At 38.3% G+C, this 288,358-nt stretch overlaps 1 protein-coding gene across 2 annotated transcripts; it reads left to right on the forward strand.

Moving 5' to 3' along the window:
* Positions 1 to 20,037: 20,037 nt before the first annotated feature.
* Positions 20,038 to 131,820, forward strand: PPARGC1A (PPARG coactivator 1 alpha). Of its 2 annotated transcripts, none has more exons than XM_010362992.2 (13): positions 20,038 to 20,133; positions 39,133 to 39,312; positions 91,995 to 92,189; positions 94,169 to 94,291; positions 95,147 to 95,351; positions 99,337 to 99,382; positions 99,492 to 99,565; positions 109,257 to 110,172; positions 110,734 to 110,838; positions 110,992 to 111,112; positions 121,579 to 121,700; positions 122,046 to 122,197; positions 127,929 to 131,820. In XM_010362992.2, exons 1-13 carry the CDS (start codon positions 20,089 to 20,091, stop codon positions 128,030 to 128,032), a joined length of 2,388 nt encoding a protein of 795 aa, XP_010361294.1. In that variant the 5' UTR covers positions 20,038 to 20,088; the 3' UTR covers positions 128,033 to 131,820. The 2 variants fall into 2 exon arrangements, with proteins under 2 accessions (XP_010361294.1, XP_010361293.1); XM_010362991.2 differs by lacking the exon at positions 20,038 to 20,133 and adding an exon at positions 33,952 to 34,125.
* Positions 131,821 to 288,358: the final 156,538 nt, after the last annotated feature.

The raw sequence follows: 288,358 nt of genomic DNA on the forward strand, positions 1-288,358 counted from the left end.
AAAGATCTTCCTGACTGGAGCAAAGATTAGGAGATAAATTAATAAATTAATTTTAATATTAGGAGATAAAAACATACAAGCCCTAACTTTGGTAGTCATAAGTAATATTTGTCATGATGTCTTATTAAGAGACCCAAAATGTTTATGTGTAATTGATTTTGAATTTAAATTATTTTTGACTGGGTGCTGTGGCTCAAACTTGTATTCCCAGCAATTTGAGAGGCCGAGGTGGGTGGATCACTTGAGGCCAGGCATTCGAGACCAGCTTGGCGAACATCGTGAAACCCCATCTCTACTACAAATACAAAAATTAGCCGGGCGTGGTGGCGGGCACCTACAATCTCAGCTGCGCTGAGGCAGGAGAATTGCTTGAACCTAGAGGCCAAGGTTGCAGTGAAGAGAGATCATGCCTCTGCACTCCAGCCTGAGCAATAGAAGGAGACTCCATCTCAAAAAAAAAAAAAAATTTAAATTATTTTTGTCGTGTCGGACCTCCCCAAATCTAGCACTTATTGCAGTACCTGGTAGATATTGGGCATGCAGTAAATATTTTTTAAGTGAATGAAACACATAGGGGTTAATTGTGGCCTTTAAGAGGTGAAAGGCCAGAGTTTTATAAGCTAAATCTGTCCAGCTCATGCCGGCACTGGAGCCATAGCATAGGTATCCACAATGTATCTCAATGAACCGACTACATTCTTCTGTAAAATTGGTATCAGCAGGACCTTCTGTTTCCTGCCATGCACATTTGCTCTAAGTCACAACATTAATTAATAGATAAAATTTATTGTTACAAAAGGAGTAGCGATATTAATTTGCTTGTTTTCATGCATTTGGATGCCTTACCAAACCCCATCCTACCAGAAATAATATGGCAGGTTTAATTTTCAGAGAATACATTGGCACTACTAATTCAGTTATCAATCAATGAGGTTGTAAAATACATGAGATCGGGGTTTCACTCATTATTTCAACTGCTCACCCACAAATGAACAACACTGATTAAGTACCTACCCTTACGTGGTCTTTTATCAGGGAAAGATGAACACACAGAAAAGCTGGGCGCGGTGGCTCACGACTGTAATCCCAGCACTTTGGGAGGCCGAGGCCAGCGGATCATGAGGTCAGGAGATCGAGACCATCCTGGCTAACACGGTGAACCGCCTCTCTACTAAAAATACAAAAACTAGACGGGCGAGGTGGCGGGCACCTGTAGTCCCAGCTACTCGGGAGCCTGAGATAGGAGAATGGCGTGAACCCGGGAGGCGGAGCTTGCAGTGAGCCGAGATCGCGCCACTGCACTCCAGCCTGGGTGACAGAGCAAGACTCCGTCTCAAACAAACAAACAAACAAACAAAAAAGAAAACAGAAAAGAGTAGGATGTGGTTCCTAACAGCAAGCAGCTGAGAATCTAGGAGGGCAGTGGTGTAATATAACTGCAAAATCTGCCATTTACACCATGTACACATTTCATGGTAGCTACTACTCAGTAAGTACCCATTTTATTCTTTATATCTTCAACATGGGTTTAACTAATACATTTCGTCTCTACTGCCTGTTGCAATTGCTTCATAATGACTACTTGGAGTTCATTGTCAAAAATTCTGAGGCCATGGGTAGGTTCTGGGGAAAAGGGCAGCAGTGAGTGAGTGATGTCAATCTGCAGGCAGAGGAGGGTGAGGTAGCATGTGCTGGGAAAAGAACACAGTGGTTGTACTGAGAAACAGGCTCATGGGAATAGTCCCTAACACCTTCCCCTAGTTCTGACTCAGGAGTTCATTTGTTTTTTTTGTGTGTGTGTGTTCAGATGTGGAATCCATACATGTCATGTTTTAAAAATGTTGATGTTAATACAATTAGATCAAAGCACCACTTCCAGCAGGTTAAAGAACTAGTGAGGGAAGACCTTCACAGGTTTAATGATAATGTCTGGATATTTATTTTTTAAATGGTGGTGATGATAACTAACATTTGTATATTACTTTGTAGTTTACAAAGCACTTTCACAAATTGGAAACAACTTAACTGTCTGTGAATGGAGTATTGGCTAAATAAATCAAGGCACTTTCATACAATGGAATAGTAGGCAGCTATTATATAGAATGATATAGATCTTTATTTACTCACATGAGATATGAGATAAAACACCCATGATAAGTTTTTTTTTTTTTTTAAAAAGCAGGTTTCAGAGCAGTACATCATGTGCGTCTAGCTCTTTAAAAATTATGTTTTCATAAACACACACATGCACATATAAATCTGCGTGTGATTATGGCAGAGAAAGAAATCTGGAAATTTATACAGGAAAATGCTAATGGTGGTTCTCATTGTTTGCTAGGATGTAGGGGATTTTACTTTCTCCTTTCTATCTTTCTGCATTTTCTGAAAGCCTTGTGATGAATATATTCTTCCATGAAAATAAAAAACAATAGTCATTTATTTAAAACACCTAAGCGCATTATCACATATTAAGATTAATTGATCCTTACAGCTATGCCAAAGGTAGTTATTATCCATGTTTTACGAATGAAGGTTAAGTTCAAATTAACTGCCAGTACTTTGTTTTACTTGTGCCAGGCAATGTAATTTACTTATTGCCCTATATAGTTGATTTACTTACATAAACTCATTTAATTCCCACAGTAATTCTTTGAGGTAGGTATTATCCACATTTTATAGATGAAGTAACTGAGGCACAGAGAGGCTAAATAAATTGTTGGAGGTCACACAGCTTATAAACTTATAAATGGCAGAGCCAGGATTTAAAGCCAAGCCACTTGGCTCCAGAGCCCAGATACTTCACAGTTATGCCACGCTGCCTAATAGAAGGCACAGGGAGGGGGTGGTGGCCTTAGGAACTGAACTTAGATCTTCTGCTCCAAATACTTTTCCCTTGTCACTACACATTTTCATGTGCTTTTTATTTTATGCTGGTCATGAATTGTCAGGCTATTGTCTCTCCCCCTCAATGTAGCCTCATAGCCTGGTGTAATTTATTTATGGGACTTCATGATAAATTTCTCCTGGAATTCAGTATTTGGAATAAAATCTCTCTATGTGCCTATCTATATCTATCTATATCTATATCTATATCTATCAACCTATCTATATCACATTTGCCACATGCCAGGCATTCTTCTAGGGCTGCGCTAAAACAGTGAACAATAAAAAAAAGACTCTTGTCTTCATTAGTCTTACATTTAGCAGAATAAATGGAAAATACATCAAAGATATAGAATTTAGAACACTGATAAATGCTATGAATAAAAATAGAAAAGAATCAGAAATACTAATGGCTGGGGACTAGGATGATGTTACCATTAAATAAGGAGGTCAGGGAGGTCCTGTTTTCTTTTGTTGGATAATGAAATTTATTTAATGCAACACACTTTAATTTTTGTCTAAACTGCCAAGAAACTCAAAGCTCAATTCAAACTCAGCTACAAAAACTGGTACGTTCCAGGTATGTTCTAGCATTTGCTTCCTTGTTCATTTTAAATGGATTTGATATGGTGTTTCTATTGATACGATATTTCTATTGCCTTGTTTATGTGCCTAGCTTTTAATATAACCAAAAATCCCATTTAAAAAAATAAAATATAAATTTTAAACATTAAAAAAATAAATGGAGTCAGTCCAAATTACAAAAGAAATGAAGACAGACCATTTTCCTTTAGCTCGAAGGAGTCTCTCCTCCTTTTTAAGGTTTATGGAACTTCCTTGGACCTCCATGATACTTTCCAGGAGCCATGAGTGTTGATGGATGCGGTAGGTTTCTCCAGTAATGAAAATTATTGTTATTTATAAGGATCCCTTTAGAAATTATTGCAATAGATAATTGCTGTTAATTGATGACAAATACTTGCTATTTATCAATAATGAAAATTATTGATATCAGCATCTTCTGTTGCTGTGTACACACTCTTAGCAATGAGATCTTGAGAAACAGTGCTTTCTGTCTGTGTCAGTGGCTGGAAGGTAATTGAAACCATCTTGATATTGATTGACATCTAAGGTAGCCATGCTAGGTTCAGGCCACACTGACTGCAGTTGGCATGGTTAGTCATGGAAAGAAAGAGTTGTTTTTAAATACAATTTTGAAGATATCTGTCATGTATGTTAAAAATGTTTCTCTTTGGTTATTTTCCTTATATAGGGATGGACAAAACATTCTCAACACATTCGTGTTGGCTATGTTCAAAATCAGATTCTCAAGTTTTGGAGTAGTTTTAGAGGTAGTGTATTTGTGATTAGGCTCATAACAAGGCCTTTCCAGGACTGTGGGAATCAGACAGCCTGAGATTGTAGTGATTGTGGGTCTATCTGTTTCCTCCACTAAATATAAGGACAGACACGATATGCTGATTAAATTGGTACCTAACAGTGTGTTTTAGAGGGCAAATGGTCAATAAGTATTTGAAAAGGCAGTATGTGAATGTATGCCTCTATGTTTGTTATATAGAAAAGGATATTAAAAAATATTAACACATACCAGATTCCCTACTATGAAGAGAATCAGTAAATAAATGTAAAGGTCTTACAACAATGTGTGAACCATAGCAATAAGCACTCAATAAAATTTAACCATGATTAATAGTTACTATTATATTAGGGGAATCGTCTCGTGGCATAGCATAGTGCTTGGCACAGAGCTCACTTCAATAAAGATTCATTTAAAGGATGAATTCCTCCCAGAAGAGGTTAGGTGTCCATTCTCTGGACTTTTCTGGCTGCTCCTGCTTAGCTTTACTCCAGTATATAACGTTAGTATAAATATAACTTGCTTATTTAACTCACTACTCTGTGAGTGCTTCAAAGGCAAGCCTTTTGTCTTTTTCATCTTCACAGTCTTGAGGTGCAGCCTGTGGAATGTGGCAGGCACGCAGTGCATGTGAGGTGAGTGGATGGATGCAAAGATGGATGAATGAGCACATGCCTCCTCTGTGACGCTCTAGTATCAGCTCAGATGTCAAATAGTTTGGGTTAGTACCAAGTAATAGGAAAAAATTTCCCACCTCCCTCTACTTAGCTATAGAACTCTATGATCCATTCATTCAACACATGTTTACTGAGTTGTTCAGTTAGCATTTCAGGACCTGAGAACATAATCGTGAACACGACATCATTCTTGTCTTCGTGGAGCTTATATTGTAAATATCTTCAAGTCTCATTTCATTCACATTTCCTCTTCTCAGAGAGTGCTAGATTTGCTTTTGAAATCACATTGAAAGTTACTATCCTGGGCTTTTACACATTTCACCAGTTGTTCTACTACTGAGGAAGGGCTTCCATTCCATATGCTCGTTTATTATGTGGGGGTGTGGTTGGAAACAGAGAGAAAAGGATTTAAGAGTTAAGTTTTTAAAGTGCTTGATCACTGCTGCCATATAGAGAGAATTCAGTAAGTTGGAAGATATATCAGATATAGCCAGAGAAACAGATTTTCTCTCTCTCTCTCCATATATATATATATATATATATGTCACACATATCATATATAATATCTATCAATTCAGAGATTCTCTCTATATATCATATATGATATATATTTATATATCTCAGTTGAGAGAGAGAGAGTGTATGTGTGTGTGCACATGTGCACTAAGAAATTAGTTCATGTGACTGTGTAGGCTGCTAGGCTATAATTGGTAGGGCAGGCTGGAAACTCATTTAAGAGTTAATACTGCAGTCTTGAGTTCAGAATTCACAGTGTGGGTCAGCAAACTGGGAATTCAGGCAGGTTTCATAACTCATAGGGAATTCTTTCTCAAGGAAACTTCAGCTTTCACTCTTAAGGCCTTCAACTGATTGGATGAGGCTCACCCACATTATGGAGGGTCATCTGCTTTACCTAAATCAATTGATTATAAATATTAATCACATCTACACAAAACCCACCCAGCAACATCTAAACTAGTGCTTTATTAGACCACTGAGCACCATAGCCGAGCCAAATTGACACACATGATTAAGAATCAGTTGTGTTGTCTCACATGATCCTGATGGGATCATCGTAAGACCCTAAGATGTAGGCATGGTTTCTTCACTTTATACGTGAAGAAATTGAGACACAGAAAGCCTTGGTACCTTTCCTTAGGCCATAGAGCTGTGAACTGAGGTCACTGCCAGAAGTCAGGGGTGTGAAGTTCTACTCTGCAACAAGCTGCCTCTTGGTCTGAACTAGAACCTGCTCTTGAAAATGCCATCTCTTCACTGGGAATTCTCTGTCTCTCCTTTTCTAAAACATTTCCCCACTTTAAAAATTTTTTTCTCATGTTGGATATCTTTTCAAACTTATCCTAATGGCCTCTTTGTGGTTCAGGCTTTCCATTTTGAAATTATTCAGTTTGAAATTGGTTATATTTGGGGACATGCAGTTTTGGAGAAGCTCCCAGGATCACATTTTTATAAAAACGGGTGCTTTTTAGTTTCAGTTATGCAAAGTGACTAAGTTCTAGAGATCTGCTGCACAACAGTGTGCTCATTTAAAATACTGTATTGTACGTGTAAGAATATGTTAAGCAGTAGCTCTCATGTCAAGGGTTCTTACAATAACAATGAGTGTGTTTTTTAAAGCTACCAATATACATTTTAGTATATATATATATTTCTTGGTGAAATTCATGTTGACTTGTCACAATTTCTCTAGTCCTTGATGGACACTGTCAATTTCTTGTCCAACTGGAAAGTTATTGACTAATTATAATTTAACATGTGTTTCTTGGATAAATGTATGGTTGTTTATCTCAGTTTATCAACAATTAACAGCAAATACTGTCAAACTCATGGTCCATTAGGAAAATCATCAGTTAAGTCTTGGAAGTTGATGGTGTGATTATGTTAGGACTCTAGCTGTATATTGTATCTGTCATCTCGAGATCTCAGGTCATAGCCATAAACCATGGGGACACATATTAGAAGTATTTGTATTCACATCTCTGCCCCCACAAGACTGGCGACACCTTATGGGGATAGATTCTATTTTGTTTGTATTTGTAAATAAGATTAGTGGAAAATACTATCTTGATTATTCAAAGATGACAAAGGTGATCATTTTTACTGAATGTGCCCAGTGCTATGCTACAGATAGGTAGGATGATGTCAAAGTAGGGGAGGAGGAGAAATACTGTTCTGCTAACACCTGCTTCTCCTTCTCCACTTTATTCCAGGCAGCCTGGGTTTCTCTGTTGCATTTCACTATGTCCTGTAGATTTCTCTCCAGACTCATAGATTCCATTTTCTCTATTAGGCTGTGGGCCCCAGGGAGACCAGGAGCCAGGTCTTACTCACCTATGTTGCTTTAGTGCTCCATTCAGTTTTAAGCAGTAAAGATTTAAAACTTTGGCAGATGTTAGAGCGAGGCAGTTTGGGTGGGGGTTGAGGGGAAGGGAGGGCATGAACTCTGGAACTAGGCTGCCCAGGTTTAAGTGTCACCCTTCCTGCATATTATATGTGTAACCCTGAGTAAGTTACTTAATTCTCTGCCTCAGTTTCTCCATCTGAAAAAAGAGAGATAGCAATAGTTGCCATTTCATAAGATAATAAGTGTAAAGCACTTTAAATAGTAATGGGTATAAAACATAAAGTATACGGCCGGGCGCGGTGGCTCACACCTGCAATCCCAGCACTTTGGGAGCCCGAGGCGGGCAGATCACGAGGTCAGCAGTTCAAGACCAGCATGGCCAATATGGTGAAACCCTGTCTCTACTAAAAATACATAAATTAGCCAGCACGGTGGCACCTACCTCTTATCCCAGCTACTTGGGAGACTGAGGCAGGAGAATTGCTTGAACTCAGGAGGCAGAGGTGGCAGTGAGCCGAGACTGCACCATTGCACTCCAGTCTGGGTGACAGAGCGAGACTCTGTCTGAAAAAACAAACAAAAAATACACACACACACACACACACACACACACACACACACACACATATGTGCAAAATATACATGCCTATTTTCATTGTAAACTACTCGTGGTTTTATGTCTCTGGTCTTCTAGTGACTTGCTGCTATTTTATGGATTAAAGAACAATTTTCACAATAAAATCACATCAGCAGTTGCATTCTACCACCTGGTTGAGAGCCAAATCTTGGCTCCCACTACCTTTCATATTTCTTTGTATTTCCCTTAGCAGCTAACATTGGACCTGGTATGATTCATCATTTGTCACTAGGACTTTTTATTTTCTAGCCTCCCTAGTATTGAGAAGAACTAACATTTACCAAATGTCTACTAGGTGCCAAGCTAGGTATCTGATCCTTATACACTGATAAGGACAGTGGTTTCATCTCTATGTTATAGAGGCCCAGGGACATTCAGGGTCTTGGCCCATTTCAAAGAGTTAGGAAGTGTCACAGCCTGGTTCTGCCTCCAGATTGGCCTCACGTCAAAGGGAATGCTGTCTCTCACTGATCATCCCTCCTCCTTCTACCTGTCACTTTCCTGGGGTCCTAGCAGGTACCCTCCAAAAGCCAGAGGAATCCATGTGTTCTTCTCCGGCCAAGTATGACTCTTGTAACCATTTGTTCTGGATCTCAGAACTTTTATTAGAGGGCCTATGAATGAATAAGCAAGGTCTTGGCAAACCATATCTATTTTCCTGTATCTGTGCATTGGCATCCACGCCGGATTAGCTGGTACTATGCTAACCTTGTGATGAGAGCATCCAGCAATACACAAGCCCAATGTAGGGCACCAGTCGTTTTTCCTTAAAAGACTATTATGTTTGATCTTTTAAAGTAATAATTGTCACTGCTATTATGACAAATATTAGAACTTTACTGAGCTTCTCTATACGTATATAATTTAATAATGAGTCTAGTTTTTATTTCAAATTACGTATGGGTCAGGGACCTATGGAGGTCTTCATAGGGCCTGACTGGCATACTCAGTCTAGGATGTTTCAGAGATTAATTAGATCTGTTTTTAAGACCCTGGCCGATCCCCACCACTTCTCCATCAATGTGTTCAACTATTATAGTAATCACATGTGGATATTTTGATTGATTACGCGTCGGATCTTCTATTTACTCTTAGACTGTAAGCAGCTTCAGAGAAGACGGCTATAAAATCGCACACAAGTTAAGCACCTGGGATGTTGCTGAACTATCACTTGGAGTGTAGCGAATTCTGATTGAAGTTTCCACATTCATCTTGTGTTCCACACATTTGCAGATACACACATTCCCACACATGCACCCATGTGTAGAGAGCTTTGTGATGTGTGTCTCTTGTGTTTGCCCTGGCATCATGGAGCTAAAGTAATTATTGGACCCCAGTGGAGTATTTTATCACAGATTTTCAGTTTTAATTTTAATTTTTTAGGATCAACTTTATCTTTATAAGGTAGAAAGACTGTGAACATTTAGGATTTCATAGGCAGAATTCACGTAGGGAAGAATAAAGTCTGTTCTGCACCCTTTGACATGTCTAAAGTTACTGTCTGAGACATAATCACTGTACACATGAATTGAAGAGATATATTTCTCTGGATAATTTTCCAAGTAGGGTGGTGTTCTTTTTTTCCTGTCCCCTATTCTCCTTTTGGGTGTTGGTGCTACTTGTAATATTTAGAGATATAATCTATGAATTTTATGCTTACATTTCTTCTCTCCTATGTCACCAGTATATTTTACTTAATTTCAACTTCGGGTAGTTATAGAGTAGTTTTATGAAACATATTCAAAGAAAGCTTCAGTACATATAAGTACTCTAACTTACACATTTTCCTTTTATTCTGTGTGAGAAATTACTGCGTTTCACTTATTTTTGGAATTTTCAAAATTTTAATTGTTCATATTTAATGCTTGATGATTTTGCCTAGAAGTACCTAAAAAGGCACTTGAAATTGGAAGACGCAGACACTGTCGCTTGTTCTCTTAAAGAATTACATTTGCTCGCAATGTGCACTGTACCCTTCCACAAACATGTGCCCTAGAATACCATCACGAAGCATCGGTAGTGAATTCAAGTATCACTGTTCATCTATTTCAAAGTTTTCAAGTTTTTTATTTTTTTTTCCCCACACAAATCTTTAATCTTAAAAAATGCCTTCTCTTACACATTTATTTTAGAGGCTCACTCTGTGCTCCAAACAGTTTTCTTCTTTCTTCCCTCTCCATGTGCACAAGTCACCCACAGAGAGGAAACCATGAACCACTGCTTCCCATACCTGTTTGTACATTTATGAGTCCCAGCGGCCACTTCATGGGATAAAACACGCAGAAATCTTAGTATGTGCATTTTATTTTAAAATGCCCCAAGTAAGGAGGAAGAGGAAAGGATAGGAGAACAGAAAGCTAACTGGAGCTGAGACACTCGAACAAAGTAGAAAAGGGCATTTATGTAGTGGGAACTGCAGTGCAGGCACTCTAAAAGGCTCCTCATCTACAACCATTTACTTAGTCCTCTTGAATTCCCGTGTTAAGTCTGTGCGGTAGGTATTATCCCCATTTTCAAGATGGAAAAATAAAGAATCAGAGAAGTTAAGCAGTTCAACTACTGGTACTGAGGTAGGTTGTACTGAAGTGGACTTCACACTCAGGTTTGTGTCTCTGGGACTCCTTACACAGCCTTCACAACCAACGTATTCTGCATGTGACTGAGTTCTAATTCTGCTCTGAGGTCTCTGTTTTTAAATGTGTAGTTTGCAAATAAAGAAAGGGATGATGAATGCAAACTTAATGCTTTTTTACAAAGCGAGTTTTTAAAAAATAAATCACTACCTTTGCGTCAGACCTCAAACTATTACATAATCAATGCATGCAACTTTCATTGCTACTTGGTTATAATCAGTGGTTTATGTTTCGTTCTTACTTGTTTGGTTTTTTTTTTTTTTTTCAGTTGTCAAAATCTGTATTTATTTATTTATTTTATTATACTTTATGTTCTAGGGTACATGTGCACAACGTGCAGGTTTGTTACATATGTATACATGTGCAACGTTGGTGTGCTGCACCCATTAACTCGTCATTTACATTAGGGATATCTCCTAATGCTATCCCTCCCCCCTGCCCCCACCCCACAACAGGCCCCGGTGTGTGATGTTCCCCTTACTGTGTCCAAGTGTTCTCATTGTTCAATTCCCACCTATGAGTGAGGACATGCGGTGTTTGTTTTCCTGTTCTTGTGATAGTTTGCTGAGAATGATGGTTTCCAGCTGCATCCATGTCCCTACAAAGGACACAAACTCATCCTTTTTTATGGCTGCATAGTATTCCATGGTGTATATGTGCCACATTTTCTTAATCCAGTCTGTCACTGATGGACATTTGGGTTGGTTCCAAGTCTTTGCTATTGTGAATAGTGCTGCAGTAAACATACATGTGCATGTGTCTTTATAGCAGCATGATTTATAATCCTTTGGGTATATACCCGATAATGGGATGGCTGGATCAAATGGTATTTCTAGTTCTAGATTCTTGAGGAATGGCCACACTGTCTTCCACAATGGTTGAACTAGTTTACAGTCCTACCAACAGCGTAAAAGTGTTCCTGTTTCTCCACATCCTCTCCAGCACCTGTTGTATCCTGACTTTTTAATGATTACCATTCAAACTGGTATGAGATGGTATCTCATTGTGGTTTTGATTTGCATTTCTTTGATGGCTAGTGATGATGAGCCTTTTTTCATGTGTCTGTTGGCTGCATAAATGTCTTCTTTTGAGAAGTGTCTGTTCATAGCCTTTGCCCACTTTTTGATGGGGTTGTTTTTTTCTTGTAAATTTGTTTGAGTTCTTTGTAGGTTCTGGATATTCGCCCTTTGTCAGATGAGTAGATTGCAAAAATTTTCTCCTATTCTGTAGGTTGCCTGTTCACTCTGATGGTAGTTTCTTTTGCTGTGCAGAAGCTGTTTAGTTTAATTAGATCTCATTTGTCAATTTTGGCTTTTGTTGCCATTGCTTTTTGTGTTTTAGACCTGAAGTCTGTGCCCATGCCTGTGTCTTGGATGGTATTGCCTAGGTTTTCTTCTAGGGCTTTTATGGTTTTAGGCCTAACATTTAAGTCTCTAATACATTTTGAATTAATTCTTGTATAAGGAGTAAGAAAGGGATCCAGTTTCAGCTTTCTACTTATGGCTAGCCAGTTTTCCCAGCACCATTTATTAAATAGGGAATCCTTTCCCCATTTCTTGTTTTTGTCAGATATGTCAAAGATCAGATGGTTGTAGATGTGTGGTATTATTTCTGAGGGCTCTGTTCTGTTCCATTGATCTGTATCTCTGTTTTGGTACCAGTACCATTCTGTTTTGGTTACTGTAGCCTTGTAGTATAGTTTGAAGTCAGGTAGTGTAATGCCTCCAGCTTTGTTCTTTTGACTTAGGATTGTCTTGGCAATGTGGGTTCTTTTTTGGTTTCATATGAACTTTAAAGTAGTTTTTTCCAATTCTGTGAAGAAAGTCATTGGTAGCTTAATGGGGATGACATTGAATCTATAAATTACCTTGGGCAATATGGCCATTTTCACAATATTGATTCTTCCTATCCATGAGCATGGAATGTTCTTCCATTTGTTTGTGTCCTCTTTTATTTGAGTAGTGGTTTGTAGTTCTCCTTGAAGAGGTCCTTTACATCCCTTGTAAGTTGGATTCCTAGGTATTTTATTCTCTTTGAAACAATTGTGAATGGGAGTTCATTCATGATTTGGCTCTCTGTTTATCTGTTTTTGGTGTATAAGAATGCTTGTGATTTTTGCACATTGATTTTGTATCCTGAGACTTTGCTGAAGTTGCTTATCAGCTTGAGGAGATTTTGGGCTGAGACGATGGGGTTTTCTAAATAGACAGTCATGTTATCTGCAAACAGGGACAATTTGACTTCTTCTTTTCCTAATTGAATATCCTTTATTTCTTTCTCTTGCCTGATTTCCCTGGTCAGAACTTCCAACACTATGTTGAATAGGAGTGGTGAGAGAGGGCATCCCTGTCTTGTGCCAGTTTTGAAAGGGAATGCTTCCAGTTTTTGCCCATTCAGTATGATATTGGCTGTGGGTTTGTCATAAATGGCTCTTATTATTTTGAGATACATTCCATCAATACCAAATTTATTGAAAATTTTAGCATGAAGGGCTGTTGAATTTTGTCAAAGGCCTTTTTTGCATCTGTTGAGATAATCATGTGGTTTTTGTCTTTGGTTCTGTTTATATACTGGATTACGTTTATTGATTTGTGAATGTTGAACCAGCCTTGCATCTTAGGGATGAAGCCCACTTGACCATGGTGGGTAAGCTTTTTGATGTGCTGCTGGGTTCGGTTTGCCAGTATTTTATTGAGGATTTTTGCATCGATGTTCATCAGGGATATTGGTCTAAAATTCTCCTTTTTTGTTGTGTCTCCGCCAGGCTTGGTATCAGGATGATGTTGGCCTCATAAAATGAGTTAGGGAGTATTCCCTCTTTTTCTATTGATTGGAATAGTTTCAGAAGGAGTGGTACCAGCTCCTTCTTGTACCTCTGGTAGAATTCAGCTGTGAATCCATCTGGTCCTGGACTTTTTTTGGTGGGTAGGCTATTAATTATTGCCTCAATTTGAGAGACTGCTATTGGTCTATTCAGAGATTCAACTTCTTCCTGGTTTAATTTTGGGAGAGTGTATGTGTCCAGGGATTTATCCATTTCTTCTAGGTTTTCTAGTTTATTTACATAGAGGTGTTTATAGTATTCTCTGATGGTAGTTTGTATTTCTGTGGGGTTGGTGGTAATACCCCGTTTATCATTTTTTATTGCATCTATTTGATTCTTCTCTCTTTTCTTCTGTATTAGTCTTGCTAGCAGTCTATCAGTTTTGTTGATCTTTTCAAAAAACCAGCTCCTGGATTCATTGATTTTTTGAAGGGTTTTTTGTGTCTCTATCTCCTTCAGTTCTGCTCTGATCTTAGTTGTTTCTTGCCTTCTGCTAGCTTTTGAATGTGTTTGCTCTTGCTTCTCTAGTTCTTTTAATTGTGATGTTAGAGTGTCAATTTTAGATCTTTCCAGCTTTCTCTTGTGGGCATTTAGTGCTATAAATTTCCCTCTACACACTGCTTTAAATGTGTCCCAGAGATTCTGGTATGTTGTATCTTTGTTCTCATTGGTTTCAAAGAACATCTTTATTTCTGCCTTCATTTCGTTATGTACCCAGTAGTCATTCAGGAGCAGGTTGTTCAGTTTCCATGTAGTTGAGTGGTTTTGATTGAGTTTCTTAGTCCTGAGTTCTAATTTGATTGCACTGTGGTCTGAGAGACAGTTTGTTATAATTTCTGTTCTTTTACATTTGCTGAGGAGTGCTTTATTTCCAACTATGTGGTCAATTTTGGAATAAGTGCAATGTGGTGCTGAGAAGAATGTATATTCTGTTGATTTGGGGTGGAGAGTTGTGTAAATGTCTATTAGGTCCACTTGGTGCAGAGTTGAGTTCAATTCCTGGATATCCTTGTTAACTTTCTGTCTCATTGATCTGTCTAATGTTGACAGTGGGGTGTTAAAGCATCCCAATATTATTGTGTGGGAGTCTAAGTCTCTTTGTAAGTCTCTAAGGACTTGCTTTATGAATCTGGGTGCTCCTGTATTGGGTGCATATATATTTAGGATAGTTAGCTCTTCTTGTTGAATTGATCCCTTTACCATTATGTAATGGCCTTCTTTGTCTCTTTTAATCTTTGTTGGTTTAAAGTCTGTTTTATCAGAGACTAGGATCGCAATCCCTGCCTTTTTTGTTTTCCATTTGCTTGGTAGATTTTCCTCTATCCCTTTATTTTGAGCCTGTGTGTGTCTCTGACATGAGATGGGTCTCCTGAATACAGCAAGCTGATGGGTCTTGACTCTTTATCCAATTTGCCAGTCTGTGTCTGTTAATTAGACCATTTAGCCCATTTACATTTAAGGTTAATATTGTTATGTGTGAACTTGATCCTGTCATTATGATGTTAGGTGGTTATTTTGCTCGTTAGTTGATGCAGTTTCTTCCTAGCATTGAAGGTCTTTACATTTTGGCATGTTTTTGCAATGACTGGTACTGGTTGTTCCTTTCCATGTTTAGTGCTTCCTTCAGGAGCTCTTCTAGGGCAGGCCTGGTGGTGACAAAATCTCTCAGCATTTGCTTGTCTGTAAAGGATTTTATTTCTCCTTGACTTATGAAGCTTAGTTTGGCTGGACATGAAATTCTGGGTTGAAAATTCTTTTCTTTAAGAATGTTGAATATTGGCCCCCACTCGCTTCTGGCTTGTAAAGTTTCTGCTGAGAGGTCTGCTGTTAGTCTGATGGACTTCCCTTTGTGGGTAGTGCGACCTTTCTCTCTGGCTGTCCTTAACATTTTTTCCTTCATTTCAACTTTGGTGAATCTGACAATTATGTGTCTTGGAACTGCTCTTCTTGAGGAGTATCTTTGTGGTGTTCTCTGTATTTCCTGAATTTGAATGTTGGCCTGCCCTACTAGGTTGGGGAAGTTCTCCTGGATAATATCCTGCAGAATGTTTTCCAACTTCGTTCCATTCTCCCCGTTACTTTCAGGTACACCAATCAGATGTAGATTTGGTCTTTTCACATACTCCCACATTTCTTGGAGGTTTTGTTCGTTTCTTTTTACTCTTTTTTCTCTAACTTCTCTTCTCATTTCATTTCATTCATTTTATCTTCAATCTCTGATACTCTTTCTTCCAGTTGATCGAGTCGGTTACTGAAGCTTGTGCATGTGTCACGTAGTTCTTGTGTCATGGTTTTCATCTCTATCAGGTCCTTTATGGACTTCTCTGCATTGGTTATTCTAATTATCCATTTGTCAAATCTTTTCTGAAGGTTTTTAGTTTATTTGCGCTGGGTTCTTAGTTCCTCCTTTAGCTCTGAGAAGTTTGACTGAAGCCTTCTTCTCTCAACTCGTCAAAGTTATTCTCCTTCCAGCTTTGTTCTGTTGCTGGTGAGGAGCTGATTTCCTTTGGAGGGGGAGAGGTGCTCTGATTTTTTTGAATTTTGAGCTTTTCTGCCCTGCTTTTTCCCCATCTTTGTGGTTTTATCTACCTTTGGTCTTTGATAATGGTGATGTACAGATGGGGTTTTGGTGTGGATGTCCTTTCTGTTCGTTAGTTTTCCTTCTAGCAGTCAGGACCCTCAGCTGCATGTCTGTTGGACTTTGCCTGAGGTCTACTCCAGTTAGGCTGCTCCCAGTTAGGCTCTCCCAGTTAGGCTACTCGGGTGTCAGGGACCCACTTGAGCAGGCAGTCTGTCCGTTCTCAGATCTCAACCTCCGTGCTGGGAGAATCACTACTCTCTTCAAAGCTGTCAGACAAGGACATTTACATCTGCAGAGGTTTCTGCTGCTTTTTGTTTAGCTATGTCCTATCCCCAGAGGTGGAGTCTACAGAGGCAGGCAGGCCTCCTTGAGCTGCAGTGGGCTCCACCCAGTACGAGCTTCCCAGTCGCTTTGTTTACCTACTTAAGCCTCAGCAATGGCAGGCGCCCCTCCCCCAGCCTCACTGCCACCTTGCTGTTAGATCTCAGACTGCTGTGCTAGCAATGAGGGAGGCTCCGTGGGCATGGGACCCATCGAGCCAGGTGTGGGATATAATCTCCTGGTGTGCCGTTTTGCTAAGACCTTTGGTAAAGCTCAGTATTAGGGTGGGAGTGACCCAATTTTCCAGGTGTTGTGTGTCACGGTTTCCCTTGGCTAGGAAAAGGAATTCCCTTCCCCCTTGTGCTTCCTGGGTGAGGCGATGCCTCGCCCTGCTTTGGCTCTCACTCACTGGGCTGCACCCACTGTCCTGCAATGACTGTCCGACATGCCCCAGTGAGATGAACCCGGTACCTCAGTTGGAAATGCAGAAATCACCTGGCTTCTGTGTTGCTCACGCTGGGAGCTGGAGGCTGGAGCTGTTCCTATTCGGCCACCTTGGCGCCTCCTTCTGTTTGTTTTTTTAGGTGGGATGGTGATGGAGGCAATAGGGATTTCAGAATTAATATTCATGGGTCTACTCCAAATAGCCATAGGTCATCCCTGATGGCCTTTGTTCTTCTAGCTCCAGAAAGTGTAAAGATATCCAGAGAGGCAGTCTCTTCTGGTTTTGTATTCTGGGCCGTTTACTTTTGCCCCATTGAGAGATAGCTCACCAGACTGCCAGGTGACCCAGGTACTCTGGAGCTCAGCTATGATTACTCCTAAATCAGAGCCACAAAGTTCCCAAAGCCTACATTTTTGGAAATAAATTTAGTGGAGTTTGTTTTATTAATATTTCCTAAATCAGAGGAGATTAGAAAGCCACATATTTTAGCCCCACTTTCTGAAGGCTGGCACCACAGTGAGTTTTCAGTGTCCTTAATCCATGTGACCCTTTTCATATTTGACTACATTTCCAAGCAGAGGCTGTAAAATATCTGTTGGAAGTTGATTCTACTATTGATGCTAAGAGACAAAGTTAAAGTCCATTTGTTAAGGTCTGTTCTAGATTAGATAAGCATACTGTATATACTGTATGTACTTCATGGAAACACATTTGTAGCATGGAAAATATCTTTTTTCTTTTCTTTTCTTTTCTTTCTTTTTTTAGACAGGGTCTCACTTCAGTGTCCAGGCTGGAGTGCAGTGGCACCATCTTGGCTTACTGAAATCTCTACCTCCTGGGTTCAAGCGGTTCTCCTGCCTCAGCCTCCTGAGTAGCTGGGATTACAGGCATGCACCACCATGCCAAGCTAATTTTTGTTTTTCAGTAGATACAGGTTTTCACCATGTTGACCAGGCTGGTCTTGAACTCCTGATTTCAAGTGATCCTCTCACCGTGACCTCCCAAAGTGCTGGGATTACAGGCATGAGCCACTGCATCCGGCTGAAAAACATCTTTATAATAAGATTTTTCATGTGGTCATAATATGTGTTTTACTCTGGCCTTTGTTTGGAATTGCTATCTTCAAAAGGAGTCTTCATTTCATTTAAAGAGAAGGGTGGCATTATAATAACTGTTTCTTCTCCTTGGGGGTGTGCTTCAATGACCTGAATCAGACACCCCAAGTTAACTGTAAAGGTTGATCTGCAAAGAATAGTGCACTCTTTTAAATGATATGTCAGATCAAATTTAGAGACACTTGTTGTAAGGCTTCTTTTGATCAGAGCAGGGTGCCATGTGTTGGCTGTGCTCATCTTTGAGTCCTGCCTTTTCTTAATTTCCCTGGTGGTTTTAGCTGGATGTGTGTGGTGTTTTTATCTTCCTGCTGAACATGAAGCTGTGGTTCCCTTCTGATTTGTGAAGAGACTACTAGATGTCTAAGTTATGCGACTGTTAAGTGCAAACAAAAAATGCTATTTTTCTGCATAGCCTGATCGTTAAGAACAACATTAAGAACAACAGTTTGAAGTCAAATAAGACTGTCTTGAAGTTTCTGGTCTCCCATTACAAGCTTTTTGTCTTTAGAAAACTTACTTCACCTCTCTCAACTTCAGTGATTTTATCCTTAGAATCAGATTAGTAACAATACTTACTCCTACTGTTAGTGTAAGGATTAAATGAGATAATCTACAGAACTACTCAGCACAGCATTTGGCATACAGTAAGCATTCACTGAATGCTGGATGTTATTTCTGTATTACTATTTTTATTTTTATTCTAGCCCCCAAATCTGTGAACTACAAACTTAGAGAAGCAGAGAAGGCTGCATTCATAAAGGTGAAGAAGAATAGGGAGACTAAAGAGGACCTGACTTCATTTTCCATTCCTTAGACTTGTTTATTACAGTTGTAGGTCACCATGGAAACTTTCAGGATTAAGATGGCATTATTGAGTTAAGCATTCAATGAACACCTCAGGGAAGGAAAGCCATAACATGTATGCATGCCATAAGTAGTTTTCAAATGAAAGGGTCATCTGGGGGCGAAGAGTGGATGGCAGTTATTGACCTCCTTGTCTGACATCATTTCCAGAATCCACAGAGAATCAGGATCAAGAGTTGAAAGTGTGATCATGTCTCTGTGTTTGGCCTTTTGTGGACCATTCCATAAAGTTGTCAATAGCTATGGCCAGAATTTCAAAATGGGAAGCTGCTCTTTACATACCAGGGAGTAGGGCTTTCTGAAATAGATTCTGAAGTCGAAAAGAACTCTGAGTGTTTTCTGAGAAGGGTTGACCTCCTTTCATGCCACTTACTGTGAATTAAAGCTGCGAGGGAGAACTAGTTTGGGCATGTGGTACAGCACTTAGCGCCACCGCTGCCAGGGAACAAGATTTGTGTTTCTAAGGAGATACAACAAAAAGGAGAATGCTTTAAGAGCCAGCGGCTGTCAGAGTGTAAAAGTATCTATGTTCAGAAAGGGAAATAGAAGCTGAATTAAGTAATTTTATACACACGTTACGGGGTGCCCTTCTGTGAGTAATTCTTAAATTCAAAAGCAAATAGTTGTGACCACAAAGGGCTTAGTACATCTCAGCTGATTTTAGCTCTCAGACTCCAACTGGATATGATTGGTATTGACCTGCTCTGTGCATGTGATTTTAAGATGGTCTGACTCTTGTCTGTCATTCTGTTGGGTTGTATTAATAACAGGGGACAAAGGGTGACATAGTCCAATAAAGTTTTGAGCAGCCACTTGACAACGTATTCCAAATAAAAGAGAGGAGGAAAACCCTAGCTCTACCAACTGGGACCATAAAACAGAGTCTTCTACACCCTCTTTAATGCCAATATTAACCGGTTTGCAAATGTTTAGTCAGTTATGGGTATGGATGGATGTCCTGAATGGGTTCCTGGGATAAAGTATCATCACAGAACAGAAATCACAGGGAGAGCGCACCAAGGAAAAATTACAGTACTGCTATATTTACTTAGTGCCTCTGCACTAGGGTTTTATTTTCCACAGTTGGAAAGGGAACCACCTGTCTCAACTGCTGATGTCAGAGAGCTCCCTCGAGACACAGGGCTGCTGGAAGGCACATGATACTGTACATATTTGCTCTTACGTTCGTATCTGGCTAAGATTGGGTTTCAGATTTGTACCCTATTGTGGAGTTCATTTAGCAGTGACTCTCAGGTGCCCTCCCACGTCACCGTGCCCTTGTGAATTAAAAAGTGGCCTGCCGAAGCCCTTGTTGTGAGTGTTCCCTCATCTCGCGATGCCAGTATTTGCACTGCAGTAAAATGAATGACACACATGTTGGGGTTATCCTCTATGGATTCAGTTTTGAAAGTGAGTATCAGGAGGCATTATCTCTGCACCTAGGAGGCTTTATGCTATTGGTAGGTGGGGTTTTGTTTTATTTATAGTGATGAAGGCTTTTAAAGATACATATATGTGTGTATACCAGATTTGGAGGTTTTGTATGTGGATTGCTAAACAGACAAAAAAAAATTTAAAAAGAGAGATAAGTATGTAGCATACTTCATTTTTTTTTTTTTAAAGCTGTTCATTTGTCAGCGTGGATAATTTGTTGTAGAGTGAATAAAATGCCTAATTTGGAAAAACTGGATATTATGACCATGCATTTCAAGTGATCTAGTGCATTCTTTTTAGTTTTTATTTTTATTTTTAAAGATTTTTGGAGTTGTGTAATCCACTGCTCCAGTTTTCTGGAGGAGAATTCGGCGTTTTAAATGTAGCTCCTTAAGGAAATGTGAGGACCACCGTGTTGCACGACTCCAGGCACTCATAGTCAAGAACTCACACTTAAACGATCCTGCTGGCTATGTGTGCAATCTCCAGAAATATGGTGCCCTCAACATTACTCAAATGTTATGTAAAAGTAGAGTTGTTACCAACAATTGCAGGAGGCTTGCTGTTAGTGAAGTTGTTCATTATTTTAATAATGCCATGCATCTCCATTTAAATATCTTCACCAACTGCAAATTATATGGTTATTACACAAAATAGGTGGAAAACAGAGTCTGAGGGTGTAAATTACATTCTTGGGCCACATCAAATCAATTTCCTTTTAGGGATAAGAACCCGAGTTCTTAATTCCCAGCCGTCCTATGATGCACACCTTCAATTAAATTTATATTGGAAATGATGCTTGATGTTTTTTTCTCAAGTCCTAAAAATAGAGTAAATAGGATGGGCTAAGACCCCTTGGTTCATCTAATCTTCCCCCCAGTGTAGGATTTTCCTATGAACCATTAAAAGTGTTATAATATATGATTGATATTAATTAGTTTTCTGTAAAGTACTGCACTCCTTAACATGAACTGAACTAGAAATAAATATATTACCATGAATTAAGATTTTATTAGTTGCAAAGAAGAATTGGATGAAGGCACCTATGTGAAATCCTAAGTACAGGCGTCAAACTGAATTAATGCCAGCACTGCCTTGAGATTAATTTGAGTACTGAATAAGAAATAGTATACCATAACATAACTGTGTTTACTGAATCATTCTTGGCATCAAAAACTAAAGCTACATTATAAATGCAACAACAGGCTTTTCTCCCTTGGAAGAGAGAGGCGGGTGCATTTTGTAATTAAAGTGAATGTTACCCTCTGAAAAATGCCTCTCGTCCCTAGGAAGGAAACAGCCTTCTTGAGAACCCTGCATCCTTGTATATATCTCAGACTTTGCATACTTGGTGTTGCTCTGGCCATCTTCTGCATCCTAGAGTATAGTCAGCTCTATTTTCCACTCACTTTATGTATTTTCATCTTATTACTCTGTATATGTTTTGGAAAAGATGTGGAGGGTGCTGAAAAGTTTTATGGGATTGCCCCAGGGATGTTCTAGAAGGGATTGCTGATTTTATAGGGAGAATGGATTGTACAGCATTCAATACAGGGCCATGCAGACTGAGGCCTGCGAAGTCCTGAGGATCACTTTTTACAGATTGTGATGTGAGTAGCGCCCCCTGGAGTTGTGCATTGCTGTGGCTCTGCTCTACTTTCCCTTAATGATTCTGAAATTTCCTGATTTTATAAATTTTATATGCATCTATGATATAGGTTACTTGCAGACCAAATGCAAAACTTTAAAGTTAAATAGGAATACTAGGCACATCACACATCTAATTTTAAATTGTATAGTAACTACATTTTTATTTTTTTATTTTATTTTATTTTATTTTTTGAGACGGAGTCTCTCTCTGTCACCCAGGCTGGAGTGCAGTGGCCGGATCTCAGCTCACTGCAAGCTCCGCCTCCCGGGTTCCCGCCATTCTCCTGCCTCAGCCTCCGGAGTAGCTGGGACTACAGGCGCCCGCCACCTCGCCCGGCTAGATTTTTGTATTTTTTTAGTAGAGACGGGGTTTCACCGTGTTAGCTAGGATGGTCTCGATCTCCTGACCTCGTGATCCGCCCGTCTCGGCCTCCCAAAGTGCTGGGATTACAGGCTTGAGCCACCGCGCCCGGCCAGTAACTACATTTTTAAAAAGGTAAATTTAATTTTAAAGTCTTTGACTTAATATATTCAAAATATTATATTGACAAATGACTCTAAGTTATTAATGAAATATTTTACATTCTATTTTTCGTATTCAGATTGAAATTCCAGGTATATTTTATATCTATAGAAGTCTCAATTTTTGTGTGGACACATTTTAAGTTCTCAGTAGCCATATATGTGGCTAGTGGCTACTGCATTGGCTGGCATAGTTTTGGACTTAGATAGCAACTTGCCAGCATTTTACTACACAGAAAATTGCTTTAAAGAAAAAAAAAATACCTTAAATGTCAAAGATAAAATATAACATATCCTTTATGCCATTTATCAATTTAAGAAGCGATTATGTGATTGATCACAAATTTGCGAGAAGTGTGAATGCTAAGACAATTTAGATGATAGGCTGCTGGTGGCACAATGAACTTACCCACATCCTGCTGATTGGTCCATTTTACAGAGCACTGATTAAAAAAAAAAAAAAAAAAAAAAAAAACAATGAACTTTATATTGAATTGTTTTGTTCCTGTGGCTTTGTTTTCCATTCTTCCCTCTGTGTGTATTTCAGATATCATCATTTAAAACACAATTTGATACTTTGTGGTTCCTCTCATTGTCCCAAACTCATGCTTTCTTGTCAGTTTTCATGCACCATATGAATGTCTTATTTCTTTTTTGTTTGTTTGTTTGAGACGGAGTTTTACTCCCTTGCCCAGGCTGGAGTGCAGTGGTACAATCTCGGCTCACTGCAAGCTCTGCCTCCCACATTCAAGCGATTCTCCTGCCTCAGCCTCCCAAGTAGCTGGGACTACAGGCTCCTGCCACCATGCCCAGCTAATTTTTGTATTTTTAATAGAGACCAGGTTTCATCATATTGGTCAGGCTGGTCTCGAACTCCTGACATCAGGAGATCTACCCACCTCAGCCTCCCAAACTGTTGGGATTGTAGGCGTGAGCCACCACACCCAGCTGGATTTCTTAACAGAAATTCTTGAAAGACTTTTGGCTCAAATAACATTGTGGCCAGCTTAATGGAAACAAAAATTGTTTTCTCCACTTGCTGCTTCTGGTCTCTTTAGAGGTAGTGCCAGCTCAAGACTGGTATGAGGCTGGTTTTTACTTTTCTTTAGGTAAGTAGAGAAACAAACAACCACCTGGCAATCCTACAACTTGTGATAACACTGTCCCTCATAGAAAGTCAACTTACTATAGGACTTAAAGAGAACGTCTGATGTGCTTGGTTTCCAAATCTTTATTTTTCTTAGGTGAGGAAGGCAGGTGAAGAGCAAACACTTGCATCTACTCTAATGTTGCTTGATTTTACATTGAGTTTTAAGTAGTCAAACATGAATGGCAGGCATCATTATTGAGTAGCCATTATATGCCAAGCACTTGGCTTATATTCATTTTCTTTAACCTTAACATGAGCCATGTAAAATAGGCATTTCTATTTCCATTTTTGTAAATGAAGTGCTTGAGGTTCAGATAGTTTAGGTGACATCTTGAGTTCCTACAGATAGATCGTAAGTAACAGATCTACATTGTCTGACTCCAAAGTCCATGCTCTCGGAGAAGAGGGACACATATTCGGAGCAAGTCAATAATGAGTTTTGAACCAAGAGAAAAGACTAACATTTTAGAGTTGTAGTTCTTTCACTTCACTTATTCAAGAAATAAATACAGAGAATATGTAATCCCATTTCATTTTTTGATAGAAGAGGAAATAGATTAAGAAAGTTAAAGTGGCTTTGTCCAAAGTCAGACAAACAAACCTAGACATCAAGTCCTTTGAGTCCTGCTCCAAGGCTGTTTGTCTGAGTGGTTTAAGGGTCCCTTTAAGGAGGTAAGTTGGACGTTGGGAATCTTTTTTTGTGACAGGCTGCAAACTTCAAAAATGTGTGGTACAGAAACTTTATTTCTCTTTCTTTTCTATGCATTTTAAACTTGTTATCGAAGTATATGATACTGAAAAGTACATATATCATAAGAGTTTAGCTCAGTGAATTTTCAGTAACAATGTACCCATGTAACCAGCACAGACAGCAAGAAAGAAACCCTAACTAACTTCCTGGAGCCTCTTCCCGCTTGACTGTGGTGCTCCCTGCCCTGCCCCAAACCACTACCCAGGGCAACCTCTCACCTGATTTGCAGCCACCTAAGTTAAATATCTGTTTCTGTGCTTTATAGAAATGGAATCATAACGTATGCACCTTTCATGTGTGTCTGGCTTCTTTTGCTTCACATTACATTTCTGGGATTTATCTACATTTTGGTGTGTAGCAGAAGTTCATTAATTCTCATTGATATATTTGGCCATACTTTCAAGTATAAAATCCCTAACAAACATAGTACTGTAAGTGGAATGAATAGGTTGATTTCATATTAATTACTGGTTAAATTGCTTTTTTCCTAGAAAATTATTAGCTATAGTTTTGTGTGATTTGGGCTAAAACAAAATAACAAAGCTGAAATATGGTGCATCAGCAGTTACAAAGCATAGCACAATGCAGGATATCACCCCTGTCCTGTGGTTTTTACGTAATATGTGACATTGAATGACGTCATAGAGAAGACAAAGAGAGCACACAAGCTGAACATACCCACAGGAGTGCCCTAGGTAGGTGTTCCCACTTAGTGGCTTTGTATGGCTGTGCAAAATGTTAGGTGTGGCCCATTTTTAGGTGGCCTGCATGCAAATGGATCTACTAACATGGATAGTAGAAAGTTCCACCTCAGGGGCTAGGCGCGGTGGCTCACACCTGTAATCCCAGCACTTTGGGAGGCCAAGGGGGGTGGATCATCAGGTCAGGAGTTTGAGACCAGCCTGAACAACATGGTGAAAACCCATCTCTACTAAAAATACAAAAAAAAAAAAGTTAGCCAGATGTCATGGCGCGTGCCTGTAATCCCAGCTACTCAGGAGGCTGAGGTGGGAGAATAGCTTGAATCCGGGAGGCAGAGGTTGCAGTGAGGTGAGATTGCGCCACTGTATTTCAGCCTGGGCAAAAAAAAAAAAAAAAAAAAAAAAAGTCCACCTCAGGAATTGTTAAAGATTTTTTTGTTTTGTTTTGAAAAGTGGTAGGGAAAGAATTTACTCTGATCATCTGCTTGGCACAAAGTACAATCTGGACCCTTTAAAGAATAATAGAGGTTTTGCCTTGTTTAAAATGGGTCTCTTGTCAACCTCTTTTTGCAGATTGTCTCACAGGCACAGAATCAAGGTTTCTTATGTTAGTTTTCTTATTACTTCTTCTTCCTAGTAGCAGGAAAATGTGAATGTAATGCCAGTGAATACTGCTAGTGAGAACCCAGCATCGTGTGAGAATAGCTGGGGGTTTATCAAGGCATTGTCCTGACTGAGGTTTATCATTTACCTGGTCATCTTTTCCTTACTCCTATGTCATCAGTGCTCCCTCTCCAAATTTTCTGGTAGAGAAGTTAGTTTTCCTATGACTGATTCATTCACTCAACCTTAAAGGAAAACCTCCAAGCTGGTTGGTTTTAGATGGCACCAAAGCATACATCTTCTGTCTCTCACTCAATAGAGTTGTATGTACAAAGGAAACAGTTGAAAAGGAAACGCTGTCCTGTGATATGGCCTTGGTTTAATACATTTGCTAATACTGTTATGGTAAAATATTAGGCATATGACCTTTTTTCCTCCCTTCACACCCTACATTAATATCTCAGCTGATACCTTCTAAATTAAAAATATGTACAATCTTTTACCAAATATAATGAGCTTTTTATTTAAGGAGGGTCTTCTGGTATTAGGCGGAAAGGATGTTACTTTAAACTCGCATTTCCTTAGCTGCTGTAGACCTTATTCTTATGTACAAAACCCTGAATATAATATCTATCCTCCTTTCTAAATCTTCTCTCTCTGGGTGATACCATTTCTAAATCACATGTAGTGACTACCACATCAGTTGTGTAGTTTTCACACTTGCTGTGCATGCAGGGACTCGGTCTTACATATGACTCGTGCTACTTTCCAGAATTAATGATAAACAAGATGAAAGCCAGCTGCTTCTCTGGGCAGCTACCTGAACTTTGTAAGAAACACAGGTCTCTAGGAAGCTGAGCTTCTCAGAGCCAATACCCGTGGTTGAAAGTATTATATTTCACAAGTTCTCTGGCATTCTTTTTCTAGAATGGTTGAGTGGTTAAATATCTGTATTGCAAGGAAAATGATGAAGCTGTGCTCTTTCAGCAACACTGAGCACCAGTTGCCTTTCTTGTACATCATCTCTGATTTCCAGTGTCTTTGTGAAACGAGACATTTGGATTCACGCTATGCAAAGAAGTCTTCCTGAGTTGTCTGTCTCTGTCAAGACAGGCACATCACTGCATTTTAGATCTGGCAAAGATCTTTGATTTAATTGAATCTGGCCATCTTTGTTGACAGATAAGGAAACCGAAGCTCAGTATCATTACATGAACCACCCAAAGTCGAATTGCTGGCAAGTGACATAGCTGAATGAGGGCCATGTTCTTCTTATCTTGCATTTTCCTTTCATTTTGGGCTAAATCAAGAGCCTCAAAGTGACTCCACCTGTCAGGTAGACTTGAGCCTCCAGTACTCACCTTAAATCTCGTAAGGCTGGCTGACTTTGGTTTCAACCTGATTACCCCTCTTCTTACAAATATTCTTAATAGTTAAAATAATGAACACCCATGTGTAGGAAGAATGATCTGCAGGCCAAGGAAACTGTGAGAACATGAAATCAGATTGGCTGATATAAAACTTTCGTTCCTATGAATATAGTTGACCTTCCAGGGGAAAGAAAGTGGGTTTTCCCCTCTTGTGAAACTTGAGAAGCCAAAAGTGAGCTTTCTGCCCAAGCACTGGGCTGCAAAATGGCAGCATTTACACAGGTTGTTTCACATTTAGGGATGGGCTGTGTTCCAGAAGTTTACTTGCATGTCACTGGGTTGAAAGTGGGGCTGCATTTTCCTGGTCAAATCAATTTCAGTCATCTCCAATGGAAGCCATGTCTCTAAACACTCTTCCCATAAGCCTTTGCTGGTGGCCCCTCCTTTTTTCCCCAGTTAGTTGATAGACCCTCTTCTTGAGAATTATTCTTACCAGTTTATTCAAACCATTCTTGAAAATATTTACTATTATATAAATGAATGAAGTTTCTTTAACCCCACCCAGGCTAATTAAGATTTTTGAAGAGAAAATTGACTTAACAATTAAATTTCAGATTGAGAAACAAAGGGAAGATGGTAGTGGTGTCTGGGGGACAGTGGTTTTGGTCTACCTCTGAGGCAAGCTAATAGAAGTTGATAGCTTCCTTCTCTCCATAATTCTGGGATTTCTAAGTATACTGCGCACTAACTTCCCTCAGTGTTGCTCATGAGCTTTGCATCCTAAGTGGAGTAGCTGTTTGACTTGGTATGACAGGCAGAAATGGCTTCATTTTAAATATATGATGAATATTTGAGATACAATATTGGGCATCAGGGGCCATTTCTATCTGCTACAATCCCTGTATGTTAAGCAGGCATGGCTTTAGTACTGAATCTCTCTGTTCCTCTCAAAACTGAATAATTCTTCTTCTTCTGAATATGAAAGTCATGCATGTTTATAAGAGAAAATTTGAAAATTACAGAAAAGCACACTCACATAGAGGAACGTAAAAAGTACTTATAACGTCATCAGCCACTACAAACAGCTTGTTATATTTCCCCCTCATCCTCTTCTTCTTTCTCAGGATATATTTTTACAGGTAAACTTTTCATGATTATAGTTTTTTCAAGCCTAATTTTAAACCCTAATATATTTTGAACACTTTCCTATTATGCTATTAAATATATTTTACAACAGATTTTAATAACTTATATATATATATATATATACATACCTCTCTATAATTTATTGAACTAGGTCACTTAATGTTGGACATTCACATTGCATTCAAGTTTTCAATAATGCAAATAATGTTGCATTGGGTATCCTCATATGAAAAATCTTTGTACACATTCCCTTTATTATTGCCTCAGGATGAATTTCTAGAAGTAGGTGTTTTAGGTCTGTGAGGTTTTTAAAAGTTTTAAATACATATTGCCTGCTTGCTCTGTATAAAAATTATACCCAGTATAATCCTACCAGTAGTATCTAATGTCTGTTTTTCGATTGAGCTGCTAAATGTAGAGGTCAGTCCTAGAAGTGGTCTTGGTTAAGGATGTTTTCTCAAAAATCTTGTGTCTAATTGGGCCAGCAAATATAAAGTAAGAGTTTATCTGTTGCCACAAAATTGAACTTAGACCTCAAAGCTAATTGCTTCTTAAGATGAGAATTTATTTCCCTTCTACCTCTCTGACATGTTTGGGATATATATATACATATCAGAGCAAAATTCAAATATCAAAGCACTGGAAAAACCCATAACAGAAACACAAGTCAAATACCCAAAAATCCTTCCAAGACTCTGCCTGGTGGTATTTAAAAAAAGGAAAAGAAAAAAAAAATTGTCTATTTATTGTTACCTTTTGAGACTGTTTGCAAAATATAGTTTTGTTTTGTTTTGTTTCCTTAAGATCGAGAAAAGCTAAGCTAATTAGGACTCAAGCGCTAAAAAATAAGTATCAGGGGAACAGTTTGATTACCTTTCTTTTTTTTTTCAGTTTAACAATTTGTGTACCTCAATTTTTCCTGGCCCTTACTAACTTCAGCTAGTGCAAAGAAAAAAAAATCTTTCTTAGTAAATGAAATGTTATATTGTGTATTGAAATTCAGTGGCACTTTAAATTTTTAAATAGTGCCAAATTTGACAATATGTAATATGCCTTATTCATTTCCAGTTAAAAAAAATTGCTAGATAATCCTATTGAATATTTATCATCTAAATAATCAATAACTCTCTGCATTATAGATAAATTAACCTGGAATAATTAAGGTAAATGAAAATGTAGATTCACAAATACAACAGAATTGAACATCAGACAAAATCAGATTTTAACCACCCTTTTATTGTCTCTTACCTGTGTGCTTAATAAGTACAATTGTTGCTTTATGTTTAGATTAGTCCAATTGACTGCAACTCTGATTAATTTTCATGTTATTTTTTGTTTCAATATGAAAAACACCAAAAGCACATTTTGAAGTCCAAATTAAAATAGAGGCTGACTCAGTTCCATAGAGCTGGTTTTATTGGAGAGGAGAGTTGTTTTGGCTGAGGTTGTCTATCACAACTTGTTTATTAAAAAAAGAAAAATAAATGCTAGGAGACATTCAAGCTGTCTTGATTTTCCTCTAGTTATTTCCTCAAAGCTTCTTTGTTCACATGGACATCACTGTGACATTTTTTGTGGAAAATGAGGTTTAATTTTAAAGTATTTATAGAAGTCTTTGTTATAGCCTATCCTGCTACCAACTTTTGTGTTCTACACAGTCTCTGCTTCTAACCAGAGGCCCAAAGCATGTGTTTAGAAACTGATGTGGGGTATCAGGATCAATTAGTCCCTCTAGGAATTAAAAGCAAGCAATTGAGTGCCTGTTAACAATGATTAACTTTACAAATATTAGTAATTCTAGGCAGGCCCCTTTGCTTTCTGGACGAATGCTCTAGGCAGGCAGCATTCCCAGGAATATTGGTTTCCAGCTATGTGGACTGTCCCTCAGTTATAAAGTTGCCTCCGGGGTCTTTGCTATGGCTTTGATTTGAGGATGATTATTATTCTTATGGATGAAACTTTAGTTCTTTCTAGAAAGGCTTTCAATGATTCGCAAGCTCTTTTCAGCTGCTCTCTAAGCCTTGCCGAGCCTTATTTTTCTCCATTGTAAAATGGGTACACAGGTCATCCTTATTGGATAGTTTGGAGGACCAAATTGATTTAAGATGTGGTATATGAAGTGTTGACCTTAATGTCTAGCCCATATGTGCTCTGCTGTATATGTTTTGCTTTCCACCTTTCTTTCCTGAGAAGTTTCTGCATACATATATTCTTATGTAGTTATTGTATAAATAGTGTGTATGGAAACATTCCCGAGATTGTATTTTCCTGTTCTTTCTTGATTTAGAAAACTAAAGCTATAGTAATTTTCTGCTGTGTGTAAGAGGGAAAATGTACCTATGAACTGTATTCAGCAAACTTAAAATGTTAAAGCTCTTGGTCACCTTTTTATGCCCAGTGATGATACACTGTCAATTTCCTTATGTTATTTGGGAATTTACTAGCAACTTATTGCGGATATCACAGTAGACACATCTCTTATAATATGTATGATCTGAAAGAAGCAGCAGTCTGGTAGTTTTTTGTTTGTTTTGTTAAAATAAAAACTTATAAACTTATAAAGACAAGTGAACAAATATATTTATCCTAATGGCTCTTCTGAAATCACCTATATTCAATATAGACAACAGAACCGGTTGTTTTTGCTATTGTCTGAGGTTTTTGAGTTTGGGGGTTTTAATTTGATTCTAATTTTTAGAAATGGGCAGTTGTCTGAAATATGGAGGGGTGGGAAAAGCCTTCAATTTGGGGTAGGAGTGAGGAGGGAAACCCAAATGTTATACACTTCATTCAACATATTTATTAGAGAATTGAATTATTCTCTTGAGGGTTTTTTTTTCTCTTTGTTAGCAACTCGAGATAGATTCTCCTGCCTCTACTAATATTGAAATCCTGGAAAATGTTAACAGAATTACAGAGGGGAGAAATTATCAGGATGGAATGTAGGCTCTGTGTAGATATGCAACATTAGGGGCACTCGGCAGATGTTAATAAATACCTCTTTCTATTGTTGAGATAAAATGAGTTTGATTTGGGTGTGAACTGCAGTGGTCAATGAAAGGACCTTGTACCTCACCAGGGTGTGTTTTAAGCAGGAGAAGAGGAATCTGGGTGTTGAGCCGAGTGACACTGGTTTTTCATACCAAATTATTCTCCATTTTTAAGGGTTGTCATCCCCTTAAAATTGTAAGCGCTCTTGTGTCCATGTTATATGCTTTCTTAGCAGTCCCTGTGATACATGGCTGTGCACACAGTAAAGTTTCAATATTCCTTGTTGTGTGAAACCAGATACTAGGAAATTTTGGAGATAGAGTTGACGAAGGGGTGAAAGGACGGCTGTGGGTAGAGAGTGAGAGAAATAGTCAAGGCAGAGAGGGAATTAAATATAGAAATGGCCCGGGGAACCAGAAAAAACCAAGGTTGGTGAGCAATGAACAATTTAAGTTCTCCTGAGCAAAGAAAAAAAACTGGACAGAAGAAAAATTTTAATCTGAAGAGTTAATTAACAAAATTATAAAACCTCTAAAACATCCCTCTCATTACAGCTGTAGTTTTAAGATTAAAAAAAAAAAAATAGTGGAAAGCACTCTAATTTGTCCTAAGAATCTATTTAATTTTTATCTGTCCAGTAATAGAAATTTGAGGGGGCAATGCAATATACTGTATTTTATAAGTCCTTTAAATGTTGTTACTTCTGAATTACCGTCCTCTTTGTGATAGTGATAGTGAAGAAAAAACAAGTGTGTTTGAAATCACTTCTGGTTTCAGTGCATGTGCTGATTTGATTTTTTAGAAGTATAATTAGATGGCAAAAAATAAGAAAACCCTAACAATACAATCTGGGCAGGTTAGAATATCAAAAATTATAATGAACCTGTTCCAATGTAAAGAACATCTCTAAAAGATGTGAATAGGTTTTAAAAATATGATGAATATCTAGCATTGGATGAACACAAATAAAAGTATCAGTGAATATCACAGTGGAAGAATCACATGATAATAGTTAATAAACATTGACTCTTCTTGGCCAGGTGACCAATATTATTTCACAGTTGATTGTTAAGGGGAGAGTCAATGACCTTTGTCCTGAATTTTAATAATTTACTGAAGTTTTGCATTAAATCAGAATATAATTGGGAAGAAAATTAGTGTTTCTTTGTGGGGAGTGCAGAGTAATATCACTAATTGCTTGTATAAAAGCATTCCCGAGGTTGTATTTTCCTGTTCTTTCATTAGAAAATTAAAACTATAGTCATTTTCTCCTGTTTGTAAAAGGGAAAATGTGCCTGTGAACTGTATTCAGCAAACTTAAAATGTCAAAGCTCTTGGCCACCTTTTTATGCCCAGTAATGATACACTGTCAACTTCCTGACGTTATTTGGGAATTTACTAGCAACTTGTTGCAGCTATCACAGCACACAAATCTCTTATAATATGGATGGTCTAAAAGAAGTAGCAGTCTGCTGGTGTTTTGTTTCTTTTGTTCTTTCTTTCACTTTAATATTTGAGCAACTTAATATTTAAAATATGTGTTAGGGCAAATCACCATGTTTTTCTGTTTAAGGAGACGGACAATGAAGAATAGGGTATATTAACCTCAGTAGAATTGTGCTTTCCAAATTATGTTTAGATAACTGGGGGGTTGCTTTCAGGTAAATTATTATCAAGTGAAAGAATTGAGCTGATTCTAAAAGTGTATTGGGTTTAACATTTTATGAAAACATGTTTATTCACACAGATACATACATGTGTACATCTCCTGGGAACTTGGAAGGGTTAAGTCAGACCACTGTCATGTTACAGGAAGTGTTTTTCCACTGTATCCAGTACCTTGAGTTTGTTATGTATTCAATATGTAGTGTCATCATAAAACAGTTGCACCTGCATTAGCCCTCATTGTCTCAAGGCACAAGCTGAAAAATAATAGAAAGTAAAGCTCAGGAATTGAATATTTCTGCTAATAGTGTGTTGGTATTTTTCCCTCAGTTCACGGACATTCTTGATTTCAAAACGCAAACTACACAACCCAGGGCACTAGGGTTGGAATTCAATGTTTATTCAAAAAGGCACCCTAAGGCAGTTAGGGAGGAAATGCTACATGTATGAAAAATAGGAGCCCGGAATCTAAGCTGATCTGAGCACAGCAGCAGCGACTGTATTTACTAACACTTGTTTTCTGGGAGCCTATGAAAGAAATGGAAATAATTAGAAGGAAGCTGAAAGGATGGGGTTTTGTGGCTTGTTCTCCTTTTATGGAGCAAAGAAAACTGCAGCAATACTTCGGGAGCTGGTATTCCCTACTGCCATGGGGGCAGCCGAATTCTGGGTGGAGGAGTTTGTTTATACCTTAACAAATACAGCCTATGTTGTTGATTAAACAAGAAAAAAAAAAAAGCCTCATTTGCTGCTTTCAAACACTCCCTCAATGAGAAAATGCCTCATAAAAATGCATCATGTGATAAGCTCTTGCTTTAGTCCCAAACTGAGCTTGAGTCCACTTGGAGATCTTAGAATTAAAGAGTTCTTAGGGAATACACATTTTAGCTAAGAATATAGTGACTCTGTCATGAAACAGGGAGCTTTGCCACTTGCTTGTTTTGGAAGGAAAATAAATTAAAAAAAGATTGCAGGGGATTTTGGTTATTATATGGCCAGGGCTCCGTTTAGAGTCTGTGGCATTCAAAGCTGGCTTTAATCACAGCATGATGCTTGAAGCCTCCAAAAGTCCAAGTGTTTCCTTTCTTTCTTTCTTTCTTTTTTTTAAGCGTTACTTCACTGAGGCAGAGGGCTGCCTTTGAGTGACGTCACGAGTTAGAGCAGCAAGCTGCACAGGGGAAGGGAGGCTGGGTGAGTGACAGCCCAGCCTACTTTTTAATAGCTTTGTCATGTGACTGGGGACTGTAGTAAGACAGGTGCCTTCAGTTCACTCTCAGTAAGGGGCTGGTTGCCTGCATGAGTGTGTGCTCTGTGTCACTGTGGATTGGAGTTGAAAAAGCTTGACTGGCGTCATTCAGGAGCTGGATGGCGTGGGACATGTGCAACCAGGACTCTGAGTCTGTATGGAGTGACATCGAGGTGAGCTGGGGCTGGGCTCGGCGCTGCAGCCAGGACTGACGCTTCCCTCAGATGCTATTATTCCTGTAAGGGGGGATGGGCTTGGGCAAAGAGAAGAGCCAGGAAAGTAGTCCAGGCAGGAGCTTTTAGAAGAGAACCTCAATCTTATCTTAACTCCAATAAGTTTGCTATTTTAAGGTGGCTCTGAGATGCCTTGAGCAAATCAAAGCTTAGCTGCTGTCATCAGTATCTGTTGCAGTTAGAAACTCTTTCCATGTGACTTTGGCACTGTTTCTACTCATATGCAATATTTATGCTCTAAGATATTGATATGAATCAGAAGCTGAAGTCTTTCCAGTGGTGTTTAGTGGCCTGGTTGGAAAAATGCCATTTCTATTTATAATAAGACGAAGATAAAAATATTAAAATGGATGTGTTCAAATATAGTCCCTTTTGACTGTATTCCGGATTTTTTTCCCCCCTCTCTCTCTGTTCATCAGACAGAGAACTTACAAAATCCTAAATAATCCTGCTGGGCTATTTTAGATTGCTTTTCCCACAGAACACAAAACAACGATGCTGCTTCCTTTAAAACTCCTATACGTGGTTGAAAGATTTGGCCAGCGAATAAAAAGAAATGCCTGGCAGTGCAAGGTTTTCCGTTCGCGTCGGTGGCAGGGAAGCCAATGGTTAAATCTTCCTGTACCACGGAGAGCTGCCTGAAGCCGAGAGAGAATAGAGTTTATGCAGGACTGTGTGTGGAGCTGCTCGCTGCTTGTGTAAAAATAGACAGCAATACATCAATTCCACAGTCTCTGCTGGCTGCAATTCATACAGGGGGGAAAATAACGCAAGCAGTTTCCTCGTAATCTCTGGAGTCTAGTGGGGGCGGGGCGGGGGGGGACGGAGGACCTCTGCGTGTTTGCATTCGGCACAATGGAATGTTCTCGGAAGGAAAGTTTGGGCAACTTGGGAAACAAGCGAAACTTTCTGTGGACTCTGGTGAGATGGACTCGAATTGAATTGCATGGAGGATCCCAGCTGCTAACAATGAATCTGGCAAAAGACTGCGAGTGTTTCCTCTGGGTAGCTGGGGGCACGTAGGGTAAGGGGGAGGATCAAGCCCACACGTGATTTGATTAAATAAGATGTCCATGTGGTGCAGCGATACACATCTAAAGTGAAAATAATTTGGCCAAGGCCGTCTGTGAATGCTTTTTTCCTATCTAGTGAGGCATGCCTGGGATTCTTAACTCTTTGCTGGGTTTGCAAATGTTGGCTCCATTTGCCCTCCCTTGCCTTGGTAGATCGTATTTGTGGATTGTAATTGTTATATTGTTCTGATTTCTTGGTAAGGTGGAATAGATACGGATAATTCATATGCCCTGTAGCCATTATGAGTCAGGGTTATAAGTGGCTTCAAAGTCCTAATTGTCTTTGAGTAGCCGGAGTGTCCTGTGGGTGTTTGTCTGGCTGGCACTGTGGGTCTCAGCTGCTGTAGTTTCATTTTCCCATCATGTATTATTCTTGATGCTGTTAGGAGTTGATTGAGGAACTAGATCATATGGAAATAAGGAAGGTTTCTTTTAATCATTGGAATTCCTGCAGTCATTTCCAAATAAGCATCAGAAGCATTTAAAACTGTGGCCTTTAAATTTTTTTCTTAAGGAGGAAAGGTCTTGGCTACTTGTCCAGCCATGGATGGAGTCGCCAGTCGGCTGAGATTGGCCAGTCACTTCTCTGTTACACTATAGGCAGCTAGATGCTAGAAGCTTTGCCTACATGGCAGCGGCTCTGGGAATCACCTCTACCAGTCTAAAATATTACGAGCAGCAGGTAGCGTAGGCAGTTTTCATTTTTTGAATCATTAATGTTTGCTGTCATCCTAAAACGTATTATGCCCTTTTGCACATAATGACAGGGTAGTACATTGGTTAATAAAGGCCTATATCACTAGAGCTACTTGGAGTGCCCCGTGTTTCACAGTTTAATGAAGGTGATATGCAATAAGGTTACTAAGATTGATAGAGACAATTCAAATGACATACACCCTACTAAGTCTGTCATTCTTTACTGCCCCTCTCTCCACCCCCTTTCCCCATCTTGACAATTTTTTTAAGAACCAAGTTTCTTTTTTCATTAATATAATTAATGTGACCAAATCCACTCCTTCTTCTCTCTCTCTTTAAAATTTACCATCAATGGCACAAAAAGCCTCCAAAAGGTTAATGGAGAATTATACTTAATTATAATGATTCATTATCATCAATGCAGTTAAGCTAATTTATTGTCTGCTCCTTAACTAAGAGAAAAGTCTGGTGGGGTGAAATAACATACAATAATTAGCCTTTTGTGTTTAGTGACTGCTTTATCCTCTTAAATCTTATTATAAAATTGAGGCTACAGTTGTGAAATAGCTGTCATAGTTGCAAAGAGGCAGTAGAATGTGTCTGTGTCATTGCAATAAAGCACACCTGTTACAGATGTATAGGGAAACAGTAAATATCAGCATGTCAGATGAGGACAGTTACAGGGCTTGGACTGTTAAGTCTGGCATCGTCCAAAGGCCAAATATAAATTAATAACAGGAACACTTGCTACCACTAATGTGTTTTAGATTAGCAGGATAATGCCACTTTCAGAAGCACAGATTTTATTAGCATGTCAACATTGGCAAGAGCACATGCACTTTTCTCAACCATAACGTAAAAGCAAAATGAGAGAGAGATAGAGAGACAGATAGAGAGAGCAAGAGAGAGCAAGTGAGAGGAAGGAAAAGAATATGTAAATGACAAGATAGCACCAATATAACAAGTTGACCTGGTCTGTTCAATGGTTTTCAAAAGTTATTTAAAAATACATATTTATGGAAGGTTAAAGGGTTTTAAACAAGTCATGCCAAAGAGGGCAGTTAGGGAGAGGGACACCAAAAAGTTGTCCACAAATCAGTATGCCACTTTAGCCTTCCAAAACATGGTTGGTTCCTAAGTTTCACAACAGGAACTTAAGCCGTACGTGGAAAGCCTACATTTTCTTGATTAGTTTTAATTTTGTGTTACTATCTTTGTTGTTCATGTTTTTTAAAAGACTATGCCCCTATAACATCCTAGTGTATCTAGCACCATTGAAAAAGTTCTCCCCCTATCTCTGAATTGGTGACATTGAGGAAAAGTTAAGATAGTGTGTTTGGGCTTGGAGGATCAGCTGTGTGGGCAAGAATGGAGTCTGGAAAGTGTTACACCCACAACCAAATACGAGCATTATGCCAGAATGAGATCTCTTCAGCCCAGCCTCCACTTACTTATATGCCTTGTCAAGTATACTGAGCTGTTAAGTTTGGGCTAACTCAGATAATAAAAGGAAAGACCAATAAAATGATAAGGAAAGAGTTTTGATGGCGAGGACGGCCCTTTCCTTGCATTCCCTTGTGCCTGCTGCCAGGGATCTCATTGGGGCCCAGTGGTCTTAGAAAAGGATGGCAATGATTTTCAGTCTCCCCTCATCCTCCCCTTACCAACTGCTGACTCCATTACCCAGTACTTACTTCTCAGCATGTTGCTTTTGATCACGCTGCTGCATATGACCTGTGTAATGTGGCCTGCTAGGAATCCCTGCCAGGGATAACAGGGGTGCTTGAGAAAGAAAATCTGCATAAGACTTACTTCATTCAAAATGTAAATGTCAAGGTGCATCTTTCATTTTATGCCTAACTGCTGCCTGGATGTGAACAATTCCACAGCATCTCTCCCGACCTTGGAAGGCAGGGCCACGAGGGTGCTGTGTCAGTGTGTGCCTCCTGATTGAGACACCCCTACTCACAGGTGGATGAAGTTCTTACTGTTCTGGCAATGCCAGACCCCTGCGATAGGAGTTCCTGCAGTGTTCTTTACTGTCTGCAGACTGACATTAGCAGTTAGGTAGCCAATTCAAGTTTAGGAGGCCACCTCATTGGTAAGGGGAGTCCACTTGCCTCCAAAAGCCCCATGGTAAAACAGTTAAAAAGACTGTCTAGTTCATGTAAGGGGATGAAATACTTTGACAATCTAAAATAATCTTGGTAATAAGCAGCCCAGCCATGGTAGAAGATATTTTAAACCTCTCAATATATAGAAATTATTTTGAAACTCTAAACAGAAATAGTTATTTTGAATTCACGTAAAGCACAGTTTAGATATGCATAAATAATGAACAAAATACACTGATGGTATGCTCTTGTGAGTTTTCTTTTCCGGGTACTAGATGATGCCAACCATACACACACACACACACACACACACACACACACACACACACACACACCCCTTGCAAGTTACATACAAAAGCCATATAGAAAAAAAATTATGATTTTTGTCCTTCATCTTAAGGAACTTGCTTTTGCCTTTAAGAATGAAGTCCAGAAAGTCATGAAGAGTCAAATAAGAGTAAATGATTTAAATAACAAAATTCAGGAGAATCACAGATGAGTCAAAGGGCTTTGCATCATTAGTTGCTAAATGAATTATATGGATTATAATGCTTAAAAGGAGTGTAAATGGAGAAAATTTTTCCTAGTGTAGTTCCTTTGTTCTTTTTCCATTTAGCAATAGTTTATTGAGTGTCTATGATGTAAGATAAACTTTCCAAGGTAAAATCAAGTTTGTCTTATGGTTAACCATAAGACACTTTAAAACTTTGGAAGCAGTAACTATCAAACAGGTACCAAGGATTTTGTACAAAGAGGTACAAAAATTTCTAGTTGATTTCTGGGTGGAAGAATCAGAGAAAGCTTCATGGAGCATGGTATTTACCATGTATTTGGAGGTAGAATTTTGGATGGAATAAAGCAGGAAAATTATCCTTCAAGAGCCAAGTGAGTAAAGATTTTAGGATGTTTTTCCTGGTGACTAAGGTGCCAGAAACTAGCTTTGGTAGTGTCGTTGAATTAACTAGGCTTAATTCCTATCACATGCTATTGCAGTTTAACAAATTCCTGTGGTTAATGGAAGCTTTTTTTAAATTTTTTTATTTTTTTTTTTCTGCCGCCTGCAGTGTGCTGCTCTGGTTGGTGAAGACCAGCCTCTTTGTCCAGATCTTCCTGAACTTGATCTTTCTGAACTAGATGTGAACGACTTGGATACAGACAGCTTTCTGGGTGGACTCAAGTGGTGCAGTGACCAATCAGAAATAATATCCAATCAGTACAACAATGAGCCTTCAAACATATTTGAGGTAAGGACATCCTTTGGAAAAATTAATTTTTCATTGACTTTGGCTTGGGCGAGAGACTAACATGGTAACAGGCCTGAACATATAATGTGTCCTTACTTTGCTATCATCAAAAGACTTTTCATCACAGTTACGTACTTTCTAATTTATGGAAAAACAGTGTTTGGAAAACAAATGGTTTATTTTTATTTTTATTTTTTTAAAGATTTAAGGGACTAAGAATCAACAACTGTGAGTGAGTTAAACTATGTTGAAATACTAAAGGGTTGTGAAAGGTTAGTGACAAAGAAGAACAAAAGTCTAAACCTGTTTATTCCTGTCTATTTCCCACAGAAAGAATGAGCAATAAATGGTACCTCATATAAATTAATAAATAAGAAGGCCTTTCTTTTTAACCAAGGGGGTAGATGTCTACCTTTATTTGCTTTACTAATTAGGTGAGCTCTTTTGATTATTATTATTAATCATATTTTTGGTGCATATCTCTAATTTCTTTATAAAATGGGAATTTCTAAACCTGACCAATCTACTGTGTACTTATAAATCAGTCAAAATTCATTTACTTTTCAGTAGCGAGAATTATCTCCGTGACTCCGGACTCTTATTATAAACCTACCCTATAATAAAGAATGTTAATCTATTCCTATTAAAGTGTTACTCTGAGAAAAGAAATTCTTTCCCACAAGATCAGTACTCATTTACTTGAAAATACGTGACTTTTTATAGGAACAAACATTTAGTGAGTACTCTGGCAAGTGAATTAAATGAAGATTGACAAATCAGCTGGTTTTCTTTATCACAACTGCCAGTGCCATCATCGTCATCATTATCTAATGCTTTCTGAGCACCTAGTATGTGCTGGACTTTTCTTATTCACCCGCAAAGACATTTCTTATACTGCCATGTTATTTGGTTGAAATCCGAGTCTTAAGAAAGCCAAGTCTAAAATATTAATTGAGTTTTTCTGGAACCCAACATGCAATACATGCTGAATAAATGTTTGTTGAATCATGAGTGAATGATGAATATATTAATGTTGATAACAATAATAGTCATGACAATAATGGCCAACATTTTGGTATACTCATGCTTAATATATGTCATCTCACATATCCTTGAAAACAACCTATTGTTAGGTCCTATTATTATCATTTCTGTTTGACATATGCAGACACTGAAATTCAGAGAGGTTATTTGATTTTCCCCAAATCACACAGTTGACAAGAAAGACCTGGGATTTGAACCCCAAATTTATCGGACTTCAAAGTTTATATCCTTGATTAAAAATAGAGAACCCATGAATTTGGGTGACAGCCATCCTTTACAAAGGCATATCAAGCTGCTTCTTTGCTCAATATATTTAAAAATAGAACAGAATCTTTCCTTTCAGTGTGGGTTGGCATGGAGGTACAGTTAGCTAGTGAGCTGAGACGGCTGTAGGTTCTGCCGACGGTTGAGATTTGGTAATACCTCTGGGGATTAAGTGGGTTTTAGAAGAATGCTTAAGGTGGTAGAGTTTGGACTGGGGAGACAGAACAAGGTGGAGGAAACACTGAAGGTTGTGGTTAGTTCTACTTTCCCAGGCTTCTCAGCCGGGTCTTAGAAAGTTCATGTGAGGACTTGGCCAGTTAGAACTGGTAAATTGAACATTCCTCACTCAGTACACTTGTCAGGTTACAGGCCCATTCTAAGTCATGCTGCATTAAATAAACAGTGCTTTAAAAAATGTCCATCTCCATACACCTCTTATCTAAAAATCAGCTATTCCATATCAGATGAATGCCATGCATTTTGTAGAGGCTAGAGAATAACTTAGAGGTAGGGGGAGATGGCATAGGAGTCAATGCCTCTCTGATGGGCTACTTTAAAAAGAATTCCAACGTTCTCCATAACCTTTATGTCCCTGTATTTTGTGTTGTGCTATTTGTGAGAGGTACTTCACATTTATACCTTCAGGAGTCTTGGTTCAGCATCTAGTTAATTATCTACATGTAGGTGCTTAACATATGCCATACCACCCTTTTTGTCTCCCCGTATCATATTCTATGCTCATAAAATTATTTTCAGCACTCTAAAACAGAAGGTTCATGTAATTTAGTCTCTCATTAGGTCATTTTAAACCAATGATTCTCAACCAAAGGCAATTTTGGTCCCCACCCCACACCCCAATTCAGGGGACATTTGACAATGTCTGGGGGCATGTTTGGTTGTTACCACTGGGGACAAGGGGATGCTACGAGCATTTACTGAGTAGAGACTAGAGTCAAGGGATGCTACTAAACATCCTACAGCATGTAGGACAGCTCCCACCACAAAAAATGATTCAACCTCCAATGAAAAAAGCACTGAGGTTGAAAAACCCTGCTTTTAAATAAAGTCACAAACTTCCCCTTTATAAATTACTAATGATTTATTGGTCAGATTTCTGAAAGAAGACATAGTAAGGTACTGGATATAAAGAATGAGAAGTCATATAACGGTATTGGGATGCCTGGGGCTCCAGGACTAATATGTCAGGTATTCTCTTAGTGTCAGAGGGCAAAAGTGACTGTTTAGGTAACTTCCCATAACAGTTTTTTCTGACGTCACAAAGCCCGTTCTTTATCTAGGCAAAGGGTAAGGTCATATGTGGCAATGCCGTTACCAACAGCAGCAGCTTCAGGAGCATTTGTCTGGCGTGAGGACGCCTCCACTCTTTGCCCTCTAGTGATAAACTCAGGAATCTTTTCTATAATGCGAAAGGAAAGTGTGTTTTGTGCAGAGGTGACATTCTAAAATTGGGTCTTCTCTGTGAAGAAGATTCGTATGAAACCAGATAACTCTTTCATGGCCACAGGTTTGTGTTGCTTCTACCCAAGCAGCATTTCAGGGAAGTGCCTTCCCGGGGCCAGCCACTCACAGTGGACTTTTCACCTGCACTCACCTTCTTTCAATTTGCAAAGCCCTGCCTCATCACATTTGAGAAGGCCTTGTACTTGAGCAAGTTAAACAGTCACGGGCTCTGCTGTCTCTGATCTGACAATAACAAAGCATTATCTACTTTGGATTCCCAGAATAAAATCCGGCACTGAGTAGTTAAATGCTTTTCCCTGACTCAAGTAGCACGTCAATGGCACCACTGGAAACTGGCCATCGGCTCTCTGAATTCTCATCATAGCAGAAAGTGGGATTTAGGGGTATATAATAGAGTGGCAGAGTCTTAAAATGTTGAGAGTATAGTCCCAGCTACTCGGGAGGCTGAGGCAGGACAATGGCGTAAACCTGGGAGGCGGAGCTTGCAGTGAGCTGAGATCTGGCCACTGCACTCCAGCCTGGGCGACAGAGCAAGACTCCATCTCAAAAAAAATAAAAATAAAAATAAAAAATGTTGAGAGTAAATTATGTATCTTTTCTTTTTGTTTCTTCCATATGTTTGAATCTAAGTTTAATTTTTATTTAACATCACAAAATAATGATAAATAATGAAGCTGAATGTCACAATTTGAGAAAGAGAATTCTGGGTGGTAGCAGAGGGGGTAGCAACACGCAATGGCATATGTTGGTTGAGTAACTGGACACACAAACAGTATTCTCTGCTTACGCAACCTGTGTTTGGATGTGTAAATGCAGGTGACCAGGTACGATTCAGAAGCCACTTTAAAAAACAAGGCAAAAGGCTTAGAGGTAACAGCCTCCAGTGAATCTGATCCATGTGTAAGGAAAACAGGATGCGTCCCTGGACCGGCTGGTAGCAAGATTTATGTTTCAGAATATTGCAACATAACTTCCTTCCGTCTGTTGCCTTTGTGCATTGTTTGAAGGAGGAGAATAAAGGACTACTTTTACAGCACAGCAGTGTGTAAAGATGGATGGCATGGGGTTAGTTTAAATAGCATATTGGCCTTTCTGGGTCACTGTGGGCAACCTTGTCCCTGGTTTATTTTAATACCTGCTTTAATGCCTCTGTGATACAACTGAATGGGCATCTTTCATTCATTCGTCTTTACTTCTGAATGAAGCTACTTGGGGTTCATTAGAACGATGGCAAGTGAGAATGCAGTCATCTCTAGGTCATTACTTGTAATACATTCTGAGGTCTGCCTTTGCTGATGGGGAGAGAAGGACTTTCACAGCTGTAGCCAGCATTCATGTTTGGTGGTTGCTGGAACTCTCAGGAAGCTTGAAACTGTGAACTTTGTAGCAGAAAAGGGTGAGTGGTGGTTTTGTATTTGTGTGTAAGTTATCCTGTTACATGCCACAAGGAAATGAATGTGGAAGTTTTCAAGACTACTTGATTATTCTAATGGGAATGTAGATACTTTACATTTCTTCATTTGGCTTCAGTTATATTCTAAATTTTGCAAAAATGGACATATATTATGTACCTATCAAAAAGTTAAAAATAACAAATATCAGCAGTTCAACAGACCATGAGCATTTGGGGAGCAGGGAATCTGCCTGTCTTGTTCACTGACATTTTTCTAGATATTTTCTTAGAAAACGGCAGAAAGTAAGAACTCAATAAATACTTGTGGCATAATGAATGAGTCAGTCTTCATGTGTTTATTGATGGAATGAACTGCGTTAGGTAATATGAAGATTATATACAAAGCACAAAAGAAGGCCTGTGTCCTAAAGTACTTTAAATCTAGTTTGGGAGGCAAAATGAACAAATGTAAAACAATTAAACCATGCAAGACTGTGTATACAAATATACAAGTATATGCATGTGTTTTTATTTCTTAGCAACTGGAAAACAATATAAGACTGTATATTCATGTATATGTATAATATGTATATGCACCTACATAGGATTATATATATATTTGCAATTTGCAAACATTGCAAGCTCGTATATCCATATATGCATGTATATATATGTGTGTGTATGTATGTGTATTTCTAGCTGAGGAGATAAACAGCAAGAATAAATTCACAAAGCCTTGTAAGAGAAGAAGAGCAAAGCGTTTTCATAGAGGGGATGTGGCGGTGAGGAGCTTGGTTTACTCAAAGTAAAATACATATTAATGGGAACACAGCAGTAGTGGGAGTCAGTTTGGATGTAAGGTAGGTACAAAATTCCGGTGGGTCGTGAGAACCCAGTAGGAAATGTTTAGAGTCTGTTTAGAAAGTAGGATGTCATTGAAGATTTTTAGTAGATCAACATAAGGGAGGTGGTATTTAAGAGTGATAATGCTGACAGTCGTAAGAGGTGTAGGCAAGTAGGAAATACGGAAAATCAGGCAGCAGGCCCTGCTGCATTCCAAACACAACGTGATACAGGTACAGGGAAGGGATAAGGTGATAGCAGAGGGGGTGGCATTCAGGGAACAGATTCAAAGTACCTTGAAGGAAAATTCCATCAGCCCTGATAACTCTGAGTTAGGATAGAGAGACAGGTGGTAAGGAACGCTAAACTCAAAGATATTCCAAAGAGAAGCAGAACCTCATGGATATCGTTCCTGGTTAAGTTTCTGCTCACCTTTAGGAGCTGAAGTACTTTCTTAGATTCGTGAGTCATTTTACAAAAGGGCTATCTTTCCACTGCCTCAGGGACAGAACATATTTAACCCAATCCACAAATTTACGTGGTGTCTGCTTTCTTTCACTTGTCTCCTTGGAGGAAATTCTGCAGCCTTCCATGGTAATGAATTCCTGCTTCTGACTGTGCCTGTGGTCAGACAGACTTTTCTATGAATGGCAAACCTCTTGGAATTTTAACAAAACAAATAGACAAGAAAAAAAGAATGCACATATACACAACCTCACCTTAATTTAATCACTGGAAGAATAAATTCTCTTTTGTTATGTGGGAGAACTGAATTAATTTACAATAATCACTTTTATAAGATTTCTGGAATTTCCAATTTGCAATCAATAAATGTTTGTCATTTAAATTAAATTTACGGCCCACAGCCAGATTTTTGCCACACTTGGTAATGACACTTACAGAGAACATAGACTTCAAGTAAGAAAATAATAGCCATTTAAGTGGAGAGATAATTGGCTATAACATAAGAACATTGAAGAATGTTGAAACTCATGGAGACTTATGGAGTATTTTAAAAATTTATGTTGTACTTATCTTTGCATTTGTAGTCTACCACAAAATTCCAAATTCTGGGTATAAATCAGTTAGATGTTCATCTTGGAGAGTCACAAATCAGGAAGCAGCAATCTGACCCAGCCTGTGTGCTGCTTTATTTTCAGCCTCTCCTGTCGGCTTATCTTGCAGGGAGACTAAATAGTGCTGTTTGTTTGTGTGTGTGCGTGTGTGTGTGTGTGTGTGTTCATCTACACACCTCATTTAAGCACTGTTGTTTGAGACTTCTCGGCTTGATAACATCTGGCTTATCTTGGGAACATCTGGTTTATCACCCTATTTCCTCCCTGCCATTATGCTGACCACTGGAAAAATATGACTCAGGAGTCCTGACCCACAGGGCTCTGTCTCCTGGCATCAACCCCTGCTAATAAATAGCAACTCACAGGATGCAGGTTACATGACCATCTTTCACTGGCACTAACTTTCCTGCTGGTGGCTTTTGTTAATGGAAGGTGTGGCTAGGAGAGATGAGATTGGCTGCTGTTTTTTTTTTTTTTCTTTTCTTTTTTTTTTTATGGAAGTGGATTTGATTCTTAGCCATTTGCAGTTTGCGAAGTGAGAATGTGTATGTTTCATTAGGCACGATAATTTTAGAAAGTGCTATTTTGTATTTTGGGATGGTAGAAACCAATGATTTCATGTCAGATACTCTAGGCACTCCAGAAAGTAAACTGGGACATTTTATGGACTTCTTGTAGGTTTTTCCAACCTCCTGGAGACTCAACTGGTTCATCAAAGTTGCTCTGCCTGGATATCTTTGGGGCCAAAATAGTGGAGACCCAAATTCACAAGGAGGAAATCTTGGAGCAGAATCAGGAAAAAGTGGCTCATTGCTTCTTAGATTTACTTCAAAGATAATAGTGTAGGTAAAAGTAATCACAAGGTTCAGGGTGCTGCATTGGACAAACTATTTGTATAGTAACCGTGTGTCTATGTAGAGACTTTATACACATGCTGTGTTTATTTGTCCATGTACCACTATCACTACGCCAGGTCCTGGAAGCACAGCCCAGCAGATGACTCACCTCTGGATGAAATCAACACAGAAAGCAGATAAAAAACTGAACATTAAAGACCACATTGTTAAAGGGGAGAGCCAAATTGTTCCTCCACCATTCCCTATCCCAGACTTCACATCTAACAAGGTTAATTTGTCCCTATAATTATGTGCCTATTCTTTGAGTAATGAAAAATTTTATAAAATGAATTGCATGTGATGAAAAACAATTTCAGTAAGAGCCATTTTTTTTTCTTCTTAACTTCTCAGGTTCCTTTTAACTTTTTTTTTTTTTTTTTTTTTTTTTTTTTTTTTTTTTTTTTTTGACAGAGTCTCGCTGTCACCCAGGCTGGAGTGCAGTGGCGCAATCTCGGCTCACTGCAAGCTCCACCTCCTGGGTTCATGCCATTCTCCTGCCTCAGCCTCCCAAGTAGCTGGGACTACAGGTGTCTGCCACCACACCCAGCTAATTTTTTGTATTTTTAGTAGAGACAAGGTTTCACTGTGTTTAGCCAGGATGGTCTCGATCTCCTGACCTCATGATTCGCCCACCTTGGCCTCCCAAAGTGCTGGGATTACAGGCGTGAGCCACTGCGCCCAGTCTCCTTTTAACTTTTAAGACTGTGTGCTCTGAGGTACGTTTGAAACCAAGGCAGGATCCTATGCTTTAGTGTAGCTAGAATGAGAGCATAGAAAAGGGGAGAGAGATCTACAATGAAATACATACTCTTATTCTTGGCAATGGCAGAGTTGTTTGAAGCTAAATGACTTCTTATCCATTAAGCCATTTGTCCCAAAGTGATGATAGAAGATACTTTTGTGCCTTTTCTTTTCCAAAATGATAGACTGATTTGCACAGTTTCAGATTCTAAACACTAATATTTTGTACACCTGCCCATCTCCATTACTACTGCAAGTTATTCATTCAAGGTTTGCAGCCAGATGGATTAATGAATTACCAGATCTTGCATAAAATGACTTAGCCTGACTTAAACAACTACTTTTTTTTTTCCTTTTTTTTTGTGGGGGTGGTGAGCAGTCTTACAATGGGTGTTAATGGGCTGTAGAGAGAGTGAGCCCCCATTGAGTTTTTTTAAACTAGCTTTTTTAAAGCTTCACTGCACTTTTTCACTCTTTTCTGAACTTGTGCTCAGAAGCCGTCAGTTCAAGGAGGAGCAATCAGGCTGGTAGAGCAGAGAGGAGGAAGGAGACTCAGTAGTCAAATCCCTGGTGGCCTATGCCCTTCCCTGTGCCAAATCAGCATGATTTATCAGAGCCCTCTCTTCAGCACAGAGTTGAGAGTGAGTTCCAGGGTCCTCCCCACACAATATGCATAGCTGGAGCTCTGAACTTTGAAGGAAAGCCTCAGAGCTATTTGCAAAGTGCTGGTGCTTAGTGAATACTAAATTACATTTAGGAAATAGTCTACTGCTACCAGTTATACTTCATTTTTATTCTTGACACAGACACCTAAATCAGAGAACAGTAACATTTCAGAGATTATGGAAGCAGTTTGGGTATGTTCCAATGCTATAATAGGATCAGAATTTTAAGGCCTTTTGTATTATTACCAATAGTCACTTAGTTTCTACTGCAGTGTACTTTGTAGGGAATTACAGCTTTTACTAAAAAGATTAAAATGCTATTATGCAAATGATTGCAGTATGTTATTATGTTTACAAATTAACATCCATGGCTCAACACACAAATTAACTAACTATTCTATCTGTGTTATTAAGGATTTAATAAAGTAACTGTTAATAAAAATGGGTAGCTTGGAACTTTAGTAGAAAACAATCGTGATTTAACACATGGAACTTGAGCATTGTGTTTAATGTTCTAGGTGATATAATGGTAAAATAAAGTTGAAAAAAGCACATAGAAAAACCAAAACTGTGTGAACAGCAGAGCTGCTTGCCTGAGAGGCTGATGAACGTGAACTAAATAGCTTCAGGCTACAATGTACAGTGGGCAGCATAGCAATAAATCTAAGCAAAGCACGCAAAACATCTTCTATTAATAAATAGTTCATTGAAATGATAATTACCCTCCATTACGTGTTTGATATGTTCCATACACACAGAGAATACTTACATTATTCTAAAATGGATCTCAGAGTAAATTTTGCTGTGGCGAATGGGATTTAGCTGAAGAATATCGCTGGATGATAAAAGAGGAGAAGGCTGGGTTCAGACTAAGATGGCTTTACAAACAGGCTGCAAATTGCTATTCCTGGCTGTTCATAAGAGATCATAAAAGCAAGGAGATAAGAGCCGCCAAGGTTCCTGAGAAATGAATGTATGTGATTATGTTATCTCGTAGGTTGGATTTACTAGACAGACCGACAACACCTTCACTTTAGCCCAACAGGAAAAGTAGAAAGAGATACAGATTTTGGATAGCAAACTTTGTTAGAATAGGAAATTCCAAAACACTGTAATTCGAATGTTTCAAAAGAGAGCCAGGATTCCAGGCATTGACTTTTGTGCTGGATCTCAAAAAAAAAAAAAAAAAAAAAAGAGCTAGGGATATGACCTAATATTAAGCAAATAAATAAAAAAGAAACAAAAGAATTACAAGAACATCCTGGAGAACTGATTCTATATTTCAAATATTTTGGACTCATGTTTCTTAATTCTCAAATAAAGATGTTGAAGACTTCTAAGTCCACAAACAATTATCTTTTTAGGTCTCCCTATTGAGGGATACTAACTGGAACTTCTTAGTAGGAATTTCTGGATGTACTTAAGAAATGTACAAGCAGGGAAGAGACCACAAAGTTGGTCAAGATTTGTGCTTTTACATACAATACAAGCAATTTATTTTGTTCCAACTAGCACCTCTGTGGTTGGGAAACTACTTATGCAAATTTTTGATATCTAGCTTTAGCAAGGTGCCTGGTTCCTTCATTTCCTTCCACATTTGGATAAATTGTGTTGTTCTTCACTCTTCCAAATTTGTCCTTGTGGAAGCGAACACTTGCAAATTGGTTGAAGCTTGCTAAGAGAAAGAAAGGGAGTGGGTAGAGAAGAGGAGGAAAAAACCTGACCAAAAGCAGTTGCTGTGACAGCTTATGATTTGATGGTTTGTGGCCTTGTCCTGTTCTCAGGCACCTGATCAAGAAAGTGGTACAATCCTGTTATGCAGACATTCTGGAAATCTTGCCAACATTCACCTGACATGACCAAGGTTTAAAGTCCTTGCTGTAACTTTACAAAGCGTAGTGAGAGTGTGTGCCTGTGTGTGGCACATACACTCACTCACATCCTTTTTTTTTTTTTTTTAGGGAAAAAAAAGTGATCTTTGCCATAGAAGGGTGGTAAAATAATTAGTCCAGTAGACAAATGTCTTGGCCCATGTTTAAACAGAGCTTTAAGGACACAGTGTTCCCAAGAGTCACATATCTAAATACAAACCAGTGTCAGCTGCCATGCAGACCAAAATGTAATAGCCTGCTTTCACATAGGTCATCGTCAATCCATTTTGGTCGCAGTCACACTGCACATCTGTTTCTGCGAGCTGCAGCTTCTTAAGGTGGCATTTGGACTTCATAAGAGCACAAACAACCAAGCTATAAATTGCCACTGCTGGAGTTATTTTGAATAAGTGTATACTGTTTCATATTTATAATGGTGAGGCTTCATAATATTCACAGTGAATATATAACACCGATCAGTTCAACAAGCATGAAATTGTATGTTGTCAACTTGTCACATAAATAGAGTCATATTCTGGCTTGCGATAATGTTGAACTAACATTTTTTCCCCCAGAATTGTTGAGAGGGTCACGAAAAAGTGAGGAGGTAGCACTTCCTTTGGGTAGATAACCAGTCAAGGCTATTGTAAAGTTGATATTACTGTTGATGAGTTCCTTTTCTCCCCTCCCTCCGAAGCACTAGCTTTTCTTGGGTGAATGCTAATTGGCTAATCTGGTGTGTTTCTGCTGTCATCCAATGCTATCATTTTCAGCTAGTTCTTGGAGGTTTTTTTTTGGGATGTGTATGTGTGAGTAGCTTTTTTTTCCCCCTTTAAAACTTCTTCTTCTTTTTTTTTCTATTCTTGTGGTGCAAATCAGTGCTAATTGTCATGAAATTCTCCAGCTATACTCTGGCAAGCTTTCTTGTTGCTTTTTCACCCCAGTTAACAATTTATTACCAGAGCATTAGGAAATAGTGAAAGCTGGACATTTTATTCAAACTTAGTTGAGATAGAGAATTTAAAGAGATGCAGAAAAAATTTATTGAACCAAATTTGCACCTTACTAAAAGGAGAAAGGACGAATGAAATGTGCTCGCCGGTAGCTACGGAGAAACTCCGAGACCGGTTTCCACAGTGGCTGATATTTCTGCACCAGAGGCATGGTAGAAACTGACGCAAGTCTGTTCTCACTTCTGAGAAATTCTTAGATGTGTTCAACCTTCCTCATCTTTCTTCCAACGGCCTGAAGACAAAAAGGCATTGCAATCTGTATTACCCGGTTAAGTGGCTAACTTCAACACCTTGAGACAGTACTTCAGATTCTCTAAAGCACTATGCAGTATTACCGAGGATTATTACCAAAACTTTTCTTTTCAGCCCATATCACTTGGGGTATGGCTGGTCACATTTTCTTTTTCTTTTTCTTTTTTTTTTTTGCGACGGAGTCTCGCTCTGTCGGTTCACTGCAAGCTCCGCCTCCCGGGTTCACGCCATTCTCCTGCCTCAGCCTCCTGAGTGAGTAGCTGGGACTACAGTCGCCCGCCACCACGCCCGGCTAATTTTTTTCTTTTTTGTATTTTTAGTACAGATGGGTTTCACCGTGTTAGCCGGGATGGTCTCGATTTCCTGACCTCGTGATCTGCCCGCCTCGGCCTCCCAAAGTGCTGGGATTACAGGTGTGACCCGCTACACTGGGCCCACATTTTCTTATACAAGAACCAATGCACTGGCTAAAGCTCTCTGTTTCCAACTTTTGCAACATCTTCACATGTCTTTTTGCTTGTGGATTTTAAAAGTTCATCTCTCCTCTCACTTATTTACTTACCCATTCATCAAAATGTAATTGTCATCCATTAGCATGCTTAGTGTCTGACCATTTTAGGGGGATACAGTGGTTAAAAGCAAACCTAGTTTTTGGCTCCCTGAACATTTTGGTTAGTGATGAAGACAGGCCTTTTAAAAACAAGTAAGATAAGCTGTCTGTTTGAGGAAGGAGAGAGCAGGGAATTTCTCCATCTCTCTGTTACCCAGTTATCACTAGCAGATAAATTCTGCCCTTCTCCTACTTAATTGTCTTTAGAAGTGCCTTCACCTTGAAATGGAATTCTGCTGGAGAGCATTTCTCCTAGCTAGAGGAGCATTCTGTCCAAACCAAGACCCCATTCTCTTCCAAACCAAGATCTGTCCCACTGCCCCAACAAATGCAGGGCAGTGGGACAGAATATTTGAGATTGGAAGACCTGAAATTTATGATGTCCTACACACAGTATATTAAAATAACAGTTTGCTCATTGGAATTGCAGGATTGCCAGGGGGTATGGAGGGGAAACAAGAGGAAGTCAACCCAAGGGAAGAGAGCAAGACTGTTAGCGGAGAGTTCTTTAACCAGTGTGCAAGTCTGACCTGACCAGAATGCTGTGCCCTTGGTGGGGCTTCTATGGATGAGAATTGTTTGGTACCATTTTAGGTCTGTTGACCTTTCTATTTGAGAATGATATTTCAGTCCAGCTGGAAGGACTGACATGCTTTTTGCCTGTTTGAGACACCTGGGTATGTGACTTTTGTCTCTCTTGGATCCATCATCTCTAAGTGATAGCTCCTTGCTTCATGGGGTAATGCTATCCAGGGGCTATCCTGCACCCTTGGAAGAGGCATGTGCAGGAAGAATGCTAGCAATCCCTTTCCTCTTCCCTCTGGAGGTACCAAGCATTACACCCCTGCCAAGCCTTACTCAATTAGATCTCTTTCAGATTCCTATAATAATCGAGCTTAAATCCTCTTCTCCTCAGTTCTTTCTGAGAAATTTATTTCTGCTTTGAAACGGCTCTTGCGTAGGAGAAAAGTGCCTCTGTTACAGGACTGTCCTTGGTTTTTCCATGGGCTCTTGGCTTAAGGACATTAGCTTCCCTGGTGCCATCTCATTTGCTCAGATGTGAAGTTAGAGCTTCTGTATTCCAGACATAGTTATCCTTTGTGTCCAGGGATCCTCGCCAACCCAGATTCTGTCCAGATATGTTCTCATGTCAGAATCCTCTTGTGTCTTGCCAGCCCATACTTACCAGGGACACCCTGCTCTCTCCTCTGAGCTGCATATCTCAGCCTGCATTTTTTATTTAGGCAGTGCTGTCTGATAGGCAGGTTCACCTCCTATTCTCGCTGGAGAAGAGTCTGGGCAAATGCCTGAAAGTCTGAAGACAGCAATGCTGTATAGGATAAGTGACTTCTTTTCCCTGCTGGTCCCCAATTCCAGGGCTCTGTGTGCAACAGATTTGAGAGTTACATTAGGTCACAGTGCCACTGTCTAGCTCCTTTAATCCTATCACCCGGCAATCCCAGCAATGTAGGTGAGGTGGCTGCCCCTGTCCTAAAGGAATTTGTGTTGGTTTCTCCTGGGATGAATCTAGTCTGGACCACTTTGCAACATTTGTTCAAACTGAAAATTTTGACAAAGACATTCTGTTCACAAAGAGCCAACAAATGTTCTGTGTTTCGATACATTTGGAGGTTATGAAATGTTGCCTGGTCTTGGCAGATAACTGAGTCTGGGGACCCACATAGTGTAAGCCATGCCCTGTTTAATTTGTCTTCCAATGGCAAATGTGTTTCTTCTGTGATTCAGCATAAGGGATGATACTCTCCAATAGGACTGTGTGACCTCCCTGCTGCTTTTGTGGTATAGAAAAGAAAAAAAAAAAAATGGATACCACTTTTTTTCCTTTAGTTGCTGGTTTATTTTTATTTCCAGCTACATCTTTTATAGTTGAAAGAGAAGATGTATGTTCTGTAGATAGTATGCATTTTTATGGTTATTTTTATAATTCATACTGGAAAACCTAATTTCTGTAGCCATTAACAATTTAGGATTATTAATTGTCTGAAACATAGGTGAGAAGCATACTGTTTCTAAAATGTCTCTGAGAAGCCAAACTAGATTCAGAAAAATTCCCTCAAATGGGACACATTTTAGTCCCAGGTACACTTCTTCACCCCTCACTTAACACTTGCTTTCTTTTGTTTTACTTATGATTTAAATGAATCCAGTTGTCTAAAGTTCTATCTGATATGTAATGTTCTATGAGCATGTATGACATTAGAAGAAATGGTTTAGAAAATTCATGAAATGGTGACAGTAAAAGGATAATGGTGAGCAGTGACAACTGACCAAAAGAGACAAGACTACAAACTACGAAAAATTGACAAACCCTGAAAATGTGACAGTCTGGGGCCTTTTAGTTTGAGGGAAAATACTCCCATATTTCTCAATAGGTCCATATAGTCATTTTGCAATACCAGACAGTGCTACCAAAACCAATCCTCATAATTTTTAAAGTGGGGAAAATATGTAAATGATTTGGAAATCTTTCCATGAAAAAGCTTTAATAAAAGTATGGTGCTTTAGCAAGTTAAGTTCTTTGATTTATCTGCACCAGCGTCTATGTGGATTAAAGCCTGATCATGTGAGGAAGTAGGTGAGGCATACATACAAACACGTAGTTTTAGATCTAACAGATTTTAATGGAGTTTGGATATTATCCTGTAAGTGTTTCCTGTGTAACTTCAATAATAAAGAAGAAAATGCTCCATGAAATATTGAACTTCGTTTTATAATCTGTCAGATTACATCTTCCCTTAAAAATACAACTGTTGAAATTTTCTTGAATAAAGAGACCACTGACTTCTTTTTCCTTATCAATAGTAAAGCTTTTTGGCTACAGGGACATTGGTCAAGAGAAATATAGCTCAGTAGAGTTATCATTAAGTAAGCAATTTCCCACATTCCTTTAGAATGAAATCGCCTATACTTCTCTCCTTCATGGCTTTCCATATTTATCCTACCCAGTCCTCAAATAAGCCACCACCCCAGCAATGCACAACTCACTTGTAAGTATTCATTTGGAGCATATGAAATCGTAATATCAGTACTGAGACTAACTCCCCCACCCATTTTGCTTTGGAGACCCTTATAAATAAATGAACAACCTGAGAGCTTTCAAAACAATCATTAAGATGCGCTACTTGCTTTTGCATAAAGAGTTTCAGATAATGTACAGGACTGGGCTTCCTAAATCTAATTTCTGTCTAAAAACCCAGGGAATGCTCTGGCTGTATCTTCTCTATCCAAACTCTCTTGACTGATTCTGGCACCTTTCCCCTGAGAATGCGCAGCTCAAGGTTCTCTATATGGACCCAGAGCCTTGGTCAGGCCATGACCCTTCATTAATATTCAAACTTTGGCAGTTTCAAAGCATCCCTCCTTGACCACTGTGAGCAGTGAGCTCCCTTGGTACTTTCTCTCATGCTTATCCTTTGTACGAAGACATTTGTGTCTTTCTTCATGTCTCTTTCAGGAGTAATTCTTCCCCTTGTTCAATTTTTTCCTTTCTCTTTATGGCTATCGTAATAGCCCCTGGTACAGCCAGGCAGCCATGACCCTGTCCATCACTCACCTGCAAGCTATTCTTGAACCACTAGATGGTCCCTGAGTGACCAGATTAATTGTGCCAGTGGTGAGCCTTTTCACCTGACCTTTCATCCAGTGACATAAAAGCTGATTCCAGGCTGTGTGCAAGGCTGGCTGCCCTGCCATCTCTGCACCCTCCATGAAGTCAAGCAGTGGAACAGAGAGTATCCATGCAAATTAAGTGCAGAGGCAGGGATAGAATAAGGTGTGCAGTTGGGGGTTATCAGAAATTAAATTTGTCTTCCTTTGAGTGCCATTGGAAATGAGTCTTAAGGAACGAGAACCCAAAGGAAACTTTCCATAGACACCGTTTCCGTAAACGGTATTGTCACAATGTGCTATTTTAAAGACTGGTTGTTTTGGTCTGTGTTTACATGAAGCTTTTACCAGGCACAGGATAAACTATTAAGTCCCTAAATTTAGGAAGGTATGTGTGGCCCTCTTTGGCACAAAGTGAATTTTTGTTGTCACATGTGCAAAAGAGCATCTTTTTCTTTTGTTAAGGCCTTTAAATTGTGGTCCAGCTTTCTAGGTAATAGCTTTTTGGCTAAATCTCTCAAGGTGCATTATAAACTGCATGAGGGAAAGAGGGACCTCATCAGCTCCTCAGTCCCTACCACAAAGCTATGCACATTAAAACTCTCTCTAGTTTCTGTTAATGGATGGATTTACAGGGGCTCTACCAAATTCAGAAAGAGAGAGAGAGAATATAACATGACCTTCCCAGCCATTCAGACCAATCATGCTAAAAACAAGACATATCCAAGATCTGAGAATGTGTTCTCCAAGAGATGGTTTGTAAACAGAGCCAATAGTGACACCTGTATGCTGTGTGTCTGCCAGAGTGTCTGTGAACTTACCCCCTAACTCCGCTACAAGCCTTGCTGCTCAGATGAAGATATATGGAGTTAGGAGACATGTGGTTGGTTAAGCCAATGTGCATTGGCGGGTAAAGGCACTGCTGTATGTCTACTGAAGACACAGAGCATTTACTCTTCTCTCCCCGAGAAGAGAAAACGGCTCTGATACTCAATGAAGAGCTCAGGAATAGGTACCTTACTGGGGTTCTAGAGCATGAAAGTAAGTGTGTCTCTGTTCAAGGAACCGGCTATTCCCAGGGAGCTGATGAAAATGCATGGCCACCGCTACCCAACACGCTGTTCCCAACACTGTGCCCGTATTTCCTGGCTGCTTTTGACCCTCTCAATGGATTCAGACTTAAAATTTTTGCAACTGTTTTTGCCGTTGTTGCTGTTGTAGTTTCCTCATTTATGATTGTAATGAAAACAGTTTACCTCTTGTGGAAAAGTGTGCATGATTGCACAAGTTTACTGTGCCATACTTGTATCGCAGTTACCTTATTTTTGGAAGAATCAAGCATAGGGGCTAGAAAGAAATCCTGGGCTGGGGAAGGATGGGTAATTTCTCAAGGCCATTCAGATCTTTCAGAAGTTGTGAATGATTTTGACCTTACTTTCATTTATAATCTGTGATCATTGGAACCAGGATGCAAAAATAGCAGAGAGAGGATCTCCTTCACCTTAATTTCCTGCCCTTTTCTGGTGTCTGTAGTACAATTGAGTATATGGACATGGTTGCTATTTTAGCAAAAGCTTGGTGAGCTATCTTTCTCAGGTGGGACAGTCTACCCAGTCCGGATTTTAATCTGACTTTCATGTTATAATTCAGTATGTTCCAATGCAGGATGCTGTAATGCAGAACCTGATTTCATTCATTCTTAATTTGACCCATTTATCAACTATTTTAAAAAGCAACAACTACATGCCAGGCACTAATTTAAGTCCTCATAATACAAAGATGTATTAAGTACATAATACCTATGACACAGAATTTTCCCTTCAGGAGTTGGTTGGCTAGTGAGAAAGACAGACTTCAGCAACTAATTATAAAATAAGCGGATACATTCTGTATTACAGTTAGAAATGAAGGACCATGAAGACACAGATAGAGGAGTAAAAATGTCTGTGCAAAGGGTGAGAAGAGAGGAAATTTGATAATTGTTGCTAAATTTTTTACTCGTGAGTCTTCAATAAGTCAGAAGTTAAAAACCCTCTTATTTATTTATAAAATTTAGCAAACTGCACTTCCCACCTCTTAGGGGGAAGACAAGAAAAAGGATACACATAGTAGGTTCTTAATAACATTTGAAAATCAATTTGCCTTCTAACAAGTCCCGTCTACATTGCACTCCGTAGTCCAATGGCTCATTAGGTTTTAACAAAAGCAGCGCAGCTAAATAAGAAGGATTCTTTAGTGAAGCACCCCCGGGCGGTATCTCTGAGAGCAAATGTGACAAATAGAATCAGAAATGAATTAAATAGTCAGCTACAGCAAGCCAAGCTAAAAAAAAAAGCTCTGAAATGACCCAAAATGGAAACATATTACAGTTATCTGCATTCACAGTACAGAACAAGTTTGGTCGTATTTAAGATAATTCTCTAGTGCCTGCTATTTTTAGCTCAAGGGTAAGCTCCTCTAAGAGCATTTCGGCATTGCATCCCTTTAACCTGGCCTAACAAAATAAGCCAATAAGCTGTCTGATTTTCCTGGTCCATCAGGGAGGAAGGGAGATAGCTAAAACAAACCATTTGCGGGGAAAATGTTCGGCCTATCTTGTATTAAGAGCTTTTTTCATATAGATTTTTAAAACATCCCAATATTAAGTGTTGCCTGTCAGAGACCAAAATGTCAAGCTTTGCTGTTTAGAAATTGTAGGCTCATGGTTATAAAAAGAGGATTTTATAGGCCTAGTCTAATGGAAATAAACATTACTCCATTACCTTCAGTAAAACCAAATCTTTACAGTTCAAGCTATCATTATTAATGTCTATGAGAAGAAAGAAATGTTTCTAGGGCTTTATTTATTTATTTTTTTTAGGTAGAGAAAGACCGGCGAACTGCACCATAGCAAATGAAAGTTTTCTTAAAGCTTTCTCCTCAGTGACTTTGCAGTGTATAATTTAAAAGCAGAAAGCAAAGAAAATGCAGTTTTAAAACACTAGGCTGGCTATTCCTGGTAGCTTTCTTTCTTACATATTAACAACTCTTTGTGAGCCTATTGCTCTGTCAATTCTTGTCTGTCTATCTCTATATAGTGTATACAAACAACCTCATCAACTCTTTATTGTTCACCACCTTCTAAGTGCACGTGTGAATGTGTGCGTGTGTGTGTGTGTGTGTGTAGGAATAAGTGTGGGCTATCTCAGTTTCAGCCATATAACCGCATGTGTAGATTACAACACTTAACAATATGCTAGTTTCCACTCATTTCATCAGAAACCATGCTGCTGACCATCAAAGTTTAAGACTGTTCTCAGGTTAACCAGTTTACCTACATTCTGAAGCCTGCATTTGCCAATTTAGTGTGGAATAGAGTTCAGCCACAGATGCTACCTGTGAGGCAATTAATCACCAGATATTTCTTGAGCTCATATTATTATGTGCAAGGTGTTATGCCAGGTGCAGTAAGAGGAGGAAAGGTGTCTAACACAAGGCCTCAGTCCTCAAGGAGACTTGTCCCTGAACTGCAGAAATGAAATGCAGAAATGAAATTCCTTGGGTGCCAACCCAAGGAAATTTAGGACATTTATAGAGTCCCTACTTGGCACTCAAGGAAATTTAGGACATTTATAGAGTCCCTACTGTGTTCCAGACACCATGCCTAGGTCTTCTCTCTTAATAGGTCTGATTCTATCTGAATTATCAGCCTTCTCATAAACATTTTATTGGGGCCGTGCTAACTGTCAGTCACTACCCTTGGTTATGCATGGTTTCTGTCTTCCCACAGATAAGGAACTTAGGACTTAGTATTTAACCAGAACTCAGATTTCTTGGTTCTTACTGCTTCTCCTCAGTGTCAGAGAAGAAATGGGTATTTTCTGTCTGGAATCCTTAGAAACACTGGCCAGTCACATTGCCATGTTCAAGGATATATTTGCTTGACTGAGATGCTCCATTGATGGTGTTGAAAGATCAAACCATGACCATTTCTTTCTTTTCTTTTGGAGGCAGAGTCTCGCTCTGTTGCCCATGCTGGAGTGCAGTGGTACGATCTTGGCTCACTACAACCTCCGCCTCCCAGGTTCAAGTGATTCTCCTGCCTCAGCCTCCTGAGTAGCTGGGATTACAGGCGAGCACTACCATGCCTAGCGATTTTTTTTGTGTTTTTAATAGAGACGAGTTCTCACCATGTTGTCTAGGCTGGTCTCGAATTCCTGAGTTCAGGCAATTCACCCACCTCGGCCTCCCAAAGTGCTAGGATTTCAGGCGTGAGCAACCGCGCCTGGCCAGTGGTGCCTCTTTTTTGCAGAGAACTGCTGGTTGCAATTGCAGTTGCAGTCTGCTGCCAGTGAGGTCTTTGGTGCTTTGCAAGCTTGCTGTTGATCTTTAGTCCCCTTTAAGACCAGCTGTTAATCTTTAGCACAAGGGTGACTCTGCAATACAGTGCACACCAGGTTGCCTAACTTCTTGTTTGTGTGCTCCCAGGGATCAGAAACCAGTTTGCTGTCTCCCCCACCAAACCACAAGCCTTGGGGTCAGTAACTCATAGTTAGGTGATTTAGCCTTCCTCTCCCCTGCCAGGGCTGGTCCCTGCTACTCCTGAAGGTACCCTACCTTACACATACCATACTTGATTGTTAAACCAAACGTTACTTTTTCAGCATCTGCTGTGTACTTAAAATTTTACCAGAAACCATGATACTTACAGACCAAATATATGGACTTGGGATTCCCTTCTTTTGGGGATGCACAGCTGTATAAGGAGGCAAGACTTACCCGGGTGACGCAATCAGACAATGGGTAAAATGTGGATAGTCACTGGACAAAGCCCTGTTCTAGGCACCATATGAATACAAGAGATAATGAATTAGCCCCTGCCTTCAGTGTCCTTAAAAACTAAGGAAACATGTGAGCGTTGGCATGATAATAACAAATTACTCTAAGAATTTTAGAGGTGGGAAGAGATCTATGAAACCTATGAGTGAAGAGGGAAGCTAACCTGGTGGAGGTTGCTTTTGAAATAGATCTTCAAGACTTGGTCCGGTGGCTCACATCTGTAATCCCAGCACTTTGGGAGGCTGAGGCAGGTGGATCACCTGCGGTCAAGAGTTCGAGACCAGTCTGGCTAACCTAGAGAAACCCCATCTGTACTAAAAGTACAAAAATTAGCCAGGCGTGGTGGCACACGCCTGTAATCCCAGCTACTCGGAAAGCTGAGGCAGGAGAATCGCTTGAACCTGGGTGGCTGATGTTACAGTGAGTCAAGATTGCATCACTGCACTCCAGCCTGGGTGACAGAGTGAGACTCTGTCTCAAAAAACAACAACAAAAAAGATACAGATCTTCAAGATGTAGAGAGATTTCCATGGACGGAGAGGAAAGGTGGGTAGTTTAGACATCGACTTTCATCTTATTATTATTTTAACACATGTTTGTCACCTACTATGTGCACGGATTTATGCTAGATGTTGGTATAAAAACCTGAATAGGATAGAGACAATGCTATGAGCAACCCAGAAGTGTTGAGGAAAGACCAAGTGATGACTGGGGACTAATCTAATAGAGCAGCAGAGAAAGTACATACAAGTGAATGGGATCTTGGAATTGTACTAAATTAATATGAGGGGAGATTTCATCTAGCATGCTCATTTCACAATGGAGAAACTGAGGCCCAGGCACGTGGAATATTAAGTCATAAGAATATTAAGTCATAAATATTATTATATATATTTGTATATATATTTTTATATATAAGTATATATATTTATATATAAATATATAAAGAATATTAAGTCAGGACAACCAGAAAGAAGACAATATGTGGTTTGTTAGACACCAGGGACTCTTAAAAGTTATCTGGTGGCATCCGTGAAGAAAGGTTATCTTAGAGCTTGCAAGCAGGGGACTGGTGAGGAAGCTGTTGAGGTTTTCAGGCTTGAGGTTATAGAGCTTGAGTTCGGGGGTGATGGTGACAATGATAGGAGGGATCAATAAAGATTATCATATTAAGTGATAGATTGGATGTTGTGGTGAAAAAAGGGAGGAAACATGGCTGTGGTTTCAAACTTGGGTGATTTGGAGAATTTGGGCTCAGTTAACAGAAATAAGAGAATGAGAAGAAGACATGTTTCAGGGAAGGTGCAGAGGGGAATGTGATGTGCAGATTGTAAAGCAGGTGGGGCGGCTGCTACTGGAAGGAAGTTCGTGAACAATATATGATGATGGAGCTCTGGAGAAGTCATGGAGGGCTTGATGAGGAGGGGTGTCTTCGAGGACATTGTTTATTTGGCAAATAAACTGGAGGAAAAATTTCAGGGATTCCCTTTTGCCCCACCTAGTAAAGATTTTTTTCTTGCTTTGAGTTTGATAATTCACCAGGCTTCTTCTTGCCAATAATAATAATACTACAGTAGCTTTGGGCGTGCCCAGCACTGGACTCAACATCTTCAGGCAATGTTAAAAACATAGTTTTATAGAGTTTAATTTAAAAAAAATAAAAAAAATACTAGTCTTATCTAATTCTCATAATCACCGTGATGGGTTAAAAGTGTTAACTCATTTTACAGTTTGGAAAATGAGGCTTAAATAAGTAACTTGCCCAGGGCCAAGTTACAGAAAGTAGCCAGAAGAACTGAGATTGCCTAACTCCAACAGTCAAGATCATCATCACTCCCTTACACTGCTTCCCAATTAATACCTCTATTGCCAGGCACTACGCTTCTCATCCCCTCCTACTCCCAGCCTCTTTCAAATTTTCCAAATGCCTGAAATTATTTCTGTCTTCTTGTTTTCGGTTTTCTCAAATTTTAAAATCACAGGAACCTCTCAAATTCAGGAAGTGTTCCCTGATTAATTCCACCTCTACCTAAACATCTAGCAGAGCCTTGACCTGACTTTGTCTGAGTAGATTTTGTATTATTTAGTGGAGAGATCAGCATGAATCTGTTCCGCCACAGACTGGTCAACAGATCAGTTCATGCCCTATTGACCATAGAGTTGTAGACACTTCCATTTGCAGAGGCTTGTACTTAAAAGCATATATTAGAATTGTGAAACTGGGCACAGTTTGTGACATTCTTCATCCTCAGTGTGTATGCGGTTGATACTTGTTGACTGATTGACTAAGATTTTTGCTGGCGTTTGGTTGAGAAGGAAGGCAATTACAAAGTATAGATAATGCATCTTAAACTTAGCTTTAAAATCTTTTATTGAACTCTTGGGCATGTCTTCATACTAAATTCAGTAGAATATGCCTGTTAGATAAGTCTCCTGAGAGACAAGTTTAGTGAGGAATATAACTCTTTTTAAAATGCAATGGAATATATGTATATTTCCCCAAATAAACAATTTCTTACAAATTGCACTTAGCTGTGATCATTCCCCTTCCTTTAGTGGGCAGCAAATCATATTGCATTTGTGGTTATGCATTTTTACAGAAATATTTTGTTTTTTTTTTTTGTTCCTGGACTAAGAAGTCAAACCATGCCTCATTCATCTTTTCTTTATATACAATCCCTTGCACATAATAGGAGCTCAGTAAATACGTAACACTACGTGGTGTTCTCTCACCTACATTATAAGCAGGGATAATGGCTTTTATATCTTTTGGTTCCTGTGTTCTCCTAGCAACTCCTCAATTTCTAGTTCAATGTTATGTCCATAAAAGGTACTCAGTAGCTGGTGAATGAAGGAATGAATGAGTGACATTTAACTTGTGATCTTCTAAACCATTACTAAACCAAATTGGAAATATTTTTAGGGGACTGGGAAAATTACCTGGATAACTTGAGCTGTTGAGCAGCTTCCAGGCTGGGTCTGGTGACTGTATCAAAATCTTCAGATATGTCAATAATTCCATTTCAGCATGTTCTTTCTTTGTTTCGAATAATACAGGTTTTTGTGCATTGATGTTTAAGATAAAGTGGTGCCTATTTTGCATTTCTGGTTATGTTTACAAAACAGTGTTTTATTGCTGTCTAAACATGAGAGTGCTCTCAACCACTCCCACTGTAGCACATTGAGAAAGGGCTGTGTTGTGTCTTTGCCCTTAGTTTGAAATATGTTGTACTTAGAGGTCATAGTGTTCTGGTTTGGGTAGCAAATTATTGATCAGGGTATTATGGTAACAGCTGTGCTGCTGATTGGATGAAGATAAATATCCAAGCATGCAACTGGTATTACCTGGCATTATTATTTTTCCTGGGAGCCTAGTCATCCCACGGGGGCTTTAAAAGAATGGTCTGAAGGTAAATATTACCAAGAGTCTATTAGGCAGAGTGCAAGCCAGTGGTACCCAATTCTCTCCATTCACCATTATTTGGATTCTGGCCCTTGTGTTTTCCTGCATTCATCTTTTGACTCTTTATTTAGATTTCCTTGACTTTTTAGAATTTTTCTGTTGTTCCTTACTTCTTTTGCTTCTTGCTGAAATATTCATTTTTTGAAGGATTATCAGGAAGCAATAGCATTGCTTGTAATCTCTCTGCCATTGAGTTTAGTGGTGCTTCCTCTGCTGTTATCAGAGACTTATTTAAAAAATTATTTGATACTGTATATATTTAATATATAGAACATTATGTTTTGGTTTAGAAATACACAGTGATGATTACCACAGTGAAGCAAATGAGCATATCCATCACCTCACATGGTTACTTTATTTTTTGTAGTAAGAGCACCTAAAATCTACTCTCTTAGTACAATTTCAGAATCCAATACAATATTATTAATGATAGTCCTCAGGTGGTATGTTGGATCTCTAGATATATTCATCCCACATAATTGCAACTTTGTACACTTTGACATTTATCTTTCCATACCTTCCCCTTCCCCCACTCCTGGTAACCATCATTCTACTCTTTTATTTTTTGTTTTTAAGATAGGGTGTCTCTTGCTCTGTTGCCTAGGCTGGGTGCAGTGATGTGATCATTGCTTACTTCAGCCTCAAACTCCTGGGCTCAAGCAGTCCTCCCATCTCAGCCTTCCATGTAACTAGGACTACAGGTGCATGCCACCACACTTGGCTAATTTTAAATTTTTTGTAAAGACAAGGTCTCACTGTGTTGGCCAGGCTGCTGTTGAACTCCTGACCTCAATGAATCCTCCCATGTAGAGCTCCCAAAGCACTGAGATTATAGGGTTGAGCTACTGTACCCCACCTTCTACTCAAAGATTTCTTAATTGTCTAACTCAAAAGCCCTTTTTCAAGTCCCCATTCTTCTTGAATTTTCTGTGCTACTTGAATATTCCTTATTGACCAGGCTATAGAAAAATTCTTTCTCTTTTTTGGTGTTATATTTTAAATATTTGGAGTTTTTGTTAATGTTCCTCTTTGCAGTCTCCCAATTTCCTTCCCTCTTCTTTGAACTCATCTTTTCTCCTTCCTTTGCTGGAAGACCCTAAATGTACCTTCCCCTTATACTTTCAGCATTCAGGCCAACTAGAGATAATTGGACAAGCCAAAGATCATGTCTGACATGGCTTGCTAGTGGCTCTGTGTCTGAATGGGTTGGCATCATCTTTAAGAATCTTGTCTTGGCCTAACTTGGGACTGACATTTTAAGCATTAAAACTCTTCACTAATTAACAGAGGCAACCTAAAGAAGAATAGTTTTTGAAATGATGCTTGAGTTTTCTCTTACTACATTCCCTAGAAAGCTCACAGAGTTGGTAATGTATTTGAATTGTGTATTGGAACAGGTTAGTATTAAAAGTGATTACAATACTATTTTAATTTATATTTATAAACACATTTATTTATATTATATCAATTTATATTTACATAATTTAATTTATATTTAATTTATTTTATAAAATATAAATTTACACTTATCTATATAATTTATATTTATATAAGTATATATTTATATACCTTAATTTGTATTTATATTTCAACACACAGAGACAGTCCATACAACTTGTAGTTATTTTTCCTGTCTTTCTAAAAAGACTAAAAGGCAAATGTTCTGCAGTGTGGAACTGAGTCTCCGAGTTAAGAGGCTTGCCAGGTCACAGCTAGCAATGACAAAGGTGAGATTTGACTGTCAATTTTCTACCTTTCTGAACATTAGACAGACTTCCAATATTAACGTATCATTTCTATATGGCATTTTCCAGGACTTTCTTAAGTCTTCAAAAACCAAATGAAGGCCATATCTCTACTTTGCAATGGGGAAACCAGGACTCAAAGGGGCTTGCCCAAACTCCCTGAGGTCAGCAACCCTCTCTTCTGTTTGTATCCCAAGAACCTAAAGGCAATGGTAGCAAGATGGTTAGGAAATTGGGCCCTGTAGTCAGACATGCCTGCCTTCCAAACCTTAGCTCTACCACTGACTTGCAGTAGGACCATGAATATCTTTTTTCTCTTTTTGTAAAATAGTGCCTACCTCAGGGTTATTTATTCATTCAGCAAACATTTCCTGATCACCTATCATGTGTGAAAATGTTCTAGGAATATAGTAGTGAGCCAGGGAGTAAAAAAATCCTGCCCTCCTGGAACTTATGTTCTAGTTGGTGGTTGTTAGAATTAAATGAAACCACGCATTGAAAATGTCTTGCACAGTGCCAGGAACAGAGGGGGTATGCATTTTGACAGAATTAAGACGAAGTCTACAAACCCCTGGAAGTAATAGCTTTTGCCTTTCCTTACATCTATAAAGATAGTAAATGTGATATTAATAAGTCCTTTACTTTTCCAAGAACCATTTCATTCCATGGAAAGCACTCAGTATTTAGCCATGGTAGTTGTTTTATAATTTAGAGTTCTTTGGTTGCAAACAACAGAATAGAAAACAAAGAATCAACTCTAGCTTCCTCAAGCAGAAAGGCAGAAGAATATGTATGGCTGATGGAATTGATGAGAGAGTGTTGAACTAGGCTTAGCACCTAAAAGACCTGGAGCCTGGGAACTAAACTGCAAGAGGAGTCTCATGACGATTCAAATGTCAATAAGTTTTCCCTATTCTGTGCTAACCCTGGAGTGGTGAGAATCGAGTGAGGCTTTTGCTTACTGGCTCTTGGTGTGTACCCAGTCAAGAAGGGATAATTCTGTGAAGGGAAATTGTGGTGCATTTACAAATCTACTGGGCAGTCAAGAACAACGCGTGACAGCTCTGAGGTCTTAAAGCTGGATGAGTTATACTGTCAGCACAAAATGCTTGACATTAACTAAAGGAATGGGGTTCTTGTTCCCAACTAAACAGTGGGAATTCTACCACCCAGTGGCTATCCTCTGAAATTCCATGAATTGAAACTAGTGCTTATGATTTAGTTAATTTTTTGCTTTTGAAAGATAAGTAAATATGCATTTATCTGTATATATATACATATATGTATATACACATATACATACACACACACACACACACACACACACACACACGTACTAAATATATTTTATGAAACTTCATCCCTGGCTTTATTTGCCAAAGGTGAGTCCTCCATCTTGTGGTTTCTGCATCTCTTTGGCATTTGTCACTATTCACTTGTTGCCTTTTATTTTGTCACAGCAATCCCAGAAATACCTATAGATCATCAGTGATGAGCATCTTCTGTGAGTCCAGTGGTATGGCTAGCTCTGGGAATATGGAGAGACCTGTTACATTACCTTCTATAATTACATGTATTTGCTGTCCCTGAGAAATCAGTTATGTGTGTCTGCCAAGAAACATTAGCCTTTCCATTTTTTTAAGTTTTCAAATAATATATGTAGAAATAATATAAGGAAAGTGCATAGTTCAATGCTTGCACTTAATTGATAGTCAATAAATGGCAATTTGTAGGAACACTCTGATACCTTGAACTTCCTGGATAGCTCTGTAAAACTGAAAGTGTCCTTGGGAACAAAACTGCACAAGCATGCTGGTCAAGATTCAAATTCCATGGAGAGAGTGTTCAACAGCCTGCCCCTGGGCTCTGCGCCAGCCTCTCGGTGATGAAGGGAGAGTCGGGCTTCTGTTATTGACTCCCCGGTGTGTATTCAATGTGTACCTTTAATCAAAGGTAAATTCCATGAGGGAGGGACCATGCCTGTTTTATAGGCCACTGTACCTTGCATGTAGCAGTTTCTAGCACATGATATGCACCCAAGAAATATTTGTTGGAGAAATGACCAAATTGGGATTCTCTCTACAGAGGCTAAAGGAAAATGACTAAGCTACTTGCTGAGTGGCTATCATTAGTGCATAATTTTCAAAAGCAATCATAGAACGGGCAAGATGTTTAATCTCTGTCATGAAGTGTAACCTTTACAGGGAAGACAAGCAACCACAGTGTGACTTCTCCAAGTGTCCCGCAGCTTTGAGCATGGTCCGGGCCTGTCTCTGATGGGGTTGATGAAAACCAATGAACAAAGGCATTTTGTGTGTTAAAACAAACCACATTTAGTCAACAGTGTTTGCAATGACTAATCCCTGGTAAGAAAACACCAAGAAGTAGCCGACACTTCAAAAAATATAAGCACAGAGAATTCTTCCTTGGAATACTGGCTGCAAAAGTTCAGCATTTGGCATTTGCAATGATTGCTGTTTGATTTTCTTTATGGTTGTATTGGCACATTCTGGAAAGTCAGGAAGCTCAAGTATATACTGTGGGAGCTCTATGGGGTGGAGATATACAAGCTTTGTTTTGTATTATAACTATTGCAACACATTTCCAAATGTCACTTTTGGTCCATGGTGGGGAGAACCTGGGGATAGTTCAATGTCAGATGGTTTCACATGACATAACACTAGTGCATTAATTTATTTATTCCATTATTGTTTATTAAGTATCTACTATAAGTTGAGTCTGGTGACACCTTGATTTTTCTTTGTTTAAATTTTATTGTTTCATTCTGACGTAGCACATCCCTTCATGTATCTCTTTGCCAGCCTAATTCCTTAGACTTCCCCTCCTACATCACTTCTCCAAAACCACCAATCCCTGGCACCCTACCATAGCTTAGGTGCCTCTGATGTGTGCCCTGTAGCAGCTTTACATTCCCCCAGGATTTCTCCAACTGCCTGTTTCTTATTTGTTCTGTCTCTCCCATGGGATGAGAAGCTATTTAAGGGCCTGGGTTATGGTTGTCACTAACCCAATATCACTACTTAACTCAGTATCTGAAATATAGCCAGTGCTTATTAAGCATATATTAAATGCATGCAGAATATGGAATTAAATAAACCTGAAATTATTTTTTGGAGTACATTATACAATACACAAGAGTAGGCATTTTTAGAAGCATCGAGCATAGTAGGTCCTTGCTTGTCCCAAGAGAGCATTCAGTTAGTTCAATAATCCTCATATATTTGACAAATGCTTTAGGAATGCCAATTATGTTCTGGTTTACCATCTATTTGGAAATAAATATAAGTATTTAAAAATATAACTAATATTAAAAGTCTTGAGTGCTAAAAGGCAGATTCAGATAAGACAGTGAGGGGTCAGGGGTCGCATGGGTATATTAGTCTATTTTCACTCTGCTGATAAAGACATACCTGAGGGTGGGTGACTTATAAAGAAAAAGAGGTTTAACGGACTCACAGTTCCATATGGTTGGGGAGGCCTCAATTGTGGCAGGAGGTGAAAGGCATATCCTACATGGCGGCAGGCAAGATGGAAAATGAGAGCCAAGTGAAAGGGGTTTCTCCTTATAAAACCATCAGATCTCGTGAGACGTATTCACTACCACGAGAACAGTATGGGAGAGTGCACCCCCACGATTCAGTTATGTCCCGCTGGGTTCCTCCCACACGTGGGAATTATAGGAGCTACTATTCAAAATGAGATTTGGGTGGAGACACAGCCAAATCATATCAGTGGGTGAGGATATCACTTAGGCTGGTAAAGTATTTCAACCTAGCTTACATTGAAAACAGGCCTTTCTTTCCCTTCCCCTTTTTGTCTTTGTATCTTCTCATTCATCCATCTGGGATTTACCCAGTGTCTACCATATTCCAAGCATCGTATTAGATACTTGGAATATAAAAATAAATGACACACTCCATCCCCAGGAAATACACAACAGTAAAAAAATTTTTAAAGGTGAATCTTGCCTTTGAACCAAACAGTTTAGTACAATGCTTATTTTCAGTATAAAGACGCATCTTTGTGGGACAAGACCATCTTCATTTATAGAGTTCTTATTCCTTCTCTCAAGTTATGTTTCTTGGCCAAGTCTGTGGAACTATTGGACTGTATGGCCTCTCAGTCAAGCCAGACACAGCTAAGAGGCCATTGGAAACTTGTACAAATTTCTGGTAATTGGATAGGACCATAATCAAGTTTTACATGAAGGCTGGATGTGCTGATGATACGCCTTCATTCCCCAGGTCAGAGGGAAAATCTGGATGCCTTAATACACCCAAAGGTTAGGAGAGGCTTTTTCTGAAATTGTTGTTAAAGGGATTTCCATGACCAAAATAACATAACTATGCTAAAAATTCTGTGACCTGATAAGAAATCCCTCGCTTGGATTCCTGGCAAGATTACTTAAAACTAAAAATGATTCTCTCTTCTCAGAACTAACACTCAGTATCGGAGTGACTTATCTGACACTTGTCATGTACACAAGGCCTTGTGTCATTAGTTGTATTTTCACTGCTCCTGTCTCACTCCCTTGACTAGATTACAAACTTGTTGAGGCTAATAAGAAATAATATAGACAATAGTTAATATTTATTGAGGGTTTCTATGTGCCAGGCAGTATTCTAAGCACTTTACCTATTTCATTTAATTTTTACAACAACCTATGAGGCAGGTATTTTATAATTATCTTCCCTGTGTATGGGGAACTGGTCCCAGACAAGTTTCGTAGTTTGCCCTAGGTCCCCAGTCCTCGTAACTGGCAGGGCTAGGACTCATGCCCAGGCAGTCTGACTCCAGAACCTGTACCCCTGTTTACTTTATTGTTTCTCTTCTCAAGGTGTCTCATACTTTACTACGTGCTAACTTGCACATGGAAGACACTCCAGAAATTAAATCATTGATTTATCAAATAGTTTTCTAAATGTCTCATAATTTTATCAAGTTTCTGTCTATCCTTCTGGGTAGGAGATATAAGGCAGTTGTTATTGTCTTAATATTCTTGGTGAGAGTATAAAGGATTAGGGTTTATTTCAGATACAGTAAAGAATTTTCTACAGAAATCCCTCCTCATTATCAACACTGAAAATTCACAGTGCCTAAGTGCTTATCAGGTTCAAATATGGAAACATGTCCCATCTCCAAATTTGTGATTCCTCTTGTACACGTCTAGGACATATGAGTGCCTCCTCAAAATGCATGTCATTTATCTGAGGTAACACAGCAGATATAACTTAGGAAGTCTTTCTTTTCATTTCTTTAACAAATAAAACTCTTTTGGACCATTGTAATAGAACATATAAACTATAATGACCCTAGGTTAAGGTTGTTTTATGCTTTATTTTCTGTACCATGTTTCTATCTTACATGTCTCTCACTTTCCCCACTTTAAAAGATGTTCTAGGGAGTGCCTGCCACTAAAATCTATCCCCTTTCTGTACTTTCCTTTAATCAAACTATGAAGTTTTGTGTATTTAAAACTTTTGGTTGTATTTTGCTTTCTTTTCTTTTTTTTTTTTTTTTTTTTTTTTTGAGATGAGAGTCTCACTCTGTCCCCCAGGCCGGAGTGCAGTAGTGTGATCTCGGCTCACTGCAAGCTCCACCTCCCGGGTTCATGACATTCTCCTGCCTCAGCCTCCCGGGTAGCTGGGACCACAGGCACCCGCCACCACGCCGAGCCAATTTTTGTATTTTTAGTAGAGACGGGGTTTCACCGTGTTAGTCAGGGTGGTCTCGATTTCCTGACCTCGTGATCCGCCCGCCTTGGCCTCCCAAAGTGCTGGGATTACAGGCGTGAGCCACCTCGCCTGACCAGTATTTTGCTTTCTATAATAAAAACCTTCTTCTAATATAGAAAACCAGTATCCTAAATGCTAAATGCTTAATTTAAAAAAAATTCTTTACAAATTTCTTATATAAAAAGGAAAGCCTGTGAAAGGAGATCTCTCAGCTCCAGAATCAAATTAACAAATAATTTTGATTGGAATTATTTCATGCAGACCATCCTGTTAACCTGCAAAAGACGAAGTGCATTATAATTTTGTTTTTAGGCCAGTGACAATCTAGCTGGAAGTTGAAATAATTGGTGTACAAATACATGTGCAGACACACACACATGCATATGCATGTCTGGGTCACGGGTCTTATAAATATTTCACTTCATAAAGGTTGATAAAAATGTGCTTATGAAAAGATAAAAACTAGGCTTTATATGGTAAGTATAAAACATGGCATGATGCTGTATAATACTTTAATAAAAGTTAGGTTGGTGTGCTTAACCAATATTTCATGGGAGAAGAGAACTCAAGTAGGATCTTAAGCTTTAGGATTTCTATAAAGAAAAAAAATTAGAAAAATATTTTATAGTGAAGATACCAAAATGTGGAGGTAGAAAAATGGGGGAGGGTGGATTTTTAAAATGACAGTCAGAGGAGAGTGACTCCAGTGCTGATGGGAGGTAGGCAGGAAAGAGAATGAGTGATGTGGCATTGATGGGGAGCAAGTACATTGAAGATTGCCATGAAAATTCAATGTGAGGGCTGTAGGGGTGGGGACAGTGGAAATCTAGGGAGAGCAGCCTCTCTGTAAAGTGATCAGTTCCTCCTCAAATCCCAGTTTCTCTAGACCTTCAGATTTATTTTTTAAAAGCAGAAATTTCAGCTAAAATTCACTGTTTAATAATTGTTGTTAACTAATAATGTTTAAAAACCTTTTGTAGGCAAAACCATGCTAGCCAAATGAAACATATGTCTGGGCTGGTTCCTCCTGAAGACCTCTAGTTTGAAACTTGAGCTAGAAGAATGAAATGATTCTACATTTTAGTTCAAAATGTTGTTGCCTGCCTCCTTAGTGGGGATTAATCGTAATGGAACAGAATATTTAGGCCCCGCATGATGGGGACAAGTAAAAAAATGTGCTGAATTGATGGAGAAAACTAGAACCTGGCTTCTGAAACTCTTGGTTGTGGACCAGCTTGAGCATTACCTGCACGCTTGTTAGAGATTCAGAATTTTAGGCTGTACCCTAGAATTCCTGAATGAGCATCTGCGTCTTAACAACATCTTCAGGTGATTCATATGCACATTAATGTTAGAGAAGCACTGGATGTAGTATACTTAATGTTCTTATTTTAAAATAGCTTCTGTAAGACACAGCGTACAGCAAAAGTTTGAAGAGATAGCAAAATCTCAGAGAATCTTTAGTGTAACTAGTGGAACATGAGACAGAAAAAGGTTCACTCTTACTGAAACTTGAACAGAGCAGTTAATATGGTAATGTTGATATATTTAGTAATGCATTCACAGTGTTAAGTTTTTTGCAAGAACTTGGTGTGCCAAGCACAAAACTCAACACAGGTTATGCACATATTTGGTAATCAGTAAATTACCTTAGATAGTAAGTCAATTGTTGAATCCTGGACAACTGATAACATCATTTGCTTTCACATATTTTTTCAATATTGTGCTCAGCCTCAAATATAAATTGAATAGAGTGACCTTTTGATACTCTGTGAAATTGACTGCATTTCCTAAGATTCTATGGTTTCAATTACCATAAATTTGTGATACTGGGTCCATAGCCATTGCATTGCCCCAGCATAACAATATCTTATCATCTTATCATTGGTTCTGATAATATAGTCGGCATCAGCACAACATATTGTTACTAATATTGTGTGTGTGTGAGCATGTGTGGTGGTATGTTCCCAGTCAGAACTTCATGTCAAGTGCAGGAGCAATCTGCAGTTTACCTAGATTAAATCTAATCACTATGTGTATTGCAAAATGTGAATGATTTTTGTTCCAGTAATGAAATTGTGTTCTAGGTTGCTAGCTGGATCTTGAATTTGTGAGATGGATAAGTCAGTTAGTGGTTCCTCACTTTATTAGCAATTTAATTGTCAGAATGTAATGAAACTTCTGAACTGCAGCAACTCATTAGAAGCAATGAAACACATGACATTTTTTCTAGAATATTCAGTGAGTTGCTTTTTCCCCCAAAAAGATCTTGAAAATAAAATTAAAAATTAAGTTTAAATGTATACCTATAAAGGTGAAACAGTTTTGAATTCTTCCCTGAAAAATGTTCTGGAAAATCAGGGTCACTGAAAAGAGGGGAACCAGCATTTGAATTCCTACTCGGACACATGTTTAAGTAACCCGTAATGAGTTACTTAGCTTCTTTAAACCTCAGTTTTCTCATACGTAAAAAGGTGATTTAATAGTTATTTCAAACTATCACTATGAAGATAAAAGGAAGTGGCATGTGTAAAGGGCTTGACAGTATCCCTAGTGCACACCAAGAGTGTATCAATGACCACTATTGTCACTCTTTAATTTTCAACCTAGATGTTTGAATTCTTCTGCCTTTGTCTTGAAATAAGTTTGATTTTATTTCTTTAAGGCCAAAGATGTAATCATTAAAGATCATGTATCCCACTGTATTTTCTACTAGAAATGAGGCTAAAAAGAAGGCTGTACTTTGCTACCATGCTTGTACTTTATAGAAATTGATGGTGTCTACCAAAGCAAGAGTTCACTTTTAGTTCCCTGGTAGATCGTGGTTGTTTTCACTTGGCCTTTATGACAATATTACTCTGAGCACTGTCACAGAAGCTCAAAGAAAATTCTTGCTTCTCTTCTAATGTTTTATTATATTGATAGCTCCCAAAGATGATCTTGGCAATGTATAAGAAGCAGTACAAGCATTCGAGTGGTGATTAAACGTTTAAGTTATGTTTCAAAGATAGCGTTAGGTTGGTGCAAATCTAATAGCAATTTTTCCCATTGAAAGTGATGACCAAAACTGCAATTATTTTTGCACCAACCTAATTATTTCCTGAAGCCTATAGCCAAAACAAACAATGTAATATGAAAAGAGTATTTGATTTCCAACTAAAAGCGAAAATAAAATTATGGATGACTCCATTCTCCTTCTAATTCCCTGTTCTGATTTTTTTCTTTTCTTTCTCTTCTTATTTTCATTTTTGTCCATTTTTTTTCCTTTATTCAACATTTAAATAATTATACAACATTATAGACTAATGACTGTACTGTGCAGCGAGGATTCTGTAAACATCATGAGGACAGGAGCAGTGTCTGTTAGGGCCACTGCTGTGTCCCCACATGCATGAAACATCTGCCTTCCAAAAAAAATTCTAAATCTACAAATAAATATAAGAAGGAATAAATGAATAAAGTCAAATGAAACAAGACTATGACCTTCAAAGAACTTAAATATGTATTATGACCTCTTTTCTTTTTAAAAAAATATTGGGGCCGGGCGCGGTGGCTCAAGCCTGTAATCCCAGCACTTTGGGAGGCCGAGACGGGCGGATCACGAGGTCAGGAGATCGAGACCATCCTGGCTAATATGGTGAAACCCCGTCTCTACTTAAAAATACAAAAAACTAGCCGGGTGACGAGGCGGGTGCCTGTAGTCCCAGCTACTCGGGAGGCTGAGGCAGGAGAATGGCGTAAACCCGGGAGGCGGAGCTTGCAGTGAGCTGAGATCTGGCCACTGCACTCCAGCCTGGGTGGCAGAGCAAGACTCTCTCTAACAAAAAAAAATAAAAATAAAATAAAAAAATAAAAAAATAAAAAAAATTATCCAGAATTAAAGTAACATGCTTGCTATATTTACTAAAGGCTCTATTCTTTCTATTCTTATTTTCATGTAAGATAAATCAATTTATTTCTTCCCTTATCATGTTCAAGCACAATAAACTTTTCTTTTTCATCTGTATCCCCTGTTTGTATTTCCTATGATTCAGTGGTTTTTGATTTTTTTTTTTTTTTTTTTGAGATGGAGTCTCGCTCTGTCTCCCGGGCTGGAGTGCAGTGGCCGGATCTCAGCTCACTGCAAGCTCCGCCTCCCGGGTTCACGCCATTCTCCTGCCTCAGCCTCCGGAGTAGCTGGGACTATAGGCGCCCGCCACCTCGCCCGGCTAGTTTTTTGTATTTTTTTAGTAGAGACGGGGTTTCACCGTGTTAGCCAGGATGGTCTCGATCTCCTGACCTCGTGATCCACCCGTCTCGGCCTCCCAAAGTGCTGGGATTACAGGCTTGAGCCACCGCGCCCGGCCTGGTTTTTGATTTTTTAAAATGATAGTTTTGTCTTAGTTCAGCTGTTCCAGATTGAAGGCAATATCTGTGAGCCTTTTTATCAGCTATACGATACTCAATTTATTATGTAAGCAGAAAGGCCATATAGTCAGGGCTAAAGATTGTGATAACTTAGGTAAGTTCACATGGCATATGGTTTCCTAGGGTTTCTTCTTAAGTTCTGTTCTTTTATTGCCAGCGTAACATTTTGAAAACAATTTTAAATAAGGAACATCATTAGAGGAATAGCAGGAAATTTTTATCTGGTGTATTATGGTGCTCTTTATGCTCAATGTCTCATTTAATCCTTACCACAATTTTATGAAGCGGATGTCTCCATTTTTTACTTTGAGAGGGAATCTTGCTCTGCCGCCCAGGCTGGAGTGCAGTGGTGCGATCTCGGCTCACTGCAAGCTCCACCTCTCGGGTTCACACCATTTTCCTGCCTCAGCCTCCTGAGTAGCTGGGACTACAGGTGCCTGCCACCACACCTGACTAATTTTTTTGTATTTTTAGTAGAGAATTTTTAGGGGTTTCACCATGTTAGCCAGGATGGTCTCGATCTCCTGACCTCATGATCCACCCGCCTTGGCCTCCCAAAGTGCTGGCTTTACAGATATCTCCATTTTTACAACAGTTGATACTACTGGGGTTCCAGGGCCCAAGTGCCTTCCTCAAGGACACAGGCTGTACATGAGAGAACTAAAACTTGAAAACCTTTTTTTCTAAGGCTAAATCCCATAAGACTTTGAGTCTACTACTTTGGAAATATTCACAATGGGCATAATATCGATAGGAACAGCAGCAAAAATGAGAGGTCCTGGGTTAATGTTTCAATAATATTGAATGCTCTTCCGGGGACAAATTGAGCAGCAGTTGATGCTGAAATAGCACTGAATTATTTTGCTATCAATTGCTAACACCTTATGTTTATATATCGTGTGCAGATCTATTCCAGGGCCATCTCTAGCTGATAGCACCAGATCTTTCACCCCTGAAGAGGTTACAGCTGGCTGACATTATCCTAACAAACAGACCTGGAAAGTTTGTCTACAACCACTGATAGGAGCTCAGGCAAAGAGGACTCTGGGAGAGGGTTAGCTCGAGGGCATCATGATTTCTCTTCTGCTTCTGTGGCTTTGCTATAGAGTCTCAGACAAATACTGTCATTGTTTTTATGCCAGTTGTTATAGTCTCCTTGCTACTGTGAGGTGTTGTGAGGAAGAAATAAATTTAAGTCAAGTTTGCAACTATGTAAGCATGGTATGAATTCAGTAAATATTGCTTGAATGATTTTATCTGAAAGGCATAAATATTTAGCACTACATTTTTATATAATGCTGCTTAACTCTTCCCTAAAGCACATAATATTTTTATGTCCAGTAACCTTATGGGACAACCATGGCAGATTACACTGCTGCCTTTTTACAGATCAAAAAATTAAGGCCCAAGGAAGACAAATTTGAAAGCAGGGCCACAAAGTTGTGTAGACCTGGGCTGACTTTGATTAATTATATAATCACACTTTAGCTATTTCTCTTCCCATTTTTTCATGTATGGCATACACAAACACATTCTTTGGTTCTTTATTTTTATATATTTTTAGAATAAAATGCTCATTACAGAAAATTGGAAAAAGACAAATTGACTTAAAATCATCTGAAATCTCACCTTCTTGTAATATTTTGGGATTCCTTCTTTTAGGCTTTTTACAGTATCCATGCATAGATCATGGACTGAAAAAGTGCTATTTGACAACTTTCTTGATTCACTTCATAATATTTAATGGCGTGTTTCATTTTAACAAAGGTATACCTATATAATTGTTTTAATGGGTATCAAACATTTCACGGTATGGGTTCCCTAGTTTTCTTTTTATCTTTAAACCTAGGCACTTGTTGCTTACACAGCCTATGGTCAGAGGTAACTCTAATGTGATCTGTGATTCTTTGTTTTTAAAGGTGTTCAATCTGATGGCAGTAGCCTGTAATAAGGCTCTTGGCTGGTGGCTGTTGCCATCATACACTAAAGAGATTTCATGACTTAAGACATTTCATGGACTCACAAGTACTGAAACAGGGTCTGAGTGGGTAATGGAGGAGAGAACTGGGACTCAGGAAAGAAGACTCCTTCAGTCAAGGGGCCAGACTTGGTGTGCACTGGACAAAAATAAAACATGCATGTTCTGTGGCCCTTGTGAGGGATTCTGGGCATCTTAGTATGCCACAGCTAGTTCTCACTGATGGGCAAGGCTTCTCCTTCAGCCCACACAATAGATCATACCAAATATTCTCACCTTTCCTCAAAGGTTCTATTACTTAATCTTTTACAGGAGTGATTCTTAGTCCTGGCTTCTATTAGAATCTCACCTGGGAAGATTTTAAAACTACTAACTCCCACCTCCAAAGATACTGACTTAATTGCTTGAGGGAATTACTAACTCCCACCTCCAAAGATACTGACTTAATTGCCCAAAGGGGTAGGGAAGGGGCAAGCATATTTTTTAAAATGCATATGTGATTAAATTTAGAGCCAAAATTGAGAGTCACTACTTTACAGGCATCTATTACTCTGTAAGAGTCAGAAGAAAACCTTTATCCCAGTATGAAACCTTTTCTAAGAAAAAATATTTGTGCCCTGTTTTTGTAAATAAGCCTGATTTTTAAATCTATGTTGGCTTTACTTAAATACAAATAGAGTTCTTATTGCTTTTCCTTTCATCTATTTCTCACAGCTGTTTATTTTGTCTATAGTAATTTATTTTGTCGATCATCTCTCTTCCCCCAACAGAATAAGCTCCTTGAAGGCAGGAATTTTTAATTATTTTGTTCATTGCTATATCCCCAGTGTCAAGAGTGTCTGACACATGGTAGGTGCCCAAAAAATTCTTGTTATAAATTTTTGACACTGATTTTGATGCAAAAATCATGATTCTTAGTCCCAGGAAACTTGTTATCAAAAACACACAGACAGGAAAATACAATCCAGTATTTCTATGGAGGTTAATAAATTGTAATATATTTACAATATGTTAAATAATGTTGCATTTTAAAAAAAACATATGCCAAATGTAAGAGAGAGAGTCTTTGCCACTTATTTCCTTTCATTATCCTGATAAGCAACATGGTATAATAGAAAAACTAAGGAGCCAATAGGTCCAAAACAGATGTAGAATTAGATCAGTTACCAGATGACATTGAGAAAGTCTGTTTAACCCTTTGGATGTCAGGCTTCTCATCTCCAACATCATACTGTTGGAAGAGTTGACCATGCAACTTTTTCTATTCATTGTTTCCATGTTACTACATCCCTATCATTATAGGAGCCACAATGTGGCAAGGCATTAAATGGCGTGTTTTTCCTTTTCATCATTCTGTAAATCATACATTTTTATCCAGAATGATTTATACCTGTCTTGTCATTTTCCATGCTGTTATAGGGACATGTGCTTTTTTATCCCGTTGTCAAAGTCACTTTAAAAATCCCCCTTTGAGGTTATTAGCTACTTTGTCTAACCCAATGTCATATGCTTCTCCACTGTGCATGCTCTCCACATATGCATATAAGCCACTGATAATCATGAATGAGTCTGCATTTGGAATTGATTCAGTGTGAAGTATTTAAAGATTCTTCACAAGGGGTTCACTCAGTCTGGCATTAAAAGAAGCTCAGTATCTAAATCCTAGGAGATTGCAAACTTGCTCAGATGCTTTGGAAACCTAAACCCATGTAAAATACTTAGATACAAAGTCATTGAGAAGATGAACTTCTCATATTCTATTTGTTCGGCAAGCATTTATTGACAACCCGCTGCTCTGTGCAGAGCACTTGAGTGGAATATGAAAGTTAGTCAAGGAGTCAAAGACCCCATCCCAAGCTCTACGTGGCTCCTAGTTTCTTGGGGAAAGGAGCTGGAAAGACTCAGAGGATTAGCATGGAACACACTTTGATTTCTTTCACCCTAGATGGCCTCACAGAAAGGACACCCTGTCTCTGAATAGCTTCCAACCACCTTGAGACAATTTTCTCTCATTCTAATGCCTTTGCCAGGATATTACAGTAATCAGATCATTTGACATTACCTGCATCTTAGTGTCCCCAACCTTAATATACCATATAGATCCAAGTGTCAGGAATCTGCAGCTGCACAATTTCACATATATCTTGTGGTGCTAAGTCTTTATGAACAAATAGCATCGACCTCTGTGATGGTGCCTTCTAAGCACTTCTTTTTGTCAGCAAATATACTATCTTATAGAGAACTCACTGGTTGTAATAGGAAATTATTCTTCCTTACATAGTCTAAAACACACTGGTTATGCCCAGGGTTAATGCAGTCTGCTAATTTGTAACAGCAGAGCTTTGTGAGGTATTCACAGCAGGCCTGCTTGCTAAAGTCCTGGTGCTGCTGTTCTGATTGATCAATGTTCCTGTGGGATGTTTGTTAAATATTTTGCCTATAACCCCCCTTCTGCTTATACCTATATGTAAACCATGAAAAAGTAATTTCTTACTCATTGCAAGTTCCCCTCAGGGCCTTTGGCCCTTACTCTTAACTCTTTTCCCTGTCCAGAACATTTCTTCCTTAGCTATTATGCCTTGCTGCTCCAAATGCTACCTCTTTTTTTTCCTCTGTGTGTGTGTGTGTGTGTGTGTGTAATTATATATTATTTTATTATGTATTCATATAACATTATTATATATTATCATATAATAGTATATGTTATATAATATATTATATATTATATATGATATTATAATATAATAATGAATAATATATACATATATAATATATAATATATTATATATATCACATTATATAAAATATATATTTTTCTTTGTATGTGTGTATATGTTTTATGTATACACACATATGTATACTGTACATATTCTCCCTATGTATAAATATAAAATCTATTATCTGCCATCCTCTCACCACCAAACTAAAATGTAAGTTCCTAGTAAACAAATTATAGTACATAGTACGCACTCAATAAATATGTGTAAATAAAGATATATATATATAATATTTGTAAATATGCACATAAATATGCATGTTTGTATGTATCTGTAATATGTATCTGTAAATATGTATATATGTATACATATGTATATGTATCTGTAAATATATTGGTCTGCATGTATGTTCACAAATGAAGGGTATATCAAGTGTAGATATTGTAATTCAGCTGAGTATGGATTAAAGGTGATCATTGCATGGAATAACTGGCAAGCAGTCAGTGATCATGTCAAACCGTGCCTGTTTACTCTAGCATCTCAATCTTAACTAGTAACTGGGAGATAATGAATTTTATACAAATTGTAGGAATTTTTGAGCAATATGTATTTAGTAACTTTGGTACCAACGTTACAATGTCTACATTGTGTAGGCTTATTGTACAGAATGTTCTTCCTTTTTCACTCCATTTGTTCGTGTCTTATCTCTTTCTCAAATTTGTTTTCAACAAATCCATATTTTGTCTCACTTATTTTGAATTCAATCTAGTGCATGAAAATGATAATAATGATATTGTTATTAGCAGTAAACATAAATCCTCACTATATACCAGGCACTGTTCTATATGATTTGCATGGATTAACTCAGTCAGTTCTCAAAACAGCCCTGTACTGTAGGTCTTATTAAGGTTACGTAACTTGCAGAAGGTCGCGTACCTTGTAAGTGATGTGCTCAGGACCCCAAATCAGGAAATCTAACTTTGGAGTCTGTATTTTGCCTCACTGCCTATTTCAAATAATATAAAAATGTTATAAGGCCCTGTGACCTCTTTTGAGATGTTTTAAAAAATCGTAAAAAGTTGAGAAGTGCTTAAGACCTCTGTGAAAATATATAGAAGAAAATCCTTAAAAATCACTTAGCTTGTAGTCTGTGTAATAAAATAGACTCTAGAACTGAAATGAACTTTATGATAATGGCGATGGTCAGAAGATGTTGAAGGAAGAGAATGATTGGCAATAAAAAGACTGTGCTGCCTTAGGACTATCAAAAACAAATTCAGGAAGTGAATAACCAATATGTTGTAATCAACAGGGAAGGACAGACCCTAAAACAACTGGGCACATTAATGTAAGATATTGGGAAAAAGAATTCACATAGAATAGATCAAAATATGTTAATAATAACTACTAAGGTCTAGAATCATATGCGTTAGAGGGAATAAATCTAGCATAGACAGAATCATACATTTCAACTTGATCTACACACTACTCAGCAGCCGCAAAACAGCAAATTACCCAAACTTGCCTGATTATCAGAATCACTTGGGTTGCTTATCAAAATTACAGAATCCCAGGCTCTACCTCCCAGGGTAGTTGTTCTCAACTGAGGGCAATTTGCCTCCAGGAAAGAGTTGGCGTATCTGGAGACATTTTGGTAGTCCTAACTGGAGGGGTGCTACTGGCACCGAGTGAGTAGAGGCCAGGGATGCTATTAAGCATTCTAAAACACACAGGACAGCCCCCTAAACAAAGAATTATCTGGGTTAATATGTCAACAGTGCTGGAGGCCAGAAACCCATATCTAGAGATTTTGATTTAGTGGTCTGTGATGAGGCTTTGAAATCTGCATTTCTGTCTATGGATCTAAGTTTTTCTGATAAAGGATTAGAAACTTGGTGCTACCAGTAGAGCTGGACTTGTTTAAAAAAAAAAAAAAATCCGATGGAACAGAATGCTTAAAGTAGGCTTTGAGGTAGGGATAGGATAGAAACAAAAGATGTAAAGAGAGAAGAACATTCAAATAGAAGAGAAAATCACACCCAGTAGGAAAAAAAAAAGGGCTATGAACCAACACTGGGCCAGCCAGTAATAAATAGTGAGAATCATTTGCAAAGCAACCTCCTCTTTCTGTATGGACGGCCAACTGTGCCTCATGGCATGTAACTGCATCTCCCACCTTAGATTTTAACTGATGATCAATAAATGCTATGTCATTCTAACTCAGTTCTTAGTCCCCAATATGAAGATAAATTAAAATAGCCCATGCCCACTCGTTTTTCTAATAATACTTTCCATAAAATCCCACTATATAAAGGAAGGGTGTGAGAACGATATTTCATCAGATATATCTGGATTAATATCCAACTCTTCCTTTCATTAGACATGTGAATTTGCACATAATAATAGGGTTAAATGGGTGTTTCAATTAATGCATGTAAAGAAATTTAGTCAACATCAGGAACATAGAAAATAGTAAAGATCAGCGCTATTTATTATTGTTATTATTTACTAAAGTAATATTTAAGAGAACTATGGCATTATTTAAATGCACAGAAAAAGTATAAGTTGGGATTTAAGATGATGGCAGTTTCTTATTATCAATCATAGCAACTGATTATTTTGTGCTTTGTTTTGTTTGAAGAGGATTGAGAAAATCCTGCCTCATAGAAATGAATATTTTAAAATGGCTCCAAGTTTTAAACTCTTCACCCCCAGTTCTCAAGATTTTTTTTTTTAATCCAAAGACAATACAAAATATTCAATTTGGCTGCTTAATTTGGTCATGGTTTCCACTGTGTTTCTGTATTTATTATAAGAAAATAACACACTTGAGTGTGTTTTCTAAAAAAAAAAAAAGACTTCTATTGCCTATGCATTAAGGTATATAAGTACACAAAATATATCATACACTCTAAAATTTATAATAAATCCTATACCAGCTATTCTAGTGTCCAGGGTTCTATTAAACATAGTTAAAAATCTTCTGGCTAAGATTAATATATATTCCCCGCTTGAAGATGACTGTGTTATGCGGTATGGAATGAGGAAGCTCACCACCCTAGTCCAGATAGATTACATCAATGGTTTTCTCTTGACTAGAGAGTCAACACTCCCGAGAGTGGTGGTCAGAGGGTAGGTTTGTCTGGCATGATTAGCTGTTCGTGAAAACATCTCAACTCTTTCAAGATGTTTGCAAATTGATTGCTTGATGGTGTGTCCCAGTATCCTTCCAGACAACAGGGTTGGGTTAATTTCTGCATTTTTAAGACCCATTTAAACTTCCTCTTTTACAAAAGATGAACATTACATTTACTTCTATAGATTCATTGCCTAGGAGTTCATTTCAGAATTAGGCCCTATATAGCTGTAGCTGTTCATATTCTTTCTTCCCCACTAAGAATATATCACTTGCTTGCCTGGCCTATCAGCTGGTATATGTGAAATGAATGTGAGATAATTTTAAATCATAGCCTAAGCTAAACATTATTAAGAAGACAAATTGCTCAGGGGTAGGAGGAGGTGAGGATTACAGAGAAAATAACAACAAAAGAAGAATGAAAATTCATATATTCTTATATTGTCAGGACAGATTAGACTCTTAAGTTACCATTCTTACTCATTTTAGTTAAGCATCTCCTATATACTAAGTATCTCAACAATAATCAAATAGGCCTCACAGACCTCCTCTTTTAGATAGTTCATGAAGAAGATAAATCACTAAAACATATATTGAGTCAGAGAGATGAATGCCAGAGGGAATAATAAGGTAGGGAAAATGTGGAGAATGTGTCCAGAGTTGTTGGAAATGTTGCACTGAGAAGGTGACACTTGAGTAAATGAGGGGACAAAGGGAAAATCCATGGGCCATCTGGCAGAAGAACCTTCTAGGCAGAGAAAACAGCAAGTGCAAAGGCCTAAGGACAGGAGAATGCTTGGCATTTTTGTGGATTAGTGAGGAGATCAGACTGATTGGGAAGGATTCAGATAGGTGATGAGGCATTGCCAGAGTCAGATGAAGCTGGCTGAGTATAGGGCCACCATACATTCCAGTTAGCCTGGTGTAGTCTGGGTTCATCCCTGAGTAGCTGATTATGTGCACTATCCCCTCTCCCTCTCAAAAAGGTTCTGCTTGGATGATAAATTATATGGCGATCCTTGGTTAGTAAGGCACTCTTAAGATTTAGCTTCTAGTCTTAGAGACATGAGAAGCCATGGAGGCTTTGGTCAGAAGAGGGGTGACACATGACTTAGGTTGCATCAGGATCACTTAATCTTCTGTGTTGAGAATGAAATATTGAGGTGGGATGGCAAATGGGAAGCCAGTTAGGAACTGATATGGTTTGGCTTTGTGTCCCCACCCAAATCTCATCTTGTAGCTCCCATAAATCCCATGTGTTATGGGAGGGACCTGGTGGGAGATGACTGAATTATGACAGTGGATCTTTCCTGTGCTGTTCTCGTGATAGTGAATGGGTCTCACGAGAGCTAATGGTTTTAAAAACGGGAGTTTCCCTGCACAAACTCTTTCTTTTTTTTTGCCTGACACCATCCATGTAAGATGTGACTTGTTCCCTTTCCTTCTGCCTTGATTGTGGGGCCTCCCACCCATGTGGAACTGTGAGTCTAACTAAACCTCTTTCTCTTGTAAATTGCCCAGTCTCAGGAATGTCTTTATCAGCAGCGTGAAAACAGACTAATACCAGAAACCTATGGGATTGTCATTCGAGACTGTGCAATGCAGCCGGAGAGTTGAGTTGTTTCACTTGAGGACATGTAGCTAGCTGGTGGCGGAAATGGATCTAGGATTAATTCTCCTGACTTTCAGTCTGGAGTTCTTCCCACATGCCCAGTTTCTCTTTTAGTTTAAACTTGAGAACAAATAGAATGCCTTGCTTGCTGTTTTCAGGCCTATTAAGTCTCCAGTTTGATGGTACAACTCAGTTCCTTCCTCTTCCCATTGTGAGAGACAGGCATGACCTCCCCAACCTCGCTGAACCTTTATCCCCTTTCCCCTGAAATTTCAGCTAATTTTTCATATATTAACCAGGAATTTTTAGGATTTTCTGTTGAACTTCTGTGTTTATACTTTTGGCTCTTATAGCCTCTACAGCATACTGAATTTCTCATGTACAGTACATGTTTATTATCTCATGAATGTGTGTTATAAGCAAATCAATTAGAATGGAGTGTAAGTACAGATGTGAATATACATTTTATGCCTGCTTAAATAGGAATATGTGTATTAGTTGGAATTAAATGGATTCCCTTGGGTCTAAATATGTCTGTGAATTCTTTGATTTTGTTTAAATTTTATTTCCGCTTGATTCTTATTTTATTTTTACAGGAATTAGCCTTGGTTTCTGATCGTTGCTTTCCTCAGTTAGAGTGGTTAACTGAGAGGAACAATGTATGTACACATTATACATTTTTGTATAGTCAACTACAGTTGAATATCAGAGAATGCACTCAAGGCATTGAGATATACATGTGCATTAGATTCTGTTTTAAATATGTGTACTTGAGATATAAACTTGAGGGTGTGATATGGACAGACACATTTACATACATGGTATTTCAAGTAGCCTGTATGCCCATGGGGAGTTACTCAGACAGTGAAATTAAAATTTATGTTATTTCTACGAGCCCACAAATTCCAGCAAATTTGGCATTCAACAGGGCAAAATAGATTGTCACATAATGTGCTTATCTCTCATGGGAATAAAATAAGAATAAGCTCACTCTCAGGGCATATGTAAGAAATGAATGGACAAAAGGCATTTTATAATGTGTTATGTAATGTAAGGTGGTATTTATTGTCTTGATTTTTTTATTGCACACATACGCTTGAGATTTCTTTCTTTTTCCCCACCTTCTAGTGCCCATACCTTATTCTCAGCTCTGTATCTTGTACGACAAACAAAAAGTAATTGGGTTATTTTAAGGACTCCTCCTTTAAGTGAGGTAGGAGCTAGGAACCTCTCAGTCATTACATATGGGATTCCACCCATTTTTGTTTGGATGTGTGAGAAAGTGGCAGATATACTGTCAGTGCCAACACTTGGGTATAAAAGAAGCAAAAACAAAACCCACAGCGGATTGCAGAGATTTTAGAGAAGAAAGATAAGGAAGAGGGAAAAAATCAATTGTTGGAAGGTGGGTATTCAAAATATTTAACAACCTATAAGCAAAGGCTCACACCACTTCAAGTAGACACATGCGGTGAAGTGGTGTCTGTTCTAATTAGCACGGGTTAAAGAAAAAAGCTAAAAACCTCAAATCCTATTCCAATAGTCTACTCTGGATTGTTATTTTTAAATTTTATTGCAGAAAAAAACTTAGTTTTCTTTAAATTTTGACTTTAGTTTCTTATAAATATTGAATCAAACTTTATACATTAGAACCAAAATGTGTACATTTATGCAAATAATTTTTGCTGATTCATGCATGAAACTGAGGTACAGGGTTTTATGTATGGAGATTCAAGAAAGGGGCACACCTCTGACCCACTGTATTTCTTATGTGAACTCCTGAATCTATTATAAAAGTTGCTTTCCCATGTAGTTATTTGAACTCCTGGTGGGGCCTAGTGGAACCAATAATCCAAAGTAGTGGATAATCCAAGAATGTCATTTATATTTGGCTTTGGAATACATTACCAGATGTTACTCTAGCAGATTTCCTTTCCTAATTAGGCCTCACTTAAAGTAGGAGTTAATTTTGTCTTCATTAGCTCTTTCCAAGTCAGCAGGATGGGGCAAGGAGGAAACCTGGGGCATGCTGGGTATTTGGGGGGAGTTGGCCCAGTGCTAAATATCTGCAGTAGATCCTGTTCAAAGAATAAAATTCAAATACATATAATCAAGTTGATGGGAATATACACTGGAAATGTTTATGAACAACTTCTTGAAGAATTCTCAGGCCTTTGTCAACTCCTTTTTTTTTTTTTTCTATTAATCATGAGTGCCAAAAAATTCCATAATAGGGATTAGGCAAATAATCACATGAAATTTTGTATAGAAAAATAATTAGAGGCTCAGAGAGGTTAAGTCACCTCTCACACAGATTGATCTCTGAGTGCACAGTACCTAAGATACTGAAACTGATTAATGAATGATAAGAAGACCCCACTGTTTCCTTCTTATTGATGATTTGAATAATGAGGAAGCGAGAATTCTCCTGGCCTAATTCGCATTAAGAGAGCCAAGATAATGAAGCTGTGATTAAATGGCTATTAAACTATTTTTATCAAACAGAGATCAAGCAAGTGTGAGAATCTGGGGACACAGAGTGTAATTGCAATCCTACAAGATGCAGAAAAAATGACTAACATAAGCAGGGCATGGTCCTTTCATAATAGCTCACATTTAAAAGTCTTTGGGATACCACACGCATTATTCACTCTGCACTTCTCCCTTCAGGTGGCAGTTAGCGTCTCAGAGTCCCTCCTCTCCTCCTTAATTTAGTGGATTTATTGACCCTCTGTGTGCAGTTGGGTGAGTTGAATGCACTGTCTGCCACACCGTGTATAACCAGTTGGAAGATCCTTTTGCCAACTGTGCGCAAAGGAAGAAGACCCAAATATTACAAACTGGGTTCAGAATTTTAATCTATTAATTTTAATCTATAAATCTGCCACCTGAAGGGACAAAACCTATCTTCTTTCAACTACGCCTTTTAAATTATGTCAGACTAATACAGGTCATAGAGGGACACAGGTGTCCGAAAGAGCAGAGATAAACCTTCTCATTTTGTTGACTGTTCTAAACTATCATCTATTAATGATATGGTAACACTTAGGAATTGTTGCAGATTCTAAATTTTGGGTTTTTAGTATAAATGCATGTGTATCATCTGTCACTGGAAATTGTTTACACCGTGAGTGAGTTTTTGTTGATGTGCCTTCTTTCTTCCTAGAGGGCCCTTAGAGAATAAGGTGTTACAGTCACACAGACCTTTATTTAGGTCGGAAGAATTGCATTGCGTAAGGAGAACCCAAGGTTGACACCCACCGTGGGAAATGCTGTTTGATAGCCACAGAGCTCCACTGTGGAAATACCCGTTGGCCTGTTTTCTACCTTTCCTTCCGCCTCTGCTGCCAGCTCCAAGGCTGAGCTTAGTTTGTGTAGCTGTAGATCACTATCTAATTGGTGACCTGCTCTTTCTTCCTCCCCACTCTACATTTTCTTTTCCTTTTTTCCCAACTCGGATGAAGCTAAGAAGTTTATCTTTTTGTAAAATAGTAATTTCAAACAATTAGAAAGCAGGATCAGAGCTGAGTCTTTGAAAGGTTATCTTGCAATGTCAGTGCGGTGACTAATGTGTTTCTATACCCTGTCACCTGTGAACAGACATGTGTGAGTGGGCCAGTGTGCTTCATCTGCGGTGACTTTGATTTATTTGCTCTGTAAATTGGGACCAAAGCAATAATGGGAAGTGACATTAATTGTTTAACAGAGTCCTCTCTGTCACATCCATTGCCTTCTCCGGGGTGTGTGATTGTTGAAACTCATGCTAAACTAATTGAAATTGCCACAGTGAGGGGCAATATCCACTCAACATTACATAAACACGAAGTGTCATCAGCAAATATCAAGTTTTCTTCTCAGTTTCCTATGATTAAAGAAAACACAGATAATTTGAAACAATAACATTTGTTTCCTTTCTTAATTCACTAAAAAATTTACTTAAATAAATGGCCTTGGAGCACCTCTCTGAGTCACCCACATACAGAGATAATAACAATAGTATTGAATAATCATTTGTAATGGATACAGACTGTAAATAATCATTATGGTGCTATGATAGATACTGGCTGAATAGTAGCCCTTACTACCCACATACTCCAAAGCGCGCACGCGCGCGCACACACACGCGCACACACACACACACACACACACACACACACACACACACACATACACACACAAGTCGCCATGCTAATCTCCCATCTTACAAATCCTTCCCTCTCATTGTGTTTCCAGTAGAGAGGGGAATTAAAATAGTTGGTGGTTTAATCAGATCTTATAAATTAATTATGACATTATCAAGCTCCAATACTTTTGCCATTGTATTTGTTATACATTCTCCCAGACTTATTAAAGACATTGGAGAAAACTGGTTGGTTTAAGTGTTCTTTGTCATTTTAACTTGATTGGAATTTTTGTAGTTTGTTTACATTAGGGATAGAGCTAAGGCGCTATTGTATTATGTGATTGAAAGCAAATAACGGCTGGTAGTATTGCTGGAAAGCCAAACACAAAATTTAAATCATTGTAAACAAAATTATCCATTTATTGGTAAATATTCTTAACTCTTTTTCTGGAACTGTTTTTGGACATCAATGAAATAAGCCTTTTTTGAAAAATGGGATACTTGGAAAAATGTCCAATTTATTGAAAGTGTGTATATGTGTCTGTGTGTGCATGTGTATTTGATATATTTTCTAAAATTATTGGATAATGTAGAGATAGTTATAATGTAAATCTCATGACTTTGAGATGATTTTTAAAATACATATATTTCATTTAAATATAATTGTACTCAGAACAGTTAAATAACCTCAATTTAATTTTTGTATGTGGGGGAATCAAAGAAAGGAGTTATTGAAATCTGTGGATACCAGATTATGATCCTGGGCAGAAAATAAGGATATTATTTCAGTCTATTTAATATTAGAATTACATATACAGGGTCCTTTCAAAGGCATATTGAAAGAAGGTAGATTGAAAAATCTACCCAAGGCCTGAGGGTATTCAATACCCTGAGCACTTGAGGGTGTTCAATAAGTCTTAGTTATTGACTTGTGCAATTTGGATTTTAACTATTGGTCAGTTTATGGAAGTAGGTGGCACCATGTTGAAGTTAACAGTTACCCCTTCTGATTAGGATTTGCCTCCTGAATTAGAGGTTTGGGTTTTTTTGAGACAGAGTCTCCCTCTGTCACCCATGCTGGAGTGCAGTGGCGTGATCTTGGCTCACTGCAACCTCAGCCTCCTAGGTTCAAGCAATTCTCTTGCCTCAGCCTCCTGAGTAGCTGGGATTACAGGTATGTGCCACCACACCTGGCTAATTTTTATATTTTTAATAAAGATGAGGTTTCACCACATTGGCCAGGCTGGTCTTGAACTCCTGGCCTCAAGTGATCTTCCTGCCTTGGCCTCCCAAAGTGCTAGGATTACAGGCATGAGCCACCATGCCCAGCGCCTGCATTAAAGTTTTAAACTTCATACACACCACATTGCACCCAAACTACTTGACTCACAGTCTCAAATCCAGGGACATGAGAGGGATGCATTACGCAAACTAAAAAATGCCAATTAAAGTCCCTGGGGAGTACAAATGGCTCTTCTTGGCCTCTTGAATCCAAAAGAAGTCCTTAGTTTTACTCCTGGATGGAGGCTGATCAGGAATGAAGGAAAACAATTTTTATGTGAAAATAGAATGTATACGTGATAAAGGCCTGCCTAATTTCTCTAGTAATACAATTTGATTTTCTGATTAGCTGTCTTATTCTGTGATTCTTGTAATTTTGTCAGGTCAATTAACTGGAGTTCAGTGCTAGAGAGAAGGGAAGCGTGGGCACTGCTAGCTTCATTAGATGTCAGCAGCTTAGGTGCGTTTTGTAATAAAATCTGTGTGGGATAATTTAGCTCATATTGTTAATGTCATAGCGTACAGAACTTTAAAAAGAAGACTTTGGAAGCAAGTCAGATTGGACAAACAATGTGAAGTGCTAAAAAAAAAAAGAGAAGGAAATGGTCCAGAAGATATTGTTGGCAATAAACGCAGATCAATGAATTATTTAGCAAGTAATCGTTGATTAGCTATGCCATGTGCCCAGTGATGGTACTGGTTGTCCACGTGCATAGAATATAACACATTGCCTTGTTAACAAGGTACATGTTTGGAAGTCTTTGAACATTTTTTACAGAGTACTGAAATAAATAGTATATTTTATAATGAATTGTTTACAGGTTCTTCCCTTCCACAGTAGTGTTTATTGGAGGGGCAGACTTTTGTCTTGTTTCTCTTTGTATCTCCCACACTTCAGATGTCCCTGGCACAGAGTAGATGTTCAAAAATATTCGTTAAGTGAATGATTGAAGATTAGCTTTCTAAGAGTGTGTTGGTGGAAATGAGTCAAAAACAAGGTAGGATATATTTGCAGGAGCCCCAATTAGAAATAATAGTGCGCTGAAATAGTGCCCCGGCCACAAGAAATAAATGCATTTAGTAAACATTACAAAGTAAGACTTCATTCAGTGACTGATCAGAGAAAGAAGAGTCAAAATAGGTCCAGAGTTTGAGTCTGAAGAATTGTTACCCGAACTCAAGAAGTCAAAAGAAATAGCAGTTTTGTTGTGAAAGTTGTAGAGTTTGGGTTTGGGGGATGAGGGAGCTATTATGAAGTAGAAGTGTCCAGTAGGCAGTTCGAGATTTATGACTAAAGTTGGGAGAGATGTCAGGGAGCAAAATAACTAAATGATTTTGGAGTGTTCAGTGATGAGATTATAATTGAAACCATGAAAGTGTATAGCTGCTCTCAGTATAGTTCCACTTTCTGGTGTCGTTCAAATAGAGAGCTGTCTAGACAGTTTGGGCGGTATGCTGTATAGGAGATTCAAACACTATATCTGAAAATGTAATTGATGATGGTTAAAATTCTCTCAAGTTCCAAGATTCTCGCAATCTTTTCTTTTAGTCAGGGAAAGAAAACATGAGCAAGTGGAAAACACTTCTGTGACCAAGAAGAATTGTATACAGCAGTTTTAGCGCTAACATAACAAATTGATAAACTGGGCAGCTCAACTATCAGAGATTAGTACAGTAGAAGTATTCATTAATTGTGTCATTTGAACCAAAACATGAATTTGGAGTTTGAGAAAGATATGATCTTCGTGTTCTGGAATGGGCATTCTAGATTTCACATATGGTTCACTCATTTGGTCAAACATGTTGATGCATAGTGTTACCTGCCTCCCAGTGTCAACTCACATCTTCTGTTTTTTTCTGTTTCTGCAGAAGATAGATGAAGAGAATGAGGCAAACTTGCTAGCAGTCCTCACAGAGACACTGGACAGTCTCCCTGTGGATGAAGACGGATTGCCCTCATTTGATGCGCTGACAGATGGAGACGTGACCACTGACAATGAGGCTAGTCCTTCCTCCATGCCTGACGGCACCCCTCCACCCCAGGAGGCAGAAGAGCCGTCTCTAGTAAGAACCCTTCCTACTGTTTAGCAGGAATTGGAGTTGCCTCTGGCTACCCGCTGCATGGGTATGATGTAGTCACAATAAGGTTTGGATTTTTTCATTTAGAATGATGCCAAAGCAATCCCCAAGCACACTCAGAGTTGCAAATTGTGCGATTCTCTGTTTAAAAATGTTGATAATACATGTCTTCATGTAATCTTATTGCAATTGTTTTCTTTACTATCTTTTCCTGTTATGTGTGTGTATTTTTCTGTCTTAGTATTATTTATGTTCATGATGAAAACTTAGAAAATGTTGACAACTAAAAAGAAAAAACTAAAAATTTCACCTGTGATTTCAAATAACCTCTCATATAAAAATGATTGCAATATTCTTTTAAGATATATCATGAACATATTGGTTCAAATTTAAATATATGATAATTTGTAGTGGTTGCATAGTGTTTTATTGTATGGAAATATTATAATTTATTTTGCAATCTTTTATGGGTGGATATTTACTTTTTTCTTCTATTTTTCACTATTTTAAATTTGTATAATAATTGACTTATTTGCATTTTTATTCTTATACATACAGTTGTAGAGTCAGAATTAGTAGATCAACAAATATGCAATGTTTTAAGACTTTGGATCCATATTTCTTATGAAGACTGAAAAACTATAGCATGTTTGCCACCCAAGTTACTTAAATTTATGATAGACAATGAAGACTGAATTTGTTGGCAATGAAGAGAGAATTTTCCTTTCAATGCAGTGCTTGACCAGAGTTTTATTAGTTCTAAGACACAGTTTACCTTCTCATCTATGGTAGCCATTTGTCATTTGCTATAAGTCTGATATAAGGGCATGCTGTGTAAATTATGGGATGCCATGATCCTTCAGACTCTAATAGTGTGTTTGTCATGCCATTTAGAGGTTGTTACTCTCCTATCACTAAGTTTTTAAATGTTAAAAATGCTCTATGCAAATATATGGAGGCCATACTTAAGAGTCCATTGGATTTTGAGGTTTCTGATATAGAGAATATCTCATAAGTAATTGTTATTTATTCTCCAATTTCTCCATTTGTTAGTGTCATTGGCTTTGCTCCCTAGTACCCTGATTTCTTTCCATTGATATCAGATTGTTTTCATCTATTCAATTTGTTCATTTGGGAAGAGCAGCTGACTCAGAGACATACTGTATGTCAGGACAAGGAAGTCCTTGAGGGTCATCCAGTGAAATGAAGAAACAGAGGTCAGGAGACAGCAAATGCTTTGCCTGTGTCAGCACCCACATCTCCTGATCCACAGGCCAGGACTCTACTTACAAATCCTTTTTTTCTTTTCCAGAATCAGTGATAGTCATTCTTTTATTCCAGGCATTCTTTGAATCAGTAATTTCATATATTAGGTTATGAAACATGGTTCAAAGCATCATAAAATCTTTTATTTGTTGCCACTTGACTTATTTGGGTTTTTGAAAAGAAAATGTGTATCTATTCTCCCCTACCCCACACACTGCCCTCCCATGTCTTCATTCAGCAAGGCAGCTTTTCTCACTTGGTAGTGATTTGGAAATTATTTTCAAAAGATGTTTTTTGCATTATTTGTTAAAAAAAATATGTAGACCACACCAAGTCCAATTTATTCAGTAATCCCTTATGGCTGGAAAATTTGAGATTTTCCTTCTATTTTTCACTATTATTACTTGTATAATAATTGGCATATTTGCATTTTTGTTCTTATGCATACAATTCTAGAAATTGAATTGGAAGGGAAAAGGAAATATTTTCACAGTTGGTAGTATAATGTCAAACTTTTTTCTACTCTTTAAATATCATATTTCCTATAGCACTATTGCGCTAAGGTGTGACATAAATAAAATGACAGAATTAACTTTTATAATTATAATAAATTACATTTAAAATTTCAATAACTTATTCCAGTGCTTAAAAGATGCATAACTTTACTTGCTTTTCCCTTTTCCTGATAATGTTTCTAGCTTAAGAAGCTCTTACTGGCACCGGCCAACACTCAGCTAAGTTATAATGAATGCAGTGGTCTCAGTACCCAGAACCATGCAAATCACAATCACAGGATCAGAACAAACCCTGCAATTGTTAAGGTACAAATGTAAATTTTTTAATATGGGGGGAAGTACCAAAGGATTTTGGCTTGAAGCTGTAAAACAAATAAGTTCGTAGGTATTAATTTAGCTGGGACCCCGAAGCTGCCTCATAATGGTGAAATCAGTGATGAGTGGGATTCCGTAAACAGCGCTTGAGCTACTTTAAACTAGGCAGAGTTCATTTACGCATTGTCTTAGGGTGTTTGGAATGGAAGTGCCACTGTTAGTTCTTGCCCACTTTATTGTTACCTGCAGCATTGTGGGCTACAGTAAAATCTGCTGATAAGCTGGTATTATGTATGAGTAGCTTTAAGATGCAGGATTGCTGTTTTGCTAGCTGGCTAACCTGAGGAAGATTGCTTTTGGAATCACCACAAAACATCTATCTCTGCCATTAATTGGATGGAATGCTGGCAATGCCATAATTCAGCTAGCGGGCTGTATTAAACATTGTTTGTCTTGCCATTCACTGTGAGTGAAAACGGAGCATTAAGGGGTACTTAAGAGAGTTGTGAGTACTGGGCGTCAGCAATCAGTGGCAAATTAAGGTTTAAAGCAGCTTATTTTTTTTTGTATTCACAGTAAAGGCGCTGTAGGGTCTTGTTAGTTACATGTTGCTGAGTAGGAACATTGAAATGTAGGAGAAATAAAATAAAAAGCTGCATAAATGTCATTTAGGAATTTTAAATGTAATTTTCTTTCCTTGTTCTGCAAACAATTATTCACAGCTCATAGATCTAGTACACTTAGACTGAACACTTCATTGAAAAATCCCATCTCTTCAGAAAACCTATATGCATTCTGATAAGGTTCAGTTCACTAATTTTAGTTTTCTTTATGCCTGTTTTTAAGACTGAGAATTCATGGAGCAATAAAGCGAAGAGTATTTGTCAACAGCAAAAGCCACAAAGACGTCCCTGCTCGGAGCTTCTCAAATATCTGACCACAAACGATGACCCTCCTCACACCAAACCCACAGAGAACAGAAACAGCAGCAGAGACAAATGCACCTCCAAAAAGAAGTCCCACACACAATCGCAGTCTCAACATTTACAAGGTAGGCTGGGGACCAAAACGAGCTGTTGGTGAGGGCACTGGAAGCAAAGAAAGCACACGTAAGGTCGGAGAACACACCAACTTCTTGCTTCCATCCCATCGGTGTCACTCTGTGGAAAGAGAATTCGGCACTTATTATAGAGCGGGGGAAGAAACCTTTCTTTGGACACAGGTTAAACATATTCTATTCAGCTGCTAGGCAGTCTAATTCACAAGCACTGAAAGACTCCTGAAATGTTAGCTAGGTGGGGAGGAATTGCAACATCACATGAGGTTTATATGAATCTCTGAATTGCTGAGATAATTGAGGTTATGAACAAGCTTGGCTAACCAATTCATTATAGAGCTTTTATTTTTTCCCTTCCAGTAATGGAAAAAATGAGGCATCAGTGATTTGTTATATACACCTTAAGAAGTAGTAAATAGTGTTTATGCAGCCTCTCTTGATTACTAAGTACATTCCTTTTCTAATTCTTTTTCTTCTTTCTTATTATCTCCTCCTCCTTCTCCTCCTCTTCCATTCCTCTCCTCCTCCTCCTCCTCCTTCTTCCTTCTTCTTCTTCTGTCTTCTTTCTCCTTCTCCTTCACCTCCTGCTCCTCCCCTTCCTCTTCTTCTTTCTCTTCCACTCCTTCTTCTCCTCCTCCTACTCTTCTACAACCACATGCTATGCTCGCGGATTTTATTCTGTAAACAAAGATTGGAAAATTCCTGATTGTTTTCTTTCAATTTAAGAAAGTGCCTAGATTAAACTAAACATCTGGGTTGATTTTTATTATCACCATATATTGCTAGAGGAGGCTGATGTTTCTGAGGCAGATCCTGGTGATTTGGGGAAAACCTGTCTTGGCAGAGATACAATTTTCTTTTAGGCTCCTCCTTCTCAAAATGTAGTCTTAGAAGCCCAAAGACCCCTTGAAATGGGCAGTTGATTTAAAACATGCCAGCTTCTACTTTAACCTTGTTGGTGGAAGTAGACATATTATAACATATCAATTCTAAGCATACACCTCTTTTTGTTTCACTTTCGTTTTCCCAACTTTTCCTGTTAACTGCAGAGTGGTAGGCAGTGATCTCTGCTTGGAACCGTGATTAATTCGTGTAGGTATGCTGTTATTGCTACTGATTCAATACAGATTTTTTTTCCCAGTGTTTTGAATTTTCTTTCCTATTCTCTACCTCAGTATTAGCCCAGGATTTTCAGGAGCCTTCCTTTAATATTTTAAATTGACTTTCCATTAGGCTTTCCCTGGTAGATATCTCAAATCCACTACCCATCACTTTCTGTCAGTTTGGGAAAATATATTTAGTGAAATGGACCGCATTCTCATTGCTCCAGCTGGATCTTCCTCATAAGCACTACAGCAGTTCTTCCTGGAGCAGAACCACGGTGCCATAGGCCTCGTTGGTCATGAAGGTCTCAGGTGAGGGGAAGCTGATGAGCTCGCTCTAGTGAGTGAACAAATGAATTTACCGGGCTACTCCTCACCCTGTCCTGGTCATGCATGCATTTTCTGGGGCCAAATTTAAAGTCCTTGTAATATGTGACCCAGCCTGGCAGCACATGTTTTAAAGTTGTTTTTTTTTTTTTTCTGTTTTTATTTTTCTTTTAGTAAACTTTTACAAATCATGACAATGAAGAGTTAAATAGGCCTTTGGAGGAAATTTTCTTTAGATGAGACTGGCTGTATATGGTATATGTCTGTGGCAAGGCACAAAAGACTCACCCCAGACCAAAGTCTGTTGACAAACAGTCAAAATCCTTTAGTTATGAAAGGCCTAAAAGAAATGAAACATGGCTGACAAGTAAGAACTAATACATGCTCAACTTCAGTAATTATTTGAATTATTATTTAACATCAAAATGTGGAAAATACGTGAACAATTAGAGATAACTAGGAGGATCAATTGAAATTACCTTTCTTAAGGTGTTGTAATGTTTTCTCACTGAACTTTGTGTATGCTTTCCATAAAACATTTTGGAGGCAGGTTCTCTTCATTTCCTTAGCATGATCGTCTAGCCATCGTTGTGTGTTGATGTCTCATGTATTTGTCCATTTATTCATGTATTCATCCAAATACCATAATCTACATGAAAAAGACACATTCCTGACTTCAAGGATCCTACTAGTCTCTGGTCTACCAGTCACTGAAACAGGGTGGATTAAACTCTCAATAAATCAAATCAATACTCCTCTAATGGTAGCATTAGAGAGTCTGGGTTTATTCAGGGATCAGATTCTGTATGTGGTTTGGGGACTGTCCCCTTCCTATGGCTCTCATTTACTGTTTGCTTTTGGTCTCATTAACTATGACTGTTGCCATTTCCTCTCCTTTCATTGACTTTGGCCTTACCTGTACCCAACAATCAGAATTTGAGAGTCTTTCTTTGAGCATTTCAAATAGCCTATACTACCTCTTGAAAACCAGAATTTCAGTGACTGATTTTTAATGTACATTTATTATGTCACATAGCACATAGTTAATATCTGGTTATATTTTCTATGGAATTTGTATGAATTATCCTAATTATTAGTTGAGTATCATAAAACTTGGTAAAGTTTCTTCATGAATGGATGATTTTTGAAAGACTTGTTATATTACACATACTCAAAAATTAATGTAAAATCAGCTCATTTATCTGTATAAATGAAAAACTGAATCAATCAATGTATCTAATTTGTTGAAGATATCATGAGCTTCATATTTCTGGATGTACATTGAAAGATGATATACTATTCAACTGTGTAAATCTAAATCTATAAATTAAATATGTAAATACTATTTATCCAAGTAAAGTATCTAATTTCAGGTTATTTTGGACATGAATAATATTTTCACGTTTCAAAAAATTAATTGCTGGGGCTGATTAATTTACTTTAAAGTCTGTTGAATGCAATTTCTTTTGACAATAGGAGAAAGGAAACAGAATCTTGGCCAACTCTGTGAGTAACTATTTTATGGCCCTGAAAATACCACTTAGTATTGTTAGGTCTCAGTTTCTTCAGCCATAAGATAAGAAACTATTCTAAACACCTTTTTGGTTTTGACACTACGATTTCCATTACATAAACAACTACCACTTGACCTTTTGAAAGTAATTATTTTAATGAGAAAAAATTGACATCAACCTACATACACATAAGCATATGCTTATAGATAAGCATAGATATACGTAATACATGAATGTATAGCCTAAGTATGCCTCTCATCATATTTGCCCCTCCTTCTGTTCAAAATACAAGATTGCCATGGAGAAGCAATTGAAATTTTGGGTGAGAAGATTCTTCACCCTTCATTATTGGGAAATGCCGCCTGTAGGAGGGAAGATTCAGGAAAGCACAAAAGGAGATAGTTAGCATCTTTGCAAGTCGGTACACCTTTCAACTGATAAACATGGTATCTTACTTTAGTCATCTATCAGATTTGCGGATCTGAACCCCTTCTAAACCATCTGGGTCAATGCCCACAATTTGCCAACATCTCTCAATTAATTTTCAGTGAGTGGAATAGTTACTGCATGAGCTTTGGCCTCATAGAAATAACCTATTATCAGGGCTAGATATAAAATTATACACTTTAGGAGTAAAATCAACTGAATATTCATAATGTTCTGTCGCCTTGTAGTTTCTCTGCTGTTTTCTTGTCTAAACAAACCGTGTACTGTATTCCAAATTAAAACAGAAAACATTATTTCTCTCTGATGGTATGATGCAAATTTTGTATCTGTAACAGGGAGGGTTCATTTTTGGAAAAATTCTGTTTTTGTATGTGTTTTTGAATGGTAGTTTACTGATGCAAACGCTATTTGGAATCTGTTTTAGCATAATGGACTTTTGTCTGACTTTGATTCAATATTCAGAGAATTCCTTAGTTTAGTCTTTCAGTTTTCTGGTTGTTTTTCCAACTTGACTGTTGTGGAAAGAAAAGAAATCTAAAAGACACTCAATATTACATAATTAGTTGTTTGTTTGTTTTTTTTCTTTAGCCAAACCAACAACTTTATCTCTTCCTCTGACCCCAGAGTCACCAAAGTAAGTATTAAGAAACGTAACCATTTTCAGAAAGGGAAGGGGGTTCTAATACATTTGGCTACAGCAACTCCATTTCAGTTTGTTTTTATAAATGTGCCATATCTTCCAGTGACCCCAAGGGTTCCCCATTTGAGAACAAGACTATTGAACGTACCTTAAGTGTGGAACTCTCTGGAACTGCAGGTAAGCCTTATATTTCACTTGGAACTTGTGTGTGTGTGTGTGTGTGTGTGTGTGGTGTGTGGTGTGTGTAATAAAATAATAGAGTGTACTGTCTATGTGATTAATGAAATTAACAAAGAATACAAAATTGGATAAGAAGTTATCTGTAAATATTTCCAGTTGCTTATTTTTTAAAAAAACTAATAAAAAATACTGAAGCACTTTAAAAACTTAGACCAACTGAAGAGCTCTTAGGCAAACTTCTGAGTTGGTTGCAAATGGTGCCCTTGCACTGAGTGCTTTAAGTTGAGGTACTTGAACCCCACCAAAAAGTGAATCGTGGGATGTTTAAACAAGAAATTCTTTGGGTCTGACCATTGCTGATAAGATTAAAGGAACAGTACATTAAACAAGATGCTTTCAACCAGAACTATGGTGCCTACATCCACCGTGGTCATTGTTGCTACGTTTAATTTCACACTTTGAGTTTGCTAAATTACCTTCTTATGAAAGGCCTAATGCATGATTGCATGACTTGGTCAAGCAGTAGAGTAGTTAATTTCATGGTGTAGATAGATAGTAATGTGTGTGTGTGCAGAGTCACACATATGTACATATATACATATCTTTATAGGCATGCACACTTAGACACACAAATCCTTACTTATAAGCATATATTTAACATCATTTCTTAAATACATACATAACACTATTTCTTAAATACATCATAACTTACATATATGTTTAGAAGTAGCTTTTGTGTGTATATATATTATATGTGGTAGAGACCTTCTTATCTGACCAGTGAGGACCAGCAATTGGTGGGTTTATTTAAAAAGTTGATTCAAACATATACTGTTTTATTTTACCTTTGCTTAAAACATAAAAATATACATTCAAATATTACAGTTTTGGTAGAAGATGGAGAACTTTACCTTGAGCTTATGTTTGCTATTTGGGGGTCTATCGATTCATCTTTCTTGCATAAACCACACTAATATATTATTATACAATACATATTATAGATGGTAGCCACTTTTTTTATTGCTTGCTCCTTGAAGGTCAAGATTAGAGACATTGGTATGGTAGTCTGAATTCTTTTAGATTTTTATAATTTTTCCAATAATTTCCAATTCCACCCATCCACAACTAATTTGATAACACTTCTTTTAGCAATGACCTTTTTTGAGTTCTTTTTTACAGGAATATTTTTCCACATTCACATTTCATTCATTTGCAGGAGATTTTACCATCTTACATAATTTCAATCACCAGTACAATGCACATTAACTATTTAGTCTATTGGGGTACTGAGACACACTGATAAGTAGCATGAAAGCAAATATTATTTATTGGATGTGTTCCACCACCTTCTAACAAAGGTAGGCCCAGAAGGCAGTTTTTAGTTCATTGAGTGTGATTATAATAGCTGTACAGATATAAATTGGGGAAGCTGAAGTAAAGCCCAATTGCATTATGTAAGAGAAGGGATTTAGAGCTTTGGAAAGCAAGGAGATGAGGACATGAAAGATGCTGAATGAGGCTGGAAGGTAAAGTTTGGAACCTTCCTGGAGAATAATGTAAAGAGGAGATGGAGGGAGATTTGTTTTTTCTCTAGAGATATTGTGGGCTTGAAATGCCATGCAACATGTAATGTCTACAATTGTCATCTCCTCTAAAAACCTTCAGCAAAATTGGTCACTTAGTAGTGTTTGAAGATTATGACAAACACTAATTGTACCTAGAAAGAATCACAAAGGGAGAAAAAGAGTTGTCAAAGGGAAAACAAGGTAGCATAGCTTCAAGTTTAAATACATTGATTGACCAAAAGATTTTTTAAAAATGAGAAACTGCAAAGGCAGTTAAAGGACTGACAGAAATACTTAGGCGATAGTATCATCCTAGTGAATGACAGAGGTGATCCATGGAAAGGAATGTGGAGGAAATTGAGCTCTCCATAGGCTAACCTGACTTGGAGAGCCTTCAGGGAAAACAACAACAACAAAATGCACAGATTCTGAAGCACAGGGGTGGAATGGAGAGAAGATGTTGATGGAGCAGAAGCAAGAAAGCAGGAAACCAAAGGGATACTCAAATGACGATGAATTTGGCAAGGACTGTAAAATCAATAAGGAGCTACAAGATGGCACACACACCTTCCCTCCTGGATCTTTTGATTGCTAAGACTCTTTTCTACATCCTTGACCTTTTCTACACCTCAGTTTCCTCCATTTTAAAGTCATATTCATAACTACTGATAAAATTGTCGACTCAAAAGACTAGAATATAGGTTGAAAAATAAAACTGCCAGTATGCAATCATTTTTGACACACAAAAATGGAATTTTATGTGGTTTGATCTGAAGTAAAACAGTTTATAAGCAGCAAAGCTTCAATTAAAAGTAGTGTATCAGGATTTTAAAGAGCAGACGGCATAGCTTGGTGAAGTTTACAAAACCTTGGCTTGGTTTTTGGACAAGCCCAAGTTTAAATTCTGAATGTCCTCCCATCTAGTGTGTGGCTTTGGTCCATTTACTTAACCTCTGAAAGACTAGGATTCTTATGCATGATATGAAGATGATCACAATACCTACATCTCATTGGGTCAGTGTGAGGATTAAATGAGATAAAACATGAGTACCCCTTATTATATAAGTGCTCAATAAATATTAGATATTTAATTACTAATTCTGATTAATCATTTACAGTGGTCATTGTACCTTGCTTCTTATCTTTTCAACTTTTGACTGTCTTCACCTCTTCCCTTTTATTGCCCTTGCCGTGTATCCTCTTTGGCAATCTCATATATGAAGTTATTTATTGTTTTTCTGTGCTTCCCCAACCCCCCACTATTTTCACGTCAAATTGAACAAATACTGCTTTTGGTGTAAATATGGAATTTGCCAAATCAAGGTAGAAAACTCACTGATTTGAGATTCTCTCAGCAACAGCTACCTCTATGCCTACAATTTCTGGCAATTACGCGCTCCTTAAATAGGCACTTTACATACAGTATCTTCCTTACTCTCTGCCCATTTCATTGTTGAGGAAAGATTTATACGTTGACACAAGCTATATGATAGACCCTGGGTTCAAAGCAGGTCTGCCCGAAGAGAAATTATGTCTCTTTCCTGAAGTCTGAATTTTAAAGATAGTAATTGACATATGTTATGTTAAATAGGCTTCACTGCACTTGCCAAGTGTCATTGATTGGTACTGTCTGCCAGGAGCATTGTGTTGAGAAAGGTTCTAAGGCCAAGTCTGTGCTCACAGGGAATGTCATGATCAATTAATGATGTCTGCCACAGGTGCAGCAGGTGGGTGGCAAGGGTAGAAACAGCATTCGTATTGGTAGTTTGTTGATCCTTGGTCTACAGACTTAATCGGTTTGATTGCAGCAGAAGTGACCCAAGCTTTGGCTCAGGCCTTCTGGTGTCTTCTTTTTCTTTACTCTCACAAATTTTAGTGAAATTTTCCAAATGTTTAAGTGGAAATGTAAAGAGTCAACAAAATTCTAAGACCTCCAGAATAATGCCTCTGCCCCATCTGCAGTGTCTTTGGGAAACAGGAGGGATGAGATAGGAAGTTTGCTTTATTAGGTATTGCCAGCTGGTCTGACTTCTTTGTGATTGTCCTAAACTGGCTCATTTTGGCTGATAAAAAAAACTCTTCTCTTTTACAGGTGTAAAAACTAATTTGATTTCAAAATAGCTGTTAGTAAAGCAAGATGAGAGAAAAGAGAATGATCTTTTGGCAGAAGGCATTTAAATCTATTGCATATGGAGATTTTCAGAGTGCTACACTTTTTTGTTTCTGAAATGGGAATGGCAAAGCAATGTCAGCTCAACAAGGTGACGGTTTTAACCACAGACACGAAGGAATTTGGGTAGGGACCAAAGTGACTGACCCCAAAATTTTATGTATATGTATATATAGTTTTTATTTGTTATTACTGTAAACATTGTAACAGCAGAACTATTTTATAACTGATAAAGAAAATGAGAAGAACAAAAAATATAATCAGATATCATCACAAGTAGGACTTCATAATTTTTTTTCTCCATTGGTATATGTTTTTCCACATTATTTTCATCAGAGGGGACATGTGATTTGATGTTATTTATTTTTTACTTAATTTTTTCTCTAGGCTTTAATCAGCAGTCATTCCAAGTGTACTTTAGTAGACTCACCATAAAAACAACAACAAAACACTCATTAACCAATCTGTAACTACCACTTTTATGTTGAATTTTACATTGCCTTTTTGGACTCTCCATTTAAAAGTTCATTTTGCTGGAAAAAATGTATTGACAAACAGCATAAATACTGGCAAATGGCTGTAGCCTTTTGGCGTATATACTTCTTGTGTATGTGACGTATCTTTGGGAAAGTAGACCAAAGTAAAATATCGGTAGTTGTCGGTAGTTTTAAAAGGAAAACCATAGCATCAGAGAACTGGAAGGTGATTTTGACAGGTCACAGAATCTATTCCTGTGCTTCAAGAATCTAAGAAAGGGAGACCCAACAAATTCTCTTTACAGCCCATTCCAGTGCTTGCCAACTCTTACTGTCAGAGATTTCTTCCATATTTCAACCATATTCTTCATTTTCTATTTTTAATCTCATTCTTTTTGACCCAGTGTCTATAATGACAATTCCTTTGTTCCTAATTTTTCTTTTCTGGAAATGGTACCATCCTATTTCTTGTAAGCCAAGTATAGCAAAGGAATTTTCTCTCCCACATCAGCTTTGGGGTTTGGCAATAGCCACCTGAAATGCCAGGTTCTCCTTACTCATCCCCTATCCCAGCTCTCTGGGGAATTTACACAGGGGTCAATTAATGATATCTTCATCTTCCATTAGCAAGAGTTGGGGAATTAGGCATATGTCATAGGAATGTTCTGAAGCTTTTCTCCAAGGTCAGTTTGTTCCCCAGTAACCAGGGGTGATGGGAGAAATACTTAAAATGTACTGAAGGCAGGCCACTTCCAAATGGACTGAAGCCAGCCAGAGGACTAGCGGGGTCTGTTGGAGAACCTTCTGTGCCAAGTGTGAGCACTTCTGTTGCTGGGTCTTGTGGAGCTCCGTTGAGTCCTGGGGAAGTAGGTGCAGATGGAGAGAACACTAGAGCAGCTTTTATCAACTGAATATTTTAACAACTGCTTTAAAGGTAACGGTTGGTACTCAGTGAATATCAGCTTTCCCTCTGCACTCTTGACACCCACTCCAAATTCGTGAGGCCTGAAATATGTGAGTAGGACAAGTCACACACCTCTCTTTGCTCCGTTTTCCTATTTTGGTGTGTTTTAAAGCAACTTAGAATCTCATCTCCTGATTTTTTTTTTTTTCTTAAGTACCTGAATTGGCGTGCAACTTATGCAAAATCCCACTGTTAAACAAACTTGAAAGTAAGTTGCAGATTTTGCAGTAGATTCTGCAAAATGTTATAAACTACTAAAAAAAAAAAAAGTCATTGGTGAATAGCACAGCACAAGAAACAGAGCCAGGGACTCACCATTTATCAGAGTCATTCAATTAAACAAACAAACCCAAAAGAAAACTCCTCCAAGAAAATCGTTTCATAGCGATAATGAAAAACAAAACAAAACTTGTCTGCCTTTTTTTTTTTTTTTTAATAAAAGGGTTGTTTAAAAAGATGACTGTAGAGTATGTACCACTTCTCCAAGATTTGCTGTGCAGAAGTGCATAAGTGTGAGTGATGTAGAGGTGCTTGTTTATTATGGAGCACATTTCAATGCAGTAATCATAAATATTCCTAAGGTTGTGCTCTGTTGAAATATGACCTACATACTCTTGATTGTTTGTGTTATGTGATTTGTCTGACACCCATTACATTCTGGGTAATAGCAGCCATTTGTTGCTCTGCACAGCAGGCTCTTTTGACAAAAGAAAATAGGCGGCAATAAAAAAGCTATAGTCTGAATTACATTCTGCACCGAGCTGCACTGCTGAGAGTTTGTGCAAGTGTGTTAACAATGCTCGGAACTGCCTCTTGTCAGCCTTCAGCCTGTAATGGCCATCTGTCCTCACATAAATCTGTCAAAACGTGCTAAGTTCAAGAGAGAGCACGGAATATACCTTGTACTGTCAACACCAAAATGTACACATTCCCCAGAAAATCAACACGCAGGAAATAATCCAGAGGTTATGGAAGGCATTAGCACTGTTGATTTGGGCTTGTGGCATGAAATCGAGAGTCCAGAGATTAGTGGGAAGATGAGCAAAGGTAGTGGCATCAAGGGATTGAGCACCGGCCTCCCTCTTGCTTCAGGGGGAAGGTTTTGGGTAGCGGAGGTGAGGCTACAGAAATAACAACTAGTTCAGAGGCAGCAAGGGGTTGCCTGTGTCATCAGCAGCTCTGAAAAGTTTAACACTATGTTAAATGAAAACATACTCTTTGCACTTTTGTTTTGCTTTGTTTGGCTTTGGGTCTCAACTGTATCTGGAGATAGGCTTTCCATTAGGGAGGCACCTGGTGATAGAAAGTCTTGTCATCCGTGAGATTTCTCAATCTTGCTTTGAGATATTCTCTGGTTAGAGATGTTTCAGTACACAATGAAGGCTTTAGGGCATTAGCCAAATTATTTTTCTCTCTCCATCTACTCATTAATCCTGAAATATCTTCCATTCAATAAACAAGCATTACTTATTTGTTTCAACAAATGGTGCCAGCAGAAACGTACAGCCCTGATATTTTTACTCACGGGGCATATGTGATGGTCTCTGGGTATTTCCATCAATTTTAAGCGTATATGCAGAAAAATATACTCATTTCAAATTTTAAAGAAGTGCCTTTTTATTAAAATCGATTGTGAAGTCGCTGGAGGCTGAGTCCCTGAAACAGCAGCATCTGGTGTCATATCCAGCATATAGTAGGTGTTCAACGAAGGTCTGTTCAATGGCCACAGGCCATAATGTGTGACAGAGGTAAAAGGCTTTGTTTTTAACTCAAAGGAAGTACAATCAAGGTGTTGCCACTCCCCAGAGCAACTTGAGAACCAGTTATTTAAGCGATAATGAGCTTAGGTACTAGGACAAGTGTTTCGAATTTTCAAGACACAGAAGGATTTCTGTATCTGAAATCTCTAGATACCTGAGCTATTTTTAGAACCAGTCTCTCTTTAATAGTGGCCTAATTTGGTGTTCCTGAAGTTTAAGGTTTCTTTTTATAAATCTAAAATGTCTGTCAAAATATGTATACCTGAGAGTACAAAGTGGCATGCTGCAGACACGCTAGGGCTGGGGTTCTCCAGATGTGGTCTGTGAAGCATCTAATTACAAATGTTTACCCAGTATCCCAAGTGATTCTTGGACTGCTGAAATGTGAGACCCACTACTAAAGAAGAATCTAGAAAAATTAAAATTAGTAGAAAATAATAATGCAACAAATGTGCCCAAGCCACATTCTGCAAAGAGCTTATAATCGATTTGGAAAGACAAGACATAATTCACATTCAAAAAGAGATAAGCAAAAACGTATAGTAATATGTGATTGGTATCAAGAGAGGGATCCTGACAATAAATTACTAAAGAAGTAAAAACTACCCTAACTTGGGGTGATCATGCAAAGATTTACGGAGTTGGATGTGAGGATATTGAATGCCATTTCCTCCGATACAAGGGCTATGTCGTTGGACATATTTGATTGGTATTTACTCAGCAAAGAGAGATTATTTGTCATTATTTCTTTAAGTATCTTAGGGTCCTAAGAGGAATATTTGAGAGTGTGCTTTTTTTTTTTTTTTTTTTTTTTTTTCTGGGAATTGCAAGTGGTTATTGAAGGTAGCATGTAGAAGAAATCAGTATGCATTAATTAATAAGGCAGTGCAATAGGTAAATAAAACAAGTGAAAACAGAGAGAAAAAGAGAAGATCAACCAAATAGGAATTTCTTAGATTGAGTAAAAGACATACTCATCTATGAGAGAGGAAACAAGAGTTGATTGTGCCTCAGTGGCACCGATGTTTCATTCAGTCATATAAGTCACTTCCTTTGCTACAGCAAAGACAGGGACAAAGAGCCATCCAAGAGAAGCTGCCAACAAAGGGAAGCCTTTCTGAGACTCAGGTGTGGCCATGAACAGAGTACAGTGTCCCATTCGCTTTGTACTTGCATTTCTCTATCTTCCTGAACTTTTCTGGGTTGGAACTCCAAAGTCAAACCACCTTACATTTGTATACCTTTCCTTCTTTCAGGGAGAATTAGCTTTGAATAATAAAAATTGCCAAATATTGGTGTAAAATATTTCACTTTAGAGAAAACATTCATTCTTTCCATTTCTTTATTATAAAGTAGGAGAGTGAGGCAGCATCTTCCTGTTCATATCAAAATTTCATGTGGCTCTTTGTGACCTACATGGCCCTTGGTAGATATGTATGTGTGTGTGTGTGCGTGCGTGTGTGTGTGTGTCTGTGTTTTCTTATTTTTTTTTCAGCAAGGTAGCATTTTTTTCCTTGAAACTTGCCTTAAATCTAACCCCATACTTGTTAGCAGACTTGAAGTTCTTTTTGCTGAATAGTGTTCACCCCGCCTCCTAAACAGAAAGTGTATTGTAAACTAAAATGCTCCCTTGTAAGCAGAAAGCCATTTGAACTCCAGCCTGCCCTTCTTCAAAGTTCCTTGGACTCTGGAGCCACTTGACAATGATTCTTCCTCGGCACAAAGGGATGAGTAGGACTTATTCAGGGGGGAAACTCAACAGAGGGGACTACTATGCTTCACGGACTCTCCCACAGTGGTTTCTGATGAAATGTTCTGCCCTCCTATAGAAAAGCAGAAGGAGCAACAACTGATGGCTGTTCCTCTTTCTTCCTTTTTATTTATTTAGTTAGCTGCTGAAGCTTGGCTGAGTTTCAGTCCCTTGGTCTCATAACCCTCCCTTATGTTGTGCTCTATATAAAATGGTCGGCTGGCACTGCGATATTTAGTGTTACTCTTCACTTAGGTTTCTGTTGCAGAACCATATTTTAGACAGAATGTATTAGTTATGCTTACAAGAATGTATTATGCCTACATTAGCCATGGTTTACTAGGTTAATGAACTGTGGCAACAAAGAATCACTGCCGTTAAGTTGTAGAGTTGCCCTAGGTCCCTGCATTTGGCTGTCGTATCTCACTGAACTTACTTTGAAGTTGTCATCTCATCTTTTTGTTTTGTTTTGTTTTAAGTTGGTTAATTCCTTGGCTCCAAGGGTAGATTCTCTTGATTGGACAAAGACCCCTGAGCTGCTTGCATCCTCCGCAATGTTCTTTGCAGACAAATGCTACTAAGGCTATTCTGTGATTCCTCAGTCCCACTTTGTTAATTTTCCATAAAGCAGCCCATACAATCCCCTTGACAATGCAAGCTTTGGTAATAATGCCTAGTTCCGTGCAGGCCAGGGGTGATGCGTTCATGTTTTCTGGGAAGCAGGATTTGTTAGCGTTGGTGTTTGAAATACAAAAGATCACAGCTCTGCCTCCTGTTCAGCACTGTAGATCCATCTTTTCTTGGTGACAGAGGCTTAGGGGATGAGTCAGTCTTTCAGGCCTTGTCATGAAATTAGTTTCCTTCTTCTGCACTCAGTTTAAACCCTTGTTTGAAATCTTGGAAAATTTAGAAACGTGTCTTGGCATTTAAGAACATTATCTCTGTCTCTTTTCTCTTTCTCTCTTTTTTTTTTTTTTTTTTTTTTTTTTAATTTTTGCCTTAGGCCTAACTCCACCCACCACTCCTCCTCATAAAGCCAACCAAGATAACCCTTTTAGGGCTTCTCCAAAGCTGAAGTCCTCTTGCAAGACTGTGGTGCCACCACCATCAAAGAAGCCCCGGTACAGTGAGTCTTCTGGTACACAAGGCAATAACTCCACCAAGAAAGGGCCGGAGCAATCCGAGTTGTATGCACAACTCAGCAAGTCCTCAGTGCTCACTGGTGGACACGAGGAAAGGAAGACCAAGCGGCACAGTCTGCGGCTGTTTGGTGACCATGACTATTGCCAGTCAATTAATTCCAAAACGGAAATACTCATTAATATATCACAGGAGCTCCAAGACTCTAGACAACTAGAAAATAAAGATGTCTCCTCTGATTGGCAGGGGCAGATTTGTTCTTCCACAGATTCAGACCAGTGCTACCTGAGAGAGACTTTGGAGGCAAGCAAGCAGGTCTCTCCTTGCAGCACAAGAAAACAGCTCCAAGACCAGGAAATCCGAGCCGAGCTGAACAAGCACTTCGGTCATCCCAGTCAAGCTGTTTTTGACGACGAAGCAGACAAGACCAGTGAACTGAGGGACAGTGATTTCAGTAATGAACAATTCTCCAAACTACCTATGTTTATAAATTCAGGACTAGCCATGGATGGCCTGTTTGATGACAGCGAAGATGAAAGTGATAAACTGAGCTACCCTTGGGATGGCACGCAATCCTATTCATTGTTCAATGTGTCTCCTTCTTGCTCTCCTTTTAACTCTCCATGTAGAGATTCCGTGTCACCACCCAAATCCTTATTTTCTCAAAGACCCCAAAGGATGCGCTCTCGTTCAAGGTCCTTTTCTCGACACAGGTCGTGTTCCCGATCACCATATTCCAGGTCAAGATCAAGGTCCCCAGGCAGTAGATCCTCTTCAAGGTAAACCTTGGCGAAACCCTAATAACACACAAGGTGTTCCTAAGAAGTAAACAAAATAAAATACGAATAAAAATTTGAAATCTGTAGCCATTCCGGCCCCTGACCACTGAAGTTCTGGCACTGCCAGAACTAACGAGAATGATGTTACACTCACATCTCTCTCCATGTTCTCTTACATCTGTCAGCTCTGAGCACAGTGCCTTGAGCCAGTCCTATCAGAGAGAGTAATTTGTTAAGAAACTTGCTCATCTAACTTTTTCCATTACCTGGAGAGCTGCCCTGTGCCAGGATAGTGGAGATCCATGCAAGATAAAGCTGACAGTGTACCAGACCTGGTGCTCAGTGTTAACATCAATAAGAGACGCTGAGAGAGAGCACATCACTCCCAGCCCTCTAAGCTGACTAGCTGATCACAAACTGTCACTGGGAAATCTCACTAGTAGCTGGGAAGAAAAAGCCAGTCTCTGTAACACAGTGTCCCAGAGGATGCTCCACAGTGCCGATAAACTTGGGTTAAGTGGCAGTTGCAAATGCCCTTTTTGTTTTTCTCATCTGTCACAGATCCTGCTATTACTATGAGTCAAGCCACTACAGACACCGCATGCACCGAAATTCTCCCTTGTATGTGAGATCACGTTCAAGATCGCCCTACAGCCGTCGGCCCAGGTAATGAGGCATGTCATTTTCCTTCGGCTCCCTTTATCCCCTCCTTGAGATGACAAGATGTTCTCCAAAACCCTATACCCCTCCCCATATTATTATTCATTTTGCTTATGCAAATTGAGGTGGTTGACTTAGTGATGAAGTTATGTTTCCCAGGTATGACAGCTACGAGGAGTATCAGCACGAGAGGCTGAAGAGGGAAGAATATCGCAGAGAGTATGAGAAGCGAGAGTCTGAGAGGGCCAAACAAAGGGAGAGGCAGAGGCAGAAGGCAATTGTAAGTGGCCTGGAGCTCACTTTTATTTTAAAGTAGGGTTTCTTCTTTTTCTGTGTGCTTTTTTTGGTGATAGATTAGAAAATAAACAAAAGCTAAGTCTTTGTTAGTTTGTTAGAACAGGCCATTTTCAGCCTTTTGGCTTTAAAATATCCGTAAGTCTTCAGTCCTCGTTGACCTAACTTATTGGAAAACAAAATGTTTAAGTCAGTAAATTTCTCACTCACAGTTTCATTTTGAAGTTCGTTACTGTTTTGAAAAATGGAGGGAGCAGAGATTTTTTTTTTTCAGTCAGATATTGGTTCTTTCCGGTCACAGGATGAGTTTTTCTTTCTGTTTCCTGTTACTTCTCTGTTTGAGTGGCAAAGGAGGAGGGATTGCTATCTTGTTTCAGTTTTTGTCTTTTTGGCCAGCAGGAGACTTAAATTGTCCATGAAGAGACTGAGTTCAAGTTGGATTTAAAAGAGGCAGGGGAGGAAGAGTTGCTAAGAAAGTCATCACTTCTGGCCGGGTGCAATGGCTCACGCCTGTAATTCCAGAACTTTGGGAGGCCAAGGCGGTTGGATCACTTAAGGCCAGAAGTTTGAGACCAGTCTGGCCAACACAGGAAACAGGAAATAACATAGGAGACAGGAAACCTCGTCTGTACTAAAAATACACAAATTAGCCAGGTGTGGTGGCACATGCCTGTAATCCCACCTACTTGGGAGGCTAAGGCAGGAGAATCGCTTGAACTGGGGAGGTAGAGGTTGCAATGAGCTGAGATTGCATCACTGAACTCCAGCCTGAGTGAGAGTGAGACTCTGTCTTGGAAAAAAAAAAAAAGAAAGAAAGTCATCACCTTCTGTGTGATGGTCGCCATCTAACTGGGTAGTTGACACACCCACATTTCTTACGAACTACTTTTCAGTGACATTTTATGGATTTCAGCACCACTTACCAGGGAGTATTATATTCACTTGACATAGAGACAGTGCTGACCCTTCTGTGTAAAGATCCAAGTTATGTTATATTTGTTTGCTCTCTGAAGATCAGTACTCATTTTCAGCAACTGCTGACTAGTAGGTAGGCTTTACCCCAACTCCCTACTGCTGTTTATCAGCCTAGACTTTGGATGGCAAAAATAAGGCAGTCCAGTTGTCAAAATCCAGCCCATGCCCGTGGCAGACATTCCTAATCGATAATGGAACTCTTTTCCATTGAGCCCCCTCAGAGCCTTACGATCTTTTCTGACATGGTGCTCTAGGGAACCATGACTAATCAATGAGATGTAGCACTGCTTTTATTCAGTGCAGCTGCTGCCTGTCTGTGCTAGCCACTCAGAGTTAGCTCAGTGAAGATCAGCTTTTGACATATCTTGCATCTAAGCTAGCCAAGGCTTAGGGAAATGATTTTTGACTGTAAAGGTTAGATTTATATGTTATCTTTAAGAAAACTCACTAACATCAACACAATTTTGCAAAACCTATATAAAAGAGCTGACTAATGGAATCAAAATCAAGCATTGGCCAACAGTTATCAGCTGGAGGATAAAGGTTAAATGAGAGATTTGCTCAACACAGGCATTTAAGGAGAAAGATGGGAGAAGTAATTGAACACTTGGGCCAAAGTTTTGGAGAGTTTGCTGCCATTTAACTTTGAATGTACCTAAGACTGAATCAAAGGCATTTTGCAAATTACAACAATTTGCCACATTTTTCTCAACTTCCAAATGAGCAGTGATATTAAGAGTTGCCAAAGTGTCATTAGTTAACACTTATGAAGACTAATGAAAATTAAAATTCAATTTTTCTAATGTCACTGTATTTAATTAATGGTGTATTCAATAATTATAATAACTCACATTTATATAGTGCCATATAATTTACAAAGCCTTTTAATATGGCACATTATAATCATTACAAAAGAAAATCATGCTGAGCAAGCATGTAGGAAAATGACTATTTTGGTGTTTGCAAATTTATAGTTTATAAAATCCTTCATTTTTTCCCCCAAAAATAGGACATTAAAGAGAAAGATTAATAGTTTCATCATAAATTTGCTTATATGGCCAAGACACAACATAGTTATAACTAAAGCCAGATTAATATTTTAATCAAAAGTATGTAAATAAATGACGTGTATTTATTTTATGCCTTCTAAAGATGATTAAGTGCCAGATATTAACAAAGAAAGGAAAGGAGGTGTCTTTTTTGTTGCTAGTTTGACCCTTTACAAATAGAGCAAGTAGTGTCATTGGTCTAGATGAAACAAAAGCACCCTGAGGGTGACCAGCCTCAGCTTGGAAGCAGATGCTACCCTGTTGTCCCTTTGTGTTACAAATGTTGACTAGTTCCTCTGTTAAGTTACAAATGTTGACTAGTTCCTCTGTTAATTCTTCGATGAAAATAATCTGTATCAATTCTCTTCCAAAGCACACTTGTAATACAAGTGTCAACTTGGTTTGTATTAAATCATTTTACATTAACTAGACATTTGTGAGAATTTTTACTTTAAAGTTCATTTGTGTTTTTGAAAAGTAGATTGAAGGAAACCTAGAACATAGAGATTGTTTACTAGCAGAGTGAACTATAAGTGATAAGTGCTTAATAAAGATTTGGGACTTACTGTTTAACCAATTTCCACTTGGATAATTACATGCTATTTCTATTGAACATGAGTGAAAATTCATAGCTCTTTCTGTAATAAATATTTGCCATGTGGTTGGGATATAAAATTAGGAAAGACATGGTCCCTGTATCCAAGGAACTTCAACTCTACTGGCAGACAAAGATACACAAACAGGCAATACAGTGTGATAAGTGCTATTATAAGGGGTGCATCTGTGGCGCTGTTGTGATCGTATACTGGGGGGCACCCAGATCTGTGTATGAAGGAGAACCTCAGACAGGGTGAGATTGATCCAAATCCTAAAGGCAGAAAGGACAAAGGTTTTCTCCCCCTGCAGTGTCCAATATGGTAGCTTTTAGCCACATGGCTAATTTGATTGGGTCATATTACGATATACTGTGTCATTGGATTTAGAAGACTTGGTATAAATATAGTGTAAAATACTTCATTAATCTTTTTATATAAATCACAAAAGGATATAATAGTTTGGACATGTTGAGCCCAATACAATATATTATTAACATTGAATTTTTCATATTTTTACTTTTTTAAATGTGGCTCTTAGAAAATTTTAAATGACATATACTACACTGTATTATTACTGGACATTGCTGTTTTAGACAGAGGCTATAGCTTATACTAAGTCTCTAAAAAAGAATAAGGTATATTGAGAAACTACTAGTCATTTAATTAGAACACTGAGACATAAGAGGGGCAAGAAATAAGTCCAGAGGGAACAGTGGAAGACAGCATAAAGGGTCCTATAATTCATGCTAAAGATTTTGAAATCTATCTTGAAGGCATCGTGGAACTATTTAATGAGTTTACCCACATGAATTTTTTGGATTGATTTCCTTCCTCCAAATGGTTGGCTTTCTAGCGCCATAATGCATCCCCAAAGTGTATTTTTATGGACTTGAGTGCAGGGATACATGCAGTGATTTTTAACTGATTTGAAAAAATTAACTTGAGAATTCATACATGGAAGAGCTAGGGGAACGAGGACAGTCCAGACCTAAGTTGGTCAGGTAGGTGATGTTCTTTCAATTAAGAAGCAAATTACATTTAAGATATCTTGGGTGCAGTATTGGGTTATCCATTAATCAAAGCAATCATATATTTAGGGAACCAGAAAAACAGAGGCTCCAAAAGGCAATGAAAAAAAAAAAAACACTTTAGAAATTTAATAATTGTTATTTTACAAAATTAAAGGCATCTTTTAAACCCTTGTCTGCATTACTTCTATTTTGAGTTCCATAAGTAGGAGGTGTTTTAGGAGATCTGTAAACTTTTCATTGCTTATGTTTCTAAAATCTTAATTCAGCTAATTCAGCCCAAGTTGAGTGAACCAAATCCAAAAGCAAAGAGAACGCTAATAATTAGTAATTACCAATGCAAAACCATACATTGTGGTTGAATGTTACCATTGTTTCAGTTGGCACTTTCCTGTAATTTCCATCCAGACTCTTTCTCAAAAAGCAATTCACTTTCTGCCTTTCTCAGACTCATAAGCTTGAAATAATTCAGGTTATATTGGGACTCTGCAAGCCAGAGTTTAGTACTTAATGTCTAAACTGTCACTGCTCTAATTTCTTGTGGAATTCTAAGTCCAACTCCATTTGCAATCTGTACAGTTTTCTGCCAGAAAACATGATAATGGGATGTTAATTTAAAGGGCAAATCTAGACATTATGATATGGCTCAGCACTTAAAACCAAAACCAGATGTGCTCGGGCAGCAATGACTGCTACTTTACTTCTCAGTTGGTCAGTGTCCAGCTCAGAAGCCAGGGACAGTGTATTGCTGCTGATAATTATAAACTTCTTCCAAATGGAATGAAAAGAAATTGTGCAATTACTCAGAGCTATTCCTTTTTTTTTTTGAGACGGAGTCTTGCTCTGTCACCCAGGCTGGAGTGTAGTGGCGCAATCTTGGCTCACTGCAAGCTCCGCCTCCCGGGTTCACGCCATTCTCCTGCCTCAGCCTCCCGAGTAGCTGGGACTACAGGCACCCGCCACCACGCCTGGCTAATTTTTTGTATTTTTAGTAGAGACGGGATTTCACCGTATTAGCCAGGATGGTCTTGATCTCCTGACCTCATGATCCGCCCTCCTCGGCCTCCCACAGTGCTCAGAGTTAATCTTTTTTGAAGAAAATGAAATAGCTTTCTATTCAAGACTCTTTAAAGAGATATTTTATGTGGGTGTGTATATGTTATATTATGACTCTTAAGTTCAGTATTTAGAAATGTTCAGTTTTATGGCAAGATGAATAAATTCTAGAGATCTGTTATACAACATAGTACCTATAGTTAACTATGCTATTGTACACTTTAAAAATGTTGAGAGGATAAATTTCATATTATTCACACATACACACACAAACACACACACAGAAAAAAAAGAGAAAAAAAAACACAAAAGAACGCAAATACATTTTGAAGGTGATGAATACATATAGTACCATGATTGTGATGGTGGTATCAAGGATATAGGCATATGTCCAAACTCATCAAAATGTATATGTTTAATATATACAATTTTTTGATATATCAATTATACTTCAGTGAAGCTTTTTTAAAAAGTAGTTATGCATACTCTTATTCTATACTTTTCATGTTTTCTGACTTACCAGTATGTTTACTTGCATGTTAGCTTTTATTTGCATCTTACCTCCTAAGTAGACTAACCTGGACTTATTCACATTAACCAGCCTTAGACGCTAAGCAGGGATAGTAGCACATGGTACATGAATGGGGGACACTTTGGAAAAGTTTAATGCTACAATTTTGTTTTTTGTCTAAGAACACCACCTAGCAGTAGGCATTTATTGAATACCTACTGAATTAGGTTAGATAATCAATATTAATGGCAAGAAATTTTTAGCCTTTTTTACAATCTTGGTATTTCTTTCTATCTGCACCTTTCCATGACCCTCTACTCCACTCACCTTTTCTTTTAGTTGGAATACACCATATTCCAATGGTATTTATAATGTCTTTGCAGTTTTTGAGGCAGTCAGGTTACAGCTAATCTAGCAATGAACACCAGTATTTCACTGCCAAAATTGTTATGTAGTTTCCTTAGCATAGAAAAAAAGATTTTTACATTATTCTGACTTGCAAACGTAGAGAGAGCTAAAATCTACATTATATCAAGCTCTTCCTTGTTACCTAGCATAATAGGACATTTTAGAGAGATCACCCATTAAAAAGCATCAAATGCAGTACCTGGCATAGATAAGAATTCAACAAATGTTCATCTCTCCGCTACCTTCTCTCTTTTCTTAGTCAAACCCCTTTTATCAGGAGTAGTTTATTTGATGAGAAACAATCACTGTATTTTTTCCTCCAGTAACCGGGAAGCTCTAGACTCTTTTTGATAAAGATTTTAGTAATGTGAAGTCAGTTAATTCAGTCATTTTTTTGTTTATTTATCCACCGTGTTTTGGTATAATGAGGATTTACTATAGCTGTTAATGCAACGTAAGTCTTCAATTTTATTATCCACCCCATCAGCATACTAGCTTTTGTGAAAACTGAAACTAAAAGTTATTTGATAGATGTTCCATCCTCCTCAATAGTGAATACTGGTCTGAAAATCATTTTTCAAGGAGCTGTTTCCAAAGGTTTAGAGTTCCTCCAAGCCTTGAAGAAGTTGAAAATGTTATTAAGCATTTTGATTTCTTTTCCTTTCATCTCCTGTTTAGAAATTAATGTCTTGAAAAATTGGCTGCAAATGTTAAGGTTTTTTAAAGATATCAAATCTATTCATCTGTCTAATACAACTGCAACATGTTTAAAAGAATCAGTTCTTTGCTAGACATTTTGGCCAATCTTGGAAAGATTTTTGTCTTTGCTTTCTAGGCTTTTGGATGCCTTTTATTTTCATTTTTAGCAGTAGGAAAATCAAGCACTTCAATAATTTCCTCAAATAAGCATTTCAGCATGTATCCAATCTCTGATCTTTGTAAAGTAGCGAGGCATGGCCCCATTCCTGTGCTTCATAAAAAGAGAGGTAGAAAAACAGGCAATTCAAGTAATTGGGGAACACCCCTTCGGTTTCCTGTTTCTCCCCTCTAGGTTATATCTTCTTTTTACTGTAGAATGTATCAGTATCCATTATAAAAGGTCCTCTGGTTTATATTTTGTATGGGATCGTTGTTGCATACAACTTCGTATAAAGCTGCAATTCAGAGACTGTCCCAGTATGTCTGCATATGGGCATACATATGGTCGATTTTCACTTTAACTTCAAATTTCCTTGAATACATAGGCTGTGTTTATTCCCATAATGGTAGTTGAGCAATTTCTTTGCAATGGCTCAATTTCTTTCTCTCACTTCTGCATTTTCCCCCCTTTCTCTCTATACAGTAGTAACTTTTCTAAAAGGCCCACTAAAAAAAAAAAAAAAAAAAATTCCTTAACACCCATGAAAGCAGGCGCCAGGAAGTTTAAGTTTAGATAACAGTCCCATCACATTTGGCTGTTTGACTAGAGCTGGCTTCGTAAATAGAATGGAATGTGGTGTTATGATTCCCTTGCTCAAGTGTGCATCGATGGTCTGGGATGTGCCTCTCCATCCATTTCTACTTCCTGACTGCCAGGATGTCCTCAGTGCTCTGAAGCAGCACAATCACAGCCTTTGATTGAGACATACAATCTACATGGAAGGGCATCAGGCAGTTACTCTGCATTGGTTATCTGCTTCATCTGGTCATTTATTTAGTCTCAATAGCTATTGTTAGTACAGTTATGTTTTACCAACTGTTTGTTATCTCCTACCTAACTTTGATTTTCAGAGGTGATTTTTATGAGTGAGATTCCTGCAAACATGTAGCTGCAAACATGTAGCTACTTCTTACACTTAAATCTGTAAAAACAAATTATGGAAATCTTTGTTTCTTCACTCAACTGAGCTCCCTGAGCAACGTTTTTTTGTTTTTGTTTTTGTTTTTGTTTTCTGTAATAAAGCATCAAATCTAACTTTCCTTCTTTGTGTCGGATCGTCTTACAGAATAAGGACCACACTTAGGCATCTTTGATGTAATGAAGGGAATGGGATGAGTGTTCAAAATGATTGATTGATTCATAACTGATTGATTTTACAACAGTTATTCATTGATAGTCTGTTATGTTTCGATGCTTTATTTAAAATACAGTAGTGAAGAGAACAGATATGGTCTCTACTGTCATGAAGCTTTTATTATCCTGGGAAGGTGGACATTAAACAGTGGATAAACTATTAATTACAATTGGAAAGGAGAGTTTTCCATAAGAGCAACTAATAGGAATTCTGACCTCATTGCAAGTCTCAGAAAAAATGTGATTGTTGAGCTTAAGGTTGTTGTAGACAGTGTGTGTATGTGAGAGGCTTGGGAGTGCTGCAGTGTGAATGGGGTGTTCCAGTAGCAGGGAAAGAGCATGTGCAAAGGCCTTGGGAAGGAAGGTACACAGTATATACTAGACTAATAGAAGCTCAGTGTGGCTGGGAAAGAGAGTCACAGAAAGAATGCAATATGAGAGATAAAGCCCGTGATGACAACAGGTCCAGACCACACAGGGCCTTGTAGGTCTTGTTAACGATTTAGATCTTTCGTTAAACGTTGTGAGAAACCTTTGGAATGTTTTATAAGTTAATAGACATCATTGGATTCCTGTTTTCTTAGCAAAGACTATCCTAACGATGATGGAAGAATAGATTGGAGAAGAATAAACATGGACACAGATCCAAATTAAGAGATTTTTTTTTTAATACTAGTCCAGAAAGAGAAGCTGGAGGCTTGGCTTAGGACACATGGAATAAAGAAAATAGGTTAGAGAGAGATTTAGGAGAAATAAATCAATAGGATTTCATGAGTAGTTAGACATGTGGAGAGGACCAAGAGAAAGGAGTAAAAGGAGGTACTTAAATTTCTTCCTAAATAACTGGCTGGATGGTGTTCATTTCACTAATACAAGAACACTGGGAAAGAACCAAATGGGGAGAGGGCAAGGCTGGAGGGTTGGGCTTCGGTAAGGTTGGTGTAGTGTGAGGCTCCTCAGGCACAACCAACCTGAAATGTCAAGTAAATAGTTGATTATTTGCACCTGAGGCTCAGGTGGACATAAGGATTACTTTCCTAATAAAAAATAGAGGCAAGAATGTTGTATATGGTAGAATAAGACCAGACATTGGTAAGCTTATCATCCAGGAAGATATAGGGTCTGTGAATTGTTCAGTTACATTTCACAAGTGCTTGTTGGGTGCCTACTTCTTACCAGATTCTTGGCCAAACACTGGGCATAAGAAAATGAAAACCATTCAGTAAATAAGACAGGGCATCTTTTTGCTTTCAGCCCAAATTATTGTTTTCATCACCCAAGACCAGGGACTCTCAGTACATCCAAAGAAAACTCTTGGGCAAGCTAAGTCTGTACCTCAGTTCTCTGCTTCTAGTCTTTGCTTCAACCCAACTTAAAACTCTGCAACCTTAAATTCATTTTATCCTTGTTTGTCCTTAGTATACAAACTAGTTGGTGAGCACATTCTTTATATTAACTCCTTATGTTCTTAAAACTTTGAGAGACATCATAACTTTTGGCCTTATCTTCTTGGAACAAGAGATGTAGGATTGCTTCCTACACTAAGAATGCATTGCTGTGCTTTAAAAAAAGAATTTATCCTCAGGCTATAAAATATTATTCCTGTATTTTGTAGGTTATAAATTACTGATGACTTTCAGATTATGATGATATTGACTCCACTTGTGAAAATTAGGCCACACCCCTCTAGTCTATTCCTAAAATAAGACTAGATTTATTGGCAAAGTGAAATTTATAGCCTCTTTTATTTAGCTCTTATTCTTTGGAGACTCATGGCTTTAAATGGCCTACATTTTAAGACTTTATTTCTTAAATTATTGTCTTTGGACCACCTGCATCAAAATCGCTGGGGTGTGCTTGTTAAAAAATAAAGGTTGTAGAACCTTATCTTACATGTTTTTTTAGTACAACTGGGATAAAGCCCAATAATTTGCATTTTTAACCAGCACCCCAAGTAATTTTTATTTATAGTAGAGTTTAAGAACCACTCTTTTGAGGACGTCAGAATTTGTTCATCTCATTATTAGAATTCTGAGTTAATGAGAAATGTAATAGTTTTGTAAGCCAGGTCAGTTTCATAAAAATTTTGATTAATAATCAAGTCACAAATGTTCAAATATTTAATAGGTATTGTTCCATGATTTTTAAAAAGAGTGCATTATACAGACTTCTTTTCTAACACATCAAATTCATCTGAGAGTAGAACAGAGACATATAGGAAAGGTAGAAAAGAGTAGAGGTGAAGAGAAGAATGTATGTGAGTGAAAAGAGATTGATACTGAAGAAACGGGAATTAACACTTGGTTCAAATGTAGTCTTTCCTTCCATTGTAGTGTATGTTTTGTTCTAATTGCCATGCTCAGTGGGGTTTCTTATGCATGATTATACATTTATGAATGTTTTTAGAGGGTTAGCTTTTTTTTTTTTTTTTTTTTTTTTTTTTGAGATGGAGTCTCACTCTGTTGCCCATGCAGTGGCACAATCTCGGCTCACTGCAACCTCTGCCTCCTGGGTTCAAGCAATTCTCTGCCTCAGCCTCCTGAGTAGCTGGGATTACAGGTGCCCACCACCATGCCTGGCTGATTTTTGTATTTTTAGTAGAGACGGGGTTTCACCATCTTGGCCAGGCTGGTCTTGAACTCCTGACCTCATGATCCACCCGTCTCGACCTCCTAAAGTGCTGGGATTATAGACGTGAGCCACAGTGCCCAGCTGAGGGTTAGCTTTTTTCCCATCTCCAGAACCAGCAAAACTCTCTCCTTCCTTCCCCCCATAGGAAGAGCGCCGTGTGATTTATGTTGGTAAAATCAGACCTGACACAACACGGACAGAACTGAGGGACCGTTTTGAAGTTTTTGGTGAAATTGAGGAGTGCACAGTAAATCTGCGGGATGATGGGTGAGAATCTTCAAGATTATTTCTTGTTTACAAGTTGACGTATGTAAAAAATTATGGCCATAAGATTACTGGGATGGGAGTTGCCGATGTAAGTGCTTTGACAGATGACATGTTGAGTTCAGAACCTTATTTATTTTCTTTCATCCCTATTTATTAATCTTTCTAGTTGAGATTTCCTGTCCCAGAAATAAGTATTTAGCTGCTTGACAGGACAATCACACTGATAAATGGATGCAGTGGCTCAGATGTTGGCACCGGAGAAGTCTCACAAAATAGAAGGGGTTACAGTCCCGTATGCTAATACTTCTTAACCAGCTTTGAACTTCTCTTCTTTGTCCATTTCAGAGACAGCTATGGTTTCATTACCTACCGTTATACCTGTGATGCTTTTGCTGCTCTTGAAAATGGATACACTTTGCGCAGGTCGAACGAAACTGACTTCGAGCTGTACTTTTGTGGACGCAAGCAATTTTTCAAGTCTAACTATGCAGACCTAGGTATGGATTTTTTTGTACGTGGAATGAGGAATCCATAATGTAGAGCTCAAGATGGGAGCAAACATAATCCGTCGGCATCTTGGGTTGAACCATCACTTTATTTTACTAAAGGGAATGTTTGAATACAAATTTTTAAGAAAAATGTATAAGACAGTTTCAGAAGAAAGGGGCTTAGGTTTTGGCAAGAAAGGACAGAAGTAAATTCTTTGTACTGTCTGCTCAGGTGCTGAAAATTGTGGTAGGTATGTATGTGGATATTGTGTGTTTCTACTTGTGTTCATGATTTCTGTATGTGCGTTGTATGTGCATGCAGCTTTATATTTTGTGAGTGCATGTATTGTGTGTATCTGTGTGGATATTGTGTGTGTGTGTGTTGTCTGAATATTAAACGTGTATGTGTGTGGTATTGTGCTTTGTGTGTGCATGTGTTGTGCAGATGTGTGTGGCCATGTGTTTACGTGTGTGTATGTAGGTAGGTATTGTATGTGTCTACATGTGTTCATGATTTGTGTGCGTGCGTGCGTGCGTGTGTGTGTGTAACCTGCTTTTGCTTTCCAGGCCTACCGTGAATCCTTTCATGAACCATAGCATTGCCATCATTGTTTCATGGAATAGAATATGCAAAAGTCTCGTATTTTTCTTATTATTTCACAGACACTTAGCAATATCATTATTTTCTATGAACTACAACTAGAGAGAAGAAAATTAAATTTGATATACTAAATCACACTATGCTTTCTTTAAAAAAAGAAAAGAAACACCTGTTATTTGTTGAGTGCTTCCATATGCCAGACACAGTGCCAGGAGTTTTGAAAGCATTTTCCATTTAAGTACTAGAACTATTGTAGGAGGTGTATATTATTATTATCATCCCCATTTTACAGATAACGAAACTGAAGCATACATAATATTAATTTTTCCTGTTATAAAAGCTGTACAGACTCAAGGGGTAAAATGTGGAAAGTATAAAAAGTATTAAGAAAAAAACTTAAAATCATGTATCAGCCTGTTATCTGAGAATAACCACTATTACCAATGAAGTGATTTGCCTTCCAGTATTTTGTCTCAGCATGTCTAATTTCGTATATTTGAATATATATATATATATTTATATTTATGTAAACTTCCAAATTCTACTTTTCTCAATTAATATATAAATTCATGTTCTGCTGTGACTCATGAGATTAAAAATAATTTATTAACATACTTTAATGGTTGCACAGTATTTTGCTGAGTGAATAGTACCATTATATTTAGTCATTACATTATAGCCAAATATTTAATTTTTTTTTTTTTTTTTTTTTTTTTTTTTTTTTTTTTTTTTTTTTTTTGAGACGGAGTCTCGCTCTGTCACCCAGGCTAGAGTGCGGTGGCACAATCTCGGCTCACTGCAAGCTCCGCCTCCCGGCTTCACATCATTCTCCTGCCTCAGCCTCCCGAATAGCTGAGACTACAGGCACCACCTGCCACCACACCCAGCTCTTTTTGTATTTTTAGTAGAGACGGGGTTTCACCGTGTTAGCCAGGATGGTCTCGATCTCCTGACCTCGTGATCCGCCCGCCTTGGCCTCCCAAAGTGCTGGGATTACAGGCGTGGGCAACCGTGCCCAGCCCACATTTAATTTTTAATTTTTCAATATTATAAATAATGCTAAAATGGATATCTTAATTTCCTTTTCAATTTTAATTTTGTTCCTTTGCATGTCATTCTCCATCTAATGTGTGCATTGTAAGCTTTTAAATTCTTTGAGGAAGGACAGTGGCAAATGTCTTGTGGATATGACATAGTTATTTTAAATTTATGTGTAATATTTATCGTGGAATTAATATATAAATCTAGTCCTCAGCATTATTAGATATCTATATGCATTTTCTCTGGGTTGGTATAAAGAAGGAAACAAATACCAAATACAGGGATTTTTTTTCTTCTGTCCAACGAAGGGATGTCTTCCTAGAGTAATTGATACAGGTGATGTGCATTGTTCAGAGGGAATATGCTATAATTCACTCCACAAGCTAAATAGATAATGGGAAGCAGGAGAAAGGCAGCTGACTATTAGAGAGATAATGGGCTAGGGATGAAAATATAGAATGTGGCAAGTCATTTGTTCAAATGTTGGCTGATAAAAACAGTCAAGACGGATTGAAGTCTTGAGTTGATTTGACTTATTTTCTTCAATGATGAAGGCCAGGGTGTTTCTAGTCTCTGAAAACATCTAGAGTTTAAAATAAGCTACCTAGAGGGGCCTTTAGATCATGATTCATCACTGGTAGAGGGAGGATTGGATGGTATTTCCAAATTGAACTGGAGCCTCCCTGAAATATTTCTAAGAAGAATGCTTCCTCTCTCGTTATCTCCCTGCCTAGCCGGCAGCAATAGAAACTTTGCCATTGCTAAGCTCGCTCTGTATTTTCTGAAAAGTATGTTTGATGTGCATTGTAGTAGCATGGATTTTTCCAATTCCCTTGAACTCTACGATGGCACAAAGGTAGTTTTTTTCCCAGCTCCAGCATTGTATAGACCGAAGAGGCCAGGCTTTGGAATCCTGCAGACTTGGGATTGAAATCTGACTTAACACTGCCATTGGGCAAACAATTCGACCCCTTCAGTTCTGCTTCTTCATTTGTAAAATACCGTATAGTGTTATTGTGAAGATTAAATAAATGTTTGTGATACTATTAGCACAGTGTCTGGCATAACATAGGCGCTTAATAAATAGTGGCTATGATTACAATTTAAAATGATGGGAGTGAGAAGTTAGAAGTGTAAAGTCATTTTAAAATGGAAGAATCAACTCTAGGAATCAGCCTTGGGACTCAAAAAATGTTTCATATGTCTTGTCTTTGTTCCCTGAAGAATTCAAATATTCTTGTGCTCACCATATTTAGTGTTCATGCATGCTTCAGGGCATAAGAATATGCTGGACTCAGGGATTAGGAGCTTACACATATGTCACAATAGTAAACAAAAATGATGTGACACAGATTAATTTTACCAAGACAGGAAAGTTACCTAGCATTCTAGATAGATTTAATCAGTTTTCTTTCTGTTTACTTGCTCTCCAAAATTAAGTTAGCTTATACATCCTGTTTCTCTACTACTGAAACTAGGTAATGGTGTCGACAATATTGTCAGAGCAAAACATAACAATTTCAGCTACTATTTATGACCCAGTTTTATAAATGAGAGTGAGAGATTAAAATGACTTGATCAAGATTAAAACAGTGAAGTCAAGATTTAAGTTCTAGTTGCCATGAATCTGCAGTCTGTGTCTTTCAGTTTACTTTCTTATAAGCAAATGGATCTTTCTAAAGACCTCAATGAAAAGAAAATCAAAGGTGAAAGACATAGAGAAATTAAAGTAGGACTACAGGATCCAAAGAGAAAGATGGGTCAGTATTATGAATGTAATAGTTTTGATTAGGAATGAATTATGTTATATAACTTAAACTTTTAAAAAAATATAAATGACACATACATTATAAATTGTTTATTAACTGAAATAAATGTATCGTATTATCAGTATTCTTGATTACATACGTAACTTTATGTATTCCTTTGCCATTCATTGATAAATCATTCCCACATCCCAATATAAATATTTTCAACCATGGTTTTAATAATATTTTGGTGTTTGAGATTAGTATATTTCTTCAACAAATATCAATTTGAGTACCTCCTCGGCGCCAACAGTTTTCCAGGTGCTGGGAATATAAGTGTGATGTGATTTGTTTCAAATAATATAGTATCATTATTTGTAACAATTTATTTTGAAAAATTAGAGTGACTTTTTGAGTTATTCCTATAATGTTTTTATTATATCTTACTGTGCTCCAATATCCTTTCATTAGCAGGAGAGAAATTGGTGGAGTAGATGTTATTGCCTCAGAAATTAGATGTAACCACATTCCATCTCATACAACAAAAAATATTTTTTGGTTGTTTTCTGAGTAACAGTGAGCATGTATAAGTGGGTATATATGTGAACACTACATTTCACAGTGAAGAAACTCTTGAGAACTACTATTTCAATTTTTTTTAAATATTTGCTTATCAAAATACAGAAACACTGAAATTCTAGAGTTTACTTAGAATATTGCAAAGTAAGGCAATTTAAAACACTCTCAAAGTATTCCTCAAGGAAAGGTATGTGTATATGTCCCTGATGGTTCCAGGCTGACTTTTATCACACAGACTCCATCACTGGGGGACTCTTCCCTCTTGATCTACAATGCAAGTGGAATTCTGATTTCAGACTAATCTCTAGCAATGAGCTAGACTTTTTTTTTTTGTCTCTACAAGAAAGATTTTGATTGTAACAGCAGTTGTTTGTGAGGCCTTAGCAATATAAGAAAACCATTCATTAGCCTATGAAGAGAAATGTTGAAGCCAGTGTAATTTAAGAATTGACTATTTAAGATGTTATTGAGGAAAGATTGGCCAGTTTTGTGTCTGTTTTTTATGATTGAGACTGTAATTGTTCTTGTTGCTCTTACCTTAAAAAACTTGCTGAAAAAAACTCAGTAAAGACCAAAGGTGATCAGAATGAAAGGAAAACATAAGTAAACATATTTCCTTGTCTTTAAATCTAGGTGTGTAAAGGTAGATTGAAATTTGGGAAACGGGATGGTCAGGCTGGTTCTAGAGAGCTTGGTTTGCAATCTTGTCAGCAAAACAACTTTTTAGGTCAACGATTATGCCTCTGTAGTATCTCGTATTATACCCTTCTATTACTTTGACCATTTCGATTTTGTAACTTATTCTGGGAAAAGCATGGGAATTCTTATATTTTGGTAGAATTGTTAATTTTCCAGAATGGTTTTGTTTTCCTTTAAATAAATGTTTTCAAAAGAATTAATGTATTTGCAAGAGGCTTTTTATTATATTTCCAAGCCACCCTTTGTTACTTGCAAGACCAGCAGAAATACCTGTTTTTTTCATAGAAGTCAATGGAGAAAAACCAGGAATACTTAACAGAATTTTACTTTGCTTTCTATATTGCTAAAATATGTCTATTTTATTAAGGTCTATTTGAAGTAGCATGTGAAACTTTGCCCAAAAGCTTACTTGGACTACTTTAAGAGTCCAAGAAGGGTGTGGCTTTATTTATACCTGCACTTTATTTCTTCTTTCCGAATTTACTCTCCTGGGATGTGAAGCATTTCTCTCAACCTTCCAATTTGGGGAGAATTTGCACCAAAATTTCTGGGATGTCTAGAGGTACAGAAGTAGAGGACCACATCATATGTCCCCTCCTGCCTCAAAGAGAAGCATCTTTGAGGATGAGAAGTTTAGGGGAACTTCTCATGATTCTTTCTCTCATACTCAACTGGATTTTATGCTCAATTAAATTAATCCCATTGAATAGGAAAATTAGTTCCAGCTTGTACTCGCACGTCTACATCTAAGTTATTGAGGAACCATGGGCAAGTCATTTGACATACGGGGGGAAGGGGAGGGTGGTTATCTGCCAGAGATATATTAATGTTTGCTCTGCCTAACTCCCAGGGTGTTTAAGCCTAAATGAGTCAACAGGTGAGTATTTTTGAAAGCTCACCACTCCCCATCCTGTTTCTTTTTATCAATATATATCCAACAAAATCCAGACATTGTTTTCTAAAGTACATTGATTGTAAGAGTTGTTATCAAATCCGGTAGTCTTGAATTGGAATGATTGAGTTAATGGCCCTCAGCAAAGGGTGTGTCTAAACTGACTTGTGTTTCTTTCAGATTCAAACTCAGATGACTTTGACCCTGCTTCCACCAAGAGCAAGTATGACTCTCTGGATTTTGATAGTTTACTGAAAGAAGCTCAGAGAAGCTTGCGCAGGTAACATGTTCCCTAGCTGAGGATGACAGAGGGATGGCGAATACCTCATGGGACAGCGCGTCCTTCCCTAAAGACTATTGCAAGTCATACTTAGGAATTTCTCCTACTTTACACTCTCTGTACAAAAAACAAAACAAAACAACAATACAACAAGAACAACAACAACAACAATAACAACAATGGTTTACATGAACACAGCTGCTGAAGAGGCAAGAGACAGAATGATATCCAGTAAGCACATGTTTATTCATGGGTGTCAGCTTTGCTTTTCCTGGAGTCTCTTGGTGATAGAGTGTGCGTGTGTGCATGTATGTGTGTGTGTATGTATGTGTATGGTGTGTGTGCTTGGTTTAGGGGAAGTATGTGTGGGTACATGTGAGGACTGGGGGCACCTGACCAGAATGTGCAAGGGCAAACCATTTCAAATGGCAGCAGTTCCATGAAGACACACTTAAAACCTAGAACTTCAAAATGTTCGTATTCTATTCAAAAGGAAAAAAAAAAAAAAAAAAAAAAATATATATATATATATAAAAATTAAAAAGGAAAGAAAACTAACAACCAATCAACCAACCAACCACAAACCACCCTAAAATGACAGCTGCTGATGTCTGGGCATCAGCCTTTGTACTCTGTTTTTTTAAGAAAGTGCAGAATCAACTTGAAGCAAGCTTTCTCTCGTAACGTAATGATTATATGACAATCCTGAAGAAACCACAGGTTCCATAGAACTAATATCCTGTCTCTCTCTCTCTCTCTTTTTTTTTTTTTTCCTTTTTCCTTTTGCCATGGAATCTGGGTGGGAGAGGATACTGCGGGCACCAGAATGCTAAAGTTTCCTAACATTTTGAAGTTTCTGTAGTTCATCCTTAATCCTGACACCCATGTAAATGTCCAAAATGTTGATCTTCCACTGCAAATTTCAAAAGCCTTGTCAATGGTCAAGCGTGCAGCTTGTTCAGCGGTTCTTTCTGAGAGTGGACACCGGGTTACAATACTAATGAGAGTTGGGTAGAACTCTCTGAGATGTGTTCAGATAGTGTAATTGCTACATTCTCTGATGTAGTTAAGTATTTACAGATGTTAAATGGAGTATTTTTATTTTATGTATATACTATACAACAATGTTCTTTTTTGTTACAGCTATGCACTGTAAATGCAGCCTTCTTTTCAAAACTGCTAAATTTTTCTTAATCAAGAATATTCAAATGTAATTATGAGGTGAAACAATTATTGTACACTAACATATTTAGAAGCTGAACTTACTGCTTATATATATTTGATTGTAAAAACAAAAAGACAGTGTGTGTGTCTGTTGAGTGCAACAAGAGCAAAATGATGCTTTCCGCACATCCATCCCTTAGGTGAGCTTCAATCTAAGCATCTTGTCAAGAAATATCCTAGTCCCCTAAAGGTATTAACCACTTCCGCGATATTTTTCCACATTTTCTTGTCGCTTGTTTTTCTTTGAAGTTTTATACACTGGATTTGTTAGGGGAATGAAATTTTCTCATCTAAAATTTTTCTAGAAGATATCATGATTTTATGTAAAGTCTCTCAATGGGTAACCATTAAGAAATGTTTTTATTTTCTCTATCAACAGTAGTTTTGAAACTAGAAGTCAAAAATCTTTTTAAAATGCTGTTTTGTTTTAATTTTTGTGATTTTAATTTGATACAAAATGCTGAGGTAATAATTACAGTATGATTTTTACAATAATTAATGTGTGTCTGAAGACTATCTTTGAAGCCAGTATTTCTTTCCCTTGGCAGAGTATGACGATGGTATTTATCTGTATTTTTTACAGTTATGCATCCTGTATAAATACTGATATTTCATTCCTTTGTTTACTAAAGAGACATATTTATCAGTTGCAGATAGCCTATTTATTATAAATTATGAGATGATGAAAATAATAAAGCCAGTGGAAATTTTCTACCTAGGATGCATGACAATTGTCAGGTTGGAGTGTAAGTGCTTCATTTGGGAAATTCAGCTTTTGCAGAAGCAGTGTTTCTACTTGCACTAGCATGGCCTCTGACGTGACCATGATGTTGTTCTTGATGACATTGCTTCTGCTAAATTCAATAAAAACTTCAGAAAAACCTCCATTTTGAGCATCAGGATTTCATCTGAGTGTGGAGTCCCTGGAATGGAATTCAGTAACGTTTGGAGTGTGTATTCAAGTTTCTAAATTGAGATTCGATTACTGTTTGGCTGACATGACTTTTCTGGAAGACATGATACACCTACTACTTAATTGTTCTTTTCCTTTCTCTCACCCAACACAATCTTATAAGATGGATTTCACCCCCAGGCCAATGCAGCTAATTTTGATAGCTGCATTCATTTATCACCAGCATATTGTGTTCTGAGTGAATCCACTGTTTGTCCTGTCGGATGCTTGCTTGATTTTTTGGCTTCTTATTTCTAAGTAGATAGAAAGCAATAAAAATACTATGAAATAAAAGAACTTGTTCACAGGTTCTGCGTTACAACAGTAACACATCTTTAATGCGCCTAATTCTTGTTGTTCTGTAGGTTAAATGCAGGTATTTTAACTCTGTGTGAACGCCAAACTAAAGTTTACAGTCTTTCTTTCTGAATTTTGAGTATCTTCTGTTGTAGAATAATAATAAAAAGACTATTAAGAGCAATAAATTATTTTTAAGAAATCGATATTTAGTAAATCCTATTATGTGTTCAAGGACCACATGTGTTCTCTATTTTGCCTTTAAATTTTTGTGATCCAATTTTAAATACATTCTCCTTTTTGCCCTGGATTGTTGACATGAGTGGAATACTTGGTTTCTTTTCTTATCAAAAGACAGCACTACACATATATTGAAAATTAATTTATCCCCCCCGCAACCCGGCCTAACCAATATTGTTACCATGAAGATAGTTTTCCTCAATGGACTTCAAATTGCATCTAAAATTAGTGGAGCTTTTGTATCTTCTGCAGACACTGTGGGTAGCCCATCAAAATGTAAGCTGTGCTCCTCTCATTTTTATTTTTATTTTTTTGGGAGAGAATATTTCAAATGAACATGTGCACCCCATCATCACTGAAGGCAAATTTCAGCATAGATCTCTAGGATTTTTAGATGACCGTGGGCCATTGCCTTCATGCCGTGGTAAGTACCACATCTACAATTTTGGTAACCGAACTGGTGCTTTAGTAATGTGGGTTTTTTTCTTTTTTAAAAGAGATGTAGCAGAATAATTCTTCCAGTGCAACAAAATCAATTTTTTGCTAAACGACTCCGAGAACAACAGTTGGGCTGTCAACATTCAGAGCAGCAGAGAGGGAACTTTGCACTATTGGGGTATGATGTTTGGGTCAGTTGAAAAAAGGAAACCTTTTCATGCCTTTAGATGTGAGCTTCCAGTAGGTAATGATTATGTGTCCTTTCTTGATGGCTGTAATGAGAACTTCAATCACTGTAGTCTAAGACCTGATCTATAGATGACCTAGAATAGCCATGTACTATAATGTGATGATTCTAAATTTGTACCTATGTGACAGACATTTTCAATAATGTGAACTGCTGATTTGATGGAGCTACTTTAAGATTTGTAGGTGAAAGTGTAATACTGTTGGTTGAACTATGCTGAAGAGGGAAAGTGAGCGATTAGTTGAGCCCTTGCCGGGCCTTTTTTCCACCTGCCAATTCTACATGTATTGTTGTGGTTTTATTCATTGTATGAAAATTCCTGTGATTTTTTTTAAATGTGCAGTACACATCAGCCTCACTGAGCTAATAAAGGGAAACGAATGTTTCAAATCTACTCCTGCTTTTCTTATTTATCGTAACCAAACTCCTGGCATGTTTCTCAGATCAGTACCCATTACTCGCTTATTATTATTCTATTTCCTCTCTGGCTCTCTCCCCCTTTCTCCCTGCTTTTCCATATTCATGGATGCATTTCAGCTGTAAGGTAACGTGCACCTTCTGTATCTTGTCTTTTTCTAAACGGCAAAGGCAGACGCGGTGGTTTCTATAACGAACGTTCAGAGGTGAAAAATGACATAGGATTTTATGAAATAGATTAGCTCTATTTTTGTACTTAACCCTGGGAAGTGTGTATTTTTAAGTACAAGCTCTTTCCCCTAGGGAAAAACTCACTGAATATTCAGCATAGAGATGTTGTTGTAGATGGACTGAATATTTCTCGAAGACTTGTAACAGGATGCAGTTCCCCATCATCTGGAAGTCATCGAGTTGGTTAAATATGGGATGAGCTGATAGCTGAAGACACATCGTGCTGTCAGGATGTCCATTGTGGCTGGTGGATGATGGTGGTCCTAATGACAGAGAATGCCCTTGCCCAATTTCAAATGGTTGTTCCCATTCCCAACCATTTGCACTGCAAGATTCAGCATATGCAACATTGGGGAAAGGTGGCTAAATTATATTCCAGCATTTCCATCTCCTAGAGAGAAAAAAAGTGTTTGTAAATATTGGAAATGTGATAAGCGCTATCAGAAGTGCATTGAAATCTGCTAAGTAATCTAAGAAACACTCCCCATGGATTGTTTTATACCAATATAAAATTCATCAATTATTTTATGGAAATGGAAAATAAAAACCTACCATTATCTTACCCAAATATTGAATTTATCTGCCACTGTGGATACCAAGCACTCCTGAGGTTCAATGGATAAGTATCAGCTCCGGACTTGTCTTCTATTGATGCTTAAATTGCATAAGCCATTTTTAATCTTCTGGTTGGAACCAGCAAGGACATTAGAACTCTTCCCTAAATGGTTAACTTTTTACCCTACCAAATCTTTTGAGGGCAGAGAGAAAATGAGGGATTATCTGAAGCAGTATTAGTAGCTGCCAGTTTGGTCCTGGAATATGCTGATTTAGATAAAGGATTTATTTCATATTGTCCTCAAAACATTGAATCACTTTCATTCTTGTTGATACTAATGGCAAAATAATTATTAAAACCAAAATTGGGCTGACAAAAATAAATTAACATTTGATATAGCTTTTTTTTTTAAAAGAAGATTGTCTCAATTCAAAAGTCCTCCAAACCAAGTCTGTCTAAACTATATACAATATGATAATTGAGTTGAAATTCTTTTTTAGTATTGCTGGTTTTCTCTTCTTTGTAGGGTTATTTAACTAATCATTGGATATAATTTACAGCCCTAATATCATTACTATACTGACTCGACAGTAGTGTTACTAGCTACACAGTTGTAACTCAGCATTAATTATAGAATATTTTAACTAAAACATTCCATTTGCAATGTTTATATTAATCTTATATTTTGCAATTTTCATTGCTACTCCTTGTTTTCTAACACACTACACTCCATTATAAATCAATCTTTGTACTTTATCAAATGGAAGACAGTAATAAAGAAGGTCACAACTCATAGAAGAGTTCCTTGGAGGTTTGTAACATAATGATTTAAATCTCAGAAAGATTTAATCAAAAGCTGAATTAATCCCTGGGGGAAAAGATGGTATATAGATTCTATTGATGGACACAAAGCAGCCTATTTCTTTTCACTGGTGTCTGTTAGCATGTTGGGGAAAAGAAACACAGATTTTCTGTGAGAAGGAAAATAAGATTTTCTTGGTAGCGGAAGGATAGTATGAAATAACCTTTATGTTATGTTTCCTCCCTTCCATTCAAAATGGCCCATTTTTATTTTTCACTTACTGGGGCGTTATCTGTTCTCCTAGTGCATGGAGAATGTTAAATGTTCTCCACCCCCATGTTTCCCTCATTATATTCCATGTGATTCCAGTAACTATGCAGAGTCCCAAAAGCTCCACTCTAGTCAAGCATGTGGAATGTGGGGTCACATGGGCTAGTTTCCAGGTCTCTTCTGTTGTAATCAGGTGACTGCCCTTGGGCGAATTCTCAGCACTGGGGACACTGGAAACTTGTAGAAGAAATGATTATGAAATGTGAGTATTTTGAAGACCAGGACCAGGTTCGACTGAAAAGCCTTAATATTGTTCCATGACTAGGATGTAGGCTAAAGGCAAGAGGCCACCACCTTCCCACATGACTCTTTTCTGTCCATAATTACAGAGGAATGTGACCATATTCTGTTTAGCTCAAAACCCATTACTTACCATTAGCTGACTTATAAAGGGGCAGAGTGAAATTAATTAAATGAAAAGAGTAAGAGAACTTTTCGAGGAGAAAACCAAATGATCCTATAATATTTTCATGATTAAATTAAATGAATGTAATTATACATGCGCATATGCACACCAAGGCATTATTATAATCAAGGACCTTAAAATATTGTATCGTTTCAAATTTATGCATATAGCACTTACTGAAGGCAAGTAGCTAGTGTGATACTTGAATTTGCATATTGACCATTTTCATATATTTTCATATATTAATTTCTAGTAGGAAGAAGCTGAATTATTAGGAAAAATCCTGGGGTGATTTAGAAAAAATATTGTGCTTCTGCTCGTTTTTGAACATCAGGGGCACTTAGCAACATTATCTTTTTTTTTTTTTCCACATAGTTTTCTGTGATGGATTTTCAACAAGATGACATCCAAGTGAAAGCCAAAATTAAATGGGAAGGAAAGAATGTTAAGTGGTAAAATCCTAAATAGCTTATTAGACTACTTAATTGGAGGGAATTTATTTTTTGCTGCTGTTAGGAACTCTAGAGTCAAGCTTCTCTTTAACAATACTAATTGATGGAAAAAAGTGGCTATAGTAATACAGTTACCACAAAATGCCCTCCAGCAAGTCATTTAAGGAAATTCACAGGTACTTTCCTTTGATGGACGTTGGTGTTGTTGAAAATCAAATCCTGTCTTCATTCGTATCATTGCTTTCTCACTTCATTTCCAAGCCGGTCCCTTGCTTATTCCTATCATAGCTTCACAGTGCGCTTGAAAGACTGACTTAATTCTTAAAAGAAAATTAGGCCGTGCTTGTTCTTAGTTTAACCATCTAGCAGGTTTTCAGCTTGATCACTATACCCTTTAATCAGATGTATGACTAATGTTTCATAGTGCTTAGAAGTATTGCCCTCTGTAAGCACTTCCCTATTTGTTGGCAGGAATGTGCATACACTATCACAAAATGATGATTAATTTCTCTCCTTCCTAAAGAAGGGTAAGTTAGTGAGCTGGTCACATGGCGTGTGATGGAGTCATGTTACTTTCATGTCAGGCAATTTAATGACCAAGTGCACCACATGGCGTCATTCTCCTCCACTTGTCTGTTTACTTGGGAAAAGCATCCTGGTACTGATTTAACGAGCTGCCTTTTCCAGGGTCAACAATCTGAATTGCAGTTCAGACTATCCAACAGGAAAACAACTGAACAGAAAGCAAAGATTGGAGTTCACCATCCATTGTTTGGCTTCAGTATTTGGAGGGTGGGAAGTACCTATGTGTTGGGCTGACATTTTCCCATTTCCAGTGGCAGGGGTGGTGGCATTCAAAGGGAGTGCCAATGTGTGCACCTGATGAATGAAATAATTCATAGACAGCTCATAAGAGTTTCTTTGTCACATAGTGCCAGAGTCCCATTGAGCCACTGTGTGCCATGGCATGCCAAGGCAAAAACTAAGACCAAAAAGGTCACCTGAAGGAAAGAGAAGGAATAAATAGAAGGTTAACCAAACACATTTGAACTTCAGGAACGAAGCAAGGTTTGGACAGAGATTTCACATGGTTTCTTATTTGCCTTGTGTGCCAACTCATTCCATAAGATTATATAAACAAAAGAGGCAATTGTGCAGCTAGGCTGTAGAATTGTGAAGAAAGGAATGAACCTCACATACTGTTTCTCTATGTGGGGCTAGTTCTGTGTCATATAGACAGCCACTGGCCTTTGACTAAAATCCTGTGTACTTCCTGGCTACCACATTGATGGAAGACCCTTGAGGATTTCTCCATAGCTAGGCTTTTGGATAGAACTTTTAAGCTTTAATTTTGTGGAATGATAAAAAGATAATCCCTACATTCATACAATACAAAGAGCTCTTTAGATTTAAATAATGCTTTGAGGAGGCTCCCATTTTCTTCTCATTGTTTCAGTTCTACCATCTCAAAGTAGCCATTTCCAGCAAGGAACCTTCACTGACTTTTAGCATTCTGAAGGTTAAACTCAAGCCCCCTCAAAAGTCATATCTGCTATATTTCATGGAGACATAACTTCATGGCACTGCAATAATTTAAAGACATTATTTGCTTGTTTTTGCTGTCTTAAAAACTTAGCTTTATCAGCTCCATTTAGAAACTTGATCAACTTGGAGACTCCCTTTCCTAGAATCAGCACTTAGTGACACACATTGTCATCCTGTATCCCAGCAATTGGACTTCAGGTAATGATGTTGCTCAATATGACCCCTTAACATCCTCATTTTAAAATCAGAGAAATCTTCCTGTACTGGTAAGAAAGCAAATATGAAAAGCTGCCCTCCATTTGAAAGTCCAGTGAATTCAGGATGTGATTAAAACAGTGAAGATAATGACAAAGATGATGGTGGTATTAGCTAACATTTATTGTGGATTTATCTTTTAGTCACTTTACTTAGCCGTTTACATGAATTTTCTTCATTAATCCTCCTAAACAAACCGTAAGGTAGGTATACAACTCTTCCCGTTTTATTGAGGGAATGGAGGGTTAAAGTAGCTGGAAAACCGCCCAGATTTGGGCAAAGTCCAGTTGGTCTTAAAACTTATTTTTGAAACTATTGTGCTGTATATAATGCTTCCAGGAATAAAATATTAATGTTCAAAAGAAAAAAAATCTGTTAGAGGTAATTAATTGTTAAAATTTCTGTACTTTTGTTGCTACCCTCTGACTGAAGTCAAACTCTGCATGTATTGGATTCATCATTCTACATTGATCGAACTCCTCCAACATACTAGAAACTCCACATCTAGTTGGCAGTATAGTAAGAAAAAATTAAAATGTATATTTTGTAATAGCTTCAGTAGGACACTCTCACCAGAATCCTTATTGTGAGTGTCTATCTATGTATCTGTTTATCTATCTATCTATCTATCTTCTATCATCTGTCTGTCTATCATCTATTTATCCATCTGTTTATCTGTCTATCTGTCCACCTACCTACATATATTGCATTTTGTGGAAAGTATATTGCTGTAAAACCAATGTCTGTGAGGGTTGAGGCCAGAGATTCTCATACTTAATGGGCAGGAATGACCTAGTGCTCTGATTCCAAGGTGTACAATCTGACTTATAAGCACTGATAACCAACTTTACAAAGAGGTAGAAACCTCTTCCATAGGTTAAAATGGATTTGGAGGTATAAAACGGTATATTCTTACCACTGAGAAATTAAATCACAAAAATAATCAAATTTAAGAGCTCATAGGTTTTTTCAAGCACTATTAAGTTTCTGGGCCGGGTGCAGCAGCTCATACTTGTATCCCAGCACTTTGGACTGAGGCAGGAGGATCACTTGAGGTCAGGAGTTCAAGACCAGCCTGGCCAACATGGTGAAACTCCAACTATACTAAAAATATATATATATAAATTAGCTAGGCATGGTTGTGTATGCCTGTAATCCCAGCTACTTAGGAGGTTAAGGCAGGAGAATTGCTTGAACCTGGGAGGTGGAGGTTGCCATGAGCTGAGATTTTGCCAATGCACCCCAGCTTGGGCGACAGAGTAAGACTCCATCTCAAATAAGTAAGTAAATAAATAAATAAATAAGTTTTCAATTTCGAGCTAATATAAAAAAAAACTTAAAAAAGAATCGATCCCTATTTTGCAGCCATTGGTAAACCAGTCATTTTCTCAGAAAATTCGTCTGTCCTGGAGACCACAAACCCTAGGTTATTTTGACTAAGGTTCATAGAATTCTGAAAATGAAAGTTCATAACCAACTTTTCTTCTTTCCCACTTAATAATCTTAACTGACCTCATGCTCACTGAGCATGGCTGCTGGATTGGAGATGGGTCTCTGGTATTGCAATGTGAGAAACTGAGCCCCCCTTTCCAGAGATTCTTATACTATCCTCATACAAGCAATAGGCACGTGGAGAATCCACCTTTGGACCAAATGCTTCCTCATTTCTGTGATTACATTCATTGTTATGACACAGTGCTAGCTCAGATATCAGCTGTTCATGATGGAAGATCATCTTAAGATTTCTTAAATATGTTTATTTGGATTTCTTTCTGCAATGCTAACCTGTCTACAATCAAATCTTATGATTACTGTAGACACTGATCGGTAGACACTCAATGTTCTACTTTACGGATGACCCTTTGGGAATAGTGTCTTTGCTGTACCTGGTATCAGTTTAGGGAAAAGTGGGCTGAGTTTCTAACGTTGCAATACCAGAGGCCCATCTCCAATCCAGTGGTCATCCTCAGTCAGCATGAGGTCAGTTAAGATTATGAAGTGGGAAAGAAGGAGGGGTGATCACAAACTTTCATCTTCAGAATTCCATGAACCTTAATCAAAATAGCCTAGAGTTTGTGAACTCCAGGGCAGAAGAATTTTTTGAGAAATGACTGGTTTACCAATGACTGCGAAACAGGGACTGATTCTTTTTAAATGTTTCTAACTTTTAATTAGAAATCATTTCAAATAAACATAGAAGTGCATAAAATAATAGAATTGAGCCCCATGTATCTACTACCCAGATTTATGAGATGTTAATATTTTACTCAATATGCTTAAGATTGCTCTTAAATCACATAGCTATCCCCTTATTCTCCTTTCTTCCTCAGTAGCATTCTCTCCCCAATAGTTAGTATATGTTATGCCTACTCACTTTTTCCCTTTAACTACATTTCCATATATCCACAAGTGAAATGCAGTATTATTTTGTATCTTTTGACAATTTACGTGTTTTTCTACTATAAGTGTTCTTGTACAATTTGGGAGTAGTGCCTTTCAATGCAAATGCAACTAGAGCAATTGAGCCTTGGTGTAAGCCAGAAGGAAATCCTTCTTTCCAGGTGTTTGAAGTTGCCTTAACAGCTGCTCAAAGTGTCTCAGCTAATCATTCTTCGCTGCATTCCTGACATGCATCTTGGTTTCCTATTTATCACTTTGGCTCATGCTTAAGTGCATTTATGCAATAGCTTTAAAAGTCTTCGACCCTTGATCCACACCCTTCTCTTGCTTAATGAGTGGTTGTAAAGTTGATCCAAGGGAACTGGAGGTCATAAAATCACAGCAGAAGATGGAAACTCATACCTAGTTAATTTTTTAGGAGAATGGGTTCTTGGATTTTTCTTTTTTAAGTAAGAAATTTTTGCTACACTCCTCACCTTCCCACTCCCACATACCTCTGCATGGCCAGGCCCTGTCTAGAAAGGACATTGGGGAGCCCCAGGACTATAGAATTTATTTCTTGTAATAGTAACCAATTAAACTAGTTACCAGTTGGAGAGCATGTTCCAGCACTTAAGTTAATTGAACTGTTGCAAACGAAATATGATTCTAAATTGTTTCAGTATTCCAAATCACTTCATGCGTGCAGACAAAAATGAAAAGAATTACTAAATTGGTTTGGAATGTGCAAATCAAGCATACAGTGCGAACATTTAGATCTATGAACTGATAACTGCAGTAGGTACCTTGAAAAACTTTGTGGGCTTTTTTTTTCTTCTTCTTTTGCTGAGTTCTCCTTTAAATTCCCGGAACCGCTACTTGATGTGATAGTCAATGAATGGAAGTCAGGTGCAATCAGAAGGGGAACTGTTTGCATCAGTGTTCTGGGCAATTCTAGCAATTTGCCCGGAAAATAATCTCTTCATGATTCATTTCATGGGCCAGGTAAGAAAGGAATTGTTGAAAGGAGACTTAGCTTAATGGATGAAGTGTAGTCTTTTATTCTGGGAGAATTTGGCTAGAATTTGGTTTACAAGTCTGGAGGGTATAGTTCTCCTTGGGGTGGTGACCCTTCTGTACCCAGGGCCACTGCACATAGACAATGAGTGTCTAAATTCCAAAAGGAGTTGGTTTTGAGGAAAATCTCATGGCAAAGGATACTACTTTCCGGTCTCCACAGTCTCTTGCTCTTCATGTCTCCCCCATCACCCAACATATATGTAGATGATACTCTATTTCCATAGCTTTCTATTGCTATGAATTGTCCAACCCTCTACATAGATCAGGTTGTTTGAGAGGTTTGGATGGGCTGTGAAGCTCTTGGCAGCTTAATGAGTCATCTTAAGTAACAAGTCATACAAAATCCATGACAATTCTCACCCCTCTTCAAGGTTATTCCTTCCCTTCCCAAAGGGAACCTAAGAAAAAGCAGTGAAATGTATCAGTTGATTTCATGCGTTCTTTTTGAGATGACAAAATAACTTGGGTTAGAATACAGGCTGCCATTGTTGTTGCAGTTACACGTCCAGTTGCCTGGCACCATACAACATTGGAACATAAACTACTGACAAAAACAAATTCATGCAGAATAAACTGAGTCAACACAAACAGCAGAGATATTAATGGACCAGTGATGTGCGTAACCAAAGGAAGGCTCGGTCCTATTACAGTTTAGGCAGCTGTATCTATAATACGAATTGAAAGGTTCAGAGTTGATATTCTTCCCCAAAACATATTCTCCATGGCTTACCAATAATACTGGAAACCCAACATTTGTTAATTCATGTATTTTTAAGTTAAGAAAGATAATAAACTGTAGCCGTCATCGGTTCTAGCAAATCCTCACTTAGATCATTTTAAGAGGAGAGCTAAGGCCGGGCGCGGGGCTCATGCCTGTAATCCCAGCACTTTGGGAGGCCAAGACGGGTGGATCATGAGGTCAGGAGATCGAGACCATCCTGGCTGACATGGTGAACCCCTGTCTCTACTAAAACTACAAAAATGAAAAAAAGAAAAAATTAGCCGCGCGTGGTGGCACATGCCTGTAGTCCCAGCTACTCAGGAGGCTGAGGCAGGAGAATCGCTTGAACCAAGGAGGCAGAGGTTTCAGTGAGCCGAGGCAGGAGAATCACTTGAACCTAGGAAGCAGAGGTTGCAGTGAGCCTACATTGCACCATTGCACTCCTGCCTGGGTGACAGAGGGAGACTCCATCTCAAAAAAAAAAAAAAAAAAAAAAAAAGAGAGAGAGAGAGAGAGAGCTGGTTGCATTAGGACAAAAGTGAGAGAAATAAGGACACCCAAGACCTCACTGCCCAGAGAAAGGCAGGAAGAAGTGACACTAGGTGCTCAGAGAAAGGACACATAGTGAGTGTGCCATCAATTTCACTATCATGTGGAAGTTTCAGTGGGCTCCTTGTTCATTAAACATTTATTGAACATCCACTTTGAGTCCTGTGTCAGGCATAGAAAGGATAATGTTCTTCCTGCCTTCAAGAAACTTCTAATCAACTGTGGAGACATACATAGTATTCAACAAACTTTAAAAACCTCACCTACTGTATCCCAGACATTGTTTTAGTCACCAGTGTGGTAGAAATGAATTAATAAGAGACCTTGTCCTCAAGCAATTTGCAGTCTGGTGGATGTGCATAAGGTAATTAGTGTGTAACTAAGAAATGTCTCAAGATTTGTGGGGAAAAAAATTTACTAAGGAGGAAGGAAGTTCAGTGAAGGTTCTAAGGGATCTACATGGCCTGAGCTTGCCCTTGACATGTAGAATTAGGCAATGGGACAAGCAGAAATAGTACAATTCTCTCTTTTCCTGGATCTCTCCTGGAGTTGACAGTATGTGAGTTTTTGCTAATCTACCCATTTATAAACACTTATATTATTCAATTACTTAGTTCAAGTGTTTGCTCAATAAAAACTTTCCTGACCCATCTCTCCTCACTCCCTTTCCCCAGACTTGTAGAACTCACTCCTTTATTGTGTCTCCTGCACATTAACCTATCACAGCACTGATAATATCATATTCTAAATTATTTGTTTACCTTTACTTTGCCCTTTGAGTTTGTAAGGATGCTGGCTGACTGCTGGGATGGATGAATAAAAATGGATAGAATTTTCATGTTTACCTAAACAAATCTCCAAATGTCCTGGCTCTGAATTGCTTCTAGAATATTCTCAAGCTCCTATAAAATGGCAATTTACGCTTTTTGAGATGGGAAATGATCCCTGAAACCTTCTCTGAAGAATTGAATGTAAGGAATACTTGTGTGGTGGCATTTCCCCTCTCATGTCTCATTCACAGACACCCCAAAACATAACCATTTTGCTGTGATAGAAACATGATTTCTTCATTTGCAGGCAGCCATGATGAGCTTGTCCCTCCTGGACCAAGCAAAACATACGCTGTCTTTCCCTAGCTTTTGGAGGTTTCCCCACACAGGCTAGCTCTGGGGAAGCTGTCTTCTGCTTGTCTTGTTTCTAGGCATCTTTTGCTCATCTTTCCTAGCTGCATGTTTCTAATTTCTGATTGCCTGGATTACACATCAACCAGGCCAAGTTTTTGATTCCTTAGCCACATGGGAAGTTGGGTCAGGAAAGGAGGGCTGCAGAGGACTTGGGCACAGAGCCAGCTTTCCCAGGAGTTGGCCATTATTGTACTGATTCTGTGTATTGTTTTAAGAGCATGCCCCTGGGGGTCTAGAGATTTCTGCTGATCCTAGGGACTTAGAGAAGCTCAAAACCTAGTGCAAAAGACTCATCTGAGCTCAATTGGATGAAGCCTGGGGATATTTGCTCATGCCTTCCAAATATCTGTCTAAAAACGTCTCATTTCTGCTATTTCTATGGCCAAATGAATTGTCACATCCATGTGCATACCTTACCCAACAATCTGTTTATCAAGAAAGAGGAGCCTGTTGTCTCCCAATTTCTGCTTTCCAGGTGACTGATATTAATTACTTTGCAGCAGGAACAGTTTATCTCTGGCTGAAACCAAAGCAGATGAAAATACTGCCGTGCTGTAAGATTTTTTTTTTTTTTTTTTTTTTCTGGAAACGATGAATGGGATGAAGATACTTATCTGAGAGAACAGCTTTCAGGTGGAGCCTCCATCAGCGGTACTTTGAAGTATATTGTTAGAATATGGCTGATCTGGGTAAGGAATAAAAATAGCATGTCATATTGTGACTACATTAACTCATTTCCACCACAGGGAGCTGAGGCCCCTGCAAAATGATAGACTTATCCTGAAAGTAGAAAGCACGACCTCCATTAATGATGATGGAGCTAGTTCTCAATTACTGGCATTACTTAAAAGATACCACTAATCCCAGCACTTTGGGAGGCTGAGGCAGGTGGATCACCTGAGGTCAGGAGTTCGAGACCAGCTTGGCCACCATAGTGAAACCCCATCTCTACTAAAAATACAAAAATTAGCCAGGTGTGGTGACACGCGCCTGTAGTCCCAGCTACTCAGGAGGCTGAGGCAAGAGAATCTCTTGAACCTGGGAGGCGGAAGTTGCAGTGAGCTGCAATTGAGCCACTGTGCTCCAGCCTGGGTGACGGAGCAAGACTCTGTCTCAAAAAACAAAACAAAACAAAAAGATATTGCTAATTGCCCCAAAGCTATGGCCCTACTTTAGACCTAATCTAAATACCCTAGTACAGAGAACAAAGTTTTAAAATCAACCTATCCCCCTTCTAATTATTAAGATTCTACCCACAAGTACCCCCAAATGGTTTCTTCTGGGTAGTTTGCATGTAGAGTCAGCATTGAATCCCCAAGAGGTTGACTGAGAAATAATTAGGACAACCTGACAATGAAATAATGGTCTACCCTAGTTATGGGACTCTAGGGCATTTATATATGTATATGTCTTAGCCTCAGTTTCCTCAATAGAAAATAGGAAAAAAAGCCAACTTGGTGGGGTTGATCTAACCCATTTCTTAGGTTAATCTATCAAAAAGGATCTGGCAAACAATGGTCATGCTCCCTTTTCATAATTAGTGGCCAAGAAGATAAATGTCTTTGAAAAAATGGAAACTAGTGATAAAATTCGGGGTGAAAGAATACATTTGGCTGGGTGTGGTGGCTCATGCCTGTAATACCAGCACTGCGGGAGGCTGAGGTGGGATGATCACTTGAAGCCAGGAGTTTAAGACTAGCCTGAGCAACACAGCAAGACTCTAATCCTACAAAAAATACAAACATTTGCTGAGTATGATGGTACACGTCTGTATTCCTAGCTACTTGGAATGCTGAAGCAGGAGGATCCCTTGAGCCATGGAGGTCGAGTTCACAGTGAACCATGATTATGAGACTTCACTCCAGCCTTGGCAACATGGCAAGACTCTGTCTCTAAAATAGTAAAAAAATTAAAAATAATGCATTTTTTAAAAATCAATTTTATTTTAATTCCCATACCCTGTTCTAGACAGTGAGGCTAAGGGAAATGAAAACAACACAAAGGCTCTGGCCCAGGTTGGAACCAGAAGCTCTGGGTTCTGGTTCTGGCTTTAATGTTGACCTGCTGCAATTACTTTGCCAATGTGCTTTACCTCTCCAGGATCCATCTGCTACATCTCTAAAATAAGAGGGAGACAGTTTCCAATTCTGACATGCTATGCAAATGAAAAAATGTACTTTGTGCATCAACCTCTCATCTTTTCCTGGCCACTCTAGCCACTCCTTTATGTTCTCCTTCATTAATTTCTGTTCTTCTACTTGAATCTTTCATGTAAATATTCCCTTGGTTGTTTTCTTTAATCATATTTCTTTTCTTTGTCCATGTTCTCCTTGACACGTATCACTGGCTGCAGTAACGTTGACTTCCCTAAGACCATGGGTGATGACTCTAAATCTATTTCCCCAACTGAAATCACTCCCCCAGGCCTTCAACTCACCAACTACTGGACACCTCCTTTTGAGTTTCCTCCCAAACTTTAAACATAGTATGTCCCAAACTGAACCCATTATTTTTGTGACCAAAATCTACTTATGTTCTTCCATTTTCAGAGATTGTCATCAACTCAAACTTCTGTGGCCCAGAGCTTAGGAGTCATCACAAGCCCTTCCTGCCATTCACAATCACATCTAATTGATTACCAAGTCTTGTTTATTTTACTTCTTAGAAAGCCCTCAAATCAATTGTCTTTCATCTGCAGTTTTCCATTTACAACCAATTTCACTATATCTTCCACTTTGCAATCAAAACATTGCTTCTAAAATGCTAACATTCTATCCTATCTATCTTATCTACAGCCTACCGATAGTTTAATGTGGTTTCCTGGAATCAAACATAAAGTCCCTAGCATCAAGTATAAGTTTATCCCTGAATGATCCCCACTCTCTCATTCAAAAGTTATTTTCACCATGCTCGCAGCCCCACAGCTCCACTCTTACTGCGTTTCTTGTGTTTTGTGGAATAGACTATATTATATTTCTAAAATTTTGTAAAAGCTATTCCTTCTGCTTGGAATGCCCTGCCTTTCCTTCTCTGTCAGAGAGGCTGTGGGAGTTTTTTTTCCAGCGTGGTTAAGAGTCTATCCTTTGGGGTAAGACATACCCATGATCAAAGTCCAGATCCAGTATTTATAAGATATGTGATAATACTAAATTTTAGTAGTATTACTTTTAAAATGCAAATAACAATACCTGCTACATAATGTCAGTGTAAAGATTAAATATGATGTGTTTAGTGTGATGCCAGGCACATAGGAACATCAATAATTGGCAACTCATATTTGTCCTTTACAGCTAGCCTCTGTGATTCTCCTCTTTTCTCCCAACCACACCTCTCATGTTCTGCTCTGGAATTTACATTACAGGATGCCAGAGACAGAGTCTATTTTGTTCACATTTATTTTGCACTTGTCACTGTCTGACCCAAGCAGGCCTACCATAGAATTGCTGTTTCCATCAAGATTCAACTCACTCACTATTTCTTCTAGGAAGCTTTTATTCAATCCCTAATCTTCCCTCAGCATTGGTTAATTACTTAAGTAATAGGGTCTGTTTATACACAGTTGGAATTCCTTCTGTTTCTTCGACAGAGTCTTGAGTTTCTGGAGGGCAAAGACCGTGTCATTTACACCTTTGAACCCCCAACACCTTTCCCAGCTCCATAGAGTAACACTAAAAAAAACCTTTATGAATGCATGAGTGAATTAATGAATGGCCGGATGAGTGATGAATGAGTGGATTCTCTCTTTACCTGTGTTTCTTTCTTTCCCTCTTTTCCTCCTCTGACTATGCTCCATTTAAATTCTGTTTCTAAGAATCAGGTAGAGAAATGTGGAAACTAATGGATATCAGGTGGGTGAAGCCACACCTTCACCCAGAGGAGACATGTAGACTGCCCCCTGGTGCTCTGCTGAAATTGTATTGACAGTGGCACCTGGGAAGGAAAGGTCCTTTGATCACAGGAGCTTTAGACAAGCTTTCCCCTGAGCAAGGGCATGAGAACAGCACACGCAAGCTGCTGGAGAATTTTGCAGGCCTTCCTGAAAGGAGTCTGAAAAGCTGGTATGTAGGTCAGTGTCCACCCTGGGACTCTGCCCATGGAGGTAAAAATAAGAGCCTGGAAGGACTGAGTTTCCAGATGCCCAGGTGAGAGTGACTGGGGGGAGATGGTCTGAAAAGGAGGAGAAGAATCCCTTTAATCTATTCTCTGGGCCATGGCCTCCAAACCACCTTGTAGGCAAGGCACAAAGCCGAGGTGACCCTGATATGCATCGAAATGAAAAGGTTTGTGTGCAAATCAGGGAAAAATCCTTTCAGCACCTACAGGATGGATGCCAGGGAGTTAACATTTGGAAATCTCAGCTCAGTGCCAGGACGTTGTTTGAAAAGGAGATCTTGGAGCAAATGCCAGTGAGGTACAGAGGAGAAGAAGTGAGGACAAGGACTCCAGGAATTAGCTATTCAAGAATGTTCCAGAAGCCCGATAGCTCTTTTCCCTGTCAAAAGAAAAAAAAAAAAAAGAGAAAGAGAGAGGGGAAAAAAAAGGACATTCAAAGGAGCGTTCATCGAAGCAGGCTGCTCAGGGTTTTCAGGGGAATTGGGAGGGCAGATGCTACAAGGTTATTGGAGTCAGTGTCAAATGCGAGAACAAAGTGGCAGTGACATGAGCTAAGAAATGACTAAGCACCCAGGCCCTGGAGTAGTAATAGATGGATCCAAATGCCAAGTGAAGCAGTTGTCTTAACTCATTTGAATACTTCTGAAGAGGTGATGAAAAAATAGCAGGAGGGATGGAACCTCTTCTGTTCCGGAATATCCCAAGATGATAAGATAATGTTGCCTTACTCTGTTACTCTGTCATTTGCTTGATCCACCCTTCCCTATGGCTGCTTTCTCTTTAGTTTTAGAATGAAAGTTTTAGGTCCAGTGCACATAGGGTTTCCATTTGCTATGTGGGCTGCTGTCCTTAGGATTTTATTCCTACTTGCAGTGTGGGATTCTCCCTCTCCCCACAAAGGGGTGCTCTGAGTTTTAAGATAAGGGCATTGTTTGGCACTCAAGCAGTTAAGTTTCTGATTTACATAGAACCTCCTCTTTCTTCCTCTCTTCTGTTTTTCCTCTTCTCATCGCTATTTCCATATACTGAAAAACCTGAAGAATTTGGACCAACGGGATATAGGGAAGTGAGAAAAGTTAAGGAGGCAAAATTCATATATACAAATTGTATTGTTTCACATGGAATGTTTGTATATGAAGAGTAATTGAATAGATATTTGGTATATATTAGATGCTTTATAAATACTCCTATCCTTGTTGCTCCTGCTCCTTTTCAGTTCCCTCTTTCATTTCTGCTTTATTAAGATAAAGATTACTTTGAAAAGAATTATTGTCAGTGATAGCCACCATTTACTGAATGCCTCTTCTGCACCTGACTCCACATTAGAATATTTGTGACATCAATTATGCCTTATCACAATTCAGAATGGGAGCAGCAACTGTACCCACTTTACAGATGAGGAAATGGAGTTAACACACACTAAGTCACTTGCTACTGCTGCTAAAAAGTGATAGAGCTGGAATGCGAAATTAGGTGTTCTGCACTCTAAACCCATGTTTCGTTTTGTTTTGTTTTTGTTTTCGTTTTTTTAATGCTGTTACATTTATCTCATGGATCATGCAAATGTAGTTTCTTGGAGCAAATATACAGCATTCCTTTGGAACTGGGGCCAGGGCTGTTTAAGTTGGTGAATTACATCTCAGGTGGCCATCCCTTACCTTTGGCATTCTCCTTCCCACTCCCTCTGTTCAAACAGCAACAAACCACGCTGCCCTTTTAGTCAAGCACCCTTTTATTCTTTCCTGAAACTGTGTCTCGCCAGTCCTATCCCTGTCCTTTAGGGGTCCAGGGTCTTAATTAGCTAATTAAATAAGCTAATCTTGCCTAATAGCTCTTAATTCCAAAGTCAGTACCTTTCCTTAGGTGCTAAATACAGAGTCAAAGAGAGAAATTTCAGTTGGTAAAGGTTTCTGAGAAAGATAAATTTTTGAAGTAGACAAAACTTTATTGCCTCTCAAACCTCAGAGAAGCAGTCACTTGTTCTATCTACATATTTTTGGCATTTGCTTGCTCACAAAAGCCCCACTGAAAAACTGAGTATTGAGATCTAAGCCTCTAATTGTCTTAATAATAGGTTTCACTTAGAAATGACTTTCCATAATGTGTTAAATATTTCCTGAACACCTATTATGTGCTAAGCTCTGTTCTAGGTAAGAGATTCAGAGGGAAGCAACTCAAGCACTTGGAGATGGCCTATGCTACAGGTTGAGTATTCCTTCTCCAAAATGCTTGGGACCAGAAGTGCTTTGAATTGTACATTTGGGGGACTTCAGGATATTTGTATCATACTTGCTGCTTGAGCGCCCCTAATCTGAAAACCTGAAATCCAGAATGCTCCAATGAGCATTTCCTTTGAGCATCATGTCAGTCTTCAAAAAGTTTTGGATTTTAGAGCATTTTGGATTTCAGATATTCAAATTTGGGATGCTAAACCTGTACTAAAAATTTTCCCTCTATCTTCCTCTGTCATTAGAGAATTTTATAGCTTGTTGACCACTTAGGAAGATACCTTTGAAAAGATCAAGCATGTGACTAGGGAGAAAAAGTATTAAGGAAAAAAAAGAGAAATATTAGTTTGAAACTGCTCATTTAAAATTACTAGTTTCAATCAATGACAATTTTAAGATATTAAATACATTCTGGAGTAACTTGTCAAAAAAAACAAACAAAAAAAAAAACAAAAAAAAACCAGGTGCCATTACTGATATTCTCCAAGGTTTTTCTAATAAGATCAGGGTCAGTGATGGGAAATAAGCTGGAAGATGAATAGAGTGTCAGAAGGCAATTGAGTTCCAACCAGTTAAAGCAAGTTCCCCAGTAAACACAGCTTGAGCAAGTTTGTTCCTGATGATGGTTAGGGAGGCCTTTGGTGAAAACGACCCAGAGAACAGCTGCTTTCTCACCACATAAAATACTGCTGGACCTTCCTTACTTAACCTATTGGCAAGCTTCCATTGGCATTCTCTTGTGGTTAAGGCAGAGAAGGAGGTAGCCTCATGAACCTCTCTGCTCCTCTGATTCTGCATTCATTTGGATTTTGTTCAGAGACTTCAGTATATTATTTCCACGGCCCAAGTGGAACCAAATCCAAGCTCCACTAGCTGTGTTTCTTTGGGCAAATTTGTAACTCTTCTAAACCTCAGTTTCTTCATCTGTAAAATGGAGATAATAGTAATATGGCTAACAATAGCAGCAAGCATTGATAAAATGATTATTTCTCTGTTGGGGCACTCTGTGTTGGAGACACCTTATCTCACTGGATGCTCACGGTCCCCATGAGGTAAGTGCAATTACACCTACAAATAGCTATTTTTATCAAGAATCATGGTTGCAGTTCAGAAATTACTAGAGGTGACATTTTAAAAAAAAGTCATGGTTATCTTTTTTAAAGTGCAAATGACCGTGCAACTTCTATGATAATCATCATTGCCAGAGAGGAGTTTTCATTATTTAATAAGTGGAATACTTTGGAAGGGCTTCTTCACGTAAATAGATATTGCTACCTTCAACTACTACTGAGTCCTCTCATGGCAGTAGGATATAAGACATTTAGTGAGCTGAAAATATATATTACCTGGTAAACAAGTGTGCAGAGCACTTATGTGTGATACTAATTCCCTGACAAACTCAAAGAGACAGAGAGAAAGAAAGTGAGAACAGAGGGAAGGAGACAAAGATGGAAACTAAGGGAAAGACAAAGAAAGAGAGAGAGAGAGAGAGAATACTTTCATATGCCTCATTTGGCACTCTTGAAAATGAAGCAGGAAACCACGGTGTCCCCACCTGGGACCCCGATTCTGTGACCTGCTTTCTGATATGGTCTGGAAATTCCCAACCCAGTGGCACCCAGGGATACAGGTGTTTCACCTTCAGCAGGGTCCCCCGTCGGGGCCTCTCTACCTGAGGCCTCACTCCTACATAGAGTACATGCTCTTTGAAGAAGGAAAGGAAGGCCGGGCGCGGTGGCTCAAGCCTGTAATCCCAGCACTTTGGGAGGCCGAGACGGGCGGATCATGAGGTCAGGAGATCGAGACCATCCTGGCTAACATGGTGAAACCCCGTCTCTACTAAAAACTACAAAAAACTAGCCGGGCGCGGTGGCGGGCGCCTGTAGTCCGGCCACTGCACTCCAGCCCGGGCGACAGAGCGAGACTCCGTCTCAAAAAAAAAAGAAAAAAAAGAAAAGGAAGAGCCCCTCCAGCTGGGCTGCCACAGAACTGCTATCCCTTCTCTCCACCCCTGTGGCCTCCAGTCTTTTCTCTGTTTCACTCTCATTATGGGAGCTGTGAGAAAAGAAAAATCAATTCTCTAGTTAAGGTCAGCCAGTAAAATTTGCTCCTAGGTCCCCTAACCACGGCCTGATGAATCCAGCCACATTTCTCCAGGGTTACAATTCAATAAAGCCTCCTAATGGCCTTTATCATGATTTCCCTCCACACAGGCTCACAGCAGCGCCTTTCATGCTCCCTTATAAACCTCCTTGGAGGGCAATAATTTTGTCTTGTAGTTTTTCTGGATCATTTTGGAGGTGAATTGGGCCAGGGTGGCGGGTGACGGTGAGGGCTGAAAAAACAAAGCTCTGGGCTTTTAGCCGCATCTAGTTATTTCATTTAGTTTTTGCAGCAAATTATTATAGCATAAAAAGTAGCTTCAGATGGTGCTGACTGAGGAAGGCTTAACAGGGTTACTCCCCGGACTTTACCTGGTCCCTGAGTAGTTATGTAGCATCTTTTAAATCATTCGTTCATTTATGCTAGGCCAACTGTGAGAAATATTTTATGAGCACCTACCATGTGCTAGAGAATGAAGCTGCGGAGAAGAAAGAGTCCTGGGTTGTTGCTCCCAATCTAAGTTGGGGAGACAGACCAGTAAGTCAGTGAGGACATTAGAATAAAGGCATCACAGAGTCCTTAACTGCTTTCAAGTGGCAAGAGAAGCCCCCGTTTTCCTCTATAGGAGCAGACAGCATCAGAGAAAACCTTTCTCGACATAGCTGCCATGAACTGAATCTGGAACGTCAAGGAAGAAGCAGAAGTAGTGGGCTTGCACATATGCTAAAATTCCGTATCTGCCGTGTGTTAGCCATGTTACCTTGGACCTATTACTGATCCTCTTAAATGCAGGTTCCTGAGTCCCAAAATAGGCTAGCTTTGCTCGCAGGGTTTTTGTGAAAATTAGCAAAATATAGGTAAGTGCTAGACTTATATCCTTGTATCCAACACAAAGTAGATACTCGAGATGAAATTCTATTTTTGTTATTATTATGTATGATAATTTTTATGTATTAAGCGTTTATCAGGTATAAACTCTTGAGCATGATCCATTGAGGAAATGAAAAGCTTTCAGTTTCACTGATATTTGCAATGGGTGTGGAGGGGAAGGGTAGGAAAACTGGAGTGGAGACATGTGGATGGTTATGCAGGAGCCAGTTCACTGAGAGCCTTCAGTACAAGGCTTAATATAGTACAAGGCTTAATACAGTACAAGGCTGCCATAAACTGGCTCCTGCATTAAGAAGTAGAGATTCATTGAAGGTGAACCACTTTTTAGGAAAGGGGGTGTGTAAGTAATTAGATATCCAGATGATGATGTAGCCCTTATTGCCAGCTTTCTGATCCCAGCTCACAAAGCCTTGGTTCATTGACCACCTAGCCACGGAAAATAAAAACCCAGGCACCACTTTGCCTCTGAAGAATTCTCAGCAATTTTTCAGAGAGTAAAACATCCTCTGTGAAATTCTTGAAGATTTCTCCCCCTCACTCTGAAATGCCCTGAATTTCAAGCAGTTATAATGTTGCTGACTCATTTCTAGTTTCATAAGGATCTGGGTTGACTTGTCATATGTTATAAATCTCCAGTTTATGGAATCGCTCCTACTGCTGTTAAGGTAGACTTGGAAGTGTGTCAAAGGGATTCAAGGTGGGCAAAACCGAAGTTGAGCTTGAGTCCCATTGTTTTGCTCATTTTATTTTTTGAGCGAAGGGAGACCTTAAATGTTTTTTTAGAGAGGGTCATTATTTAATTTTTGTCTTAAGGAAAAAATGTCAAGTAGTCGACTTTAAAGATGTATGTCTATGTAAGACTGACTATATTTAACACAAATTTCCCAGGACTTCCTTTAGTCTATTATAGAATCTTTCTATATCATTCATGGCAAAAGTGTGTCAGGCCTTTGATAGGAAGCAAATTTTCTCTTTTTAGGATTTTGGTGTGACTTTGTCTATTGTGGCCAGGGACATCTAGCCACTTTAAGAAACTGGACACTGGAGCCTATGTGTTAAAAAGAAAATGCAAAGGTATGGAAATATGCAGTAACAGAAAAAAAGGCTGGAGTGAAGACAAATAGGGTTCATGTTACAATTTTGTTTTGTCTTTTCCTAAGATTCAGCTATATTGGCAAAGCCTACAGAATAAACACCATACGACTTGAATATAAGTTTGCAAGCAATCATATATCAGGGCAACTCTTTCCTATTGAGCATAAACTTGTTTATGTCTTTGCATGAGTTGCTCACTCCTTCTAGAATACACAGATGGATGGATGGATGGACGGACAGATGGATGACGGATTGTCAAGAACAGTAGCCCTTACCTGAAAACATAACTCCTTCACTCAGTGTTATATATATATTTTTAGCTTTCAAAAAGATATAATCTTGCCTGGGCACAGTGGTTCACGCCTATAATTCCAGCACTTTGGGAGGCTGAGGCGGGCGGATCAACTGAGGTCGGGAGTTTGAGACCAGCCTGATCAACATGGAGAAACCCTGTCTCTACTAAAAACACAAAATTAGCCTGGTGTGGTGGTGCACGCCTGTAATCCCAGCTATTCAGGAGGCTGAGGCAGGAGAGTCACTTGAACCCGGGAGGTGGAAGTTGCAGTGAGCTGAGATCACACCATTGCACTCCAGCCTGGGCAACAAGAGCAAAACTCCGTCTCAAACAAACAAAAAAAAGATATAATCTCCAAATGCACTAATTATTGTTACTAATTTCTTTGAGGTTATTTTGTACTGTTTTGTTTTGCTTTTTTTGCTACACCTTGCTTTACTCCCTTCTCTTTCTGGGTTTAATCCTCCTTGGACTAAAGCCAAGGTCAGAGAGAGTAATATGCAGTGCAACAGTCTGCCTAGTAAAACATATCTCTTTATTAGGAAATTGAGCTTCTACCTTTGACCAAGCTGTAGTTTCTTATAGGAAGAAATGCTGACTCATAATACAGGCAAGGTGATGTGTACATGCAAATACACAATTTTATCTTTTAGGCTGATTTCATTAAACAACAGATCTGTGATATCTGAGAAGTTGTCAAATACTCAGGCTTGATTTTACATAATTATACAATATAGAATGACATTAGTTCTGTATTTTCTTATTGTTGTATCATCTCTCTCCCTTCCTGGAAATGTAAGCTCCATGGGGGGGTGAGAGTTTTGAGGTTTTTGTTAACTAATTATACCCTCATCTAGAACGGTGCCTAACACTAAGAGAAACTCACTAATTACGTGAATAAATGAGTAACAGTGCAAAATCACAACACTCTCCTTTATTTGTTTCCAGTTTTTGCTTCATGCAGGCTTTCGGTACCTCCCCTGGGGAGGGGTCACAGCATCACCGACAATGAGAGAATTTAGGGTTATTCTTCAAGTTCATGTCATTGTAACATGGGGAACTGGGATTTCTGTGCTCATTCTTTCTCCATGACATCAGCTGATTTTAAGTCAACCTTTCTATATTTTTTACACTCTTTTTACTTCTGGCTTGGCTTTAATTAGAAGCCCATTTTTTCTTCTTTATTTTTATGTACATACATTTATTTCCAAAATGTTATTAAACTGAATTTTATGCTTTATTTTGTTCCCCACAAACTATATTACCTTTTCTTTGTACCTTCTCATTTGCTTTTCTCCTGTGTAATTCTTTCCTTTCAAGCCACCAAACAGCAATTTGTCTGAGTTTCCTGATAACATCTCTCTTTATTTTGGTATCTTCTGCAGTATATTTTAGCCCTTTTTAAATATAGCCTAGATAAAATAAGTACATTTCATGTACTTGGCAAGAAAGTGTTAAGTATTAACTCCTAGTAATTCACTCCTTATTAGTCATCCTTTCAGGTAAGTTGCCAGATAGATTTCAAGTGATAAATGGAAGGTCACTCAAACAAAGATCCATTTTCCTGGATAGGGTAGGGGCAGTGTTCCAAAAGTCACATCTAGAAGCAAATTCCTTCTAATGACAGCTGTAGTTTTTACAAAATGACAGATAAACAATCTTTTGTATAGGGTTAGTAGAGTCATCTTTTTATACATAACAGTAAGAATCGTTTTGACGAAGTTTCAATGTTCAGCTGTAAAGACAAAGGGACAGAGATAAAAGCAATTAATTATCAATATAATGGACATCAATGGTTTGCTGGCTATGGTAATGAGTACAAGTATCATAATTATGGGGCTTTGAATAAATTCAATGAGATTCCGTGTGTCTTCTTGAGTAGGTAGTCATGAAATGGCAAAGTCAATTAGGACTGAAGGGAAATAGGAGGGTAGAAAACAAGACTAAAACACTCAGTACCTTGTACCCTACCACCCGCTACAACATCCAAAGTATATTATCAGTTCCCGGATCAGCATGGATTTGTGTTTGAATCATGAACCATACCTGTACAACGTATGGATGCAATTGTTAAAAAATACAGTTATGTTTTACATCATACACCAACTCCAATGATTGGTAGTAGCTGCCTAGAACTTTGCATTAGGAAGGATTCTCCAGTATTAAGTGGTACCTGTGAGAAATAATGCTATAATTATCAGCAATGTCTTGTGGCCATCATACTTGCAAGTGCTAGCATTAAGTTCTATGAATTTTTTTGTTTATTCGTGTCTAATTATTACTGCATAGTTTATTTCATTTTATTTTATTTTTTTTGTTGTTGTTGTTTCTAAATCTGGTATTATAAAATTTGCTTCTGGGAAGATTGATGTATCATGAGAGCCATCTGGCCCTCGTATTGTTTGCCCAGTTGGGACTATTGCAAAACTGCACCCTGACAGATTTCATGGCAGATAGCGGATATCCCACATGGACTGTGAAGAAACAGAGATTTTGACCTAAGAAAAGAATAAGATATTCAGTGCAAAATTCGCTGTTGATTTTACCAGAGCAGTGATACTAAAGACTTCAACTACATTACAAAGACTATTAAGGATGTTTTCAACAGCAAACAATAGCAAACCCAGTTCACAGTGGTTTAAAGCAAAATGAATAACTATTTGTCATATCACAGGAAGCGGGAGATTGATTATTGCTGACATGTTCAGTAGCGTAGTAGTGTCAGGATTTGCAACTCTTCAGCTCTCTTGGGGTTTTTCTCATGGTTATCAGAGGGATGCCACATCACCAAGTTTCATGTCCACTTTTATGTAAGGAAAAATGGGGTAAGGTAAAGAACCAGTGGCATCCCCTTTTGTCAGTAAAGTAAAATCTTTCACATATGACCTCCGACCTTTATATCTTTTTATTTAGAAGCATGTCATATGGCTAACACTGGTTGCAGAAGCAACTGGGAAAATACATATTTACCTTTACTGCCCACTGTGGTGGGTGAAACAAGGAAGAAGGATATTACCAATAGTCTCTGTTACAGTCTACCTCTTAGCCTAGTGGCTATCCATACATATCCTTCTTCCTATAGATATGTTTTAACAGAAGCTATTCATCTCTCTTCCATGGAAAGTAAACACACATAATAGCATTTATTTTAAGCTATTATTATTCAAGCTAGAAGTGCAGTATAATTGCAGTATTATTTCTTATTCACATAGTAACTTTTCCTCACTATCAGATCCAGATGTGGATGTTCTGGTCTAGTGACTAATAGCTAAAAACAAGTTATCTGCTCCCTTTATCCAGCATAAAATGTTGGTGAGCCGGCCAGGCACGGTGGCTCACGCCTGTAAGCCCAGCACTTTGGGAGGTTGAGAAAGGTGGATCACCTGAGGCGAGGAGTTTGAGACCAGCCTGGCCAACATGACGAAACCCCGTCTCTACTAAAAATACAAAAATTAGCTGGGTGTGGTGGCACACACCTATAATCCCAGCTACTCTGGAGACTGAAGCAGGATAATCGCTTGAACCTAGGAGGCAGAGGTTGCAGTGAGCTGAGATCATACCACCGCACTCCAGCCTGGGCGACAGAATGAGATGAGACCCCGTCTTAAAAAAAACAACAAAGTTGTGAGGGAATGGGATACCTACAATGAAATCTCCATCTTGGGTAAAGGAACAATGGGAATTATTTATAAGTTACTGGCCTATAACACACACATTAAACAGCAAAGACTTTGCCTTGGCAGTGGAGTAAATTCCTTTATTAGATAATCTGCCCATCCCTGTCTTTAGGAGGATCCCTGGCATCTGGGAGGATTAGGGAGATAAATATGCTAATTATGTAGATGGCCACACCTGATGTAAGCTTGGAGCAGATGCTGTTCTGAGGAAGGTACAACTTTCCTAGTTTATTTCTTATTCACACAGGTTCAAGGGCTTAGGGGGTTAACAGTCAAAATCTCGGTTTCTTGAGCAACCTCATCCCCTCAAAAATGTAGTAACTCTGGGAGTAATTTTGCTTCTGATAATTTCCACATGGGGTAACTAAGAGGCAGTACACGTGTAGGCATAGTCTCTAATTGTGAGACATCCTATATCCTAGTGCCTAAGTTTAGGGATTAGTTTAATGGACAAACACCTTGTGGAGATATGAAAAATATAGGCTTGTGTTGGAAGACACTATCCTGGAGAAATTCTTTGTTAAGGAGCAGATGTTAAATATTGGAATGCTTTTACACTTCATGGTAAGTAGCTGCTTACCCAAACTAGCAATCTTTACCCTAAGATGTCACTACTAAAGGTTTAATGCTTGTCAAAGTATAGGGGCCTTCAAGGATCCATCTCCGGCCTTGTTGCCCACGTTCATTTGATTCCTCATTGCCTCTGCCTTACCAGGTATTAATATTATTTTGTATATCAACTCTGGCTTATACCCGAAGAAGTATGTTTCTTGGTATGGGGGATACTGAGACAAAGGCAAACATTTTCCAAGAAAATGTCACATTAGAAAAATGCTAATCAAAGCCTTAAAAAGGACAACATCAAGTTGTAAATGCCACTTATAAGGGAGTTATAAAAAATAAAGAGAAGGTTAAAAAATAGGTTCGTTAGAGACAAAGTATGAATTGGCGAAAAGTAGATTCAGGAGATAATTATGCTAATGTGAACCAACCACTGTGGCATTCCTCTTCTGTGTGTCTTGGCACAGTGTACTGCCCAGGGGTAGGCCCTTAAGCCATTGACCCATCTTAGATACAAGCCAAACAAGGAAGGGTAAGGAGCTGAAGCCCATTTAATCAACTACCACCAGTGTAGGCGGGCAAGGGACCAACGACTGGAAGATCAGGAAAAGCAAGGGGGGAGCAAAAAGGTGCCATAGGCCTCAGAACACAGGCAGGGTCCAGAGTTGAAGAGGTTAGGAAGTTGGCAGAAACAACTCTAGTAATAAAGCTTGAACTTTGATCCTAGGGCAGAAAGTGCTCCATTGTATTCTATTACTACCTGCCGAATGCCGATGAGTTAGGACCACAGATGCTGGGCATTGTCAGAAAGTCTCAAAGCCTTTTATCATTAAGGCCAAGAGAGATATATCAGCAATAAATTTTCCAGATTTTACTAGCACTATATTTTACTATTTTGTTTTTATCCATTTATTGTCATATTTTTGAGAATATGACATTATGATTATTGATAATAGCTAAGATTGTTGGAGTGCTTACAACATGCCAGACACAGTTTTTAGTGCACTAAATATAAGTATCTCATTTAACTTTCATAATAATATGAGGGTTTTTTTTTGTTTTAATCATCCTCACTTTATAGAGAGGATACAAGTCTCCATCCTCTTCCTTTACATTCTTTGTACAAACTGCACAGTTTATTAATCCTGTATTAGGGTTCTCTAGAGAGACAGAACTAACCTTGTATTAGTCAGGGTTCTCTGGAGGGACAGAACTAGTAGGATAGATGCATATATGAAGGGGATTGTGTTAAGGAGTATTGACTCACATGATCACAAAGTAAAGTCCCACAATAGGCTATCTGCAAGCTGAGGAGAAAGGAAGCCAGTCTGAGTCCCAAAACCTCAAAAGCAGACAAGCTGACAGTGCAGCCTTCAGTCTGTGGCTGAAGGCCTGATAACCCCTTGCTAACCACCAGTAAGTCCAAGAGTCCAAAAGCTGAAGACCTTGGAGTCTGATGTTTGAGCGCAGGAAGCATCCAGCAAAGGAGAAAAGACGAAGGCTGGAAAACTCCACAAGTCAAGTCTTTCCATCTTCTTCTGCCTGCTTTATTCTAGCCACACTGGCAGCTGATTAGATGGTGCCCACCCAGAATAAGGGTGGGTTTGCCTCTCCAAGTCCACTGAATCAAACGTTAATCTCCTTTGGCAACACCATCTCAGACACACACAAGTACAATACTTTGCATCCTTCAGTCCAATCAAGTTGACACTCAATATTAACCATCACAAGTCCACCCCTTGTCAACTTGAACCCATACACACTTCCTGAAATAATACATAATCTTCAAACAAAAACAATAATAAGGTCATAATTATGCCTAACATTATGCAGCTCTCCTCTGTACAACTGGAAGTGCACTAATCTTTAACCTGGGTGCTATTACATAAAGTTAACAACACTTAAATGTTGATATGAAGTCAATAAATCTTATGTCACATGATAAAGGCAAAAGGAAATAAAATGAAGATATTTTCTTCATACAACTGTATACACGCACAACTAAGTTCTTAACAAAATAAAGAGGAAATACTCATGACAATTACAGTCCTCGTTTCTGCAACTGGTAATGTGGTCATACCTGGTATTGATGACTACCTTCTTCTACTATCCTTCTTCTACCCATTTTCTTTGCCTTCAGCAAACACCTCAGCAGGTCATGATTTTTTACCTGGTGGAGTGACCCAAACCTTTATTCCTAAAGAGTCTGGGCCATTTGTAATCCTGCCTGGATTGGGTTGTTGTAGGCTCTCACTGATCTTAATTACGGGGCATGGTAATACTAAGAGACGCCCTGGTAATACTAAGAGACGCCCTAGGAGATCTTCTGTATTCCACACATACTCTTCCTTATCTCCACTGTGGAGTAGGAGACTGATTTCATCTTGATAGTCTGGGTCAATCACCCCAGCCAACACTGTAACTCCCTTCTTGGCCGTTGACTTAGAGGTAGGAGTAGCCCAAAGTGGCCAGTGGCAATCTTAACTTCCAGTTTAATGGAATCATTGTTGTGTCTCCTGGTGGCAGCATTCCTCTTTCTAGAACTAAGACCTCTAGGCCTGTAGAACATAATGTCACAGGAATAGGAAGCAAACTTTTTGCTAATGGGTCATAGAGGTGATGGTGAGTGGTGCCACTTCCACTTCCACCCCATGAGTCCTGGTTATGGGAGAAATGGTACCTTATATTGGATGCTGATTCAGAGAATACATAGCCTTCTGGAGAACTTTGCCCCACCCCTGCAAAGTATTGTCACCTAGTTGATGTTGTAATTGTGACTTCAACAGGCCATTCCTCTGTTCCATCAATTCAGTTGCTTCAGGATGATGGGGAACATGGTAAAACTAGTGAATTTCTTGAGAATGAGCCTACTGCCACGCTTCTTTAGCTATAACATGAGTGCCTTGGTCAGAGGCAATGCTGTGTGGAATACCATGATGGTAGATAAGGCATTCTGTAAGTCCACGGATGGTAGTCTTGGCAGAAGCATTGCATGCAGTATAGGCAAACCCATATAAAGAGTAAGTGTCTATTCCAGTAAGTATAAACCACTGCCCTTTTGATGATGGAAGAGGTCCAATATAATCAACCTGCCACCAGGTAGCTGTTGGATCACCGTGAGGAATGGTGCCAATATCGTGGGCTCAGTGTTGGTCTCTGTGGCTGGCAAATTGAGCACTCAGCAGTGGCCGTAGCCAGGTCAGCCTTGGTGAGTAAAAGTCCATGTTGCTGAGTACATGCATAACCCCCATCCCTGCCACCGTGGTCACTTTGTTCACGGGCCTATTGGGCAATGATAGGGGTGGCTGGGGAAAGAGGCTGAGTGGTGTCCACAGAATGAGTCATCCTATCCACTTGGTTATTAAAACCCTCCTCTACTGAGGTCACACATTGGTGAATACTTGCATGGGATACAAATGTCGTCCCAGTTTTTGACCACTCAGAGAGGTCCATTCACATACCTCTTTCCCAAATTTCTTCTTCACCAATTACCCAATCATGCTTCTTCCAAGTCCCTGACCACCCAGCCAAACCATTGGCTACAGTTGATGAATTAGTATATAATTGCACATCTGGCCATTTCTCCTTCCATGAGAAGTGCACAACCAGTTACACTGCTCACAGTTCTGCCCAGTGGGAAGATTTCCCTTTGCCACAGTCCTCCAGACCCCAGAATGGTAGCTCCACTGACAGCTTGCACCATGTGCCTGGAAAAGTCACAGACACTCAACACCAGCCTTTGAAAGCAATGAGGATGGGGGCTGTGCCATAGGGGAGGAGCTGCCCACGGCTGTGGGAACCCATCTCTTACATCAGTATGACCTGGATGTGAGACATGGAGTCAAAGGAGATCACTTTGGTGCTTTGAGATTTGACTGCCCTGCTGGACTTGGGACTTGCATGGAACCTGTAGCTCCTTCATTTTGGTCAAATTCTCCTGTTTGGAAGAGGTGTATTTACCAAATGTCTGTACTCCTATTGTATCTAAGAAGTAACTTACTTTTGATTTTATAGGCTCATAGGCAGAAGGGACTTGCCTTATCTCAGATGAGACTTTGAACTGTGGACTTTTCAGTTAATGCTGAAATGAGTTAAGACTTTGGGAGACTGTTGGAAAGGCATGATTGTGTTTTGAAATGTGAGGACATGAGATGTGGGAGGGGCCAGGGGCAGAATAATATGGTATGGCTGTGTCCTCATCCAAATCTCATCTTGAATTGTAGCTCCCATAATCCCCACATGTCATCAGAGGGACCCAGTGGGAGGTAATTGAATCATGGGAATGCATTTCCCGTGCTGTTCTCATGATAGTGAATAAGTCTCATGACATCTGATGGTTTTATGAAGGGCAGTTCCCCTGAACATGCTCTCTTACCTGCTGTCATGTAAGACGTGCCTTTGCTCCTCCTTCATCTTCTGCCATGATTGTAAAACATCCTCAGCAATGTGGAACTGTGAGTCCATTAAATCTCTTTCCTTTATAAATTACCCAGTCTCAGCCATTTCTTTACAGCAGTAAGAAAATAGACTAACACACTGTCTTTCTGACTCACTGTCATCCATCCATCCATCCATCCATCCATCCACTGTTTTAATTAACTAATTTAACACATTAATATGCACATTTTTATGCTAGGTGCTGGGAATACATTGGTGAACAACACTGACAAACTTTCTTCTTTGGAAGTTTACAGTTTAGTGAAAAATATCAAACAGTTAATAAATCATTGGTGATCAAGTGTGAGGCACAACAATAATATGCAAGATACAGTGTGACTTCATCGAAAGGGCACTTAATGTTGTTTATCAAGAGGCAGAACAGACTTTAAGAATAATATCTAAAGTGAAAAACAAATGGTCACTAAGAGCTCACTGAGCAGGAGTAAAACTATGTTCAAGAACTAGAAAGGTACACATTTCCTAACTGGAACATCAAGTGGGAAAGACAAAAGGATGACAGATTAAGGAAAAAAGAAAGGCAGAATGCCCGGCTGCAAAGGGCATTCTGAAGGGCTTGGACTTTATCTTAATGGCACTGAGAAGCCTTTGATAAGTGTTAAATAGATAAGTGACATGATTTATTCATTTTGCATTCCAGAAGTATCACTCTTGCCACAGTGTGGAGGACAGACTGGATGGGGCAAAACTGTAGGCAAAGTCATCTGGGATCAGTCAGTTACAGTCACCAGGCAAGAAATAATTATGGCTTGAACTTTGGCACTGGCCACTAGGATAGAGAACAGTGGATGGGATGGAGAGGTATCTAGGAAGTCAAGTCGAGCAGAACTTGCCATGGGCCTTCCATACTGATTGTGTACTACGATGCCTATATTGCTATTCATCTGGAGTAAATACCACTGAATTAAGATTTCATGCCATGTTTGTAACATCTACATGAGAGACTGGGGGCTTATAGGAAGCCTGTGCCTGCAAAATATACATTTTCATATTTGGTAATACAGGACAAGAGAACCTCTCATTTTAATGAAATCAGCACAATATTTACAGCAAAGGATGGGTTGTGTTAGAGCATTAGGGGCCTTGGTTTACACTTGAATTATTTTCCTCCAGTTATGGAACCAAATGGAAGCTCTACTGGGAGGCATTGAAATAAGGAACGCAGTGGGGGACTTTGAGGGGAGCTCTTCCCTACCGTAGTTGTTTATTTTGAAAGAAATGCATGGTAGAAAATATTCCCAGCTACTCAAATACTACCTTCTGGTTCACGTGACTTATTTTTATTTTTATTTTTTTAAGGGAAGGAAGACTTGGAGCCAGATCCTAAGAAAGCAAAATGACAGTAGCAACTTGGGACAATCTGGACTCAGCCTGGGTGCCCATGCTAGGCAGTGATGTAGAACCAGAGAAGCCTCATTTTAAAATCTGTTTCACAACCAGAAAGTACATGAATAGAAGCTCCTTTTTCAAATTGTATTTCCTACCTATTGAATTTAACTTTCATCCACTTGAAAAGTCTCATATTTTACTGCCAGTCATCTCAGTCACTATTCAACTGACTATCAAGAGCAGGTTTTTCTTGCCTGTGGAAGATACTTTTATTGTTGTTGTTTCATGATCTATTCTGTAACATACTCTTATTTCTATCTGGCTCAGGCCTAATTCTCAATCTCTCATCATTTCTCAGCCTAAGCACCTCATGCCTTGTTTTATAGAGAGTTACATCACATTTAAACTGGCATTCAGATAAAGCCAGATAGAGAAGCTCTTTCTTGCCATTAAGTTATGGCTCTCATGCCATTGCTTTCTCGTCATTTCCCAGGGAAGAAGGCAGGGTGTTAGAGGCCTTTCAGTGCATAACGGCTTTTTTTTTCTCGCTCCATCATCACAAAGCACTTTCTTATAGGATGGTGGAGAAGACAGAGTTCCTGTGATACCACCATTAGCTTCTGCCTGGATGATTGGAATAAATTTTCACCTTCACTTCTGTCATCCTGCAACACACACTCTAACCTGCAGCTAGTGGAATTTTAAAAAATATAATCTCCCCGTTTCTGTCCCCTGTTTTTAAACCTTGGGAAGTATTTGAGCCCTTCATAATCTCACATCTGATTAACTCTCCATAGATTACCGTGGTTTATCCAGACTGATTTTCTATAAGTTCCCTGGATAGGCTGTGCCATTCCTTTCATCCAGGACTTTCACATATAATTCCCACTGTCTAGAATAGTCATCCCTTTCTATTCTTCAGGTCTCAGCTTAACCCTCATACTCTGTTTTTATTTCCTAATTATTCAGAAGTTCATAATTCTTTTTATTTTCCTTATCACATCTCTTAACGATTCTATTTTGTAGTTGCCTGTTCAGTCTGTCTTCTTTGATAGAACATAAGCCTCTTGAAAGCAAGGACTGCATTTTTACTTTTAAATCATCAGCCTCTAGCACCGTGGCTGCAGTACAGTAAGAACTTGGTAAATAATTGTTAACTCTTTAGGGTAATAGGAAAGAAAAGTTCTCAGCTTCACAGCAAAAATCCCTCTCATTAATCAATGGAAATACCTTATATTAATTCATTAATTCATGTTCACTTAATTTGAACAGCTTATAAATATACCATGGACTATGTTGAGTATTGAGGATATGGAGATGAATAAAGATATCTTTATTTCCTAAGGAAACCCTGGGGAAATAGAGACGTAAATGGTTATAATATGATGCAATATGTGGTATAATAAGTGTATGTATAAATTGCTATGGAATATAAAGGAAGTAATGTTTGTTTACCTGAGCATCTACAGGGATAGACTAATATATTTTGTTAGACTGATAACCACTTACACTTCATCAAGACCCATAACTGAGAGGATCTCAGTCTATGAGTTCTTATGAGAAGGAGACTTAAAAGAAGAGCTCATAACTGAGCCTGATGAAGTGTAAGTGGCTATCAGTCTAACAAAAGGAAAAAAGCAATTCCTAAAAGGAAGAACCAACACAATGCAAAGGATCAAAAGTTGATGAGAACATTGGCATATTCAGTAGGCTGAATGATCAATAGTGTGCCTGATGATGGTCACTCATTGAACCTGCCAGGCTAGCAAGGGGCTATATCATTATATCTTTTGATGCAAATAGAAAAAAATGGGGGCTACTGATTGATTTTAGGTAGGAGAGAGATATGCTCAGGCTGGTACTCCAGAAAGATCACTCTCACACCAGTGTAGAAGATGGATTGGAGGATGGTAATATGAGAGGCCAATGAGACCTGTTAGGAAGACTTTTTAATTGCATTAAAAGTATGAGAAATATGGTAGACCTGCTGTATGTAAGTTTCTGGCAATATATCTGGAGAGAAAGTGAAATGACTATGAGTGGTTTAGGAGGTAGAACCGCATTGCCAAGGTTTGAAATATGCTGTTCCTTCTTGGATTATTATTTCTTCCTTTCTTTAGCCAAGCCATTCATCCTTTATCATTCAGTTCAAGGGTTGCCCCTGGTAAGTTCTCTCTGACTCTTCCACTGCAGTCTAAGAGACCACCTCCTTAAGCTCTTATCGAATATAGCATGTTGCCTCTGCAACATTAGATTGTAAGCAATGTGAAAGCTAAGAGAAGATTCCACCTAGCAAAATGTTAGCAGAGTGACTGGCATAGGGTATACATTCAATAACTATTTCTTGCATTGATGAATGTATGAATGATTGACTACTCAGAAATGGGAATTTTAAGAAAAATAAAAATTTAGTGAGATTCTCAGGCTTCTTGTTGGACAATAAGGAAAATGATAGGAATAATCAGAGATAGAAATAATGGGAAGAAACAAGTTTGGAGAATAGCTTGGGAAAGGTGACAATGATGACATCTATTTGGAACAGGAAGGACATGAGAGGCTTATGAGAAGAACTCCTAAAAGTGAACTGGTATGAAGTCTAGAGTTGTGACTTATAATTTATATAGAGAAGGTAGTTTATTTATCTATCTATAGATGATTAAATCATAGTTTAGTCACCCAGGAGCATTAGGTAAACTGTGAATAAAATGGTCTTAACAAAGAGGCCTGATATCACCAACACAGTGGTACTTGGTTGGAGAAGAGGTCAAGGAGAACCACAACAAATGTGCGGACACTAATAAAGTAGTTTGGAGAGAGTGTTGCTTTAGGAGACAAGAACAGAATACATTTCAGGAAATAGTCAACAATATCAAATATTTCCAAGAGGTCAGGTACTATAAAGGTCAAAAATAATCAGTTCATTTGTTTTGTAATTAGACAATTTGTTAAGTTATTTATTACTTAGAACGATTTTAATGGAGTCTTGGGATGACCAGAATTGGCACCGGATTGAAAAATAGAGTCATTAGCACCAGTGAGAGTAACATACTTTAAAAATCTTGGTTGTAATAAAAGAGAAATGGGAATGGGTGAGACAAAGAAGGAAGAGAAATGAGAAGTGAGCTACACAGTGGAGGGTTTTTTTTTTAATATGGTAAAAGATAAGCATGATCACATCTTGAGAATAAACAGTGGTTTAAGAGGGAAACATTAATAATACAGGTGGAGGAGATGTTTCCTGAAACAAGGCTTAGGATAGAATGGTATCGAGAGCCCAGATGAAAGAATTAGCATTGCCTGAAAGAGAGTCACATCTCTGTCTGAGATTAGAAGGAAGAAGGATCAGTACAGGCGTAAGTTTGAATTAAATGGGGAATTCATTCACACTTGATTTATTCTATTTCTCTAGGAAGAAGGTATCAAGATTATCTGCTGGAAGTGAAGGGGACAGAGGTGATAAAGAGAACTTGTAAATGCTGACTGTTGACTGGCTTCTCTGGGAATTAAACATGGAACTAAGCAGAGTGATAAACAAAATTATTGTGTAGCTGTGCAGACCTTACTAAAATGAATGAAAATGCATCTACTGTGTATTCGTTTGCACAGTTGTGTGATTTCTTCAGCATCAGGAGACAGTGTGTGTCTAACTAAGATAAAGAGGGCAGATAATTACAGTGACGCAAGATGGCATTTATAGGGTCACACTTGAGTTTCTAATCTGAGGTTTATGATTCATAGTTTATATACCACCTGAGGAGTAGGTATGTTGTGGACTCCTAAAAAGGAATTCTACAATTTGTCTCTCTCTGGTGTACTCTTACTCTCAGTCTATACATATTTATATATACATACACACATATAAAAATATGTTTAAATTTGATTAAACAAATTGTGGTATACCATACAGTGAAACACTACTCAGCAATAAAAAGATAAATGAAGTTCTAAAGCATGAAACAGAATAACTCTCAAAAATATTATGCTAAGTGAAAGAAGTCAGACTCAAAAGGCTACAAGACTGTATGATTCCTCTTATATAACATTCAAAGAAGGCAAACTAAAGGGACAGACTTCAGATCAGAGGTTGATAGGGTCTGGGAGTCAGGAAAGGGTATCACCTACAAAGGAACACAAGAGAATTTGGCAGTGGGTGGGGCGGGGGGTAGTGATAGAAATACTGTAATCTTGACTTTTAGTGGTTACATGACTACATAAGTTTATCAAAATGCACGGAAATGTAAGTCTAAAAGAGTATATTTTATTATATGCAAATTATATGTCTCAATACATGTAGGAGGAAATAGAGCCCAAAGCACTATAAAAAAGTGCTCTGGAAGGAGAATGATAGGCCAGTCGTATAAATGGTTTTGGATTTTTTTTCTCGGCATCACCTTTCACATCGAGTTTGTTCTCTTTGATACAGCCAATCCCACAATTACAGATGCAAAGCACAGAACCCTCTAAGGTTTTCACTGAGAAGGGCTCTGGAGAAAGAATCTCCATGTGTTAACAGTGGGAGAAAGAACCCTACTGGCAAGATGAAGATCAATGGAAAACATCTGGGCCCTTCCTATCTAGGGTCTTTTTCCCAACTTATTTTCCATTGAAACTTTGAGTTTTATTAATTAATAGCAGACTCCATTGCCCCATAGTATTATACCCAAACACAAACTTGGCTCCAGGGAGCAATAATCAAGTTAGTTCTTACCAATTCCTATTTTGCCTTAGAGAAAAATAGTGGAAATGAGTTTATTAGATCTTATACACTGATTAAGGCATGTCTTACTTGGAATGCATGGAGAGCAGGACTATTTTCTTAAAAATAATGAAAAAAGAGCTTTAGCTTTGTGAGGTCCAAGCAAGGATAGGACACAGAACTATCAGGCTTTGGCCAACCAGGGAATAGCATGAAGGACCTGAGCACTTCGGGGAGAGACAAATATGGGTGATAAGCAAGAAGAAGTGAAATTGAGACTGAAAATGTACTAAGAATAACATGATAGCAACTTAGTCATTATTGAATCTCTTACAGTACCAAGCACACATAGTGTTTCATATATATTTTGGGGTTGGAATTAAGGGGACTCATACTGAATTTCATAGAGTTGAGTTGAATGGCCTCAACTCAAGAAGAGAAAGAAGGCTCTGAGTCAAAGTCTCTAAAAGAGTATTTTTTATTTGTTTGTTTGTTTGAGACCAAGTCTCACTCTGTCACCCAGGCTGGAGTGCAGTGGCACAATCTCAGCTCGCTGCAACATCTGCCTTGTAGGCTCAAGTTATCCTCCTGCCTCAGCTTCCCTAGTAGCTGAGATTACAGGCGTGAGCCAAAATGCCCGGCTAATTTTTGTATTTTTACCAAGAGATGGGGTTTCACCATGTTGGCCAGGTTGGTCTCAAACTCCTGACCTCAAGTGATCTGCCTGTGTTGGCCTCCCAAAGTGCTGGAATTACAGGTGTGAGCCATCACACTTGGCCAAAAGAACGTTTTGCTTATCATAAAAATGGAAGAATCCACCCCAAAAATGCCTATGGTACAAAGACGTGATTCAAAACGTTGTCTCCCCAAAATATGGTATCTTCAAAATGTTGTTGATGATGATGATGATGGGGTGCCTCATGGACCATACTGTTTCCTCTTGACTCAAATATCTGTTATGTCAAAATGCTTCAAGGGCAGTGTGTTGTTAACAGCTGACATACTCTGTAAAGAATTCCTACATAAAATCAGTAGCAGGAAGATTGCAGTGAAACCATCTGAAATCACACATATGATAGTTTAATAATAACACCTCTAAGAAGCTACAGCCACTGTTAAACAGGGGGCATGACCCCTTTGACCTTAGTTCCCAATAGGAAAGTTGCCTCTTCCATGAGACAGGCAGAATGAAATGCTCTCCCATCACTCTGTGCAATTACAGAGTCATGAGAGGAAAGGGGAGGAAGGAAAGTGAGAGGAAGAATATAGGGAGAGAGGTGGGGATGAAGCCATTGCCAGGGTAAAATAACACCTGGGTAGAACTTTGCAAAAATACTTTGAAGGGAGAGCAAATTTTAGAAATAGCATAGCTAAATAAGCAGATAGCCCAAGTAAAACTTAAAACTACTAACATTTGAGAAAAATCAACTTGGATATAAAAATGTCCTGGATATAAGAACAGAACAACCTAATGCAGACTGCTATGGGACAAGAGCAGCTCAATTCTCATGAATTGAGGGTTAGCCAAATACAGCCACTGCCAATAGAACGAAATCTATACTAGATTGAACCCACTCACTGTCAGCTAGGGGTTTTCATCAATTTGTTAGGGAGGAATAATTGGAAATTAAAATGGGAGTTTCATTTACATACAATTTGAATTTGCTAAATATAATTTTGTTTACTTTATACATAAGGTTAAACAAGAGTTTCTGTCAGAGTCCTAGCAAATAAATGATGACACACTCAAATCAAGTAATTTGAAGACTGTTTAATAGAGAAAGTGCTTTCAAAGGTATAGGAAACCACAAAGAATAGAGAGACATAACCAGGGACTATTAACGTGGGGGTAGGCAGCAAACATTAACATTTCTAGGAATAAAGGAGCAGAGAGAGAGAATAGTTACTGGAAGCAAAGGAGAAAAATATAAGGTGAAGACCACTTGATAGGCCCTCTCATCTTCTAATGAGAATATAGCCAGTCAAGCACAATGACTTAATGGGGAGAGTGAGGAAAACTGCATGATTTCCTCTTTTTCCCTTTCATTGGTTTCTAGCCAGTGCTCCCTATTTGTTGACTCTAACAGGAAGCCAGAGATTCTGGGAGTCCATTGATGATACTTTTATAGATTAGCCTCCCAAAGCAAAGAACAAGATGTGGAAGAGAAATGAGCAGATCAAGAGAGAAAAAGAGATGACCTACAACACAGTCAAGTCTTCTCATCCCTGGGCAACCATTCTTGTTCTCTAACATGTAAAGCCCAAATAAGAGACACACAAAAACATTACTATTAAATATATCATAGTGAAGGTGATGTCAATTTCCTCATTCTTCTACAGGAAACTTAAAACGTTAGCCAACAGTCATGATATAAATTAGTGGAAGATGAGAAAGCATAAAGAATCATAATATTTAGTTGCTTTGGTTTGGCTTTAGTGGCTGGTCATACAGCCTAAGTTGTCCATAATAATTCCCATCTTCTACCATATATTTCAGGTTCCTCACACTTCGGCGGGATGCTTTCAACAGGTCTGTGTCCTTAGTGATCTTGTCTTTGGTGGGAGTTCAGGAGGACACTGGGTAGATTCAGTTTTCTATTCATTATTACTATTAGATAATAAGTGTTAAGAGATGTCTGTAGGGACATTTGATGTTTGAAATCTGGCCCTCTTTGTATTCATTGATGCCAGCAATCCAATGACCCAGGATTAGCCACCTGTGTAAGCATAGACACCCTTGTCTTACCATTGATGTGCAGCTGCATAAGGAACAAGAAATAGCTGAAGGGAAGAATCAGCTTCTATTTCAAGAAAATCAGGCTCAGTATCTTGTTGCAGGTGTCTCTCACTGGCATTAGGATCTCCAAATCCATTAAGCTTTTGTATGATTAAACCAGTGAGTGTCATGGGTATTAACCCATTGTTGCATTGTCCTTGCCTTAAAATGTATCACCTGGTTGGAGGTCATGTTCTGAAGGGTACTCTGTTAGTTTCCTAGGCAGATGTAACAAAGTACCACAAACTGAGTGGCTTAGAAACCAGAAATACATTTTCTCACTGATCTGGAGGCCAAAAGTCCTAGACCAAGGGTTGGAAGGTCATGTTTCTCTGAAGGCTCTAGGAAACAACCTGTCCTGGGCCTCTCTCATAGCTCTTGGTAGTTCAGGGCTTATGGCAGTAGAACTCCAGTCTTGACCTGACATTCTTGCTGTGTGTGTGTCTGCTTTTGTGTCCAAATTTCCCCTTTTACTAAGGACACCAATCACTACATGAAAGGCTCACCCTATCCTAGTATGGCCTCATTTTACTAAACTAATTATATCTACAATGACCTTATTTCTGAATATATGAATTTGGGGGCAAAGGGGAAGCATAGTTCAACCCATAGCAGGTACCATGATAGTCAGTAAGGTTATTTATCCTTCTACACAAAGTGTTCAACAGGGTGTGCTACCTAAAGCTATACCCACTGTAAGAATTATAGTCTTCCAGAAAATTGGAAGAACTTCATTATAGTTCTTACTCCATGAGTTAGGACTTTTTAAATGACCACTTTTGTTATCTTTATAAAGTTTTGAATAAAAAAAAAAATTCTACCAGGTATATAAACACCAAGACCGAGGTGACTACCAGACCATGTAAGTAGCTCCCTATTAAATATCAATTTAAGGATCCTTCTTTCTGTCTGTGTGTTCTTTGTTTCACATATTTTCAATGAAAGTTGAATATCTTACTGAAGCAGTTCTACACAGATGAAGATAGACTCTAATAAACGAAAAACTTTGCTTTTGATTAGATCCAGTCTTTCTGCATTAGCACTGGTATTTTTTTCCTCATTGGAAACAAGTCTAGAAAAAGCTCTACAGAAGGTTTATTCTTATATTATTGGTTCTATAATCATATTTAACTTTAATTATTTTTAAGACCAACGTGTGACTGTGTACGTACACACACGTGCACACACCCAAATAGGAAGTAAACAGCCATTTGCATGATACATGATTTGAGTGTCAATAAAATGCCATTTCTTGCCTCAGAGTCAATCTTTCTTAAGTACACTTTGAGTTCTAGAGTTATCACTATGTACCAGGCAAAAATCTTTTCTGCTACAGTATTCTAATCAGAAGTTAAAGTTCTAATACAATTTTTCCTTAGAAAAAATAGCTCTAATGCAGTGAAAAGATGACAGCCTTGAGGATAGAAAAATGTAGACATTACCTTAAGTCCTGCCTGTAATAGTTCATGTAAATGAGACAAATTATATATATTTGCTCTTGTATTACTTCATTTTAAAGATAAAGAAATTAGATAAAATCAGGGTTTCTGAAATTTGACTCATCAAAAGAATCTCATGGAATCCTTATTAAATGACAGCTTTCCAGACCCCATGTCAGACTAATCACATTGAAATCTCTGCGGTAGAAGTCAGCAGACTTTTAAATACTCAACCTAGCCCCTGCACCCCAGCCTAAGTTCTTATGAACCGACAACTTGGGGAAATGCCACGTCAGGTTATTTCTAAAGCCATCCCTATTCCAGTTATCTGTGGAAACTAAATAAAGGCCACTCTACCAATTAACCCATTAGCTCACTTTATTCCTTACAGCTTTCCGGTTATCACCAAGCAGATACCGTCTTAAGGAGTAGAGCCTGGGATGGGTAACTTGTGATGATCAGACAGTTCGGGGTAGCAGAAGGCACAGATGTCAGGTGCGACTGAGGAAATATGGAAAACTTGAGGACAGAATGAGGGCCTCATGGATAAATTTGGAGATGTGAAAAAAACTGCAACTGTGTACATTATGAGTATATATATATGTGTGTGTGTGTGTGTGTATATATATAGAAGAAACAGACTAACTGCCCAAATTATGGATACATTTATAGAGATTGCTAAAAATGGTAGTGTAGATCTATATTTATTGAAATGGAAAGAGGCACATGATGGATTTCAAAGTGAAAATTAGATATGTCTCTTAGGTTTCATTTTGGAAAAAGAAAATAGTCCCTTTGAATTTGAAGACTATGCATTTGAAGTATGAGTGAATTTCTTTGCAGTGAGAGTACAGTTAATTTTTATGCCTTTTTTCTTCTCTTTCTATGTAAATTTATCTTTCTTCTTTTACAATGAGAATTTAATACTTTACAATCATGAACAGCAATAAAGTGATTTCCATTCTGACAATAGAGAAGGTACATAGGGAAGGTGAGGATGGGGGTTGTTGTTGGACACATAAAGAAACCAAGCAGAGCAGGTGTTGGATAAAGGAAAGGGAAAGCAGAGAAGAGAGGGAAGAACAGCTAAACCTGGTAAACTCTGCCTTCTCCTAAGTTCTTATCACCTTGGCACATTGGCCTGCAAGTTGCAGTCCTGCCCTTCGGAGGCTAGTAAGGAACTTGTGAGTCAGTCCAGCAGGGATAATTGCCGTGCTCAAGCTATATTGGATTGTTTAAGATTGAACACCTTTGCTTCTGGTTGGCAGCCTGCAAACTGGCCTGGGGCCACCTGCTCCAAGGACCAATGTATTTATTTCAGATGTGCAACCCACGACAGCAGGGTTGACTAGCAGCTTGGAGGGAAAGCAAGGGAATGGAGGCTATTTATAGCAGATGGCAACAAAGGTTTCCTTTCTTTTCTTTACCACTAGTTGTATTTCTCTGAAACTCTGCCCATACTGTGCAGAAATCAAAAGGGCAAGAGACCAAGTTCTTCAGAGCTGGTTGGAAAGTTCCAGGGCCCTGTTTTTAGAGCAAATCTGCCAGCTTCAGAGGAGGTTGCAACCACCCTTGGATTCTAAATCAGCTTGATGGCGGTGCAAATAGATGCAAATAAGGGTCAAATCAATTTCCATAATGAACAGCACGAGAAAAGCCGACTCCCCTCCACCTAACTCAAAATTATTAGAAAATCCAGTGAGGGGGAAAAGAAAGAAAGAAAACAGAAAACACAAACATGTCAGTAACTTGATTTTTGGATCTTGGGAATAGAAACTCTAAGGTCCAAAGATTATTCTGGACTTTATTTTCCAGGCTTGTGTAGGAAGGGATAATTCCAGTGTAGCCCTTCTGAGGGCTTTTGATTTTGACCAGGCCTTACCTTTCTTTATCATGCTTCATCCTTCCCTGTTCCTAGGCTCCACTTATTACCACACCCTGGTTGGTTGAGATATAATTCATCTACTACAAAATTTACACTTTTATAGTGTACAATTCAGGGCTTCCGAGAAGAGTCACAGAGTTTTACAACCATCGTTACTGTCTAATTTTAGAACTTTCATCACCCTTAAAAGAAATATTGTAGTTATCAGCAGTCACTTCCTATTCTTCCCTCCCTTAGACTCTGGCAACCACAAATGTACTTCCTTTCTCTATGGATTTACCTATTCTGGAGATTTTGTATGAATGTAACCATATACCTTGTGGCCTTTTGTGACTGGCTTCTTTTACTATGCCTAGTATTTTCAAGGTCTGTCCATGTTGTAGCATGCATCAGTGCTTCATTGTTTTTTATGGTAGGTTGTTCTTTTTAAGCAAAACCATTGCAGAGGCCATGTACCGCTGTGCCTCAGAGGAGTGCACAGAGCTCTACATGTTTCCTGGAAAACCATGTGGATTAGGAGATGATAGTAACATGGCCTAATCTTATTACTTTTTTACTAAGTCTTTGGTGACTCCCTTTAGCTGCTGATTTCCCTGCGTTTTAGAAATTACGTTTATGTCATTCAACTAATACTGGGCTGAGTCAACTTACGTTTATAATTAACAGGTGATTTTATGAGCCACAGTGCAGAAGCATTCATTTTCAAAAACTATTTTGGTACTTCTGGCACAGCCTATGTTACTACATATGGTTGACTTGCATCTATGAAAGAGATGAGAGTTACTAGAGCTATAATACATATGGGCCACTGACTGAACCATCTGAGGAAATTTCAATTGGTGTGAGTAGGGAATGAAGTAATTTATATGGATCCATTACTTTTAAATGCTTAAATCTATGAAGGGAACTAATCGAATAGGTTTTATTTTCTGTAAGGCCCTGAATGCCTTTGGATGACCCAAAATGTCTTCGTATAAAGTGATACTTCCATGCAGGTCATTATCTTTTTTTTTTTTTTTCTTTTCTTTCTTTTTTTTTTTTTTTATTATACTTTAAGTTCTAGGGTACATGTGCATAACGTGCAGGTTTGTTACATATGTAAACTTATGCCATGTTGGTGTGCTGCACCCATCAACTCGTCAGCACCCATCAATTCATCATTTATATCATGTATAACTCCCCAGTGCAATCCCTCCCTCCTCCCCCCTCCCCATAATAGGCCCCAGTGCGTGATGTTCCCCTTCCCGAGTCCAAGTGATCTCATTGTTCAGTTCCCACCTATGAGTGAGAACATGCGGTGTTTGGTTTTCTGTTCTTGTGATAGTTTGCTAAGAATGATGGTTTCCAGCTGCATCCATGTCCCTACAAAGGACGCAAACTCATCCTTTTTTATGGCTGCATAGTATTCCATGGTGTATATGTGCCACATTTTCTTAATCCAGTCTGTCACAGATGGACATTTGGGTTGATTCCAAGTCTTTGCTATTGTGAATAGTGCCGCAATAAACATACGTGTGCATGTGTCTTTGTAGTAGAATAATTTATAATCCTTTGGGTATATACCCAGTAGTGGGATGGCTGGGTCATATGGTACATCTAGTTCTAGATCCTTGAGGAATTGCCATACTGTTTTCCATAATGGTTGAACTAGTTTACAATCCCACCAACAGTGTAAAAGTGTTCCTATTTCTCCACATCCTCTCCAACACCTGTTGTTTCCTGACTTCTTAATGATTGCCATTCTAACTGGTGTGAGATGGTATCTCATTGTGGTTTTGATTTGCATTTCTCTGATGGCGAGTGATGATGAGCATTTTTTCATGTGTCTGTTGGCTGTATGAATGTCTTCTTTTGAGAAATGTCTGTTCATATCCTTTGCCCACTTTTTGATGGGGTTGTTTTTTTCTTGTATATTTGTTTGAGTTCTTTGTAGATTCTGGATATTAGCCCTTTGTCAGATGAGTAGGTTGCAAAAATTTTCTCCCATTCTGTAGGTTGCCTGTTCACTCTGATGGTAGTTTCTTTTGCTGTGCAGAAGCTCTTTAGTTTAATGAGATCCCATTTGTCAATTTTGGCTTTTGCTGCCGTTGCTTTTGGTGTTTTAGACATGAAGTCCTTGCCCATGCCTATGTCCTGAATGGTACTACCTAGATTTCCTTCTAGGGTTTTTATGGTATTAGGTCTAACATTTAAGTCTCTAATCCATCTTGAATTAATCTTTGTATAAGGGGTAAGGAAAGGATCCAGTTTCAGCTTTCTACTTATGGCTAGCCAATTTTCCCAGCACCATTTATTAAATAGGGAATCCTTTCCCCATTTCTTGTTTCTCTCAGGTTTGTCAAAGATCAGATGGCTGTAGATGTGTGGTATTATTTCTGAGGACTCTGTTCTGTTCCATTGGTCTATAGCTCTGTTTTGGTACCAGTACCATGCTGTTTTGGTTACTGTAGCCTTGTAGTATAGTTTGAAGTCAGGTAGCGTGACACCTCCAGCTTTGTGCTTTTGACTTAGGATTGTCTTGGCAATGTGGGCTCTTTTTTGGTTCCATATGAACTTTAAAGCAGTTTTTTCCAATTCTGTGAAGAAACTCATTGGTAGCTTGATGGGGATGGCATTGAATCTATAAATAACCTTGGGGAGTATGGCCATTTTCACGATATTGATTCTTCCTATCCATGAGCATGGTATGTTCTTCCATTTGTTTGTGTCTTCTTTGATTTCACTGAGCAGTGGTTTGTAGTTCTCCTTGAAGAGGTCCTTGACATCCCTTGTAAGCTGGATTCCTAGGTATTTTATTGTCTTTGAAGCAATTGTGAATGGAAGTTCATTCCTGATTTGGCTCTCTGCTTGTCTGTTACTGGTGTATAAGAATGCTTGTGATTTTTGCACATTAATTTTGTATCCTGAGACTTTGCTGAAGTTGCTTATCAGCTTAAGGAGATTTTGGGCTGAGACGATGGGGTTTTCTAAATATACAATCATGTCATCTGCAAACAGGGACAATTGGACTTCTTCTTTTCCTAACTGGATACCCTTGATTTCTTTCTCTTGCCTGATTGCCCTAGCCAGAACTTCCAACACTATGTTGAATAGGAGTGGTGAGAGAGGGCATCCCTGTCTTGTGCCAGTTTTCAAAGGGAATTTTTCCAGTTTTTGCCCATTCAGTATGATATTAGCTGTGGGTTTGTCATAAATAGCTCTTATTATTTTGAGGTACGTTCCATCAATACCGAATTTATTGAGCGTTTTTAGCATGAAGGGCTGTTGAATTTTGTCAAAAGCCTTTTCTGCATCTATTGAGACAATCATGTGGTTCTTGTCTTTGGTTCTGTTTATATGCTGGATTACGTTTATTGATTTGCGAATGTTGAACCAGCCTTGCATCCCAGGGATGAAGCCCACTTGATCATGGTGGATAAGCTTTTTGATGTGCTGCTGAATCCGGTTTGCCAGTATTTTATTGAGAATTTTTGCATCAATGTTCATCAGGGATATTGGTCTAAATTCTCTTTTTTTGTTGTGTCTCTGCCAGGCTTTGGTATCAGGATGATGTTGGCCTCATAAAATGAGTTAGGGAAGATTCCCTCTTTTTCTATTGATTGGAATAGTTTCAGAAGGAATGGTACCAGCTCCTCCTTGTACCTCTGGTAGAATTCAGCTGTGAATCCATCTGGTCCTGGACTTTTTTTGGTGGGTAGGCTATTAATTGTTGCCTCAATTTCAGAGCCTGCTATTGGTTTATTCAGGGATTCAACTTCTTCCTGGTTTAGCCTTGGGAGAGTGTAAGTGGCCAGGAAATTATCTATTTCTTCTAGATTTTCTAGTTGATTTGCGTAGAGGCGTTTATAGTATTCTCTGATGGTAGTTTGTATTTCTGTGGGGTCAGTGGTGATATCCCCTTTATCATCTTTTATTGCATCTATTTGATTCCTCTCTCTTTTCTTCTTTATTAGCCTTGCTAGCGGTCTGTCAATTTTGTTGATCTTTTCAAAAAACCAACTCCTGGATTCATTGATTTTTTGGAGGGTTTTTTGTGTCTCTATCTCCTTCAGTTCGGCTCTGATCTTAGTTATTTCTTGCCTTCTGCTAGCTTTTGAATGTGTTTGCTCTTGCCTCTCTAGTTCTTTTAATTGTGATGTTAGAGTGTCAATTTTAGATCTTTCCTGCTTTCTCTTGTGGGCATTTAGTGCTATAAATTTCCCTCTACACACTGCTTTAAATGTGTCCCAGAGATTCTGGTATGTTGTATCTTTGTTCTCATTGGTTTCAAAGAACATCTTTATTTCCGCTTTCATTTCGTTATGTACCCAGTAGTCATTCAGGAGCAGGTTGTTCAGTTTCCATGTAGTTGAGCGGTTTTGATTGAGTTTCTTAGTCCTGAGTTCTAGTTTGATTGCACTGTGGTCTGAGAGACAGTTTGTTATAATTTCTGTTCTTGTACATTTGCTGAGGAGTGCTTTACTTCCAATTATGTGGTCAATTTTGGAATAAGTGCGATGTGGTGCTGAGAAGAATGTATATTCTGTTGATTTGGGGTGGAGAGTTCTATAGATGTCTATTAGGTCCGCTTGGTGCAGAGATGAGTTCAATTCCTGGATATCCTTGTTAACTTTCTGTCTCGTTGATCTGTCTAATGTTGACAGCGGAGTGTTGAAGTCTCCCATTATTATTGTATGGGAGTCTAAGTCTCTTTGTAAGTCTCTAAGGACTTGCTTTATGAATCTGGGTGCTCCTGTATTGGGTGCATATATATTTAGGAGAGTTAGCTCTTCCTGTTGAATTGATCCCTTTACCATTATGTAATGGCCTTCTTTGTCTCTTTTGATCTTTGATGGTTTAAAGTCTGTTTTATCAGAGACAAGGATTGCAACCCCTGCTTTTTTTTGTTCTCCATTTGCTTGGTAGATCTTCCTCCATCCCTTTATTTTGAGCCTATGTATGTCTCTGCATGTGAGATGGGTCTCCTGAATACAGCAGACTGATGGGTCTTGCCTCTTTATCCAGTTTGCCAGTCTGTGTCTTTTAATTGGAGCATTTAGTCCATTAACATTTAAGGTTAATATTGTTATGTGTGAACTTGATCCTGCCTTTATGATAGTAACTGGTTATTTTGCTCGTTATTTGATGCAGTTTCTTCCTAGCCTCAATGGTCTTTACATTTTGGCATGTTTTTGCAATGGCTGGTACCGGTTGTTCCTTTCCATGTTTAGGGCTTCCTTCAGGGTCTCTTGTAAGGCAGGCCTGGTGGTGACAAAATCTCTAAGCATTTGCTTATCTGTAAAGGATTTTATTTCTCCTTCACTGATGAAACTTAGTTTGGCTGGATATGAAATTCTGGGTTGAAAATTCTTTTCTTTAAGAACGTTGAATATTGGCCCCCACTCTCTTCTGGCTTGTAGAGTTTCTGCCGAGAGATCTGCTGTTAGTCTGATGGGCTTCCCTTTGTGGGTAACCCGACCTTTCTCTCTGGCTGCCCTTAAGATTTTTTCCTTCATTTCAACTTTGGTGAATCTGGCAATCATGTGTCTTGGAGTTGCTCTTCCGGAGGAGTATCTTTGTGGTGTTCTCTGTATTTCCTGAATTTGAATGTTGGCCTGCCCTACTAGGTTGGGGAAGTTCTCCTGGATGATATCCTGAAGAGTGTTTTCCAACTTGGTTCCATTCTCCCCCTCACTTTCAGGCACCCCAATCAGACGTAGATTTGGTCTTTTTACGTAATCCCATACTTCTTGCAGGGTTTGTTCATTTCTTTTTCTTCTTTTTTCTTTTGGTTTCTCTTCTCGCTTCATTTCATTCATTTGATCTTCCATCGCTGATACTCTTTCTTCCAGTTGATCGAGTCGGTTACTGAAGCTTGTGCATTTGTCACGTATTTCTCGTGTCATGGTTTTCATCTCTGTCATTTCGTTTATGATCTTCTCTGCATTAATTAGTCTAGCTGTCAATTCTTCCACTCTTTTTTCAAGATTTTTAGTTTCTTTGCGCTGGGTACGTAATTCCTCCTTTAGCTCTTATAAGTTTGATGGACTGAAGCCTTCTTCTCTCCTCTCATCAAAGTCATTCTCTGACCAGCTTTGATCCGTTGCTGGCGATGGGCTGCGCTCCTTTGCAGGGGGAGATGCGCTCTTATATTTTGAATTTCCAGCTTTTCTGCCCTGCTTCTTCCCCATCTTTGTGGTTTTATCTGTCTCTGGTCTTTGATGATGGTGACGTACTGATGGGGTTTTGGTATAGGTGTCCTTCCTGTTTGATAGTTTTCCTTCTGACAGTCAGAAGGACTGTCTGTTAGTCTGTTGGAGATTGCTTGAGGTCCACTCCAGACCCTGTTTGCCTGGGTATCAGCAGCAGAGGTTGCCGAAGATAGAATATTGCTGAACAGCGAGTGTACCTGTCTGATTCTTCCTTTGGAAGTTTCCTCTCAGGGGTGTACTCCACCCTGTGAGGTGTGGGGTGTCAGACTGCCCCTAGTGGGGGATTTCTCCCAGCTACGCTACTCAGGGGTCAGGGACCCACCTGAGCAGGCAGTCTGTCTGTTCTCAGATCTCAGCCTCCGAGTTGGGACATCCACAGCTCTCCCCAAAGCTGTCAGACAGAGTCGTTCGCGTCTGCACCGGCCCCCGCTGTTTCCCCTGTTGGTCTTCAGCTGTGCACTGTCCCCAGAGGTGGAGTCTACAGAGACAGGCAGGCTTCCTTGCGCTGCTGTGAGCTCCACCCAATTCGAGCTTCCCAGCGGCTTTGTTTACCTACTTAAGCCTCAGCAATGGCGGGCGCCCCTCCCCCAGCCTCGCTGCTGCCTTGCCGATAGATCGCCGCAGACTGCTGTGTTAGCAGTGAGGGAGGCTCCGTGGGTATTGGACCCTCCCGGCCAGGTGTGGGATATATTTTCCTGGTGTGCCTCTTTGCTTAAAGCGCCGTATTGGGGTGGGAGTTACCCGATTTTCCAGGTGTTGTGTGTCTCAGTTCCCCTGGCTAGGAAAACGGATTCCCTTCCCCCTTGCACTTCCAGGTGAGGCGATGCCTTGCCCTGCTTCAGCTCTCGCTGGTCAGGCTTCAGCAGCTGACCAGCACCGATTGTCCGGCACTCCCTAGTGAGATGACCCCAGTACCTCAGTTGAAAATGCAGAAATCACCGGTCTTCTGTGTCGCTCGCGCTGGGAGTTGGAGACTGGAGCTGTTCCTATTCGGCCATCTTGCTCCGCCCCCGCAGGTCATTATCTTTAAGAGACATTTATCAAATGCTTCCCTTGTGCATGCCCATACTTTGAAGAAATGTGGTTCACATCAGGAATCGTGCACAGCAAACCTCCTGCTTTTGACTATTCAGCCAATAGAATCTCACATTTAACAGGCAAATATGCAGGCAGGTGGTATAATAAAAACTGAGGTTCCTGATAATGGCTCTGAAGTAGTGCTTAAATCTGTTCGAGGACAGGAGAATCAAGCTTAGCCTTAAATTGTGTTCGTTGCTGGGATTCAGCTATGTCAGGGCGTGCTTGACAAATGAGTGGAAAGTATATGCCAAAAATTTATTTTTCCACCAAGTACTAATGAAGGAGGGATCTGCTGGGAGAGAACTCCTTTATTCCAAGGCTGGTCTGGGATCCCAACCTTGGGATATCAGTTCTCTTAAAGTTGTTGTGGCATTGCAGAGGGTATCCAAGCCATGAAACGGACTCAAAGATCTGGAGGTAGAATATCAGTATTTCATATTCACATAATGCCATGAAGAGGATGCCAAATTCTTATGATTATTTTTTTCTAAGGAAAAAGACAAGATGTCAAAGAGATTTGATCTTATGTTAGCCCATTTTGGGTTCTGTTCCCAGGCACACAAGGGTTCAGATTCACTGTGCATAGAACTGGGATGGGAGACTCTGAGGAGTGCTAACGAGAGTGACTTTCTCTTCTAAGGGAAATATAAGACAAATACATTGTCTGTATCTAGTAACCTGACTCTACTATTGGAACATAAATAATAGTGATTGTAATAAAATTCTTTAGATCATTCCTATTGTACCCTAACCTACAGGCTCCCTCGATCTCTCCCACACTGAAAACTCTATAGGATATTGAGTCACAAGACAAAATTATTTTTGTGCCTGTGTCACAAGTGTAATACAACAGATGTAGCAGAGTGTTTTCTCCACTTTTGACACAGAACCCAGAGTTACTCTGGCACATCAAGAGAACACCTAGGGCTCGGGTGGCAGAAGAATAGGAAGAGGCCGTGCCTTGAGGTGGCTGTGAGGGCAGAAGGATGGTAGAGGGTTGAAGGGTAGATTACTACATTGATGGCACCAATGAGATTGATTAAGAAGAGGTACAGGGCGGGCGTGGTGGCTCATGCCTGTAATCCCAGCACTTTGGGATGCCAAGGCGGGTGGATCACGAGGTCAGGAGATCAAGACCATCCTGGCTAACACAGTGTAACCCCCGTCTCTACTAAAAATACAAAAAAATTAGCCAGGCATGGTGGCGGGCGCCTGTAGTCCCAGCTACCAGGAGGCTGAGGCAGGAGAATGACATGAACCCGGGAGGTGGAGCTTGCAGTGAGCCGAGATTGTACCACTGCACTACAGCCTGGGGGACAGAGCGAGACTCAGTCAAACAAACAAACAAAAGAGGTACACAGCTTCTTGGGTGGAGCTGCTGTAGTCATACACTTTCTTCGCCAATAGCCACCACCCCTTCTTCCTACACTCTCCATTTGGTGAAGGCTGAGATGCCATGTTCACCGGCACAGTGAGGACACCCTGCAGGAATGCTCAGAATAGGTGAGTAAGATTATCAGAGATCTTGAAGTCGGCAATAGTAGGTTTGGGTGAAAGCCAGAGAAATAATAATAATGATTGGAACCATACAAATAACATCTATTGAGTTTAACATGTGCTAGGTTCTGTGCCAACTGCTTTACATTTAATGTTTCTTTCATACCTCATGATAACTCTTTGAGTTATATATAGGTTTATCACATCCATGATACAGTCAAGGAAACTGAAGCATCACAAGTTACTCTTTTAAGGGACAGTGTCAGAATTCCGGTATGTTTCTTACTCCTAGGCTAGCCTCTTAACTTCCATATTATATCTCTCAGGTTATTACTATAATATAACCACATTTTTAGCCATTTATATATTGTGTCTATATGGGTATTTATTTAGCAACAACAATATATTTTGTGGGAATACTATTTCAAAATTTTGGTTTATACACATAAAGGTATATCTATTCATATGTTCTTAAAAGTGTTATGTTCACACAGATAAATAATTACCAAAGTAAATATAAGGCCAGCAGTGGTGGCTCACACCTGTAATCCCAGCATTTGGAGAGGTTGCGGTGGGAGGATCACTTGAGCCCAGGAGTTCAAAACTAGCCAACTAGCCTGGACAACATAGCAAGACCCCATTTCCATAAACAAATAAAAATTAGCCGGGTATGGTGGTACGTGACTGTGGTCCCAGCCACTTGGGAGGCTGAGATGGGAAGATCAGTTAATCTTAGGAGTTCAAGGCTACAGTGAGCTCTGATTACATCACTGTACTCAGCCTGGGTGGCAGAGCAAAATTCTGCCTTTGAAAAATAAAACTAAAGAAGTAAATGTATGCACTTTATAAAAGAGAAGCTGTAAATGCAAATGAAGATGAGTATTGTAGAAGAAATATTTTCATTATTGTTCAGAGAGGCTTTAATGAAGAAAAGCATGAATGGAGAAGGATTTACTCAACATCCTGGAATGTACCAAGTCTTAGGGTCACAATGAATGCTCAAGCAACCTTATAAAGTGTGAATTAATATATTCATTCTACAAGTGAGAGAAAGATGGCCCCAAGATATTAAGTAACTCACTTAAAATCTTAAGTTAGAAAAGAGAGTATGTATTACTTTAAGCCAGTTCAACGCACCGTTGAGGCCAACTTCTAGTAGGATGTTGGAGGAAGGTGAGATCATTATCTTCTTAGTCTTCAAATATGATCAAGCATGGAAAATGTATTTATTTAATTCCGCCAACAAATGCCTGTGGAATATCTATTATATACTGCTACCATATGATGCTAGATGCTGAGTTTCTTAGCATTGACCTTGGTGGGAAATTTCGTTGTCCGATGGAAGAGACAGACATATGCAGATCACAGTTAATATGTGGGAAGTACAAGGTTCTATGTGAGGAAAAGGGAGGGAGAAACTACACATGTTTGTTAGATTTGGGAAAAATCTTAAATTGGAGGTGACATTTGAGTTCGTCCTTGAGTAGGAGTTTGCCAGGCAAAGGACAAGGTAAAGTCAACAGCAAGACCATCCTGAAGGCATAAAAGAATTCAGTTTTAGAAAGGGGATGATCATCCTTCTGTGTGACTTGAAGGCCAGTTTTGAGATAGGTAGTAAAGAGAAAGAAATCCGGTGGCTTATTTCTAGGCACTGGCTTTGGAGAATTTTGTATGCCCAGGAAATGAGTCTGGACCTTTTCTTATGCCTGACAAAAAAAAAAAAAAAAAAAAAAATTAAAGGTTTTACAGAAAGTGTGATTAATTTTTTTGTGTTAGAAAGATAACTATGTCAGATTTGAGATTGTATGTTGAAGTATTGAGAAGGGAGCATGAGGAAGCAGTTCAAAGTCTAACCATCTTGAAGACATCCTTGACTTCTGCTACGACAATCCATACAGATGGTCACCACCTCTTAAGACATTTATTTTAAATCAGTGCCTGCTCTCTGTCTCATTGCCATGTTCATGGTCCTGTAATTCATCCTTACCTGAGTTATGACATTGTTCCTAGCTACCTCTTCCAAAACCATGGTCTCCTATAGCTCCAGTCAGGAGCCACTACAAATCTCAGGCCTTGAATTTCCCCCAGCATACACACAATCTCAATTCTGAGCATACTATCATACTTTTATATCTTTCCTCAAGCAGAGGGAGATTGCTCTTTGCATAAAGTTGAACTTTACAAGAATGAGGAATGTTTCCTTATTGGTTTGCCCCAAAGGGATTACAGTTGGTGAAGATTCTGAAGCCTTCATTCTTTAACGGACTCTGGCAAACTATGGAATGGCTGGGGCTCAAGGCTGGCCACTTGGACAGCAAGACATCATCATCCATTGATTCTCATACTTTATACGAGAAATGCCATTTTCTGTGTCATCATGTGGTAATATAACTAAGAAGAAATTGAAAAGCAAGGTTGCTCCTGGGGGATGAGACTGTAGAAAAGAACAGTGCAGTTGGAAAAATATACTTCATTTCACATTTCCCACACTATACTGGAAACATTTCTAGAGATCTGAATTCTGTTATTGGCTTTCTTTGTAGCTTGTTTTATGACCTCGGCCAAGTCAATTAACCTTTCCATTCCTCAAGTTGACCTCAGTAAACTTAGAATAATATCACCCTGCCTGCTTGGCTTCCAGGCATGTAAAGTTGAAAGGGTTAATAGGAGTAAGTTTAGAAAGTATCAAGCACTGTTTATCAGAAAGTCTACAGTCTGTTGTGATAGGCAATCTATGGGTGAGTGTGCAAGATAGTGGAGGGTTATGAGGGCTTGGTAGGAAAGATTATTGGGCACAGTTATCTCTTTTCCTTGAAAGCTCTCAACTTACAGGTCAATGAGCACCTATGTACTGGGTTATATTCAAGGTTAGAGGAAACACATGCCTTACTACTGTATTGTAGCAAATCAGTTAATTACAGAGCAACCTGTTCTTAACAGCCCCTGAAGGCACTGCCTGACCTTGTACCAGGCCTGTGAAAAGACACTTCCTGACAAGGAAATAACCAGACTTGTGAGGGCTCTCCTTGTATTCGGGTATTTACAAGGGTAGCTAAATGCAGCAGTTACAATTTCTTTTGAAACTTACCACACCTTCTCTCTCTCTGTGATTTCTCATCTTTGCCCAGAAAAGATAGTAGTATGGGGGAATTTGCTTGGGCATTGCAATTACTAGATAAGGGAAGGCTAGTGATGTAGCAAGGACCATCTCATGGTTCACTGGTGTACAGGTGAGGTTGAGTTCCAGCATAACCTGCAGACAGACAGGGAAACAGAGAGAGGGCCTATTTTCAACGTCAGATTGAAACCACATTGGCAATACATTGGAAAGAGTGGACTATAGAAACAACAATTGGCACAGGTTGATTGATTGATATACATAATTTAGAGACTTATTTGACTGTAGGTATAAATATTAAACTTTTGTGTACTCTACGACCCAGAAATTTCACTTCATAGCCCTATAGAAACAATCACTCATGCATTAAAAATATCACAAATATGGACAAACAACCTAGTATGATTTGTAATTTGAAAACAATGGGGGTGGTTAGGGTGAAGTATGCCTTAAATAGAGGGAATGACTGTGTAAACAGTAGGATATTCATATTGTAGAATGTGACAGGAAGATTTAAAAAAATGTAGAAGGTGTATGTTCGATCCATCAGCAAACGCTGTTAGTTCTTCCTCTAAAATATAACCTGGCTCTGACCAGTTTTTACCAGTTCCTTCACAGACACCATCCATACCCCATCCAACATTGTTCTTGTGGAGCAGGACCTAGCAATAGCCTCTTTTCTGACCTCCCAGCTTCCTCTATTGCCCCCTGCAGTCTACTTTTCATTCAGCAACCAGAGGGTCGCAAATGTGATCATATCAATCCAATGACTTCTCATCACACTTAGAAAAACACCTAAGGTTCTCACCAGTGTCTGGAGGACCATATATGATCTGAGCCCTGGCTACCTCTCCAAATTAATTTCTTACCAATATTTTTTCCCTAGAACTAAAGCATGACACACAGTGGGTGCCTACAAAACATTGCTGAATAAGAGAAAGGTGGACTCTAAGTACACTAAAATGAAAAGATCAGCATGAAACACAGGCCGTAGTGTAAATAAACAAATTGACTATCAATTTAAAATGCCTAGGTTCAAATCCTAGGTTTATCAGTTTTCAGCTGTGTGGCCTTATGCAGGTTATTAAGTTTTACGTACATTAACTTTCTTATCTAAAAACCTGAATTACTAATGTTAACTATATCATAGAACTGTTATGAGGATTAAATAATCAATTCATGTAAAGTGCTAAATCCACATCTTACTCACAGTTAGTATCAATTAACAATGTTTCACAGCCATTTGGAACACCTATGATTTTTTTGTTTTGCTTCTTTATATTTTCACCACATTGTGTGTCATGGGTGCTATTTTATGCAGTGTAATCAGAAAGAGATGTATTGATAAGATGATTTTAGTAGAGATTTGAAGACAATGAAGCTGCAGACCATGTGGTTTCCAAGGGAAGACTATTTAGGCAGAGGGAATACTTAGAGAAAGTGCCCTGAGGTGGCAGCATTCCTCAATGCTGTTTATAAAATAGTAAGATGGTACATGATGTGGTAAAAATATACAGAGAAGGAAAAAAAGTACATAGTAGTCTTAACATATTAAGACATACTATGAATAATATGCAGACCTAAACTCTCTATTTGTATTAATCATTCAATCCTCACTGTGAGACGGGCACATTCTTGAATGTTCTAGAGGAAGCAAAAAGGTCAGAGACAAGAGAAAAAGGTATGAGAGGAGACTTAGAGATGTGACAAGGTGTGGTGGGAAGACAGAGAATGCAGACCCTCAGGGACCCCAGGAAGAACTTAAATAACTCTATGAGTGGGCCAGGAAGCTGCTGGGAGGCTTGCTTTAGAGGACTAACATGTTAGAAGAATCACTGGGTAAAAGCAGAGATATATCTTCTAGGAGGAAAGTGTAGTCATCTGTGGAAGAGATAGTGATGGCTCTGCACAGTAGTCAAGGGTATATATTAATGATGGAACTGATAGGCTTTGCTGCAGAGCTGGAAGTGGTGTGTAAGAGAGGGTAAAGTCAAAGATAACCCCGAGCCTTCTGGGTGAGCAGTAAGATTGGGGTGCTGTTTACTGTAGTTACTGAATGACTGTGGAACAAGGAATTTGGTAGCCAAGGGGCTCAATCAAGAATTTAGTTTTGATATCCAGCTGGAGATACCAAATAGGAAGGTGGATTTAAGAATGTCAAATTCTAGGGAGAAGCCCAGGGCTATTGAAAACTCAACATTAACTCTCTAGAACTCAACCTTGTGCAAGACCTATAATGACTTTGGTGTCACTGAGATGTGTAAGTTGTGGGAAGGAGGATCCTTCCTTTTTATTATTCTTCTCTGAGTTTCAATTTTAAGATGTTTAGTTTTATCTGATTCTTCATTCCTGTTGAAAATCCAAATGAAAGAAGATAGGTTAAGTTATGTTGTTTGTGTGCGGGGTGGAAGAGGGGGTTGTATTGTTTTGTTTTTCAGTTTTCACTCAAAATGATGCTGCTTTTGGAAGAAAACAAGATAGAAGTTGGGTGGCCACATAGATGAGATCTGAGAATTGACAGTGATCAGAAATTGAGAGATACTGACAAAGATTGACAGTGACTGACAATTTGTTGTGAAGAGGAAACAAGAAATGATTAATACTATGTTTTATAACGTGAGACCCCAGAGAGAGGATCTAAAGATAAATATTCTTGGAGAGAGGATACAGATGCAAAAAGACATTAGCTGAAATAATCCAATGAGTATTAGTTCTAATATTTCAAAGACACACTATTTCTAATGGGAATATTATTCTTCTTTGCTACTATTACTCTCAATAACTCTTCTTGTTAACTTTCATTGTTTCTAAATAGCACTTAACATGTCAGGTGCTTTTCTTGGTGCTTACTATACATTACCTGATTTGATCCTTACACTTTGTCATGGTGTTTACTGGTATCTGTTATGAAAACGAGGAAACTGAAGATCAAACGCAAGTAGTTACTATAATATGGGTGGTTTGGGGCTAGCATTTTCCAAAGTTACTTCAGAGAATATTAAGTATTATGAAAAGCAAAGAGTGGCCCTAGCCTAGAAGATTGAGAAGTGTTAGATTAAATAAATATATGCATGCTTTTTAGCAAGACTTTTCAGCTCATTAATATGCTAATATAATGTACCTCCCTAAAAGGGCTTTAGCATGTGGCTTTTCTTAGTTACTTGAGCACAGAAACAATTTCTTTACTGGAACCTCTTTCACATTTAATACAAGGAAGAACATATCCTAGAATATGCCTGTTTAGGTCAACTTAGCCCTGGGTCATGGTATATGTCCATAACTTTGTCTGTGGCATTTTCTTTCAAATTTTTCCTCTTGAGCCTTTCTGCTGTATCACACTGCTATAGGCATTTGATGCTATCATATATTTCCGATTTCTCACTACATCCTGGACTTGGATGTACGTTTTGATCGATGCATTGTTGTTGGTCATGCAAACATGATTTTACTTTGGACATGATTTTAGTTTGACAGACTCCCAACGTGTTCGTCATATGCATAGAGCCTCACCATACAGGATTTTCTTTTGGCCAACTTTAGCTCTAGACCATTACCCCAATGTCATGGTCATTCCTTAGGCACTGCAGGCTTTGTGCCAGGCTGGTTTCTACTGACCTAACTCTGTTCTCTTTAGCTCCTTCCGTATTAGTCCAATATTTGAAACACTTTCTATATCTGATGAGACTTAGTATGAATCCATTGCCTTGGACATGAAGACTTGGTATCCCTTTCTGAGCATGAGTTCTCCCTGCAGGACCATGAGTCATTGCTCTTTGTCTCTACTGGTCCTAGTCTTTATGTGGTCAGATAACATTTCTGTTCTGGGTTCATTGCTGGGTTCATGCATCACTGTCCATTCAAAACGCCTGGTTCCGCCTTAGAGTCTTCATTTGGCTCTTGTCAAAGTCTCTAGAGATTACATATTTAACTGTGAACTTAAATCCATGGTATGGAACTCAGCTATCTGTAGACAAATGCCTCAGGTAATGATATGCTTAGACTTCTAGGCATCTCTTAACCAAGAGCCTCTTCAGCAGTGTCATTTGTGCTATTGTTACAATGATACACTGATAACAACGGAAGCTTCCATTTTATAAATGCTTACTGTGCCAGGCTTGTGCTAAGGTCTTTACAAACATTATTTTATTAACAGCTATATGAGATTACTATAATTACCCCAATTTTTCACACAAGGAAACTGCCAAGTTAATAAACTTGCCAAAAATGATGTCCCTAATTAGTGGTAGGAGCAAGATTCAAATCCAGATTTTCATCCTCAAGTTTGAATTCCTAAGATAATACCATCTCCCACATACATTTAGGACACTCAGTCATGATGCTTTACCTGAATTTGTTTATGTTTTTCACAATTTAAGTTGGAATAATATTTTGACTAGAAAGCAAAAATTACTTTGTATCAGACCTAATTTGCATGTTCATTTGCTAATCAAACATTTACTGAGGGCTAACTAGGTGTCAGACCAGACTGTGCTTGGTGAGGGAGAATAAAACATTTAAAAGAAGACATAATCTCTGACTTCAAGAGGCTCCTGGTTTTTAGGGAGACAGAAACATAAACAAGTATGTAGAGAGTATAATGATTACTGCTATAGGCAGTCATATATTTAATACTTATAGTCCTTTAACTCAGTAGAATGATCAGTAGAACATTGTAAGCACCATTACTTAAGTGTCTATAAACCCAGTATATCTCTAAAAGTAGTGCTTGTGCTTATTGTTAAGTACATTCTAGTAACTGTACAGTTAGATGGTTAAGTGAGACATTACTTCTCTACGTATACAGGTGATGGTGCTCCCTTTAGTGAGTCATTTAAAATTATCTAGATATGTAGTGAATTAGTGATTGTCCAGAGTGAAAGGATCAGGTTACTCAACGGGATCAAAGGCAGGATCAGGAAGTACCTACTTGCAAATTATTTATGCACCAGGCTAGACTCACCACCAGGAAACATGAGCTGAGAGGAAAGGCCCTGGGTGTCTGCAAGTTTTGAACCAGCAAATGTTGTCATTAGATGTGTTGGCATTTATCCTTGGAAGGATATAATAAATAAGTAGTTCTACATGTGGGTGCTGGAGAGGCAAGATGGTGCCTCAGGTAACACGGCTGACAGCCAGGCTTGGAAGGAAGGACTGTGGTGAGGACTGTGCCAAACACTTTCGAGAATGCAATTATATTAGGAACAGGGAATTTGGTATGTGAAGGCTCTTCACTACATTTCCTAGGATGTATAAAATCAAAACTATACTTGCTAAGATGAACTATGTAGCCTGTATTTGATCTGGTTATTTTTCTATAACTTAAGTGTCTGTCCAAAATGTCAGCCTGTTTTAGATATTCTAAGGAGAACTAAAGAGAGAGATTTGTATTCAGGTTTGGAACAGAGAGAAAGAGAAGAGCTTCCCTGCTGGAATAGGGCGGAAATAGGTAAAGGACAGGAAAAGTTCTAAGGGAGAGAAACAAATTCATGGTGTGACAGCAGGAGTAGCTAGGTAGTGAAAGAAGAGGAAATATAGAACATAGTTATGTCCCAGAACATTAATCTACCTCTGAATCAAGGAATTCAGTAAGAGATACTAGGTCTCTAGAATTCTCCAGTAGAGAAAAACCATGTTTGTTTGTTTGTTTGCTCTGTCGCCAGGCTAGAGTGCAGTGATGTGATCTCGGCTCACTGTGACCTCTGCCTCCCGGGTTCAAGCGATTCTCCCCGCCTCAGCCTCCCGAGTAGCTGGGACTACAAGCATGTGCCACCATGCCCAGCTAATTTTTGAATTTTTAGTAGAGACTGGGTTTCACCATGTTGGCCAGGAAGATCTCAATCCCTTGACCTTGTGATCCATCTGCCTCGGCCTCCCAAAGTGCTGGGATTACAGGTGTGAGCCACCGTGCCCAGCCAACCAACCATGTTTTGATTGTCTGTCCCATTTGTGAGTCTAAGGTCCAAAGGACTCCGAGAGAGGTGTTGCTAGCAATGAACAAGAGTTAATGGAGATAATTTGTTTGCTATCTGCCTCATCAAGCAAGATTGTACTAGCCTTTCAGAAATTTTACAGTTTTCTCCCCCTCATTCCTACCCCAACGTGCTCTAAAAGTTCTAAGGGAATATGTTGAACTTTCTAAATCGTGATGTGATAGAACTACTGAAACTTGTCAGGAAAACAATTCTGTTTTAGATAGAAGACAAATTGGTAGCCACACCCAGTTTATCAAGGATGTTTCTATCATTCTTACTGTTTGCTAAAAGAGAAAGGTAATTGTGGTTGATCATTCAAAACTTTTTATTAAGAATAAATTGTAGACTCGCATGTTGCTGGAGTTTAGGGATACAATAGTACCCACACAAGTCTTACTCTTCATGAATAGTAGTGGAACAAAGAAAATAATTCTAATACGTGAATATGAGTCCTATGTTTTTCTAAGTTCAAAAAGCTCCAGAGTGTCAGAGTAGAGACAACTTACCAATACTGGCCATCAAGGGTGACCTCTTAGGAAAGCTCACATCATTCTACACATGTATTAGGCATCATGGACTAACAATGAATTAGCAAGATTTGAAGGAAACAGAGATGGGTCCCCGCTCTAAATTTTCTTCACTCTTTAAAGATCTAAGGAACTCTAGAAATTAGCATAACCATGAGGCAGTAAATGATTATTAGCTGTGATGTGTGATAGGGATAAGTTTATAGGCGGTCAGAGGAAAGAAAAGATCTCCAGGGTTATCACCATGGCCAATTTATAAATGACTTAATTTGGACACTCACTCTGCTACTTTGCCATCTGCTTTAAAAGAATTTCCTTTCGTTATGTACAACACCTGATCATGGGGTTGTGCGTATATTAATGGATGCCTTTTCTTTTAGGGAAGCCTCATGTGCTCCATCTCAAGTTGAACTCCAGAGTCATTCGATGTTCATGCTGTTTGCCACTTGGCAATTCTAATCTATCAACAGATGTCTGGATAGAGCACTTTTGTGCATAGAGCCTTTGAAAGAAGTCAGAGCTAAGGAAACTCACCAGCTCCTTTAGAGACAAAAACTCACAAGGCACACACCTTGTGGTCCGATCTTTATGGCTGTGTGGGAGAACTACAGTGTGATTTCAGACTTTTTCTTGGCATGTGGAGTCTGTTAATCCTGAAACTTCAAAATGTACATATTTTCCCCAAATGAGATGTAAGTCTGTTGAGTTAATTATCATACAATTATAGCAATGGAAAAGAAAACCCTAATCAAACGTGAACAGCTTGTCTAACTATTAACCAGACCATGGTGAACCATTACTTAGCTCTGACTTGCATGATCCATCATAGACTTTTGGCCCTCTGTGAACAAATGCTTAAATGAGTTCATAGTCATTTAAAACTGAAAGGCCTGACTGCCTGGGTTCTTGTGATTGTCTTTGAATTGTTTAGTCATTATATTTTACTGGCATGAAGTTATGGCGATCTTCCTCTCTTCTCCACATGATAGGAAAGAGCTGGCAGGTCGTGGTCATGAAAGACATAGCTTTACAGGACTTTGACCTACTAAAGTGATGATTTGTTTTATAACATTTCACTTATATTCCCTTAAGCTGCTAAAAATACATTAGAAGTCAAATCCCTCTGAATAAGTTTTCTTTCTAGGAAGAGCCAGAGTCCAAAGCATTGTATTCAGGATGTCTTTTAGAATTAGTCCAATTTGCACTATCTTCAGGATAATTCAGCTATTGCCAGTATTATAGCAGTCAAATACAAAATGACCCACGTGCAGCATGGTGAACTTTTGGTTTACAGTTTTAAATTCAAGAGGCCACTTTCGATTGATACAAGGATATGAAATTCAGGTTTGTTCTGGTTGAATAGGTTGAAGTTTAGGACTGGGAAGGAAAAAGAGGAAGGATAAAGCCAATCAGATGGTATGACATCACATTCAAGACTACGTAATGAGACTGTGAGCTCATTTTATCCTCATGCACACTAGAAAGTAGGCATACTACACAGTAACAGCCAACTTTTTGTTCATTCTAACTCTTACCACACCGAGCTTTCCTTGGTGTCAGCTGCAGGTGTCACTAAGCCATCAGCTGATCAGGAAAGGTAGGAACTAGGATTTTTTTTTTTAATATAATTTGTAAAGTTTATTTACTTTTTTTTTTTCTTTTTTACTTTAAATTCCAGGATACATGTGCAGAACGTGCAGGTTTGTTACATAGGTATACGTGTGCCATGGTGGTTTGCTGCACCTATTGACCCATCCTTTAAGTTCCCTCCCCTTGCCTCCACCTCCCAACAGGCCCTGGTCTGTGTTGTTCCCCTCCCAGTGTCCATGTGAAACCGGAATTTTCTACGGTACTATGTGGTGTCACGGACTCAGTCAAAGGTAAGACTGATTGAATGTGGAACAGATTCATTTATCTTGGGCTTTGACAGAATGAGTTGTTTAGAAATGGAGGCAAGTAGCTGACTTTAATTTTGCAAACACGGGCTTAACTACTGCAAATGAGCTTTTCTATTGACAAAAAGGGTCTAGATAACATTTATTTTGTTGTTGTTACTTCCCCATAGCTTGGGTCTGGGCAATGGGAGGAGGAGAAAGAAATGTGGTGAAAAGAGAGGGTGGAGGTGATCTCTGCTGATGGTGTTGTTGAAGCTGCCACAGCAACCACCAATAGTAACCACCCTGAAGGCACTCTTTGTAAACAAACAGGCTGTTCCCATGAAAATATCAGTCTCATAAGACCAATATCAGCAAGTGTATTGTGTGTTCCTTTTTTTCCAATCCAGCCTTCTGCTAACAAGAAGAGAAAGACAAACATCTTGGGAATAAGAACCCAGTAGGGGTGAATATTCCAAGATGCTTTGAATGTCAAGACTTGCTTTCCAAGCTTACCTTGCTTCCTGTAAGCATTTTGAAAAATTGAAAATAAGCTGTGGAAGAGATCCCAAGTAGAGGTTGGCTTGGGGAGAAGATTCCAGTAAGAATAAAGCTTATGACAAAGATCCCAGGCCATGACTTGGAAAAAGTCAAGCTTAGAACAGGAAGCATACTAACAATTGATGTCAGCTTGTGATGCCTGCAACAAAGAAGAAGGTAGAGGGAAAGAAAAAAGAAAGCCAAAGGACTCTTTAGAAGAAGATGAGAAAATACTAGTTAAAAGGAATAGTCTTAGGTGGGGAAGAAGTAAGCGTACCCAAGGATTCCAGGAATGGATGTCAAGGGCAATGAGAGAAGTACCATGGCATTAGAATGCAGTCTGATCTCTCTTTTCTTTGTCTCAGGTGGAATTTATCAAAGATAGTATAATAGATCCAATTTCTACAAGTACCTCATAAAAACATTTCCCCAAGTAAGATGGAGGATAGTGATTTTTTGGAGAAACAGAATGGCTTGGTAGAGGTCCGCCTAGAGAACTGCTTCTTCCAAAATGAAATTATAGGGCTGTATGGGAAGCTAATAACCAAAAGACCATGTGAATGTTTCATCTACAACATGAGATGGGGCTAGATGGGAGTAAGATCATCAGGGGCTAACTCTCCGCGTTCTAGGAACTCATCACTGTCTTGTTTCCACCACTGGGGTCCCAAGGTTTCTTGCATCTGAATATAATTGGCTCCAGTTCAGCTCATCTGGATTACATGCCAAGAAAAGGTGGGCCAGCATGGAATACAGGAGCTTCGGGTGACTTTTTTGCATTTTTATGGCCACTATTTGCATTTCTTTTCCCCTGACAAACCCATTGGTCAGAATTGAGAAAACTATCCTTGATGAACTGCTTTTTTAAAAGGATGCATTCCTTAATCTAGCAGCTAAGCAGGGGTTTTGAGTAGGTGAATCAGATTCTGAGAGAGGACAATTACATTTTGGGGATGATACACATCTTCAAAGTATTGTAGCACTGGATGTCTGCCGCCCATTAGATTTCCCCAGCCAATGCTAATTGCCACAAACTCTAGCAAAAGTTTTTCTCTGTGATATTTTCATTACATAATAACAGAAAAATGTGTTTAACACAGGCAGGTAATAGCCCTTCTCCTACCCATCTGTTTGTTGTATGGCTCCCAGCAGTACCTTCGGGCTAGTCCCCTTAATATTACTGTTTTCCAGAATGCTCCTCATATTTCTGGATGAGGTATGATGATTGAATTCAACCTCTTTCTTTGTCCTGAATAATTAGTGTTTTGTCTATCTTATTGTGTTTTCCTCTAATAAATAATATTGCTACCAAATACTTCAACTTCCTTATTTATATGTTGTTATCTTTTAAGATAGCTTTGTAAAAAAAGAGTGATAGCCATAGCTACCATATATTGAATACATTTTACCAGGCAGTGTACTTTGGTTTTATATGCCATCTTGTTTTATCTTTATGGAAACTATGCAAGGTAATTATTTTTATGTCCACTTTACAGATGAGGACACCTGGGCTTACAGAAGAAGTTAAGTACATTTCCCTGAGTTTACACAGCTAGGAAATGGCATAGCAGAAATTTGAATGACAGGAGAATCTGAGTCTAGAATGTACAGGCATAACCATTAGAGCATGTAGCCTTCTTTTGGCAGCTATGATAAAAGTTACTAAATAAGTATTCACAGAATTGAATGGAATTAAAAATTGAATTTAAAACCATCTCTAGACCTTGTCTTCAAGATAATATTCTTCTAGCACTTTATGTATCTGCTTTTTAGTCTAGCAGCCAGCATGCGGTGTGGATTCTGAAGTTGGACAGACCTGTGTTCCTATCCTGATTCCTCCACCTCTAGCTGTGTGCTTTTGTACAGTTTATTCAACTTTTCTGAATTTCAGTTCATTCATTTAAAAAATTAAAATATTTTATTTGTAGTGTTGTGGAAAGGATTACATGATACAAACAATGAATGCTCAGCAACTTGGCATAGAGTAGGTGTATGAAATACTTTCCCCTCTCTAACATCCACATGGCACTATCCACTTCTTAACTACTCAGTCTGAAAACCTCCTGGAGAGAGATATCAAAAGCTTTCTTGTTTGGCCCTTAAGTCCGATTATTTCCTTTTAAGAATATGGGATCTCATTATACTTATCTAATACTTCTACCTTCTCACAGGATACCTCATAAACGGTGGTGCAGTCCACTGATTTTTTTTCTTGTGTCTTGATTCATGACTAGGTTGAGTCAACATCCTAATAAGTTATTATTACCATCTGCAAGTGACAGAAGCTTTTTAAAAAGTTAACACTGTCTATTGATTGCTGATGCGTCTTTTCCATCAATAGACTTTCTTGGTACTGATCAAGGGCAGTAGTGACAATTTGTGGGGCCATTACAGATGAGTTTGGATTTCACTGAAATCTGTAGAGCAGAGCTAATGGGATATATTGTTATCCGGTAGATAGTGCAAGAGTTGCTGTGGTTTACTTAATTTGAAGGGACATTTCCTAATTCCAGCCAAATTGGAATCACAAGTCAGATAAAATCTAAAAGAAAATTACAGTGATCTTGCCCTCTAGAGGCTTTGAAGGAATAAATTTTGCAGCAGTTGGTAATGGCTGTTGATGAAGGTTTTTTAGCTCAAGAAGGAAAGCTACTATTTCAGGAGTTAAGAGTTTCTGGGGTCCAATGACAGAAATGATCAATTCTTCACAAACTAAAAAGACTTATGATTAAAAAGGGTAAGAAATATTAGTGTTCAATGAAGCAGTGTGAAATTAAAGGACTTCTAAAACTATTTTAGGAGGGCATAATGGGTATGCAGAAAAATGGCTTTGCCCAGTGTTAGGGTTCTAATATCAAGTTTAGAGGATAAAAAATATGAAGTGCGGGTACTGGGTAATTATTCTGTGTCAGGAACTATGTTAAACGTGTGAAACATTATGCCATGTAATTCTTGCAACAACCTTGAAGATAATATCGAAATTTAAAATCTATAATTATGAAAGAATAAACAATTTGCCCTAGGACATATAGCTTAGTATATTTCACAACTTGAACTTGAACTCAGGATTTTTCAGAAAAATGTGTTCTCTTTCTATCACGTAAGTCTTGTTTCTGCTTTATGTCTTTCCACCCTCTAGTGTCACCCTCCTTCCTGGTAGGCTCATTCGGGTGAGACTGGGCCTCTGTTGATTTGCTTGGGATATAAATTAGGCTACCTTTATGTGATACCAGGTATCAGTATTATCTCAGAATGGCTAAGAGTGGAGCTTAAGATTAGCAGAATGTGAGTGGGGCATAAATTTGAGGAGCATATTTGAATTGGGGACATCTCCAGGGCTACTTCTGGGTACATGTGGGGATTGTGCTCTGCTCTCTGCTTTGTCTAGGGATCCTCATGTATAGAAGAAGAAGATATCCATGCTGAGTATGAGCTAACATGTGATCTCAACAACAATCACAAGGCAATAACCACTTCTCCAGCATTACTCTTTGTCAGGCATTGTCCTCGATGTTTTAGCACTGATCCACTTAATCTTTCATGTTTCTATTTTTAAGACAAGATGAAGGAAGTTGTGAAAGCCAACACTTGGATCAAAAAAATGTATGGAATCAGATATCTGGAAAATGACAGATCTGAGATCTGCGTCTGTTCAACTCCAAGGGCTGAGCTTGCTCCATTTTAAATTGTTCATTGGTTAATTCCTAACATTTACCTATTGTGTGCTAAGTACAGAGGATCAGAGATTAACAAGGAGCAAGTCATACCCTCTGGGTTTTCTATCTTTTATATTTTAGTCAATTCTCTCCTACTGCAAAGAATGCATGCCAGCTTCTTGAACAGGACTGAATTTTTTGCTTTCTTCTCCTCTGTTTTGCCTGCACAATACTAGGTAAGCAATAGCCATTCAGCAATGCTACATAATTGGCTTATCCATCTCAGGATTGCTCCTTCTACCATCTCCCACTCAGAGAGGTGAATCATGACCATTCTACTTGGAAACATGATTCATCCCTCAATGCTTTGGAGAATTCCAACTTTGCAATTCCCTTGCGCTTCTATTAACAGAAATGGAAATGAGTGTGGTTAAGGGTAAAATGCCAATTGGGCATGAAAAGAAGCTGGAAAGCTCAGCAGGAAACAATGTGTCATAATCTCACAGGTCTTTTCCTTCTTGGATGTCAGTACTTTTCTCCTACTGCTAGTTCCCTCTATGCTGTTGCCTGGATCAATAGAGAAAGGCAAAAAAAACAAAACAACAGCAACAAAAAAACCGCAAAACGAAGTTTTAGGTGATATAATCTCATTCAGCTCCCCTCCCCTCTGTGGGTTAGGAGATGGATTAAGGATTGGGCTACCAGTTTCCTAACTTGGGAAACTGGGAAGCCCAAACTCATCTTGGAGCCCTTACATCATGCTCTTGAGAGGTGTCACATGCTGAGAAAGATCTGGCTTTTTTCGGGGATGAGGCTTGGGAAAGCACATTATAAACACTCAGTAACTATATATTATGAGGGTACCAACATGACTTCAAAAAGCAAGTAAAGTTGTATGGATACAAACAAACAAACAATGCTCCATTCATTTGTGTTTCCATTCAGTAAGTAGTAATTCGAATGATTTCTATGTCAAATATATGGCTGCAGGCCAAGAAAATATTGTGGTGGATTAACAGACATAGTCTTAGCCCTAAAAAGGTTTATAGTCTAGTGTGAGAAGTAGCCTAAAATAAGGGACTAGACAAATACATACACCATATTATTTTTATTTTTATAATTTATTGAATTATAAAAGGAAATGACTAAGGATCTGATCTCAATATTTTTAAAAAATCTGTCTCCACAAAATTGTTTATGTTGTTTGATGTCCCATTTCTTTTGCTTATCTATGTAAATATTCTCCAATTTCTTTTGTTTCATACATCCTATCACATTATGCTACACTTAGTAGACATAATAAGTACACAGCATCACAAACAGCAAAGCTTTTTGTGGTGCTTTTATGTGTCGGTCATTGTAAAGTTGCTCCATCTAGGCACTGTGCTAAGGTCCTAACAGAGTAAAAGCCAACATTTATTGGGTACTTTTTATGTCAGTGATTTTCATGTAATATTTATTTAATCTTCATGACAACCTTATGAGGTATAATTATTTTTATAGGTTAAGTCGCTTTTCCAAGTTCCTACAACAACTGGCAAGTATCTGCACTCACATATGATCCCAGCTGGTTTTGCTCCATAAGGAGTACTCAAAACCACTGTTCTAGTATTATACATAGTCTGAAAATACACTAGAACATATCAGAATGTTTTTCACATATAAAAGAAGGTATTGTTTTGTGAGTGGTTTTCAGTTACAAATGTACTTTGATAGACATATAATAGGTATGTGTGTACAGGATCCCAATATAAAATTCATTCCTTATTTGCACCATGAACAAAAAAGCTTAAAAAGCACTGCTACTAATCCACAGAAACTTCTAACATATTCGCATATAGGAATACACTCTTCATACCACAAATGTTCACTGTTTAAATGGGCTTTCAGGAGGAGAAAATGCAGCTTTAAAAGTTGATGCACTTGGCTGGGCGCGGTGGCTAACGCCTGTAATTCCAGCACATAGGGAGGCTGAGGCAGGCAGATCACCTGAGGTCAGGAGTTTGAGACCAGCCTGGCCAACGTGGTGAAACCCTGTCTCTACTGATAAACAAAAATTAGCTGGGCATTGTCACGGGTGCCTGTAGTCTCGGCTACTTGGGAGACTGAGGCAGGAGAATCGCTTGAACCTGGGAGGCAGAGGTTGTAGTGAGCCAAGATTGTGCCACTGCACTCTAGCGTGGGTGACAGAGAGAGACTCTGCTTTGAAAAAGAAAAAAAAAAGGTTGATGTACTTTCCATGGTTTATGAGCTTTTGGAGTCAAAGACAACTGAGTTCCCTCTCTGCAAGCCTAGCCATGAAGGTTGGAGATTCTTGAGAAGTCTTATGTTTCCTCAGTGAAAATGGGAATAACCAGGTTTTCTTTGCAGGGTTATTATGAAAATATACTGAAATTAAATTTCTTGACATACTACTGATTTTTTTTTTCACATAACGATTATTTTCCTTTCTTTTTTTTTTTTTTTTTAATTATACTTTAAGTTCTGGGATACATGTGCAGAACATGCAGGTCTGTTACATAGATATACATGTGCCATGGTGGTTTGCTGCACCCATCAACCCGTCATCTACTTTAGGTATTTCTCCTAATGCTATCCTTCCCCTAGCCCCTCACCCCCTGACAGACCCCGGTGTGTAACGTTCCCCTCCCTGTGTTCATGTGTTCTCACTGTGCAATTCCCACTTACGAGTGAGAAAATGTGGTGTTTGGTTTTCTGTTCCTGTGTTAGTTTGTGGACAATGATGGTTTCCAGCTTCATCCATGTGCCTGCAAAGGACATGAACTCATCCTTTTTTATGGTTGCATAGGACATACCACTGATTCTTAACAAATGTTATCCTAAGTGACCTCTCTTTTTCCAACACCCCCACAAGTCATATTAATTAAAGCTCCTAAAGATTCTACAAGTCAGCTGTGTGACCACAAGCTGTTTGACAGGTTTATCATTTCAAACCACTTGCTTAGGCTGTGATGACTGAGAAGAAGTAGTTCTCCTATTCATTTAGGAAATAAGTAATGGAGCAACTACTCACGGTAGCCTAGAAGACAGGATCTGCAAATATAGGCACCCAGGCGTTAGTCAAATAATAAGGCAATGAATAGGAAATACCTTTGGTAAAAGCGAAGCTGTGCTCCAGGTCTTTTCACCCCAGTAATATTTTGGAAGGTAAAGTTGTTATGACAAGTCACGTCTTGGAAGGATTCATGGGGATTCATTGAGCTTAGACCGCTTTAAAGATTGGAAGGTTGCGAAAATGCCCTCCTAGGCTGCAACCTCCTGAGAACTCTGGAATCTGTATTTTTTCTAGTTCTGCAAGGACTCCTGCTCTGAAAAAAAAAAAAAAAAAAAAAAAAACAGCAACAACAACAACAGCAACAAAAAAAACAGATGCTCCCTGCAGCTGGTTTCACCTATTAGCCCTTTAATCTATCCTAGAATAGAGCTCTGCTTCCGTAATAGCGATGTGTTCAATCTGGGAAGATGTGCAAGATGCTGGTCTGACAGGCTTAAATTGCAGAGGAAATTCCAGATACAAATTCTCTTGCTTTACTTTAATAAATTTTCTCTCTTTCTTGCCCCTGCTCTAAGTTCCTACCCCTCTTTCCTTTACCCTGCCCCCCACCACCTTTGTGGTTCAAGTCATGGATAGAGATGCATTTTCAACTACTTAAGTTTCGATCAATCCCCAGCTTTCTTTAGATATTGAAAGAGTCTTTTCATGTTGTTTTCTTTAACATTTGCTTTTATTTGACTCAATGTTCCAATAATTGGGAAATGGAATCTTCTCTGAGAAGGTGTAAGTGAATAGGACCTAATAGTTCCAATTCAGCTGGAGCTGTAGGAAATGCATGAGGGTTACAACCCTTGTCAGAGTGAGACACTTGCTTTTATGAAGAGCATAAATTTAAACGATTGCAACTAAATACAGTCATCCTCATCCCTGCATCCATGAACAGTAACTGTGAATGGTGACCTTTAAAGGAAAAAAACAAGGAAGATTCCTAGATATGGGGTTGACTAGGTTGGAATTTAATTTTTGGACTAATTTTTCAGCTTTTATGTGTGTGTGTGCATATATATATAAATATATAAATTATATATAAATATATAATAAATAGTATATAAATTATACACATGCTCTATTTTTTCTTCCTAGTTTATGCTTAAACTTTACCATTATTAACTTTCAATCTAAACTCATTTTTATTTCATCTCTGCTTGCTGACGCCCAGGTTAAGAAAACAAACATTTACCTTCAGCCATAGGCAGCCACAGAAGCAAATACCAACTAAAACACGATCAAAAGTCAATTGAAGGAGAAACAGAACAGATTGGAATTCCTTGTGGGTCCCCTCCTGGTTTCTTTCGGGGCCCCAGGCAAGCGAGCATGTGCTAATTTGCATGGTTGACTAAATGGCATGCCTAGACCCCAAATTTGCATCTCTGCTTGGGTTCAAAAGTTGGTCTCTGAACAAGTTTCTCTTTGTTTCTCTGTTATTTCCCACTCCTAAGTTAAACCCCTTTGGGAATGCTACTCACCAGGGTACAGCTTAGTTCAGAGAAGCGGTAATTGACTGGGCCCCATCTTCCTCTAATATGGGGTACAGCCAGCTGGTGCTGATGTGATGCAATAAATTAAGGGAGACAAAAGGATGGGGAAGAAAAGGAGATAATTTCCAATGCAACAGTGGAGAAGACTTCAAGAGCAGTGGCATGCCCCACCCTGTTCTTTTTCCAAGGAAAGAAACTACTAAAGAACAGCCACAGTCTTTCATCCTCCTTCCACCTCCCCAGGTGTATATGAAGAGGGAAAAGAGGGTTAAAAAGAAGCTGAACAGGTTTATGTAAACTAGAAGTTTCTCTGTGACTCAATTTCCTTACTTGTGTAATGGGAATCAGTTACTTGCCTGGTCTAATTCACTACATTGTTAGCAAGATTATAATGGTATTTCAAGATCATTTAAGGTCCAGGAATGAAAAGTAAATTCCACCCTGCATACGGTGGTGAGAAGTCTTCTGAAGCAGAACTGAAAGTCCTTGGGAAAGAATGTCAGGTTGAGCACACACTCACTGCTGTGCGGCTAGGTGGTCCATGCGGTTCCCTTAGTTCTTCTGATCTAGCTCAACCCTACCGTTTCTTTGATGAGGAAATTGAAACCCAGATAACAAAAGTAAATTGTTAAGTCATGTTGGACTATCCTAGTGAAGTGTTTTGGCAAAGGTAAGGCCACTATACATTTATGCCAGTAATAAAGTTTTTATCAGGTTGCTGTTTCTGTCTTTGTTGGGGAGAACATTGATCTAAGTAAACACTTTGGTGACTATATCAATGTAGTTGCAAGTGTCAGAAAGTTAACCCTAGCAAGCTATTGGCTAGAGGGGTCATTTACCAACTTTCACAATCAGAACAGACTTGAACAGTCAAACACGGGTAGGAGGCGGGATCCTGCAGAATCTCAAGAACAAATGGAATCAGGGGTTTGAATGCTATAGAGCCTCCCTCCAGGTCTCAAAGCTCCGTCTGTCTCCCTTTCAACTGTATTCTTACTATTACTTTTTTCACTGTATGTTCTATTTCTGTGGAGACATATGGAAAACAGGATTCACATTTTTTGGCTTTGACCACAAGAGGGAGACTGTATCACCCTCTCTGTGTTTTGGAATTTAAAATATCTCAGGAAAGTGCAGGGATTGGTCCAGATTGTGGGAGGGGTGAGGCTATATAAAAACATGGCCGTTCCAGTCACTGGTATATGGATAGAGTAGGGAAGGAGCTGGTCCCAGTAAACGAATTTTCCTGTGCAGAAAACAAATGTGATGAAATTATTTAAAATACACATTTAATCACCTAAATACAACTGCAGGTCCACTGTATGCCACTGAGTTTTCTCCTATATCATGAATGAAGAGAGATCAATTTGATGTTGCCACCATCAATCTCAGCTTCCACGTTGAGATTATACACACACACACACACACACACACACACACACACACACACACACACATATATATGAGATAGATCTTCTCAATCCAAACAAACTACTCCCGCTGGTGTTCAAATGAAGAACAGAGAACATGCTGGAGTGAAAGGGGCCTACTATAATGAAACTATTGTGTGGGTTCTACCTATGATGCCTTTTACTTTTGTCAAGGGTCATTTGACTTGACATGACCATTACCAAGGGCTCCAACTTGAATCTCCAAGCAAGATGAGACTGCGTGGGCCATGCCCACCACAGTGGACTTTACAAAGCTGTTTCAGGGTAGGCACCTTCCTCTTCTTTATTATCGCTGGGGTATCACAGACAGCATTGTATTTTTCTCCTTGGCTTCACAAGCTGATAAGTCAACTTATATCTTTCAGTACTCCTAGTTATTAAACAAACCAACTAACCAACCACTAAATGTAAAGATTAAAACCCACCCAAGATTCCTGGGTGCATACAAAGGCAATATTGAGGTGACAAAAACTAAAAAGGCCCAAACGTTCTCTGAAGACCGTTTTTATGTTCTAGCTAGGTGTTACTGAGATTAGAAATACAAACCATCATGATTGTTAGAAAAGTATTTTGACCACCTCTAAAGTATAACACTTTACAAATCAGTAAGTCATTGTTATGTTCCTGGAGAAAGGAGGCTTTCCAAATAAAATAAAATGTTTCGGAAGTTAATTATATTTTTCTTCTAGTAAAAAATCATTTTTGCCTGCAGATATGGCTGAATGAAAATGAAGGCGGTGTTTTCATATTCATAATGGATTTTAGTTTACCTGTAATACAGATTTAACTAGGTCAAGGACTACAGAAGGGGGATAATATTTATTGTATATTTTTGCCAGAGATCTTGTTTTATTCACTATCAAAACTGGAACAATGCACCATGACATTAAAAGAAAGCAAAAGATTCCCATTGTGTGAAGCTAGACGCTCTTTTCAGTAAGGAGATACAGAACCCAATACTTTCTACAAATATTGCTCATTGAGAAGTGAACATTCAGATGGCACCTCTGTGTACCAGACAGGATACTTACTGGATGTTTTTGAAAATTCTCATAGCAATCCTGTGTGGTAGATTTTATCTACATCGTAGAGATCTGAAAACTGTGATTTTACATTATTTGGCAAGTTCAAGGTCGCACTGATGGCAATTGGTACAGTCCACTGCACCACACTGCCTCTGCTTTGTTTTGACAAAGCTGATTCAGGAATGAAAGAAACATGTTCAGCCCTAGCAAATGCGATAGGCCATTCACATCATGTCTTCACACTTCCAAGAGAGACTACTGTAGTTGGGATTTAAAAAAAAATACCTTTCAACTTCACATATTTATGAATGTTCCAATGAACACTTTAAGCATGTATCTATCAATATCAAATGTGGTTTTTAACAGAAACCTTGAAAAAATTGCAGAATTATCCTCTGAAATATTGCTGCTATTATTTTTTAAAATTGCAAGAAAATGTTCTGCCATTTCAGACCATTTATCTCTGTTAACAAGACACTTTTTTAGTTGGATAGATAATATACACCCATCTGGTGTGCAGTTTCTTCATTTACTCTGGTGATAATAACTAAAGGCATTTTTCCATTGCTTTGGCATTGTCTGGGCCAGTCTTTTGCCTGTCCTGCCGTTGATGTGAGATGCAAAAAGGGAGAAGAAATTGGGACCTGGTTATCATACACAGGCATGCCATTTAGAATGTCATTTCAGTGTTGAGGGAGGGAATAGTGCCTAAGTGTTAATGGAAGCAGAACCTTATATAAAACATCTCCAACCATTCAGAAAAGACATAGGGAAATGCCACAAAGCATTTTTATGTTATCTACTTTTCATAGACACACCCCATTCTCTTCTCTTCTATTTCATGAAATTCTCCAATGCAAGGTCCACACATTTGGAAATTTGTGGGTAGTGTGTAATTCAGAGGTTTTTTGTTTTTTTCTTTTTTTTTCTTTTTTTGCTTGAGTTATGGAGACAGATGAAAGAATTACAAATAACCAACTTTTCATTTGATTTAAGCTTTGTTTACAACACAATGAGAAGTAAAGCAGGGAGATGGTTTTCTGGATAATTCAAGGTAAAGGAAAGTAATTTGCTTTAACTTCCTTGATGATCAGTAAAGACTGTTCTCCAGTATCTGCATAGTTACTTCATTTCTCTCTTTTCCTGTCTGCAGTCACAGAGTTGGCATGTTGGCATAGATTTTGCTTGGGAATTCTAGAAGGGATTTTTAAAATAAAATGCAAGAAAGCATAAATTGGCCGGGCGCAGTGGCTCAGGCCTGTAATCCTAGCACTTTGGGAGGTCGAGGCGGGCAGATCACGAGGTCAGGAGTTTGAGACCATCCTGGCCAACACAGTGAAACCACCGTCTCTATTAAAAATATAAAAAATTAGCTGGGCGGGGCGTGGTGGTGGCGGGGGCGGGGGTTGTGCCTGTAGTCCTAGCTACTCGGGAGGCTGAGGCAGGAGAATGGCTTGAACCTGGGAGGTGGAGGTTGCAGTGAGCCGAGATTGTGCCACCGCACTCCAGCCTGGGTGACACAGCAAGACTCCGTCTCAATAAATACATAAATAAATGAAAAAAAAAAGGCATAAATTTTGACCCTAAAACTGTAAACTATAACTTCCCCCTTTTCCTGTGTTTCTATTTTTTCTTTTGCTTTCTCTCCATCCTGTATTTTTTTCTTTCTCTTCATTTTCGCTAAAGTTGCCTGACTCTCTATTAATTGGTTTCATTGAATTTGCCTATCAAAATATGGTTGAATTTAGAGAAATTTATTTTGTATTTCAGTATGACCTGTTTTTGTTTTTAGGCGGCGCAGTTAAATATCATTCTTATTCTAGGCCTTTCTTGGTAGGTAAATAGATCTGCTTTCTTCCACTCACCAGCTGGTAGCAGAGACTCTGCCTCAGCTTCCACCCAGCTAGGAAGGGCAGGGGGAGATGGGGAGGTAGAGATCAAACCACGGGCTATTTTGAAAACGATGAATATCTATCCACTGGCAGAATTCAAGTTTATTAAAAAATAATAATACAGCTAGCCTGGCCAACATAGTGAATCCTTGTCTCTAAAAAAGTTACAAAAATTAGCTGAGCATGGTGGTACATGGCTGTAATCCCGGCTACTCAGGAGGCTATAACAAGAGGATCCCTTGAGCCCAGTAGCTCCAGGCTGCAGTGAGCTGTGATCAAGCCACTGCACTCCAGCCTGGGCAACAGAGCAAGATCCTGTCTGTAAAATTAATAACAACAACAATAATGAAATAGGTAAATACAATTCTGCCAGCAGGGGTTTTGTCTCAATGCCATTTATTTGTGTAGACAAGGCTACTTAGTGCTGTTCAATAAAAGTGATTGTACACTTAAAGGGGTCATTTTGATATTTTGATTTTTTTTTTTTTTTTGAGACGGAGTCTCGCTCTGTCGCCCAGGCTGGAGTGCAGTGGCCGGATCTCAGCTCACTGCAAGCTCCGCCTCCCGGGCTTATGCCATTCTCCTGCCTCAGCCGCCCAAGTAGCTGGGACTACAGGCGCCCACCACCTCGCCCGGCTAGTTTTTTTTGTATTTTTTAGTAGAGATGGGGTTTCACTGTGTTAGTCAGGATCGTCTCGATCTCCTGACCTCGTGATCCACCCGTCTCGGCCTCCCAAAGTGCTGGGATTACAGGCTTGAGCCACCGCGCCCGGCCCGTTTTGATTCTTTACTTGTCCAAGAGGCAGTTAAAAAAAAAACTCTTATGAAAATGTATGTTATTCTTATTTTCCTCCCCAAAATGCTGTCAATTCTTCTTAGATAACAACCTAAAGTGTCATGCTTTTTTAATTTAACCTCAGAGCTTTCTTAAGGTAGAGTCGATGTACCGTAAGCAATATACATTTATAGTGTGCAATTGGGTACACTATATGAAGTGTATGTATACACTTCAATCTTGAAATTCCACAAAAAGTCCTGGTTCATTTTTTGTTTATAATTGATGGTGCTTATTATAAACATACGCGAACTTACAGTGGAATGTAGAATTGGAAGTGAGTAGATTGGAAATGATATAATAAGATGTCTTCATTTTCTAGATGAGGAAACTGAGGATCAAGGAACTCATGCCACTTATTCAAGATCAAAGATTTTTAGTGACATAGATGTAGCAGGTCTCCTGATTGTTGGTTTCACGACAGCTATCTATGTGCAGTTCTCACTTTCAGTCTTGATGACAGAAAAAGTAATTCAAACAAAGAAATTCTCAACATTACGAACATTACGTTAAGGCCTGGTTTACATGTAAGTTTCTTTTTTCTTTTTTTTTTTGAGACCGAGTCTCACTTTGTCGCCTGGACTGGAGTGCAGTGGCGCAATCTCGGCTCACTGCAACCTCCGCCTCCTGGGTTCACGCCATTCTCCTGCCTCAGTCTCCTGAGTAGCTGGGACTACAGGTGCCTGCCACCAGGCCCAGCTAATTTTTTGTATTTTTAGTAGAGACAGGGTTTCACCGTGTGAGCTGGGATGGTCTTGATCTCCTGACCTCGTGATCTGCCCACCTTGGCCTCCCAAAGTGCTGGGATTACAGGCTTGAGCCACTGCATCAGGCTGCAAATTTTCTTACTAAATTTACTAGGAAGCAAATAAGAGAGAGGCCCTCCAATTCCCCTTTAATTGTGTGTGTGTGTGTGTGTGTGTGTGTGTGTGTGTGTTTAGAAGGGTACATTCCAAGAAAAAATGTCAAGGGACAACCATACAGATATTGGCAGGGACATGAAGAAAGATTTATCGGTAAGACTTGATGTTTTTTTCTATTTAAATACACTCTTGCTGAGTTAAAAATGCAAAATTCTCCATGAAGAAAACCAACACATAAACTATAATATGTAGATCCAGTGTCTCTGCATCTCTTTCTCATTCTCGTTTTGAGATGTTATTGGACTCCTTGCCAAGTGTTGCTGTTGTTCTTTCTTCTTGAGATAGAGATCCTGGGTTGTGGAGGTCACCTGAAGTTTTTAAAATCATATATGGCAGCGCTCTCCAAATTTTTTGGGAACAGGGACCAAGGTTTCATGGAAGACAATTTTTCCACAAATTGGAGGGGTGGTTTCAGGATGATTCAAGCACATTACACTTATTGTGCACTTTATTTGTTATTACATTGTAATATATAATGAAGTAATTATACAACTCACCATAATGTAGAATCAGTGGGAACCATGAGCTTGTTTTCCTAGAACTAGACAGTCTCATCTGGGGGTGATGGGAGACAGAACAGATCATCATGCATTAGATTCTCATAAGGAGCACACAACCTAGGTCCCTCACATGCACAGTTCACAATAGGGTTCACGCTCCTATGAGAGTCTAATGCTGTTGCTGATTTGACAGGAAGCAGAACTCAGGCAGTACTGCCAGTGATGGGCAGCAACTGTAACTACACAGGATGCTTCACTTGCTCGCCTGCCACTCACCTCCGGCATGTGGCCCAGTTCCTAACAGGCTGTGGTCCGGTACCAGTCCCTGGCCCAGGGCTTGGGGATCCCTGATATATGGGACCAGGTCATGGTTAAACTATAAAGTATGTTCTTAAAAAGAAGCATAGGCTGGGTGCGGTGGCTCACGACTGTAATCCCAGCACTTTGGGAGGCCGAGGTGGGCAGATCACGAGGTCAGGAGATCGAGACCATCCCGGCTAACACGGTGAAACCCTGTTTCTACTGAAAAATAGAAAAACTTAGCTGGGCATGGTGGCAGGCACCTTTAGTCCCAGCTACTCGGGAGGCTGAGGCAGGAGAATGGCGTGAATCCGGGAGGCAGAGCTTGCAGTGAGCTGAGATCCTGCTACTGCACTCCAGCCTGGGTTACAGAGAAGGACTCTGTCTCAAAAAAAAAAAAAAAAAAAAAAAAAAAAAAAAAAAAAAAAAAGTTTGAAGAAGTATTTGAGGTGAGAAAAGACACATTCAATGACATATACAAAACATGTTTTCTAGTATCACTGGAGCATGGCATTATCCTCAAACTCCTCTGTTGCTACTGTATTATTTTGTGAGATCCCTGAGTGCAGGGGCTCATTTTTGTTTTCTTAACTGTTGTATCCACCCCACCTAGTATATGGCCTGAGACAGGTTTGGAAGCTGAAAGCACTTTAGGTAAAAGAATGAATAGTCAAGTTAAATAACTTCCAGGCCACTGTTGTTCCAATGGTAACTTAATTGGAAGAGTAATCACTAAGATGACTCATCGCATGTTGTGTCTGTCTATTTGCAAAGTCCACAAATATAGAAGAAACACCTTATGTGGACTCTGGGATGTTCTAGATACTGGACTACAGTCATGAGCAAGACAGACAGCTCTTGCTCTCTCAGAGCTGTCATTTTACTGGTGAGAAATATACTAATCTATAGATTATTCTGGACAGTGTTATATACAAAATAGAATAGAGTAGTAAGATAGAGATAAGAATGGAGAGTGTGGGTTAGAAGCATGGTCAGGGATGGCCTGTCTCAGTACGTAACATCAGAGTTTACATCTGCATGATAAGAAGCAGCCAGCTTTGGGATGTTCTGTGGGGGTTGTGTTCCAGGAATAGGGAATAGCAAGTGTAAAGGCTTCAGGTAGGAACAAGGTAGAAGTATTCCAGGAACAAAAAGAAGACCAGGACTTTGGGAGGCCAAGTCAGGTGGATCACCGAGGTCAGGAGTTCAAGACCAGCCTGGCCAACATGGCAAAACCCAGTCTCTACTAAAAATACAAAAATTAGCACAGCATGGTGGTGCACACCTGTAATCCCAGCTACTCAGGAGGCAGAGGCAAGAGAATTGCTTGAACCTGGGAGGCGGAGGTTACAATCACACCACTACACTCCAGCCTGGGCAACTGAGACTCCATCTCAAAAAAAAAAGGGGGGGTCAGGACGGCTGGAGTGGAATGAGGGAAGGGGATAGGCATAGGAGATGAAGTGGAGAAAAGGGCAAAGCCAGATTAGGCAGGTCTTGCAAATCCACTGCCTGATTGATTTTATTGGCTTTAAATGAAGTTTCTTTCACTAAATACTAAAGTTCATTTCCTTAAAGTTTAGTTAATCAAGATAAGAGTTTAAGTTTTAAAGGCTGTATTTATAGTGCTTACTGAGGAATTATGATATTAAGAAAGGAAATAGGGTCAGCACAGTGGCTGATGTCTGTAATCCTAGCACTTTGGGAGGCTGAGGTGGGAGGATTGCTGGAGCTCAGGCCATCAAGGCTGCAGTGAGCCATGATTCCGCTAACTACACTACAGCCTGGGTGACAGAATGAGACAGTTTCAAAAACAAAACAAAACAGAACAAAACAAAAAAGAGAAAGGAATTAAAGGAACCCTTTACAATACAGTAATGCTCCCTATAGCTAGATGGGGTGCTTAAGACTTCTCCAATAAGAAAATATTCGATTTCTAACAAGCACTGGCAAACATTTTTTAGAAGGCCAGAGAGTAAATATTTAACATTTGAGGGCCAAGTGGCAAAATGCAGGATAATATTATATAGATAATTACATAACATTTGTGTGCATGTGTGTTGTAACTACATAACCATTTTCGAATGTACAATTTCTTGCATCTCCATTTATAATGTAAGCATTTAAAAATGTAAAACTCATACTTTGTTCATGGGCCATGCAAAAACAGGTGATAGGTCAGTTAGCTGTGGGCCATAATTTGCAAATACTGAGTTTATAGAAACATAAGAAATATTTTTCAACAAAATAATTGCCATTGGCACAAAAAAGGCGTAGCATATTCAAACTCCAAAGAACTTTTAGTTTGAGCTGTAACCAGCAAAAAAAAAAAAAACAAAAAATAAAAACAATAAAAAAAAAAACTTGGATGATTCTGTTTTACGGAACACAAATCCTACTGGTTTTGTATGTGCCAACTTAAGAAATAGTGTTTGCTGCCATTCATAGCATAAACATTGACAAACAGAGGGATGCCTGTGATGGTTAAATTTTATATGTTAACTTTGCTAGGTCATGGTGCCCAATTGTTTGGTCAAACACTCATCAAGATGACTGTGAAGGTATTTTGCCGATGAGATAAACATCTAGAGTTGACTTTAAAAGAGAACAGCAGTAATGTGAGTGGACCTCATCCAATCCATTGAAGGCCAGAAGAACAGAAGCAAGTTTCCCAGAGACAAAGAATTCTGCTTCAAAAAGGTAACAGAAAATCTTGTCTGAGTTTCTTGCCCGCCAAGCTGCCCTGCAGATTCCAGACATGCCAGCCCACCCAAACACGCATAGCCAATTGCTTAAAAATAAATCAAGTATCTATGTATGTAGATATGTATGTATGTATGTATCCTATTTGTTTTGTTTCTCTGGAGAACCCTGACTGATAAAATGCCTTTAGTGTTTATTCAAGTCTGAGATATTGGAAGTTGCTGTGACTTTTTGGAATAACACCAAACTGTTTCATTTTAATTCCCAAGCCCTACGCTTCATCATTAAAGACAATATAAATATAGACTTGGTCTACACGTTGCAAGAGTCTGTGGTCCTGAATTTAGAGGGCAGTCAAGAATTTTGGGAGTTATAACCTTAAGATTGTATTCAAATCTTACATATCACCTGTCTTTGAAAAAGCTCTCTGTCCATAAATAGAATTTACAGTTGTTCAGCAATTGGATTCATTCTATATGCAAGTCTTTCTATTTGCATGTTTCCTCCCTTGGCCTTGTAAATAACCCAAATAAATCCTCTATGTATAGTTTATGGGAGTTCCTACTCTCAATTAGTAATAGAATGCCATAAAGTGGCTGTATCCATTGCAGAAAGAACTCTTCTCTCCTCATTAACTCATCGCTTCAGAGAACTCAGTGCCTAGGGGAACCCTCATCTTGTACCAGGGTTTCAGGCTGTGTGATATTTTTTTCCCCAAGAATTGAATGATTGTGCTATTGGGGAAATAGCATCATCTGTGACAGATAACTTCTTTATTGGGGAAGATGAGTAACAGTGACTGCAGTACTGATATCATACTTAAAAACCTAAAGGAGAAGGAAGGTGATAGCAGGTATCACCCAACACCTGTCCATAAAGCTGATGATTCATCATACCCAGATCATTCTGCAAGAATAATACATTCATTGTGTCATGGCTGCCGAATCTTCCCAAATTTAATAGCTGCTGCAGACCCATGGTGCAGTAGAAGCCTCTGAATTAAGATGATTCAGTAGGTTCCAATTCATCCTAAGTAAGTGGCTGTCTAGATAAATGAAGTTCATCAAATTGCAATGAATACCATATAACAACCTTGCTGGGATTGCATGCCCCTGGGACACGGACTGTGTCTAACTGTGTGCTACGCAGCAACTCCTGTGCTAGGGCTTTGCAGTCCGTGTTAAATAATAACAACATGACAGTGTGTTTGCCCTGAGTCATTTTATTTTTTGTCAGGAAAGTTAATGCTCTAACTACATCAATTAAGTCACTTAAATTTGACTGGTTAATGAAATGCCTTTATGGAATGCAGCCTTGGAATATTTTTTTTTAAGCATCAAGGAAAAAAAAAAACAACAAAAAACAAAAATCACTATTAATTACATTTCAATGTTTTTAAAAAAGACAACTCAGATTCAGGTTTTATTTTAATTAATAATCTGTATTGAGGAGATTTCCTCTGCTTTACAGGGTTATCTTTGCCTAGATACTTTTTTTCTCTAACACGCTGCGGAGACACTAGGCTGGTGAAACTGTGTGGTTTCAGAGAAATTGAATCGTTGGAAAGTGACCCTGGGTCCTTACTCTGGAATGCTTGGACAAAGAGATAGTGGGGCCAGCATCTCCTTCCACAGTGGTTTCCCCAGTGGAAGGAATTGCATCCAAGTTTGGCTTTCCCTGATCCAGGGCCTCCTCCTCTCCAGTAAGGGAACTATACTTCTCATGGTGCTAGAGACTCCAGGTGCAGAGAATGCCTAAAAAGGGCTGGTACTCATATCCAGACTGTTGGATGCCAAGCAGCCTGTACGTTTTCCACAGACAAGATTGCTTTCTTACACTTGCCCATACCATAGGGAGTAAGGAGTGGCGCATGGTCACTTCCATGGAATGGAGACTCACGCTGCATGCACAGCCATGTCCTGGTCCTGGCCCAATTCTGCGAGATAATGAGAGGATCACATGGATCTGTATCTGCCCTTTTCTAGCTAACCTTTGGCTAAAGTTTCTCCATTCTCCAAAACCTCCTTACTCCTACTACTTGCCCTTATTATGTGATATCATGGAATTCATCATCAACTTCATCAGCAAGATGGGGTTGATCCAAAGGATCTCCCATTGACCATCACATAGTCTGACTTGGCCTTTAAAGTCCTCGATTCTAGAAACTGCCTCAGTCCCCATAACCTGCCAGTGTCTTTTCTTTAAGATGATGTGTCCCCTTAGCACTAACTGGGCTCATCTCCTTGGTCTAATGGTTTTCTTCCTGACACTGTGGGTGCTTTGCCATTTAAGAGTGAGGGTGCAGATGTTCAGGTGAAGCATGCGTTCTAGAACCTTCTCACTGCCCTTTACCCACTGTTTGGAGCAGTGGTCTGCTGCTGTTTCTCCTCCAGTGGTATCCCTGCTGTGTTGGGCTGTGCAGCCTCCTCTTGTTTTGCTGCCATGGGGCTATTCATGCACTTACAATAAATCCTGTTTTCCATCTTGACATAGCAAACAGGAAAATGGAGTTTGGGAAAATTATAATACCTCTACCAATGTTTCCCTTTCAGAAGCCAGATTGCAATGCTGAAATACATTTACATTTTACAAATGCTTTTGTGGTGTAAAGGGAAAAAAAACAATGGATTTAGAATTTGAATATGAGATATGAATCCCAACTCACTGTTTGGGAAATCCCTTCATTCCCCGGCTTCTTAGTTTTTGGATCCATGCAGTGGGAAGCTGGGGTGTGAAGAGTTACCATTAACCAACTTCTCCCAGAGAGTTTATATATGGAGCAAGTAAGGGGCTGTGTTGAAAGTACCCTGTGAAGTTGAAAATGTTACAGAGGTGCCAGTTAGTGGATGTACTTTTGGGAAGAAGGAACAAAGGGTATTATTCCCATCAAAGACAGAGTAGCTGAGAAGTAGAAAGGTAAAGAGACTTGACCAAAGTTGTACAGTTAGTGAGTGACACTTGGGACTAGAACCCAGAATTTCTACCTTCAATTCTTTTCTCATTGAGAATGAGTGAATCCTGATTCGAAGGAAAAACAAAACCCGAAACTACTGAGATTCTTGAGTTCTAGGAATTACTCATAGACTTTCATCACTTATTTCACTGCAGGTGGCAACCAGAGAAGTTCAGTTGTCTTCCCCTAATGATTTGATTTTGATGTTCTGTGAGGTTAATAGAATCTTACATATGATGTCTCCCGGTATTTGAGGATAGAAAGAGTAAAGGGACTCTTTTAATCCACTTTTTCTACATGGGAAGAGGATGTTGTTTTTAAACATTTTATGCATCTCTGAGCCTCAGATTACTTTCACATTAACACTACCTAGTATATTCACCTCCTTCCTTCTTACTAGGTGTTTTTAGAGATCCTGCCTAGTCTTTAAAATAATTTCAATAGTACAAGAAATCTAGAACCTTGTGTGTGGCTCTGTAAAGTGCATTTACTTACACAAATGACTGTCTCAATGAGGTTTTACCCATGGCAGGAGATGGAGGTCCTGTCACTGGGTGGTTTTTAACTTTGTTTCCTGGACCCAAGGTTCCTATCCTCTGTATGGGACGTACTTTGTAAATCCCAAGTTAGATCAGGATTTTGTTGGGCAATTTTCTCTTCTGTCTGGGACCAGCCTGGGTTCGGTATCACTGATCCATGTGGGTGATTCTATCTGGTTTATTGTTTCCTTGCTCTCATACCCTTAGGATCTATAGGGCAAAGGCATGCTGTCAAGACACAGATCAGGAAGCTCTCTGAGCAAAGACTTTCTGTAAGTAGCAAGAACAGGAAAGACTCAGTTCCAGTTTGTTCCTCTTTAGCTGAGAGGAGCAGGATCCACTTGTACCTCATCTGGCTCAGCACACCATATCCTTCTGGGCAATAAATCATATGGATTACCTGAAAAGTAGAAGCATGAAGGATCCAGTTCATACATACCCAAGTGCCACTCTCAGGAATTCAAAACTCTTTTCTTCTTTAGGGTTAACTAGCATTATACTTTCAAGCAAGGCAAACCAGTTATAGATGAGGCAAACCAGTTACAGATTTTTTTCCTTTCTTCTACAAATACCTGAATGACAGGCTATTAAATGGATGGTGGTTATCAGCATTGATGTTCAAACATCATCAACTGTGTCTTGCATCTCTTACTTCAGACAACTACCAGGTGAGGCCAGCTGCCTTCACCTGATCATCTTGTCCTTGGTTACACAATGTCAGTAGAATGGAAGGAGATGTGAGGTGTATGTGCTGATGTAAATCTTTGGGCAGTGATGACGTGGCATGTTAGAGATGTATGTAAGACCAGGCAGGAGAAGGCAGTGCTTTGGCCATGTAATAACATCTAAGGAACAGGCAAGAAACAGTTATAATGGGAAGAGTCTTGAAGTAATAGGAAAAACCATGTTTAGAGAGTGTTTGGCACAGATGTGCTTTCTAAACCAAAGGGGGAAAAAACCTCTCAATCACTAGAAGAATAATTAGGCATCAGAGATATTTAGGAACCACCACAAGTTATTTATAAAAACTCTCACCCCATGTACTTCTCATTTCTCTTGGCTTTGTGAAATGGGAATTCAGGACAGAAACAGAAGAAACAGGAAAGGAAATTAAGATTTTGTTGCTGGGCTTCATGAGTTAAAGACAGAATTTCAAGATATTGCTGTCCAAGAGTTTGAGAATCTTTGTGCTATGTACATCAGCACTGACATCAAGAAACATTGCCTTCTGGATACCACTGTGAGACAAAGCACAGAGGCAAACCACACAGAGCAAGGCTAATGTACTGAAATATGGCTGTGGTCAGAGAAAGACGGAGACACCATCATAGACATTTCTAGCAGATAAATTTTCTTATACCTGCTGAGGTGTCAGAGATTGGGGTGCACTAACACTTTGTGTTTATTTGGTGTAAACTGTCAGACCTAGCAGGGAACGTAATACAGCAAAGTAATTAGGAAGGAGATAGAAGAGTCAAATTGTCTGGGTTTGCATCCTTGTTGCATGGTTTACTAGCTGCATCAGTTAGCTATTGCCACAACAATGCTGAGTAACAAATCACTCCCAAACTCAGAAGCATGCCAAAATAGAGTCGTTTGCCTACTCAGATATCTGTGAGACAGCCAAGGTTTAGCTGATAAAGGCTGTGCTCATCTGTACTTGGTATCAGGCCACTGGTTCAGTTCAGGTGTACTGCATTTGCCTTTCATCCTTCTGAGACTGGCAGGCTGCTTGGGTCATGTTCTTTTAATAGTGAAGATAGAAGTGCAAGAGTGAAAGTCCAACCACATGCAAGCTTCTTCACACTTTGCTTATGTCACAAGTCACACAGTCCTAAAATAAGGAGATATACACTCAACTTTCTATGAGACCAAATCAAGTATCATGACCAAGTTCAACATCAGTGGGACAAGGAGGGACAATCTTCCAAGGGAAGGGTGGGTTGGAGAAAAAGGGGTGAATGTTTGAGGAACAATAATCTACCATACTGGCTCTGTGGTCTTCAGCAGTTTGTTTATCCTCTTTTCATCTCAGTTTGCTCATCTGAAAAACAGGAAAATAAAGGTGCTCAATACAAATGTAAGGTTTAAATTGGAATAATATATTTGAAGTGATTAGGAAAGTTCCTGGCCTATAGTAATTATGTAATAAATGTTATCTATCTATCTATCTATCTATCTATCTATCTATCTATCTATCTATCTATCTTCTATCTAATCTAATGTTTCTATCTATCTATCTTCTATCTATCTAATCTATCTATCATCTACCTATTTATCTATCATCTATCTATCTATCTATCTATCTATCTATCTATCTATCTATCCACCCATCCATCTACCTACCTACCTACCTTGCTACCTATTTATTATCTGTCATCTTTCATAGATTTTATTGTGTCACCTCCTTGCTGGAGTCACACTTGGTTATTAATATCTGAATGTTGTAATACTCAGGTTTCTTAGTTGTAAGCAATGAAAATGACTCTGTTAGATTGAAATATATAAATAACTTAATTTAAAAATACTGCAAATGAACCTCAGAAAGTGGTCAAGATAGCAGCAGAAAATTTCACTTTGGGCCATCCATTTATAAGGATATTGCTCTCATTCACACTGAATACTGGATGCCATCATCATTCTACTTTTGCCTCTGGCCTTGGGCACATGTAAGCTGGATGTTGAGTAGACTCTTCACTGTCCCAGCTACTTCCTGGTAGAAGTCCCTAGAAGATGCATCCTACTGGGGGAGAGCAGGCCACATGCGCATGAAAAGGGCTTTGGAAAAGTGAATTTTGATTTTTGCTTTTTTTGACATTTCTAATGGAGTTATATAAAACACTTCTCAATGTTTGAGGGATTTCCTCTGGTATAATTTTTGAAGGCAGACAACTTAACTTTGGGTCAGGAACTTTCCTAATCTCTTCAAATATATTATTCCAATTCAATCCTTACTTTTGTGTCAAGCACCTTTATTTTCCTGTTTTTTTTATATAGGAGGTAGACCAAAATGTCAAAGACCGATGCAGCTGTGGTATCCAGTACCCAAATTCAGGTTTTACTTCTGGATGATGGCTTCTGGAAAGTTTACAAAGGGTTATGAGTGTTTCCTTGTGAGTAATGAATGGTCTGAAGGTGAAATTTCCCCTCACTGGTTTTGTAGCTTTTTGTTTCTCTTCTTGGCACTCACGCTAATTGTGGGTGATTTTCAGTTTTCTCCAATTTTGAATGATTTTCAGTTTTCCCTAATTTTTATAATCAAGTGGTTTATCTTACTGGGTTCAAACAACTTATTTGAAATCAAGCCCCTGAGTTTCAATATTAAGCTTTTACTTCTCCTTAGAGTGCATCATGGGGTACATGTAGAAGTTATCAGAAATTAGTAACTGAACATAATTTTACCATGTGGACCCAATCAGGCATTACTAAAAGGAGGTACCGAAACGGATAGGCATGTAGCTGACATTGTAGATATTATTCTTAATTGGTCACATAACAGTGACTTTATGGATCTGGTTTCCTAGCAGCTATAGGTTAGTTTGAATCAGCCAGACAAGTACCCCTTTTCTGGAAGAGTAAAAATTGCATAACCTCAGGATGAATTTTGGTTCTTCACTTTGCTAGCTGTCTGTCCTTGGGAATGTTAGCTAACTTTTCCAAGATTTAGTTTTTTAAATCCCAGGAATATCACAATTCTTACTTTAAAGTTTCTTGTAAGCCTTAAAGAAAATGCATATTAATATTGGGCGACATTTTTTTTTTCTTACCATTCTGTTCTAGCCAGTCTGTTTTTTCTATTTTTTTTTCCTCTTGCTTGAACAAGACAAGTTCCTTCCTGTCCCAGGGTCTTTTTTATGCTCTTTACCACTTATGTTGCCACTACAAAGTTTTATTTATTCATTTATATAGCAGATATTTATTAAGTGCCATCTCTGTGCCAAGCATTGTTTTAGGTGCTAGGGATGTATCAAAGTATAAAATAAACAAGAATGCTTTCCTGCTTAGAGTTTACATTCTATTTAGGAGAGAGAGTCTCAGATTAACATGTAAAATGGGAATACAAGCTAAAGAGAAACATAAATCAGGGGCAGGGATAGAAAGGGTTAGGGTTGGCTCTCTAGTTTAATTGAGTAGTCAGGTACAGATTACATGTGCCCTGTGCACCTTGGCACCCTAAAATTCCCAGCCCCTTGTAGTGAGATGGGGCCATATTACTAGGTTTGGCCAATGGATTCATAGTCAAAGTGATGTGGTCACTTCCATTTAGGGCATTGAAGAGTGCCTATGCATCCTTCATGGCTGTTCTGTCACTGTAACAAGAAGGCTGGCCATGTGCTCTAATAGTGCCGGTAAAAGATGGCAGAGCCTTCATCAACCTGACTCTCTCAGTGATTGTGTGGAAAACCGTCTGCCTGACAAGCCCACTGTAGACATGTAATACAATATGAGCAAGAAATATATATTTGTTGTGTTAAGCCAGTAATTGGGTGTTAATTTGTTACCACCATGTTACCTAGCTTATCCTGACTAATATGGCTGGTTACACAAGAACTCGCTTTTGAGTCACTGTCTAAATGAGGTAAGGGAATAAGCAGGTTTTTCATCTTTTGATTTCAACTTTCAAATCCTTCCTTATCATTTGTTTGCAGTCACAAGACCTTAAAACTGAACAAGTTACAGGGACTACCTTTTTTTTAAATTGCACTTCAGCATACTGTGAATTCAATACTTATTTGTAAAGTGAATAAATATGCAAATGAACGAATGAATTGCACCAAATAATTCTTGGGACCAGCCTGGACAACAAAGCAAGATTCCATCAAAAAACAAAAAAACAAAAACAAAAAAACAAACCCTGGATGATGGTGTGCATCTGTAGTTTCAGCTACTCAGGAGGCTGATAAAACATGACACAAAAATAAAAAGATTCAAAAAAATTATTGGGACAAAAAAAATTTTTAAGGTAAATATTATTGCATGTAATATATTGCCATTTCAACATTTAATCTCCCCCTTTTCTTTCTTGCCTTGCCTTGCCTTGCCTTGCCCTGCCCTGCCCTGCCCTGCCCTGCCCCTGCCCCTTTCCCTTTTCCCTTTTCCCTTTCCTTTCCTTTCCTTTCCTTTCCTTTCCTTTCCTTTCCTTTCCTTTCCTTTCCTTTCCTTTCCTTTCCTTTCCTTTCCTTTCCTTTCCTTTCCTTTCCTTTCCTTTCCTTTCCTTTCCTTTCCTTTCCTTTCCTTTCCTTTCCAGGATCTTGCTCTTTTGCCCAGGCTGCAATGCAGTAGAGCAGTCCTAGCTCACTGCAGCCTCAAATTCCAGGGCTCCAGTGATCCTCCCACCTCAGCCCCCAGAGTAGCTGAGGCCACAGGCATGTGTCACCACGCATGGCTAATTTTTCAAAACAGGGTCACTATATTGCCTAGGCATGTTTTGGACTTCTGAACTCAAGTGATCTTCCTGCCTCGGCCTCCCAAAACACTGGGATTACAGGCGTGAGCCCCCACACCCAGCCTAATCTTTTTTTTTTTTTTTGTCTCTCTTATTTCATGCTCTTCTTCAAATAAAAATGATAATACATATTTACTTAAATGTTTTGGTTAACAGCAATATGAATTATGAGATGCATTTGGACATAAGGGAAACAGGAGTTATGTTGGAGCTGAGGGGCTAATGTGTATGTCAGTTTTATGGCTATTGATGTATAGTTGATGGCAGTTAATGGCTAACAACCATTTATTGAAAAATTACTATGTTCCATTATGATACTAAGCCACATGTACTAACTTGTTTAATCTTCATAATGGCTCCAATAGCAGGTTTCATGGTTTTCCCCATTTTATAGTTATGGAAAGATTGAGAAACTTTCCCTAGTGACACAGCTAGTAAATGACAGAGCCAAAACTTGAGCCCAGCTACTCTTATTCCCAAGCTGTGTCATTCACAGTTCCACCATACAGACTCCTCCTGGACCATCCTGCCGCTAGATGATCTACTGGAAGTAGCAAAGACTTCAACAGAAAGGTGGGTGGCTTTAATCTTATGCTTTGCCATTCATGTGACTCAGCCTTTCTAAATATGCCTGCTTTTCTCTGGGTCTGTCTGCTTCTCTCACCATAAACTCACTTACTCTTTCTCTCTATAAATCTCTCTGAACTTGCCCACTTTGCTTATATTCTCATTCCTCATAACCTCAGTGACTGCTCATGCCTTGGCCTCCTATCATTACTTCTCTCTATAAATTCTTTCTGATTCTTTCAGGACTCAAGCAAAAGTTTGTCAGGCTCTTGGACTCCACTCACATTTTGACACTAGCCCAGGTCATAATTTCTTGGCCACCTCATGGGCCACATGTGAAGTGTGGCTGCCAATCATTCAGTTGTCTAAGCTTTATGATGGAAACAATGTTCCCTAAGAATTGCTGGAGTTAAGTGCTTGGTTGAAGCTGTTTACTTTAAAAAGTTTATGGGCATGGCAGGGATAACAACTAATATATGTACCATTATTAAATGTCTGTGATGAGCATGAGCCTGGCATCACATAAGGCACCTTAGAGACACTGGATTATATAACCATGGCCTTTCAGAGTAGGCGCCATCATTATTTCCATTTTACAGACAGAGATACTGTATCTTTTAAACTTGCCCCAAAGTCCATGGCAAGAAAATAGCAGAGCAGGTATTCAGACTCTTTTGACATTTTTATTGTACTAAACCAGAAGTTTTCTTTGCACATGTTTATTTTATTTAAAAACCGCTACTCCTCTTCTACCTGACATAAATAGAACACTTGAAAGTCTCCACTACTGTCAATATTAGAGACATGTCAAATGCTGTCACTTAGCCAGAAAGCTGCTTTGGAATAACTGTAATATTATACAACATGACAAGCTCTCATCCACAGTGGTAACTTTAAAGCCATGGGCATGGGGCTTGTGCAAAACCCTAAAGCCATTAGCTAAAATCCCAGAGCTAAAAGGCTGAAGAATTAACCACTGAACCCAGTACAGCCTCAGCCCTGGATAGTAGAGGCCACTCTGCACTGGTAGGTTATTTTCATTCAAGGCAAAATATGTGCCGAGATTCAGTTTTCTGTTCTGGAGCTAGCTGGGCACATTATCTTCTCAGTATGGATTGGATGAGGGAAGTGAGAAACAAACAGCAAATTCTTGGCAGCCAAAGGCAGGCAGGCAACAGAGAGGGGAGAAGAGCTGTCAGGGACTGAGGAGGAGTAATTTGACTCTTGTGATGTTCTTGCCATTTTTTGTCAGTCATCAGCTTACTGTTAGCAACTATCTTCTTGATAAACTAAGGGTGAAAGGAAATCATAGAAGAAAAAGACTGGAAGAGGTTATCTAATCCTGCTTTTATTCTGATCATCACTGCCAACAGCCAGGTTTTTAGCAGTTGAGGTAATTCCAGGAACGAAAGTGCCCTAATTACAGAAACAACAACATTGAATTACATGAATGATAAAAAGAAATCCTCATAATTATGGATAGCATGAAGGTCCCAAATTAGCATAGGCTTAATGTAAGGTTTGCTACATTTATTTTTCTCTATTTGTTCTGTGTAGTGTTGACCGATTTTCTTCTGGTTCACAGTATGGTGACCAGCAGCATCCAGCCTATGTGTTTCCTCCTTCAGGAAGAGAGAATACCCCTCTCAGTAGTTCTCCCAGAGAGCAAAGGAGATTCTCTCCCAAAAGCCCAGCTCAGATATTCTCCAGCCTCCTTTGTACCACTTGAATCTCATGCTTATTCCCAATCCAATTACTATGGCTTTGCTGTGGACTTTGCTGATTGACTTAAGCTAATTAAGAATCACCCTTGGAGCTGAGGATGAAATCATCTCACCCAATCTGGAAACTGTAAGTGGGTGGAAGGGTTGTTGTCTAGAAATCCTGTTGATCACTAGGAAAGGAAATATATATGGAGTGACAACCACAGATCACATGAGGACTTTGTTAAATCACAGCTGGAGTCCTGCAAATCTCCTAATGGAGCTCCTTGCCACTGGTTTTACCCCTTCTGTTGCGTGTTTGATACTGCTCCTGATGACAACAAAATGAAACTTAAGCAGCTCACATGGCATACAAACTCCATTTGAACTGCTTCGTAGCTACCTTCTGGTTCCCTTTTTATCCCTTCCCCACAATGAACTATGTGAAGCTCCCTAAACACTTCCAGCCTTCTCTACCTGGATAATTGTTTATGATTTTTCAAGAGTCAGCATAAACTTCTCCCTCTGGAGGCCTCTCGTGACCTCACCACCTTGGGTTAGTTTCCCCTACTCTGTGCTTGCATAGCAATCTGAGTTTATGCTGGATCACAGAAACATCGATTTGATCATTTTTCTTTCCCTTCAAGTATGCAAACTCCCTAAAGGAAAGGTCCACAGTCTTGTATCCTTAGTACCTGGGACTCTACATGCATGGTGTAAGCATACAGTCACTAAAGGTGTTTACAGAATGATTCTACTTGCCATTAAACTCTGCTAAGTTTAACTTGCCATTAAACTCTGCTAAGTTGTGTGGTCACAATGAGAGCAGAAAACAAATGTAAACCTTGGTTGATACTGTCATAGAGCCTGTTCACTAAAAGAATACATGAAGAAATGTAAGAGAGAATGTGAACCATCTTCCAGCATCTCAAGAAGTAAATTAAGAAGAACATGAAACCAATCTTTGTTCATGGGACTTATAAAATAAGCTTTCCAGTGCTTACCACTTTAAAAAAAGGTAATTATATTTTCACTATATTCTGCCCAGTTTTTCTTCCTTTATCCTCCAAGAAAAGTGGAGGGTAAGATATAGCGGGTTGGTAGGGGGTGGGAAATATGGGATAGGGGTGGTTGGTCTTCACCCGGAGATGTCTGTAGAAATATGTGGATACCTGCCTATGTGGCAACTATGGTAATTCTTTGTGAACATCCAGTTGCCGTCCCCTTAAGCAGGTTGAGTGTTTAACAGTGGATAACTCTTCCCTAGAGTACTAGTCAATTTTCTTGTGTGAGAATCAGAAAGCCTATTTAATACCAGGTACTAATTCCAAGGCTGAAAAGAAAAGAGAAGAATATTATATTAAGTGGAAATGTAGTAAATTTACTACTGATCTAAATCTTGCCTTGCTATTCTGCCAGTGTTTTGTTTCAATTCACTGCCAAATAAAGTTGCAACTAATAATATTTAATGTTGGAGAGATTTAGGAATATAATTTTTACTAGTATCAATGATATATTAACCAAATTAATTAAAACTAGCTTATACTGAAAAAAATAAATGAACAAAGGATTTTTTAATGCAGTGGTCTCAATTTATTGTTTTTTTTTTTCCTTTGTTGTTCAGTTGCCAGTTCTCAGAATTCAATCTGCACTAGGTACCCCAGTCATTAGTATGAATTAGCAACACTCCACTGTAATTCACTGTAATTCACCAGAGATGGAGTTTTGATAAATGGTAAAAGGGTTTTAAGAGAGATCAGTGTTGTGAAGCCAAGTTGCAGGGAGACCAGGTCTCTTTGGTAACTAGGTTTTTCTTTGGTTTCCCCATGTTGCATTCCCTATCATCTTATAAAAGAAAAAAGATAACATAAATGAAATCCTTAATAAAAATCTGAATCTGAACCTAAGTTTTAATAAACTTAACATTAATAAAGAGTTTGGGTGATTAGAATAAGGACTTCTAATCAATCCAGACAGATAAGATCACAGTCATAATTGCATTGGCTGTTATAATTTCCTTTTCATTTACTTGTACCAAATGGAAAATAAAGTCTTGAGATGTCTACAAATGGAAATGAAAATAATGGTTTTCAGTGATAATTTGATAGGAAGTAATTGGCCCCCTGAAGGGAAAAACCCTCATCGTGGAAATAATTACAAATAATTGGTTACTGTAAGATTGGACTATATTTGATGCACTCAGTACAATAAATACTCTTAACTAAAGATGTCACCATGGAGGTCTGAGAGTATTACTAACCATGTAAATCAGAGACAATACAAGAGTTTACAGACTGGCTAGTCATGGTCCAACTTTGATCCATACATATTACTTATTTGGCCAACAAGATTACTTTGACTTATATTTTAATTAGCTGTCAATACTTTGAAAATGGAAGATGAATGAAGTCAGGATTTATAGTTTTTCTTCTGAAAAGATTAAAATGTCAGGCAACACTGGCATCTTATTGCCATAATTGCAACAATCCTGTCAAACTGCGACAAGCACTAGAATTACCCACAGCCCTGGCTGATCCACTTCATGCATTGAGAAGTTAGTATGGCCCTTATAGGTGTTTGAGTTGGTGACTCTAGATCTGATAACATTTCCTGTACTCATATGTAACTTTTGAGATCGTATGGTAAGTTCACATTTTGTAACTTGGTTCATCTCACAATAACTTTTTAGAATAAATATCATTTACAGAAAAATAAAGTATGACTTTAAGTAACTTACCCAGGGAGATAAGTCAGTAGTAAAATGAAGCCAGTACATCAACCCAGATCTCTTGGCAATTAATCACCTTACCTTTCTACTGAGCCCCACTCGCTCTGGTCTGAGATCCATTGTAATGCTCTCAGTGAAAGTAAGCCTCCTGTATTTGCAGCCTAAAGTACTAGCATTTGGCATCTTTGATAAAATAATTTGTTTTATGTGAGAAATGGCCAAGAATTAAGATACGCTTCAGAATTCTGGCCCATAAGAAAACTTCTGCAAAGTGTCTTGGGACCATTTATTAGTTAACCAAATGATTAATTTGAAATTCCTAACTTTAAACACAGAATATTAGGTTTTGCAACTGGTGGATATAGTGCTTTCTTTCACTAGGTACTTAGATTTTATATTTTAATTTGAGCTGTGTTTTAGGGAGACCAGAATCTTGAACAAGTTGAGCAGATTATGTTCCAAGTGGAGCCTCCTTTAAATAAGATTACATGAAATACGACATACACAGTATTTTGGAATCCTTAAGGACCTCTGAGAATATTCTCAGCAAACATTATAGAGCAGAAGAAAATTTTGTGTTGAACAGTGTTCTTGTAAGTTAGCCTCTTGGAATCTTGTCAGTTCCTGGTGCTATCATTTTTTCAGGAACTGTGCTAGCTATGCTATTAATTCATAGAATGTTTTTTCCTGATTCTACTTCATGATTCAGAAATAACACCTTGATAACCATTTATTTATCCTTTTATTTACTTTAAGACCAGGCTGAGCAGACACCTCCATGGCAAAATGAATATGAAAAAGAAATTGTAAGAAAATAAAAGTAAATGGTCAACAAGCATATTTAAAAAAATCAACCTCACTAGACAGAAGGAAATACAAATTTAAAATATATAGTTTAAGCAAAATAATAGTGAGACATATTATGAATTGCCTACTAAATAGTAAAATAATTTTTAAATTATTATAGTGTGTTCAAAAGTTCTAGAAAATGTGTATGCTCATATATTAGGGATATAAATGTGAATTAGTTTAGCTGATCTCAAAAAAAATAGTATTTGTATCAAAAGCCTTAAAAAATTTGAAAATAGTTTGAACTTATAATAGCATTACATGATTTGAAATTTATCCTGTGTAAATAATTAAGGGTGAACGCAAATATTTATTTAGAGGAGGATGGTAATCATCATGACATGTTATATTGTTAAAATATATAATAATAATAATAAATTGGAAGCAAAATAAATTCCTAACTATAGTATATCAGTTCAATTTTAAAATATCCATGCAGTTGAATTGCCATGTAATCTGTGATGCTGTAGGAGAATATTTAATAATATAGAAATACGTTCTCAGTGTGAGTAAAAAACAAGTTTTCTGAAAAGTATATAACATCTGATTCTATTTCTGTATACACACAGATACCTAGAAATTATAAATTATGGAACAGTGCACTCTAAGATGTCACCTGTGCTTATCTGCATGGTGGAAATATGAATTTATTTTTCTTGGTGCCTATTCATATTTTCAAAATTTGTTTCAAAGAATGTACGTAAGTTTGTAATCAATAAAAATAGGATTGCCAGCCTGGGCAACATAGTAAGACCCTGTCTCCAAAAAAAAAAAAAAAAAAAAAAAAATGGCCTGGTGTGGTGGCATGTACCTGAGTCCCAGGTACTCAGAAGGCTAAGATGAAAGGATCACATGAGTGCAGGAGTTTGATGCCGCAGTGAGAAAAATCGCACCACTGCACACCAACCTGGGTGATGGCATGACTATGTCTCTTTAAAAAAAAAAAAAAAAGGTAGAATTGAACATCTTAAAAACTAGCTGAACATTATTATTTCTTAGTAAATTTAATAAAATGCACAATCTTATGTGGTTAGAAAGAATTGGGGATTATTTAAATCCAAGCTTCTATCGCACCTTACTTGAAACACTGCAGTAGACTCCTAATTGGTCATGCAATTCCACAGCTTAAAACTCTTCAATAGTTTTCCAGTGCATTTAGAAGAAAATCCAAATTGCATACAAGACCCTGTATGACCTGATTCGTTGTCTGACTCTTTAACGTTTTCCCTTCCCTCCAGTCCAATTTTACTGTTTCTGCAACAAACTAAAAATTTTTCTGCCTTGGGGATGTTGCACCTGCTGTTACCTCCTGCCTGGAATGTTCTCCCCTTTCTCTCCCTAATCCTGGCTCTTTGTATGACTGGCTGTCTCTCATCTTCCATGTTCCAATTCAACTGTCACTTTCTGAATGAGTAGTCATCTCTTAACAAAAACCCTTTGTGGCATCAACCTGTTTCATTGCCTTTAGAGATCTTCTCGCTACGTCAATTTTTCTGGCTTAGTTAATGCTTAGTTTAGTTGTTATCAAATACTGGTTATTTCTATAATAATAGTTTCTTTCCCCAAAAGCTACATTAAGGCAAAGGCCTGCTTGGCTTGTTCACTACAATAGCCCTAGCAGGAGAAAGGTGCTTTACATGTTGAAGTTGGTTAATAAAGAAAAGTTTGCCTCTGAAGCTACACATGAAGCTACTCAGAAATAATAGAAACTGAAAAATGACAAATGGCTCCAGATCCAAGGTGAGACCCTCAAGAGCTGCAGCTGAGGACCCTTGTCCTTTGGCCATGAGTCAGTGTTATTAGCCACTACCTTCTTACCAGCTTCTTTCTGCTCTGTTCTTTATACAGTTGGGTTCTTGATCCTCAACTTGTTCTGTGTATTTTTCTTTCTTCAGTGTTTCTGCTGACTCATTTCTCCTAATTTTGATTTGCATATAATATATCACAGAGATTGCTATAAAGCATAATCCTAAAAGCATTGTGATATTTATTTCACATGACTTCAAAATGGCTGTATTAACATTAGTATTAATTATAGTATTTTAACAAAAAGTGAAATACGATTACTATCAACTTCTACTCCAGGGCTGCCCAATATAAATACATATAATTTTTTAATTTTCTGGTAGCCACATTTATTTTAAAAAAGAGAACATGTGAACTTAATATTAATGGTATATTTTATTTAAATCAGTTCCAGAATATTTGACAGGTAATCAGTATAAATGCATTGAATTCTTTAGTTATTTTATTTGTACTATCTTTGAAATCTAGTATGTTCTTTATGTTGATGGCAGGTCTCAATTTGGACTAGCCACATTTCAAGTTTTCAAGATCTACCTACATATAATTGGTGGCTACTATATTGAGCAACATAGTTCTACATTTTGTTTTTAGACTTTGTTCTACCATAGAGAGGACTGAGGCTATTCTAACCTTTTGGCTAAAGTATCAACAGGGAAGACTATTGGGAAATATGGCCCTTGATAAGATACATGATAGTATTCATAGTGCTGGAGGAATGGCAGTGATGAGAATCTAAAAAGCGGATCTGACTTATGAGGATAAAAGAGCAGGAAAAAAGAGAGAACCCAGCACTGGGGGAAGGGAGATGCTCAGGCTAGGAAAAGAGCTAGAAATTGGGTATGGGAGTGCCTCCCACCTTTACTCTGCCCTCCTTTCTCCCAATCCCCTTTCCTCATCATCCTGCTATTTTCCTTAAGGCACCTGCTCTATCACTCTAAGCCAACCCCATCAGGGCCTCCAGAAGTAACTAGAATCTCAAATTTGTACTAATGTGTATGCAAATTATTCATAAACGTATGAAAAGAAGCTTACCTAGGAAAGAATTGAAAACATCAACAAAATACCTGGGAAGGGTTATTATCAAGGGAGGAATATGGTTAGAACACTTTCAGAGCACCACTTTGTTCTTTTAACCTCTTTGTATGATTCTACAGTTTTAAACAGTTCAGATTTCACATTTTTGTGTGTGCATGAGGTAGTGATATTCTAGAAAAAAAAAAAAAAAACAGTATTTTGGTACTTTGACCCCACCTTTTCCTCCACTCTGCCCTAGCAGAGGTTCTCCATGAGGGCTCTGCCCATGCAGCATACTTCTGCCTAGAAATCCAGGCATTTCCATACATTCTCTGAAATGTAGATAGAGGTTCCCAAATCTCAATTCTTGACTTCTGTGTACCAGCAGGCCTGGAAGTTGCCAAGGCCTCGGACTTGCTCCCTCTGAAGAAATGACCTCAGCTGTACCTTGGCCCTTTTTGCCAGTGCTAGAATAGCTGGGATGCTATTCTAGGCACCAAGTCCCTAGGATCCACACAGCAGAGGGTTCCATGAACTCAGCCCAGCAAACCATTTTTCCCTCCTAGGCCTCTGGTCCTGTGATGTGAGGGGCTGCTGTGACAGTCTCTGACATGCTCTGGAGACATTTTTTCCACTGTCTTGGTGATTAACATTCAGCTCCTCCTTATGCAAATTTCTGCTGCTGGCTTGAATTTCTCCCCAGAAAATGGGTTTTTCTTTTCTGTTGCATCATCATGCTGCAAATTTTCAAAACTTTTATGTTCTTCTGCTTCTTGAATGCTTTGAGACTTAGAAATTTCTTTCACCAGATACCCTAAGTCATCTCTCTCAAGTTCAAAGTTCTGTGGATCTCTAGGGAGGGAAAAAAATTCCTCCAGTCTCTGCATAGCAAGAGTGACCTTTACTCCACTTCCCAAGAAGTTCCTGATCTCCATCTAAGTCCACCTCAGCCTGGACTTCATTGTCCATATCACTCTCAGCATTTCAGTCAAAGCCATTCAACAAGCCTCTAGGAAGTTCCCAACTTTCCCACATCTTCCTGTCTTTGGAGCCCTCCAAGTCTCTTAGATGTTCCAAACTTTCCCACATTTTCCTGCCCTTTTCTAAGCCCTCCAAACTATTCCAACCTCTACCTGTTACCCAGTTCCAAAGTCACTTGCACATTTTCTGGTATCCTTATAGCAGCAACCCACTCTCTGAGGTACCAATTTACTGTATTAGTCCGTTCTCACACTGCTATGAGGGCATACCCAAGACTGGGTAACTCATAAATAAAAGAGGTTTTATTGACTTACAGTTCTACAGGACTGGGCGGGGGGCCTCAGGAAACTTACCATCTTGGTGGAAAGGGAAGCAAACACGTCCTTCTTTACATGGTGACAGGAGAGAGAAATGAGAGCCAAGCAAAGGGGGAAGCCTCTCATAAAACCACCAGATCTTGTGAGAACTTACTCACTATCATGAGACTAGCATGTGGGAAACCGCTCACATGATTAAATTACCCCCCACTGGGTCCCTCCCACCACACATGGGGATTATGATAACTACAATTCAAGATGAGATTTGGGTGGGGACACAGTCAAACCATATCACCCCACTTTTTACATTTGGCTAAATCATCACTTGCTGGCCTCTTTCTAGATGGACTGTTCTTGAGCCAGTCATTTAAGTAGTTCAACCAGTCATGGCAGGAGAATCGTTGTGATTCCCACTGAGCTATGGATAGCCAGGCATAGTAAATGTTATTTTTTAGCATGGCTGGATGACTGTTTGGCTTCCTTCAAAAAGAACTTCCTTCAAAAGAGTATGTGATGTGTGAGCCTGGACTGGGTCAGACTTCCTGGGTTCAAAACTTGATTTCACCAAGTACCAGCTGAGTATACTCAGGCAACTTAACCTTGCTGCAGTTCTCTCATCTGGAGAATGGAGACAATAATGATATCTACCTCTTGCCTGTTGTGAGGGTTAACTACAACAATATATAAGTTATTTGAATAGAGCCTGGCATATTAGTGCTATATATTATTTTTTAAATTTCTTTGTTTATGCAGAACTAAGCATACATTTGACACATTATACTTTCTTGCTAATATTTCTTGCTAATTTTTCCAACAACTATGAACAATGGATATTGTAATTCCCACATTACTTATGAGGCAACCAGGACTAACAGGGTTAAGCAAACTCATCAAAATCACATAAATAATTAGTGGCAGGAATGGGACTTAAAATGAAAGCTGATGAATTTCAAAGCCCAACTGCCCTGTTTCATCAGAAATATTTCTGTCCCAAGAGACCACATATAGACCACATATAGTAAGAAGGCCGAGGGTAAAGAATCAACATTCTTTGGGGAATTTTATTTCAATGACATATGGTTGATTTTCTCAGAATACATGCTTGGGATCTTATTTGGTTTTTATGTGGCCTCAACTCTAGCCCCATATCCTATTCATTTCTATGCTTTAGGCCACCAAAATGCAAGTCCTATCCCTGAACATGGGCACCTCATACATTTGGGTTCCACTGTCATCAAGTCATCACTGATGAAAAGATGTTTTCTGGTTTGTAGAATGAACCGATGCCTCTTTTGGTCAAAATTAGGCACACTGTCTGAATAACACTGCTTTAGAATGCATCTAAAGGCCCAGGTTGTTCTAGGGAGTATGGTGATGAAACGGCCACAGCCTTCCAACCATTTTCTGCCTGCCTAGTAGCCAGCAGCCTTGAAACGGCTTGCATGACTGTGCAGCTTGACCAGAAACCGTTTGCATTTGTAAAACATTTTCTGTCATCCGTTGGCTTTTTAAAAAGAGGGCCAAGCTTTGAACTCTTCCCCTAAAGATAGACTTTGCCTCTGGAGCATTGGAAAAGAAACAAAAAACAAAAAACATACACCTGTGTAGAAAAGCGTGAATGTATCACATTTAAGGATAGAGCCATTATAAGCGTTGGTGCTGTTAAATTCTGAAAATCAGAGGTTGGAAGGGAATGCCTTCTCTGCTGATTACACTGTAACTGGTGCGGCTAAATAGGCTCCAGACACTACTAGAATAGCAGATATCCATGTGTGAGTACAGAGGAATATATGAGAAAGAAAAAGACAGATGGTGTACTTAGGTGCACTTAAGTCTGATTGCATGAGTTGATAATGAATGTTTAAATATGGCACTCCCATAAAATCAGATACCTGTAGACAATACTGGAATAACTACAGACTTGCTAGGGGGAAAAATGAAGTTGTAGATTCTAATTTTTGTTTTTGTCATTATTATGATTGTCTATTTACTTGTATGGGAATTTTCATAACTTTCTCAGAGCCTAATCATAAAACAAAAAACACAATCAGTAGCACAGACAACAGATTCTTAGAAATGAAAGGAAACTTAAAGTTTATTTCACAGCTGTAGAAGCTCATGGCCAGACAGGTGAGATGACAAAGGTCAGACAGCTCCTAGTGACAAATTGAGAATTAAAGGGTACACCACACTTGTCCCTGCCTAGGCGTTGTTGCACCACAAAGCACCCTGCTTTCCTCCCAGGAGCATTACATTAAAAATTGCAAGAGTTGTTAACAAAACACAACCAATACTGTTCAAAGATGGAAAATTTTCTACCTCCCATTAACCATTTTGGTTTACTTGTTTGGTTGGCCCTAAACCAGATTATATAGAATTTTTAAAAACCTTAATAAAAGTTGGATTTCACAGTGGCAAATGTGCACTGAATTTTCCTAAGGGGCTCAAGTTTTAACATTTTTCCTGTGTATACTCTTCAAACCCTTCTCCAGTGAGACTACTGGAATTTCAATAAGTAAAAAGTCAAAGATCTTGCTTAGGTCAGACACCAACAAGTAGCCATGGTATTGGGTAGTTTTGGGAAAGGGTGCCCACTTCACATGTGAATAGGGATGGTGAGGGAACTGGAGGGAAATAATCCTGGCCCGAAGTGCATGCTCCACACAGAAAGTACTCATCGATCAGAAGCTGTAAATAAATTGGACTTGGCACCTTAAGTGCCTTAAATGTTGGAAGCTAAACCTTAAATCGCATCCTTATTCTTAAAGGAAGCAGGTGAGCCTCCCATCAAAGAGACTGGTGGCATAATCAAGATGAGTAATGCTGCTGAAATCTGAAAGGACTTCACGGTCTGAGTGGGAAAGACAGTCCCTGGAGCAGGGAGCCTAAAAGTCCACATGTCACTTATCATGAGCGAGAATCTTGGTGGTGAAAGATGCACATACTTTAAAATCACAGTGCTGACATACATCAGGAACCTTTGTATGGTGGTAGGAATGTTTTCTAATCACCATCTCCAACCATGGTCCCCATCAGGCTGCCAAAATGGCAGTTTTTACTAGAATACAGAAGATTTTGAAAATGATTCTTTAAAGAACAAGGACAAATTTTATAAATTATGCACAAATTACATAGTTGTATAAGTAGAACTATAAAATTACTATAATTCCCACATGAATAGATGCATTTAGGAAGTGAACATGATACAAATATCACTTCTAGCTTCCCAAGAGTTTCCTTAATTCAACAGGATAACAAAATGACCATTAATGATACATTTCAAGGGTGAGGTAAATATTATAAAAGTTGTTCACATTTGTCACAGACCTGGAACAGAGAAAAGAGAAAAGAATGCTATTGGCAAAATAGAAATTTTGAAAAATTCTGGAAGTTACAAAGCATAAGAAATCAAATTAATACAGAAATTAAACCAGAGAAAATCACAACTTGGGAGGCAAGAGGAATTTTTACCAGTGAGGACCAGGAGGAAGCTTAGCTCACAGCAAGAGGCAGGGAGAGCATGAGCAGCAGGGTGATCATGAGGGAAGTATTGTAGCTTCGCTGTGGAAGAGTCAGTCCAGTGGCTGCCTGCAGCACAGGACCCTTAGCTAAAAACTAAGACGTAAACTAAGACTTATTTCTGGTGAGAGCTCTTAGCCATGTGTCAGGCAGGGCTGATAAGCCAGAGTGTGTTATGATTTCCGACCTTTGTAACAGATCTAGAAAGATAATAATAATAATAATGAAAAAAGAAAAGGCAGCTTCACCTAGTATCAGTAGTGTGAAACACATCGATGTGTTTTATTCAGAGTAAAGGCAACCTTCCCCTGGACATTTTGTGGGAGGGAGTGAATTTCACACCTGTTTCTGGTCAATTCGCAAACCCTAAGGAAGTCAGCTTGCTAGTAAGCCATGCCCACCAGATACAGCACTCTGCTAGCCCTTTCATTCAGGGCAGAAGCTTGCTGCAGTAACAGTCCAGTCAAGATGATAGGGAGAGAAATCACAAACTCACTTTAAATCAGAAAGTTGATATAAGCTACAGAGAAAAAAGCCTGAAAAAATGGAATTTTAAAATCAAGATGAAGTGGATGGTTTTTCTGGAAAAATACAAATGACCAAAATTGATTCCAGAGGAGAAAAATAATCTAAACAGGCTGAAAATCACAGGAAAGATTCAGATCACATTCTACCATTCCCCATCCCCTGCTCCCACTAGAAGCAATAAACCAAGACAGTTTTATAGGTGAGGTGCTTATATGTTGCAAGCAAATAAGTCCTTCATTCATGTAAAAACTATCCCAATTCTTAGGACAAAATGCAGAGCTTCTCAACTCATTCTATAAAGCTGTATAATTCTTATACCAACATTGGAAAAGGATAGATAAAAAAATTTTAAAACCTACTATTCAATAATACTTATATAGACAAAAACTATAGATTACAACTTAGCAATCTTAATCTAATATCTTATTAAAATACTGTTTCATGATTCGGTGTTATGTTACTGAAGAATTAATTTTAAAAAGAAAATGTCTATATTAAGTTATAACCTGTCTATCTTGGTGAGGCATATATTGTTATTTTCTATGTTTGCCATGACATAAAGAAGTGTGGATACCCTAGTTCAACCTGGAATGCTTGCTGCAGAATCATATGTAGAGTTTAATTTCACTTATATGAAATAATATGTAATTGACATGAATGTGTATGTATGTTTGAAAACAGATGGCCAGGAGCAGTGGCCCATGCTTGTAATCTCAGCATTTTGGGAGTCTGAGGTAGGAAGATAGCTTGGAATTGAAGAAGAGTCATGATCACACCACTGTCTGGGAAATGGAGTAAGATCCTGTCTCAATCAAAAAATGAAAATCCAGAAAGATAAACACGAGTCTAGTAACAGTGGTTACTTTGAGAAAATGTCTGCTGCACCTTGTATAGGTATTGCCACATATAAGACTCTTACGTGCATGAATTAAATAAATTGAGTTTTGGTAAAATACAACTTTCACTATAGGTATCTATATTATTTAAATATTTTAAGATAAGCATATATTAATTAAAATGATGTAAATTAAGACTAGATATATACATATATACACACACATATGCAAACATGTCACCACCATTTTCTATTGGCCATTCTTTCAACAAATATTTGCTATGTGTATTGTACTATGTACTATGTACTATATGTATATGTAAATATTGTACTATGTGCCAGGCACTGCTCTAAACGTTTGGTATTGATCAGTGAACAGAGCCAACAAATTAGATTTAAAATTCAATCTTTTATTTACTTACGATTATTTAGTCTTGTATTAATCTATAAAACTGATTGACCTCTTAATCTATTTCAGACACTCAGAAGGAACCTGTTGAATCTCATAAAAATCAAAGTTATCTTAATTATATTCCCTCATATGCATATGAGGGCAATTCACAGAAATCAGCTAGGAAAGTGAGTATTCATACTCATTCTTTCTGCATTTTGGAGCAAACATTGGCAAAGGGCATTTATATTAAGACCTTATGTTAAAACACACACACACACACACAAATTACTCCTAAGAAAGATGTTAAACTATTATCTACATAAATTAGAAAAATGCAAAACTTTCTAAATAAGGGAAAATGAGTCAAAGAACATTGAGTTTGAAATAAGATTGGCATGACTGTAAATGCCATATTAGTTGAGAGTGTATTCCTGGGGTACAAGATTTAACACCCTTGCATGGGCATAGGAGGCTGTGCTAACATACTGCTAGAATAGCTCTTAGAAGCTTAAAGTTATGGTCCCCATGAAATGAATTAGGTATACTATAACTCTCATGTGAGACTACGGAAGAAGAGCTCAAAAAGCTCCAAGAAGTGGGCATGTTAGGGTCAATATACTATGTAAGCTTGAAAACTGGGTGGTGGTTCTCTGGGAGAGTCCAGAGGATGTTTTATTTACCAAAACAATAACTAGGTCACTGGTGAAAATGTTGTCAGCATCATTGAGAAACTGAGTGATGGTTGTCCTCTAAGGGCTAGTCTCAGTATTGGGATATATTGTTACAAAATTGGGCTTCTTATAGGATTGGGAATAATGTGATTCCAAATAAAAGAGGGCAGGTGGCAGTGTCTAATTCTCAGAAGCCAACTAGGCATAATTATCAAAAAGAACACTAGGGTTGGACTGGCAGCCAGGAGGACATCACCTACAGAGCGCTACGGATATTGTAAATAAATAATAGCCAAAAGAATAACTGCTGATCTACTCTAACAAAAGAAATCAAGACTGGATCACCAACAGCCTGAGAGTAGGCACCCTATAAAAGTCATGAACCCCTCCCAAGCTGCTAGATTGAAGGCCAATTTTCACATCTGCAAACTGCTGACTGAGGAGAGTCCAGCTTTTCAGGAGAAAGCCTCCTAGAACACTGTGGCAATACAGCAATGTTTACAGTATTGTTTTCCTCTGGACCTCAGACTGGTACCAGTTAGAAAACGGGCTGCACAGTAGGAGGTGAGCAGTGGTCCAGTAAGCATTACTGCCTAAGCTTCGCCTCCTGTCAGATACGCAGTGGCATTAGATTCTGATAGAAGCGCAAACCCTATTGTGAACTGCACATGTGAGGAATCTAGGTTGTGAATTGCACATGCGAGGAATCTAGATTGCAAACTGCACATGCAAGGAATCTAGGTTGCGTGGTCCTCGTGAGAATCTAATGCCTGATGATCTGAGGTGAAACAGTTTCATCCTTAAAACACTCCCCCACCCCCACACCCACCCCACCTTGCAAAAATTGTCTATGAAACTGGTCCCTGGTGCCAAAAAAAGTTGAGGACCACTGCTCTATATTTCTCAAAGGGAACTTGGGCCATTCACAACAAGGAAAGGGATATACAAATATTTCAGGAACAGAGAGTCCGAGTTAGCATTGAAATGTAGGGATCAAAAAGCTTCGTTATGGTCCCCTCCTAATGAACATGAAGCACATGTCAGCCACGAAGTAAAAAGTGTTCTGCCCTAGGTCTGGTTCACAGCGTGTCCAGTGGGTCCAAGGAGCTGCACAGTGATCATGTCCCAGTCCTTGAATGTATAATTGGAATAGACATACTTACTAGTTATATTCTCACATAGGTTCCAGAAGTTGTGGAATAAGAGCTACTATAATAAGGAAGGCCAAGGGAAGCCTCTGAAACTGAGCCTTCCTCTCTTGACAAGATCGCTATGGAAAAAGAAATGAAACAAAACAAAATGAAAAAACAGAAAGATGGCAGGCATTAGTGCTACCTAAAGACCTAAAAAATACAAGAATAGTGGTTTCTATCACATCGCCATTTAATTCACCAATTTGTACTTTATAAAAGTCAGATGAATTCTGAAAGTTAATAGTAGGCCACTGCCAGTTCCACTGAGTAGTATCTCAACTGCAGATGGAGTGTAACACGTGGTACATTTACTGGAGCAGATAGAAATGGCCTCAAGCACGTGGTATTCATCCATCGATCTGGTGGATAATTTTTTAATTATTTGCCATCCCTAATAAAAGGGTAGATCAAAAACAGCCTGTATTTACATAAAAGAGATAACTGGATGCATTTATAGATTTGCCTTAGAACTAAGTGAAAACTTTCCCACATTCTGTCAAAGTATAGACTGGAGAAAGCTGGACTGCCTTGACATACCTCAGAACATCACAGCTGCCCATTATATGATGACATCATGCTCACTGGTATGAATGAGAAGAAGTGGCAAGAATATTACCAGTAAGACACAAACCCTCAAGAGAATAGGAGATAATCACGATGAAGATTAAAGGGACAAATATTTCAGTGAAGGTTTTAGGATTCCAGTGGTATGAGACATGCTGTGACACACCTTTCAGATTAGAGGACAAATAATTGCATCTCGGACCTCACATAGTGACAAAGGAAGCAAAATTGGTCACAGGGGTCTTCAGGCTAAGGAAACAGCCAATTCTACACTTGGTAATATTGCTCCAGTCCCTATTCTGGATGACCAAAAAGACAGACTTATATTAGTGAGGCACAGAACAGAAAAGCGTTCTGTTGCAGATTTGGGCTTCATGCAAGTGACTCTGCTGCTTGGACCATGACCAACTCTTAAGTTATTAACGGTATTGATGTTGGTAAAAGACACTGTCTTAGTCCATTCAGACTACTATAACAAGAGCACATAAACTGTGTGACTGATAAATGACAGACATTTATTTTTCACCACTCTGGAGGCTGAAAAGTCCAAGATGAAGGCCCCAGAAGATTCAGTGTCTGGCGAGGGCCCACTTCCTTTTTCACAGACATCATCTTCTTGTTCACACATGGCAGAAGGGGCAAAGACTCTTTCTGGGACCTCTTTTATAAGGGCACTGATTCCCTTTTATGGCCCCCATGGCAGAAGGGCAAAGGCCGTCTCTGGGATCTCTTTTATAAGGGCACTAATTCCTCTTTGTAGCCCCTAAAACTCATCTTAAATTCTAATGCCAATGTGATGGTGTTTGGAGGCAGGGCCTCCAAACATTGGCATTAGAATTTAACATGACTTTTGGGGGCTACCAAAGCCTTCAGTCTATGGCAGATACTGAGTGGAATTGATGGCAAGGTTCGGGAATGAAGGCTTGGCTCATTCCATTCAGTAAACCACTCATAGCAGCCAAACGTGTTGGCCAAAATAGAGAAAATTTAGAACAGGTAGTTGAGGAAGAAAATTATGATACACTTTAAAGTCAATTGCTTTTTAAAAATATGTAGTCTAAATAAGTTTAAAGTTTTCTGTGTTAGTCCGTTTTGCATTGCTATAAAGACATAACTGAGACTGGGTAATTTATAAACAGAAGAGGTTTTATTTTGGATCACCATTCTGCAGGCTGTATAGGAAGCATGATGTCAGCATCTGCTTCTGCTGAGGGCCTCAGGAAGCTTACAGTCATTGCAGAGGGTGATGGGGAGTCAGTATGTCACATGGTAAGACAGGGAGCAAGAGAGAAAAGAGGGGGAGGTCCCAGACTCTTAAACAACCAGGTCTCCCATGAACTGAGTGAGAATTCACTCTTCACCAAGGGGATGGCACTAAACCATTAATGAAAGATACACCTTCCTGATCCTATTGCCACCCACCAGGCCCCACCTCCAACACTGGGAATCACATTTCAACATGAGATTTGGAGGAGACAAACATCCAAACCATATCACTTTCTAAATTTTATTTTATTTACCTGGAAAATGTATATATATATATATATATATATATATATATGTTCAAACACACACACACACATATATATGTGTGTGTATATATATGTGTATATATATATAATATATACATATGGTTTTGAAACACATTGATAATGGAAACAGAACAATTTAGGGTCAGAATGGTCAGACAGAATCCTGTATCCATGAGGATGTGAGTTAACATCTAAGTCATGTTGTGGACCTAACATATATCACAAACTATGACGTTACTTCATTTAAATCTTTTTAAGTGATATGATAATCCCAAATGTACCGATGTGGAACCTGAGGTTTCAGGAAGTTAAGCAACTACACAAATTCCCAGAGTTGATGATATTGGAATGGCCAGTTCTTTTGTTCTTGTAGTGTTCAACTTCTTTCCCTGCTGAGAACCCATTCTTGATGACTGAAGTATAAATGTTAGTCATCAATCCCCTATGTGTATGTTTGGATTTGTATATTTCAAGCTCCAATAACAACAAGAAATTGCTTTAGATCATGTTTTTGTCAGCCTGGACACATAGACTCTGCTTTCTGATTTGTTGGGTTCTGGTAACTATGTCAGATAATGTTGCTTTTAATAATAATAACAGCAGCAACAATAAAAAATAAATAACAGTAATAATAAACCTAGGCTGGGTGCAGTGGCTCATGCCTGTAGTCCCAGCATTTTGGGAAGCTGAGGTGGGAAAAGACCAAGATTTCAGGACAAGCCTGGGCAACAAAATGAGACCTCCATATTTACAAAAAAAAAATTATGTTTTCAAAAAATTAGAGACATGGGGGCATGTACCTGCAGTCCCAGCTAATTGGGAAACTGAGGTGGGAGAGTTGCTTGAGCTCAGGAGTTTGAACTTGCAGTGAGCCATGATTACACCACTGTGCTCCAGCCTGGGCAACAGAGCCAGACCCTGTCTCTAAATAAATTAAAAAACAAAAAAAAGTAAAACTACATTTGGCAAGTGAATTTTGTGTACAAGGGACTGTTTTAAATAGTCTTCATCCATAATCTTCAAAATTGCTATCAGGAATAGGTACAAATATCAGACCAATTTAATATTTGGAAAAATTGAAAACAGAGGTTAAAAAACCTTTGAATTCATACGTCCAGAAAGTGGTAGAAATGGGTTCTGAACGAATACTGTCCAATCTCTTAGCCCACACTCATAACCACATGACTTAATCCAGTAATGACTGCCAACCTGGACAGAACTCAGAAATGCAGAGCTCTGAATAAACTCTTAGTTCTCTTCAAATGGTTATGTAAAGGCTAGCAACCGTTGTAAACTAAAGATTTGGAGTATCGCGTATGGTGATTATAAAAAGAGCTTTACTTTTAACAATAAAACTAGAGTTTACTTTCTATGCTTTTCAAATGGTGTTGCTAATTTAGAGCATTGAGGTCAGCATTACGTAGAAAAGGGGTCAGATAAATTGGTATCTTAATCCCAGTTTTGCCATCAATGGTTGCAGAGCCCCAAAGAAGCCATTTAACCTCCTGTGACCAAGTTTCCTCACGTGTAAAAAGCTATCAATATTACTGCCTTCCAGAACTCTTTCAATTATTAAATGGGATATAGTTTATAAATCATTTAGCAGTGTGCTCCTATCCTTGACAACAAACAAATAAGCAAAGGAGAAAACATGAGTGATTTCTAGGGTTGTTGATGTAACTGACCTTGTGTCTGTTGCCAATCTTAAATTTAAGCTAAGAAATGACGAAAGACATCCATGGGGATTTTTGTTCTCAATAACATTTTAAACATTTCTGGGGCAGTGTGGTAGTCATAAATATGCATAAGTATTTAGATGTGGAGAGGGATTACATTCTCTACTTTTTATAGAAGTATGCTATAGAAGTATCCTATGGGGTTTCCCAAAGCAGTTCTTTTCCTTTTAATTCCATGGTGAATTAAACAGAGTTTTTTTTTTTTTTTTCTCCTTGTTTTCATTTATTTCTTTTTCTAATATCAACACCATGATTCTTCCATTGAGAAATATTAATGTGATCCTGAGGGACAACTTGGAGGAGGTCATCTTTTGGCCTCAAGAAGGTGACTTGAGTAGGGCTTAGGGGTAACCCAGGGGTGGACATATGAACTAAGCCAGACCACTCAGAGTCAGTGAGACTCACTCTGGACTTCTTTTAAAATGATTAGGGGAAAAAATGCACTCTTCCTACTGAGTTGCTGAGAGGCTAGGATGTAGATATAACCTTGGAGCTGCTGGCAGCTCTCTTGCCAACAGGAGTAGAGACCCTGCCTAACAGTGGGAACAACAGAGAAAAGCATAGTAAAGAGATAGATGAAGATTGAGTACTGAGGTTACCATTTGATCTCCTGTGGATACATCTGTGTTTGAAACCAGAACATGATCAAATTTTTCAGTTGCCAGGGCCAACAAATTATCATTTTTTTCCTTTAAAATGGTAAAATTGGTACTCTGTCCCTTTCACTAAACAATACAAAGCTAGTCATTCTCTTGACTTCCAAGTGTCAGAATGGCCAAATGCATTTGAAATGCTTAGCCCCACTGGCAGCGTCTATAAGCCAGGCCTTTTAAACTGACTGCTCAGCCATGCTCTTCCTGCCTGTCTCAGTTGAGCACTTGCTCTCAAGATCTAACCAGTGATCTGCTTTGCCCAACTACTGTTCTTACCACTGTGTCATTCTCTTAAGAATCTAATTATAGAATTTGAGTTATTTATCAAAGAATGGCAAGATTGTTTTGTATGAACACACATGACTTCCTCCAACTCATTCCCAAATGAGTCTTTTCCATCAGTGCATAGAGATGCCCATGGCATATGGCTCCAGCTACACTATTACATTCACTCCCCACAGAGATTCTCTGGGTCAGCTCTGGAGACGGCAATTACTCTTTACATGAAAGTAGCTGTTTATCACTCAGGGGTTTTTGTAATTGATATTTCTCATACGAATGCTTCTTTTTTTATATAGAGATGCCTTAGAGAACTTCAGACTAATATCCTTAGGTAACATTTAAGTTTTTGTTTATTTATTTATTTTTCAAGCAGGTATCATCTTATGATGAATTTGATTCACTAATACAAAGACCCTGAATTCATGTCAAACTCATCTCCTTGATAATGATAGATAACCTCTTGAAAGGAGTAATTGGGCATTTTGGAAAAAGGAACTATATTTAATCATTTACAATTATGACATAGCCTCCTGAAATTGCAAATTAGCTCTTCAATATGGATATCACAAAGTCCACATTGCAGGCAAAGCACTTCATTTTGGGGGCTTTGAAGACACACCATTTCTTTTTTTAGGCAAAACACCGTATCATCTTAAAATATTAACATAGGAAATGTCATTTGTTCCCAGGTCTTTAGAATATTGCCTTTAACATTTCATTGATTTGGGACTTATAATAACCATGCAAACTGAAATTACCAGAGCAGCTTCTTAGTTGGCCTAATATGAGTGTAGAATGGGAATTTTTAAGCATGTGCCCATCTGATAGAGGACCTTATTTGAAGAACATTATAGCTAAATTGGAGAGAGCATAGGGCAACAGAAATGATAAATGGAATGGAAGGGATTACCGAACATATGAGAAGAGATTAAGAAAAATGGGGTTGTTTAGTCTTGAAAGAAGATGAGTCTGAGGTGAATTGATTGAGGAATTTGAACTAGCTAAGGGCCACAATGCAATTAAGTTTGATCCATTTGAAGGTGTACCTTTAAGCAGAAATGTGTGAAAGGCGAATTAAAGGGTTCTTCTTTTACAAAAAGTGTGGTGATAAGCAAAGAAAGGATTTGTAAGTACTAAGCTAAAATAAAATGGTATTATCATACTTAAGAAAATATTTGTACTGTTTAATTGAAGACTTTCATAAGCAAGGGAGAAAGACAGCAGGAATAAGCAGCCAAGGTCTTGACATGTCTTTTTTAATAGGCAAAGCCACTTCTATGTATTATTTTCTACTCACATTATGTGGAATAAAGATACTTGGCTCGGATTTTTGCTTTTCACATGCTGTCTAATTCTGTGTCTTGGTTTCCTTATCTATTGCAGTCATGGCAGAGTTAATTAATATTTGTACTATTTTATTGGATATGAAATAACTAAATAAAATGTGTAAATGTATTATTTAAAGTATAAAATATTTATTATGTATGTATATATTTACCAAAGTGCTCTTACCAATTTAAATGTGGTCAAGGACAGTTTTGAGAAAGAATATATGTTACAGAAAACACTTTGTAAAAACTTCAAATAATTTACTTGTACTCTATTTTGTTCCATTGAAAACCTGAGGTAACAACCAAAAATACATAAAATAAAATCAAATATTCTAAGCAGGTATAATGGGAACAAAAAAAAAAGGATGGAACATAAAAAGTAGTGAGGAATAAAGCTAAATCATGTATCACAGAGACAATATGAATAGACTACTAATGTCCTCTAATCTTTCTGTCAACCAAATGTGAAAACAAAATGAAACCCTGAGCAGTTACAGAACATAGTAAATTCAGAAACAAAACAGAGCAATTGATATGACAAAGGACAATTATTCTTGGCAGTACAGCCACATGAGTGTGTTTCCTGAGTGCACTCCTAGACAGGACACTACTGTCATAATAAACAAGTTCCTCAAGAACGTATCTAACAATAATGTCATAATACTTTTCATAGGACTATTAATTTTTAGTACCCAACAGTGTAGAGAGATGGCATAAAATCAAAGCATAATTCAGTAAGTGCAGTTCTAATGAGGGTTATGTAAATTGGTCCAAATGTCCAATCATCTACTATTTGACAACATTCCCTTAAACCTTAAGTACATACAGGAATAAAACATAGTGCCTTAATCACTTCTGCTTCTGGCTTTAATGGAATAGCTGGTATCAGGCTAAACCTCTCATTAGAACCAATTATTAAAATCTGGATAAAATACAAAGAAAAAAAAACAGTTATTTAAAGATATAGAGAATAACCTAGGTAATCGGGATTTGAAAGACAAGATTTCAGAGAGATGTTTCTGAGAGACTGATAAACTAAATAAAAACAGTTTTATGGAGCTTGGGGAATAAAACTGAAATCTGAGCAGTGAAGAAAGAGAAGTTTAAGTACAGTCCAAGCTTTCTTGAGAGCCTGAAAGAGAAGTCTAAGTACAGTCCAATGCCCTAGAAATGAGGGCCAGTGAAAAAGAAATAGCCTTGACTGATTAAGTGATAGGACCATATTCTAGCTACTGGACAGAAGAAAAGTAAACCTCAGAAAGACATTTTCAGAATCTCTAGAATTCTTCATATGCAATATCCAGCATTTGGTTAAGTAACTACTATAAACAGAACCAAATGACCCCAAAGAGAAGAAAGATAGAAAATTTAAAAATATATCTATTCACATTGGATGAAATGGTTATTAGAATTACCCAAGAGAGACCTTAAGATAAGTAAGATTAATATGTTAAAATAGGTGGAAAGAAGATAATATTGACATAGAACTTAAATATGTGAGATGAAATAGATGGAAATCTTAACACTGAAAAAGAAAATGACAGATATTGAGAGTTAAATAGATTTTTTAACAGATGATTAAACAAAATAGAAGATAGGATTCATGAATGAGACGATAGAGCAGTAGAAAATATTTAGTATGAGACATAGAAAAAAAGGATGCAAAATACAAAAAAACAAGCATAGCAGATATCTAGAGCATAATACGGATGTGTATCATCCTTGAAACTTGAGTTCCATAGTAGATGAGAGAAAGAGAGAGGATTGAACAAAAATGTATTCGAACAGATCCTGAGAAATTATTTTTCAAAGCCAATGAGATATTATACTGCTGATTTAGAGTATAGGGAAACCATAACAGGATAAATACAAAAAAAAAAAAAAAAAAAAACCTAGGCACATTACAGTGCTTTTTTAAAAAAAAGAATAAACAATATCTAACAATATTTTAACTTTTAAGCCAAAGTTAAAAAAAAAAGACTAACCCAGACAACAAAAGGCAGGTTACCTTCAAAGGAGGAGCTATAGTGCTAAGAAAAATAGTTGATTTGTAAACAGAAACGATGGAAGCCAGAAGATAATGGAATGACTTCTAAATTGTGGGGAAAAGTGTTTGCCAACCTAGAATTTAAATGTCACCAAAAACGTGCCTCAAAAATGACGGTAAAGGTATTGCAAACTGCATTAGTATTTTCTTGTTGCCATAACAAATCGCCACAAATTTGGAGGCATAAACAATCCAAATTTATAATCTTATAATTTTATGGATCAGAAGCCCAACATTAGTCCTGCTGTGCTACAATCTTGATGTTGGCAGGGATGCATTCAATTTTGGAGACTCTAGGGGAGAATTCATGTTCTTGTCTTATCAAAGTTCTAGAGGTCCTCCATATTCCTTCCTCCATCTTCAACATCAGCACAGCTGGCCAAATCTTTCGCAAGCTGCCACTACTTTGGTTTCCTGAAACTGTCAAGGGTGCTCCACTTCTAAAGACTCATGTGATTAGACTGGATCCTCTGGATAATCTAGGATGATCTTCTTATCTCAAGGTAAATATTTTTAATCACATTTACAAAGTTCCTTTTGTCAGAAAAGGTAACACATTCACAAGTTCTGAGGATTAGGGTGTGATCATCTTCTGCGACCATTATTCTGCCTATCACATAGACAAACAAAACTGAAAATTTTTTTACCAACAGTCACTAAAATAAATACCAAAAGGAGATCTTCAGGAAGAAGAGAAATTATTCTTTAAAATAAGCAGGACAATACAGTAATAAACAAAAGTCATCAAAAAATAAATACGTGAATAGTATAAATGTTTAAGATGATAATAACATCTTGTGAGTTGAAGGATACATAAGTTCCTGTGATGTACAGGAGCCAGCTAGCACTGGTTTGTAGAAACTTACTGCTAAACGTTCAGTAATTCTGAAAGCTGGTTGTTAAATACCTTATTTTTTTAACCATTATTAAAAATTAAATTGTATACAATTATAATTAAATACATGATATGAAAACCAAATGTAATAAATAAAAGTCATCACTTCCTAATTATTTTACTATATTTTATTATATCTGTGCTCCTGAGGTTATTTGCTTCTACTGAATCTTTATGATGATGGCCTGGGCATAGTGGCTCACACACGTAATGCCACCACTTTGGGAGGCCGAGATGGGAGGATCACTTGAGGCCAGGTGTTCGAGACCAGCCTGGTCAACATAGTGAGACCTAATCTCTTAAAAAGTATTTATGATGAAATTACTACATAATGGTATACTACTACTGCACATCTCTTCCCAACATGCATTTAGTGATGTTGCACTGTAATTTAGAGTTGGGTATCATGAAAGCATTTACATCATGGAAACTGGTGAACTGTACAACTCAAAACTTGGTTTATTGTCTTTATTGATTGTCCAGAAAGTAACGAAGAAAAAGTTGATTATGCAGATTATTATTCAATTTTGCAAAGAAATTGTTCATGTCAATGTGTCAAATTCTGACATTGTTCAGAGTTTGACTGAAACATATCTTCATTGTTTCACTTTCATAGTGTTTATTAATATTACTAAGATATGAACCCATTCATATCATAACTATACTTTGTTCATCTATAACTATACTATATTAATCAATATCAACCATAGTTTAAGAATGCAAGAATTAGAAAAAATTAAATGTAGACATTCTGTAAGAATCAATTGGCTATGTGAAATTTACAACACACAGTACTGTATATTTTATTAGTTGTACACTTAGTACAAATATTCATCCTTTACATGAGGATAAAGTAAAATAAATTCATGTACATATATGGGCATGCACTTTCCCTAGATAACTGGTTGCCAAACATTTACTAGTGCCTACTGAAACATCGTAGCCAAAAAGATAGTAGTAGCACAAAAGATGAGGTTAAAAGTCCTATTACTTGCATTGTCTGTGAGACAGTAAAAATTTTTAATTTAAGGTCAAGAATGCAAATTGTAATTTCCATTGAAGTTACTAAATGAATAGTAAATAACAGAGAGATGATAACCAAATAAGTGCTTCCATTTAGAAAGAATAAGAGCCAGAAGGGTATTTCATCCATTTCCATTTAATGTAATTATTAATATATTTGGAAATAAAAAGATAATTTTATTATTTGTTGTTTTTTAAAAAAATTTGGTCTATCTTCTCTTTTTTTTCTTTTTACTTTCTCTGTCTGTGGAGCTAGACTTTAAAAAAATTGTTAGCATTTTTACATATGGATTTGTAGCCTGACTTTTTACTTCATGTCATACTGTATGCCATTAAATATTCTTTGAAACATTATTTTTAATGGCTACATAAAAATCTTATTATATGTACTGTTATTTATCCTCTCCCTTATTGGTTGATATTTGCTTTTTTATGCGCTGTTATGAATAATGCTGAGGAACATCCTTTCCTGCACATTTCTTTGGCAAATTTCTGATAATTCCCGTAGGGTAGATTTTTAGAAATAGAATAAAAAGATACCAATTGTTTTAAACTCATACATATTGCTAATTTACTTTCAGAAAGGTTGTGCTAATTTATACATCCTCTAGTAAAAAGATGTTCCATTCTCACTACAATTTTTTAACATTGAATATTATTACTTAAAAATATGCTTGCCTGTTTTTAAATTGAAAATACATATATCATTGCCATTTTCATTTTCATTTCTTTGATAACTGTTAAAATGAAATAGTTTTGTGGGCTTATTGGCCATACATATATCTTCAGTGGATTGTTGGTTCATGTCTTTTACTTTTACTTTCTTTATTTTAATTTACTGAATGCCTTTATTCTTTTAAAATATTTTCCTGTATTTTTAGTGTTATAGATTGAATGCTTATATCCCCTCTAAATTCATAGCTTGAAATCTAACCCCTCATGTGAACATATTTGGAGGTGGGTCCTTTGGGAGGTGATCATGAGTGCAATTAGTACCTTTATAAAAGACACCCCAGAGAGCTCCCTCATCCATCCTGCCATGTGCAGACACAGTGAAAAGACAGCCATCTATGAGCCAGGAAGCAGGGTCTCATGAGACACGAAATCGCCAGTGCCTTAATCTTGGACTTTTTAGCCTCCAGAACTGTGGGAAATAGATTTCTTTTGTTTTTAAGCCACCTCTTTTATGGTATTTTGTTACAGCAGCTCAAATGAACTAAGACATTCATGACAAGCAATTGATCCATACAATTACATGTAACAATGTTAAGCAATTCATTAAATATCTACTGAGAGTTCCTAGTTTCTAGACCTGTGAGAGATACAAAAATATCTAATACTCCAAAGAGCCCATAGGCTTGGTGGAAGGATATTGATTCATCTGATAACCCTTCAGAATAGAGTTTATGACTAAGGGTCCAAACACATCATAAATAATAAATATACACAACAGGAAATAATAGGAATTGGGAACTCCAGGTTCTTCAGATTTGGAACTCAGACTGGCTTTCTTGCTCCTCAGCTTGCAGATGGCCTATTGTGAGACCTCACCTTGTGATCATGTGAATCAATACTCCTTAATAAACGTCCATATCCTATCAGTTCTGTCTCTCTAGAAAACCCTGACTAACACACTCTTTCTTTCCTAAAACCCACCCATGATGTCTCATCTCCAGGAAATAAAATATCTACCAGGCATGAAATCTTCCACTCTCTCCATAACTACCTCTGTCCCCTACTTGCTTGTCCCTTTTTCACTCATTTTGAGTTACTTCAAGCCTCTGAAATTCCAAGCTCTTTCTCAAACAAGACAGCCCCTTTTCCTGGAACTCCTTCTCCAACATAACATCACCACCACCATATACACACAGATGTTTTCCTTCCTTCATTCAGCTTTCCACTCAATTCTTACCCATCCAGAGAGCCCTGCATGGCCATACATGACATTCCTTCCCCCAGCTCCTTACTACCTGCCATGCCTTAACCTCTGTTATTTTTCTTCATCATATTTATCATACCATTGTTGTGTTTGTTTATGGGGTACCTCTCTTCAGCAACATTTAAGCTTCATGAGTCAGAAATTTGTCTATTGTCTCTGCAATTCTGTGTCCAAGGCTTGTATGTAGTAGGTGCTCAGTGAGCATGTATTGAATGAATAAATGGTTGAAGAGAATTCCAGGAAGAGGATTGGTTAGTGAAGGGTTTATAAAGGGCTTAAAATGAAGAGCTCTGTTTAGCTTAAGTAAAATGCCCAGAAGAATCAGCATGCACAACCACATGAACTGTGGCACCAGGAACCAATTTTCAGATCACTTTGGCTATAGTGTGGGAAACCTGAGGGAGAGCACCAGAAGACAAGCCAGGGACATGAAGAGTCTGGAATGCCAACTGGGGTCTTCTGTTCGTGGGCTTGACTTTTTAACGTCTCTGGAAGACCACAAGGGTAACTGACCCTGAGGGTCTTTAAGCAGGAAAGTGACTTGTTTAAAGTAATATTTCCAGAGGATGAATTGGGCATCAGAAAGCAGGAAGCTTCCTAAGTGTAAGACTCCGGGGGGTTGTCTGGGTTGAGTCCATTAGCAGGGCATGATGAGCACTGGCTCACTGTCCCAATAATACTGGCTTTGGTGATCAAAAGGAAAATCACTAAAGGAGGGAACTTTTTATCTCAACTGTTGTTTGTCAAGCATTATCTGTGGATTACCAAAAAGCTGCATACAAAGAAATTTGAAATACATTATTACCCTTGCAGGACACCTATAATTGTGAAAGATTTATTTTTTCTCTCCGACTCCCAGGGACATCGTGAGCTCAATGCAAGGACCTAATAGAGACTTCTGCAAAAGTGTTCCAAAACCATTTGGCTGAGTCTCTCAAAGGAGGAAAATGTAAATTAGTGACCTTTGTGCTTTATTAGAATGAATAGCCCTTAATATGCAGATGGCACCTCATTTCCAACCTTGTTCTTGATAATTAGTGATTGCACTCATTTAATTATTTTTCAGAGTCCTTTCTAAGAAAGAATTTCCATTTTACAGATGGGGGAACTGAGTCCCGCAGATGTCAAGCAATTTTTCTGAAGTTCCACATTAAGTCAGCCTTAGGCAGGAAGTGGAATATGGCCATTTTTTGTTGTTCTAAGATCTTTTTAGTCCATGAAGTCACGTTGACTCGGTTTTCTTGTTAACATAGAAACCCCTATATATATGCACTTGTACTGGAACATTGTACACAATTGTCAAGAAGAGACTAATGTTTTTTAGCACCTAGTTATCAGTAATCAGAATTTATACTACCTAGGATAATAATAAGGTATTAAAAACAATAGCAATTAAATACTAATAAAAGCCAATTATTTGAAGCCTTCAACTTTCCAGACTTCCACATCGATTTCTTTCTTATAATATTTACTCTATCCCTAAGAGTTTAGTGAAGATCGTCATTTTTTCCCCCTATTTTACAGGTGGGTTAAACAAGACATAGCTTTGTTTGACTGCTTCCCGAATGTTTAGAAGTCCATATACTGTTCTTCCTTCATTCATTATATAAAACGTTAATTTTGTTTTTAGTTCCTTAGGAAATATTTGTGAGTATCAACTATTGTCAAACATTCTAGATATATTAATACTTTAGTGAATCAAATAGTTAATCCCAGGCCTTGTGAATCTTACATTTCAATTGGGAAGATAGGAAATAAGTAAACACATGGGTATTTGCAAAGTGAGTGAAGAGAGAGAAAGGGATCGGCTGCAATAAAACATTGTCATCAATAATTCTTCTTAGTTATCATAATTAGAGAAGTCCTCTCTGAGGAAATGATGTTAAAACTCTTGATCAACGTAGAGAAGAGAAAAGCTATGTAATCCATGGATGAAGATATTTCCAGGTAGTAAATGTGTGTAAACATCCTGGGAAAGAAAACACTTAACCTCTGGGAATAACTGAATGAAGGCCAATGTCTCTGGCGCATATGAATGATATCGCAAGATAAGCTTAAAGAAATAGGCAGTAGTCCTATTATGAATGATAGGTCATAATGATTCAGGACATAATAAGAAATTTGGCTTTCTTTCATATAGCATAGGAAGTCATTGGAGGCTTTAAGCAGAAGAGTGAGAAGATCAGATTTGTGGCTTAAAAAAAGAGCATGTTGACTGTAGTTCTAGGCGTAGATTGAGGGTGGTTTGGGGAGGAGAGGAGTGAAAGCACAGTGTTAGTTACTTTGTGCTGCTGTAACAGAATACCACAAACTGGGTAATTTATAAGAAATAGAAAACTATTGGCTCACGGTTCTTGTATTAGTACCTTGTTGTGCAGCTATGGAGAAATACCTGAGGCTGGGTAATTATAATGAAAAGAGGTTTACTTTAGTTTGTGGTTCCACAGGCTGTGCAGGAAGCATGGCGCTGGCATCTGCTCCCAGTGAGGCCTCAGGAAGCTTCCTATCATGGTGTAAGGTAAAGACTGAGTCAGTGTATCACATGGCAGGAGTGGAAGCAAGAGAAGGGAGAGGTCCCAGACTCTTTTAAACAGCCAGATCTCACATGAATTAACTGAGCAGAAACTCATTCATCACCAAAGAAATGGCACTGAGCCATTCATGTTTGCTCTGTCCTCATGATCCAACACCTCCCACCAAGCCCCACCTCCAACACTGGGGATTACATTTCAACATGAGATTTGAAAGGAACAAACATCCAAACCAGTTCTGGAGGCTGGGAAGTCCCAAATCAAGGGGTCAGCCTCTGTTGAGAGCCCACTTCCTGAGTTATCCCATGGCAGAAGGTGAGAGGATGAGATTGGAAGGGGCTTAAACACCTCTTAAACTTCCCACTTTTTAAATACTGTAGCATTTGGGATTAAGTTTATAACAAATGTTTTTATAAGAAACACATTCAAACCATAAGCTTACATCCCTGGCTTCCAAAATTTTTGTCCTTCCCACATGTAAAATATATTCATTCCATCCCAATAGTCCTAAAGCCTTAATTCCTTCCAGCACCAACTCAAAAGATCCAAAATCCAAAATCTCATCTCAATCAGATATGGGTAAGACTCAAGGCAGGATTTATTCTGAGGCAAATTACCCTCCAGCTGTGAACCTGTGAAATCAAACAAATTATCAATCTCAAAAATATAATGGTGGGAAAGGCATAAGGTAGACATTTCCATTCCAAAAGGGGAGAAATAGGTCAGAAGAAAGGCGTAACAGGTTCTACTTAAGTCCAAAACCCAACTGTAAACCTAAGGCTCCAGAATTTTTCCTAACTCTATGTCCCACCTTCTGGGCACACTGGGGTGAAGGTTGTGCCACCAAGGCCTCAAGCTTCTCTGTCTCATGGCTTTGTTGTGATTAGTCCACGCAGCAGTGCTCACACCTGGCAGCAAGTATCATGCCTGCAGCTCTCCCAGGCTGGAGTTGCATGCTGATAGCTCTACAGTTCTGGTGTTTCAATGGAAGCCCCACTCTCATGGCTCCACTAGGTACTGCCCTAGTGGGAACTCTTTGTGGTGATTCTATTCTTGTGACAAGTCTCTGCCTGGGCCCCCAGGATGTCTGACACATCCTTCCAAATCCAAGTGAAGACTTTCTTGGCCACCCACCTTGTACACTCTGTAAAACCTGCAGAATAAACACCACATGGACATAGCTAGGGCTTATCACTTGCACCCTCTGGAGCAGCAGCATGAGCTGCACCCAGGACAACTTGAATCACAGCTGGGCTGGCCAAGGATCCCTGTACCAGAATGTGGAGAGCAGAGTCCCAAGATGGCCTTGGGCAGCAAGCCTGTGGAGTGTGCCCCAGCTCAACCCCCAAATCCATTCTTCCCTCCAAGATCTCTTACATGCCTTTGGGATCATTCTCCCATTGTTTTGAATAGCACCTGACCTCCTTTTATCTGTACTAATCTGCAAACTAAAAATAGAATCCTAAGCCCCCCAACTGACTGAATGAACCCCCTTTTGGACAAGGGGACCACAGAGAAACCTGAAAAACAGAACTCTTGACAATGATGGAAAGAAAGGTCAGATATGCCTTATTATACCTCCTCTCTTTCGGACTTTAGGCACAACTAACCAGAAATAGAAACAAGACTGACAAAACAGACTCTTGTGGCAATAATTTAACAAGTTAAAAATAAAACCTAAGGCCATTGAAGGCAACGGTTAAGTCATACCTGCAGGCCGTCAATCTTACTACACAGCATTCTTAACTTAGAACATATGTTTCTGCTGACTCTAAATTTTAGACAGAGCCTTATTCTTTTAGCCAACTGTAAAGTAAAGAACCTCTAAATCCACCTGTAACCTGTGAGCCCCTGCTTCAAGATGTCCCGCCTTTTGGGGGCAAACCAATGTATACCTTCCATGTAGTGATTTATGTCCTTGCCTGTAACTCTTGCCTCCCTAAAATGTATAAAACCAAACTGTAATCCAAACTGCCTCAGATGCACGTTTGCAGGCTATTCTGAGACCTTTTCCCAGGCCATGGGCACTCATATAGGCTCAGAATAAACTTCTTTAAAATACTGTACAGAGTTAGTTTTTTCCATTAACAAATCTCTTTATCACAGGGTCCCTTGGTGGCACCCTTGTAGGTTTATTTTTTTAATGTTTTAATTTTTATTTTTTTACATGACCAGGCTGCAAATTTTCCAAAGTTTTGTATTATGCCTCCCTTTTAATTATAAAGTCTGCCTTCAAGACATTTCTTTCCATTCTCATTTTATTGTATGTGGTTAAATGAAGCTATACAGCTCCTTTAATATTTTGCTTCGAAATTTGTTCTACTAGATATTCTAGTTTATTGCTCTTAAATTCTGCCTTCCATAAAGCCCTAGGACATGGACACAGTTCTGCCAGGGTATTCTTTTTTTGTTTGTTTTTCTTTTCTGTTTTTTTTTTTTTTTTTTTTTTTTTCAACTTTAGAGTAAAAATGGACTTTGCTCCAGTTTCCAATAAGGTATTCCTCATTTTCATCTGAAAGTTCATCAGAATTATCTTTACTATCCATATTTCTACCAGCAACCGGATTATGACCACTTTAAGTAATCTCTAAGAAGTTTTCCTACAGTTATTCTCTTCTTCTGACCCCTCACCAGAATTGCACTTATTGCTCTGTTCAGGGCAGTATCAGTTTTTTCTAGCCTGCTCCTTCAAACTCTTCCAGCTTCTGCCCATTACCCAGTTCAAAAGATGCTTTCACATTTTTATGTATTTGTTATATCCATACTCTAGTTACTCTTGTACCAATTTTCTGTCTTATTTTATTTTGTGCTGCATAACAGAATACCACAAACTGGGTATTTTGTAATAAACAGAAATTTATTTGGCTCATTGTTCTGAAGGCTAGAACATCCAAGACTGAGGGACCAGAATCTGGGGAGGGCCTTCTTGCTGCATCATTCCATGGCAAAGGGTGAGAAAGAGAAACACAGAGAGAAGGTAAGAAAGCAAGAGAAAGAGAGAATGGGAGAGAAAGAGAAGGGGACAAAACTACTCCTTTAATGAGGAACCCACCCATTGAAAATATTGATAATATAAATTTGAATGTTATCTACATTAGTGAGGGAGGCTCTGCTCCATGACATAATTTTAATACTATCAATATTCCCACTTCTTAATACCATTGCACTGGGGATTCAGTCTCCAACACATGCTTTTTGGGGGAACATATTTAAACCACACCACACAAAAACACCAAGAAGGAAGTTTTCACGTGTGTATCAGGTGAACAATGCTGATGGTAATAATGGGAGAGGTGAGATAGATTCAAAATATATTTTTGTAGGTGAAGCCAATAACAGATTTTAATGGATTTCATGTTGAGAAAAAAAGAAATCATTATGGATAACCACCAGAGTCCTGGCATCAGCAACTGATAAGTGGTAGAAACTTTAATGGCAATGAATGGGAAAATCCACATTTTCATATTTGAGCAGACAAGTTTGGGGATGCCTACGAGACATTCAAATGGAGAAGAGGAGTATGTAATTGGGTATATAGGCCTGGGGCTTAGAGGGTATGCTACTGTTGATAATATGAATTTGAATGTTATCTACATAAAGGTAGCATTTAAAGTCATGGGAATGGAGGAGTTCGCTTTTGAGGAATTATAAGAAACAAGAAAGAGGGTTGAGGATAAAGCCCTGGAAATCTTTCAGAATTAGCCAGTGAATGGAAGAGGAATATCCAGCTAAGAAAAATCATGAAAAATTGTAAGAAAAGAGACAGAAGGACAACCAGCAACATGTTTTCATGAAAGTCCGGCAGAGAGTACTTCATACCTTAAACCTTACCATCTGCATGGCCATCCATGCAAAATGTAGCTCCTACTGTGGGTGTCCCCTCTTCTAGAATGTCCTTCCTTATAATCCCCTTTCCATTGACTCCCATACCCTTTCCGTTTGTTTGTTATTTTGAGACAGGGTCTTACTCTGTTACCCAGGCTGGAGGGCAGTAGTGAAATCTTGGCTCACTACAGCCTCAATCTCCCACCTCAGCCTCCTGAGTAGCTGGGACTACAGGCGCAGCGCAGGTGACCATGTTTGGCTAATTTTTATATATTTTTTTAGAGATATGGTTTCTCGATGTAGCACAGGCTTGTCTTGAACTCCTGACATGCTCTATTGTCGATTGACTTACAATGGTGTTACAAGACCAACCATTAGTGCCTGCCATTTATTAAACACTAAAAATGTACTAGCAGCTATACTGTGCATTTTACATACGTTTATTATCTCTTATGCTATATCTCTTATTATCTCTTATACTGTGCATTTTACATATGTTTATTATCTCTTATGCTATAATCACATACTTTTAATTTTTTTGGAGACAGAGCCTCACTCTGTTGCCCAGGCTGGAGTGCAGTGGTGCAGTCTCTACTCACTGCAACCTCCAGTGATTCAAGCGATTCTCCTGTCCCAGCCCCCTGAGTAGCTGTGACTACAGGCATGTGCCGCCACATCTGGCTAATTTTGATATTTTTAGTAGATACTTGGTTTTGCATTTTGTCCAGGCTGGTCTCGAACTGCTAGCCTCAAGCAATCCATCCACCTTGGTCTCACACGGTGCTGGGAGTACAGGCGTGAGTCACTGTGCCTGGCCCATAATTACATACTTGTTATGTAAAATAGATTACATTTTGTTTCCCAACTTCAGATTTAGTAGATAATAAGATCTACTTTAGGACACCATTAGGAGACCAAAAATATTAAATCACATGCTTGGCATGTAGCTATCAAGTAGAAGAAACACAATCAGCAGTAGAAAATGATTATTATTCCTCTCACTAAAATACATAGTGCACTACAATTTATAAATTTACCTTTTACAATATACAATTATAAATTTACAATTTATAATTTTAGCTCCCTATAGACTGTGAGCTCTTAGAATGGAGAGATTGTTTTTTATTCATCTTGAATCCTCAATACCTTTAACACTGCTGTGTATGTTTTATGTGCACAAATAATTTTGTGAAAGTCTGAGTGGTTTCTTTCATATTGTAAAGGTAGAGAGTTCAAATTCTAGATGTGTGTGTTTGCTGGAAACGGATAATGTTGTTTTCCTTTTAGCATCTTTTTGACTCAACATTAAAAATCACCATAATTTCAAACTGGATTACCTGATTTAATCACATTTTTTATGACTATATTTTGGAAAGATGAAAAAGAAGTAGAGTTATCAAAATCTGGTTTGTTGTATAACATACAATTTTCTTCCAGCTTGACATGTTTGCAAGGCACCTTTGGAGCCAGAGAGTTATGCCCTGGTTGAATCTTATATTTAATTTTGAGGAAACTCTTGATACATCTCCATTTACATAAAGGAAATGATTCTTTCTTCCTCCTCATTGAGAGAATAAGAACTTTAGTTATTCCCAATAGATCAATTTATGAAAGAGCATTTTAATAGAGCTTTATCTTGAGTAACAAGTGTGTGGTACAACCTGTTATGCTTAGGCTTATATAAATCTTCCATACTACCTTTTAAATACATATTTTCAAATCAGTTTCATTTCTATCCTTTCCATTATTTAATTCCAGAACAAATAAAAATTGCTTGGATAAAACTCTAAATAACCCACAGACATCGAAAATCAGAAATCTTTTCAAGAAAATTTTTAAGTGAAAAGATTTTTTTTGCATCCTATCTGGAATATCTTACCCTGTAACAAACATGTTGGATGTCTGAAAGAAGACAGCAAAAGCCTAATTGTTGCCCCTGGATGTAGAATACACTAGAAGGCTGAGAGGCAACAGCCATGGCTGTGAGTGGCAGGAGCAACAGGCGAGATCAGTGGTCCCACTGGAGTCATTTCTTGGCAGAAGAGATGCTCACCTTAGAAACTGGCTTGATTGCATTTGGTTTTCCTTTGTACTAAAGGAGTAAAGTGACAGGATCAATGGAAAACTCTAAAGTTCATTAGTTAGCTTTGCTGAATGTGTGCCATTTAATTCTTCCATTTTGATGGTTGTCACACATGATTTCAGAGCTTAAACGGGGTTAATGTTTTGGGGTGAGACCATCGTGGGGTGTATCATAAGCATAAAGTGGGATTCAAGGATGAGGTGAGGTTGTCTGTTGTGTATACCACTTGGAATAATAATTATGATAAAGTATCAATATTAATGAGTGTAGCTTGCAGAGCATCCTTGAAATGTTTTTATTTGCGTATCATTAAAATAATTTAGTAAAACTATACATACATTTTTACATTGGTTGGCAGCTGAAATTTGTCACCATATATTTAAACACTTTCAAAGATGTCATTTCATGCATAGTGTAAATATTGACATTTAAAAATAAAACTGTTAGATCATGCTTTAAATTTTTTCAATACAATGTAAATACCATATTATTAAATACTCACCAGTATTCATTTAAAATACATAAACAGCTTTAAATATAACAGCATTAATTTTGCTCTTCAAGCTAGCATTTTTATTCTACTTTCTCCAAAATGTTTAATCCTAATGTCATGTATTATATGCTTGAAAGGATTTTATTGATTACCTTAACATACTTTTCTAAAATATATTATGTGTATAAATGGAGATTTAATTTTTAAATGTTTCCTATAACCATAAGACTGATAAATGTAAAAATATTTTCCACATTGAGTTACTGAAGTTGGCATAAGCACACCATTGATCAAAACAACGTATTATACTTCACATTTGATTAACAATGTTAAAGCATGAATTTAATATTTTATTGGATATTCATCTTGTAGTGAGGTAGATGTCTTTTATTTGTTCATTGGTTCTGATGTCAATGGGTGGAATATTACCAAGAATCACATAGTTGCTGCCTGAGTTCTGCTTCTATTCTGGGGTTTTACAGATATAAGCCCTGAGGAATCATATTCACAGAAATAAGTGGGCATAAATGGAAGGAGCAATGTCACTCCATTCTTTGATCTCTTTTGGAGATATTTGGCCAAATTTACAGTTATGTAGTATAAATTACTTTTACTCTAGCTGACACCTTGATTAGGTCCTCCCCAATTTTACTGAAAGCAAAGATTTGGAAACCATTTGACTTTCAAGAAAGATTTGTCAGGTAGTCATTAGAGTCATTCAGCTTTTCAGCATCTCCGCCAAACTTTGCCCCTTTGTTTGGTGTCATAGAGGTTCCTATACCCCAGGGCTCTTCACCAGAGGTAGATTCTAGATTAGTGAGAGCTACTCCTTTCCTTCCTAAAGTGGAAGAGAAAAAGTTTCTGTCAAAGAAGCTGGAAATAACCAATCTGGATTGCGCTTTTTGTGTTCTCAAGACTGATTTTAAGAAAAAATACCTAAGGAAGCTGGGAACTCAGAAGCTCTTGGAAAAATCTTGATGTAACAGTCATGGTGCATGAAGCAGAAGTATCACAGACTGGACATCTCTAGTGTAGACCTCTTACCATTAGTTTCATGTTATTACAACCTGGTTAGAGTGTCTCTTATTGATTAATATCCACTTCATATATTCATATATTGTTTGCATATTAGTCACCTATGAAATACAAATTTGATAGTACATTGTAAAGAAGTGTGCCAAGGTGTCTTCGTTTAGAGAAATATTACATTAGCCAGTGGGAAATAAAGAATGTCCACAAGTATGGTAACTGATATCTTTGATACGGTTCCACATCTGAGAATCTACCTTAATAAAAATGTACTAAATAAGGATAATCATTTGGAAAACAAATGTTTCTTGTAATATTATTTACAATGATGAAAAAAATTAAATCAATCTAAATGTTGGCTCCTAATGTACACAAATAAATATGGTATGGTTATTTAAGAAATATTTTCCAGACATTACAATTACACTTATGAAGAATATGGAATCTTTTAATAAACGTTATGTTAGTCAAATGAAAAAGTGGGATACAGAATTCTATGTGAAATATAATAAAATCTATTAGAAAAATATGTGTATGGGAAAAGGCTTCATAATATACATAAAGATAATAATAATAATCTTGGATTGATCTCCACGTGTGTTTTCTTCACCTTTAAATAGAGGCAATGTAATCATATTGCAAATGTGATTATATTTCTTCAAAGGTCTATATTGTTATGTGCATATAATGATTATATTGAACAATAAGAAGTTGTATACATTTATGTAGTATATATTGCACAATGTACCTATATTGTACCATAACATATATTGCAGTGTATAATGTAATATATATTGTTATATATGATGTAGATTAATAAATATTTTTATTAATTTTTGTAAAGTAATAAATGGACATAGCCAAATAGACAAACAAATCAAAAGCTTACAAAATAAAACTTTTTCTGTTAATTCAGCCTTTCAGGAAGCTACTATTAGTCACTACTTATTATACTTCTAGAAACTTTCAATGCATATACATGGATATCAATGTATATGCACGAAATGAGAACATGTAATCCCAATTTATTTATGCACTTAACATTCTCCTTTCTAAAACCAATATTTCTCTAATTTGCTATGTTTGTGCATTTTCATTCTGTTACTTTAAGAAGTTTATGTGCTCTTTTTAGTGTTTTGAAACATTGTCTTTAAAGTTTTATATATTAATTAGATTTAAATATTTTTTTCTGTATATGTCAACTTTAGATACCATAAATTGATCTCCTATCAACAAAGATGAGGTATCTAGTTAATTTCCATTCCTGTCTACCACATCTATTCTCCAAACTAACCTCAAGTTTGGTTTGTCTATATTTCTATTTTTAATTTTTTATAGGTTACTTCATACTTTTAAATTTCTAAAACTTGTGTTAAGTTATTTATATGTTGAATTAATCTCCAGTTATTAAAAAGGAAGAGAAACAGCACACTTAAAATTTTATTTTTTTCACCTTGAGATTTGTATTATAGTTGCATAATTTTACATTACAATATAAATAATATTTGTGTTATATTCCATAATTCCCATACCTCTTTATTTCTAATTAGCTATTTTTATGCATTTACTACTCATTCCTATTTTCAGGCTTATTTCTTTCACTATGTGATTTATGAAAGAATGTACATCAACTTTTTTTCATTAAGAGCTCATGGTGCTGTATTCTAAGAGTTCTTGAAAGTTGCATAAAACATTTGGGTTACACTTTTTTATTCTGAGGACTATGTAACATTGCTCTTCACACATTTCACAATTTTTAACTTAATAAAAGTGCCTGAAGCTAGACTGAATTTTTCCCTTTTATGCATAAATTGAACATTTTCCCTAAATGACCCTTTCATTGTTTATACTTTATCATTTATTCTTTGTTTTTATCCTGTATAAAGTTTTTCTAAGGTACAATTTTCCTATTTGTTCTTTAGATTCACTTCTTTTTTAACTTTTGGAAAGTTTTCTTTTACTACATCCTTAATATTTCTCCTGTTTCATTTTTACTTTTTACTTCATCTGAAACACCAAGTATGTGCACATTATATTATCTTGTGACTGCCTTTCAGATCTTTTTCTCTGTAATTCTTTTAAAATATTTTATTGTTTTATTTTGTTCAATTTTCTGAAGCCTATTTTGTTCACAATATTTTTAGCAATGTCTACTCTTGTATTTATTATTTTTAATATAATTTTAATAACTGAAGCTTTTTTAAAATTTTCCATTTATTGCTTTCTTACTTTCCATCTTAGTATTTGTTTTTCTCTTTTTAATCACTGTTGTCTACACCTTTAAGTCTTCTTTCAGGATGACATTAATTTTTTAATTACCTTGATTTTATGAAAAAAAGTGCTTGTAACTCATTTTTAGTTATCTTTTGTGACCATTATGCTGATATTTATACTTGAAATTATTTACATTTCTTTGATATTTCTCTTTTCTCCGGGCTGTGTCATTGAGTAATTACAATGTTGGAGACTTTCATATTATTTTTTAAAACCTGGGACATTTATTCTGAGCCAGCAGTTTGCTAAAGACTGTAGGTGGAGAGAGATTTACAAAGTGTGCTAAAGAGCAGGCAGATTGGATGTAATTTAGTTGACATAATCTACCCCAGAAACATGATTCTATTCTAAGTCAATAGAAGGTCTGCTAATTCTACAGCAAAAAAATCACACATTACAATTATTATTGTGGGCTTATTGTTTATGTTTAAGTAAACTGGCAAGATCAGTAGATTCGTATGTGATTACTTACTCTGGTTTTTCATTCATTTTGCCACAAAAGCAACCAGCTTCTTGCAAAGTTAGTTTGTGTGCTTGTCATCATTAAATTTATGTATCGATTTGACTAGCCCCAGGGTTTCCAGTTTAAACATTATTTCTGGGTATGTCCATAAGAATGTTTTTGAATGAGACAGGATTTGAACTGGTGGACTCAGTAAAGCAGATGGCATTTCTCAATGTGAGTGGTCATTCATCCAGTTCACTAAAGGCCTGAAAAGAACAAAAGCCGAAGGAAGGAGGAAATTTCCCCTTTTTTCTTGCCATACCACTTGAACTGGTACATCACATTTCATCTTCTCCAGACCTTGGGCTAAGTTTACAGCATGGATTCACTGGTTCTCAAGCCTGGGGACTCAGCTAAATTACCACTTTGGCTTTCCTGGGTCTCCTGCTTGCAGACAGCAGATTCTGATACTTCTCAGCGTGTGTGTGTGTGTGTGTGTGTGTGTGTTTGTAGGCAGTCATGTACCATATTTCAGTCAATGATGAACCACATATACATATTTGTCCCATACATATTATAATGAAGCTGAAAAATTCCTATTGCTTAGTGATGTCATAGCTATTGTATGGTCATAGTGCAATGCATTACTCATGTGTTTGTGGTGATGCTGCTGTAAACAAACCTACTGTGCTAACATTCATATAAAAGTTTAGCACATACAATTATAGACAGTACATAATACTTGACAATGATGATAAATAGCTGTATTACTAGTTTATGTATTCACTATACTATACCTTTTAAATTATTTTATAGTATACTCTTCTACTCATTAAAAAAAAAGTTAATTGTAAAACAGCCTCAGGCAGGCCCTTCAGGAGGTATTCCAGAAGAAGGCATTGTTATCATAAGACAGGGAAGTTCTATGCCTGTTATTGCACCTTAAGACCTTCTACTAGGACAACATACGGAGGCGGGAGACAGTGATATTGATGCTCTTGACCCTGTATAGGCCTAGCCAAATGTGTGTGTTTGTATCTTAGTTTCTAACAAAAAAGTATAAAAGTTAAAAAAATGAAAAAAAACTTACAGAATAAGGATATCAAGAAAGAAAATATTTTTGTATGGCTATAAAATGTATTTGTGTTTTAAGCTAGGTATTATTATAAAGGAGTCCAAAATTTAAAAAAAAATTAAAATTATACAATGTAAGAATAGTTACAGTAAGCTAAGGTTATTTATTACGGAATTTTTTTTTTTTTTTTTTGAGACGGAGCTTCTCTCTGTGGCCCAGTCTGGAGCGCAGTGGCTCAATCTCAGCACGCGCCACCATGCCCATCTAATTTTTGTATTTTTAGTAGAGACAGGGTTTCACCATATTGCCCAGTCTGGTCTTGAACTCCTGACCTTGTGATCTGCCCCCCCTTGGCCTCCCAAAGTGCTGGGATTACAGGCATGAGTCACCGCACCCGGCCTACAATGGAATAAGATTTATTTTACTTTATGTTATGTTTTATTATGCTATGTTACGTTATGTTACTTTTTGAGGTCTGTTGCCCAGGCTGGAGTGCAGTGGCGGGATCTCACCTCACTACAAGCTCCGCCTCCCAGATTCACGCCATTCTCCTGCCTCAGCCTCCAGAGTAGCTGGGACTACAGGCGCCCGCCACCACGCCCAGTTAATTTTTTCTATTTTTTTTAGTAGAGACGGGGTTTCACCATGTTAGCCAGGATGGTCTTGATCCCCTGACCTCCCACCTCAGCCTCCCAAAGTACTGGGATTACAGGCATGAGCCACTGCGCCCGGCCTGGAATAATTATTTAAAATAAATTTAGTGTAACCTAAATGCACAGTGTTTATAAAATCTACAGTAGTGTATAGTAATGTTAAACTTTCACATTCACATTCATTCACCACCCACTGGCTCATGCAGAGCAATTTCCAGTCTTGAAGGCCCCACTCATGGTAACTGCCTTATACATGTGTACCATCTTTTATCTGTTATGTCATAATTATTCTGTACATTTTCTATGTTTAGATCTATTTAGATACACGAATACTTACCATTGTATTTCAATTGCCTAGAGTATTCAGGAGAGTAACATGTTTTATAAGGTTGTAGCCTAGCAGCAATTATATCTATCCCTGACATTAAGCAACATGTAGTTGTGTATATATATAACAAACCTGACTAACACAGTGGTTATCTTCATTTGGCCCCTTCTCCACTATGGCTGAGGTTTCGACAAAAACTCATTGACACTCTTATAGTGCTGTCATGTACTTTATAATTCAATAAATGTACCCCTTAAAATAAGTCACCTGACTATGGAGATCTCTTCTAGCTTTCCATGTTCTGCAGGAGTACTTACATGTTTTTAAAGTCTTCCTTCAGTATGGTCGTATTTCACAATATTTAGTGATGATTATTTATAGTTTGTTGATTGACAGGATGGATATCTTCTACATCAATTATAGGCATTTATCACTGTCTTTTTATGTCCTTCATTGTTTTCAGTTGGCTTTACAGGGGAGAATTTGGGTAAAATATGCTCTTCCTATATCCAACCGAACGCAAAACTTTTTATCTTTAAAGATAAGAAAGTATACATTCAATAGATAACAATAATGAAAGAATTGGGATTGAGAGCTGAAAAATAGGTTTTGCTATATCTACTAATTATAGCCTCATTTTTCATCAAATGTGATATCATTTTTCTTCTGATAATCATTCCTCTTGCTTGACATATGTGTCCTGTATTTGTTAACTCTGCTAATCTTACTCATCCTTTGGGAAACACTTCTTCAAGGAAGTGCTCTCTGATTTTTCTTTTCCCAGAAAGAACTCAGAGCTGCTTCTGAACTACCATGGTTCCTTGTACATGCTTCGATTTTTGCACTTATCATCCTGTATTTAATTGTTGGGAGATATAGCAAAAGTGTAGAGGCAATAATTGCCTAGATCATGTGTAAGAAGAGGGAATTATTATTTCATTGGAGTGGCATAAGTTTTTATAGAGTAGTGGGAGGTAGGTTTTGAAAGACAAATTGTAAGAAGATTGCTGGGAATACAGACTATGGAGTTTTTCATTACTTTGTGGGAAATGAGGAGTTTTTAAATGGAGGTCTTTAGCAGAGAATAACACAATCGTAGCTCTTCTTCAGAAAGATTAGTCTAGGTGTGGTATAACAGATCAAAAGTTTAATGATAAATCGTATACAGGGAATTCACTTAGGAGGTTAGTATAATATTCTCGGTATTAGTTTTTTATTTTTCACAAGAAATTATGTATGAACCCAGCAACTTAAAACAATGTCTGTGGGTCAGTAGTGTGAGCACAGATTAGAGCGTAGGGCAGCTTGATCTTTTGTTCAGGGTCTGACAAAACTACAATCAAAATGTTAACAGAGGCTTGAGCTTCTCTTCCAAGTTCACTTAGTTGTTTTTTTTTTTTTTTTTTTTTTTTTTTTTTGGCAGAACTTATTTCCTTATAGCTGAAGAACTCATGGCCACTTGCTCCTCAAAGCCAGCAGGATATTCTCTGACTGCAAAGAAAACCTAAGCCCTCTTTGCAAGGGCTTTGATTAAGTCTGGGGCATCCAGAATAATTTCCCTTTTGATTAAATTCAACCAATTTGGAGCCTTAATTACATCTGCAAAATCCCTCCACCTTTGCTCTATAATGTAACCTAATCAAGGGGGTGAGATCCCTCACCTTTGCCATATAATGGAACTTAATCACGGGTGTAATAGCAGTGGGAGTGGAAATCATGGGGCTGTCTTAGAATTCTGCTTACCATAGTCTCTAGGAGATGTTAAGCAGAATAAGCATAGTGTCTATAGAGACAAGTGTTCTAACACAGTGTTCTAACACACACTGGTACAGAAATAAGCAAACACAGTATGATAAATGAATAAACAGAAGCAAGTACAAGGCACCATGTTAGTTCAGAAGGAGCCCTGAGTTCTTTCTGGAAAAAGAAAAATCAGAGAGCACTTCCTTGAAGAGGAATTTCTTAAAAGATGAGTAAGATGAGTGGAGTTAACAAATGCAGAACATATGTGTCAAGCAAGAGGAATGAGTATTAGAAGAAAAATATTTTTGATGTTTATAATATTATATTTATATTATAACAATCTTTTGTTACAGATTTTTAATCTTGGTTTTAAAAATATTGCATTAAAACATTATTTCTTGTTATTATTGATTTTTGTCATCTTCTTAAATTTTGCACCTGAAGCAAATGCCTCACTCTCTACACCCCCTAATTCCTGGCCCTGAGCATCAGGTAGCAGGACTAACTAGGGAACTGCAATTGATTAGGTATTGCTGAAGTGTACGGTGAAAGTGGAAGAATTGCAGAAGGTAGCTGGAAAAAACTGGCTGGAGTAAGATCATGAGAAGCCTTATTTTGCTGTCTGAGGAAGATCTTCAAAGACTTTACCCAGTGAGAGTCATGGTTTTAAACTGGAGAGTGACCGGACAAGACTGTCATTTAGAAAGACTATCCTGGCAGAAGTATCAAGGCTAGTTTGGAATGGTTTACTATGCTCCATTAAAGGAAGACACTTAGGAGGCTATTGTAGTGATCACATGAGGTAAGTAATTATAGTTATGTTACTCACAGTATTGGCTCACTGAAAAGTATTTTAATTTTGGGATTTACCAGCAGAAACCAAGAATTTCTTTTTAGAAAGCATGTTAGATAGCTTTTTTGACTCTTTAAATGGTAGACCTTTAGCTAATGTAATTTTTTATGGCAATCACATTTATGGCTGAAGCATTTCTGTAACTATAGGCAGCTTATTTCACCTGAGAAAGGCTTTTGATAAGATAAAATTTTCTGATATGTGATGCCAAGATTGAGTCTGAGCCTATAGGTTTTATTGCATTTATATGCAGTGATGTTAGGTCAGATGGACGGCAAATGAGGATATTCTCACCATACAAAATTGAACAATCCAGCTTTGTAATTGCTTCAGGATAGTTGATTGCCTATTTTGTCTCTGTTCAAAGTACCCAAAGGAAATCCTGCTAGGGCCATTGAAAATATCAGACTGTACAGATGGAAATCATAACTATATGGTATTGGCTGTATATTTAATATACAGCTGGCAAAAACTGATTCAAGGGAGGGAGCCAGGATTACAATTGGATGCTTGATTGGAAGGACTGATATTAACCAAGAAGCCAATCTATAAAAGATTACTTTACATAGTAAAGAAGAAGCATATTAAAAAAGTATTTCCTGCCTTGAAAGATTATAAATATGCATAATATAAATGTTGATAGAATTGTACAGCCCTTTATATGTCAGTATTATCTAATATCATTGGCACTAGTCCCTATCTACATCTCCATCCTTTGGCATTTTTTTTTTCTTAAATTACATAACTATGCCAGTCCCAGATTGTTTTCTTATTTGCTGATAAAATGTAAACAACATAATTTATTTATTTTTCAAGTGTTTCTTTTCCAATTAGAGCAGGACTTCAATGGTTTAGTGTTTTTTTTGGTCATATGTAATGACCATTAGTTAACCGGTAAATGCCATAATTGGCTCTTGGAATAGAGATACAGTTCTTAGAGTTCATTGGAAACTTTTGGAGACAAAAGAGGACTCTAAAGATCAAACCAAAAATGCACATGCTTTCCTAGAGACTGCAGTACACATTGCTGAGCTAATCTGTTGTAAAGTTTTGTGACTGCTCTGAACACACAAGTAAAGTGATAGAGTACCCAGAGGAAATTGTTCACTCAACCCAAGAGCAATGAGGAAGAAAAGTGCAAATCCAAATCGCTATGAGATACCGCCTCACACCCGTTTTGACCTTTGTTGCATCAAAAAGTCACAAATAAATGTTGGGTGAGGGTGTGGAGAAAAGGAAACTCTTAAACACTGTTGGTGGGAATGTAAATTGGTACAAAATAGTATAAAGTTTCCTAAAGAAATTAAAAATTGAACTGCTTATGACCCAGCAATTTCTCTTCTGGCAATATACGCAAAGAAAAAAAAGTCACTACCTTGTAAAGGCATCTGCAGCTCCATTTTTACCATTTTTGTTGCACCCTTATTCACAATAGCCAAGATATAAAAACACCCTAAGTGTTTGTCAACGGACAAATAGATTAAGGAACTGTGGTACATGCATACCATGGAATAATATTAAGCTCTGTAAAAGAAGAGATCTCTTCGTTTGCCACACCATGAATAAACCTGGAAGACATTATGCTAAGTGAAATTAGCCAGACACAAAAAGAAAACTAATTCATGGTATCACTCGTATGTGAACATTTTAAACAAAATTCAGAAACAGAGAAGAAAACAGTGGTGGGAAAGGGGACAGAAAATGGGGAAATACAGGCCAGGGAATTCAATGTAGCAGATCTGTAGGACAAACAAGTCTAGAGATCAAATGTACCAGTGAGGACTATAGGTCATAAAAGTGTACTGTATTTGGGATTCATGGTAAGTGAGTAGATTTTAGCTGCTCCTGCCACAAAAGCAAACAAACAAACAAACAGATAAATATGTGATATCATTAATCTATTAATATCTATATTAATTCGCTTTATTCTAGTAGCCTTTTTACTATTATGTATCCCATAACATCATGTTGTATACCTTAAATATATACAACAACATTAATTTTTTTAGAGGAAGAGTTACTTCCATATTTGGCATATTTTTAGTAGCTCCAAAAATGTCTCCCTGACTCCAGAAAGCTCCATACTTAAAATCCCACTACACACAACACAATCTTTTATTACATAACAGAATTTGAAAAGCAAAACTCAAAACATAAATCTTCCTAGCAGAGTTTACATTTCAATTAGATTTTTATTAAAGTTAAAATTACTGGTAGCTGAGCTTTTCCTGGGAGACCACTGTGATCACAGAAAACTACTCATATCCTAAACTAAAGGGTGCCTTTGTGGAGAGAAGAGAAGGGTAGAAAAAGAGGAGAGATACTGGCCACAGTTCCATTTTACCTTTACTCATTTTGCTTAACAAAAGCAACCATAAAATCAAATTTTTACTGGAAATGAAATAGGTTGATTTGCTAAAAACTTAAAATAGTACAAAGTGTATAAAAGTAAAATGCAACTCCTCCCTCTACAGTGACTCTCCAGTCTTGAGTCTCTCTCCAGTCTTTAGTCTCTCAACCATTGCTAAGAAATTTTTAAATACATTTTTCCAGAAATATTGTCAGGACATATAAGCTTATATAATCTCTCCAGTTGTACAACTGAAAATGTCCCCAGACATTGCCAAATGTCCCCTGGGGTGCAAAATTCTCCTGGTTGAGAAGTGTTGCTGTAGAGGATCCTATTGTGTAAATATGTACACCCTTTTGATAAATATTTAGGTTATCTTCAACTTTGGAGATCATAAAAAAGGCTGCACTGAGCATTCCAAATCCATGTGTTTGAGGAAATGGACAAGCCTATCTGGAAGACAAATTCCTAGATGAATTCTCATATCAAAGGGAATGTGTATTTTACATTTGTATAGATATTGCCAAACTGTTCTTCAAACATATTTTGCACTTTTGTACTTAACACTCTGCCAGAATCTTGCAGATTCTTGGGGTAGGGAAGAGGACAAGAGGATGCTTAATAAATGTTAAAATCATCTATTCAAAAGCTCAAAAGGTGATGACAGCAGCACAGCCATCAATGGCATTGACCAATGCTATCCTGAAGGAGGACGTGACATGTCCAATGTTTAGTTTTCAAAGCAAGGGGAGAGTGGGAGAGGGAGAGAGGGGAGAAAAGCAGCAAAGTCGGAGTTGAAGAGGAAGCAAACATTTATTACATGTCTTCTATGTACAGGTGTGGTGCTATGCACTTTACATACGTCACCTCCAGTGTGTTAGAAATTATCATTATGGCCCCTGCAGAGACTGACTTAGGTCTCTGTACACAAATCCAAACCAAGTGATCAGGCTTATTAATAAGCTAAACACTTCAGTGCAGGTGCTGTGTCCCTTGTGCAAGGGCAAGAACTACCTCCTCAACAGCGTGAAGGTAAACTCTGTTTCATAGCTGCTATATTTCATTGAAATAGCCTGTTCTTCCAGCCCCTCCAAGGGTCTGGTGATGGATGCCTATGCTATATATCAAGCCAAAAGTCACACATGAATTGGCCAGCAGTCATGGCTTTCTTGGCCCCTACGATGTTACTAAAAATTGAACCAACATTAAAAAATTGAGAGATGTTATTCAAAATCTTGAATTCTGGTTTCTCTTTTAAAATATAATCTCCAACACTAGGCAGGCATTCCTCCTGACAACAATGGGTGCGACCTGAGTGAGTAGCAGATGCCCCTTCAGACAGGGCGTATGCTCACCAATTTATCTTAATCCCTGCCACTCTCTATTGCCTCCTTGATAGATAGGTGTAAGGTCAGTTGCTATTGAAAGAGTAACAGTGATGTTCATCTTCCAGTTGAGAAACTTCTTACTGTACACATTCTTAAATAATGGGGAAAACAAAGCTAGATGGGAGCCACCTACTCCTAGAAGCGTAGGAGTGATGATAGCCTAGCTCAGTGGTTCTCAATCCTGTCTGCATATTAGAACTACCTGGAAAGGTTGTTTTGTGTGTGTGTGTGAGGATGAATGCCTGAATCTCACCTCCTCACCTTCATTCATTTGAGAATTATCCCAGACATTCACAGTTTTTAAAGGTTCCTTAGTAATACTAATATAATATAGGGGAAAGATGGACCTGCCTGAGTCCTAGGTCACTGTTTGTATAACCTGGCATCTGTGATCATTTCAGCTTGGAATTTCCTGCCCCAAGCCAACTACTTTTACCATACTGCTTTTATGACTTGTCACTTAACTATAGTTCACCCCAGTAAAGCATATTTTCAAAGCAAAGCACATTACAGGCCATAATAGACATGAAATAAACTTTAGTAATTTCTTTCCTGGAGTCCCAATCATTTCACCTTTTTCCTCACAATTTAACTGACTGCCCCAGTCCATTCTGCCTTCAACATACTGATGTATTTCCTTTTCCTGTGTCCATTTCTTCCTCTTATTAGCAATTGCAGTTTGCAGATGAACACACTGGATCTCAGAGAGCTCAATCAACTTAGGGAAGATCATCTTCTTGGTAAGGGGCAAACGTGGACTCAACCCAAATCTTTCTGATTGCAAGAATCTCATATTCTTTCCATCATTCCAATTTGTCCCACAGTATTATTCTCTCCTCTTCTTTCTGGAAACGTTTTGACTGGAGACAAAATATTTTATTGCATAATGAGAAAGAAAGTCTGAGGGAAAATGTCTCTAGAGAGGACAAAGTAATAAATAAGACTCTACTGACGCACATATGACCAATTGCATATCCTTTCAGAGTAGTGGATTGGTACTAAATATTATAAGAATACTTTTCACCAGCTATAGGAGTTTCACATGCTTGTTGGAAAACATCTGGAAAATAGAAAAAAAATAGAAGGAAGACATTTTGGGTAGCGAGGGAATTACCACTCTTGAAAACCGCTCAATATTTTGATGTGGGTTCTAAATATTTTTTCTCATACATTTATCTCAAAATCAAGGTCATACAGTACATACACCTTTCTCTCCAAATTTATCACGTAGTGTTATATGCTGACTATTTCACCAATTCACTGAAAATTCTTTGAAAGATTTCCAATGCCTACAAAACATCTTGTGACAAACTTCTACAGTTTATTTAGGCAGCTTTACTATATGATGCTAGGGATAATTTTGAAAGATGTGAGGGCATTTTATAAATGGACAAGAGAACACAGGGCTTCTATGCCAGCTCTGAATCAATATTCACTGACCCAGTTTGCTTCCCAAGAACCACAGCTGTGGCTGCTCTATGTTCATGGTTGACTATTTGATTTGGATTTGAACTACATCTTAGGGGAGTGTGGATTGTGCCAGAATCTTTCAAGGGACAAGATTGAACTTAGAATAAAGAAAAAAAGGAGGAAACGGAGTCAAAGAAGGATTATTTTATTAAGTTGAAAATGCATAGAAAGTTATCCTTTCTTCTGAGAACAACTACAAGACAAGAGCAGTCAGCATTCTTTAACAGGCCACACATGGATCTGTAGAAGATGAATCCAGCATTTGAATATCTTACTTCTTGAGCTAACACTTTCACCAATTAATTCTGAGACTTTAAACTATAACATTTAAGCATTATTTACTGGATATATACACTTTGCTGAACCCTGAACATTATGTCTTAATGTTTAGCACATCTGTACTGTATTACACATACATACTGTGCTAAACTTTAAGGATATAATAATGGGCAAAATAGATACACAATTCACCTTCTGGTGGATGGGGAAGAAAAATAACAATATTTTATATTCTTATTTTCTCATTTATAAAATAAGAGAATCTCTGTAGCCCCTTTCAGTGATAAAGTCCTATTTTCTCACTTCATTCACCAATTTAAGGAATATTTATTAACTACGTAGTATATCTCATGCACTTTGCTAGTTGTCGCTGATGCAAAGTCACATTACTATGTTGTAAGAACTCATATTACAGTGAAAGCTGGTTACAGAAACATAATTAACAATAAAGTGCAATGACTTGTCATTATTGAAAAATCCATAGGATGCTTAGGGTTACATAGGGGAAGCAACTGATTTTCTGAGAGGGAATGGGAAGTTGGAAAAAGTGTAGCAGAGAAGAAGACACTGAGTTGTCATCACAACTAAAGCAAAAGCTTTCCATGAAGAAAACCTGGGAAGGGGCACATGGCATTTACAGGAGTACAGAAGTGTGAGATAACATTATATATTCAGGAAATAATTAGATTATTTGTTTATTATCAATTCCACAAACATTTATTGGATACCAAGAATGCTAGGTATTACACTGATCCCTGGAAGTGAAATAGTGATCAATAGAAATATGGGTCCTGATGTCACGGGACTTAAAGTTTGTGGGTGGAGTCACCTTCAGCAAGCTTCCCTGGGGAGGGTGATATTTGATCTATGTGCCAAATATCTCTGAAAGGAGATACGAAAGCGGTGATTTGGTGGGATTCATAGCATGATGTGGCTGAAACAGAAGAACTAGAGGGATTGGTGCAAGGTGAGTCTGAACTGGAGACCTGGGCCAGGTCAATTAAGCCTATGGGCCATCTTGGGTCATGATTGAAGCTTAACAAGATCTTTGATTACACTTAACATTTACTAATTCACTCTTTAAGTCCTATGTTATCTGCCCTGTGCCTATTTCCCAAGTTTCTTCTTTTATTCTATTTCTTCTCCAAAGTGGGCGTCTAGGATTTCCTACCAGCTGCTTCTTTTTAGGAACTGCTGTTACCCTATTCTTACGGTTACTACTGGTACTCCCACACTCATCATGCACATTGATTTTTGGCTATTGATTTTAGGAATACACATAACCCAAAGTAGACCAGTAACAATAACCTTTGCTTCAGGCCATAGTTTGTTGGTCCAAGTAGGTCCAGGAGATTATCCACTGTTTCTAATCTAGTCATTTGTCTTTATTTATAACTGCAAAAGGTACATGATAACCCACATCATAGAGTTCTAGTAATATCACGTTTGTTTATTGACACCAATAACTTTTGAGTAGAGGAATAAAATGGAATCTCCTGAGTGTTCATAGTGGTGTCTGGACTATGGTTGGAACAATCAGTAGTGTACGTGTGGAACAAAAATATTCAGAAGACAACACTTACCCTCATACTATATTACATATTTATAAATTAGCCTAAAGGAGGGTAGAAAATATCTAATATCTGCAAGTGGCTATCTATCCATCTATCTATCTAGCTAGCTAGCTAGCTATCTATCATCTATCTACATCTGGAGACCTCTGGACTCAGGAGCTGGAATAGGAAACATAAAACCACAGGGCAGGTCTGTACCCTGACTTCCTTGGGAAGAGCCTTGAGGACATGCTGGAATCACCAATATCATCCAACGTCTTGGCATTTCTCTGCAAATTGGCTCAGCCCAGTTCACTGCTGAACTCTAAGAGACAAAAATAAAATAATATTCACCCCTCTTCGATTACTTAATAAAAATGGTATTGGTTAATCCTAGCATTTTCAAAGTAAATGCATAAGAGACTCATTTTGGTAATCCAAACAAAAACTTGCATAGTATATGAAAAATCCCATTGATGAAAACTTCTTTTCTAGGACTTTTGGGGCTCTCTGGAGACGGTGGAAATTTAGAGGAAAATAAAACTCATTTTAAACCTTGTCTAGACAAAATATCTCCTATATCTAAGAAAGCTATTTCATCAGATCATATGTGAAGAGAATGTCCAGAACTCCCGAACATGGACCAGAGAACAGAATAAATGTCATAGCCAGATCACCTTCACACTCCTAAGGAAATGGGATTTCCCATTTGCAATACAGTCTTAAGGTTACTGCTTCTAAACAGATAATTTGAATTATTACTCCGTGAATAAATTAAATATTCATTTGGAGTGGTTGGAGAGGAGAGATGTGCATAACGCAGAAAAAGCCCAATATGATTGCGTGGCTAATTAAGTTTAGAAAATGTTGTGTTAAACATACGCAAGACTTTTCAGAGCATTTAGTAAATTAATATATGTTGTGACTTTCCAAAAAGGTGAAACTATTATTATGATTTCAAAGATTTAGTTAACTAAGGAAACCTTTTTTATTTCTACCCAGATTATTGAAGGCCAATTCTTATAATAATGCCAGTAGTACTAATTGAGCATTTAATATGTGCCAGGAACTACAGTAATTGGTTTACACAGATTATCTAACTTAATACTCATGATGAGGCTAACATATGGAATATATTACTCCCCTTGTTTTATGGAGAGGAAAATTAAGGGTCAGTGTATTTAGCATCTTTCCCAAGTTCATATTGCTTTTGTATAAAGATGCTTTGATTTGAATCAAGGCAGTCTGACCCCAGAACCTGTGTTATTAACCACCTGATATTACTACTCATAGTTCCTCAGAATAGTATGAAGAAGAGCTAACATAGAAGGACTAATATCCAGAATCTACAAGAAACTCAAACAAATTAGCAAGAATAATTCCATCAGAGAGTGGGCTAAGGACATGAATGGACAATTCTCAAAAGAAGATATACAAATGCCAATAAACATGTGAAAAAATGCTCAACATCACTAATGATCAGGGAAATGCAAATCAAAACCACAATGTGATATCACTTTACTCACTCCTGCAAGAATGGCAATAGTCAAAAAATTGAAAAATAACAGATGTTGCCGTGGATGCAGCGAAAAGGGAAGACTTCTACACTGCTGGTTGGAATGTAAACTAGTACAACCCCTGTGGAAAACAGTGTGGAGATTCCTTATATAAATAAAAGTACAACTACCATTTGATCCAGCAATCCCACTACTGGGTATCCACCCAGAGAGAAAGAAATCGTTATACGAAAGAGATACTTGCACACACATGTTTATAGCAGCACAATTACCAATTGCAAACATTTGGAACCAGCCCAAATGCCCATCAAGTAACAAGTGGATAAAGATATTGTGATATATATACACACACACACACACATATATATTTATATGATGTATATATATTTATATTTTATTATATATTTATATTTATATGATGTGTATATATATGTGGTATATATATATGGGGTGTGTGTGTGTGTATATATATAGTCCATATATATAATGGAATACTTCTCAGCCATAAAAAGGAACTAATTAATGGCATTCACAGCAACCTGGATGGAACTGGAGACTATTATTCTAAGTGAGTAACTCAGGAATGGAAAACCAAGTGTGGTATGTTCTCATTCATAAGTGGGAGCTAAGCTATGAGGATACATAGGCATAAGAATAACACAATAAACTCTGGGAAGTTGGGGGAAAGAGTGGGAGTGAGGTGAGGGATAAAAGACTACAAAGTGTCTTCAGTGCATAGTGCTCAGGTGATGGGTGCACCAAAACCTCACAAATCACCACTGAAGAACTTACTCATGTAACCAAATACTGCCTGTTCCCCCAGAACCTATGCAAATAAAAAATTAAAAAGAAAGGATAAAGAATTCCAAAACAAATTTGCTTTTTATAGCAATTCTTCTTTTATTTACCTGGACTATGTTGTTTTGGAACATAAAAGTTTCCTACTTTAGTCTATTAGAATCAGCAATCCCAAGTATATTTTAGATGGATCCACCACTATTTCTACAAGGAATGTTATCCAACACTTTTTTCTTAAAAGACAATATCATGGAAAATCTTAGCTGTATTTTGCCATTGCCTCTCACCTTCAGGTGGGAGGCATTATAACTAATTCCTTTGCAAAATTAACCTTTGGGTACTATACATACACTTACTAAAACAGCAAAAAATAAAAAATACACTTGAATTCTTGGTGTAAGAGATCAGACTGGCTTTTCGTTTCTTCTTCTCCTTACTTTTACCCATATCCTGAAGCTTTGAATCTTTTTGCTTTTCATTTTTAAAATTCACTTTTATTTTTGTATTTTTTGGTGATACTTTTTTTAAGTTGTATTGTGTTAAGAACACTTAACATGAAATTGTTCTGAAACATTTTTTGTATCCAATGTATTACTATTGACTGTGTTGTATCCAATATATTACTATTGACCTAAAAATCTGTAAAGCAGATTTTTAAGGCTTATTCATATTACTTGACTGCAACTTTATACCCATTTAATAGTAACTTCCCATTTCTCCCTCTCCTCAGCCCCTTGCAACCACTCTTTGATTCTATAACTTTGACTATTTTAGATACATTAAGTGGAATCACACAGTATTTGTCTTTCTGGGACTGGCTTATTTCACTTAGCATAATGTCCTCAAGGTTCATCCATGTTGTCATATAGTGCAGAATTTCATTTCTTTTTTAAAACAAAATAGTATCCCATTGTTATGTATACCACAATTTCTTTGTCAGTTTACCTATTATGGACATTTAGGTTGTTTACATACCTTGGCTGTTGCAAATAATGGTGCAATAAACATAAGAGTGCTAATACTCTCTGAGATTCTGATTTCAGTTATTTTGGACAGACATTCAAGAGTGGGATTGTTTGGTCATATAGTAGTTCTATGTGTAATTTTTCAGAGAACCTCCCTATTATTTTTCATAGTGGCTGCACCATTTTACATCCCCACCAACAGTATACAAGTTCCTAGTTTCTCTGCATCCCTCCCCACCAACATTCTGTTGCGTTCTGATGTTCCTAGATAATAGCTATCCTGAGAGGTGTGAGATGATAACTCATTGTAGTATTGATTTGTACTTCTCAAATAATTAGTGACATAGTGTATTTTTTAATCTATGTCAGCTATTTGTATATCTTTTTTGGAAAAATGTCTATTCAAGTGGGTAACCATTTTTAATAAGGTTTCTATATACACTATATTCACTCTTGAGTTGCAAGAGTTTCTCATATGTTTCGGATATTAACCTCTTATCAGTTATAGGATTTATAAATATGGTTTACTATTCTGTTGGCTTCTCTTTCACTCTGTTGATGGTTTTCTTTGCTGCTGTGCAGGAGATTTTTCGTTTGATGTAGTCCCACTTGTTTATTTTGTGTTTTTATTTTCTTTGCTTATTTTTGTCTGTGCTTAGTGTATTAACCGTAAAAGCCTTTCCAAAACCAACAACATGAAGGAAAAACCTATGTTTTTTTCCTAGGGATTTTATAGTTTTGTGTATTAACATTTAAGTCTCTAATCCATTTTAAGTTAATTTGCATACAGTGTAAGATAAGGTTCCGATTTCATTCTTTTGCATGTGTATAGCAATTTTTTTCAGCACTATTTGTTGAAGAGAAAGAAGATTATTTCCCATCGTGTATTATTGGTACCCTTGTCAAAGATCAGTTGACTGTATATGGGTGGATTCATTTTGTGTCTCTACTTTGTTTTCTTGGTCCATATGCCTGCTCTATGCTAGCACCATACTGTTTTGACTACTTTAGCTTTGCAATATATTTTGAAATAAGAAAGTATAATGTCTCCAGCTTAGTTTTCTTTCTCAAGAGTAATTTGGGTTTGTGACATTTTTGTGGCTCCAGATGAATTTTAGAATTTTTTGAATTTCTGTTAAAAATGCCAGTGAGATTTTGATATGGATTGCATTGAATATATAGCTTGATTTGAGTAATATGGACATGAAGAAATAGAAAATCTAAGCAGATGTGTAACTAGTATGGAGATTGAATCAGTAATCAAATATCTCCCAACAAAGAAAAGCCCAAGGCCTGGTGGCTTCATTGGTGAATTTTACTGAACATTCAAAGAATTTGTACCACTCCTTCTCAAATTTTTCCAAAAAATTAAAGAGAAAGGAATATTTCGTAACTCACTTTATAAGATCAACATTCTCTTGATAACAATGTAGTCAAATAGACTACAAAAAAGAAAATTATAGGTTAAAACTGTTAGTGAAAATAGACATGAAACCCCTCAATATGATACTAGCAAACTGAATCCAACAGCATATTAGAAGGATCATATACCGTGACCAAGTGGGATTGATTCCTGAGATACAAGAACAATTCAACACATGAAAATTAATTAATGTGACGTATACACATTAGAAAGATAAAGGAGAAAAACAAACATGATCATCTCAATGAATGCAGCAAAAACATTTGACAAAATTTATCCTTTCATGATAAAAACTAGCAAAAAATTGGGCATAAAATAAATGTTTCTCAACACAATAAAGACTATATATGACAAGCCCACAGCTAACATACCCAACAATGAAAAAGTGAAAGCTTTTCCTCTAAAATCAGGAACAAGGCAAGAATGCTCACTCTTCCTACCCCTATTCAACATAGCACTAAAAGTCATAGCTAGAACAATTAGGCAAGAAAAAAACATAAAAGTTATCGATCCACATTGCAAAAAAAGAAGTAAAATTGTTCCTGTTTTCAGATGGCATGATCTTATATATAGAAAACCCTAAATATTCCATTTAAAAAACTGTTAGAACTAATAAATAAATACAACAGTCCTTAACTTGTCCCTGGTTATTCTTTCCTTGGTTTCAGTTGCGTGCGGTCAACCATGGTCTGAAAATACTGCATACAATAAGATATTTTGAGAGAGAAGAAAGAGAGACCGCATTCCTATAACGATGATTGCAGTATATTGTTATAATTGTTCTTTTTTTAATTAGTTATTAATGTCTTTTTTTTTTTTTTTGAGATGGAGTCTTGTTCCATTGCCCAGGCTACAATGCAGTGGCACAAACTTGGTGCACTGCAACCTCTGTCTCCCGGGTTCAAGTGATCCTCCTGCCTCGGCGTCCCAAGTACCTGGGATTACAGGCATGCACCACCACACCTGGCTAATTTTTGTACTTTTAGTAGAGATGGGGTTTCACCATGTTGGCCAGGCTGGTCTCAAACTCCTGCCCTTAAGTGATCTGCCCACCTGAGCCTTCCAAAGTGCTGGGATTACAGCCATGAGCCACCGTATCCAGCCCTAGTTATTAATCTCTTACTGTTCCTAATTTATAAATTAAACTTTATTATATTTATATGTGGATAGCACAAAACATAGCATATACAGGATTTGGTTTTCTATAGCTTCAAGCAACCACTGGTGGTCCTGAATGTACCACCTACAAATAAGCAAAAGCTGCTACGTAGTAAAGCTGAGGATAAAAAGTCAATATACAAAAATGAGCTGTGTTTCTATACACCAACAATAAACTATCTGAAAAGAAAAATATGAAAATAATCCCATTTACATGCAATACCACCTAAAATAATAATATATGTAGGAAAAAACTAAAGAGTTTTGTGAAAGACTTGTACATTGAAAACTATGATACATTGCTGAAAGAAATTAAAACAAGGCACAAAGAAATGAAAAGACATTCATCCTGTGTTCCTGGACTGGAAGACTAAGGTTTTAAAATCTTGAGCTAGTACAGTGGTACTAGAAAGTAGTGTCAATTAGAGATCATTTTATTTCCTACTGGCCAGATATTTCCTGCTGTGACGCAATTGGCATGTCTCAGCTTAATACTTTGTGACTTTTTTGTTGACTGATCATTTACAAGCCTGGTTCTCCAGGTTTTCATAGGTTCTGTGAGTTCCTTCTTATGTTATCATGTCTTTCCAGGAAAAATCTTCCCATTTAATTTATCTAGAATCAGTTTCCTTTGTTCTCTAAATCTGAAACCCTGATGGTACACTGACAACCATCCTACATTGGAACTATTGGAAAATACTTTCTTTCAGTCCAATGAAACTTATCAAGGAAGCATTTTTAGAACATAAAATTAAAACTAAGGACTAAAATCTGTAACATGGATCTCACCTACAGGGACCTAGAAAAACACAAATGACTATGATTAATCAATTCAAAGTTTTACTAGTGTTTTAATGTCATAAACATATTTTAAGCTCTAGTATATATTAAGCATTAATTCTCATAACGACCACAAATGAGTAGTCTCATGGGGATAAAATGTCACTTTTCAGTTTGAAGCAGAAGACTTCAGTATGTTGTGGGATCGTTGATTATCTTATGCTCCTGAATTTTCTCAGAATCTTAGACCCAGACGATTTTTGTTTTGTTTTGTTTCCTTCTTTCTTTTTTTTTTTCAGTTGTTACGCTGCTGTTCTTCAAGATCTTTTGTTGCAAAGGACATATTCTTTGACCAGTTTAAGCTACTCTCAATGTTCTGAAGACAACCTGTTAATTCTCTAATTCCTTTGTATTTAAAATCTTCCTGAAGAGGTGCGTTGGGTTTTTAATAACTCTCATGACAGCAAAGCCAATCAGAAGACACGTCATTGGCCTATTTTCTGTAGTCTTTTACATTATACTATTTCCAATGATCGACACTCAGAACCTTAAAGCAGCTTTAATTCAATGAGGTAAGTGTTTTCTTAGATTCCATAAACCAAAGCAGCTTTTAAACCAGGAAGTTGACACAATTCCCTTTGAGTTCCGTCCTGAAAAGATATTTCGTCCGCTTTGGCTCTACTTCCTTAGTTAGTGGATTAAACAGGATAACAAATATATTTATTTTGTATTGCAAAACTACTTCTTTGTATTGCAAATAAATTTATCCAAAAGAATACAAAGTAACCATTCCTTCAAAAGCACTGGTGGGGCAGGAGGCTCCGGATTGTGTGACAGGCAAGAGAAGTTGTGTTTGCTTAGTCTTGTATTGACTATTAGCCCATCTTCCTCTCTGTCCTCCTTCCTGTTCCAGTTTACCTGGGGTGAGGAACCAGGCTGCTGCCAAGCTTCCTGCAGAAGAGGTTACAGCAGGAGAATGACACAGCATTTAAGGACTCCAGAGAAACAAAAAAAACCTCTGCTTCCTTTGTAGAGCACAGGTAATATCCTTGTATTGCTACTTAAAATTTTGTCTATTTTCAGGGATTAAAAACTCTCTTATTTCTTCCTACGATGACAATTCTCTTATTTAAACCCTGGACAGTGTCTCCTTACCCCTTTATGTCAGGTGACAACTTTATTACTAAACTTCAGTGGTTCTCATATGACTCCAGCCTGCCTTTCTCCACCTTCCCTTGCCTTCAGGCAACCAGGACTGTTTCAAGCAGACAATTCTCTTCCCTGCCCTCGTTCCACTGTGTTCTGCTTCAGAGATACTCCTTCTGGATGTTTTAACTTAAACAGATCCTCCCTCAATTTCTACTCACCACTAATATGTCACTTCCCTCATGCCTTCTTTTGTAGGTAATATTTTGCATTAATTATTTTGGGCTTTTTCTGTTCTTACTATGTACCAGGTATTATAAGCACTGAATGAGGACCACAACAATGGTGAGATCACACATGGTCCCTGTCCTCAGAACTTCCGTGTAGTAGAGAAACAGAGAATTCATTATAGCGCATATGACAGGGGTGGAGGTAAACACAGGTCCCATAGAAATAAGAGTAGGGCCTTTAATGTACATTTCTAGGATAGGACTGTATTCCTTGATTTAATAAGAGCCCTCGGCGCCTCCTGGGCCTCAGTGTCCACTCTGGCCGCGTTCGAAGAGCCTTCAGCCCGCCGCTGCGCTGTGGGGGCCCCTCTCTCGGGCTGGCCGAGGCCGGAGCTGGTTCCCTCTGCCGGCAGGGGGGAGGTGTGGAGGGAGAGGCGCCAGCCAAAGCCCGGGCTGCGCGAGGCGCTCGCGGGCTGGTGCGAGTTCCGGGTGGGCGTGGACCCCGCAGGCCCCGCGTGCGGCCGGCGCCTGCTGGGCGTGATGGGGGAATGAGCTCCCTCTGGGCTGCCTGGAGTGCCGGGGCTAGGTGCCGCAAAGTTCCGCGGAGAGTGCCATCGAGAGGTGAAGCCGGTTGGGCTTCTGGGTCAGGTGGGGACTTGGAGAACTTTTCTGTCTACCTAAAGGTTCGTAAACACACCAGTCAGCACTGTGTCTAGCTAAAGGTTTGTAAATGCACCAATCAGTGCTGTGTGTCTAGCTAATCAGGTAGGGACTTGGAGAACTTTTGTGTCTGGCTAAAGGTTTGTAAACACGCCAATCAGCACGCTGTCAAAACGGACCAATCAGCTCTCTGTAAAGTGGACCAATCAGCAGGATGTGGGTGGGGGCAGATAAGGGAATAAAAGCAGACCACCAAAGGCAGCAGCTGCTACCAGCTGAGGTCACTTTTCAGTTTGTGGGGTGTTTGTTCTCTCACTCTCGCAGTAAATCTTGCTGCTGCTCAGTCTTTGGGTCCGTGCTGCCTTTATGAGCTGTAACACTGTGAACGTCTGCAGCTTCACTCCTGAGGACAGTGAGACCCTGAACCCACAAGGGGGAATGAACAACTCCAGACGCGCCGCCTTTAAGGGCTGTAACACTCAGACGCAAAGGTCTGCAGCTTCACTCCTGAAGTTAGTGAAACCAGGAATCCACCAGAAGGAAGAAACTCGAGACACATCTGAACAGCTGAAGGGACAAACTCCAGACACACCATATTCAAGAACTGTAACGCTCACTGCGAGGGTCTGTGACTTCATTCTTGAAGTCAGGGAGACCAAGAACCCACCAATGCTGGACACACTATCAGTTAAGTATCATTGACTACTAAAACGACAACACTTTGTTCCCTAATCTTGGGTATGTGTTGTGTGTGTGGTGGTGGTGGTGGAGGAAGGGGGGGAGGTGGTAATGTAGAGATATGCTAAATTTTATATATTTCAACTTATTTACTGTATATACAATTTTGAATACTGCCTTTTTTTCACTTAAAATTATACTGTAGACTTTGTTTCACTCCTTTAGGGCTTTCAAAAACATCATTTTGAAGGCTCATTTCGTCTTTCTACATGAATTCCTCCTGGCTTCTCTTACTCCTGTGGTCACACCCACCAGTAATCTGTCTTCTCCATGCGTCTAAATCAGACTTGTCTTCTTGGCCCTCTTTTGGAATTGATAATAGTAGTAGCTATAATCTTGACCATTTGTGTGTATGCAGAGTGGTCCAGTGTCCGTCCCCACGTGGTTAGGTCAAACATGCCTAAAGACAGGGCATTCCAGGCATCATCTTTCACCACCTTTGAAACCCTTCCATGGGTGGTATTCCTGACTAATCTATTGATGATGTTTCTTTAAAACAAACGAGAATCAAAAGGCAATGCACTTGGGTTGCATATACTGTGAACCTTATTTGAGTTTTTTCATTGGGCAACATTTAAGTATCTCTCATTGTGAGTTACTGATTTTATCAGTCATCATTTGTCCTAGAACTTACCGTTAAATCAAGGCTAGGGTAAGTATTAAGACATCAGTGATATTTCTACCTATAACTTTTGAAACTTTCTACTTCAGTATTTAACTGGAAGCATGAAAAAGAATCTATGGGAAACTTTTTCAAAATGCATTATGGCCAGGTCCTACCTAAGATATATTATTTTGGATGTGACAGACTAGAAGAAAGACCTGAGCATATGCATTTTGAAAAGACAGCACAAATGATTCTAGTGGGCATTCCTCAAAAGGAAGTACCGTCCTAATCTCATCCCTCAAAGGATCATGTTTTCTGAGGTTTCACTTGTCCACTGTATTAGTGAATTTTCACACTGCTGTAAAGAAATACCTGAGACTAAGTCAGTTAAAAGGTTTAATTGCCTCACAGGTTTGCGTGGCTAGAGGCATCAGGAAACTTATTATCATGGCAGAAGGCGAAGGGGAAACAAGCACCTCTTACATGGTGGCAGGAAAGAGAGAGAACAAGAGCCAGGAAATGCCACACTTTAAAACCATCAGCTGTCATGAGAACTCCCCCACTATCAAGAATAGCATGGGGGAGACTGCCACCATGATCCAATCATCTCCCACCAGGGGCCCTCCCTCAACAATGGGGATTACAATTTGAGATGAGATTTGGGTGGGGACTCAGAGCCAAACCATATTATCTACCTTGTTTTTTCATATATGCTTTTATTGATAAATGTACTCCACCTTCATAGTGTTATAACCATCTATATGCTGATGAGTCCTAAATCTCTGTCTTCACCTTTAATTTACAGATTAAAACACATGTAACTAACAACCTTCTGAGAAAATCCAATTGGCGGTCTCCAGCCTTCCCCAACTCTCTGAACTCACTATCTCATCTTCACTCCTCAGCCTACTCTTTCCCTGGACTCCCTTGCTCAATGGTATCCCCTTTTTTTTTTGTACACTCAAGTCAGAAAACGGAAATCATCTTAAGCTTTAAATCCTTTAAATGACTATGATATATAGAATGATTCTAAATTTCTTAGTCTCCCAGGACCACCTCAAACCTATTTCTATAGCTTTAATTTCTGCCTTCATCAACTTACAGTTGATGTGCTTATACTGCTCAACATCTTGGAGTTATTAACCATGTTTACCATTCTGTTTCCTACTTGATTCATTTTATACCAGCTATAAAAGTCTTCCCATGCTTATTTCCCTAAGTCTCATCTGTGTGTCATCTCCTCTCCTTTTCTGAATTATCAGGTATATCCAACAGCTCTCCTTGTGTTACTACAATGTTTTATGCATACATCTTTTATATGACTACTTTCTCCTCTTAGGCAATAAACACCTGGAGGGCGGAGCCTGTGTCTATTTCCTTTTGTACTCACAGTGCAATGTCGTGTGCTTGGCATATAGAAAGTGCAATTTGACTAAATTTTTATTGGATTGACTGAGCACTAGTATAGGATACATGCTTAGCCCTTATAAAACCTTAAAACTTAGAGAATTGGGAGGGATGAAGAGGGAGTGTATTGTGTGAATCAATTACTGCTGGCTGCCCCGGTGGACAACTTTGTTGGAAGTACTATGGGTTTCGCCTGGAGTATATCTAGCTCCTTGAGACTGATTCTGAAGGCTTGTTGGAAGCAGTTCATTACTGTTTTTAAAATTCTCTTTCATTTTAAAGCTGCAGCAGCATTCAAGTTTCTTCAGTTATTTTAGCTTTGTTTCCATCTAATGTCTTGATATTACTTTAAAATAAATCAACCCAATGGGGATGGGGCAATGGCGGGGGAGTTTATGTGTAGAGATAATTGAAAGGGAGAAAAATCAGATAAAGACAAATGCATGCAGCCACACAGCAGGAATCCATACTAACACACCTACCTATGCACCACGTGCTTGCTCTGCCTTCCATTCTCTAAACTGTCCACTGGGGTGAAATGTATAAGAAAATGAATGATGCCAGATATGATTGCAGTTAGGATCAGCATTGCAAAAGGTCCCTTAATGATTGTCAACTGAAACAAATCAGGCCTCAATTTTCCCCTTTTCATTATCTTTAAAGCAGGTTGCATTCATGGGTAATTAAAGATTATCTTGTATGTTTTCCTTTGATGTTTCCTTAGCTAGGGAGAACTATTCTGCACAAAGAAAGCCAGAAACAATAATACCGCATGCTTATTTTCTTTTTGTTTTCAATCATGAAATCCAGCGAAGGGTCAGACTCTAGGAACTTCAGAGCTAAATCTTGGTGTCATGATTCCCAATGAGGTTTGAAAAAGGGAGAACCATAGCTTCCAGGCTGCTATTCATGGGATAAAAATTAAATCACGAAAGAACATTGAAAGGAAAACAAAGGCAATTAGGTAGACCAAAAACAGACTCTATATCTTATTTCTGAAACATTTTAAAATTTGGGCTTCATGAAAATCTGTGTTTGTGGGAGAATGCAGTATGATTTTGATTCAGACAGATGCATTTAGAATAATGTACTGAAGGATGGCAGATGTGTTTGATGAAGCCAGATGTACAAAAGCAGTCAGATGTATGTCTCCTGAAGTGAAAGGTGAAAGCAAATATATATATATATATATATATATATATATATATAATATTTAAAGCAAATATATGTATATTTATATGTGGATGGTGACTGAGGCACCACCAATATTCAGTCATAGGAGACATACAGCTATTGGGTGTGAAATCACAGAATTTACAAGTAGTAAATAAAATATATAAAACCCCTTAAAAAGATTAGTTTGTGGGCCTAACACTATTAGACTGCTGCCATGTTAACACTATAAAACCACTGCTTTTTATGTTTTCACTGTAAAATCTTAGATTCCTTTTCTATGCCTCTGTACCAACAATAGTTCTGAATTTCTAATTATTTTGTTAACTAATTATTTTACTTTAAAAAATAACATTTTATAACTATTTACAAAATGGAAAAACTTAATTTTCAAACATAATGCCCATCTATTCTCATCTTGAAACAGAAAACATTAGTAACAAGGATATCAACAAAAACTGTCTGGCCGGCTGGGCGCGGTGGCTCATGCCTGTAATCCGAGCACTTTAGGAGGTGGAAGCAGGTGGATCACGAGGTCAGGAGATCGAGACCATCCTGGCCAACATGGTGAAACCCCATCTCTACTAAAAACACACAAAAAAAGTTAGCCAGGCATGGTGGCGGGTGCCTGGAGTCCCAGCTAGTCAGGAGGCTTAGGCAGCAGAATCGCTTGAACCCAGGAGGCGGAGGCTGCAGTGAATGGAGATCACATCACTGCACTCCAGCCTGGGCGACAGAGTGAGATTCTGCCTCAGAAAAAACCAACAAAAACAACAACAACAACAACAACAACAAGTGTGGCAGCCTATGTTTTTACTCTAG

This window comes from Rhinopithecus roxellana, chromosome 2 (genome assembly GCF_007565055.1).
Source record: "Rhinopithecus roxellana isolate Shanxi Qingling chromosome 2, ASM756505v1, whole genome shotgun sequence".
NCBI classification, from domain to species: Eukaryota; Metazoa; Chordata; class Mammalia; order Primates; family Cercopithecidae; genus Rhinopithecus; species Rhinopithecus roxellana.

Excerpts from the sequence above, each read along its gene's own strand:
- PPARGC1A (XM_010362991.2), top strand. The coding sequence starts at position 34,072 with ATGGCGTGGGACATGTGCAACCAGGACTCTGAGTCTGTATGGAGTGAC. Across the intron at positions 99,383-99,491 it reads CTGACCCCAGAGTCACCAAA|TGACCCCAAGGGTTCCCCAT; the intron begins GTAAGTATTAAG and ends CATATCTTCCAG. Across the intron at positions 122,198-127,928 it reads GTCTAACTATGCAGACCTAG|ATTCAAACTCAGATGACTTT; the intron begins GTATGGATTTTT and ends TGTTTCTTTCAG.